This window comes from Colius striatus, chromosome 1, assembly GCF_028858725.1.
Source record: "Colius striatus isolate bColStr4 chromosome 1, bColStr4.1.hap1, whole genome shotgun sequence".
Lineage (NCBI taxonomy): Eukaryota > Metazoa > Chordata > Aves > Coliiformes > Coliidae > Colius > Colius striatus.
The window spans coordinates 204968175-205256194 of record NC_084759.1 but is presented as its reverse complement, the minus strand read 5'-3'; the positions used below and the strand labels follow the sequence as shown (position 1 = coordinate 205256194).

Here is a 288020-nt window from a genome sequence, read left to right as displayed (position 1 = left end):
TGATTGATTCCATGCCTTTGTTTCTCCACTCTTACTTTTGTCTGAATTAATTGTGTACCTCTTTGGGACTGGAGTTCTCTCTTGCTGTGAACCTATTCTGCCTGCATCAGTTCATAACTGGCTTGGATTGGTGAAAGAGCAAAGAAAGAGCAACCTGGCTCCCCACACCACAAGCCAATCTGTAACTTTTTGTGGGGCAGAACTCACATTCCACAGATGAGGTCTGGTCAAACAGATAGCTGCACATGCTTGAGGGCTGTCGTGGTGGCAAGAATGTCTACCCCAGTGAAATTGCTTCTATCTTGCATGCTCTGTCTCTGCACTACTTTACTCCCCCTAAAATCACATTAGCTTAGTAAAACATGATGGCTTTGATTAGTTCCTTGGGAAGTGAAGGTCCAAAAACATGTTTTAAAACATGATATGAACCTCAAATTGAAATCTTCCATCTTCAGAGCGCCTACCCAAACCATAAATGCCTCAGAAGTTCAACAGTTTCTTAGTTACGACCAGATTGACACATTGGTTGTGTATTTACACAGTACTTAAGGTTTAGTATGAGCAGGTCCTGGTCCCTGACTGTTGTCTGTCCTTCAGGTTTTCAGCTTGACTTCAAAATCAAACCCCACTGTTGGCAGTTAGAAATGGTGAGTGGAAACTCATGTGTTTGTGAGATCCATGAATGAAAGCTATGCTGAACATGCTGAGCTCATTTACTATTTCCTTATAGACCCCATCAGCTATAGCAAGGGTCAGACTCAAGGTGTCAGGGATGGGGATGTGACAACAAGAGGAGCATTGCCCTTAATAGCACCTTCAAAGAGTCCAGATTAGTGCTTTGAGTTATTGATGGAGGCCATAAACTCTTCAAAGCAGGCTCTGAGCTTGTATAGTGTTTTGCACAATGGTGTTGCTGTATCAAGAGGAATTACCAGTCTTGGCTGAATTATCTACAGCTGATGGGTGTAAGTAGAGGCTGGTGGTAAAAAATGGTGTCATGCCCCAGGCCCACACACCCAAGCTCATAATTTCTTGTATTCCTGTATTGTGCTGTCACTACAAACATTTTATAGCAGAGCTGATGATTGCAGTCATGTCAATCCAGCTCTGATGTGCCCTTAGCACTGAGTGGACTGTGGCAGCCATGAAGTTTTTACTGCCTAACACAAACTGCCAAGAGCTGAGGGGTGTGCATCACACCAGTCTCCCACAACTGCTCTGAGGCATGTTGGTGCCAACACCTAAGAGTGTAAAAAATAATTGCACTGGACAGTGCTCCTTTGATTCCCAACTGAAAATGCTGCCTTCACCCATCTTCTCTACTCGTAAACAGGATCCAATTCCTCTCTTGCATGGTGGCATCAGGGGTTTTTTACCACATCTGACATTAAGACCTGACAGTCTCCTGTTTCTTTTGCAGATGTTTTAATATATATTCCAGTTGCATTCAGACATTCTGAGCTGAGAGCACACATTCTGTCGTGCTGGGAAATAGCTGCAAGGACCCAAGTCTGACAACATCATTTGGGTTATGCCTGGTTCTGGCTCTCCTCCAAGTGCAGGCAGCTCATTACTAGAAAAGAACTTCTGTCCTGCAGGGTTTAGTGCCTTTCTGGCTCAGGTCTTTGTTGAAACTTCATCCCAGGTCTATCCCCAGTACTTAACTTCCTAACTGGGACCAATCCCCTCCATAGAGAGAACTGTTCCATTCTCTACTGAGATGGAGTCCACTGGACTACTTAAATGGCTCTACTTCAATGTCTTCTCTGGAACACCACAAGCAAAGTTCTCTGGAGTTCCAGGAAGAGAAAGTTGTGTTTGAAATAGTTGCCTGTGGTTCTAGGTGCAGAGCTTCCCACCGTTTTCTGCATCACAGAACTCATCTCTGCATTCACTTGTTAATCTCATTACTTTCGATTCAAATTTGGTGGGGAATTCTAAGACCTTCTCTTGACCCATTCTGGTATATGCTGGAAATTTATTCAGGTCAATTAGACATCTGCCAGTTTCATATTCAAAGGCCATGACATATGTTTGCTCAACAGGGTATGGCAACAAGGAGAAACTGAATTTGCATCCTGAGCAAGGTGGCACAACGGTGTATCAATATCGTTTTTTAATGAGGTTTGCTGGCTCTCACAGACTTGGAGAAGTGTAAATTTATGCTAAAATGTCAACAAATGCCAGTCAGAGAAAGTTCTGTATTATGCCTGAATGCAAAAGACACAGAGGGATACAGTGAGTGATTTTCACCAGCGTGTTAACTCCAGAAATTACATCGACTTGCATTAGGCTGCACTTGCCTAAGATAAAAGTCACTTTCTGCTACTCTGTTGATACTCTTTGCCTACTTCAGAATGAACTGTTTGAGCTTTAGGAGACTCATTTCATAGAAGCATGGAATCGTGGAATCACAGATTCACAGAATGGCAGGGTTGGAAGGGAGCTTTAGAGATCATCCAGTCCAATCCCCCTGCAGAAGCAGCTCCCATCTAGATCAGGTCACACAGGAACGTGTCCAGGTGGGGCTTGAAGCCCTCCAAGGAAGGAGCCTCCACACCCTCCCTGGGCAGCCTGGGCCAGGGCTCCCTCACTCAAACACTGAAATAATTTGTTCTTATGTCTCAATGGAACTTTTTGTGTTCTAGCTTCATCCCATCACCCCTTGTCGTGTTGTTAGATGCCACAGAAAAAAGTGCTGCCCCAATCTCCTGACACCCACCAGTGAGATATTTGTCACTATTCATGAGCTCCCCCCTCAGTCTCCTCTTCTCCAGACTAAACAGCCCCAGGTCCCACAGCCTTTCCTCAGCAGGAAGATGCTCCAGTCCCCTCAGCATCTTGGTGGCCCTGCACTGGCCTCTCTCCAGCAGTTCCCTGTCCCTCTGGAGCTGAGGAGCCCAGAACTGGCCACAGGACTCCAGATGAGGCCTCAGCAGGGCAGAGCAGAGGGGCAGCACAATCTCCCTTGACCTGCTGCCCACACTCTGCTTGCTGCCCCCAGGCTGCCATTGGCTTCTTGCCCACGAGGGCACGTTGCTGCTCATGGTCAGTTTATTATCCACCAGCACTCCCAGGTGTGTCTCTGCAGAGCTGCTCTCCAGCAGGTCAATCCCCAGCCTGTGCTGGTGCAGGGGGTTGTTCCTTCCCAGCTGCAGGACTCTGCCCTTGTCCTTGTTGAACCTCAGGAGGTTTCTCTGTGCCCAACTCTCAGCCTGTGCAGCTCTGGCTGAATGGCAGCACAGCCTCTGGGGAATCAGCCCCTGCTCCCAGCTTGGTGCCATCAGGGCACTTGCTGATTTCCTCCTACACATCATATTCACGTCACATTTTTCAAAGAGATGAGCTTCGAGTGAATCACTCCAAACCTGCAGAACATCAGTGAAAGATGTGGATGCCCTGAATATACTGTTGGCATAACAGCAGTGCATTTGGGTGAGGTATGGAAAGCCACACTGCTGGATAAGATACAGCTACCTAAATGCTAGGGAAGCATAACAGCTTTGAACAGCCTTTCTCTGCAGAGCTAATTAAGGGTTAGCAGTTGTCCCTGCTGAATCGATGCAGCTCTCCTTGCACAGCTTTTTAGTCTCACAAGGTCCCATTTCAGCACCTTTGGATCATTGTACCATGTTGTGCTGACAACCCCTAAACCCCTTGCATGTCCAGCCCTGAGCAGATGATAATCTAAATGGGAATATACACTTGGGGCAGCAGAAGCCCAAAACACCACAATGACTTTCCCAAATTCAGGCCATAAGGGAGGAGAGGCAGAGACAGGAGGAGCATCCAGAATTCCTGAGAGCCCCATGACACTGGAGTAACAGAGAGTCTCCAGTCTACTTACATGGATGAAGTAAGTACAAACATAGACACAATGTGTAGCTATGCATGTGAAAAATGACAAATATAAAGCATATTCATACAGCTCCATTGAAAACACATGAACTTTTCATTCATCAGCATATTGCACAGAGGCCACTGACCAATTGATTTGAAAGCTTCCAATATTTCTAATTCATTTGGTCTAAAAAGTTGTTCCTTTAGCAGTTGAGCTGAGTAGCCTTTCTTTGTCAGTTGTCCCAAATGGAGACTATTGTACACATTTTACATAATTAGCTATTTTTACCAGCTAATTTAACATTAATAGCAAACCTGAGTTGAACACCAGCAAATGAACTCATTGAAGAGAACAGAACTGGTGCTTTCTTCACTCTTTCTTATTTTCCTTTTATTTTGCACTCTAAGCAAAATGCTCTGGGGAAATCAGGATTTCAGGGAAATTCAGATGATCAAATAAATAGGGTTCTATTGATGAATTTAAAAGAATGCATCAGAATGACAAAAAGCTTTTACAGAAAGATACCATCCTCACCTGTCCAATTTAGGACGAATCCAAAGCGAGCGAGCCTCACAGAGGCTTTGATAAATCTCACTTGTGCTGTGAAGGTCTCACAGTCTCCTCAAGTGCTGCACAGACAGAATTACACAGAATCACAGAGTCATAGAATGGTTTCAGCTGGAAAACACCTTTAAGCTCATGGAGCTCAACCTTTGTCTGAGCCCTTTCACCCACCAGCCCATTGCCCTCAGTGCAACATCCACCTGGCTCTGAAACCCCTCCAGGGACGGTGACTCCAGCAGCTCCCTGGGCAGCCCCTTCCAATGCCTGACAGCCCTGGCACCAAAGAGATTCCTCCTCACACCCAGTCTGAACTGGAGGGAAAGAGCCTGGGGGTGTTGGTGCCAGGGGCTGAACAGGAGGCAGCAGCGTGCCCAGGGGGGCAAGAAGGCCAGTGGCAGCCTGGCTGGGCTCAGCAGTGGGGTGGCAGCAAGCCCAGGGCAGGGATTGTCTCCCTGTGCTGGGCCCTGGGGAGGCCGCAGCTCCAGGGCTGTGCTCAGTGCTGGGCCCCTCACTCACTGCCACAGGGACACTGAGGGGCTGCAGCGTGGCCAGAGCCGGGCACAGAGCTGGGGAAGGGGCTGGAGCACAAGTGCTGTGAGGAGCAGCTGAGGGAATGGGGGTGTTGAGGCTGGAGCAGAGGAGGCTGAGGGGAGCCAGGAGCACTCTCTGCCACTCCCTCACAGGAGGCTGCAGGGAGCTGATGGTCAGACTCTGCACCCCAGCCATGAGCAACAGGACAAGAAGTTGTTGCATTGAGGGTGTTGAGCCTTGAGAGAAGGAGGCTGAGGAGAGACCTTCTTGCTCTGGACACTCCCTGACAGGAGCTTGTGGCAAGAAGCGGCGGCCATCTCTGCTCAGAAATGACAAGCGACAGCCCAAGAGGAAAGGGGCTGGAGCTGCCCCAGGGGAGGTTTAGATTGGAGCTGAGATAGAACTGTTTCCCTCAGAGGGGTGTCAGCCCCTGTGCCAGGCTGCCCAGGGAGCTGGGGGAGTGCCCAGCCCTGGAGGGATCCCAAAGCCATGAGCTGAGGTGCTGAGGGCTGTGGGTCAGTGATGGGCTGGGCAGGGTGATGTGAGAGGTTGGACTTGGTGATCTTAAAAGTCTTTTCCAACCAAAACAATTCTGTGTTCTCTAATGGCTTCAATGTCCATTTTGTTCTCATTAAGAAACCATGTGTGATAAAACTTACATAATTATGTAGAGGCTTTCACATTAGTGTGACTAAGGATAGAGGGATGTAATCACCTACTCAAAGACTCCCAATAACACTACATTACTTCGGATATCGGGGTTGAGTCAGACAGCCTCCAGACATCCCTTCCAACCTCAACAATTCTGTGATTTCTTCTGCCTTGCTGGTGTCTGTTTGCAAAATGGAGGTAATAATACAAGGGATGAGTATGAATATGTGGGTTAGACACTGAGATACTCAAGCCAACCAGCCTTGGAGTGTAAAAACTCCCTGTTACCTCTAGATACGAGCTCGGCGCCTGAACTGTGTCTGGATGGCCATACTGCAACTGTGTTGGTGTGAAGAGCTGTTTCTTCTCAGGGACTGAGGCTCTCTTGAAGGCACTTTTGGTGAGAAAACACATGAAAGGTTTAGGGATCTCATCAGGAGACTTATGAATAGAGGGATGGGATGAGGGAGCAGATCTCCATCTCACTGCACAGTCAGCACTCTCACACCACCAGCTCTGCAGAAAGACAGTCATCCAGCACAAAGTGGCACCTGGTAGACATCATGCTCTGCTTCTCTCAAAAGCTGACCCCAATCACACCCTATTACTTCAGCTGATGATTCCTCTCTTGTTTAAAACAGTATTGGAATATCCTTGCACGACTAAATTAATCCTTGGTTCAGTGTGTGTGTGTGTGTGTGTGTGTGTGTGTGTGTATGAATAATAGATTCTCTGTGCTAAAACTATCAAAGGCTCTGGCAGGCAGCTGCTTGGCTCCCTTGGGCAAATATCCTAGAAAGGAGCTGCAGTACCAGACCAGATTTGCATGTTTGATACATTGCTGTGTCTCAATTTAAAGGAGGCAATCTGTCAGGTCTTAGCTCGTTGCATGCCTGTTGAAGCCCAGGCACTGGACCATAGCTCAGTAGCAAGGGTGGGGTTTTTTTGTGAGACATGGAGAATTTTTTCTCTCCCAGGAGTGCAATTTATAGCTTGATTAATCTAAAAGTTGGGGGGTTTTATGCTGAGGGGTGCAGGGGGATTTTGAAAGAAGAGTGAGTGAGGGGAAAGAGGAAAGCAAGGCATCTGCTGGAATCGCCTTCATCCCAGCATATCAGCTATGCTGTAGGCAGATGCTCTGCCTTGGTAAAGCACAGACTGTTTCAGGTAATTAATGCTCTTCCTTTACCAGCACTGGGAAAATCATGGACTTTAGCAGGAGATTTACACAACTTTATGCCAAAGCCTGAAGCAGCTGTGGAAAGGGGATGATTCATAAGGGAGAGTCCAGAATCAGCACACAGGAGCTAAGCCCCAAGTCAAGGATGCTGAGTTGCAGCTGATGAGGTTTAAGGCATTTTCTTCCACAGGTAGTGAGTTGTTCCAGCCATTCTTCTTATTTTGACTCAGACATCCATCTAACAACTCCATGTTTGGCAAATAGATGCAGTAAATCCCTCACATACCCAAATAATAAGGAAGCAAACCCTGCTTTTCAGCTCCCAAAAACACACGGCTCCCCTCGCTGACAGCAGTGGAAGCAATAGATTTGTTGTCATCTCTACAGACAGCTTGATCAGCCAAGAAAGTTTCATCACTGGGGTCAGAAAGTAAGATCTGCCAGAAGTCAAGCTGAGATAGAACCACTTATGGAAACAAACCCAAAGATTAAAAAGTTCCTATGAAGTGGATTTGCTGTGGCAAAAGGATGAGGATTTAAATTGAAGATCAACAAGATTTCCCCACATGAGCCAATCACATACACTAAGGAAATTAAGTAAGACAAGTGGTTGAAGAAAAATGGTTTTGATCACAAAATCCTCTGTCAGCCAGCCTGTCCCAGGGATGCAGTACTTGCTCCATCCCATTTGCCAACACAACTCGCTCCATGTGTTTTCATTTCAGAATGCCCTACCCAGCCCCTCTCCCAGGCACACAGCAGCCAATCCACTGTGATGATTTGGCTCTGTTCAAGTAGCAGATTGGTTTTTGCACCTTTACTTCTGTCCTTTGTGTTGTGTCTCCATGCAAAGGCTTTGGCCTTGCAAAGTCCCTCACAAAATCACAGAATCTTATGGGTTGGAAGGGAACTCAAGAGCTCATCCAGTGCAACCCTCCTGCCAGAGCAGGACCACCTAGAGTAGGTCACACAGGAACTCATCCAGCTGGGTTTGGGATGTCCCCAGAGAAGGAGATCCCACAGCCCATCTGAGCAGCCTGTCCATTGTACTACAAAAGGTGCTTCAGATGCATCCAACCAGCAGTGCAGAAAAAAGCAGTAAAAGTTAATGTTGTGCTTTCCACAGCTTTCCAGATTGCAAGATAAAGAATTTCATTCCCGTCTTCTACCTTCTAATGTGTTGTCCATCCTACATTTGACCACATGGAATTAGATTAAGAGCTTTTAGGCCCTTTGAAGATGAAAATGCATAGGTGTCTTAGGTACATTTATTAATATCTATATACACATTGTTCAGCTCTGTTGTTACCTGATGAAATAACTAAGGAGACTTCAGTGGCAGCATCCCATGAGACCATTACTATCCACTTGCCTACAGCAGATTCTGAGTACTCTTTCCAAACTCAGCAAACAAAGTGGTCACTGCCAGAAGGAGCCTTCAGTCTGGACAGATAAAAGGAGTGGGGAAGTGGCTGGTAGTAAAGCCCACTTACAGAATTCTTGGGGCTAAAATGTTTCCACGTTTGAGGAAAGATTCCCTCCCAGTTCTTTGTTAAATCAAACCCCACTCAATCCCATCTCCTCCAGTGACAGCTCTGTACAGTGGCATCTGGAAATGGTCTTGGAGTTCATGATTGCAGTTCCCTGTGCACTAAGCTCCGTACTGGAGAGGATTTCTTGGTGCTAAGTTCTCCCAGAAGCTCCTCCCACACAGGGCAATCTTTGTGGCATTGCCTCAAGACAGGACAGTCTACTTGCTAGAGGTATAAGATGGTAGAAGGATGAGATTGATATAAAATGGCTAGGATGAGATTTGGTTTTAGGATTCTTGGTTTTTGCCTTTCAGAACACCCTCAAAAGGTGCAGAAGGTAAAGGTGAGCCTACCTGAGCAGAAGTGGAAAACCGTTTTTATGTCTATTTATGTGAATCCATTGCTCTTGACAAGAACATTGAGTGTTAGATGAGTGCTTCTGGAGTTTGATCTGAAAGCAGAAACAATCCTTCTATGGACTTTCACACTGGGGCAAGAGAGACAGCTGAAAAATAGAGGTAAATGGACCTGTGTCTGTTCTAGGACTGACCTGACAATGCCATTGGTTATGATTGACATACCTTCTGTTTTTACAGAGGTAAAGTTTACAGCCAGCTTTTAAAGAATGTATCTGTGTTGATCCTCAACAAGAGGAGAAATGGAAAATATTCACTTTTGTAGCTCATACAATATCATTAGCTGGAAGACCTGTAACAATGCCTATTGATATTCATCAGTTACTTCCTCTACTACTAAAAGCATCGCTATTCTTTATGTGAGACACCTCTTCCTCTGGACTATAGCTCCACTTCCAACTTGTCTGACCTTTATGTCTGTGGCTTGATGAGTTAAATCAGTGTCACAGCCCATGGAGTTGCGAGGTTACTTTGGCAGAAGCACAGAGACACTGTCAGTTCTGGTTTTCATGCTTGAAGATTTCACTGCTCCTGCAAGATGCAATTTGCACTCCTGTTGTGGTTTAACCCCAGACAGCAACTAAACACTGCACAGCCCCTTGCTCACTGCTCCCCAGTGGGATGGGGGAGAGTATCAGAAGAGGAAAAGTGATAAAATTCCCAGGTTGAGATGAAAACAGTTTAATAAGTAAAGCAGAAGCTGTGCAGGGAGGCAAAGCAAACCAAGGAATTCCTTCCCTGCTTCCCCAGGGCAGGCAGAGGCTCAGCATCTCCAGGAAAGCAGAGCTCTGTCACATGTAACAGTGAATTGAGATGACAAACATCATCATCATGTCAGGTGGTATGGAATGTCCCTGTGGTCAATTGGGATTGGCTCTCCCAGCTGTAATCCTCACAACTCCTTGTCCACTCCCAGCCCACTTGCTGGTGGGGTGGTGTGATGAGCAGAAAAGGCTTTGACTCTGTGTGAGCAGCAGTAACAAAAACTTCCCTGTGTCATGCACACTCTTCCCAGCACAAGTCCAAAACACAACCCTGTAACAGCTACTAGGAAGAAAATTAACTCTATCCCAGCCAAAACCAGCACACTTGCAACACTTCAGAGCAGCAAAGAGAGCACACAGTGGGGATTTGGCTCTCCAATGAGCACAGGAGATGGTTTTGTGCAGGATGCAACTCTGTGTGTGGCAGGATGAACCAAAAGACCAGGCAGTTTCTTATTTCCCTCTGCCACCTGTGTTTTACAAAGCCTTTGCTGGGGGCAGCCATCAACCCCCAAACAAATCCCAAGTGTCTTCCAAACAAAAGGCTTAACTGAATTTGAAATTGATTGGCACTCTTGGTAGGAGCCACTTTTTGTAACGTTTTGGTGGTAGCATAAGAATAAAAAGAGCATCTAACACTGATTACCATCTGAGTCATGGATTGCTGGGGTATGTTAAGCCAGCTGAATTTAGCTCTTCAACTGGCATGGTAACTCCTCTATGATATTAAGCTTTCCTGGTGTAATTTACCACTCCTTCACTCCGTGTGCATATGCTCAGCACACAGTCCCAAAGCTTGCATGATGATTTTGCCATATATAAAAGGCACACTGACTTTTCATCAATAAGATGCACGTTGTTACTTGACAAGAACAATGTGCTCAAAGAACGGGCTCACAATAGCTTCTATCAATCAAGCACCCTGTGGAAAATCAAAGATGACAATGAAACCTACAGCATTAAATAACTCACGGTGCTGGAAATTAATCAGGAGTCTGGTGTGCTTGAAAAAAACCCAACCAAATGTGTTTTTAATAAATTGGGTTTAAGCATCACTTACAAGCTGTGGATTACCAGCTGAATGGAAACTGTTTTGATTTGCACTGACAAACTCTGGGAGAGCTCGCCCATGTAGATATTCAAGCCATTGATGTCATGGGTTTGGTGACATTTAAGCCATGTGGACACTATTTTTTGATACATACAGAATACACACCTACTAGAAAATCCACCCCAAAGTCTTATATCCAGTTACCCCCAAAACAATCTGATAGTTAACAATGACTACTGAGAAGGAAATACTTCCCAACACGTGACAGCTCACCCCTTGAGGAAAAGGTGAAAGAGAATGAAGAGTGTATGACATGAGTCAGTGGGGTCACTGTCTATCTGAGTAGAAGAAACTAGGGTCTGACATGAAAAGAGGGGATAAGACCTCTCCAGAAACAGCATCGATGGTAAACAACTCCAGTATGTTTAAGTGCTATTAACTCACTCCTCTGAGCAACTGGAGAAGAAGTAACCTCTGTTTTCATCACTTTTCCTTCTTGCTCCAAAGACCCAAATGAGAAAAAAACCCCTGTTCTTTCCACTATTCTTCCTCAAGTTTGCTATCTACCTGCAGCAGACCCTCTCACCCCTTGCCTCCATCCTTTCATTCCAATGAAAACAGATGATTTCAGGAAGTCTCTTGGTTATCAGACTAAGGATTGAATCTCCTCTTGCCATATTCTTGCTTAAACAAAACGTTCCCTGAGGTGAGGAAAACACTGAATAATGCTTCTGGGATTTGGCTTTTGAAACTTTCACCTGTGAGAAGAATTTCAGCTACTTGGAGCTAGTGTTTGAGCAGCACAAAATGTAGGAAGTTAGCCTGGTATTTGGGGAAGTCTTGAGCTTTTGACATCTCCTCTTCAGTGACTTGAAAATAATTGTTCCTCACAATTATAATCTATGTAATGACACAAATATGCACAAAACCCAAAAAGCCCATGGAGACTAGTGGGAGACTCCAAGTTGTTTCCCATCCCATCAGAGCAGAGGAACAAAACTGAGATGGCAACAAACTCAGATTTGAGGTTAAAAGGTATTTTGTCAAAGATTTCTTAGTTAATCTGCACAGCTCATTGACAGAAGAGGGTGCTGAGGCTTGGAGATTTGAAAGACTCAGACCAAAGTTGCTAGAGAGAGTTTAGAGCAGGGCCACAAAGATGATGGAGTGGAGCATCTCCTTTGTGATGAAAAGCTGAGGGAGTTGGGGCTCTGCAGCTTGGAGAAGAGGAGCCTGAGGGCTGAGCTCAGTCATGTTACAAACCCATCAAGGGTGGGAGTGAGGAGGTTGGAGCCAGGCTGTGCTCAGGGATAGGCAATGATAGGACAAGGGGCAATGGAGACAAGCTGCAACAGAAGAGGTTCCAAAGAAACACAAGGAAGAATTTGTTCCCTGTTGAGGTGAGGGAGCCCTGGCAGGGGCTGCCCCGATGGGCTGTGGAGTCTCCTTCTCTGGGGACATTCCCAACCCAGCTGGATGAGTTCCTGTGTGCCCTGCTCTAGGTGGTGCTGCTCTGGCAGGGGGGTTGCCCTGGATGATCTTCCAAGGTCCCTTCCAGCCCTTGAGATTCTGGGATTCTGTGTGATTCAAAGCTGTGGATACTACTTTGCCAAATTAAAACAGGCAGTTGCAATAAATCTATGTTACCAAAAGAGCTCTGAGACGATCCTTCAAGCCTTCAAAGTACAAACCACATCCTGACTCTCAGAGGCTGGGAACAAACTCCTCCCAGGAAATATAACAGGTCACAGCTGAGCCACCTGGGTGTCAAGTGGCACTGGCTGCCCTCAAAAACAGCACCAGGAATTACACAGCCCACTGGTCTGGTCATCTATGGACATCCCCATGAGCCTATCAAAGGCTTCTCTGATTTGAATGGGAAGGTCATTCTTTTTCAGTACCACTGCCTCCAGCATCATTAGATGCAAAAATGAGTACATGATCTGATTTGGTCTCATCTATAAGCAAACTCCCATTGACTTCAGTGGGAAATATCTCTCCAGCCCACACAGGATTAGCAGACTTCAAAAACCTCCCCCTAAAATAATGCACAAGCTTGAGGGTTTAAATCCCACTGATCTCAGTCAGAGCTGTGAGCGTATCAAAAGACAAAGAGCCAGACCTTGAGCTTCTGTGGTTTCTTGTCCAGCCCAGCCAATCTCCTGCATCCTGGGCTCTTCTCTTCTCTACAATTAGGCTGATAATTAAGAAATAACAGCATAACAGGAAGGGATAGTTGCTGGTTAGCACCGCTAACGTCAGGGATAAATTGAGCAGTAATCTGCAAAGGATGTTATTGCTATTATAAAAATAAAGATCTGTCTCCCCAGCCAATCAATTCAGCAGATATATACCAACAATCAAATTGTTAAAAATGACTTCTATAAATTACCCAGTCTTCCATCTAATGGAGCCAGAAACAGCTGTGAGACAATTTAGAGCTGATATAACCATACGTCGGGAGCGCTTTTTCATCCTGATGCCTTTCCATTCTCTTCAAAGCTGTTGTACTGTAGCAGGCATCTTTGTTTAATGCACCCATGTGAAAACAGGCTGTATTTCACACCATGGGTTAGCAAAGTAGTTTTGGCAGAAATGCTCAAGAATATATGCATGTAATATGGGTGGAATAATTCAATTTCCTCCCTATTATTTCAGCCATGCAGTTACAATCTTCTTAATTCTTCATTAAACCCTCTGGGCTTGGGGGGATGTTGCTGAGGTTTACGATGTGCCACACTTCTTCCAAACGAACGTGGAAAGACACACAGAGGAGCAGTTATGATCATGTATTTTTTAGTCAGATATACTTGTGATTTCAGCTAAATCAGAGCAATTTAGCACCTTGGTTTGGTCACGGCAGTGCTAGCTACAGGGCACGTTCGTGTTGCTGATTGCTGGTGTTTGGGCTCAATCACAGAGCCTATGATGGGGTTTTATGGTGGCATCCTCTTCCTTTTACACCTTCATCCTGGCTGTGCTTCAGCCCAGGCTGCTCCAGCTGGAAGCCACCAAGTAGTATTTTTCTGGCTGCAAGTTACTACCAGTGTGTTAGTTTTTGGAAGGGACAAGGTGAAATAAATATTGTCCATGCTGGCTGCTCTATTGAGTCCTTACTGAAACAAATCTTCAAGACCCACCTGGACACGTTCCTGTGTGACCTGATCTAGGTGGACCTGCTTCTGCAAGGGGGTTGGACTGTATGATCTACAGAGGTTCCTTCCAACCCCTACCATTCTATGATTCTATGAAATGAGGAGAATCCTGGCTGGGGATGGTAGGGCTGATATCCAGGGATCACATCCATGGGGAATGGTTGAAGGGTCAGGGCTTGCATCTCGGGCAATTTGTTCCTGTGAGTTGCAGAAGAAAAGAGCTGGTGGGCACTCAGTTGGGTTTTCCCAGTCCCTGGAAAACATCTTGACCATTGCTGTCCAAGAAGGCCTCATCCATCTCTGCTTTCCATCACACATTAAATCCATACCTCTCTTCTCAAGGCCCTGGTGACATTGCTTCTCCCTGCTGTTGAACCACTTTGTGCTTTATAATGCATGCAGAAGAGAGCTAATTTATCTGTCTGGGCACAATGTATGATAATCTAAGCTCTCTAAATGAAATTTGGGCTGCAGTTTAGGTATAGAGGGACTTGGGGAGATCCACAGCTGCCAGCGAGCAGGCATCACCGCAATCAGCTTCCCGCACAACAGCCATCGGATGGGAATCAAGCTGAAAACAGTTTGGTCTAAAATCTCAGCTGTGTGCAAATGTGGCTTTTCCTAATTTTTCAAATAGGATGCGTGCAAATGGGACCTGCTCGTTCTGAAGCTGTGCAACTCTCGTGTTGGCTCAAATTAACTTTGCACAAACCTCACTTTCAGATGTTAAAATTAGCTCCAGCTTCCCTGGTGCTCTCTGCCCTGTTCTACAAACATTTTCTTCTCCCTTGCCTACTTTAATTCCAGTTTCACAACACCCTTACCTCCAGGAAAACATTCACCTTGATTCATCTGCATTTCCAGCTCTTATCCCATCTCTCTTTGCTTCCTTTTAACTATGTGCCTCTCCTGCATTTATTTTCTCCCTCCCCATTTATCCACTTCCATCCAGTGTCCTCTGTCTCCATGGAAACCACTTTGGGACGGTGCCTACATGAACAAGTGGCCAAAACTTTGCTTTGTTGTCATCTCCCATCAGCTTTCCCTTTGAGTTCTTACTTTCTCTTGGTTTCTGCAACTTGGTGTCAGTGTCATCTCTCTGGGTGCTCTCTGAGTATTTCTCTCTCTGCACTTATCTCCTTCCTCCTCACACTTTCCCCCATATATTTGAATCCTTGCTTGACCTGCTTTAGCAGGGAGTTGGGCAGGATGATCTCTAGAGGTCCCTTCCAACCCCCACCAGTCTGTGATTCTGTGAGTCATCAGGTTTTTCTTACCTCTCAGCTAGTAGTTTCAGCCCCAGGTATGTTTGGGCCTGTCCTGGACATCACCAGCTTGCAGGGCTCTCCCTTCTGTTCTCCAGTGAAAATCCTCTGACTTGTGTTTTCCACCATTTTTATCTGAGGTCTCAATTTGTATATGATTTCACTTGGGGAGCACAAATTAGGTGATTAATTTATCTGCTTTAGCAGCCCTGATTTCATAGTCAGGGCCATGTTTACTCCATCTTTCACTTTCACCTTTGGCTCAACTGCAGTTGTTTACAACTTCATTTGAATTTCCACTGGGGCGCTTCAGAAATGGTAGAATTCAGCTTGAGCTTCCCTAAGGACTCACTTCCCTCTAAACACTTTCAGTTACCTCTATTAACTAATACACTTAACAACACCATTCTTTTTTCTTACATGCTGGCTGATTAAACTGAAGATCATGTCTGACTTCCCTTTTCTCCCCCATTCTACATAATGCTGTGAGAATCCACCCCTCTCTTATTTATCCTGACAGCGAAATTACCTTCCCACCTTTCCTAAATCAATATGCCACTGTCTATCTGTGCTTCATCAATCCCTAAAATTTTGCTGTACTAAAATGATGACAAGGCACATCGGTTCTGGGGCCAGTCTTGTTCAACATCTTCATCAATGACCTGGATAAAGAAACAGAGTGACCATTAGCAAGTGCCCTGATGGCACCAAGCTGGGAGCAGGGGCTGATTCCCCAGAGGCTGTGCTGCCATTCAGCGGGTTCTCAACCGGCTGGAGAGTTGGGCACAGAGGAACTTCATGAGGTTCAACAAGGAAAAGTGCAGAGTCCTGCAGCTGAGAAGGAACAACCCCCTGCACCAGCACAGGCTGGGGATTGACCTGCTGGAGAGCAGCTCTGCACAGACACACCTGGGAGTGCTGGTGGATAATAAACTGACCATGAGCCAGCAACGTGCCCTCGTGGGCAAGAAGCCAATGGCAGCCTGGGGGCAGCAAGCAGAGTGTGGGCAGCAGGTCAAGGGAGGTTGTGCTGCCCCTCTGCTCTGCCCTGCTGAGGCCTCATCTGGAGTCCTGTGTCCAGTTCTGGGCTCCTCAGCTCAAGAGGGACAGGGAACTGCTGGAGAGAGGCCAGTGCAGGACACCAAGATGCTCAGGGGACTGGAGCATCTTCCTGCTGAGGAAAGGCTGTGGGACCTGGGGCTGTTTAGTCTGGAGAAGAGGAGAGTGAGGGGGGATCCCATTAATAGTGACAAATATCTCACTGGTGGGTGTCAGGAGGTTGGGGCAGCACTGTTTTCTATGGTATCCAGCAACAGGACAAGGGATGATGGGATGAAGCTGGAACACAAACAGTTCCACTTAAACACAAGAACAAACTGTGTCAGTGTTGGAGTGAGGGAGCCCTGGCCCAGGCTGCCCAGGGAGGGTGTGGAGGCTCCTTCCTTGGAGGGCTTCAAGCCCCACCTGGACACGTTCCTGTGTGACCTGATCTGGGTGACCCTGCTTCTGCAGGGGGTTGGACTGGATGAGCTCTAAAGGTCCCTTCCAACCCCCACCATTATATGATTCTGTGATTCTATGGTTCTATGATTCTATGATTCTATTCCTGGGATGAAGTTTTTTGAGATATGCAACTGATCTGTTAAGCATGCTGACCTCTGCCCAGTATTGCTCAGACCCTCTGGAAATGCTCAGATGCTTCACTTGCTGCTTGTGGCTTCTGAGGAGGTCAAACCTGCTATAGAGCAGGTTGCAACGTGCTTAATTTTCTGATTCTGCTTGGTATCCTTAGCCAGGAAAAAGCAATCCTGTAATGGATTGCTGATTTCATTGTCAGTGTCCCAGGTGCATCTATTTGAGGGCAAAGTACATCTCTTTCCTTCAAGACACTCAGTAACTTGTTTTATGACTGGGAGAGTGACAAATAGTCATATCAATTTCAAGTGTCAACAGGCAGAAAGCAGCAGCTCCCACATGCACTCAGTCCAGATACAGTCAGTGAGCTCAGAGTGTAGGAGGTGTTTCACCCTTCATTTCACCTGGACCATGTTGTTCCCAGAACCGTATTTGTTGCTTCCACAAGTGGATAATTTACATAATGGCAATGGAACCAAGACAATCTGCATTGTGACAGTTTTAGTTTGTACTTGCCTTTTATTTTGTCCAACTTTTCAAACATGTCAACCCATCAAAGATGTCTTTCTCTGAGGCACGCCAAGAACAGCTGGAGTGGATCAGTGTCTGTGGGATCCTGTTCACATTAGGCCAGCACTGCAGGAGCACTCTGTGGGGACATGCCTGATGTATTCAGCTAAACAGCAGGTGCCCCAGACACAGCCACAGCTTTAACTTTCAGCAGCAACCAAGCAGTTCAGATACTCAGAAAAAGGGATGGTATAATAAATCAGATGAAATGAGGAAAGAGAGGAGGAAGATCAACAAGGTTCCAGATCACAGCATTGATACAGAACCAAGGTAATGTCATTTTAGATATGTCTGAGAATTTTATTCTGCACTGTAGATCTACACCAGTAAGAATTTGACTGGCTGAGAGTTGGGCACAGAGGGAGCTGCTGAGGTTCCCCCAGGGCAAGGGCAGAGTCCTGCAGCTGGGGAGGAACAAGCCCATGAGCAGCACAGGCTGGGGGGGAGCTGCTGGAGAGCAGCTCTGGCAGAGGGAGCTGGCAGTGCTGGGGGGCAGCAGCTCCCCATGAGCAGCAGCCTGGGCTGGGGGGCAAGAAGCCAATGGCATGCTGGGGGCATCCAGCAGAGTGTGGGCAGCAGGGGGAGGGAGGTTGTGCTGCCCCTGTGCTCTGCCCCATGTGCTGAGGCCTCATGTGCAGGGCTGTGGCCAGTGCTGGGCTGCCCAGCTGCAGAGAGCCAGGGAAGTGCTGCAGAGAGGCCAGTGCAGGGCTGCTGAGATGCTGAGGGGCTGCAAGATGTGTGTGAGGAGGAAAGGCTGCAGCCCTGGGGCTGTTCAGCCTGGGGAACAGAAGGCTGAGACAGGACCTTATACATGCTGATAAGTATCTAAAGGAGAGGTGTCAAGAGGATGGGCCAGTCTTTTTTTTGTGGTGGCCAGTGTTAGGACAAGGGGTAAGGAGCACAGGCTGGAACACAGAAAGCTCCATTGGAACAGGAGGAGCAAGTCCTTTGGTGCTGAGGTGAGGGAGCCCTGGCCCGGGCTGCCCAGGGAGGGTGTGGAGGCTCCTTCTCAGGAGGTTTCCAAGCCCAGCTGGACACGTTCCTGTGCCCCCTGAGCCAGGGGAACCTGCTGGAGCAGGGGGTTGGGCTGGAGCAGCTCTGGAGGCCCCTTCCAACCCCCACCATTGTGTGATTCTGTAGTTGTATGAAATCTTAAAAAGCCCACTGATGTATTTACATTGGCTGACTTGTCTCTACAGGCAGTGGAGAGAGACTGGCTTCTCCTAGGGCATTGCTGAGCAGAAGCTTAAGTTAGGTGAAACCAGAGAGCTTCTCCTTCACAGAACAGAGCAAAGGTGAGCTTCTAAGCTTGTGTGCAGATGCAGATACCTAACAAGGAATACTTGATAATATCCCAACCACTGTAAGCATGGTCTGGTCTAAATGGAAATGTGTCTATGTGCAAAGTTAAACACTCCTGTGTATAACAAAGTGCTCTGTGTCATAACAGGTTATGTTTGATACCATTATGACCTAGTCTGATATGATCCAACTGAACAGACTGTGTTACCCTAATGTGACATGCTGGGAACATGCAGCAGTATGTCAATGCAATTCATCAGGCAAGGTAGTACAATAAAATAAAATGAAACTCTTCTCTTAGCAGCTGTTTCTTCTTTCTATTTGCAGTTGCAGCTGGGGATTAACTAATTTAGTTGACATTAGTGGACATCCCCAGAAGAGATGCAGAACTGCTAAATTTCATGTCATTCTAGGACCATTTCCTTTCAAATCCCAAAATGAAACCACCAAGTAAAGTCACCTTTGGGAGGAGAAGGCAAATGGATCATTTGGAGCTGCTGGAGAAAGTTCAGCACAGGGCTACCAAGATGCTGAAGGGAGTGGAGCATCTCCCCTGTGATGAAAGGCTGAGGGAGCTGGGGCTCTGCAGCTTGGAGGAGACTGAGGGGTGACCTCATTCATGTTTACAAATCCATGAAGGGTGGGTGTGAGGAGGATGGAGCCAGGCTGTGCTCAGTGATGGCCAATGATAGGACATGAGACAACAGGTAGAAATTGGGACAGATGAGGTGCCAAAGAAATACAAGGAGGGTTCAGGTGAGGGAGCACTGGAAGGGGCTGCCCAGATGGGCTGTGGAGTCTCCTTCTCTGGATACATTCCAAACCCAGCTGGATGAGTTCCTGTGTGACCTACTCTAAGTGGTCCTTCTCTGGCAGGGGGGTTGCACTGGATGAGCTTTCTTTCTTTCTCATCTCCAATCTAAACCTCCCCTAGGGCAACTGGAGTCCATTTCCTCTTGCCTTGTCACTCCTTACTTGGTAGAAGAGATTGACTGCCAGCTCACTACAACCTCCTTTCAGGGAGTTGTAGAGAGTGATAGGGTGTCCTCTGAGCCTCCTTTTCTCCAGAGGTAGATTTTGCTGCATTCAACTGTTGTCACTAAAGATATAAAAAATGTCAAGGGAGAGGGAATTTATAGGTAAACTCACAAAGCTGGAAGAAACAGGCAAGGTCTGGGGGTCCCCAACTCTCCTGGACATCATGCAAAGTCATAAAGAAGCAGCCAGATGTCCAAAAGTTTGTCTCCTACTTATAAACCAGTTGTCCTGGTTACCACCTCAACTTTTTCACATAAGGACATTTGGTGTAAATTAGGACATCTTTGGTGATATTGGCAAAGGTATGAAAACTTTCAGCAGCTGAGCATCTGGCTCATTCATTTACAAAGTGCTCAGGGATGGCTAGAGGTTAAACATACTCTATAAATGTCAGATGTCGACAGCAGTACATTCAGCGATAATAAACTTTCAGCAGGAGAAAGTTCCTTTAAAATACCAACCTTTCACCCAGAAGTGCTCATTTAAGAGTTTTAGAGATGCTGCACATTACTGGCCCATAAATAATAGTAATGAAAAGGTCAAGCAACCTGTTAGGGAAAATCTCACTGTTTGGTGAATGAGATTGCTGAATCCCAGCCCATATGAAACCCCAGTGTTTGAGCTCTGCTTCATTTCTGCCCAGCCCACCCCAATATGCTGCTGTACTCTGTCTTTGTTGAAATCTGAAATGATCTTGAAACTACAGTGACTGAAAAACCTGTCAGAGTTGGGTTAGGCAAAACTTTAAAACTATGTTTTTCTCTTATGGGAAGTTTTTCAATGGCTTTGGAAACAAGTATTTTAATTGGGGGAACATAAAGAAAACCAGCCAAGGAAGGGGAAAAGCTACAGTAGAGATGAGAATACAGACCTGGCACCCAAAATAAAATGAAAACCTTTAGGAAAATGGTGGGCAACGGGTACAAGCTGCAATAGAAGAGGTTCCAAAGCAACACAAGGCCAAAGTTGTTCCCTGTTGAGGTGAGGGAGCCCTGGCAGGGGCTGCCCAGATGGGCTGTGGAGTCTCCTTCTCTGGAGCCATCCCAACCCCAGCTGGATGAGTTCCTGTGTGCCCTGCTCTAGGTGATGCTGCTCTGGCAGGGGGGTTGCACTGGATGAGCTTTCCAGGTCCCTTCCAACCCTTGAGCTTCTGTGATTCTGTAAAGTGAAAAGATTTGCCCATGTACTCAAACTGAGAAACTGTAGCACCTCAGTTTTATTGCACCAATAACATAGTTGATTTTAATTCTTTTAAAATCTATTTTTAGTTTATATTTTCCAAACAACAGAAACTGGAAAAATAACCAAGCTATATGAAACCTTTTCTAACAGAATCAATCTATTCTAAACATTTTTGAAGGCCCAATATTAAATTTATTTAGGCTATTCCATTGAATCACAGAATCACAGAATCACAGAATGGTGGGGGCTGAAAGGGACCTTTAGAGCTCATCCAGTCCAACCCCCTGCAGAAACAGGTCCCACCTAGATCAGGTCACACAGGAACGTGTCCAGGTGGGGCTTGAAGCCCTCCAAGGAAGGAGCCTCCACACCCTCCCTGGGCAGCCTGGGCCAGGGCTCCCTCACTCCAACACTGACACAGTTTGTTCTTGTGTTTAAATGGAGCTTTTTGTGTTCCAGCTTCATCCCATCACCCCTTGTCCTGTTGCTGGATAGCATAGAAAAAAGTGCTGCCCCAGCCTCCTGACACCCACCAGTGAGATATTTGTCACTATTCATGAGCTCCCCCCTCAGTCTCCTCTTCTCCAGACTAAACAGCCCCAGGTCCCACAGCCTTTCCTCAGCAGGAAGATGCTCCAGTTCCCTGATCATCTTGGTGGCCCTGCACTGGCCTCTCTCCAGCAGTTCCCTGTCCCTCTGGAGCTGAGGAGCCCAGACTGGACACAGGACTCCAGATGAGGCCTCAGCAGGGCAGAGCAGAGGGGCAGCACAACCTCCCTTGACCTGCTGCCCACACTCTGCTTGCTGCCCCCAGGCTGCCATTGGCTTCTTGCCCACGAGGGCACGTTGCTGGCTCATGGTCAGTTTATTATCAACCAGCTTTCTCAGGTCTCTCTCTGCAGAGCTGCTCTCCAGCAGGTCAAGGTTAGTTGTCCACAAACCCACAAAGACATTTGGTGTCAGTGCATTCACAAAGATTCAGGTACACAAAGATTTAGGTACAGAGCGTTTAGTTGTGAGCACACAAAGCTGAAATGCAGGAAGGGTGATTCAGCACATGCCCCACCTTTCTCTCCTCCCTCTAGATTCCATCTGTAAAACATCTGAATGCTAGAGCTGGGAAGGGAACACTGAACTTGCACCTCCTAATCCTCTTCTTGGGAGTTGGAATAGATGATCTCTAAAGGTCCCTTCCAACCCCTACCTTTCTATGATTCTATGATTCTAACCATCAAACCACTTTAGTAAAAATATATTAGTTCATAAAGATCATCCAATATATTTTTCCAATACTGCCAGAAAGCAGCATCTCTTGTTTCTTTTTCTTCTCCTTTTTTTTCCCCCCTGTTGTTTCCAAAAGCTGAATATCTATGGGAAATAAAGAGAATTTACAGCAGGGTTTTTATTTTCCCTGTTAGATTACAATGAAGATTAGGTAGGTCAGTGCTGTGCTGTTCAAAAGTTTATTTACTTCACACTGTGATTTCTCCTTGAAAGAGTCAGGGCAAAATAACCTTTGTATCTTCAAAAGCTCTGGCACTGCTGTGATTACTCCAAGAGAAATTTGTATATTGTTGGGTTGGCAGCAAGCTGTTCAATCCCACAAGAGATTCAACTAATAGCTCAGGTGAGTTGAGAAGAGCTACAGTTACTTGGATGTTTCTATACTGTATATCATTAATTAATCTACTACAGCTAGCTCTTTCTGAACTGTTGTATATTCCCTGCTTATATCATCCTATCGACCTGACCCTGGGGAAAATCAATTCTTGTAATCTATCTTATTACATTTAAATATATGTACAGAACCTGATCTCGTACAACAGCAGTGGGGCTTGAAAGAGGAGAGGAAAAAATGTCTGGGAAGGAGGAGAAAAAGGAGGAAAAGCAGATAACATGTTGATACATTGGGGTAAACCCTGCAGACCTACCCTCATAGAATCCCAGAACCTTAAGAGTTGGAAGTGACCTCAAAAGATCATCCAGTCCAACCCCCCTGCCAGAATTCACACAACTCTAAATTAAGGATGGGGTCTTAGGCAAAAGGGTCATTTGCATCTCTTGTACAATGTGGTGGACCCACAACCTGGGCATGTAGGTACTCAGAAATCTGTGACACACCCAACCCTCTCACAGCCTCATCTAAGGATCCTTAAGTCCTTGCACAAAAGTCCATGCAGTTCATGCTTTTAACTCTTGATGTCCCTGCTGTTTCAGCCAAAATACAATGTCTTGAAAAGCAAATCCATATTCCCTTATCAGTCCAATAAAACTGCTTTTGTTGTTATCAGGATCTGTTCTCATATTTAAATGGGACTTGATAGATAAGGTGACCTGAATTTCCACAAAGATTAGGCTGACAAAATACACAAAAGGACGAAAGGATGATCTGGGGATGTACAGGATGGCCAGACTCGCTTTGGTCCCTGGGAAAATCATGGTGTGATTCTTCTTGTAACATGTTTCTGGGGATAGAAAGGAGCATAAAATATTTAGGAAGTGTCAGCATGGACTTATCAATCATAAATCACACCTGACCAATTTAACCAGGCTCTTCATGGTGATGTACTGTTGGAGGACTGAGACAGTGGGCACTGAAGCAGGAAAGGTTTGGACTGGAAATAAGGAAAAACATTGGAAGAGGCTTTGCAGTGAGGCTGTGCAGTCTCCATCCTTGGAAGTTTTCAAAGTGTAGATGGATAAACCCCTGAGAAACCTGGTCTGATCTCAGAGGTGACCCTGCCTTGAGTAAAGACCTCCTGAGGTTCCCTCCAATCTGAATGGTTCTGAGAATCAGCAGCTCTACAAGACGGTAGGAGCCTAAGAGACAGTTGCTGCCATTAATAGGATGGCAAAAGCTCCATTTCTACTTGGTGGACACTCCAAATGTGTGCATCACTCTGCTCTAACTTGAGAAACAGAGATGAGGAGTCACATAGTGGCAACTGAAATTCACCTTTACGTAAGCAGCCACTGCATGGGATGATTAAACTGCAAAGAAAACTTCAGTCATTGCTGGTGAATTTGTCCCCTGTACAAAAGGATCATGTGTGGATGACTGAAAGTAAAAATTGCAGCCAAAAGGGGCACAACTGACTCTGTAGCCAGTATTTTTGCTTTCATTAAGTATGAGGAGTAATGAAAGACACCCTTCAGGAAAGTAGAAGTTGATGTGTAGGCAACCACAAAAAGTCTGCAAAGACAGAGAATGGATATGGAGAGGCTGATTTGTACAACAGATGGAGTTGTTGACAGAAGCTGATATTTTTTTTCTTAAAAGCAGTGAATTCCTTAAAAGTGGCCACTAAAAGCCCTGGAGACTGTTCATCTAAGTAAAGGCAGCGCAGAGTGCTCATGCCTGGTGTTGCCCTTTTTCAGCTGTACCTTCACTTGAGGTGGAAAACGGGTGAGCTGAACCCAGAAAAGACTTGCAGTGACACTGAGCCACCCTGGGATGGATGGAAGTGAGTGCAATTGCCTATGATTAGGCCACTGTACACTCAAATGGCGTGAAAACACAAGTTTATAATGGGAGTCTGCTCTGGCCACGACGATGTGTCAGATAGGCCCCTCTCGGCCTTCTCACAGCTTTGCCTCTCTTTTGTTTCCTCTTCATAAGGCAACTTCAGAGCCAAGCGACAGGAAGATCTAAAAGCCTTGCTTTGGCTTCCTTCCCTCTGACAACAGAGGCAATGACAAATCCGAGGTGCTGCCAGCCCTCCTTCAAGGGCTGGATTGATGTCCCTGCCTCGTGGTTAGACCCAGCTGGGAGAAGGGGAATTAGGCCTTGTCTTTCAATTACTGCTGTTTTTGCTCAGGGCCGCACATTGAAGCCTCCCAGTGGAGAAGTCCTTCTCACTGCTTATAATCTCTGGATTGTATTTGAAAATAAAGCTTTTAATTAAAACTGGCATTTCTCAGCTTCCCACTGGCAGCCGACATCTGCCTGCAAAGAAATATCTTTTGTGACACTTGCAGTACAGAAGCCCAGTGTTAAAGAGAGTAAACTAATCCCCCCGCTCTCCTGCCATCAGATGAGATGTGAAAGACAAGCTCCTCAACACTTAGGTCCATTAAAGATCCCACAGCATTTTGCAACAGCGAGGGGGTTAACCCCAGTGACCTGGCTGGATTCCAGCTCGAGTCATCTCCGTTTCACATCTCCCCCTCCTCACACTTCCTTACATGACATAATCTTTCCTTCCCATGCTCCACCGTTACCGGGAGCTGTTGATGCAGAGTGAAACAGCTGCTCAGTGGAAGGTGACGGTGTTTCATTGGTGGGTCCTTCCACATGTACCCAAAAAATAATGGTACAATGTCTTTTTTTGCTTTTGATCCAAAGACAAATCTTGCAGAAACAAACCCATGCCCAAAGCAATATTTCAGCAGAGTCTTTAGCAGCTGACAGGGACCGTTTCAAATGCTACAACCTATCTGTTTCCATAATGCTGTCTGTATTATCTCACTTAATTAACATTCAAGGATGTAGAGAGTCTTAGCACTATTGGCAAAGTTCTTTAAGGACTTCAATTGCACAATGATGCAATTGAATCCTCTTATGACATCTTTTAAATCTGATGTGAGTCTTTTTGTGTCTTAAGAGAGGATCTTGACGTGTAAATGAGTTTTTTTTTTAATGCCTGTTTCTCCAGGGGTGCTGAGGGCAGGGTTTTTGGCTCTGCTCACAGTCATGTGTGTGCTCTGATGTGGGCTAATCATCTCTTGTCCTTCTCCCCCCTCAGCAGCCTGGGATTTTACGTACCAAATGTGTCATGTGCAGCATAATGCTGGTGCAGGTGAGTGGGGAGGGGGCAGATTGAAATGACTTATTGATAGTACCTCTGATAGTCACTTTAGAGGTCTATGCTGTGAGTTTTACAACACGTTTCATTAATTCCATCAACCAAAAAATCCCCAACAGCCCCAAGGGGGGGAAATGACAGAGATTCAACACCACTGGTAATCAGTATCACTTATTCCCCAGCACTGGCAATCCCAAAATGTCATGAAAGTCAAGGGAAAACAGCAAGCAGAAAACAAATGTGGCCCCAGGAGTTTGGTCATAAACTGATATGGCAACAGCACTGCATCTTCTCAACAAGGAAACAGCCTCAAATCAGATATTAAAACTCAGAATCATCTCTTACATTTCTATCTGATGCAATTGAGATTACCCTGTAGATATTTTATGGTTTTCACAGCTTTTTTCCTCCCACCATTAAATATTTAATAGTTCTAATTTATCACTTTAATATTGAATTTTGATTTGGATGCTTGGGCCATGAACTGGATTGTGCAGATGAGAGGAAACTGTGCATGTTTATCAGAGTTAGTAAAGACACAGTGTGCTTACATCTCCAGTGCCTTGGGGAAAATTCATTCAGTACTTCTGTGAATTGGTGTCATTTGGCACCAACTCTGCCCATTACTGTTTATATTCCCCAAACATTTAAAACTGCTGTAAAAGATGAAGGCTTCAGCCTGCCAATTGCCCTACAGACACAAGGAGTGGATGGTGCACCTCGAAATAAGAATGGGAAAGTGGTGAAAGGAAGGAAAGTGCTTCAGCATCTCACTCTCTCTTCACTGCTCTGCATGTTGCTGTGTTTTGCTTTGGTGCTATCATACAATAAAAGGCAGCCAAGGCTAATGAGTGCCTTGTGGTGGGCTTTCTCTGCCTTGACTTTGACAATGTTAGATATCTACATCTAAGCTAGTTACCTCATGTTCCCCCTATAATCACTGGAAAGCAATGAGCCCATTCAGAGCATAGTGAACCACATCTTAAAAAGAGATGTCTACAATGGGTTGGACGAGCTTCTCTGTGCAGGCATGTGTTTCCTCAGTTGTCTTTGTGGAGATACCATGCTCAATCCATTTCTCCATGTCTTTTTCATTATCTGTGCAAATATAACCCATCTGCCTCCTGTGTCAGAATAGAGCCTGTGCCAATGGTCTTTGCTGCATGAGTCTACGAGCCAGACAAAATCATTAGGAGTCATTCCTGCCTTAGTTTTACTGGCTACATTTGTGTGGAAAGCCCAGTAATCTTGTTCATCCTTTTCCCTTCAAATATCTCCTAAGACACTTCAGTGAAGTTATGTCCTGCTGATAGTGACTGTTTGATTGTGACTGGTTTTTGGCATTTTTAAACCAGCCACCTTCACTGTCCTCAAGGAAAGATGCCAGAGTAGTAGATCCATTCTGGACCTCCCACCATACTGAGGAGAAACACAGAAGAGGTGGACTTATGTTCAGCAGAAGCTGGAGATGTTAATTCATAGCCATTAATCAGTATTAACAGTGCCAAGGAAGAAGTGAAACACTTTCATGGTCATCCCAGGAATATCTAAACCTCTGAAATTAGCTTAGTGATGTAAAGCATTGAAAGGAATAACTTCTTAGCAAGCTGCCTGAGACTAAAGACTGCTTTCACCTGCATCTTCTCATCATGAAAAGCTATGGGTTTCACGTGGCTGTGAGCACTGGTGCTAAATATTGTCTTAATTATAGTCTCTGTGGCTCTCATCAATTCAGCTGTGAATCACTAACTGTGAGGTGAACTTCTGAAGCAATCTATGGATCTGATGTGCCTGTCCAGTTCCCAAAGCAGCACTTCCAAGAAGCCCTTTATAGCCAACTGCACCAGATGGAGAGAAAGCATTTCTAGGGTGAAACAGTATCATACTTCTTGGTGTCCTTCTTGGGTCTCCACACATCAATCAATACAAACATGTACCGTTAATTGATCTGATCCAGGCAGGGGATCAACTAGAGAACGGAATTAGGAAATCTTGGAAAAGACTTGATCACCTCTCCTGGTGACACCTCCCACTGAGTGGACACATCTGCAAGAACAAAATGTTCCCTCCATATTCAGTGGCAGCGAAATGTGGCAAGTGGCCGATTCTGGGATAATCTTGGACCAAAACAAAAGTGTCTGGTTTGTGCACATCCCAAAACGAGTAGAGAGAGGGGAAGAAGAAATACATTCTCCAAAAGTTCTTTTGAAAAATATCTTACCCTTAAAGTGTTCTGAGGTCCCTGAACAGCAAATGTGATAAACGTGGACATTTCCCATGGGATCTGATGCTTCAGGCCTTAGCTGTCTTTCAGTGAGGGTCATTTAATTATTTCAGCCTCGTTCTGCTCTGTCAGGGTGTTCTGCATTCGGAGCAGGGCTCTGACACAGCTGCTCTATGCACATGCTAGACAACCATTAAATGATAAGATCTGTAATCCAAATTTGTATAAAGATATGAAAAGACAGGATCCAGGTTACATGAAAGAAATAAAAGTACAATCAGCACTTGCACTACCAACCACAAAGCAGCTGTGGGGTCTAAATCTTTCCACGAGCTTGATTGTCTGTGGATGTAGCACCATTCACTCCTGCAGTTTCCCTGTGATTGAATGGCACTGAAAATCAGAAAGGAGGGCTGTCCTCAAACTGCTTTGTGAGACTGAAAATGAATGTTTGAGTACAAGTTGTCAAATACCTTGGTTACAAGGGAGTATGAACGAATCAGTCCCATTTACACGTGGAAAATCACTGCAGAAAAGATGTCCTTACAAGACAAAATGAGACCTTGGACAGATCTTAGATCTTCCACAAAGTTTACATTTTGTATTTTAAAACTGAGTCTCCAGATTCAAACCTCCTTGTCTGGGCTGAAACTAACCTAGTGAATAGGATTTTGACCACTACAAGTAGAAGGCCATGGACTTGGTGTTCACTCAGAACCGCTCAGTTCACCCTGGGATCACTGTACCCTGAGATGGGTGTCTGTGTGATCACAAGTGTCCCGTGGCCAACAGCCTCATTCCTGACCTGCCCGAGCTCAGTGCATGGCCACTCTCCATGGCCAAGGGCTGCTGCCCCAGGCAAGCACTCCTTAGCAAACACCAGCCCTTTGTGTGCCGAGGCTGGGCACTGGGCAGCTCTGCCACTGGTGCTGGGGACCAGGGAGAAAGGGGCAGGTGATGAGGAGAGATGAAAATATCTCTGGTGAGGACCCAAGAGTGAGGAGGAAAAAAACCCACCATAGACATGGAAGACTTCAAGGGTGGTGGTGACTTTTAACCTTTTCCTTGACTGTGGCTGAATGACACTGATTTTGTCAACCTTGGGATGCAGAGAGACACTGGTAGAATGAGCATCCCACCAGAGACAGGGGCAGATCCTGGGAAGACTTTTTAGGTATTAAAAATCCAATTGCGTTACTGATGAGACTCTTAAAACATTAATTAGGGATTTTGGAGTATCAGGCTTTTAAAATATTAATTGGACAAACACATTCTTGGCTTTCAAAATATAAATAGGAATAACAAATCCTCATCTCCATTTATGTTGTATGGGTTGGGTTGGGATTGGTTTGGTTTGTTTTTCCTGCTTAGCAATAGTTTGGAAGGAGAACAAGGTATTCTGCATTTTCATTGTCTTAACAAAAGGGATCTCATGAAGCTACTTCCATTGTGGCTTGGAGCATAATTTGTCCAAGTATAGATCCAAGGTTATCTTAAAGTATCTATCATTGACTTGGCTTAATCAGTAGCATCAGGGCCTCACCTTGCTGAGCAAATCTTCTGCTACAGGCAACAATGTTATTAAGAAAATACTCACCCCCAGATTTTGCAAAAGGAATGAAACACCTCTCTCACCTCTCTCTTATCTCAGCAGCACCCCAGGCTGAACAGATGAAGTTTTACTGCCCTTGGGAACAGTATTTCCCTGAGAATAAAACCCAGCAAACTATAACTTGGCTGCCAATGTCATCTCCAGTGTAATCAAGTATTGACTTAATTAGAAATCCTTTTAAGTGATGCATAGGGAGAAAATCACATTTTTTATCAAAGCATTCCTCATTTGTAATTATTATTTCACTTGTGAATCTTCCACACTCCATTGAAAATGCCATATGGAAAACAAATTAGTTTGCTACAGTGACTAATGTTTACTGCCACTTCTGCTCTCAAGTTTTGGGCCAAGCTTTTTCAACCATCAGTCAAAACCACCAGTGAAATTGGTCTGTGTGATCAAAGTCTGGATAGAAGTAGAAGCACTGCTATAGGAAAAGGCAGTACGTCTCACCTGGTCACTAAGAGCAATCCCAGCATTTAATTGCAAGCAGTTGTTTATTGAAGCAGTTGCCTTAAAGTAAATGTTGCATATGCTAAATATGAGAGAGCTGAGACTCTGCTGCTTTCATTGATGTTTCCTGGCTGCCTCGTGTGCCTGATTGTGGGGAGCTCGATGATCTGTTACGAGCTTCACCGCCTTGCAAGTCATTTGCACCTTTCTATAGCTCAGTCTCTCCACTTGGAATATTACAATACTGAGTCCTGAAATATGATGTTCTTAATTATAGTCTCGTACTGCACCTGTCACTCCAGTCTCATCCACACCCCCCTTCGCTTGGCTGTTCCCTCATCCTCCAGGATAACACTGAATGCATATTTTGCTCGCTATATTCTTCCCCTTAATTTCACTGAGTGTAGGAGTTGCTTTCACAGAATAGTGACTTTCAGGGTTCTCCTCCTTCCATTTATGAAGATTGGCCTTGAGTTGGATTCTCTCCCACCTTCTGTTGGTTTCTCAGTGTACCATGTACTGTTTCCAAACAGTCAGTAGTGTAAGAAATTCACTCCTTGTGAGCCTTATACTGTGTACATTTGCTGAAGTAGAAGCCATGGGCTCACATTCCAGGCACATTGCAAAGGTTGTCACAATAACCATAGAAGAAGGAATTTCACTTTTCCTTTCAAAAGAAACACTTGTACTGCGTGGAATTGGAAGGGACTGTCTGGTTATGAGCATGTGAAGTCAGCGAGTTTTTTGGCTTCTCTGCTTTGGCAATCACAGAATCACAGACTCTTAAGGGCTGTGAGGGACCTGGAAAACTCATCCAGTGCAACCCCCCTGCCAGAGCAGCACCACCTAGAGCAGGGCACACAGGAACTCATCCAGCTGGGTTTGGGATGGCTCCAGAGAAGGAGACTCCACAGCCCATCTGGGCAGCCCCTGCCAGTGCTCCCTCACCTCAACAGGGAACAACTTTGGCCTTGTGTTGCTTTGGAACCTCTTCTGTTGCAGCTTGTCCCCGTTGCCCCTTGTCCTATCATTGGCCATCCCTGAGCAAAGCCTGGCTCCATCCTCACACCCACCCTTTACATATTTGTAAACATTAATGACTGTAATGGAAGCTTTGCTTAAAGTTTCTATGGCTGAATCATGCGTGAGCAAGTTCTGTTTCTAATGGCCATATGGAGTTCCCATTGGTGAGAGCTCAGCTGGAGGATGTCAATAGGATCTATATTAAAAAATACTGATTGGTAATGCAGATAGTGAAGAAGGACTTGGCTTGGTACAGTAAAAGGCTTAAGTCATCCAAAGATTCGAGCACAGTATTGAAGAGCGTGGGAGTTGCTTAGGACTAAGGGCTCCAGGGTTTGGACTGTTTGTATCATTATTAGGTATTATTTATTTATAATAACATATCTAATCACTACTTGGAGGACAGGACAGTTGGCAACAGTACATTTATTAGCCAAAATGATGAGTGTTTCAAAATACCATCTGTTGATGGTTACCTCTAAGTGATGAAAATAGAAACCACATTTACATACCAGTTGGCTGTGGAGCATCTCCAGGACTCTGACCTAGGGCACGCTGCAGGGCACAGACCATGTGAGTGAAAAGACAATTGCTTCTTACTTTTCCCATTCCTTTCTGTATGAGCCTCCTGGCTTCTTCTGCTGCAGTGCCAAACACACTCCAACACTCTTGTCAGCTACTGCATCTCTTCAGTATGTAATCCTGCATTTACTATCCCTAAATGGAAATATAGGACAAAAATGTTCCCAATTATCACAGGCAGCCAAATCATACAGAGTGAAAAGTACCCTGCTACTAGCATCTCAGCAATCTTTGATATCAAAGGAGGTATATAAATTAAAGCTTTCCAGCCAGGTCTAAAACCCTGCATTAAAAATACAGGACACAACACACATCTTTTTTAACAGAAAACACTGTTAATGTAGCAAAGTAAAGCACTTGAAAATTAGGGAATGCCAGATTGATTGTTGCCATGGAGAAGTCCTTGAGAGCATTAATCACTGCCTTGAGAGCTGGGTTTGAATAGTGTGTGCAGAAAATAGAGCATGGGGCTGCACGCAGAACCATGGTGTGGAAACAAAACATCACATAGCTGCTCACTGAACGAACATCATCATCCTGCCCACTGAAGGTAGGTGTCCTGCAGAAAGAAACAGTATGGGATCATGTAATTAACATTCTACCATCATGCATATGCAGAGCAAATGATCTGGGAGCTGGCCAACATGGCTGAACTTCTGAGCGCTCCACTATGTAAGGTCCCTCCTTTTATGTGATTGTGTTTGACAGCAAACATTCTTCTTTTGTTTTTCCCTAGAAAAGAAGTGAATTGACAGAAGATAGCTCAGAGTTTGTGCCACTTCATTTCAGCCCCAGGGTCCTCATTTAAAGTGGAAGGAGGGCAGTGTAGAACTACAGAACTCGGGCTTAAGAGCCAGGAGATTGAGAATCACAGAATCACAGAATGGTTTCAGCTGGAAGAGACCTTTAAGCGCATGGAGTGCAGCCTCTGTCCCAGCCCTACCAACCACCAGCCCATTGCCCTCAGTGCAACATCCACCCGGCTCTGAAACCCCTCCGTGGACAGTGACTCCAGCACCTCCCTGGGCAGCCCCTTCCAATGCCTGACAGCCCTGGCAGCAGAGAAATTCCTCCTCACATCCAGCCTCAGCCTCCCCTGCTGCAACTTGAGGCTGTTTCCTCTTGTTCTATTGCTGTCACTAGGGAGAACAGACCCACCCCCACCTGGCTGCAGCTGCCTTTCAGGTAGTTGTAGAGAGCCAGAAGGTCTCCCCTGAGCCTTCTTTTCTCCAGGCTCAACAGCCCCAGATCCCTCAGCCCTTCCTCATCTGAGACCTGCTCCAAATCCTTTCCTGGCTTGGCACCTCTGCATCCTCTCCAGCACCTCCATGTCCTTCTTGTAGAGAGGGGCCCAACACTGGACACAGCATTGCAGGTGCAGCCTCACCAAAGCCAAGTCCAGGGCAATGACCAGCTCCCTGCTCCCGCTGACAACACTGCTCCTGAGCCAGGCCAGGATGCCCTTGGCCTTCTTGTCCACCTGGGCATGCTGCTGGCTCATGTTCAACCAACAGTGCCAGGTCCCTCTGTGCCTGGCAGCTTTCCAGCCTCTCCTGCCCAAGCTGGGCCTTCACTGTAAGGCAGGTGAGCTCTGCTATGGGCCTCCAGCTGTGGTCCCTTTTAGGGCAGGAGACCTTGTGGAGCATACAATGGATCTGAAAGCAAAAGCATGGGACAGGATGAGGGTGTGCATCTGATGAGACACCCAGGATGCTCCACAGAATGCACATCCTGAGAGTGTAAACGCTGAGGAGCTCTCAGCTCTGCCACAAGTCTGTTGTGCCATCTTAGGAAGACACTCCTGCTCTGTGCCTCCTTTTTTCTACCTGTAAAACATGGATAACGGTGCTTCACTTTTCAAATGTCTTTGTGAGCAGCAGGGAAAGGGATATTTAAATTCAATATGTTACATGGATGTTTTTATCAAATGTTAATGAAAGCTTTTCCAAATACAATCTGCACTTTGGAAGGCCATCTTTGTTTCTCCCCTCTTTGTTTCCCAGTCCTCATTTCAGTTGATTAAAACAGATCTTCCTCTTTCACTGCCCTTTTATGTGAGCATTGGCTGCCCTTTACTCACCACTCAGGTTTAATATTCCCAAATTTTATTAACCAGTTATTTACAAACTGCCAAATCAAACAGATTAGCAAGCAAGCCTCAAAACAAGACAAAAGATCCTGTGTTAGTCTCTCACTGAGTAAATAATCTGCCTCAGTCATGTATAATTAATCAATCTGCTATTTCACACAGGACTCGACCATTCTCGTCCATCTTGGCAAATAACACAGCACTTGCTATTTTACTATGATTGTCTCTGTTGAACATGCAAGCAGTTGACTGAATGCTCTCTTCCAGAAAGAAAAAAGAGTAAATTTAATAGAGTGACTCTTTGATGAAGCTGGAGACCTCACTGCATGAACTGGAGACAACTGGGGTGTCTGAGTGTTACGTTAGAGATAAATACATTTCCCAAAGGGGATCAAAAAACCTGCAGAGACGTGACCAGGCATTCCCCAGTACAGGGACACAACAGTGACTGTGTAAAGAAATACTCATTTTAAGTTGGTTTCTTGTGTCCTAATAAGAACCCGATTAGGAAGACAATTTAGGCACATGCTTAGCTTTCAGCCTGTGGCTAGAGCTGTTGATTCAGGAGATGACATGAACAGCAAATACAAGTGGTCCTTTTCAAGTTTATGCCAAAGACAAAGATTATCAAAGTTCTTCTCCACTTTCATTCCCATCATCTTCCATGATGATCTCAAATAGGAAAGGAGCATAAAAACCCCCTATCATCATGGAAAGGCCAAAATGTGACTGCTATTCCCTCTCTGTTAGAAGCTCAGCAACAGCCCAGAGATGCTGTAGTGATACCCTCTCATGCTGAACGCTCCAGCCTCTGGTGGAAGGAATACTACTTGACAGAAATTGGTGTGACAGGTTGCTTTGAGGCACCTGAGGCTCAGTCAGCTTGCATTTCTGGAAACCACAGCTTTAGCATAGACTGGCTGAGGTGTTCAATGCAAGCAATAAGATAGTACAGTTCCCTTAGTTACACCCTGTTGTTTCCATAGGATGCTCTCAATCATATCCGAGATGATACCTAACTTTTTAAAGGAGTATGAGAGTCTGTTTCTTGTCTTGAACTTCCATGTGCCCATGATATGCAGATTAGTTGATGATTAGTCCTAGGCAGCTACAGGCATAGTTTTTTTTCACACCAGTAGAAGTCATTAGATAATTTACTTCGACCTCCTGCCATTCATTCATTTACCAGTAACTTCTGCCTGTGTGAAGGAGACCCTGCAGTAGGCACCCAGGCAGGCCACTGAGGATTTACCTATTTCTTTGGGTTAGTCCCAATGCCTTGCTGATGCTTCTAGTAGACAGAAAAGCTCCAATATTTTCTCTTTGTGAAGGTGCTTAAGCACTACAATCAATTAACCCATCAGTTGTCTTTTTGGCAAGACAGAAACACTGAACTCTCTGACTCACTGTCAAGCTTTATTTTAACCACTGAATCATTTCCTGGGCTCTTATCTCCACTGCAGCTACCTCTAGAACACTTTTACATTTTTGGGGGCAGAATGCCATTAGTGGTGTCACTCATGTTGTACTCAGAGGTGAATTCCCCTTGTTAAATTAGTCGCTGTTCTCCTCAATTGTTTAATCTCCTGCTTAATTATTATGGCACTTCAGCAACTTAGCTGACAGCCTCTTTGAAAATTTACTATTGGAAAAGCAAACAGTGCAAATGGAACACCCTGCATGGCAAATAGAAGACTCTTCCCCATCGAGTCTCACAGACTATGTCTTGTAATAAAGGTAAGACAGTGAGATAAAAGAAATAGAGGCACATTTCAATTAAAGAGCTATGACCTCCCTGGGGAAAGCTCTTCAAGAACATTGTGTAAAGAGCCAGTCTGACTGCTACAGCATTTTGGGTTTGGATACATGATATCGAGGTCTCTTGAAGGAAGAAAATGTTTCTTGCTATAAGCAGTTTGAAGCAAAGTGATGTTGATAGATGATCTCTAGAGGTCCCTTCCAACCCCTACCATTCTATGATTCTATGATCCTTTTTGCCTCCAATAAAGCTTAAGCCATTGGATTTCACCCAAGGTTTGCCTTTCTCCCACAGCTTAACCATAAGATTGAGGCTACTTTTCTTGGCATGAATTTCCCTGTGGAGATGACAGTTGGAAGGGTTGCAATGAAGTGAATATCCATGGTTGCTAAGGATTGCTTTTTCTTTTGAAGAGCAAGCTGCCAATAATGACCTTCCAACTCTGAAGAGTTCTGCCTGCATCCTGCACCATTTTTGAGTTTCCTTCTTAGTTTATGAGAGTGCTGCTTCCCACTCTGTTGAACAACACATGGAACATGCTGGACAGGCTGTACTTTGGTAAGAGCAAACAGCCCCTTTCAGTAACAGTGGACATGATGACTCCTCTCCTGTCTGCCAGAGGAACTGGGGATGAGATTCAGGACAACAGCAGCATGGAAATAGGAGGATCTCCCCATCTTGATATCTCCATTTTACTAGTACATAAAGAGATGTGGCACAGTGAGATTTTCATACAGAAGAGTGAAGACTGTTAGTGTTTGTACCAAAAGACCCTGAATTTTTTAAGACCTTCTTTGCCATCTTGCTGGGGGACAGTGAAACACTGTCCCATCCTGAGTTTTTCTGTGTGTTCTCCTCTAATCACAGCTCACATAGTAGAAAAGTAGCTTCTGTCCTAATCTTTCCTCTCTCTTTTTCCTCTCTTGTACTGTTTCATGCTGGACAGATGACCTCCAGGCTGAGGCTGAGCTCCTCAGCAATAAAGGCTTTACATAATCACTTGGAAAGTGGTCCAGAGAAGCTGCTTACAGGTCCCTATGGACAATCTATCCCTCCAAGTCTAGACTCTTGCATGTTTATATGAAGATTAGCATGACCATGCTCTTGTTTCCCGTTTTCCCACTCTGACCACCTTGCAGATTGTGGCTGGTGATCCTAGGTGCAGGAATAATAAACAGAACTATCAAGTAACAGTTTTCCAGAGGGGAATTGTACCTTTCAGCCCCCCAAAATTGAGGGAAGTGTCTAGAGATGTGGTGGAAGAAGTCAATATTAACTGAGATTACTTCAAATCTCTCTCTTCAGACGGAGCAGAAAGGATTGATAATGATCAAAACAACCTGCTTCTGAAAATGCAGCTCCCAGCCCTTGTGACTCAGGCACCAATGGAGTGAGGCCAGAGAGACTATCAATGCTAAGTCCCTGAGTCCTTGATGCTCTCTGCAGGAGGCACTTGAATGTGTCCAAGATGATGCTACAGCCCAGCCAAGTTTTCTGATGAATAACTCCATAGGGGGCAGAGGCCTGTGGAAGGTCACGCAACATTTCTGCTGACATTGATGTTAAATACTAAATCCTTTTGCTTTTGTACTGAAGCAGCTGGAGCCCAGCTATGTGCTGCAGTCCCTGCCACTCGTGTATTTATGAAGCCAACTGCAAGGAAGCCAGGCACAGAAGACCACCTCTGACAGGCAACCCCCTGTCTTCAGTAATCACCTGAATCCACGGATCTCTTTGTGGCATCCTCTACAATCCGTCTGATGCTCTGTTATAAACCTCTGCTGAGCAATTCCCTTCTGCAGTCCCTCAGACCTTGCTGTGTACTAGAGACAAGTTTTCAAAACAAAAAGCCCAGTACCCAAAGTGGAAACAAAAAGCTTCCTCGTTTGCTCTGTATGACCAGATAAAACTGAATTGTCATTCTTTGGTTTCCACAGGCTTCTAGAAATGGAAGTGAGGTGAGTTCCTGCTCTATGCTGTGCCAGATTTGAAGACCTCTCTGTATGTCCAAACATGTTTGTTTCTTCCAAGTAGTTTTGCTAGTCTAATTTTTCATGCTGTGACTTTGTCATATTTAGCCTAGTAAGCATGATCTTTGCCATCAGCAGCAGCAAGCCACAGGCACTGTACTGACCTGACACTGCAGAGCCTCAGAACATTTCTGGGCTCACTGTGCCCTGAACTGGGTGTTTCTGTAACCACAAGTATCCTGTGGCCAAGGGCTTCATGCCTGACCTGCCTGAGCTCAGCACTGGAGCAACTCTCCAAGGCCAAGGGTGACTGTTCCAGGCAAGCACTGCCCAGCAAACACCAGCCCTTTGTGTGTCCAGGCTGGGCACTGGGCAATTCTGATGCTGGGGGCCAGGGAGAAGGAAGCAGGTGATGAGGGGATAAATATACCCTGAAGTACTCCCCAAGAGTGAGGAGGAAGAAGCCCTACCAGAGACATCACACTCCTTCCAGGGAAGACCTCAGAGTGGTGATGACTTATAACCTTGTCCCTGACTGTGCTCAAAGCAGACTGATTCTGTCACCCCCTGGGATGCAGAGAGACACTGGTAAGGTGAGCATCTCACCAGAGATCAGGGGAGGACCTTAGGAAGACATTTTTGTATGAAAAAATACATGAAGTTACTGATGAGACTTTAGAAAACGTTAATCAGTTCTGACTTCCAGGTTGTTCTGACTCCTACTGTTGCCCACAACATGAATTTCTACCTAACATCATCCCGAGTCTGTCATTAGCACAGCCAGCTGATTGGGCTTTTCCTTATAGTTGTTTTCATAGAAAACATCGTGCCCACAGGCTTGCTCCAAGCAATGCTGCAGGTACCTGAGCTGTCAGGAGGGACTGAGCCTGGTTTCTTCAGCACAGACATTTACTTGACTAACTGCATTCACAGTGGAAGGCTGTCAGACCATGTAACTTCAGGCACACAACTGAGATGTCTTCTTTAGCAATGCAGTTGCTCTGGGTTGCCCCTCTAAGTGATAACGAGACATCTCTAAAGACAGCAGAGGTTTTTGGTATCTGAATGGAGCTTAATTTGAGTTTAGGACCAGCCTCTAGAGGGAGATACAGCTGTGCCCAGGACACAACACAACGTGCTTTGTTTGTAACAGAAACATCATTCAAAACACGGGGCCTCCAGCCAGCTATGTATGGTGTGACTTCTGTAATGCTCTCATACACTGATCTCCTGCCAAGTCTGAACATCAGCATTCTTTCGTCTTCTGTACCAGAGGCATCTCGTGCTTGGCTGGAAGAGTAATTCTGTCAGCTATGAGCAGCAGCAGGTTGTTGTCACAAAGGGGATGAAACACTTAGGAGAGAGACCACAGGCTCTGTGCTGTGTGCCTCTGCTGAAATAACTCGAAAAAGCCATTTGTACAAGGTATACTGTACATTTGAAATGGTCTCAGATGCTCTCCAATTGGAAAAGATATTTAGGGGATTATAAAACAAGATATAACCTTGGTATATAAACCCTTTCAAGTAACTCATCTGACCAGCTACAGTGGAAAGAATGAGCTCAGAGAGGAGCCTGAAAGCAATCCAAAGCCTAACATCTGTCAATGTGTGAGCTCATGTCCCTCTGCAAAGCACCCAGCTGTGTCCAGCATTGCCCCATGACCATTTGATAATAATCATCTCTACTAATGAGATTTTTTTTGGTTTATTTTTTCCCCAGAGTGCTGGGTTCTGTCAGTAGCACACCTGAGAGGGAGGAAAGGCAGGGAAACATTCTCAGTTTATAGAATCATAGAATGGTTTCAGCTGGAAGAGACCTTTAAGATCAAGTCCAGGCTTTGTCCCAGCCCTGCCACCCATCAGCCCATTGCCCTCAGTGCAACATCCACCTGGCTCTGAAACCCCTCCAGGGATGCTGACTCCAGCACCTCCCTGGGCAGCCCCTTCCAATGCCTGACAACCCTTTGGCTTTTGCTCTTGCTTTCAGGTAGACTTCTGCTCAGAACTCCTCAGCTGGCACAGGCCACAGGATGCATGTGGCCCACATATGGCACCTTTGAAAACCAGGCTTGAATTCTTGCCATTATTCAACAAAAGCCTTTATATGCAGAAATGTTTTGAAGGTACCTCTACTATGTTTACAAATATGTAAAGGGTGGGTGTGAGGAGGCTGGAGGCAGGCTGATCTCAGTGATGGCCAGTGATAGGACAAAGGGCAATGGGTATAAGCTGGAACACAAGAGGTTCCAAAGAAACACAAGGAAGAATTTCTTCCCTGTTGAAGTGAGGGAGCACTGGCAGGGGCTTCCCACATGGGCTGTGGAGTCTCCTCCTTTGGAGACATCCCAAACCCATCTGGACGAGTTCCTGTGTGCCCTGCTCTAGGTGGTGCTGCTCTAGCAGGGGGGTTGCACTGGATGAGCTTTCCAGGTCCTTTCCAGCCCTTGAGATTCTGTGGTTCTGTGATTCCTGACACAAATTCAAGATGAACCCTTTCCATGGTCTGCAGGATACTGTTTCCCCTCCTCAGTTTGGGACTTTACCTTCTTGTTTTGGTGTATCAGGTCTTAGCACCACAACACCTCTGGTTTTCAACTTCATACCTCAGTGTATACAGGATGCCAAGGAAATACTTTTTGCTGTGCCTTGGTGTTTGCAGAACTTTGTGCAGCGCTTGGGAATTCCAGAATCATTCACACAGTCCTTGCTTGGGATTGATCAAATCAGGTGCTCCCTTTTTTCCCTCATTCAATCAGCAAAGAGTTGATCAGCTGAACAGACAACCCAGATAAGATGGGTTTGGGAAAGAACTTTTATTGTTCTAAAGATTTAGTATTCAGCCATTATAGACTGGAGTAAATTCTAATTGTGTTTCTAACTCGACATTTAATAAATGGACCACAGAGAAAGTGGAGGGGGGGTGGAGGGAGGGAGGGAGGAAAGGGGATGTGAGCTGTGGGAGGAAAAACAGGAAATAAGGCCATGAATCAAATCTGGTCTTAGAGATGACAGTCAGGCTGGCTGCAAATTCTGCAGCTCACTTGCTACTGATGTGAACCACACCAGTCAGATAAAAGTCTATCAACATAAATAATCACATATTAATGTGATATAATGTTCATATATCATGTTTGAAGTCTGTAGGTAAATCAGAGGGTCCTGAACTGCACGAGACACATCAACTAAGTAAGTTTTGCAACAGCTTCCTGTACCTAGTGCTGCAAGGTGTGGGATCTGTGGACAGTGCAAGGATCTCTGGGGTGATACAGGTAGTCATAGTCCAGTATAAAGTAGCCAATAAAGAAATAAAGACTAATAAACATCCCAGAATGTATCCTAGAACTGATCTTAAGGAAGTACTGATGGTCTGCCAATAACACACATCACACAGAACCGTCTCAGACACCAACAGAATATGACTTGCACTTGCTTTTCCTTTTCTTTTTCCTCAGCAAAAGAATAATAACTCATCACTGTTCATTGATCAGGTTGTTAACAACTCAGGAAACCAAACCATGCAGGTATGACTCTACCTGTGGTATCAACCAGTAACTGTTGCCAATGGGGCACTGCAGAAAAAGTGGCAAAATACAGGCACACTCTTGTCCTGAGCTAAAGAGAGTAAAACACTGACTGTGGAAAGAGAAACAACGATTGAAGGATTGATTTTGAGATGAGCCATGAACCTTCAGCCTCTGCAGGACCTGAATTGGGATCAAAAGGGAAAGTATTCTGTTCTTTACATAACCAGGCCTTTGAATATGTTTGCAAAGCTCATTTAGATGAATTTGAGGGTTTAGCCCTGCAGTTATAACAGGTACTGAAACTTGTGCCAATAGCATCAATAAAAGCAGGGTTTGGCACACCACCAATGTGCTGAAGATCCATTATACTCGGCCCTGCTGAGGCCACACCTCGAATGCTGTGTTCAGTTTTGGGTTTCTCACTACAAGAAGGACCCCCTAGTGAGGGGCTGAAGCATGCCCAGAGATGGGCAACAGAGGTGGGAAAGGTCTGAAGAACAAGTCTTATGAGGAGCAGCTGAGGGAACTGGGGGTGTTTAGTCTCAAGAAAAGATGCCTGAGCAGAGAGGTGATCACTCTCTGCAACAACCTAACAGGAGGCTGTAGTGAGGTGGGGGTCAGTTTCTTCTCTCAACTAACGAGTGACAGGACAAGAGGAAACGGCCTCAGCTTGCATCAGGGCAGCTTTAGATTGGAGATTGGGGAGAAGTTTTTTCACTGACAAGAGTTGTTAGACACTGGCACAGGCTGCCCAGGGAAGTGGTGGAGTCCTCACCCCTGGTGACTATTTAAAGCCATGGAGCTGAGGTGGTGAAGGACATGGGTTGGAGATGGGCCTGGCAGTGTGAGGTGAGTGGTTGATGATCTTAAAGGTCTTTTGCAACCAAAATGACTCTATGATTCTATTTACTCATGGAGGAAATTTGCATCCAACAGGGGAGTAATTTCCCAATTTTAAGAACTGTCAGTCTTTGCTCTAACAGTCATTTCTGATAAGGAGGAATCTAGGTACTATCAAAGCCCTTCCATGCTGAACATTTCTGAAGACTAGACGACCCTCTAGGGATAACAGGGTAAAGTCATACGGTACAACAGGCTCACCGTGGCAGTGACTGAGCAAGATGATCCTCCACAGAATAAAACCACACAGCAGGTGTGCAATGAGCCTTTATATGTCACTTCCCCTATCAAGTGTTTTCATGGCATTTTTTAAGTCTTGAGACAAGTGTCTGGAATTTAACAGTGACTTGTTCTTGGGCTCATTAGGATTTATTTGTTTGTGAATGTCTGGCAGTGCCGCCCTTCACTCCTTCGGCTGTATCTTGCAGTGAAAAGTTTGATTATTAAGTGGTACAAGAAATATTTCTACCATGAAGGAGTATGTCCAGTCAAGGACAAACAATATTGGACAACAGCACTGCTTTTTAACAAAGGATTAGGAATTTATTATGTGGCCATAAAACCATTCAGGGTATGTAGAGAAGCACACCACACCAGAAGTGAATGTTTTTAACCTAATGAGATGCTGCTTGTTCTTCAGATACACAATGAAATAGCAGAAGTTTACCAGTCTGAGATGGATTTTCTGCTTACACAAGACAGAAATGAGTTTGGATCAAACAGGGATCAGAAGCAGTTAATAGGTTTGTATTGATTGCTACATTTTTATTTGTCATTCTGCTCTTGAGTTATCTTTTTTCTTGGTAGAAATGTACTCTCCAGTAACCAGTGAAGAGAACACAGACAGAAGACCAATGTCCTGCTGCTTTGGCATGGAATGACCTTGGGCACATCACTTCATCATACCTGTCTTTGAAGAGTTTTACTCTGACAGGGGTGGGACACAGGTATTTGAGGTAACACACATATCAAAAGCACCTGGTTGTACAGAACTCCTGTAGACTAATTAACAACATATTCTATGCTGAGCTTCATTTTGATGTTTTAATTACTGCTGCTGTCTGCACTAGTTAGTTTAAACTAGGTTGGGTTTTTCTTTGCTACATAGTAGTTAAATGCATACTCCAGTGATCAACGCTACTCTGACCACAGAATCACAGAACAGTGGAAGTTGCAAGGGACTTCCAGAGATCATCTAGTCCAACTCCCTGCTAAAGCAGGTTCCCCTGGCTCAGGAGGAACAGGAACGTGTCCAAGAGGGTTTGGAAACCTTCTGAAAAAGAAACTCCACACCCTCCCTGGGCAGCCTGGGCCAGGGCTCCCTCAGCCGCACAGCAATGAAGTTTTTCATCATGCTCAAGTGGAACTTCCCGTGTTTCAGCTTGTGCCTGCTACCCCTTATCCTGGCACTGGATAAGCCTCTCAGCACCTACCTTTTAGATATTTATCAGCATTGATGAGAATCCCCTCTCAGGCTTCTCTCCTCCAGGCTGAACAGCCCCAGGGCCCGCAGCCTTTCCTCCTCACACACATCTTGCAGCCCCTCAGCATCTCAGCAGCCCTGCACTGGCCTCTCTGCAGCCCTTCCCTGGCTCTCTGCAGCTGGGCAGCCCAGCACTGGCCACAGCCCTGCACATGAGGCCTCAGCTCATGGGGCAGAGCATTGGGGTAGGAGAACTTCCCTCCCCCTGGTGCCCACTCTCTTCTTGATGCCCCCAGAATGCCACTGGCCTTCTTGCCCACGAGGACACATTGCAGTGAATATTTATGTGAATATGTAAATTGCTTGAAGTTCTACACAGAACAGCTTATTTTTCCACTTGCAAATTGCATGTTGCCTGTGAGAGTTGTGAACTAGACACATTGTGAGAGCAGGGAACTAGACACAAAGTCTATTTGCCAGTCACTAATTTTTGGACTGTGAATTTGTTGTAGCCTCTTCTAACAATTTCTAATACTTTTTTCATCTAGCAATGTCCTTGAAAGAGCTCCCAAAGCAGTTTCACAGTCCTAACAGAAAAACTTCTGACATATAGATAGCTCTGGTCTGCAGCAAACAGTCTTTCATTTCCACCTATTATAGGGGAGCCATAAATTCTGGGGTACCTCAGTACTGCTCTTTCTACAGTGAGTGAACCTTACAGACATATGAAAATGACCCAAAGCAATTTTGAGATTTGATTCTGCCTGTTTGTTGTTTTTCTGCCCCCTGAAATCTTTGCATATCATGGATTTATAGAATGTTAAGGCTTGGAAGGGACCTTTAGAGATCGTCTGGTCCAACCCCCAATATGTTTACAGTGTTCTACAATTTCAAGTAATACAAAACAATCATAACCCCCCCAGGCACAAAATAGCTGCTGTTAAACATTAATTGCTAAATATAAATCTTTCTGTTCAGTAAGACAAGACCCCCAGGACAGGTTGGGGGTCGAGCTGCTGGAGAGCAGCTCTGCAGAGAGAGACCTGGGAGTGCTGATTGATAATAAACTAAACATGAGCCAGCAATGTGCCCTCATGGGCAAGAAGCCAATGGCACCCTGGGGGCATCAAGAAGAGTGTGGGCAGCAGGTCAAGGGAGGTTCTTCTCCCCCTCTACTCTGCCCTGGTGAGGCCTCATCTGGAGTCCTGTGTCCAGTTCTGGGCTCTCCTCTGAAGAAGAAGAGACTGAGGGGGGAGCTCACTAACAGTTACAAATATCTAAAGGGTGGGTGTCAGGAGGTTGGGACACCCCTTTTTTCTATGGTATCTAGAAACAGGACAAAGGGTGATGGGATGAAGCTGGAACACAAAAAGTTCCATTTAAACATAAGGGAAAACTGTTTCAGTGTTTGAGTGAGGGAGCCCTGGCCCAGGCTGCCCTGAGAGGGTGTGGAGGCTCCTTCCTTGGAGGGCTTCAAGACCCGCTTGGACACGTTCCTGTGTGACCTGCTCTAGATGAACCTGCTTCTGCAGGGGGATTGGACTGGATGATCTCTAAAGGTCCCTTCCAACCCCCACCATTCTGTGATTCCATGATTTTCTCAAGAACCCTCCCAACAGAAGACGACTATATTGGAAAAGCTGCTTCTGATTTGAGGATGGGCTTTTCCACAACAATTACATCACTAGCTGAATAAATACAATTTGATCTTCCAAAACATTCCTGGTGCAGGAGGAAAGAAAATTCAATACCCTCAGTTTATTGGTGCTCATACCATACTGAGATAGATAGATGCACAGTCCATTTATTGCCTTAAAAACATACAGTTACCAGGGTGTCGAATTCATAATGTGCCCCCTCATAGAAACTGTTTTAACATCTATAAAAACAGGCATAAACATCACGTCACATACCTCAAGAGAATGGCTCATATGTCCTTGATATATTTTCAAGCAATTTTTATTTGGTAGTAAAGTGGCTGTCAGCCAATGCTTCAGCAATATCTTAAGCCCCAAGGAAGACAGATACGGCTGAAATGTTGGCTGATAGACACTTTACTACCAAATAAAAATTGCTTGAAAATATATCAAGGACATGTGAGCAGTTCTGTTGATGCAACCAACATGATGTTTGCATCGATTCAGAGAAATGAAATGCGTCAGTTGACACAGGCTGCAATAATCTGTTGGGATCATTGTATAAACACTGCTGGACAAATTTCTTCCAAGGGAAGTGGAAGGCTTCGGTGCCACTGCGGCACAAATGGGCTGTAATTCCTTGAGCCAAGCAGGTGAAGGGTTTGGGAGAGGAGAAAAGAAAAGATAGGCCTTCCATAATATCATGGTTATTGTTATTTGTATGTTGCCATTGTCACAATGTGATGACGGGCAGGGGACTGGAGCATCTTTCTTAGGAGGAAAGGCTACAGGATCTGGGGCTGTTCAGCCTGGAGAAGACGAGACTGAGGGGAGGATCTCATTAATACACATATTTTAAAGGTGTTTGTCAAGAGGATGGAGTGGCATTTTTTTCTATTGTCTCAAGTGACAGGACAAGGGGTAATGGACACAAACTGGAACACAAAAAGTTCCACTTTTTTGCCATAAGGAAAAAATTGTTTACTGTAAGGGTGATGAGGGCCTGGCACAGGCTGCCCAAGGAGTTTATGAAAGCTTTCATAACGTGCCTGGATGTGTTTCTGTGTGATCTGATCTAGGTGGACCTGCTTGAGAGGTTGGACTAGATGATTGAAGTCACTTCCAACCCCTACCATTCTATGAGGCTATGGTTCTATGAAGTCCCAGTAGAAGAAAAGTGAAGAAGCCAGAAGGTTTAAGAAACAAAACAATGTACATTCATACAGCCCAACTACATAAAGATGCTTCTTGTCTCATACTTACATGACAGTAATTTGAAGATGTGTGTGAAACCAGTGGCATGCAGAATGCAGTACTTTTTATAACATCATACATTGAAGAATACTCTTTCTTTCCTTTCAGACATCTCCCCAGCATGCACTTTTACCATCAAGGCAGGCAATGGCATCTGCAGGGGGGATTTTACTTGCAGAACAGCCAGAATCAGATGTGGTTTATACTGTAAGCTGAAAAGAAAATGTATTATGTGTTATTAATGGTATTCATCTCTTGGAAAGAAAATTACATACCCACAGGGGCTACACTAATGGTAACTTTATGCTGTTATGATATGGAAAATGAGATGAAGCATCAGCTCAAGCCCAGAGCTGCAGCAGATCACAGAATCTTAAGGGTTGGAAGGGACATTGAAAGTCATCCAGTCCAACTGCACTACCAGAGCAGGACCACCTAGAGTAGGTCACACAGGAACTCTCACCTCGAATACTGTGTCCAGTGTTGGGCCCCTCTCTACAAGAAGCACATGGAGCTGCTGGAGAGGATCGAGAGGTGGGTACCAAGCCAGGAAAGGATTTGGAGCACATCCCAGATGAAGAAGGGCTGAGGGATCTGGGGCTGTTGAGCCTGGAGAAAAGAAGGCTCAGGGGAGACCTCCTCGAGGTGGGGGTGGGTCTGTTCTCCCCAGTAACAGCAATAGAACAAGAGGAAACGACCTCGAGTTGCAGCAGGGGAGGTTGAGGCTGGATGTGAGGAGGAATCTCTTTGGTGCCAGGGCTGTCAGGCATTGGAAGGGGCTGCCCAGGGAGGTGCTGGAGTCACCGTCCCTGGAGGGGTTTCAGAGCTGGGTGGGTGTTGCACTGAGGGCAATGGGCTGGTGGGTGATAGGGCTGGGACACAGGCTGGGCTCCATCAGCTTCAAGGTCTCCTCCAGCTGAAATGATTCTATGATTCTAACTCATCCAGCTGGGTTTGGGATGTCTCCAGAGAAGGAGACTCCACAGCCCATCTGGGCAGCCCCTTCCAGTGCTCCCTCACCTCAACAGGGAAGCAGTTTCTCCTTGTGTTTCTTTGGAACCTCTTCTGTTGATAAGATGCCCCAGATGCTTGGGGCTTTCATTCGCTGAGGGAGGGCTGGAGCACTCCTCCCTCTAAGCCCAGTGAGACAAGCAGTGGGAGGGGAGAGGATCGCGAGAGTCCTGTCAGGAACAGGCTGTGTTCCAGGAGAGCCCCAACGGGCCCGTGAGGGTCGTTCCTTTCCTCTGCTGAGTTCAACCCCGCGGGCTGGACGAGAACTATACTACCCAGCGGGCATTGCGCGGGGGCACAACCCCGCCCAGCTGCCTCCTGGCGCTAAGCATCCTGGGACTCGTGGTCCGCGCACCACTGAAGTTGGACGCTAAAAAGTTATCGCATCCTTTCCGGGTGCCTCGCCGCTCTTCAGCGGGGGTGCGCGGTTTCCATGGCTACGTACGCCGTAGCCAATAGGAAGCAGGGTTCTATGCGCGGGGGGCGGGCCGAGGGGAGCGGCGGACCAATGAAAGGTGGCGTTGTTGCGGGGCGTGCTGGCAGCGGGGACCGCGAGTCTCCTTGGGGCCGTCCCTGGCAGCGGCCTGGTGGTGCCGGGCGAAGATGGGCGGCGGGAGCAGTACCCGGCGTGTCACCTTCGAGGCGGATGAGAATGAGAACATCACGGTGGTGAAGGGCGTGCGGGTGAGAGCGCGACTCCCCCGGGGCTCCCCTAAGCCTGGGCTCCACACCAGGGCGCACGGGGACTGGGTCGCCCCGGGCTCAGCCTGTCCCGGTCTCTCTCGTTTCCTGCCTCAGCGATGTTGGGTTCTGTCTCTGCAGCTCCGTTCCCTCACACGCGGCCGTTGCGTTTCCATCCCCTCTCCCCGCAGTGACCTCCAAGGCCTTTCCCGCCCCGTGTCCGCTTTTTCATTTGGGTCTGGTAGGGATCCGCCAGAGCCGCGGGGTTCCGGGGCGCTCTGGAGGTGTCTGTGCTGACCAGAAGCACGCGGTGAATGGGAAGCTATCATCGAGGAGCCTTGCTCCAATCTCGGTTACCTAAGGCGGCTGGCAGAAGAGTTGTAGGGCACATGTGTAACTATCAGAGCTTGTCTTTCGCTGACCTCTACTTGTGAGAGCTCCTCCCTTTCCCATATTCCTCTTTCACGGGGTATATCCGACTTCCTCTAGAAGCGTTCCTGTACTTTCCCTATTTATGGCATGCTCTTGCCTATAATAAACCAGATGATACAGTGACCCAAGGCGCTGTGAGAATTTTTGCTACTTAGAAATCTTTCAGTGGAAGACTTTGTGTAGTGCCTATGAGAAATGATACGAAATTGGTTTGGGGTAGTTTTGTTACTGCTCATAGGGAGGAATGATGCTGAATGAACCATCCTGTTTCAGAATATTAGTATTTTTCAGTTCTGGTCATTTAAGGCAAATAGGTTACAGTGATGTAAGTGTTCACAATAATCTGCTCTGCCAAGGAATTTCTCTGAGGTGTCCTGGGTCTTGAAACACAGAGAATAAAAACTGAATATCATGGGTACTAGAAAAGTGTAATTTCATTAAGTAAATAATATTTTTCAATGGAGCATCCAAAAGTGGGATGCACACAGCAGTTTACTTGTATGAAACTGTGTGAAGTTAAATTGAGAATGTTGAGGATGGGGTGAGGAGATCTTACACTGAGGAAATCTTACACTCGCAGATGAGATGACATATTTTGGCAAAGTCCTTGCAACACAGGTTTCTGCTGGTGAGAGCTGTCCTGCTGTAGGTTTACTGAAGAATCTACTAGTTAAAACTAGATTTAATGAGTAGCCAAAGCAGAGCTTTGATAGAATTTATATTAAAGAAGCTAATAAAGCAGTTATAAGTTGGAAAACAAACTTCTTTACCTTCTGTTATTTTCTTCCATGGGCTACAATAGATCTGGAAATGAACATCACTCTGTTTGATTCAACAGAATTTGTGACAATATTTTTGTGTGCATGTGTCAGTGTTAGAATGAACTTAGTGGCTGACAACACTTGCTGTGACCTCTTGTGTTGCACAGGTATTTTAAGGGCTTCATCAGGATGAAATTCCTCATGGGTTAAGTGCTCTACACCTGCACAGTGACATATTTGGCTGTCATCCAAACAGCTGAGAGAGGCAAAAAGGCTATTTACAAGCAAAGTGTATCAAAGGATTTTGTTTCCTTTACCATTCCCCATGTCCTGTGTGTTGTCATGTCAGTTTCTTGTGTTCTCTGAGAGCCAGTTTGTTGGGATTGTTTGCACTCAGAGATATCTGTGGAGTGAATGCACAAGGGAAACAGAAAGTTTCATTTGCCTTGTGGGTAGAATTTTAGCAGCTGCCATATCCTATTTTGGGGCTATAGTCTGTTTTTAAGTTTTACTTCCTTTAGAAGTAACGAAAGAAAGGGCTAAGGGGGATAAAGGAGGAGATGCAGGCTGACTCTGGGTTGTGGGGTTGTATTTTTCAGCTGTCTGACAGTGTCATTGATCGTATGAAGGAACCTTCTTCACCCAGTGGAAGACCCCAGCACCGATCAGCATCTGGTGCAGGTATGCCCATGTTCTTCTGTATTATCAATGTGAGGAAGAAAGTCAAATGTGCCTTTCAGAGCATTGTAATGAATTCATTGCCATGTTGTACAGATGCTTTTCTGACATGAACTGTTTTTTTTACTCATCTCCTTTAAAGAAAGAGGTAGCTTGGAAGCTTTTACAGGAGCTAAGTTAGTCTGTTTTGACTCAGAAAGTGTAAACCATACTGTTTATTAGACTTGCTTTTCTGCACTATTGGTAAAGACTCTTTTCTTCTGGTTTTGTTTGTTTTCTTTTAAAAAAAATCCCAAATATCTGTTCCAAATATGTTATATATAATACACAAGAGTTCTGAAGTGACAAATCTTACATACTTCATCAACACTGAATTTCAATGTAGTAAGCCTCTGTTGAAATATACTTGAGCAAACATTCAAAGAATAATAATAATAATATAGTCACATGTAGTTTATACAGAAGGATGCCCCAAAATGATCACAGATTCACAGTGTGGTTGGGGTTGGAAGGGACCTTCAGAGATCATCCAGTCCAACCCCCCTGCAGAAGCAGGTCCCACCTAGATCAGGTCACACAAGAATGTGTCCAGGTGGGCTTGGAAGACCTTCCAAGAAGGAGCCTCCACACCCTCCCAGGGCAACCTGGGCCAGGACTCCCTCACCGAAACAGTGAAATAATTTTTCTTTATGTTTAAATGGAACTTTTTGTGTTCCAGCTTCATCCCATCACCCCTTGTCCTGTTTCTAGATACCATAGGAAAAAAGTTCTGCCCCAACCTCGTGACACCTACCATTGAGATATTTGTAACTGTTAATGAGATCCCCCTTCAGTCTCCTCCAGACTAAACAGCCCCAGGTCCCACAGCCTTTCCTCAGCAGGAAGATGCTCCAGTCCCCTGAGCATCTTGCTGGCTCTGCACTGGCCTCTCTCCAGCAGTTCCCTGTCCCTCTTGAGCTGGGGAGCCCAGAACTGGGTGATGACTTTCTTTACTTTTGATATCTCATTTTTTGAGACCTGTTGAAATGCATCAAACAATCTTCATTCCAGGCAGCCTGTACTTGATATAGCTACTGAAGGAGTGAAAATGTATGGCAGAGATTGGAGCGCAGCATTTGTTTGTTGACTATGTGAAACCCATAAGATTCAACTAAGGCTTTTTATCTGTACTCCTGAAATGTTAATGATATCAGAATTCCTGAAGGGCTTTTTGTCTGGATACTTCAATAATCCTACCAAAATTCTGATTAAAACTAAATCCTGTGGCAATGGGCCTTGCAACAAGACTTGAAAGAGCAGATGTAGCATCCTTCGTCTGAAGCCTGGAAAGTTAGTTTCATGTGAAAGCCATCTCATTAATGTTTCCAAACCCATCAAGGGTGGTGTGAGGAGGCTGGAGCCAGGCTGTGCTCAGGGATGGCCAATGATAGGACAAGGGGCAACGGGGACAAGCTGCAACAGAAGAGGTTCCAAAGAAACAGAAGGAAAAACTTGTTCCTTATTGAGGTGAGGGAGCACTGGAAGGGGCTGCCCAGATGGGCTTTGGAGTCTCTTTGGAGTCATTCAAACCCAACTGGAGGAGTTCCTGTGTGACCTGCTCTAGGTGGTGCTGCTCTGGCAGGGAGGTTGCACTGGATGAGCTTTTGAGGTCCCTTCTAAGCCTTAACATTCTGTGATTCTTCTAGTAGAAAGTAAGTAATTTTTGAAGAACAATTCTTCTGGCTTTGTACATTCTGCTTAAGAACGAGATAAATTGTTCTCTAGGAATACTGGGGTGAATAAGTCAGATGCAAGTACATAGCCATGTCAAAAGTTCTGGCTGCCAAATCCTTGGCAAGATCACAGAATAACAGAATGGTAGGAGTTGGAAGGGACCTTTAAAGATTATCTAGTGCAACCTTCCTGCTAAAGCAGGTCCACCTAGATCAGGTCACGCAGGGGCTTGTCTCTGGAGAATGGGGCTTGGAGCAATTGGCAGATGTCCCTGCCCATGGCAGGGGTTTTGGAGCTATGTGAGCTTTAAGATCCCCTCCAAGCCAAACCATTCTCTGATCAATGCCCCACAGAATGCTTTACTGGGGCTTCCAAGAGATGGTGTGTCAGAGGTTTCTTTTTCCCCTATAGCAAGAGGAAGACTGTGACAAGGTGAAGGCAAAGAAAATATCAGTGCTAAAACTGACTTAAACTATTACTTGGGTTGCAAAACATAGTTTGCCCAACAAAACTGCCTAGAATTTAAAGCTTAAATAATATTTGAATGGAGTAGGGCTGTAGCTTCCTTTTAAAAGTTTTTAAGCCTTCTAATTCTGTACATGCATTATACTGTCCTGAAGAAATTATTCTAGATAGGGGATTTCTATGAAATAACACTTGCACATCCTGCCTGCTTTCACAGTGGTGCTTGTTGCTTTTTCATCCTTAAATCCTGAGATACGGAAATAGTCTTGTGAATAAACAGCTGTGATTTATGGGATGTAGTGACTAGAGATGAGGGCTGTAATACCCCAGTAATTCTTTGCTGCTTCACAGTATGTACACATCTCAATCCTTTATTTTGTTTCTCTTTGTGTGTCAGAAATAATGCTTTTTTTTCCCCTCTTTTAATTTTTATTCATTGAAAGGCTTTAATGAATCTCTTGACCATTCTCAAGCTTAAACCTTCTGTGTAATTTTTTTCTCTAAGAACTAGTGATTTGGATGAAGTGCTTGTATTTTCCCTGGGAAAATATAATTGATGTTATACCTCAGTTGCTAAAATAATTTGTATTTCAGAGGATTAAATTATACTTAAGTACATGTTACCATACCATCCATTCCTCTTTCTTTGAATGTTTTTGACTAAGAATTGCAACCTTTCGAATTCCTTTGATGCTGTAAGAACAGTGAACCTCTTTGTTTGTTTTGTAGCTACATCTAACTTGTCAGAGTATGAGTTTGTCTGGTAAAGGTGTCATTACAGGAAGGGCGCTTGCTTCAAAGCTACTGCTCTGATCACTTAATATTGAACCACTCTGTTGTTGACTGAGGGGCCTAGATCCCAAATCTGATCATCTTCCTCCTGTGATACAGCAGGTGCTTGGTTTCTTGGTGAAGCTTCTTGCACCATTGATAAGAACACTCTTCCAGACACTTTTTTTTCCCTCCTTTTCATGAATCTAGTGATAGTGACTTCAGAATGTATCACACTTTTGAAGAGAGTTTTCCAAGGATGGTGGTGTTTGGAGGCTGGCTCTGGCTTTTGGATTACCAGTCTGGCAGCATTTCAACTTGATAGTTTGTTAGGCTTCATTTTTATCTTTATGATTTCCAGACAAATAACGCTTTTCTACAGAAGTAAAAAAGCTGTCTAGAGGGTGAAACATTAGAGCTATTAAAACCAATACTTTCCTTAAGTCAAGTCTGTGATAGCTTTTGGTGAAGGAATAATGGATTAGATTACATGAAAGGATGTGTATCTTTTGCTTGCCAATACATGATGAGTTTATTGACTTCAGTTTGGGGTTGGAAAATGAAATTACATACACTTACAATGAAATCTGACATCTAAATACTACATCTTAAAGCATCCTTGCTTGGTTGGATCACTTTTTGACTTCTGAGTAATATTAAATGCACTGAAATATTTAACAAGTGTAAAATCTTTATAGTATGTCTGTAATTCCTAAAGTAATATTGATGAAAAGTAATTTGGTCAGACAGCAAGTACTATTTTTTTTTCCCTGAGTGTGTGTTATACCTAAAGCTCATAACAGACAAAGGGAATGGTTTAATTCATTTTAGCTTAGTGGGTATCTGAAAAGCTAGAAGTCCATTGTGGGGAAAAAAAAAAAGAACAAATGCTTAAATTACCAAGAGTCTGTGTGTCTCAGCCATTTTTCTCTTTGCAGAAACAGATTTCAGAGACTATTTGTAATTTACACACACCCCTCCCTTAGTATTTGTTATTGTTACTATGCTGTTTACTTGAAGACAAAGTCAAGGACCCATGTCATACAGTACTATAGAATTATAGAATCATCACAGAATCAATTGGGTTGAAAAAAGACCTTTAGGCTCACCAAGTCCAACTGTTCCCCCAGCTGTTCCATGGCCACCACCAACCTATGTCCCCACAGCTACACAGCTTTGGAATCCCTCCAGGGATGGGGCCTCTACCACAGCGCTGGGTAGCCTGTTCTGGGGCTGGACAACCCTTGTGAGGAACACATTGTTCATTATCTCCAACATAAACCTCCCTTGACACTCACTGAAGGAGGTTGTGGCCAGGTGGGCCTTGTTTTCTGCTCCCAACCTACAAGTGACAGGACAAGAGGAAATGATCTGAAGTTATGCCAGGGGAGGTTTAGTTGTGCTGTGGTGGAGTCCCCATGCCTGGAGGGATTCCAAAGCTGTGTAACTGTAGGGCTGAGGGCCATGGGTTAGTGGTGGCTGTGACAGTGGTGCTGGGGGAATGGTTGGACTCTGGTCTGAAAGGTCTTTTCCAACCTAAATGATTCTGTGACCACTGGGACTGAATATACAGCCCAAGAGAATGTGGCTGAGAACTTGCACATCAGAAACATTGCCCTTCTTTGTCTGGCTTCTATAAAGATTTGGATTTTGTGTATTTGGAGAATTACAGCATGTACTGATGGCACTAGGAATTGTGTGTAGTCAGATGCTGCATGAAAAGAAGTAAAAATGGAATACCTCCTGCCAGATGCTGTGGGAGGCTCTACATTATTGCTAGTAACTTTGAATTGTTTTGTATTTTCACTTTTTAAGAGTATGTGGAAATTCAGAGTTTGACTAAATTTATGCTAGTTAAGCAAAAATCCTCTCTAAATCAGCTTTGTTCTTTCTGTGCCCTTTAATGTATTAATTGTTTTCATCTCTCTTTGTTGCAACAACAGTTTTTTCTCTGCATAAACTGAAAGATGATGTGAACTGACATTGCCATGATTTTATTTTGTAGAAGTCCTCTTACTTTTAGAAAACGAAGAAAACCAGAGTTTTAGCAGTGCCTGGGTTGATTTCCTGCTGTTTATTTTGCTGTGAGACACCTGTAAATCTCAGACAGTTTATTTCAGCCACTGAAGTGGATTTGCAACCTTTCTTCCTTCATAACCAAACAAGAGCTTGGTCTCTCCATTTGGTAGTGTTTATTTGTCCTCCTTTATATACAGCTGTGGGTACTCTTTTAAGGAGGAGACTTTAAACTTCCCTGGTACTGAAAAACTCTGAAAGAAATGAAGTAGAAATCCTCAGTCAACAAACTGAGCTGATCAGCGGACTACTGGTAGCCTGGAGCACCAGGATTTGCACTGGATAGATATTGGTTTGGCTTTAAATAGTGTACTTGAGGATTTAGTTTCTTTCTCCTCTGACCTCTGGGAGTAGGGAGAGGAAGTTTTTTCAAAGGTATGCAGAGATATTTGTGAGAAGTAGTGATGATTTGTGATAGGCTTGTGGTCTGAAAATCTTGGAAGCCTTTAACATAAGTAACTGTCATGGCAAGAATGCATCCCAAAGAATGTTTGGTGGCAGTTCTGTTGAGTAAAGTTCATCCTACTGCTCTTGATGAAGGATGTAGATACATGGTGTAATACACTGACTTGTAGAAGAAAGGCAGCTTCATCAGAAGTTTCTGAAATCCAGGCAATAGCCTGCTCAGGGTGTATATACATTTTGATACTTGATATAGGTTTGAACAAGCTGTCTTGGGCTTTCTTGCCTATATGATGCTGCAGTGCTCACTCCTGCTCTCATGTGGCTTTCTGTGTTGTCACTTAGTTGTCACTGAGTTTCTTGAAGCTAACTTGTGTATTGATATTCTTTGGGTTAAAAGTTCACTCTTGATGGAAGCCTTTTATTATCAAAAGGTGAAATGTCTTGTAAGTCACCAGACTGCTAAAGATGCCAAAGTTTTAATGCTGTCACTGTAACATCAACTCTTTAGTTGTACCTGACGTTCATGTCACTGGATTGCAGGAGTATAGGGAAGATAGAATGATACATGGGAAATGAAGCAAATACTGCATAAATTAAAGTCCTCGCTGTCTGTGTGACATGCAAGGTTTTCTCTAAGCCTTTTCAAGTGGCTGGATATGTCCCTATAAAAAGGTACTGAAATTAGAAGGAAAGACTATCACATAATGCAACTTACATATGGTGTTTGTTTTTCTTTAGCTCATAGTAATTGAGACTTCAATTGGAAGGGCTTAGTTCACTCTGTGTCCTTAAGAGTACAGCATTAACCCCATCAAAAACATGGTGTGTAATTGATGTAGGGTTGGATAGACATGGGGAGAGTATTAGAGTAGGCAAAAAAGCCTTAATTCAGTTTTCTAAAAAACTTGGACAGTTGGATATGGAAAGGGTGTAAGAAGCATCCAGAATATTAGAAATGCTTAGAATTTTTTTAAAGATGTGAATGAAAAAGCCTGGATATGCCTGGGGTACTTTCAGATTATTTTCCCAATATTCTTCCAGTTCAAAAGTAGTGTTTTGATTCTTGCTGAAGTACTGTCTTGATGTCATAGAGTCGTAGAATTGGTTGGAAAAGATCATCGAGTTCAATGACTTGCCTCACACTGCCAAGCCCATCACTAAACCATGTCCCTCAGTGCCTCTTTTAAATATCTTCAGGGCTGGGGACTCCCCCACCTCTCTGGGCAGCCTGGGACAGGGGCTGACAACCCTCTCAGGGAAAAAGCTCTGCCTCAGCTCCAATCTCAGTCTCCCCTGGTGTAATTGAGGCTGTTTCCTCTTGTCCTGTCATTCACTATTTTGAAGAAGAGACTAACTGCCTCCCCTTTGATACAACCTCCCTTCAGGGAGTTGCAGAGAGTGCTCCTGTCTCCTCTCAGCTTCCTCTTCTCCAGAGTGAACACACCTATTCCTTCAGCTGCTCCTCACAGCATTTGTGCTCCAGCCCCTTCCCCAGCTCTGGTGTCTGTCCCTGGCCACGCTGCAGCCCCTCAGTGTCCCTCTGGCAGTGAGTGAGGGGCCCAACAGTGAACACAGCACTGGACTGTGCCTTTGGGCTGTCTACTTGAATTATCTTTCAAGATTTGCAAGGGTTCTGCAAATAGAGGAATTGGGGGCTTTTGTGAGAACTTGTGGGACTGAGTTGTGCTCAGAATTATTCTCCATGAAGGTCAGGGAGAAAGCCAAGATATCCCATGCATACTGTTGAATACTAGGGATACATTTGATGGGATTCTTTAGGGTTCTTATTTACAATTGATAGAGAATTTTTGATATGCCATATAAAAGTTAAGGAAAGTTGAGTTGCATCCTACTCTTATGCATCAGTAACTAGGTCTCATACCAAGGTTGCTTCATTGTGATAACAGTCAGCTTCTTTCATAGTTTCTTTTCTTTTACAAATGATTTTCTGTGTATGTGGCTTTTTTCCAGATAGGCAGAATTTCTCTTTCAGTGGGCATTCATTTAGAAGTGTCATTTTTGTTTCTCTGTTCTTAGAAACAGGTAATTTTTATGTACCACACACTGTGCTTTTTGGTCTCTAGTGTCTCTGTTGAAATTAAATTTCATGCTCTTCTGCTTAAGGCTGCATGGGCTCTATTAGGGTTTACTTGCTGCAGATGTTTGCTCTTAAAAATCTTTCAGAGCAGTTGTGCAGTGCACATATAAAGCAATTTTGTTGTAGCAAGTATAACAAGCATATCCAAAGTATTTGCTCAGAAATGGCTTGTGAGTTAAAAGTTAGAACCACCTGCTTTCTGATGTGAAAGCACAAGTTTCGGGCATGCTCAAACATAATCTTCCAGTAGTTAGCAGAAAATCACATAGAAAAAAACACTGTTGGTGGCTGGTATGTGATTCTTATATTAATTTCTAGTGCTGCAGTAAGCTTAATTAAGCAAGCCAGGGAAACTGTCTCTAAAATCAGAGGGGGCAGGAAAAAAGGTAACCGGGGCTAAAGAGATTGTGTGCACAGTTCATGGAGCTGTTTGCAAAACAGCATGCAGTAATGAGTTTTAGGACTAAATGGCTATGCATTTATGCATGGAATGGGTGCCATTGCCTTTTACTATCTCAGACTACTGAATTCTTTGTAGTTAAATCCTGGCAAAGTTTTGGACATTTGAACATAAACAGTCTGAGCCTGGCCTTAGGCTGAACTTCTGGAAAATGCAGCCAGAGTTTATCAAGTGTTTATGAGGCAGCCTTGTGGAGAGATTAAAACACAACCACACAGTCCCCTATTTTTTTAAAAAACCCTTTTTTTGATGGGTTTTATGTTAGGATTAAATAAAATCTATTTGGCAACAAGAATTTTCTTTTTCTTCCTTTCAGTTTACATTATCCATTAGAAATGGGATCATGACCAGAGAAGATGACTCTTGGGGACTCATTTTTTTTTTAGTTTTTGTTAGAAAACTCATGTACAAGTTGTGGCAGAAATCAGAGTTCACACCTGCTCAAGTTCTTGGTTCACATTGTCAGTTCAATGTGCTCAAGATTGCCAGTAGTAGGCATTGAACTATATAATATTTCCTATGAAGTTTCAACCTTTGACTGTTCTAGTCCATGCTGTGTCTGGGCACCAGAACAAACCCCAGCTATTTCTCTTTTGTCCTTCAGAGACCTTCATGGGATTATAGGTCAAAAAGACCAGATAGCTGGCTAAGATAAAAGACTATATAATTTAAAGGATTGTTGGAATAGAAGTCATTTGGAGCAGTTTGAATGATTTTGCTATCTTAAAGGAGATCACAAATATCGATAACATCAATTAAAAAACCCCAAAGACTAAATTAGAACTGTTTGCTTTCACCACCTCTAGTCCTGATAGCACTGTGCAAAGAAATTGTCATTCTGCTATTGTGGCACCCTCTGGTTTTACAGTAAAACATAATTTGGATGACTATCTCTTCTGACTACATCTGTCAATAAAATAAAGTGAAGGACTGCTATATGGAAGAATGTATGACAGTATTCCTTAACCAAGCCTCCAACGAACCAGTAAGAAATGATTGTGCAGGACAAGGAGATCTCCAAGTTATAAAACAAGGTGGTTTGAAAAGTAAATGCTATTTTTGCTTTCCATCACAATTTATTTACCGGTTAGTGAATCTTCAGTGTAGTATTAAAGGATCCTTTCAACGTGGGATTTATCGCATTTCAGATGAAAAGAAAAGCTTTGTTTTATTCTCTCATCTACAAGCTGCAGCGAAGTGTTACTAAAACTCTTCATCGCTTGTCAGATCAGGCAGGTTAAGTATATTGTGTAGTGCTGCTTCTTGAAAGCTTTGTACTAGCTGTTTTTTAACAGGAGCTAAACACTTACAGACTTCTTTTCTTTTCCCTCAGGGGAACAGGATGAAATTTCAGCTACTGCTACAGATTTCTTCACTAGAACTGGTTTGCATGACTATTGCACTCCTTGCTTTTCAATTATCTCATGTTGAGATACATTACTAAAGTTTTGAGGAGCACCAGAGTAGAATTTTCAGTTTTCTGCCTGTTATCTGAAGCCTTAAAAAAATAGGGGAAGGACATTCTTTCTTCCCTCTGGATGCAAGGTCTGTTGTGTACTTGTGACAATGCTTCACAAAGCCAGTTTATCTGATTCTCATTTTTAGCTTCATTAACTGTGTTTGATTTCATCTGATGTTAATGATCTGAAAAATAAGCAACTAATCTAAGCTAGTCATGTAGGCTAGGAGTGAGATCATAGAATCATAGGATGGTAGGGGTTGAAAGGGACCTTCAGAGATCATCCAGTCCAACTCCCTGCAGAAACAATTTCACCTAGATCAGTCACACAGGAACGTGTCCAGGTGGGTTTGGAAACTTCCTGAGAAGGAGCCTCCACACCCTCCCTGGGCAGCCTGGGCCAGGGCTCTCTCACTGAAACACTCAAACAGTTTGTCCTTATGTTCAAATGGCACTTTTTGTATTCCAGCTTCATCCCATCACCCCTTGTCCTGTTGCTGGATACCATAGAAAAAAGTGCTGCCCCAACCTCCTGACACCCACCATTGAGATATTTGTAACTATTGATGAGCTCCCCCCTCAGTCTCCTCCAGACTAAACAGCCCCAGTCCCCAGTTCATCCCATCCTGCAAAAGACTTCTATTGCTCCATTGTATCTGGAGCTTTATATGGAAGGAGTTGAGATGGGTGGTTCATCCAAGATGCTTGACTACTTTTCTGTGCTTCTTTGGGTGAGATGGAGGCAGCTTATTGTAGGAGAAAGCTAACATCAGGGATGGAGTCCTAAGTGGCCTTTCTCAACGCAGGGAGATGGCACTGAGTATTAAGGCCAGTAGCATCCTGGCTTCTATCAGCACTGTTGTGGCAGCTGGCCCAGGGCAGTGCCTGTACACTGTGCTGGGCCTTGGAGAGACTGCAGCTCCAGGGCTGTGTTCAGTGCTGGGCCCCTCACTCACTGCCAGAGGGACACTGAGGGGCTGCAGCGTGGCCAGAGCCGGGCACAGAGCTGGGGAAGGGGCTGGAGCACAAGTGCTGTGAGGAGGGGCTGAGGGAACGGGGGTGTTGAGCCTGGAGCAGAGGAGGCTGAGAGGAGCCAGGAGCACTCTCTGACAGGAGGCTGCAGTGAGCTGAGGGTTGGGCTCTGCTCCCGAGTAATGAATGACTGGACAAGAGGAAAGGGGCTCAAGTTGCCCCAGGGGTGGTTGGGGTTGGAGCTGAGGCAGAACTTTTTCCCTGGGAGGTTTCTCAAGCCTTTACACAAGCTGCCCAGTGCTGTGGTGGAGTCCCCATCCCTGGAGGGTTCCAAAGCTGTTTAGATGTAGTGCCTGAGGATGTGGTTTAGTGGTGGGCTTGGCAGTGGACCTTAAAAATATTCTCCAGCTAAAACGATGTTATGATTATGAAATTTAAGGAGAAAAAGTATTATCATCAGAAAGTATTAGAAAGAATTAATGAAGGCAGTGATTAGAGGAAGCTGAATTGAACACTATCAGAAATCTAAGGAAACTCTTATTTTTGGAGAAGCAGCAGTGGGTACCACATCACTTTGACAGTGGAATTTGAACTGAGGGCCAGTCTCCTGTTTTTGTGACTGATGAAGAGATTGTTACACACACTGACTCCTTTTCTTTCATCTGCTGTTATTTGCAGGAAAGAGATGGGAATGTTTTAACAATGACTTTAACAATATGAAATAAATAAGTGTAAGCATTTTTACTGACATGACTTTTTCTCCTTGGGATTTTCTGATCTGACCTCTTGTCTGCCACAACAGCCTTTTATTATTGATGCCATTGATATTACATGAAATAAATGCTCTGTCACTTTTACTACAGCTTGACTTTCAGATTATTCTCTAAAATAGATGTGCTACTGTATGAGATGTAGGAACCTGGAATGTCATCCTCAGCAAAGCCCTTAGAAAGGGAATGCAGGAGAATCTTTAAGTCACGTGGACTCTCATATACAGGACCTTGTTACAAGTGCTGTTTAAATGCTTTTCCTTGTATCCTTCTCCAGCCAGCAGTGATGAGACTGAATGTGCTGTAGTTTGCATATGAACTGAATAAACAAATTCTGGAATTACTGTTTTCTCTGCACTGGTAGGAAACATCCATGTATCAGCCTGTTGTTATACCTTCAATGAATGAACGGGAGATTAGATTTCAGCGCACCACAACAGCTGTTAAAGATGTACTTATTTATCACTGCTGCCTTCTTTGTACTTAATTTTAGGTGCAGTGATTTGCTTTCAGGCTCTGCAGAGCTTCAGTGCTCCTGTCATTGATAAATAAAATTATGACTTGCTGTGGAGCTGGTCACACATTTGTGCTGAATGTTCAGCTTTTACTGGAAAACTTTTACTTGCTTTACAACATGGTGTTGTTAGACTGCTTTAAATCTACAGTGCTGAAGTTGGACATCTTGATTTATGTTTCCATGCAGCTCCAGCCACTGAGAAGTCTGGTTAATGGGATCAGGATGTGTATTGATGAGTGTTATCTTTGAATGAAACACTTTTTTCCCTTTTATTAACCTTTACCTGTAAAGACACATTTTCACTGTGTGTTTTCTTTTCACATTATCATTGCATTATGGTCTCATAAGTTGTTTTTTTCAGTCTTCCCTCTTTCCCAGAATAACTTTAACTTTCAAAGTTATTAACCATTTTAATCCAAACTAGTCAGAGGCAGATTTCTCAAGGGTAATAAATTTCTTTGTGTGTTGTCTGAAAATTTGCAAGTGAATTGTGACAGTGGTACTATTGTAGTGTTTCTTGGTATGGTTATTGGCCAGCATAATGTATCTTAGATTATCTTAGTACTGTTGAACTGATTTGCAAAGTGAAAATAACTACTGTTGTGTTCAGCAATGAATACTGTAACTTGGTTTGTGTGAACATCAAGGCATTTGTTGCGTCCCTAGAATTTGTCTCAGAAGGATGTGATCAGGATCAATGGTAGAAGTGTTTTGTAACTTCTGTATTCATCTTTCCAACTTCCTTCTTAATGGTTTTCTTCACCAGTTTCTTCCTTTCAAGAAGACTGGAAATGATTGACACTTGCTGTGTGTTACTGGTAAAAACAGAAGATGATTTGATCATAGAATCAGAGAATGGTAGGGGTTGAAAAAGACCTTTAGACATGTAGTCCACCCCCCCTACCAAAGCAGGTTCACCTAGATCAAGTCACACAGGCACATGTCCAGGTAGGTTTTGAAGACCTCCAAAGGAGACTCCACACAATCCCTGTTTGATGATAGAGTTGGGCTTAGAGAAACTATTGGTATGTGGAGACTTGTATCAAGAGATTCTGCAGCTGTACCTGGTCTACATGGAATAACTTACATTGGGAAGGCCCTTAATCTTGATTCCAATTGTAGAAAGGGAGAGGCAGGGGAATCTTTTAGAGTTACAAGACTGTGTAGAAGCCTAAACATCCATGAGCCTGGGGGATTTGGGAGAGCTTGGGTCAATATGATGGCAGGGGGAGATGTTTTGGGACAATGGATGTGAATAGGCCAGACTAGTTTTTTGGAGGCTGGGAGATGGGCAAATTATACCTGACTATAGGACAAGCAGGCAAAACCCTCCTATAGTTTATTGTGTCCCTTATCAGTCACTACAAACATGGTGATGGTCTGTCACTCTGGGCCAGCCATAGAATTTACCTTCTTTATTCAAATCACAGAATCTTAAGGGTTAGAAGGGACCTTGAAAGATCATTGGATGCAACCCCCCTGCCAGAGTAGGACCACCTAGAGTAGGTCACACAGGAACTCATCCAGCTGGGTTTGGAATGTCCCCAGAGGAGACTCCCCAACCCATCTGGGCAACCCCTTCCAGTGCTCCCTCACCATGATAACATGAGAGAAGGCAGGATTATTGTGGATATGAGGAAGGGAGCCTAAATCTACAAGAAGCCAGGTTATCATTCATTTAGCAACTCACAGGAAGGAAAAATACTATTGGTTTTTAGTTCCACATAGCAGAGAAAGAATTACTGTTGGCATTTGGAGCTGTGAGTATGCAACTCCCTTTGGAAATAGTGTAAGCAGTAGTGAAAGGGCTGAATGTGAGAAGGCTGGTGAAGCACCATTGTCATGAAGCTGTATCCTCCAGCAAATAACAGTCTGGTTTTGCTGTTGTTTATTTGCATTGCCCTCTTTCTCCTGATTGATTGTTCAGATTGGTTTGCTAGGAGAGGACAAGCTCTGTCACAGGCTATCATTTAAAGTTACTCATGTAAATGGAACACAGAATTTTAGTTTAGATGTGAAAAACTTGTGACTAGAAACTTAGATTTTGCAAATATTTACTTTTAATTAAGAAAAAAAAAGAGGGGGGGAGACAGTTGTTCCTTTTCAGTGTGTGCTATCAATTGCACTGTGTGTGTGGAATGCACAGTGTCAGACACTAACATTATTCCTCATCTCATTACCTATTCATATGCAAGCAAATTCATCCCTTTCAGTCAGTCATTAGAAGTCCCCTTACCTTCTTTGGGTAGCAAGGCCTGTTCCTTATGCTTTGAACCACATTTTATGTGAAAGCAGGCCCCCTTGTCCCACAAAGAGTTGGACATTTGACAAGCAAATTCGATGCCTAGAATCAGCTACTCTGAGCCTGTGTTCCCACCAAGCCTAAGGTATGTGAAAATATCCTCAACAGCAGGCTTTCTGGCTCACTGATGAGCAGTTTTGTGAATCTTCCTATTCCCATCCAAAGCAACTGCAATCCAGAGCTGTAGTTGGGCAAAATTGACTTTTCAGTGCCACTGATAGTGTGCAATCACAGCTGGAGAATCCTCGTTAAAGATGATGGTGGTAGATGAACTGAACATCAAAATTTGCTATTTATGCAGCCTTGAACAGTATGGAGAGCCCCATTTGGGAGTGCTGGCCTGTGCAATAGCAGTTAGTAATTCTTTGCAATTAGTGGTGGCTTCTAAATGTAAAACTCAAGAGGTGTTTTCATTTATAAACCCTTTTACCTAGCTATTATGTGTAGGAATACATGATTATTGCTCTGTCCTTTATAGTAGAAGATGTTCATTGAAATACATGTGTTGAAAGAATTTAGAAGTGATTTTGTCCAAGAAAATAAAAGGGATACCAGTAAATTTCCCAATGCTGTCAAGATAAAATAGCTTTGAAATCAACTTAACCATAAAGATCAGGAACTGGACAATTGAAATTGTCCTGAAGGGACACTGTATGCTTAATCCTGTTGAAAGCTGAATTAGAAAATCCTTTCCCATCATTGCTTACAATGATTGTATTTTTTATATGTTGAGTTATGGAATTCTGATACTTTTGTCTATTGTATTCAGCAAGAAAAGCCTTGTAGTGTGTATGTATGTATGTATCTATCTCTCTCTCTCTCTCTCTAGATATATATATATATATATATATATATATATATATATATATATATATCAGGAATTACTAGCACAGACAGCTGAAATAGCAAGTCTCTCAACTGTTGTATTCAATCAAGGGATATTTTGCCAGTTACAGTCTTGTAAAGTTATGTGATACTTCAGTTTCATTATCACTATTTAAAAAGGAACAGGAGAGCAAAATGACTTATGGCTAAATAGCTGCTAAAATAAGTCATGTATACACTTATATTATGGAGGCAGGTGAGAAGGAAGGATGGGTCAAGCATGTTCAATTGAAATGATTCACAAGCTTGTAAGGGTGTTGAGGATGCTTTAAAAAGTTACAGTAAAACTTCCTGTACTTGTGCAGCTGCCACAGCAGGAATTCCTAGAGAAAATAAATGTTAGCTATGTTTTTGTGTTAACTGACTGCTTGAACTCAATCCCCTTACTGGTGGTAAATGGCTTGTTTTATAACCTGTCAAATGTTTCAAGATACACTGACCATATTTCATGGTTTTTTCCCTTGTATTACTTCCCCGTGTCACTCACTAGTTGGATAAAACCAAAACATGTCTGTTTTTTGTGATGAATTTTAAGTTTCTGGAAGAATATTCTCGACTGGACGTGTTCCTGTGGGACCTGCTTCTGCAAGGGGGTTGGACTGGAGGATCTCTAAAGGTCCCTTCCAACCCCTACCATTCTATGATTCTGTGACTGATTTGTGAGGATTCACTCTACCACATGAAAATTCCGGTGGCTTTTTTTGAATAATCATGAAGTCTGGTGGAAGAATCACAAAACCAGATAATGTAATATTTTGTGGTGGGAACCTCTGTCCATTCAGCCCCAGTAATTGTTGTGTGTCCAGGATCTCTATCCCTGCCTGCATTCAGTCTGAGCTCAGCATGAACATGCTTGATGTGTTTTCTGGTCGATGTGAAAACTCAGCCTGAGTATTGCATAAGGATTTTGTAGTGGAAGAGTTGAATTGTTGAGCTATTGGTGATGGGAAGGGCTCTCTGTGCCGGTGCTTTGGTGCAAGGATGACCTGGTCTTGCACCTGAATTTTTTACATGTGTCCTTGCTTCTTTGCTCCTGCTACTTTATTCTTCTATGCCCCATTTCTCCTTTGTGTATTCATTAAAAAAAATCTAAGTTTGGCCTCAGGATTTTGTATGTTTTTCTTTTCTGCCTTTCTGTGGATTGTGTATGTCTGTTTTCACCAGGGACTGTGGTGCCTTTCAGTGAGGTCTCAACTGACTTGAGAGCTGGGCAGAGAGGAACCTCGTAAGGTTCAACAAAGACAAATGCAAAGGAACAACGCCATGCACAGGCTAGGGACTGACCTGCTGGAGAGAAGCTCTGCAGAGAGACCTGGCAGTGCTGGTGGATAATAAACTGAACATAAACCTGTGATGTGCCCTCGTGGGCAAGAAGCCAATGACATCCTGGGAGCATCAAGAAGAGTGTGGGCAGCAAGTCGAGAGAGGATCTACTCCCCTCTGCTCTGCCCTGCTGAGGCCTCATCTGGAGTCCTGTGGCCAGTTCTGGGCTCCTCAGCTCAAGAGGGACAGGGAACTGCTGGAGAGAGGCCAGTGCAGGGCCACCAAGATGCTCAGGGGACTGGAGCATCTTCCTGCTGAGGAAAGGCTGTGGGACCTGGGGCTGTTTAGTCTGGAGAAGAGGAGACTGAGGGGGGAGCTCATGAATAGTGACAAATATCTCACTGGTGGGTGTCAGGAGGTTGGGGCAGCACTTTGTTCTATAGTAGCTAGTAACAGGACAAGGGGTGATGGGATGAAGCTGGAACACAAAAAGTTTCACTTAAACATAAGAAAAAGCTATTTCACTGTTTCGGTGAGGGAGCCCTGGCCCAGGCTGCCCAGGGAGGGTGTGGAGGCTCCTTCCTTGGAGGGCTTCAAGACCCACCTGGACACATCCCTGTGTGACCTGATCTAGGTAGGAGCTGCTTCTGCAGGGGGGTTGGACTGGATTAGCTCTAAAGGTCCCTTCCAACCCCTACCCATCTGTGATTCTGTGATTTCTGTTTACTTGACTTTTCTATTAGCTTATTACAATGTATCCTTGGACATACTACAAAGTAATGACAATTCTCTGCTGTTCTCAATGAGGTGTGATCTCAGAAATGAGTTATTCTTATATGTAACTGTTAAGTGCAGACACATAGAACCCCATTCAAAGAACTACAGGAGAAACCTTGTAATCCTGCCCTCCCCTGTTTTTCCAGCCTCCCTTAAAGGTTGATTGTTGGAATTCATTGTTAAAGTTACAACAATAATTGGATATTGAAATGAGTGTGTTCCAAATATGAACTAAGTTTGCTTTGTTATTTCTAGATAATGTAGCATCATGTTTCTAATTTAAATTGGTATAAATTGATTGATATCCACCATTATTCAACATTACACTTTTTTGGCCTTGGAGGTTTTCTTTTTGTTGATACTGAATCCCCAGGTGAAAGAAGTGTTTATAATTCTGAGTTGAAATGGAAGAGTTGGCTTGTGTGTTGGTAGTTCAGTTTGTATGAGTCTGAAACTAGAATTTATTCTTAAGAATGCTTTTCTTTAAAAATAATGATTAAGTTTTCTTAAAACCCCCCTACAACTAGTTTCAGTGCTGACCATCCCCAGATCCTTGACTCATAATGAAGCAATTTGAGAACTGTGTAATAAAGTCAGTCATGAAAGCAACTGTTCTGGGACACAGAGATACTTGTTTCTGGTAACTCACTTGTACATGTGCCATTAAACTTCTCTAAGGGATTCCTTTGTTGTTGAATGAGACAAGGAGAGAAACAGATACTTTGGTCTTTAGAGTAAATAACTTTATTTTTGGAGTTGTAGGGCTGGTGGAATGAAGGGATGCTTCTTTATCTATCTATTTTTATTGAGCCTAAGGCTAAAGACTGGGTACAATGCTGTTTGAAAACCATGATTCTTTTTTCTAAGAAGTCACATGCAGGACATGCTGATGCACTAACAGTTACAACATGTCCTTGTTTCCTCTCATATGCTGCTACCAGCAAATTCAGGGTCTTTCAAAAATCATTGAAGAATCACAGAATCTCATGGGCAGGAAGGGACCTGGAAAGCTCAGCCAGTGCAACCCCCCTGCCAGAGCAGCACCACCTAGAGCAGGGCACACAGGAACTCATCCAGCTGGGTTTGAAATGTCTCCAGAGAAGGAGCCTCCACAGCCCATCTGGGCAGCCCCTGCCAGTGCTCCCTCACCTCAGCAGTGAGGAAATGTATTTAATGGTGTTGACTTCCCACCTAATTTAAGCACACTAAATACACTTGCTGTGGCTGTAGTTGACACTGATATAATACAGTTTGATTTCAGACCTAGATGTCTTACAGTTTTCTTTAGTCTGTGATGAATGGCTTTCTAAGAAACTTATGTTTTCAGGAGTCCAGGATAAGAGGTCAGTGTTGTCAGTGTTACTGATATCCAAAGCAAACTAAAGTATGTAATTTTAGCAGCAAACTTTACCCTCGTAAGAGTGACCTGATTGGCAGCTCTGAGCTGAAGCTTCCACATGTGCACAGACAGCATGCAGCATGGGTAGGCGGAGACGGATTGTCTCACATTGATTTAGCACTGCACTTTAACCTGGGCCTCAAGTAACCTTCTTCAAGGGTGAGGTGAATTTGGTTTCCATGGCTAGCTTCTTAGAGACAACTTTGAGAATGTCAGGAAGGGTAACAATGTTTCTTGTTTGATTGAATAAGGAATCAAATATATAGAAGTTGTGGAGTCTTCTTCTCTGGATGTCTTCAAACCCTTCCTAGACACATTCCTGTGTGACCTGATCTAGGTGGTCCTGTTTCTGCGGGGGGATTGGACTGGATGTTCTCTAAAAGTCCCTTCCAACTTCTACCATTCTATGATTTTATGATTCTGCTTGAGTGCTTGTCACTTATGGACATAGCTACCTTTTGTAATATAAGATTAATGGATTCGATATTTTGTCTTTTCTCTGCTGTTAAACTTCAATGACTACTGTTGATACTGAGATTTTTTATGTGATATATGGAACTTGGACATGGACCAACCTGGAGTGATTATTAAGTAGAAAGTATAAACTAAGAGTAGCTGCATATTACATATTTGTTGGTGGAAGATTCTTAGTTGTGGAAGGCCCATAATTGTTTAAACCCACAACTTGATGGTGTGAAGGTACCAGGTTGCTGACATGTGCTTTGAGTCACTATTTATGACTGTTAACGTGCAGTTAGGATTTTTCCTTGACATCTTCATTAACTTGCCCTGACAGCTACTGAGACAGATGATGGGTTTGAGAAAAGCCCTGAGGTATGTTGTCCCAAGCCAGCTGCTTAATGTTCATCCTTAATGTGCACAGGGACGTAAGAACTGCCCTGTTGGATCAGATTGATGATTTCAATGCCCTGATGATCTGTTGTCAATACCAGATGCTACAAAGGTGAATGCAAGAAATTCTCTAGTAATTGTTAAAGAATTTTTTTCCAGCAAAAAGGAAACCTTTGTGTTTCTGGCAAAGGTTGGTAAATGCCTCAAAGCTGTGTTCTCCAACTGCAATGTGTGTATTATGTAACTCATTAGTATTCTATAGTCTTTTTTTTTTTTTACCCTTGATTTTATTTGCTTTTTGCTTCAGCAAAATGAGTTTGACAATGTATTGTCCACCATGCATTTCAAACATTACAATCTAATACCAAACTAAAAATGTTACAGATGCTGCCCAGTCAGCTTCATTGTGAGCCTTTTTAACTAAGCATGGTGGGAGAACGAGTAGAAGCCCAGAGCTGCCAATTTTACATTACATCTACTTTGTCTTCTCTCTGTAGTGAGCCATTTCAGGCTTTACTTCCATTATTTCTGTGTGTTTTCCCAAAGGAAGGGAGTTGTGTGGTAGTGCCATGCATTCACCTGTTGCTTTCTAATAACTGATACTGTGTCCAGTTCTGGGCCCCTCTCTACAATAAGAACACTGAGGTACTGGAGAGGATGCAGAGGTGGGTACCAAGCCAGGAAAGGATTTGGAGCACATCTCAGATGAGGAATGGCTGAGGGATCTGGGGCTGTTGAGCCTGGAGAAAAGAAGGCACAGGGGAGACCGTTTGGCTCTCTACAACTACCTGCAAGGAAGATGCAGTGAGGTGGGGGGTGGGTCTGTTTTCCCAAGTAACAAGTAAGAAGAGGAAAGGGCCTCAAGTTGCAGCAGGGGAGGTTGAGGCTGGGTGTGAGGAGGAGTTTGTTTGCTGCCAGGGCTGTCAGGCATTGGAAGGGGCTGCCCAGGGAGGTGCTGGAGTCAGGGTCCCAGGAGGGGTTTCAGAGCCAGGTGGATGTTGCACTGAGGGAAATGGGCTGGTGGTTGATAGGGCTGGGACAAAGACTGGGCTCCATGAACTTAAAGGTCTCTTCCAGCTGAAGTCGTTCTATGAATTTTAGAATTTATTAATTTTCAACCAAATCTAAGGGAGGGAGCTGAAAGACTCAAATTCCTTGTATTTCTATAGGTTTTGGTTAATCAAGGACTGAACAGAAGAGACAATAAGACAAATGCCTTTAGGGGGAGAAGATCTTCAGCTGTCTGGACTGTTTGACAAAGGTTTACTAGTCTACACATACACTATGGCTGGCAGATGGCACATGTTCTGCAAAAGCAACTGCAGCTTGTGTTGTGTGTTGCCAGGCCAAGGTACGAATGATATGGGAGGGAGTGCTGAAGTTGGGAGGCTCAAGGAAGACTATGTGGGGGCAAGAGAGATGAGCTTGACTTAATGCAGGAGGGCAAAGAAACATGCAATGCAGATCTGTGGGAAAGCAGTGTATGTTAGTGCTTCTGATAAGAAAGAAACCCCCAGGACCTCATTGCAAAGATTGAATTTCTGCTGCTTCCCCTTTACCTTAATAGAAAGAAAATGTTAACATAAGCCATTGGACAAAATTTGGAGACCTCTTTGAATTGATTATTGTGTTAAGCCTGTAAAATCTGATGAAACTGAAGTAGATCTCAGCAAAACTTGTGTGGAAAGACTGATAAAACACTGAGGAAGTGTGGAGGGGCATCACTTTATCACTTTCATATTCTTAACATCTTATTCTGTAAATGTTCTACACTTACATTGGACCTTCTCTTCCCTTTCCTTCTTCCTTCTCACACCCAGCTAGCTGTTAAATTTTCTTTGTGTGCTACTTGAGACTTACTTGTGCTTAAGATTCATTGAAAAACCAAGCAGAATGTAAGATCAAATCCCATTATGCTTTCCTTTCCAGTGTGTGTGACTATTCATTTTTCAAACAGGAATTTGTATACCATTGTTCTGCTCAGCTTCCTTGGCCTTATTTTTCTCCCTTCTAAAGTTTTAGTCTTACAAAGTTTTGATTAAAATGGTTTTAGACTATTCATGTGCAGAGTTTGGAGTCTGTTAAGCTTTCCTATTACTAATACTTTCTGTCCTCTGTTTTGTCTTAGCCTGTTTCTAACCTATGACAGTAACTTACCACTCCTTTTATAACTTCCCTTTACCAAGAACCTCTGCTGAGTGCCAGTGTAGATGGTGAACTCAATCTCCTATGTAACTTCTTGTTTGTTGTCTTGTTGATGCATTCACATGCTAATTGAAGGTTTTACATTCTGGTTTTGTGTATTTTACACTTGTGTTAGTCCTCTGGATTGCATCCAAGCCACATACTTGATGGAAACAGCATGAGTTGTCCTTTCTTGTGACTTATTTGAAGACAGAAGTAGCCAGTGTACTCCCAAATGCAATGCAGAACTCCTTGGGTGAAGGAGTGGTGATCTGAACATCAAGAGGAAAGGCTGAGGAACCATGAATTGTTAGGCTTGGAAGTACCTTTCCAGCAAGGAAGTTATTGAGAAGACAGAACCAACCTCTTCACAGTGATGAAGAGCATTAAGATAAGAAACAAGAGGCATAAATTGAATCGAGTGATTATTTTGGTCTGTAGGAAGCAGCTTTTTCACCATCAGGTCAATCAGGTTTTGAAAGGTGTTGCCCAGAGGGACTGTGCTGTTTCCATCTGTGGAGGTGTTTCTTGTAAAGTCAAACTTTAGTTCTAAGGAAGATGGTCAAATGACCTGGAGAACATCTGAATGAATCTGTGCTGGCCTTTGGAATGTTTCTTTGTGAAGCACATCCTGTTCACTAGACTTTTCTTTATTTAATAGCAAAACTGAATGAGGAAGAAAAGTAGATCTGGTTTATTTTGCTTTTTATTTAACATTGTTAAATTAGTTCTGATTTAGCTAAATATCTTCCAAAAGATGTTTGATTGTATCAATCTTAAGTGTCCCTTTCTTAATAACTTAATGCAAGAGAAGTTACTTAAGGTACCTGATAATAAATGCTGTTTCCATTAATGATTTCTTTGAAAATGCAAGACTAATGGGCAGACTCCCTGCTCTGCAGGCTAAAGGCTATTTGATTATTTGGTCATATTTCACTCCTGATTCTCAGGCTAACCTTTGTGAGGCTGCAGGTGTCTGCTTTGCCTGATTTGTTCTTTGCAGCTTTGGGTTGTAATGTCAGTATCACACTGAATGCTTTTCCTGTGAAGAAACTGCTTTAGAGTGAGAGGAAAAAGGTACATATTTCCATCTCCTGACTAGCAAGGGCAGAGGAGTTGGAGAAAAATATGATAAGAGTAGCTGAGTTGCACATACCCTTGTGCCCCTACCTGTAGTAGACCTGGGAGGTATAATTGCTGAGTGCTTCTCAATCACTGTTGTCATCATGTGAAGCTCTTGGCTTTGCTCTGATACTGTTAGTGAGTGGCCTTTGAAGTTCCAAGATGAAGTGCAGTATTATATATCTGAAACCTCAGTAACTGTTGTTAAGTGTGTAAGCTCTTCAGTACCCTTGGCTCCAATGTCCTCATGAGTTGTCCCTTTAATTATTCAAAGTGTTTTGGACTCTGGGAAACATCAGGTGTGTGCTTTCTTAGCCATTGGATTTGAAAGCAGAAGTGGAGAATTGGTTGTAAGGATTAAGCAAATGGTTTTGCACATTCTTGGTTGTTTATTCATTTGGGTTTTTTTTAAACATCAATCAACTTAGTCATCACCTGGACTACAGAAATCAATATCCTGTCTATACCAGTGATTGCCAAACACATTTTCATAGCTTTTGTGGCCTTTGAAAGAGGTGACAGAATAAGCCTCTTCCAGGTTTGCAAAAGGGATGTTGGATGGATTGGAATCTCAGAGTGTCTTCCTTGTCTGGAAAAGGCTGAACAGAAGGAGAGTACACTTACCCTTCCATAATTGCCAGATTGCTCTGCATTCTTCTAAAATCAAACCCCTGTCCTGGCCAGAGGTACTTTCAACACCTTTTCACTCTACACATCTGTCTGAAGGCATGAAAGTGACTGGAATTATTTGGTAGAGAACTCAAGTGGAAGTCGCCTCTCATCTATTCCTTGGGCATGGTCCCAGGTTTTGGCCAATACATTCAATTCTTACATTTGGCTGTCTTGTCCTCTTTGATCTTAGGACTTTTTTTTTAAGTGTGAAAGAAGCTGAATTTACTTTCTTGTGTGTTTAAGGAACATAAACTGAATCAAATATGTATATTGGGCTATGCATGCAGTGAGTGAAAAGGGGTTGAAGTAGTAATCAGTGGCTAACTTATCTGTGCTCTTGAAAGTTAGAATCTGTGTATAAAGGGGAAGAAATATCATAACATTTGTACCATAATAGAAGACATAATTGGCCACATCTTTTAAACTTTTCCAAAAGAGTAGGTAGGTGAGTGAGAAGGTGAGGTTACTGCACACCAGAAACCATCAAAAGGGCAAAATGTCCTTGTCTGACAGTCACTGCTTGGTCTGCTAAGATGCAGGCAAGAGCTTTGTAGTTTTTATCTTATAGTGGTAGGCTATGTCTGTGGTGGTCACTCTTTCAAGCATTGTGCTACCTGCTGCTAGATTTGAGCATGGTAATGAGCCCATTGGCAATGCAGCTGGTGGTACTCCATTTCCATTATCATGAAAAGAATACTGCTTATCAGACACCCATCAACATCCACCCTTCACATGCTAAGAGGGCAGAGAAGAGTTATTTCTGGCTGTAGCACTATGGCTTTTTGAGCATAGTTGCCATTACTGACCATCTATCTAAATTGTCTCGTGATTGGAGCTGTGCATTAGCACATTCAGACTTGGGAAATGGTGGAGCTGCATTCATTGTTACACTCTTGTAGGAGCATGAGAAAGCACTGGGAGGCAAGTTGTAACCCTTGTAAATGTACTTGCCTGAAAATTTGTATGCTCTGGGATGGGCTTGCTATGAAGTTGACACTGATTTTGGTGTCTTGAAGAACTTAGATGTGAGGTGGTGGTAATGGCTGTGTAATTTTAACTGCTGTATACTTATCTCTGGATAATGCTTGCTTTAGCAGCCTCACACCCAACAGCTTCTAATGTACTGCACTAGCTAATGCCCAGCTGTCTATTTTTAATGCCCTATCATCTGAGCAGAGATTGCTGTCAGGGAGAGATGTTACTGCTTTTATCTAGAAATAGTTCCTTTTTTTCTGAACCTCTTTTTAATACATTAACTTTCCTTCTTTTCCAATATTTCTTCCTCTAGAACAAATCCCTCCTACTTGTAGAACTGCAATTTTTTTACTGAGACATCATAAAGTTCCCATTTGGGAGCCACTCATTTATATTTTACAGATCATTCAATAGAATTATTGCAGCTCCACTTTTACTCCCTATTAGTATTTGGCTGATCGATGGTAACCTAATTGATTGTTAAGGTCAAATGTCTTTATTGGTTTATGCCTGAATCTTTTCTCATTACAGTTGAAAAAGAAATGTTCTGTGGTCTGTTAGAGTTTTTGTACTCATTTTTGCACACCAGAACAATAAACTTCATGATGTAGGTGCTGGTGAGCAATCTGCTTAGGTGCACTGTTAAAAGGATATGAAATATTAAGGTGTCTGGATTGAGCAGAACTGAAGTTAGAAACAGCAGTTTGTGGGTGTTCAGATTATTCTGTGAACAAGGTAGCTGTGATGTGAAAGAAATTCTTTACTTTCATGTCAGCTTCATCATTTCTAAGTATACAAATGTAGAAATGTAACTGGTCTCATTTTGCCTTGTGCTTACTGAGGTGTAGGGGAAGATTAATGTGTGCTGCAGGACAGAAACAGGATCCTTATGATGGCTGATATTTTGTTCATTTTTTTCCCTTTGTAATGATACAGTTGACTGTGACTAGCTGCTCTTTGTTTGGAAATGTACAGGTGTGCTATAACAACTTGGTATCTTCTGGGATGGAGAGTAGCTTCAGAGGAGGAACAGGTAGAGACAGTGCCAATAAAAGGAGGTTCTGCTTTTTCATCCAGTGTTTCTGACAGTCATTTATTACAAGATTCCCATTTACCTCTGGGTTTTCATGTATGCTCACATATTTTTAGGCAGAAGTCTCACTCATATTCACAATTGTCACTCCACTTTTCCCCAATTCAATTCTGTTTCTGTCATCTAAGCATTTGCTGCATCTGACCGGATGGATATCGATTCATTCTGCTTTACTTGAGATGCTTATAACTGAATTAGTTGGCCAAGAGACCCATATAGTCAATGAAACTGCTTCAATCATTCATAAAATTCCCTGTTTTATAAGTCTGCTTTAGGGAGAAAAGAATTGCACACTGGACTTGATTAGTATAAAGGGAATAGGGGTTAGTGATGTTGGATAATACTTGCAGATGAAGCCAGCTGCTGGAGATGAGGTCACTGAGATAAATGGATATTTGTCACTGGCTTTTGTTTGTGTGTGTCTGTGTTTTTTAAAGTCTGATTACTGCCTCATATAAAGGAAGTATCTGATTCCATGAAGCAGGTACATCTGCTTAAATTATATTGTAGCTTCATGTTTAAATTGCTTTACTGGAACATATACCAGGTGAACTCAAACCTGTCCATCTTAACAAGGTCTAAATTCCCTTTCAGGGCAAATACTGTAACTATTAGCTTGTGATGAAAGGGGAGGCTGATGGCTTTTCTCCCTCTGCTGTAGTGTTGCACAACTTTTTGATCACTAGCAGTTGTTAGATGCTGTCTATGTGTGTCAATATTTAATACAAATGCAAACACTAAGAAGACTTCAGGTCTTCTATTACAGAATCACAGTATCTTAAGGGTTGGAAAGCTCATCCAGTGCAACCCCCATGCCAGAGCAGGACCACGCAGAGTAGGTCACACAGGAACTTGTCCAGCTGGGTTTGGGATGTCTCCTGAGAAGGAGACTCCACAGCCCATCTGGGCAGCCCCTGCCAGTGCTCCCTCACCTCAATAGGGAAGTTTTTCCTTGTATGTCTTTGGAACACCTTATGTTCTATTGCCTAAAAACATTGCTCTCTGTTTTTTAGTGATGTAAGGAAGTGGTTTTGTTACTCCTGCTGAGGGCAGATGAGGGGTTTGTATCACCTTCTTGAATGTAACATCAGTGTTCTGCTGGAGCGATAGGTGTTTCAGAGGGAGATTACATGTCTGTCTCTCAACTCTGTGGTTGTGTGGAGTGGAATTTGAGCTAGATGCCTCATATAGCGGAATTATCTATATCATAGAATGGTAGGGCTTGGAAGGGAGCCTTAGAGATCATCCAGTCCAACCCCTCTGTAGAAGCAGGTTCACCTAGATCAGGTCATACAGGAACATTCTCAGGAGGGTCTTGAAGCCCTCCAAGGAAGGAGCCTCTACACCCTCCCTGGGCAGCCTGGGCCAGGGCTCCCTCACTGAAACACTGACACAATTTTTTCTTATGTTTAAATGGAACTTTTTGTGTTCCAGCTTCATCCCATCACCCCTTGTCCTGTTATTAGTTAAATTGAAAAAGTGCTGTCCCATCCTCTTGACCCCCACCATTTAGATATTTGTAAGTGTTAATAAGATCTCCCCTGAGTCTCTTTCAGACAAAGAGCCCCAGGTCCCACAGCCTTTCCTCGCATGAAAGATGTTCCATACCCCTGATCATCTTGGTGGCCCTGCACTGGCCTCTCTCCAGCAGTTCCCTGTCCCTCTTGAGCTGAGGAGCCCAGAACTGGACACAGGACTCCAGATGAGGCCTCAGCAGGGCAGAGCAGAGGGGCAGCACAACCTCCCTTGACCTGCTGCCCACACTCTGCTTGCTGCCCCCAGGCTGCCATTGGCTTCTTGCCCACGAGGGCACGTTGCTGGCTCATGGTCAGTTTATTATCCACCAGCACTCCCAGGTGTGTCTGTGCAGAGCTGCTCTCCAGCAGGTCAATCTCCAGCCTGTGCTGGTGCAGGGGGTTGTTCCTTCCCAGCTGCAGGACTCTGCCCTTGTCCTTGGCTGCCATTGTCCTTCTTCTAACAATAAAAACTAGAAATGTGGATATCTAAGACATTGTAAATTCTCTGTTGAGTAGAGTATGCATCTGAAAATACCCAATTCATTATGGAGAAAAATGTTTCCCTTGGTTACATATGAATAAAAAGCAGCATTTTATGGCTTTACTATTTAGATCTTCGTCCTATCCACCCTAATTTTACTTCATAAAAGCATCTTAAGAAAAATGTATGTAATTTAATACCTCCTATATGATTTTTTTTTTGATTAATGAATTCTTCCCAAAGTTCAAGTTGTTGAATCAGAGTAGTTGTTTAAAGGCTCTCTAGTGTTGTATGCTAAAACTTGAAAGGTACTTAAACCACAAGAAAGCACTCCCACTGCTTTATAGAATGAAGGAAATAAATAAAATAGAGCACTGTATTATGCAGTTGTTTCTGTAATTAGGAATGTGATGTTCTCTTAACATTCTATTTGATTTTCTTTTAATTGTAGTTAATGATGAAGAACTAAAGAAAAGAATAGCTGAAGAACTGGCATTAGAACGAGCCAGGAGAGACTCTGAAGCTCAGAAAAGAAGGTTGGTTTGTTAATAATAATGTTTAGAAGAAACATGTACTTGTTGCTTTTATGACTATTATTTGTCTACTTACTATAAACAGTTGAATTTCATGCCTCAAGACAAAATAGTAGGTAAGACCTTCAGGCAATATAGCAAGTTTGGATATTAAATACATGTTAAAACAACAAATTAAGTGAACTTTCCTTGTAAGAGCTGATGTAAAATGTTGATCTAAATCCTTTTTGACCTCAGGAGCCTGACTCTTTTTTTGCAGTCTTTTAAGTTCAATCTTTGTTGATTTCTCTTGAGTCCAAATACTCCCTTTGCAGTGTAGAGACAGGAATAGCTTGAGAGCAATGCAGAGGTAGGTTACTTATATCCCCTCTATCTGATCAAAAGGTAAGTTTTAACAGCAGTAGAAATGGTAATTCTTGTTATTTCTGTGAATTCTGGATGTTTCTGTGAGCTACACTATGTTTTGTACTGCTTTAGTATTTAATACAGCATCATGCTTTGGAGATACAAGGTACTGTGTTAAAGCAGTTTACTATTAAAACCCTTTTGATATCCTTTGTGTGTATTGGGACATTACTTTCTTAGGCATGTTTTTCAGAGGTTGTAGTTAGGCTGTTGTAGTTAGTCTACAACTGTAGACTTTGGAGGCAGCATTTTAAAAACACACTCTACAGTGTTTAAGGTGCTACTTTGGGATAATTAGCAATTAAATCCTGTTTGAAATGGAAATAAAGTATAGTTGGCTTATTGGACTTATGTATTCATTTGTACTTTTCAGTGATCTTTCTAAATAGATAATATGACACACTGAAGAGAGATATTAACCTACACATTGTCCTCCATTCTGAGAATGGGAAGAAAGGCTCATTATGATGGATTTAAAGAATTAGAATGTAATTAGTACTACATAAACTGTCTGCATATATATCAGTTGTTTCCTACACATCATTATATTGTTATTTAATTGAGTTAGGTTGATGGAGTATATAATTAGAAAGGACTATATAAATGTCCCAGGGAAAAAAATATCAGGCCTTTTTTTTTCCTTTGAATCAGCAATAAAGGAAATCAATATGTTACAGTGACATCTCTCCTCTTTTGAACTGGGCTTTGGCATGAACACTTGCATTACATTTGAGCTGAATGTTGACTGCTCAAGAGTTCAGCTAAACATGATTATAGTATGGAAATGTTTCTAACTTCAGTGTTTTGTCGTTTGACACTTTCCAGAAACTTTCATTAAGTACTTCATAATTTAGTTTCCATGGATTATACATTGGTCTGTGAAAGGTGGGGAGCAGAGAGGCTTGTCATAATACCTGGTTTCACATTTGGTAGGGAATAGTGCTGTCAGTCTTCCTTTTATTTAACTCAAGATTAGTAGAGGTGATGTTACATATTAAAAAGATCCTGTAAAATCTTTTAGTTGTCTAAAATTAGGTTGAAGAATCTGTGCATTTGAAATGTAAACTAACAAAATAAAGAAGAAATAAAAAGAATAAAATGACAACTATCAGGTCTTGTCAGCAGTTTTAATCCTCTCCTAGCTTTGATTTTTATAGCAATAAGCAAGGACTTTGTATTATACTCTTTACACAATGTACACAGTTATAAAAATACATTTTAACCTGAGTGTAAAGACTTTCCATGTTGGATGGAACAACTTTAAAAGCTGCAAGTACTTACTTGGCTATTACTTCAAGTCTTTAGGGATTGAATTCTGGTTTATATTGATGTTGTTTTTTTAACACTTAGGAAGCACTCTAGCAAATGTGGGACAGTTCTCCTCTGGATCATGTTCTGAGAATGAAGTGAACACAGCCCTGTTACTGGCTTTAAACATATTTATGTTATTCAGGTTCAGCTTACCTACTCTTGTTGTATTCTAGTTGAAGAAGCAGCCTCTTCAAAATGCAAGGGCATGAGAAATATTTGTGCATTGTTCTTTTTCAAGTCAGGATCAATACTTTCAGGTGAGAAAAATGCAGTCTTCTGTAGAGCCTCCTGTGCCAGTCTTCTGGACACTCACCTACTCAGTTGGTATAATTTTTCATATCAAATTCCAAGCAAGTACATGTTGAACAGCTAGATGGACGTTATTCAAATAAAGTATTTTATGTCTTGCATGTCTGTTTGGGTGCGGAGTGTTCTACATAAACATGAAAAGGAAAAGATGACTCTCAGCTCTAGTTATTTGTAATAAACATAAAAAACCATAAATGCCATGTTGAACAGAACAAAACCTGAGTTCCCAGATACACTACACTTAGAACATGTAACAGAAACCATTGAGAACAGTTTATAGATTTCATATGCCAATAATTGCACAAGAAAAAACACAGGATAATGCAAGTTTGGTAACTTGGAGTTACACAAATGCACTGGTACTGTCCAAGGCCAGTTGGTCTAACATGTAATGATGTCTTGTCTCTGAACAGCAACATGCAGAGCTATAATCACTGTCTCTATCATGGTCGGTGTCAGGCTCTTCAACAGGGAAATGAGTATCATGAGATCCAAACTGAATGCAAGATTTGGAACTTCTATCTAGGGAAAAACAAGTCAAAGTGCTGGACTTGTACTTTATTTTGAAGAGATATAGTAGAGACATAAGCCCATCATCAGTGAATTTGACTGTTATCGAGTTGCTTGACCTTGCACTTCTGATCTATTAAAAATATAACTCAATAACCCACTGCTTTCCTTTGTTGCCAGTCTTTTAAGACACATGCTGATGGTATATGACATGAGACTTAAGTTCACAGAATCATAAGGGTTGGAAGGGACCTTGAAAGATCATCTAGTCCAACCTCCCTGCCAGAGTACAACCACCTAGAGTAGGTCACACAGGAACTCATCCAGGTGGGTCTTGAATGTCTCCAAGTTTTTCTATTTCTGCATTGTTTTGAGGTTTTTTTTTTAAACCATAGATAGTGTATTTTGCATGTGTACATTTATCTTCTCAAAACCATTGTTCTTTTCCAATCTTTAAGTGAAACAACATTTCAACATATAAATGGCTGAAACTTGCAGCTGTTAGTTGTCAGATTCCAACTGTCTTAATAGCTAATTTCAGTACTGTTTGCAGTATATGACCACGTTTGGATCTGATTGTGAGATGAATTTTACTCAGACTGTGAAGGAAATGTTAATTTTAATTTGCTCTACAATTTATTCACACATTTATACACAGTACAGATGGACTCTTTGTACTGTATGAAGTTAAGGTCTGTGCTTATTTCTGGGATTAAAAACTAAAGGTTCAGTCTTGAAATGTTAGTGCATGGACAGCATTAAAATACCAATATATGAATGACACAGCATTTGTTCAAAGGGACTTGGAATAGTCCATAGAATCGGAGAATGGTAGGGATTGGAAGGGATCTTTAGAGAACATCCAGTCCAACCCCCCTGCAGAAGCAGGTCCCACATAGATCAGGTCACACAGGAACGTGTCCAGGTGGTCTTGAAGCCCTCCAAGGAAGGAGCCTCCACACCCTCCCTGGGCAGCCTGGGCCAGGGCTCCCTCACTCAAACAGTCAAATAGTTTGTCCTTACGTTTAAATGGAACTGTTTGTGTTCCAGCTTCATCCCATCACCCCTTGTCCTGTTGCTGGATACCATAGAAAAAAAGTGCTGCCCCAACCTCCTGACACCCACCAGTCTGATATTTGTCACTATTCATGAGCTCCCCCCTCAGTCTCCTCTCCTCCAGACTAAACAGCCCCAGGTTTCACAGCCTTTCCTCGGCAGGAAGATGCTCCAGTCCCCTGAGCATCTTGCTGGCCCTGCACTGGCCTCTCTCCAGCAGTTCTCTGCCCCTCTTAAACTGGGGAGTGCAGAACTGGACACCTCATATCTTTACTTTGACCATCTTTCATAGACTTTTTGGGTGTAATTGTATTTTTTGTTTTGTATTGTTTTCATTACTCTGATATGTGTGACCTCTTCAGACCTACTGAAGAAGCAGACTGTTACTCACTGTGGAGTACACGTCAAAGCTGCTGTTCCACAACTCCAGAAGGAAAGACTAAAAAGTTTAGACAGTAGTGACAGGTAATGAATGATAATGCTTGAGGTAACTTCTTTTTTTTGTGAAGTACTCAACTTCTTTTTGCAGAATGTTAGTAGCAAGAGATGCAGACTTTGTGAAACTAGTTATTTGGCGTGACATGAAGTGATACAAAATATGACAATGAAACTTCTGAATCCTTCAGCTGTTTGGATTTCTTCCTGAGATACAATCCTACAAATGGGGATGTGTCTTACCACAGCTATTGGACTTACTTGTTTTAATAACTATGTTGATGAGTCTGATAGAGCTATTTTTATTGAAGCCATTGGAAGCATTCTTATGATAGCACAGAGGTGGCCCCTACCATACCAGATGGTGCTGTGGCTTGTGAACTTCAGCAATGAGAAGTTCCTTCATGTCAACAAGATACATCTGCTCCATTGAGTTCAGAGTAGACTGCACAACTCAGTGGACCAGTAGGTATGTTCTGGGACAATGTGACAGTAGTAAAGTAGCACTAGACATCACAAAATGCATGTTTAGAGTAAAGAGAAGTGGGATTATATTAAACAGATTTATTGCCAAGAACTAAAACTCATCAGTTGTAAGATTTTCCTGCTTGTAACTGCTCTGTCTCCATGTCTGATTTGCTCTAGTTTTTCCTCTTACTGCCAGAACATGGTGCTGGAACTATTGTACTGTCCCTGTTAATCTGGGTATCTGACTCTGAATGTGTAGTAACAATGTGAATTTTGCCTCTTTAGTTATTCTGGACAAGCTCAGGAAATATTTAGCACTTTTCCTAACTTCACAAGATGTCAGTAAGTAAAAAATGTTCATGTTATGACTCAGGAGAACAGGCATAGGGGGATTAGATGATGTTCCTTTTCCTCCCATCTTTAAACTTCCATTCAGTTTAGAAATCATCTACTACATACACCAACTTGTTTCTTGAATGTGAAACTACTCATTTATTAAGAGTCCACAATATTGTAGTGATGGTGCTCAAGAAATCTTTTTGTTTATAAAGAGTTTGCATTCTGAAAGGCATTCACAGAACAAAAGATTTTGAAACAGCGCTCTTATGAGCATAATGGTAAAATCTGAGATGCTGACAACCTCATCAGACTGTTGGATTCTTCCACTAAAATGCTTACAAAACAATACTTAGGAGGCAAATGAAGGATGCAATTTCCCGTAGAAATGGAACATTCATTAATGATTAATTAATCATTATTCCATGACCTCTTTTTCCCACCCCTTGAAAATCAGGGAGATTTCAGTCTTATTTATTTTCCTAATCATTTAGCTTAGGCTAATTATATTTGTGGGTTTTCAGTTTGTCTTATTTGGCATTTGTTTCTTAGCTCCAACTTTTTTTTCTTATTTGACACGTGGCAAGTATTAATTAAATGTAGAGTGAGGTGTTTTTGCAAGATGTTGTGCATGACAGTCCCTTTGGTATTGCAGAAAGTTTACTTTGTTCAAGTCTTCAATAGATACATGTAACTCTCACAGCATGCCAACTGTATCTCTGCAGTTGGCTGAGGTATAATTGTCCCAAGAGACCAAGATGATTGTTTTCCCTATGCCTAGTTGTACTCAGATTTTACCATATCATGTCCCCTGTGATTCCACCACTTGTTTCTTAGAGGAAAAGTATTGCTGCAAGTGAGAATTTTAAGGCAGGGAAATGCTTGAAAGGAGCTTTTTAGTGGTCCTTTGGTAGCTCTCTTCTTAGGTCTGCTCTGAAATTCTTTTAAAGCATGATAAAGATAGCAAATGATCCAGGAGTAGCACTGAGCATTGTGCAACCATTGCTCAAAATCTTATTAGAAAGAGATCTGATGGATGTAAGAATTGAGAGAGTTTCAAGCCTGCAAGATTAACTCTGTATTAAGATCGTGGCCGTGGGCTAGACTTGATTTCAGGAACATATTTGAAGTTCTGCAGGTGATTTCATCTGAAGCTGAATGGGACATGCTCCTGGGATTCCTTGTGTAGGGAATTGAATGGATGATGGCTGTCAGTGGATGGGAAATGGTGGGTATCTGGAGACTTAATGATTTTAACCAGCAGATCCATGAGAGAACTTGCTCCTTGGAGCCTCAGGAGCGTTTCAGTGTCTCCTGACTAACTCTTACTGCTTTACTGTGGGATCCCCATACTCCCTTCCTGTAGTGGCTTTGACTTATTTTCCAGCATGGTCACCAAAAAGCCAAATAGCAGAACAAGACAGACATGATCTGTTTGAGCAGATCTAGGGGAGTATTACAAAGATGATCAGAGGGCAGGAGCACCTCTCCTGTCAAGGCAGGCTGAGAGAGCTGGGGTTGTTCACCCTGGAGAAGAGAAGGCCTCAGGGGAGGCATTATTGTGTTTTTTCTATGTATAAAAGGGGCTTACAAGAAAGGTGAGAGAGAGACTTTTTCCCAGGGCCTGGAGGGACAGGGCAAGGGGCAACAGTTTTAAACAGAGGGAGGAAGTTTGTTGGAGATGAGGAAGAAATGTTTTAAGATGAGGACCGGGAGACAGTGGCACAAGTTGCCCAGAGAGGTTGTGGCTGCCCCATCCCTGGAAGTGGTCATGGTCAGGCTGGATAGGCCTCTAACCAACCTCATTTCATTGAAGATGTCCCTGCCCATGGCAGAGGGGTTAGACTAAGTGACCTCCCTTCCAACTCAAACCATTCTTCAGCTCTATGGTGGTTTTTGGTAACTCTTAGATTTTGTAATGTTTCAGATATCCAGTCATCTGTGAGGACTTTGGTAACTTTTGTCTTGAAAGACACATGAAAAAAAGATAGAAAAAAACAAGATAGATTTTCAAACACTCCTTGGCAATGAATTACTGGAATCTGTTCTACTTTACTAGCTGGACACCATATGGTGTGGCATTTTATCTGTCATTTGCTGGGTAACTTATTGCAACCTCTGCTATTCTAAGCATCCTCATCTGTATAAAGAAAATCTTTCTCAATCAGCTTTGAAAAGTCTGTACATGCTGATGCATGGAGCTGGCTCACAGTGGTGGGTTATTAGATTGCAGCCATTAGCTTCTTTATCTCTCTTTTGTTGTTGTTATACTTGGGGGAGGGTCCCTGTATAACTGCAATTCACTTTACGGTTTAATTGATATTCTGATGTGTCTTGAGTGCTCCCCCCTAACCTTGTTTTGTCATGTCTCAGCAGTACATTGCATATATGACAAGCTCTTAGTAAACTTCTTGGAATGGACAGCTTTTGCAGACAACAACAATGAATTCACTAGTGAAAATGTAAAGTGAAAGAAGAATGAAGAACAATATTAGAGAAGAACCCTTTGGGAAACTACACACCCAGAATGTTATATTAAAATCAATGCTGGAGCTTGACCTTTATGTGCTACTGTATATTTTAGAGCTTATTATTGATTTCTGTTTTAATAACATGCTTATTCTAGTTTACTGGCATAGAGAACACAAGGAAAAAATAAAATGACTGATTCATTGACAGTATTCCTTCTATATTTTACTGAGGTGAAATTTATGAAGAGCAGATTCCTGTAGTGCACTAAACGGGGAGAAAATGATTTTGAAGTTGATCTGTTTTCTTCCTCAATTACTGCATTTTCCCAGGTAATTAGCTATGTTGAACTGGGACACTGGCTTTTTCTTGCAGTATTCTTCTCACAGGGGACAAAAAGCTACTTTGTTTGAAAGTAGTTGTAATCTAGTCTTCTGCCACAGGGACCTCTTGATAGTGTTAAAACATTCAGGGAAAGTTACATATTCACTCCTGGAGAGTTGGATAGAAAGCTGCAAATACTTTGAAGCAGTAAAAGTGATTATAGTTATTTTGTTTTCTGGTAGGTCAATAAAAATGAAAACAGCTAAAGATGTTACCCAATTGGTAATCACATTTAGGAATGCAAGGATTGGTACAACAGTACATTACAATTGGTGATGGGATGAAGCTGGAACACAAACAGTTCCATTTAAACATAAGGAAAAACTCATTCAGTGCAGAGGTGAGGGAGCCCTGACCCAGGCTGCCCAGGGAGGGTGTGGAGGCTCCTGCCTTGGAGGGCTTTAAGACCTGCCTGTTCCTGTGTGACCTGATCTAGGTGGGACCTGCTTCTGCAGGGGTGTTGGACTAGATGATCTCTAGGGTCCCTTCCAATCCCTACCTTTCTATGATGCTATGAGCAGATTTGCAGCAAAGCTTCCCTCCTCTGGTTATCCTTTCTCTGACAAGGTTTCCATGAACGTAAGTATTGCAGAGAGAGATTCAAGGAATAGTCAAAAACACAGCTGAGAGCACCTGCTTTTAGAGGCAAGCTTCTCTGTTGCTGTTGTCAAACCTGGAGGGGCAGGGGGAAAGTTACACCATCTGGACAGAAAAGATCTGCTTTTGAAGTTATGCTCTGCCATTGCTGCCACACTTAATTAGAATTGTAGAATTATTTTGATTGGAAAAGACTAAAGTCCATCTCATCAAGTCCAACTACTAACCTCACACTGCCAAGCCCATCACTAACCAATGGCCCTCAGATACATGGCTTTGGAATATCTCCAGGAGTAAGGACTCCCCCACCTCCCTGGGCAGTCTGGGACAGTGTCTGACAGCCCTCTCAGGGAAAAAGTTCTTCCTTATCTTCAATCTAAACCTCCCCTGGTGCATTTTGAGGCTATTTCCTCTTATCACTTGCTACTTTGGGAGCAGAGGCTGATCCTACCCTGGTCCCTACCTCCTGTCAGGAAGTTGCCAAGATTTCTTGTGTCTCCCCTCAGCCTCCTCCAGGCTGAACACCACCAGGGCCTTCAGCTGCTCCCCATCAGACTTGTTCTTCAGACCCTTCTCCAGCTCCAGTGCCCAACTCTGGGTATGCTCCAGCTCCTCGATGCCCCTCTTGGAGTAAGTGACCCAAAACTTAACACAGTATTTGAGGTGCAGCATCACCAGTGCTGATTATACAGGGAGATAATTGCTTTCTTGTCTTCCACAAATGCTGGGAAGCTTAACCTTTGCCAGTATGACATTCTGTGTATCAACAAACCAGCTGCCTGTTGATTTGAGAGGGCAAAACTTGGATATTTTGTAGTGATAAACAGGGCTTCAGAAGATAAGTCAAAAGTTGCATATAAACTGGAAGGAAAGCCTAATGTGACATCTGACAAGGGCCTCCAGTCTCTGAATGTGACATGTATGTGTGCCTGACTCCTGCCATATCTGATGAATATCTTTTTCACTGTGGGGGTGAGGGAGCCCTGGCCCAGGCTGCCCAGAGGGCTTGTGGAGTTTCCTTCCTTGGAGGTCTTCAAGATCCACCTGGACACGTTCCTGTGTGACCTGATCTAGGTGGGAGCTGCTTTTGCAGGGGGGTTGGACTGGATGATCTCTAAAGGTCCCTTCCAACCCTGCCATTCTATGATTCTATGAATAGAGAGAGAATTGGGTAAGATTGTAGAGAAAGGGTTTCTGGTGTTTCAGATACTGCCAGGGCAGTGGTGAGGGGTATTCACTTACCAAAACAAAACTCTCAGGTTTGGTATGTAGAACTGATTTAAGAAAAAAGTAAAAGTTATTTCCTTGGGGTGTCCAAAAGGCCACTTCAGCCTCAGGGCTGGGGAGCACATGCAGAGACAGCAGCAAGTTTTGGCATCACTTCCATAGGTGAAGTTCCTCCTTTTCCCCTTTCCTAGTCATGCCATCTCAAACACTTTCTTTCCTCTCTCACAGCAAAAGTTTCTCCTCTCTGACCTCTCAGCAAAAGATTTAGCTGTTGAAGAATAAATTCACTTGTCTAGTGTTACTGAGGTCTGGAGGATGATAAGGTAATACTGCTCTGTCAGAGGAAAAAGAGTAAATGAAGAGACTCAAGACTATCCCTCTGCAGGCAAGGGAAGGCATTCTGGTTTTGAGCAGAGATTTACCTATAAAACAAGTGCTGTGCTCAGGTGAGCTGTTGAAAAGATGTGTAAGTTGCCTACGGAGCAGTGGCACAGGCTGCCCAGAGGGGTTGTGGAGTCTCCTTCCTTGGAGGTCTTAAAAACCAGCCTGGACATGTTCCTATGTGACCTGATCTAGGTGACCCTGCTTCTGCAGAGGGGTTGGACTAGATGATCTCTAAATGTCCCTTCCAACCCCCACCATTCTATGATTCTGAATGGGATTGTGTTGTACCCTTTTAAAACCCATACAATTTAGCATATAATCTTACCTGTAAAATGCCAAAGAAGCATAAAAGTGTTTGAAGTTGTGCTGTTTATGAGCTTGAGGGTTTGGAAATAGCAAACTTAGAAGCCTGTTTTACTTCCTATATTGTTTTCTAGGAGGGAAAAAAAGAGCATCTGCCAATGGTAGAGTGACTCTTCAAGATCTCTGTTACTGGTCTGACTCTCCATTGATGTCATTATGTCTATTTCTTGGTATAGACAGAGATTAATCTTGGAGACAGAAAGTGGAAATTGCAGAAAGCAATGCTATAATTCACTCCTACCTTTAGAAACCCCAGTTTTCAAGGGGTTATTTTTCACTTTGATTTTAAACCTTGCCATCTCGAGTGACAACTTGTATACCAAGCTTCATCTTGATAAGTTTATTTCTAGGAGAGATGAGGAAATTACTTGAAGGCAGCAAGTTTATTTGGAGAGGGCATCAACAGAAATAATACTACTTCATAGTTTTAGATTCAAGGAGGGAAACTTTTCCCCCTGGCAATTTTAAACAAACCTTTGCTTTCAAACTGCTGAGCTCTTTCATTTTGAAAAGTAGCAAATGAATAGACATGGCAGAGAAAGACTTCAAAAAAAAACCCCAACTTGTAATTGGCACTTCATTTTAACAGATAATTAATGTCATTGTAACTTCATGACTGCCTTTGCAGATCCCAAGAGGAGGAATATTAAGTTTAATAGTAATTTCAGATGGAGTGATGTGGATATAGGGAGAAGTCTTAGCTAAATACATATACAAATTATGTAAAACAGCTTTATGATTCTGTGACTTGGGTTCTCTGCATGCCTCTGGCATAAAGGTAGGGATTTGTTCATCTGTCTAATACTGATCTTTATGCACATATTTTAGAAACAGTGGCTTTATGAAACATAATTACAAAATCCCCTCAGCCTTTTCCTTTCTTCCCACTCTCCCTCTCTCTTCTCAACACCAAACCATTCCCCCCCACTCTAAAAAAACCCCCACAACCTGAGGCTCTTAAAGTCAACTCAAACATCTACAGAACATGAGGAGCCATCAGACTGATGAGTCAAGGGTGGACAGTGTCCGTATTGCCACATGTATTAACAGCCTGGCCCTGGAAGTGCTCTTGATAAATTGAACAATTGCATTTAATTACAAAGTTTGAAATAACTGATCTTTTGTTCAAGAACTGACATACAAAATGATGTGGCCATTAGCAAAGACTTTTCCCTTGACAGGATTATGCTGAGGCTGGAAGGCAGCTGGGAAAAGGAAAGGAATTGGATATGTTCAGTGTTATTCCCTTGGACTCATTGTAATGGGTGACTGGAGAAGTGTAGCATTTGAAGTAAGGAGTAATTGAAAGAATGTAAATAAAGAGCTAAATGATGCAAGGTGGAACATACAAAGTGCATAGGTTAAAAATAAGTTTGGTGCTTTGGGTTGGATAACAGACTTTTGCCTAAAGAAAAACAAAGCACGTGGTACCTCACCCTTGTTGTTTCTACTGGACATGTCTGAAACCAATGTATGCCTTGTGAGACAAGGGAGTTGGAAAGGCCTGTAACACCGTAGAATGGTGGGGGTTGGAAGGGCCCTCCAGAGCTCATCCAGCCCAAACCCTACTAAAGCAGATTCCCCTTGCTCAGGGGGCACAGGAACGTGTCCAGCTGGGCTTGGAAACCTCCTGAGAAGGAGCCTCCACACCCTCCCTGGGCAGCCTGTGCCAGGGCTCCCTCAGCTCAGCACCGAAGGACTTGCTCCTCCTGTTCTGGTGGAACTTTTTGTGTTCCAGCTTGTGCCTATTACTTTTAGGTCCTAGCCCTGACCCTATTCTTTCAGTACCTATACTGAGTAGGATGGGAATACTGAGAAGCTCATTGAGTCCAACAGCTAATCCAGCACTGCCATGACCACCACTAAACCCCATCCCTCAACCCCACAGCTACATGGGTTTAGAATCCTTTCATAGATAGGCACTGCCTGTGCCAGGGCTTAACAGCCCTTTCAGGGAAGAAATTGTTCCTCACCTCCTGTCTAACCCTCCCCTAACACAAGCTGGGGCTGTTTCTTCTTGGACTTTTGAGCAGAACAGGCCCTTGCACTGTGCCCTGGGGAAACGCCACTGATGACTGGTCACCAAGTGGATTTAACTCCATTCCCCACCACCCTCTGGGCTGAGCCATCCAACCAGGTTGTTTTACCCAATTAAGAGTACCTTTGTTCAAGCCATTGGCAGCCACTCTTTCCAGAAGAGTGCTGTGGGAGATAAGTCCTCATACCAGTTGCAATTCTCTTGCACTGACTTTGCATTTTCTTTGTTTCATATGCAGATAGATGTCTCAGAAACCACTTGAGTAGAACAGAAGTTCAGAGTGTTGTTCTACAGTCTGCAGGAGTGAGATATTTTCTTGCTAAGGTTTGCATAGTGTGAAACAGAGTGTTTAGAAATGACATTTTAGGACAGGTTTTTAAAGAGTGTAGTTGCTGTTACTGTTAGGAGTAGCCCCTTTCAGCTGTAGTGTGCAAAGTCAAATGTGAATAGTCTGATGTGTAAACAGTGTCCTGTTCTAGGCCTCTCAGTTTCAGGAGGACAGGGAGCTGCTGGAGAGAGTTCAGCACAGGGCCACCAAGATGATGGAGTGGAGCATCTGCCTTGTGCTGAAAGGCTGAGGGAGCTGGGGCTCTGCAGCTTGGAGAAGAGGAGCCTGAGGGGTGAGCTCAGTCATGTTACAAACCCATCAAGGATGGGAGTGAGGAGGCTGGAGCCAGGCTGTGCTCAGGGATGGCCAATGATAGGACAAGGGGCAATGGAGACAAGCTGCAACAGAAGAGGTTCCAAAGAAAGACAAGGAGAAACTTCTTCCCTGTTGAGGTGAGGGAGCACTGGCAGGGGCTGCCCAGATGGGCTGTCGAGTCTCCTTCTCTGGAGACATCCCAAACTCGGCTGGATGAGTTCCTGTGTGACCTACTCTACTGTGTGATTCTACTCTAGGTGCTGCTCTGGCAGGGGGTTTGGGCTGAATGGTCTTTTGAGGTTCCTTCCAACCCTTAAGATTCTGTGCTTCTGTAATAGTGCCAAGAAGTCACTTAAATTTAGAACTTTTTTGTGTTGTCATTCTGACACTTTAGTGAAGAAAACAACATTGCTTGTTAGAGAGTTCATTTCTGTATCACAGTCTTGCACTGTGTTTTGCAGAGGCAGATGCAATTTAGGTATTTATCTGACTTTACAGACAGGTGAATAATGAATTACTAGAAACTGGGTAGAAGAAATACCCATTTCACACTTCTCAGACCTCAGTTCAGGTTAAAGTTGTTCTGATGTCTTCTGCATCTTTCCAACTCCCTTGTCAGCTACAGTGATTTTCCAGCACAGCTTTTCTGTGGCACGTTCAGCATGCCCTCGTTAAATATTAAAACTCAGTACTCAGAAACATTATTCATTCATTAATATTGTATCATGGTCTAAACTGCATTGTTCAAAACCCTTTTGGATGTTATGCAAGTTTGTCAGAATGCATTAACAAACTTGGTCGTTTCAAACCAAACAAAAACCCTGATGAATGCTTTCCACTGTAAACACATTGTGCTCTTATTTTTAGTCACTTTAAGCTTTTGGGGTTGAGGGGGTTATCATATAGAAATTGAAGTGTTCAGAGGTGATCAAAGATGGAAGAAGCTGGGTACAATGAACATTAATAAACAAACCCCACCCTCATTGTAGGATATGTGACACTGGGATGTTTTAGTTTTAGGTAATTCACATTTAAAGGATTGTTTCCAATTTTGAAGAGTAATATCCATCCATTTCTACAGAGAAAAGGAGAGGATGATTTTCCTGATAGCAGACTTTGAAACAGGAAACATTTTGGTTGGCTGGAGGTAATGAAAAATGACACAGTTCATGCTTTGGACTTGAATGAGTTTATCTTGGATCAGCACAGATCCATCAGATTGTGCAGCTTGGAGGCTGCATGTGGCAAGCAATCATTTCCCTCAAAAGTAACGAAAAGAAAATGTTTAATCTTTGACAGTGTAATAAATTTTCAGTGTCTGGAAATGAAGGCTGAAAATGATCCATTGCTGTATTAGCTATTACTAGCCATTTTAGATATCCTATGGATTCCTGATTAATTCAGAATAAAGCCTGGAGTGGCTATCAAAGCACTAAACTGATTTTTGTAACGTTTCCCAGTGTGTTGCTGTTGTCTGTGAATTAAAAGGTGTTTCTTCCTTTTCATGATTAACATCTGCAGGTGTTTGTCAGGAATGACAGAAATGGGTAGCTTGATGTAAACAATAGAGTGGATTTTTCTGGATTGAGAATTAAATAATTCATCTTGTTAGTAGGGTTAACATGAGCCATGCTGTGCAGGATTACAGCACCGTGGCACAAGTTCACGTGGGGAAATTAGCAATTTCCTCCTCTTGAACCCAATTAAAAACAGACCTGAGAAGGGTGGGAAATGTTCTCAGAGTGCAGCAAAGGTTTATCCTGCCATTTTTTTTGGAATGAAGTGCAGAAAGCAAACCTATTGTCCCATCACAGGGACATTCTTGTTGGTTTCTTAAATTTCCTGTTCTGCTGCCCAGTATTTGGAAAGTGGGGCCAGCTCTGTGTTTTGGCTTGGTTTGGTTCGTTGGACACAGTGTGATAGTTATTGAGTTTAAGTCATTACCTGAGGAATTAGTTTTGTGATTACTTTGTCAGGTGTTATTTTTATGTCATTATATAATATCAATTTAATTTAAACAGAAATAATTAGTGAGATAGATATATATATAATATTAAATAATGAAAACCTAAAGAGCAACTTGCTGTGCAACTTTAAATACAGATGTATTCAATCTGTTTAATCGATCGGGATCTCGACCAGCTGCAGAGTTGGGCAGAGAGGAACTTGCTGAGGTTCAACAAGGACAAGGGCAGAGTCCTGCAGCTGGGAAGGAACAACCCCCTGCAGCAGCACAGGCTGGGGATTGACCTGCTGGAGAGCAGCTCTGCAGAGACACACCTGGGAGTGCTGGTGGATAATAAACTGACCATGAGCCAGCAACGTGCCCTCGTGAGCAAGAAGCCAATGGCAGCCTGGGGGCAGCAAGCAGAGTGTGGGCAGCAGGTCAAGGGAGGTTGTGCTGCCCCTCTGCTCTGCCCTGCTGAGGCCTCATCTGGAGTCCTGTGGCCAGTTCTGGGCTCCTCAGCTCCAGAGGGACAGGGAACTGCTGGAGAGAGGCCAGTGCAGGGCCACCAAGATGCTCAGGGGACTGGAGCATCTTCCTGCTGAGGAAAGGCTGTGGGACCTGGGGCTGTTTAGTCTGGAGAAGAGGAGACTGAGGGGGGAGCTCATGAATAGTGACAAATATCTCACTGGTGGGTGTCAGGAGGTTGGGGTGGCTTTTTTTTCTATAGTAGATAGGACAAGGGGTGATGGGATGAAGCTGGAACACAAACAGTTCCACTTAAACATAAGGAAAAACTGTGTCAGTGTTGGAGTGAGGGAGCCCTGGCCCAGGCTGCCCAGGGAGGGTGTGGAGGCTCCTTCCTTGGAGGGCTTCAAGACCCCCTGGACACGTTCCTGTGTGACCTGATCTAGGTGGGAGCTGCTTCTTCAGGGAGGTTGGACTGGATGAGCTCTAAAGGTCCCATTCAACCCCCACCATTCTATGGTTCTATTTATTCCTAAATATACATTAATTTAGGCCAATTTATTTGTCCTTTACTGTCAGCTGCAGTAAATGACCAAAATGAACTAAGCAGCTGAGACTATGATTTGGTTTTTTTGGAGTTGCTTGTCATGTCACCCATAATTGATGAGATTTGTGTGCTAGCTGGGTGCTCTCACCTATAGACTGTTTTTCAGTGACAGTGTATGGTACAGCATCACTGCCATGCTATTTCAGCTGTTCTTGGTTCAAGTCAAGGCTAAATGAGTAACCACTACCTTGGGGAAATGCCATAATTGAATTAATTTGGGCTTTTCCCCTGCTGCAGTGAAAGAGGATTTCCTCCCAGAGATGTGGGTAAGCATTTCTTAGATGATGCTGTGAAACCTTTGGTGCATTCCCATGCAGATTCTCTTCTACTTAATTTTACTTGTAGTGTGTTCATAGCTAGTTCAAAAGCTGGATAATAACAAGTGCCACCTGGAGTGAACAAGGGGAATGCAGAAGCAAAAACATTCTGAAGTTAGGTGTTTCCCCCATGGGCTTTGGTCTCAAGGTATCTCTTCAGGAGATGGTTGGGACAGATGTTCTGATTACACATTAACTTCCTTCAGTTTTTGTCTTTGGCCCTTGTGTCCACCTCTCAGAATGTCTAGATCTAAGAACAAATTGGTTTATATAGCTGAGAGCATCTTTCAGAATTCTTTTCATCTATGTGCTGGTGCCAGATTGCTCTTTAAGAATAACGTGGTAGGGTTGGTGTTCAGTTTCAACAGAATCTGATTTAGTGGAGCTTACTGCAAACGTTATTTGGATTAAAGTGGCTTCAGGAATAAAATGGTCCAAAATCTGTCTTGTGACAACCTAAGTATGATAATATGATAACAAAAACATCCACATTCTTATTGTGCCTGTGTTTGTTCTGAGATCCACGAATCAGTGGTGGTTAGTGTGTCATGATTTACCCAGGCTGTTTCCTCCAGGGTTGGAGGATATAAATCCCCTGAGTTTTTTGCTGTCCCCTCAGCAGTGTCCAATCATTCTTCTGGTGGAGTTTTTAAAGGAAAATCCAAACTTCATATGTTTGGGTCTTTCCTGTGTTTAGGAATTTTAATGCATGTGACAGCATTTGCTCTGAGTGACTTCCAGGGGCTGCTGTTTCCAGTCAGATGGCAATGACTTGAATCTAGGAATTTTCTGTAGAGGAGATCTGGATTCAAGTTTGTCATTGGACTAGATGATCTCTACAGATCCCTTCCAACCCCTGCTGCTCCCTGACTCAAATAGATAAGCATCTCAACTGTCACAGTATTCATTTACAGAGGTGATTTAACATTTGATTTAAAATTCTCTAGCCAAGTCCATGCCTGGAGCATCAGGCAGAGCATTTTCATTCTGAGTTAAGCAGCACAGGTGAGTGCTGGGAAGGTTATCAGTACAAAGACATGTCCAGTTTCAGCCAGTACAATTTCTTCTGACAAAAGCTTTCCCTTGCTTATGTTTTAATGCCCAAATATTGTTTATATTTAGAATATCTATATTCAGAGGTGACCCAGTTTTCTCCTTGGAAAGCATGCTTTCATTAAAATATGTATAACAAATGAGTCTTTGCATTTTAGCACAAAAAATTCCCAGGAAGTTTTCTAGGTCCTCACCAATATGTTTTTCACAAGCTTGGCTTGTACTGAAAACAGATTTCCAGAGCAAGGATGGAAGCTGACAAGAGATGTTGTTTTGAAGTATCATAATTAAAAGAAATGTGTCCAGTTGGTTATGTCAGTCATTGACTGCATGACTGTACTCTTGATTCCAAGATAAAGCTAGCTTGAGGTAAGTACACTTAACAAGCTAAAAAGGGAACTTTGTGTGCACTAGATTTTGCAAAGAGGGAAGATATGCACACATTTGCCTGTATTCAGTCTGTACCATAGGATCACAGAATTGTTAGATTGGAAAAGACCTTTAAGGTCATCAAGTCCAACCTCTCCCCTCACACTGCCAAGCCCACCACTAAACCCTGGCCCTCAGCACCTCAGCTCCACGGCTTTGGGACCCCTCCAGGGCTGGGCACTCCCCCAGCTCCCTGGGCAGCCTGGCACAGGGGCTGACACCCCTCTCAGGGAAACAGTTCTGCCTCAGCTCCAACCTCAACCTTCCCTGGGGCAACTTGAGGCTGTTTCCTCTTGACCTCCTCACTCATTACTGAAGAGAAGAGACCAACCCCCCCACTTCACTACAGCCTCATGTCAGGGAGTTGCTGAGAGCAGGAAGGTCTCCCTTCAGCCTCCTCTTCTTCAGGCTGAACACCCCCAGGGCCCTCAGGCACTCTTCATAAGAGTTGTGCTCCAGCCCCTTCCCCAGCTCTGATGTAAATACATCATTCCAAGCCATGGGCAGCCAGATTCTCCAGGAAGATGCTGTGGGAGATGGTGTGAAAGACTTTACTAAGTCCAGGGGACACATCCCCAGCCTTTCTCTCATCTACTAAGTGGGTAAACTCTGTATTCACATAAACAGCAAAATAAAAGGTATTGTTTGAGGGGTTTTTTTTGTTATTGCTTTAGAGAAGGTAGGTACTGAAATAACTAAAAGTAATTATCAGCTGGTAGATGGAAATGTCTATTTAGAGAAAGAAGACTGGGTTAAATGTGGATGCACTGCTAAACAGAGCAGAGCCCCTGCCTAAATAAATGGAGAAGGTGGAGATACTCTAAAGCCACCTTTGCCTTCTCCTCCTCTACCTTTACTGTTAAGGCCAGCTTTGAGGAATCCAAGGACCTTGTGAACAAGAGGGAAGATCTGGAGCACAGACAACTGGCCCATGGTAAAGGAGGAACAGTGAAACACATCGTAGAGTCGTTCCATAGGGACTGAGTTGCACCCAAGAGTTCTGAGGGAGCTGCCTGATGTGTTTGTGAGGCCACTCTCAATTATCTTTGAAAGGTGGGTGGTGATCAGAAGAGATTCCTGAAGACTGTCAGAAAGCAAATGGCACATTTTTCAAGAAGGGCAAGCAGACAGATCTGAGGGTTAGGACAAGAGACAATAGGCACAAACTGAAGCCCACCAAATTCCATCTAAACCCAAGAAAACACTGGATCAAGTTGCCCAAAGAGTTTGTGAAGTTTCTGTCTGTGGAGATAATCAAAACCCAACTGGACATGGTCCTGGACAACCTACTTGAGCAGAGACTTTGAACCAGATGATCACATGAGGTCCTTTCCAGCCTGAATGACTGTGTGATTGTCAGAGCTGTGGACTGCACTTTCCATTTAATAAAGAGACAATTATCAAGCATTTAAAGCCTGGATGAAAGAAGTTAGGATATAGAATTTGAGTGCCAGAAGCTTTAGGGGAAGTAAGTGACTTAATCATTGGCTGGCTGTTTACTAAAGTGCAGAAAATACAAGTAGGTCCATTTTCTTCATAGCATTAGCTCAGGAGTGTTGAAATCCTAAAAGAATTTGCTGTAGAAAGGCAGGAGTTGTTGCTTTTTGTGTGTGATTGTGTGCTATAAAACAGTTGAGTGCATGAAATACTGTGAAGTGTTAATCCAGACTCTTAGTACATAGAGGTTTTTGTTAATGCTTTATGTCTAGTTTCAAATATCACTATGGAAGAGTGATAGCACTGCAGACTGTATTTCATTAAATCAGCTCCTGCAACTAAATAGCTGTACACTCATTGAAACAGTATTTCATAATTATTTAGAAGTATTTTAGCCTAACTATCAACTGTGTAGAAAAATGGACAGCCAGCAGCCTTCTGTGCTGCTTCAGCACCTTCTTTAAAACACTTGCTTTCTCTAGAAATGATCAAGTGGAAAGCATAATGTCTCTTGTCTGTTAACTGGAGTTCTGTGCTTAAACATGAGAACTGTTGTATTGAGCCTTTATGTTTGTTGTAATTAAAGATGTCATTTTAAGTGGTCCATTGAAGTGGAATTCTCAGAGTAGAGAACTGTACTGACAAGTTGGGTTGTTTAACTCTGTAGGAATTGCAGAAGTGTATCTATTTTGGGTGGGTTTTTTTTTTACTTTTGGCTAGATAATAATATAATTCATTACTGTAGATTTAGCTGATGTTTGCCTTTATTCAGCAGCAGGCCATGATGAATGCCAGCAAAACGAATGTGGAATGTCAAGGAAGAAAAGTACTGTACCTTGGTGCAAGCAAATGTTTGAGATCAGCACGTATCTGCCTTGTGTTTGTTTCATTAAGCTCTTACAAGCCACCCAATTATGCAATTCAAATAAATGAAAATTACTTCAAAATCCTACTTATTTTGTTAAAACTCTAGTGAATTTCAATCAGTTGAGATGGGTATTTAGGACATTTTTTGTTAATAAATCTGCCCTGAATGAAGAAGTTCAGTGAGTGCTTTAGGAAGTGACTGGTTATGTGTTGTTCTGTAGGTATAATGAGATACAGAGGAGGAAACTGGACACAGGACCTCACCAGGGCAGAGTAGGGAGGGAGCAAAACCTCCCTTGACCTGCTGCCCACACTCTTATTGATGCATCACAGGATACTATTGGCTTCTTTTCCATGAGGGCACGTTGCTGGCTCATGTTCAGTTTATTATCCACCAGTACTCCCAGGTCTCTCTCTGCAGAGCTGCTCTCCCCCAGCCTGTGCTGCTACTGGGCTTGTTCCTCCCCAGCTGCAGGACTCTGCCCTTGCCCTGGGGGAACCTCAGCAGCTTCCTCTGTGCCCAACTCTCAGCCTGCCCAGCTCTGGCTGAATGGCAGCTCAGGCTCTGCTGAACCAGCCCCTGCTCCCAGCTTGGTGCCATCAGGGCACTTGCTCAGGGGACACTCCATCCCCTCACCCAACTGCCTGATGAAGATGTGGAATCAGCCTGGTCCCAGAACCCATCCCTGTGGAACCCCACGGCCCACAGGCCTCCATCTCATGCAGATGTTTCAAATCAGCAGAAACACAGTTGAGCCTAACCATGACAATGGCTACTGAAGCATTTGACATCTTTAGAAAAACACTGCTCAAACTTGAGAAGAGGGAGATTTGTCTTGAGTGACAAATGAAGATGATTTGGAGTGACAAATGGAGATGGTTTGTCTGGAAGGAGGTTAGCAACGGGATTTCTCAGAAAGCAGTCTTGGAACTAATGTTAATACTTTTATTTCTGAAAGATGCATGTGGTATAATAGTGATACTATTGGAAAAAGAAAGGTTAAGGGGTCAGAGGTGAAGAAATAAATCATAGATTCCCAGAATGGTGGGGGTTGGAAAGGACCTCTAGAGATCATCTAGTCCAATCCACTCTGCTAAAGCAGGTTCACCAAGTCCTTCTAGTTGATAAGTGAAATCAAAGTGTGAGGTACTTCTGGTAAGAAACTAACAAGTAATTTGGGGTATAAAAAACCCAGAGAATGTCAGTTAATCAGCAAAGGGAAATCCTCTGGTAAGGGAGGATGTGCTTCTGCAGTAGCTGCAGGGAGGAGCTGATAAGTTGACAGAAACATCATTTCTTACAGAAGGCTGAAAGCATGGATTTTGTTTGCACAAAAATGGAATATACAACAACAACAAAGCTGTTGTCTTAAAAAATGATCTTTGTCCCCAAAATGAATGTGTTTAAGTGGAGGAAGTGTAAACTGAATTTGGAGATTAGAGGAACTGTCCTAAATCTTCAGGAGGTGAAGTTCTGCTGCAGCCTTGCAGGTGGAATAAGAACACCAAAGAGGTTTGGGGCTTCTTTGTCCTGCTGTTGTTTTTTGCAAGGGGGTTGTGGTGGTTTTGGGGCTGGGTTTTTTTTGGTTGCTGTTTTAGATGAGGTTGATCAGTTTGTGGAAGGCATTATTGCTTATCTGCAAAGCTTTAAGTGCTTGATAACCCAGTAAATGCTCACAGTGTTGTGTCTGAATATTTATGCTGACTTTTCTACCACTAAAAGTACATTTTTGAAGACATCAAGAAATACCATTATAAGGAAGAAACTTGTTCTGTAATGAAGAAAACTGAATAATCTAGCATAACTGTCTGGCTAGATGAGGGGAGAGCAGCGGATGGCATCCACCCTGACTTCAGCAAGGTCTTTGACACTGTCTCCCACAACATCCTCATCAGAAAGCTCAGGCAGTGTGGGTTGGATGAGTGGACAGTGAGGTGGATGGAGAGCTGCTGAATGACAGAGCCCAGAGGGTGGGGATCAATGGCACAGAATGGAGTTGGAGGCCTGTGGCCAGTGGAGTTGCACAGGGATGGGTTCTGGGGCCAGTCCTGTTCAACATCTTCATCAACAACCTGGATGAGGGGACAGAGGGACCCTCAGCAAGTGCGCTGATGGCACCAAACTGGGAGCAGGGGCTGATTCCCCAGAGGCTGAGCTGCCATTCAGCCAGAGCTGCACAGGCTGAGAGTTGGACACAGAGGAACCTGCTGAGGTTCAACAAGGACAAGGGCAGAGTCCTGCAGCTGGGAAGGAACAACCCCCTGCAGCAGCACAGGCTGGGGATTGACCTGCTGGAGAGCAGCTCTGCACAGACACACCTGGGAGTGCTGGTGGATAATAAACTGACCATGAGCCAGCAACGTGCCCTCGTGGGCAAGAAGCCAATGGCAGCCTGGGGGCAGCAAGCAGAGTGTGGGCAGCAGGTCAAGGGAGGTTGTGCTGCCCCTCTGCTCTGCCCTGCTGAGGCCTCATCTGGAGTCCTGTGGCCAGTTCTGGGCTCCTCAGCTCAAGAGGGACAGAGAACTGCTGGAGAGAGGCCAGTGCAGGGCCACCAAGATGCTCAGGGGACTGGAGCATCTTCCTGCTGAGGAAAGGCTGTGGGACCTGGGGCTGTTTAGTCTGGAGAAGAGGAGACTGAGGGGAGATCTTATTAATGTTTATAAATATCTAAAGAGTAGGTGTCAGTTGGTTGGGACATCCTTTTTTTCTACAGTAGCCAGTAACAGGACAAGGGGTGATGGGATGAAGCTGGAACACAAACAGTTCCATTGAAACACAAGAACAAACTGTGTCAGTGTTGGAGTGAGGGAGCCCTGGCCCAGGCTGCCCAGGGAGGGTGTGGAGGCTCCTTCCTTGGAGGGCTTCAAGCCCCACCTGGACACGTTCCTGTGTGACCTGATCTAGGTGGGAGCTGCTTCTGCAGGAGGTTTGGACTGGATGATCTCTAAAGGTCCCTTCCAACCTTACCATTCTGTGATTCTATGAATTTAGATGAGCTGTTACAAACAACATAGATAAAGTCTTTCCATTTTTGAGGTAAATACTTCTCATCAGTTTTGGTATCAATGAGCAAGCCAGTGTTAAATGGTATTTTTCACCTAAGTGTTCAGTGATATCATTTAACAAGTGATGTGGGGAAAAAGTAGGTTTGTGGAGAGTAATTTGTTAAAAACATGTAATGCATTTTTATCAAAGGTGGGAGCTGGAAGTGAGGAACTTTCCCTTCTCTCCATCAATTGCAATAAAAGTTACTTGGGGGATACTTAACACAACTGTAAGATGTGATTACCAGCAAAGGGATGGCACAGAACCTTGTGTCTGGGATTGTTATCACACAGTATACTTCAAAACCCATAACTTAGAGGATCAGGTGTAGGGTTATACAACATCAGCAGGGATTTTATAGATGCCAGTTTTGGGTGTCTTTTCCCCATCCTTTCTTCTCTAGCTGATGGAGTTGTTCATGGCCAAGAAAATACTCAAAACTGAATTGCTACAAGCTAATATTGAAATACTAAATTGAAATGGGCTAGAAAAGGTTGAAGTAGCAAGTCTTACCCTGAGTTCTCTGCTTGTGGGAAACCAGCATTATATAGCTATCCCTTTTGTCACTGGTTTGGCCATACCCACTGCTGTGTTATTGTCTGCTAATTCTAGGGGATGTCAAAGGGCTTGCTGTAGGGTGAGGAGTCAGAGGACTTGTGAATGTAGATGAGGTTCTGGGTCGTTGTTGTGAAGCAAGTTTGCAGCAAGGGACCTGTGGAGTTTTGGCAAAAGCAGAAAAGAACATCTTGTCCCTCTGTAGCATACTTAGCAGGGAAGCTGAATGTAACAGAGTGGGGTTAAGCCATCAAAGGGTTCATCCTGACATTAGGGGCCCATTATTTCTAAGTGTCAGAACACTGACTTTCTTCTTTCTTGCAAGAAGGTTGAGGGGAGATCTCACAAACGTTCGAAATTCCAGGGGCAAGGAGGAGAAGACTGGAGGAGACTGTGCTGGTGTTAGAGGGGAATCATTTGCCCAGGATTACATGTAAACACCTCGGTGTTCTTTTGATTTTGTGGGTTCTTTTATATTTTTGGGGAGTTTGTTACATTGAATGCTCTGGCAGCCTTTTTGGATGCTGTCTGCTCTCATGTGCTTCAGCTACAGTAAGCATGAAGAAGGGAAAGCCACTTGTGTGAAGTTAAAATCCAGAAGAGGTGAGGAAGGAAGGTTCCTTCAGCTGAAATGCTGAATGCTTTTTCTGCTGTCTCTCACAAGAAAAAAAAGCTGCTGAGACTTCTATTTTGACACTTTCTTCCCCCTTTTTAGGCAAAACATGATTTCACCAATGGAAAAGACAACCATTGTGTTTTGACTGCACCATTGATTGTGTGAAGGATTTGTTATATCAATGCTGTTGGAATAATTTGAGGGACCTTGGGAAATCACTTAATGGAATTTGGTCCATGTCTGCATAACCTGACTTCTTTTTTTTTTTGCTAGAATAATTGAAGATGCTTCTTAATAAACTTATTTTTTTTCCTAAAGATTCCCATCTGGTTGCTGCATTTCAGAGGGTTGCATCTGAGCACAGAAGTAATACATCTTGTAATTGTCTTTTGTTCCTCCCCACCTCACTTAAATATTTTCCCTGGGGAAGAATCTAATGTACTGTAATGCTGGTACCTTTTACAAAGTGACCCTACTCATTATAATTTGTTCTCTGAAGCTCCCTTGACAATGAATAAATGCACTGAGAATACTTTAGCTTCCTCTCCATCACTCCTTCAAAAATCTATTTGAAAACCAGTGTTTGATACTTCCATTACCCTTCTGAGTTCCTTAATGCTGACTTTATGTTCAGTGTCACAACATACATGCAACAGACAAGTTTTATTAGCTAAAGAAATGATATCTGTGTGTTTTCATGGCAGTTAGGTACAGTGTGCTTATATCAAGTAGTACAGTGAAGGTTTCAAATCAGTTTATACTTTCTGCCATATCAATATTGAGAATTGTCTGAGGTTGGAATTGCCTTTATTAATTCTGTTGCAACAGGTTCAGTAGCTGGTTTCATCTCATCCTCTCAAATTGCTGGGAAATGTTTATTAGGGTTGTTCTGTCCTTTTGCAACTTGGTAAATGGTGTAATGTTTAGGTTTATGGTGTGAGCAGAGGTAGGAAAGTGTTTCCTATTGAAGAAAAAAGGGGAACTTTAAGCTGGAAACTGGGTGTCCACGTGCTGGTGAGGAAAAAGATTTTCCTTGAAGAAGAGTTCCTTAAAAACAGGAGAAAAGCAACCAGCAGAGCTCTGAGTATTCTTATTGCTTAAAAATACTTTTTTCATAAAGCTATTGGAATCAGTTGTGTTTGATATGTTTTCATGAATGGAATCATAGAATGGTGTGGGTTGGAATGGGTCTTTAGAGGTCATCTAGTCCAACCCACTGCCAAATCAGGTCCACCTAGATCAGATCACACAGGAATGTGTCCAGGTGGGTTTGAAAACCACCTGAGAAGGAGCCTCCACACCCTCCCTGGGCAGCCTGGGCCAGGGCTCCCTCACCGAAACACCAAAGGTGTTTTTCCTTGTGTTTCAGTGGAACTTTTTGTGTTCATTACCCCTTGTCTTGCACTGGAGACCACAGAAAAAAGTACTGCCCCATCCATTTTAGTCTGGAGAAGAGGAGACTGAGGGGGTATCTCATTAATGTTTACAAATATCTCACTGGTGGGTGTCAGGAGGTTGGGGCAGCACTTTTTTCTATGGTATCCAGCAACAGGACAAGGGGTGATGGGATGAAGCTGAAACACAAACAATTCCATTTAAACATAAGGAAAAACCTGTGTCAGTGTTTGAATGAGGGAGCCCTGGCCCAGGCTGCCCAGGGAGGGTGTGGAGGCTCCTTCCTTGGAGGGCTTCAAGCCCCACCTGGACACGTTCCTGTGTGACTTGATCTAGGTGGGAGCTGCTTCTGCAGAGGGGTTGGGCTGGATGATCTCTACAGGTCCCTTCCAACCCCTCCCATTCTGTGATTCTGTGATCCTCTTGACAAACACCTTTTAAATACTTGTAAATGTTAATGAGATCCTCCCTCAGCCTTCTTTTATTCAGGCTGAACAGCCCCAGTTCCCCCAGCCTTTGTTCCAGTCTCCTGTTTGTCTTGGTATCTCTCCACTTTACTCTCTCCACAAGTTCTTTGTCTCTCTTGAGCTGCTCAATAGTGATAGCCCAGCTCAAAGTAGTGATCCTAAGCCTTGTAGCTTTTGTGTATTCTGACTATGACACTTCAATCTGAAATAAAGTTCTTGAGTTTTCAGTGATTGTTTGTCTTCAGGTATCTTAAGAAGTTGATAATTGTTTTATTGTGACTGCTTTTAAAATGACTCTGCCTATGTCCATTTAAACTATGTTTAGAATGTATACCTTCAGTCTCCATTTTCCTCCACCTTCTGTAGATTAAAACAAGAGCAAGCATATGTCCGTGACGAGTTTGGCAAACTTCTGGAACGGGAGAGGATTTCATCCAACGAGCATTTGACTCGAGCCATTCTTCACGAGAGAGCGGCGACGGAGGAGGAGCGGCAGAAGGCACAGCGTTATGTAAGTTCAGAGCCTTGATAAAAGCCTCAATTATGTCCCCAAGCTTGTTTCAAACTATTGTTAGAAGAGGGAAGCAGTTTAGTCTATCATTTAGTCCACCCCCCTGCAGAAGCAGGTCTACCTAGATTAGGTCACACAGGAATGTGTCCAGTGCCTCTTCGTAAGAGCTTCAGCAATGAACCAAATTGCCTTGTTTCAAAATGTAAGGAGAAGACTGGAATTAATAGGTAAGCTGGAACAATGGAATGGGGATGAAAAGGAGCTCTATAGATCATCTAGTCCAAACCCCTGCTAAAACAGGTCCACCTAGATCAGGTCACACAGGAGAATGCCAAGGCAGGTTTGGAAACCTCCTGAGAAGGAGCCTCCACACCCTCCCTGGGCAGCCTGGGCCAGGGCTCCCTCACTCAAACACTGACACAGTTTGTTCTTGTGTTTCAATGGAACTGTTTGTGTTCCAGCTTCATCCCATCACCCCTTGTCCTGTTGGTAGATACCATAGAAAAAAGTGCTGCCCAACCTCCTGACACCCACCAGTGAGATATTTGTCACTATTCATGAGCTCCCCCCTCAGTCTCCTCTTCTCCAGACTAAACAGCCCCAGGTCCCACAGCCTTTCCTCAGCAGGAAGATGCTCCAGTCCCCTGAGCATCTTGGTGGCCCTGCACTGGCCTCTCTCCAGCAGTTCCCTGTTAACTGTTTTCTTGTGATTTGTTTTAAACTTATTAATAGTTAACAATATCCCTGGCATAAAATGACTGATCAGAAGGAGCTTAATCTTTCTGAAGGCTGCAGATACACTAAATGTCCTTTTGTGCAGGGGTAATGTTAAATGTCTTTTTTCAAAGGGTGGAACAGTAATGAGGTGCTTTAGGTCTACTTGGTAAATTTGGTTTTCACATGCTGAGAAATTACAGAATACAGACAGAACTTTTCTAGAAATGAATCACTTCACATTTAAAGGAAGCCCATAACATTTCTGGGCTAGAAATGTGGCTAACAGTAACAGTTAAAACCATATCGTTTTGAAAGTCTCTTGTGTGCCAGAAAACAGCCACTAAAATCTACCTCAAACCTTGGAATGAGCTCAGTGAAAAATTTGGTATCGAAGAATCATATTTCATTAGAGCTGATGTAGAAAAACTTTCTGACCAGGAAGGTGTAAAATATGGCTGGTTTCTTCCTCTGGAAACTGGCACTATGTATTTCAGTCCATTTCAAATGTCTGGCAGATTTATTTCTTCTATGCAGCAGTTACTTGCTATATAGAGTCTGTATTGACTCTTCTTTATAACAATAATCATTATTCTCTGAGGTATGAATATGCCTTTTTTCAATTACTTGAGTACAAGTAGTAAACAACTCAGTATTTTGAAGGAAAAAGAATATTAAATACTTATGTGAGCATTCCTATGAAAAGAAATGGGATTGCTTATGTCAACAGCTGCATAAATATTTGTTTGAGCCTCTGTATCTGAAATAAAATCAAAGCTTTCTAGGGTTTGTTGGTTGGTAACACAGTAAAGCAATCACTGCAGTATGCAATAGCTTTATCTGTTCTCGGTGAGTGAAAGCTATTGCTCGTGTTATTTTTCCTAATCACAATTTAAAACCAAACAAATTTCACTTAAGTACACCTGAGTTTTAGTGTCTTTTGCAAACATATCACAGAATCTTAAGGACTTGAAGGGACCTGGAAAGCTCATCCAGTGCAACCCCCCTGCCAGAGCAGCACCACCTAGAGCAGGGCACACAGGAACTCATCCAGCTGGGGTTGGGATGGCTCCAGAGAAGGAGACTCCACAGCCCATCTGGGCAGCCCCTGCCAGGGCTCCCTCACCTCAACAGGGAACAACTTTGGCCTTGTGTTGCTTTGGAACCTCTTGTGTTGCAGCTTGTCCCCGTTGCCCCTTGTCCTGTCATTGGCCATCCCTGAGCACAGCCTGGCTCCAGCCTCCTCACACCCACCCTTGATGGGTTTGGAACATGACTGAGCTCACCCCTCAGGCTCCTCTTCTCCAAGCTGCAGAGCCCCAGCTCCCTCAGCCTTTCAGCACAAGGCAGATGCTCCACTCCCTTCAGCATCTTGCTGGCCCTGTGCTCAACTCCCTCCAGCAGCTCCCTGTCCTTCTGCAACTGAGGGCCCAGAACTGGACACAATATCCCAGATGTGGTCTCACCAGGGCAGTGCAGAGGGGCAGCAGAACCTCTCTCCACCTCCTGCCCACAACCCTTCTTGTGCACCCCAAGATACCATTGGCCTTACTGGCCATGAGGGCACATTGCTGGCTCATGCTCATCCTGCTGCCCACCAGCACCCCCAGCTCCCTTTCCCCTACACTACTCTCTAACAGTTCATTCCCCAGCCTGTGCTGGTACCTGGGGTTGCTCTTTCCCAGATGCCAGACTCTCCCCTTGCCCTTGTTGAATCCCATTAGGTTTCTCTGTGCCCAACCCTCCAGCCTGCCCAGGGCTGGTTGAATGGCAGCACAGCCTCTGGGGTGTCAGCCACTGCCCCCAGTTTAGTATTTCCCAAAGCTTTTTCATCTCTATTGTAACATCATAGTTGAAGAGTGATAATGGGCTGGTAAACATATATTTAATATTAAAAATATGGGAACAAAGGAGAATGGAGAGGAATTATGACAAGGTACAGCCTTAGTCTTAAGCCTTAAACTGTTTGATTCTTAACATTGTGCAGGAGAGATAAGGGTTTTGTGGCTTCAACCTAATGAGGAGCTGAAGATTTATAATGGGGAATATGATTTGCATAATTACCAGGGGGTTTGCATCTTTCACTTACCACTGTAGTTAGCACTGTGCTTTTGAAGCACATGATGCCTTTCTCATCAGCCAAATGCTTGAGAGATTTCTTATTACTGATATCAAACTGGTTTATTTAGCCATTATGTCAATTTTATTGCTAATTTTTACTCACTGTTGGAAAGTTAAGTTAGCCCCTGACTATGTGAAGCAATGAGAGTTGCTGTTAACTCATTTTGAACCTTACCAGCCTGGAGAGTGGTGTTTGGAAGTGTGTGATGTTGCTGCATGTTGAGTTGGAAGGAGAACATACAAATGGTGCTAATGAAAAGGGAAACACCTTCAGATCCTGCCGAATGTCACGTGGAGGGCAGCATGACTTGGTGCCTTTCCATGGTCACAGCATGGATGAGCAGTTCAGAGCTGACTACCAAAAACATGCTTTTGTGGAATTGTAGGCATGTCAGCACGTAGGTTTTGCACATCAGAAGAGAGACCAAGGTATCTGAGGTCTGTTAGTGATTAGATATTCTGGTGTAGTCATCTTGGATTTGACTACACTGTTCCAATTTGGGAAATTTTAAAGCATCTTGGGGTTCTTTGGTGAAAAACACTGTGCACAGTTGCTTTTACTACTGCAAATGTCTTATTTTGACTCTAGTTTCTTTAATCTTTGAAGTGTGCTATAAAATAAAGTAGCATGTGTCTGTGTTTGTTTCCTTTATTTCTTCCCTCTAAATAGTTAAACATTGAGTAATTCTCACCTCTGTTTCCAGTCCTTCTGTAAGGTGCCTCCTTTATTTCCCTGTAGCTGTTCAGTTTTATTTCCTTGTCTTCATCACTTACACTACCTGTCCATTCCACGTATCCAAGTTGAATGTACAAAATCTGTCACACGATGGGATAAATCCACGTGTACCAGATATTAGGCAGAATGAGTCATTCCATGTTCTAGTAAACTGCTACAGTAAGTTTGTATTTTATGTAGCCTGGATTTGATCTGTCAGATTCTTTTTTGAGGAATAAAAAAAGAGTGTTTCTGAAATATCAGTATCATTATCTACAAAAATAACTCCTTTGCTGCTGCTAAATTGGTTAACTAGTGCACAGGAAGAGAAGCTGCAGTTGGGAAGGTTTTTATTCTTTCTTTAGAAGGTTTCTAATTCAGTTTTAATAAAGAGACATAAAATGGTTAGATTGAAGTAATATTTCCCATTCTTAAACAATTTTAACACCAGCTGCTGCTTATAGTTTCAGAAAGAAGCAATCTGTGAGTGTTAACACCCCTAAAGTCAGCTTTAAATCTTCATACAAGTGAAAAAAAACATGGATAAAATGAAGCTAATCCAAACAGCTAAATGCCTAAAAGCTTTGCAGTTGGTAGGAACTGCAGAAAGATTTGTTTCTTGAAGCAGAAAATATTCTTCTTAAAAGAAGAAACCTACAAGAAGGCAGCAGAGCTTGGAAGGTAAGGTAAAGGAGGGCATCCTCATAAACCATCTGCAGTGACTTTTAAATGAGCATGGCAGGAGGATCATGACACTGGTTAGGCTGAATGTTAAAAAACCAACCTCCTCCAAAAGCACAAAGTGTGACAAAAAGGATTTTAAAGAGCAATTAACAGTAAGTATACAATATGCCACATAAACACACGTGTGTGTGCCCTCTCCCACTGTGGAACAAAGATCCTACCAAAGACTGAAATGACCTTTCCACGTCCCTTCAGAGCAGAGGAACTTTTGGAAGTTCCCTTGCTAAAGCTTTTCTTTGCAGAGAATCTCCTCAAACAGGGTCTTGGATCTCAAGTTTCAGTAGGAAATGTTAAGGGAAATAGACAGTTTTAGCAATAACAGCTCCTCAAGCCTGGGTGGAATCCATAAAAGCTCTGAAAGAAGCTCGGGGATGATAGATGAGCTAATGATAGCTCAACTACCCCAGTGCTGTGTAAGCTATTAGAGGAAGCTCCCTGGATACAAGTGGACTGGAAAGTGGCTGATGGGATGTCAACTTCTTCAAAAACATTTTGGGGAGAGATCCAGAAGTTTGCAAACCAGTAATTGTGATGTTTGTACCAGCCAAAGCACAAATTAGAGTGGAATTTCTAGAGCCAGACCAAGGCCTTTGCAATCTCTTGTGGGGTCAGTGTGAGGATTTATGTGTTCCCAGTTCAGCAGACAAAATTCCAGCTGCTGTTGATTCCTTTAGCAATGCCTTCAGATGTCATTGACTTTGAAGAGTATTTCAGACATGACCTAACTTGCCTTATACTGTAAGTGTTTGTGTCCAGTCTTTAAAATGTGATGGCAGGGACACTCAGTGTGCTGAAGAGCTGGTGAAGTCTTGCATCTCCTCTGGCTTCTCCTTTAGCTCTGGCTGTGTGATCCTGCTGTCCCCATTGCAGTGGGGCTGATTTTTATGCTGGAAAGGGTTGACTTGGGAGAAGTTCATTCTGCTTTATTTTGCCTTCTTTTTCCCTGTCCTGTCTGGCCAATGCTGTGAGCTGAGCTCACTTTAAAGGGTCAGATGTACATCAGTGTTAGGGATGCTTTGCTGATGAAGAATCTCTTCTTTTTCTCTCCATTTTCATCTCTGCACTGCAGTTCACCTCCTTTTCTGGATTATCAGTGCAGATGTGGACTGAAGCAAAAGCATTACAAATCCATCCTTAGAGGCCTTTTCCACATGCAAACGTGCCCACAGTCTGCTTTATAGCCTGATGAAAAAAATAGCTGAATTGAGAGAATTAATTGTCTATGGAGTGCAAGTTGTTGGAGGGGAATGAAAACTTTTTGAACTGGCCTTGCCATGAAAGAAAGTGGTTTTGTACTTTTAGCTTAGAGTTTTGAGACATGGTATTTGTGAAGCATCTCTCACTGTGTGCTTGGATTTGTACTTGAGAACTGCCTGTAGCGCTGCAACTGATTAAAAAGATTTCTTCCACACTCTTAGCATGGATATGATCTTTTCCTGCCCACTCTTGAGGCAGGAATTAAGTCTAGCCATAAGGACTTTTGATATTGGTATAGTCCTCTTTAGCAAAGACTGATGTGATTGAAGGCCACGTGCTGACTACACCAAGAACACCTGTGTTGTTTCCCTCCCATAGGCAGCATATCCTCCTTTGCAGTATTTATTATTGGAGATCTCTGCTGCACATCTCACAATTGTGGATAGTTGAGTTGGTCATAGTCTTGTTGAGTGGCTTTAAATGTGGTAGTTCTGCCATAAATAGCTTATTGACGTTCCATCACTCGACTCATTATGTGAGTCAGGGTGAGACACAGGGAATATGGAGTAAAAAAATCAATAGTAACCCAAAAGTGCAGAAGACCTGTTGTATTTCCATCTCCTTATAATGACCTGGAGTTTACTGTTAACATATTTGCTCCACTGTCTGGACTGAAACGAGCTGTCATTAAGAGCCTGTATGTTAGAAAATGGTTTTATTGAGCTGCCAATGACATTAAACTCTCATTTCCTTTTGAAGAGGCACAGAGACATTGTTTTGTTCATTTGCTGCAACCATAACATTAAAATTTGATTATTGCTATCATTAAAAATCTGTATCCATGCTAATAGAATCAAATCTCTCTCCCCACGTGTTGCTGCAGACGTTCATCGAAGCACCTGGTAGAGAATGAAACCTCTTGGTGCTGAGGTGGCTTCTTTTTATTCTGCAAATTATTTTCTACACAAGGAAATCTTGATACATTCTGTGTAAATAAAATCAATTTGCCACAAGTATCCTTATGTTAAAAAGCACTTCTTTTGCACCTTCTGTGAATGTGCTGATGGGATTACTGGGAGGTTTTTTTCCTTGGCAAAATCTCATTTGAGACGTTTAATTCTTCTTTTTTTTTACTTTTCTGAGCCCTGGAATCAATAGACAAAATACATTCCTCCATATATTGGAGCTGAAGTGTGTTGAGTTATGTTAGGAGTGAATTTGACCTATTGTCATAATTGAATACATATTGTTAAAATGGAGTGTTTCACTCTTCTGTGTCTCAACTCTTTAGATGTTTTCCTCATCATCCTTGGGTGGCTGCTCCAAGTCATACCTTTGTGTGCCACACAATGACCTTTGCTTTAGTGTTGCATTTATTTTTCCTGTCCTTAATTCATTAGCTTTGTCAAGAGGAGGTCCCCTATTTTCCATAAGCAGATTATATCCTGACCCTTCCTGCTCTTTCTGAACAGTCCTGTGCTAACCATATTTTAAGGATGACTTCACTAGGAAATACCAGGGGGAGGAATTACTAAATGAGTTAAAGCATTAGTTCCCAAGAGAAAAGCAGTCTGTTTACAAACCTGCAGTATTTATTACATACCTCATTTAGCTCATTCATCATTTTAATAGAAAAATGAATCTTTTTAGATGATTCTGAAATAATTTGAGGTAAACTACATAGCCTGAAGCAAAACATGATTGCTTACTGTAGGGAGGGCCAGGCTGCTTCTGGAAAGTACAGTAGGACTGTAATTTACAACTTCTGATAAAAATGAGATTTAAGGTTTGGAAGCCACATGGTACAAAATTAAATCTAATGACAGTTGCTTTGTCTCTTGTTCTTGAGTTCTTCAGTTTAGAAAGTAGGAGTTTTTCTTGATATCTCTTTGAAAGTAGAGGCGTTTGGAGGTTTTACTCCTAACATGTTGTATAGGTTTGTGTACATGGGGGTTTTTGTTGCCATGAACTGCTGTTCTTATGGTGTAGAAACAGCAGTTTTCTTGCAGCAAGTAGTCCTAGAATCATAGAATGGTTTCAGCTGGAAGAGACCTTGAAGCTGATGGAGCCCAGCCTGTGTCCCAGCCCTATCACCCACCAGCCCATTGCCCTCAGTGCAACACCCACCCAGCTCTGAAACCCCTCCAGGGACAGTGACTCCAGCACCTCCCTGGGCAGCCCCTTCCAATGCCTGACAGCCCTGGCACCAAAGAGATTCCTCCTCACATCCAGCCTGAACCTCCCCTGGGGCAACTTGAGGCTGTTTCCTCTTGTTCTATTGCTTGTTACTGAGAGAACAGACCCAACCCGCCTCGCTGCAGCTTCCTTTCAGGTAGTTGTAGAGAGCCAGAAGGTCTACCCTGAGCCTTCTTTTCTCCAGGCTCAACAGCCCCAGATCCCTCAGCCCTTCCTCAGCTGAGACCTGCTCCAAATCCTTTCCCAGCTTGGTACCCACCTCTGCATCCTCTCGAGCACCTCCATGTCCTTCTTGTAGAGAGTGCATGAGTGATCTTGCAGCAGGGTCAAAAGTCACCTGGTTTTGGTCTCTACAAGTTACCCTGTAGAAGACAGGGCAAGAGACAGGAGTGGAGGAAGAAGTTACACTGAGGATTTGATCTCTCTATGTTTTTTGTTTACTTTTGGTTTGGAGGAGAAGGCTTTGGTCACTTTTTAGAGAGGAAAGCAGGATGAGATGTAGAAGTCATTTACCTTTGAAAATATGAAACCTTGTTGCACTGTGTTTATTTGATTAAGCATAATATCATGGATATGGCTCGTGGCTCTCCTGGCACACCTTTCCTCTTTACTTGACTTCTACTTTCCTCTCTTCCTGGCATTCCTACTGCAGAGGTAAGGGGTATGAGATAGGAATCTGGCTTTCTGTCTTTTCTGGGATGTTAAATAGATGTAGTGAAACTCTACTGTATGTAAAAGAAGCTGTTGCTGTGCAAACAGAGATGGATTTGGATTACATGGGGGTTTTTTTGTAGCAATGCAAGAAATGGCATTTGCCACCAGATGCTTGCAAATTGTGAATGGCTTTCTTATCTGGCCAAATATATATGCCTAGAAGAAATAGTAGAGACTCATTTGCATGTCTAAAATTACTTTATTAATAAGAGTGAACGATTTTCCCACCCTTGATAGAGCTAAATAGTAAAAAGTAATTGAAACTAGCCTGTGGGTGATTGTACTCTTCGTGTTGTAGGTTGTAATCCTGGTATGATCTGTCCTGTGAACTGTTAAGTTGATTTACTTAATCAGATTTACAGAAGCACAGAATTTTAAGGGTTGGAAGGGACCTGGAAAGCTCATCCAGTGCAACCCCCCTGCCAGAGCAGCACCACCTAGAGCAGGGCACACAGGAACTCATCCAGCTGGGGTTGGGATGGCTCCAGAGAAGGAGACTCCACAGCCCATCTGGGCAGCCCCTGCCACTGCTCCCTCACCTCAACAGGGAAGAAATTCTTCCTTATATTTCTTTGGAAGCTCTTCTGTTCCAGTTTATACCCATTGCCCCTTGTCCTGTCATTGGCCATCCCTGAGCACAGCCTGGCTTTTCTCAAATGTTTAATTTCATCTCTGACACTCCCATTAAGTGCCTGTGAAACAGAACAAGAAGTTACTCACCTGTATCTCTCCTGTTCCTTTACAGTGTCCTTTCTGACATGTAAAATACTTTTTGCAATGGAACAATACCAATTATTTTCGCCTGCCTTCAGTTTTTTACTTGGCAACATGTTATAGGCATATCTATGTATTTTATTCTTCTGTGTAATGGTTAATAATTTTCTCTGTCAAAGTTGGTGAAGTTAGTAAAAATGAAAAGTTTTGAAGGCAAGTAAGGTACGTACAGTGAGGATTTACTCTCTTCAAAATGTCTTTTTGAATGGTGAAAGTGTTTTGATAGTCAAGCAGCATTTAAAAGTGTGCTACTTTTTAATTCCTCTATAACAAAACCCCAAGATATTTGACAGAGGCAAAATTAATCACTGTGTTATCTTTGCATCCAGATGAAGATCTAGTGCTTTACGAAGCCTGCTGCTCCATCAATTTGTTCTTTTGGTTGAATTCAAATTGAGTACATTTTTATAGATTCACTGCATAATACTCTACTCTCTCCTCCCTCATTCATTAACCAATTTGTTCTTGCTACTCCCTTTTTATTGAATGGCTAACAAAATTGCCATCCTATCTTTTCCAATGAATATCATCATTCCTTGTCATGTCTGGGCAAAAAATAAGCATATTAATCCTTTTTACATGTACCTTCCCTTCTCCCAGACAGAAATCCCGTTTCTGCCCTCAAAATATCACAAAAACAGTGTTTTAAAAAATGTTTTCTTGAAGCTTTGAGTACAATGCTTGTATGTAATCAGAATGATTTGGGCTGGAGGAGACCTTGAAGCTCATCTCGTTCCAACTCTCCTGCCATGGGCAGAGACACCTTCCACCAGCTCAGGTTTCTCTAAGCCCTATCCAACCTGCCCTTGGGCACTGCCAGGGCTGGGGCAGCCACAGGCTCTCTGGGCAGCCTGTGCCAGGGCCTCAGCACCCTCACAGAGAACAACTTCTTCCTCACATCTCATTTAAATGTCTCAGTCTAAAGCCATCAGCCCTTGTCCTGTCCCTCCAGGCCCTTGCACAAAGTCCCTCTCCAGCTTTCTTGTCGGCCCCTTTAGGGCCTGGAGGATGCTCTAAGGTGTCCCCAGAGCCTTCTGTTCTCCACACTGAACCCCCTACAACTCTCTCAGCCTATCTCCATAGAAGAGAGGCTCCAGCCCTCTGATCATCTTTGTGGCCGTCCAACAGCTCCAGGTGCTTCTGATGTTGGTGCTGGAGGCAGCACTGCAGGGCGACCTTCCCAGAGCAGAGGGGGACAATCCCCTCCCTCAACCTGCTGCCCACGCTGCTGGGGATGCAGCCCAGGATGTGGTTGTCTTCTGGGCTTTTCCTCTCCAGATTCCTTTTGATTTCTTCTGGGCCTTTGAAGCATGTACAATTGTCAGACACAGGAAAAGGCAAATCAAAGACTTGTCCCTGTACATGACATGGTACAAATATATGGATTTAGAATGGATTAAAACAAGTTGGTTTTGACAGAAGCCTTGAAACCTGCTCCAGACAGTCTCTCCATTTGAAGAAAACAATTTGATGAGTCTTGAAACTCTCATTCTGTCATTCAAGACTTGCTTACTCTCAGGTTAGCTTAGTTTTGTGTAGGCAGATATTCCCTTGTCTCTCCTTTAGAGTACTCTAGTTGTATTCCTTCCTTTGGGTTGAATTAGAAGGCTTACGAGAAGAGAGGTTGTTTAGGGGCCAGAGGGGATGGAAATTAAGAGCAATTTGCTTTACTAATAACCATCTGAATAATTAATGAAAATCCTCATTTCATGATATCTGGAACTTATCTGAGGAGTTCTCACTATGTAACGTGGGGATTTTGTTCAGGAGCATGAGCTGGAAGAATGGGACCAAGCCATTGAAAGAGGATAGTTTGCAGAGGATGTGATCACCAATATATATCTATCTCTATCTCTATCTCTATCTCTATCTCTATCTCTATCTCTATCTCTATCTCTATCTCTATCTCTCTATAAAGAAGTCACTATTTATTAAAAAGTCACTATATTGATTTATTAATTATTGGGCTTGACGTTGCTGTTCTCTGATATTCCCTCTGTGTGCTGTTGCAGTATTTGCTGTCATCAGGACTCTGCCTATCCTGTTGTAAGCAAGCTCTGAGACAAGGGCCCTTCTGAAGTATCAAGCTGACAAAAAATACAAGGCTTTGTTGTGAGTAGCAGGAATCTGAGGGAGTGGTACAAGCAATATGCCTTAATATGGCTTAATTGGATACTTTTATTTTGTAGACATCCCTTTTATTTTTGTTCAACTCCTCCTAATTCTGTATTCTTCCCCTCTTAATCAACACTGATTGAGAAACTGGATACCCAGGTGAGTTCCTGTGTGACCTACTCTAGGTGGTCCTGCTCTGGCAGAGGGTTTGCACTGGATAATCTTTTGAGGTCCCTTCAAACCCTTAAGATTCTGTGGTTCTGTTGACCTGCTCAGAAGTGAGTGGGATGGTGCTTCCTTCATCTTGGAAGTCCTGGAGTAATGGAAGATTTCTTTCCTCTGGGAGTTATTTTGTGTTTCTTTTTCCCAGCCAGTTTTGTGGTAACTTTCTTGGACATGGAAGAGTGGATAAGGAAGAGGAGAGGAAGAAATCTTTAATTTCCTTGTAACTAGGGAGATGAACAGATGATGCCCCACCAACCTTTATATTCACAGCTATGCCCAATACCATATCTTAAACTTGAGGATGATTAAGGCTGAGACACTGATAGGTTAAATGTACCTTGGCTCATTTAGGAGGAGCTGACTCTCCTGGCCTTCTTGGGAAACTCAAAGTTTAGTGATGTATATCATTTTCATCTTTGATCTGCTGCTTGAAGCTCTTTTGTATTCACGAGTCCCATCACCACCCTGTTTGATATTTCTTTCCCATTACAAAATCATCATTTTGACTGAAAAGACAAAACCTTTTCCATTTTTTCATCAAGTGCTTGTTTTGTAGTACCTTTATTTAGGGAATAGACCCTGTACCAATTTCATTTCCCCGCAGTGCTCTAGGGCATGGAACCTCCCAGCCTTAGTGCCACCGAGGCAATGTTAAAACTACTTTTCCTTATCATAGAATCATAGAATGATAGAATGGTAGGGGTTGGAAGGGACTTTTAGAGATCATCCAGTGCAACTCCCTGCAGAAGCAGGTTCACCTAGATCAGGTCACATAGAAACATGTCCAGGCAGGTCTTGAAGCCCTCCAAGGAAGGAGCCTCCACACCCTCCCTGGGCAGCCTGGGCCAGGGCTCCCTCACTCCAACACTGACACAGTTTGTTCTTGTGTTTGAATGGAACTGTTTGTGTTCCAGCTTCATCCCATCACCCCTTGTCCTGTTACTTTCTACCACAGAAAAAAGGGATGCCCCAGCCTCCTGACACCCACCAGTGAGATATTTGTCACTATTCATGAGCTCCCCCCTCAGTCTCCTCTTCTCCAGACTAAACAGCCCTAGGTCCCACAGCCTTTCCTCAGCAGGAAGATGCTCCAGTCCCCTGAGCATCTTGGTGGCCCTGCACTGGCCTCTCTCCAGCAGTTCCCTGTCCCTCTGGAGCTGAGGAGCCCAGAACTGGCCACAGGACTCCAGATGAGGCCTCAGCAGGGCAGAGCACAGGGGCAGCACAACCTCCCTTGACCTGCTGCCCACACTCTCTTGCTGCCCCCAGGCTGCCATTGGCTTCTTGCCCACGAGGGCACGTTGCTGGCTCATGGTCAGTTTATTATCCACCAGCACTCCCAGGTGTGTCTGTGCAGAGCTGCTCTCCAGCAGGTCAATCCCCAGCCTGTGCTGCTGCAGGGGGTTGTTCCTTCCCAGCTGCAGGACTCTGCCCTTGTCCTTGTTGAACCTCAGCAGGTTCCTCTGTGCCCAACTCTCAGCCTGTCCAGCTCTGGCTGAATGGCAGCACAGCCTCTGGGGAATCAGCCACTGCTCCCAGCTTGGTACCATCAGGGCACTTGCTGAGGGTCCCTCTGTCCCCTCACCCAGGTGGTTGATGAAGATGTTGAACAAGACTGGCCACAGAACCCATCCCTGTGCAACTCCACTGGCCACAGGCCTCCAACTCCACTCTGTGCCATTGATCCCCACCCTTATGTATTTCTGAAAACTGAAGTCTGCTGCTGTTTTGTAGGAAGAAGAGAGAGTAATCATACTTTAGGAAAGCTTTGTTAAATATCTTCAACCAAACAAAGAAACTCTTAGACTTTAGATTTCATAAGGCCAAAGTGAGTGACAGAACCATCTATGTTATCCACATTTGCATCAGTGATGTCATGTTGTGCTGTAACCTCAACACCAACCTAAGTGATGCTCTGAGACATTTGTATTGGTTTTGTTTTTAATACTTTTCTCCTTTTTTGTGCACTTTGACATATTCTTTCTTTCTTAGTATAAAGTTAGCTGGCTTGTGTTCCTGCTACAAGTTACTGAAGCAGCAAAACTTCAGTGTGTGCATAGGACTAAATGGTGACTGAAATACTGTTGCATGCCTGGTTTTTGTTGTAATGTTTTCTCCAGTTCAAATGCAGTTTATAACGTTGAAAAGCTCTGTTGACTCTCCTTGTCTGTCAGTTCTTGGTCTTATTTACCACACTTGATTAACAAAGAGCCTGCAACAGGTCATGGTTAATGTAACATCTTCAGGAAGAAAGGATTTAACCTTCAGCAAAGACACTTTATTTTGTGATTTTGTGTATCCCAAGATACAACAAAACGTGATCAAAAAGTGTCATCTAATAAAATTACTATTAGTGTTCTGATAATCATGGCCATAGAATCATAGAATCACAGAACCATAGAATGGCAGGGGTTGGAAGAGACCTTTAGAGATCATCTTGTCCAACCCCAACTGCAAAGCAGGTGTATGGTACATTCTGTAGTAGATGTGCCAGTGTGTGTGTGAAGGAAAAAATAGTCTGGTCTTTTTTTAAAGGAGGGAAGAGTTTAAAGTGTAAGGATTAATACACTGTGAGTGCTAATGCACCATTTCATTTTGGTAATCAGAAATATTTTCTTGATAGCCTCTGAAGGCTGAGGGCTGTTTAATTTCACTGCACACTGTGTCACCTCTGTTCTGCTAAGTACTGTGGAGCTTGTAGCTGGAAGCTCAGTCTCCTTCCAAGAAATGTAGTGTAAGAATTACAGAATCAGAGAATCTTAAGGATTGGAAGGGAGCTGGAGAGCTCATCCAGTGCAACCCCCCTGCCAGAGCAGCAGCACCTAGAGCAGGGCACACAGGAACTCATCCAGCTGGGGTTGGGATGGCTCCAGAGAAGGAGCCTCCACAGCCCATCTGGGCAGCCCCTGCCAGGGCTCCCTCACCTCAACAGGGAACAACTTTGGCCTTGTGTTGCTTTGGAACCTCTTCTGTTGCAGCTTGTATCTGTTGCCTCATCATTGGTGATAGCCTTTGTATGTACAAGTGGGTGTATGTATTGTTCCCTGAAGTCGAGTGTTTGGGGAATCTGACAGATATGTTGCTCCCTATTAAAAACCCCTTTATTTTATACAAGTAATAGAATTGAAGCAAAACCATTTTGTTTTAGGAGGTACCTTCCATTTAAAAAATATGCTGATTTCATTGTGGAGCCTACAAAATGTTTTTAGAAACACAGAATCACAGCATGGTGGGGTTGGAAGGGACCTTTAAGGATCATCCAGTGCAACCCCCCTGCAGAAGCAGCTCCCACCTAGATCAGGTCACACAGGAACGTGTCCAGGTGGGGCTTGAAGCCCTCCAAGGAAGGAGCCTCCACACCCTCCCTGGGCAGCCTGGGCCAGGGCTCTGTCACATTTCTCTTCACAATGAATTTTGAAAGCACAAACAGGCTTCAACTGCGAAATGTACTGTTTAAATACTTTCAAAGGAAGGGTATGGGAGACGTTTGTCAACAGTCATTTTTGGGAAGCTGTGGCAAAAGCAGATGTTAGTGCTTACTTGGTGCATTATATATGGCTGATACTTCACAGTTTGGTTGTGAGCTTGGAAGATTCAGTTGATGTGGTAAGATCCAGTCTTGTCTTTTTCCCAGACAGTTGAATTCATGTCACGTTTGTAAGTAAATAACTAAAAATTCATTATTTTCCATTTTTCTAATTATCATGCAGCCAAACAGTGGGGATCATGACATTAGGATAAGTAAGTGGCTTATGGTTTTGCCTTGGAGAAAGAAACTCTTGCTGTTCCCCCTTTTACCCCCTTGGGCTATGCAGCAGTAATAAATGAGCAAGTCCAGAGTACTTTATGATAGGTAGTTAATGGTGCTGTGTCTGAGCCAACAGGCTTGTTTCTGCAGCAGCTGTCACACTTCATAGTCATTAGCATACCTTTAATGGTTGCATTTCAAAATCATTTCTACTGGAGCATTTAGCACACATAAAGGGGGAAAAAAAGCCATGACACTGAAAAAAGGCATTTCAGGTGTAAGGGAAAGTTTTCAGCCAAGTGGAATGATGGAGTGTGTAGCTGTGAAGGGTGGAAGGCTGAACTGAAAATCACTTCAGTAATTCTGGAGTTAAATACAGGTTGAGCTTGCAGGTACATTTGTGACCACATGTCTATCTTTAAACCAGGGAATAACCCAACAAGGAGCCTTCTGCACCATTTTGCTGGCTGGTTCTTACATTTAGAGACAGAAAGAGTGCTCTGAAATCTTCTCAGAGGGAAGAGAATTACTCTATGCAACAGTGAGTTCCTCTGGGACCTACTCTAGGTGGCCCTGCTCTGGCAGGGGGATTGCACTGGATGATCTTTCTAGGTCCCTTCCAACCCTTAAGATTCTGTGATTCTGTGAATCATTTGTGGCATGTAAAACAACTGAAGGGCTGCCAAATACTCAGGTCATGACAGACTCACAGCGATGGCCCAATCTACGTGTTATTTTGGTGTGAGAGAAGAAATACTTCTGTAGAATATCTACCAGGTTGTCTTTCAGTGCTTCTGAAGGCAGGCAAGAGGGATATTGGAAGGAAGGATAATGAGTGAGTGTTGTTTCTGCTTTCATAATGGGAGACCTAAGAAGCAGTCAGAGAAGTAGGTCAGTTGGATCTTTGGTTTACACTGTACTAACTCATGTAATGTTTTAATTTTCCTGCTCACTTTTATCTGCCTGTTTGAAGCAAGAGGAAAAAAACCCCAAACCCTGCAGTTATTTCTTTTGAAAGTAATGATGTTGGAACAAGATACTGAACTTGAGAAAATCATTCTTTGAACATGCTACCTGGGACTGAGCTATTGTGCAGCAGAAAAGTAGAGCCTATTGTTTTCTGTGGTGCCTTGCTGTGTCTTACAAATGCATTTAAAGTATTTACATGAAGGGATGTGACCTTAAGAAAGGGTGTTAAAGCAAGCCTTCATTTATTTTAACCAGATTTTCTTGCTAGCCTACATTGTTTCTGCCAGTTTTATTCCCATATCCCTGTTTGGTTTGGAGATTCATGGTAAAAATGAAGCTGTCCTTTCTAGAAGAGTGACTTTATCATCCTACAGTAGAAAACTGATGGTCAAGATCAAATATAAATGCACTGAAAATGGCTTGTAGCAAGAAAAGTGGTGACAAATGGTGAAAAATGGTTTGGGAACGAACAACCCCACATGGGAAGGACATATCCATGCACCAGGACAGGCTGGGATTGACCTGCTGAAGAGCAGCTCTGCAGAGACACACCTGGGAGTCCTGATTGATAATAAGCTAAATATGAGCCAGCAATGTGCCCTCGTGGCCAAGAAGCCAATGGCAGCCTGGGGGCATCAAGAAGAGTGTGGGCAGCAGGTTGAGGGAGGTTCTTCTCCCCCTCTGCTCTGCCCTGCTGAGGCCTCATCTGGAGTCCTGTGGCCAGTTCTGGGCTCCTCAGCTCAAGAGGGACAGGGAAGTGCTGGAGAGAGGCCAGTGCAGGGCCAGCAAGATGCTCAGGGGACTGGAGCATCTTCCTGCTGAGGAAAGGCTGTGGGACCTGGGGCTGTTTAGTCTGGAGAAGAGGAGACTGAGGGGGGAGCTCATGAATAGTGACAAATATCTCACTGGTGGGTGTCAGGAGGTTGGGACATCCTTTTTTCTATAGTATCTAGTAACAGGACAAGGGGTGATGGGATGAAGCTGGAACACAAAAAGTTCCATTTAAACATAAGAAAAAACTATTTCCCTGTTCAGGTGAGGGAGCCCTGGCCCAGGCTGCCCAGGGAGGGTGTGGAGGCTCCTTCCTTGGAGGGCTTCAAGCCCCACCTGGACACGTTCCTGTGTGACCTGATCTAGGTGGGAGCTGCTTCTGCAGGGAGTTGCACTGGATGATCTGTAAAGGTCCCTTCCAACTCCTACCATTCTGTGATTCTATGACCACATGATTGCTGTGAGCCAGTGTGGCAGGGGTATGTGTTTGCTTTAAAATGAGAGTGAGGTCACAACCCTTGTTTTGGATGATCTGTTCTGGTATACTACAGAAGCAGATCATTGCAGTCTTGAGGAACAGGAGATGTTCTGCTGAAAGATGAGCATGAAGTATCCTGATAGGACTAAAAACTGTGTGTATACAGACTGATAGTGTGCTAATGCTGATCAACATCTCCACTAATGTTTCATTGGACAGAGCAGATTCTGGAAGGAGCTTGAGTGTCTTATAAACAGTGGCTTAATAAGTTGTTAGAGTAGATACGAGCTTCTGCCTTGTCATTATTGCCCAGTTTGAAAGTGTTGCCCAGTTGCAGTGTGCTCAGCCACATGGTAACGTTTGCCCACTTAGTAGAACTAGTTTACAGTCTATTTTTGCATGTACAGCAGCTCTTCTGGCCACCTCAACAAATAAACCTGTCAGCCTGTTAGGAGAATGAAGACTGCAAAATGTCCTAGAGGTTGTTAGTGTTACTTTTGGAGTGAGTTAAAAACAATTACATAGATATGGTGAACAATTAAGCTCTAGTGATTTTTAGTTGTGTACTCTGATGAATTCATTTGATTGTGTTGCTCTTCATTTGTGTTCTCTAAACTTGATTTGTAGGGCTGTGATATGAAGCATTAACTTCGGTGATTTCAGCATTTCATTTGGGTTGGATTGTTTCATTTTAGAGACCTGTAAAGTCCATTGGATGTGGAATGTAATGGAAAAAGCTGTGTGTAATTATCTATTTAGAGAGTGCTGACAGCCTGGTGCCTGAGAAAGTGTAAAGGTGATAAATATGTTAGATGTAAAGATTGGGTAAACACGGAGTTTGAAGTTCCACTGATAAGAAATGTCAGATAAAATAACTTCCAAAATCATGCCTTTGCACTGTTACTGTTATTTTGATGTACCTGACTTGTCTGTTATTTTATCTTCTTTAAAAAACAAATCTTCCTCCTTCTCTTCACCTTTCCAAAGTCTTGTGAAGGGACAGATCATAGAATCACAGAATCACAGAATGGTAGGGGTTGGAAGGGACCTTTAGAGATCATCCAGTGCAACCCCCCTGCAGAAGCAGCTCTCACCTAGATCAGGTCACACAGGAACGTGTCCAGGTGGGTCTTGAGGACCTCCAAGGAAGGAACCTCCACACCCTCCCTGGGCAGCCTGGGCCAGGGCTCCCTCACTCTCATGGTGAAATAGTTTTTTCTTATGTTTAAGTGGAACTTTTTGTGTTCCAGCTTCATCCCATCACCCCTTGTCCTGTTACTATCTACTATAAAAAAGAGGGATGTCCCAACCTCCTGACACCCACCAGTGAGATATTTGTCACTATTCATGAGCTCCCCCCTCAGTCTCCTCTTCTCCAGACTAAACAGCCCCAGGTCCCACAGCCTTTCCTCAGAAGGAAGATGCTCCACTCCCCTGAGCATCTTGCTGGCCCTGCACTGGCCTCTCTCCAGCAGTTCCCTGTCCCTCTGGAGCTGAGGAGCCCAGAACTGGCCACAGGACTCCAGATGAGGCCTCAGCAGGGCAGAGCAGAGGGGCAGCACAACCTCCCTTGACCTGCTGCCCACACTCTGCTTGCTGCCCCCAGGCTGCCATTGGCTTCTTGCCCACGAGGGCACGTTGCTGCTCATGGTCAGTTTATTATCCACCAGCACTCCCAGGTGTGTCTGTGCAGAGCTGCTCTCCAGCAGGTCAATCCCCAGCCTGTGCTGGTGCAGGGGGTTGTTCCTTCCCAGCTGCAGGACTCTGCCCTTGTCCTTGTTGAACCTCAGCAGGTTCCTCTGTGCCCAACTCTCAAGCTGGTCAAGATCCCGCTGAATGGCAGCACAGCCTCTGGGGAATCAGCCCCTGCTCCCAGTTTGGTGCCATCAGGGCACTTGCTGAGGGTCCCTCTGTCCCCTCATCCAGGTGGTTGATGAAGATGTTGAACAAGACTGACCCCAGAACCCATCCCTGTGGAACTCCACTGGCCACAGGCCTCCAACTCCATTCTGTGCCATTGATCCCCACCCTCTGAGCTCTGTCACTCAGGCAGCTCTCCATCCACCTCACTGTCCACTCATCCCAGCCACACTGCCTGAGCTTTCTGATGAAGATGTTGTGGGAGACAGTGTCAAAGACCTTGCTGAAGTCAAGGTAGATGTTGAATGTCATGTAAGATTTTAGGTGAGGAGAGCAGAGAGTCTGTTACTGCATGAGGAGTACTGGAGAAACCCAGGACATTCATCCTGTCTTGCCTTCTGTAAGCTTTACACGTTGTCCTGAGAACAGCAAATAGTCTTGACAGCTGGGAATTCCATCTTTTGTATGGGATCATATTTGGGATTTAGTTATGACCTTTTTTTAAATGAGGGTGTTTCCCAGATTCTGGTCTTGTTTGACTTTTGTGTCTATCAGAGCTTTTCCCAAGACCTGAATTCCTTCTCAAATCTCTTGCTTCTTTCTCTCTCTGACAACTCCTGTGTATCTCTCCTGCCTTTACTCACCCCCTTCTTCATTTGTGCCTTCATTTTTGTTTTCTTCTACTATAAACTCCCTTTTTTTCCCCCTTCTCCCTCCAAAAGAACCACCAAGTGCTTCTGTTCATATCTTCAGGAGAAACTTCTACTTCTTTTCTGTAATGCTTGAAATCTAATTGTCCTCTTGGGTTCTTCTTAGTTCTATGCTATCTCGGAGCTGGTGGAAAGAATAATGACACAACAAATGTCCTATAATATCTATGATATTTAGGACCACCAAGTTGATGAAGGGAGTGGAACATCTCCCTTCTGATGAAAGGTTGAGGGAGCTGGGGCTCTGCAGCTTGGAGAAGAGGAGCCTGAGGGGTGAGCTCAGTCATCTTGCAAACCCATCAAGGGTGGGTGTGAGGAGGCTGGAGCCAGGCTGTGCTTAGTGATAGGACAAGGGCCAATAGGGACAAGCTGGAACAGAAGAGATACCAAAGAAATACAAGGAAGAATTTGTTCCCTCTTGAGGTGAGGGAGCACTGGAAGGGGCTGCCCAGATGGGCTGTGGAGTCTCCTCTGGAGCCATCCCAACCCCAGCTGGATGAGTTCCTGTGTGCCCTGCTCTAGGTGGTGCTGCTCTGGCAGGGGTTGCACTGAATGAGCTTTCCAGGTCCCTTCCAGCCCTTGAGAGTCTGTGATCTGCAGTCCTGGGAGGGTGTGTGTTCAGCAAAGCTGTGGAGGTTGTTGAGCTGGATGAATTGGCCTGTGGAAGCTCTCAGCAATGGAGCACCTATATGGCAGGTGAAATTAATGCACAACTCCATTGCCAGGCTCTGACAAAAACCTATCGAATCTGAGCTGTGTTTGTGGACATGACTAACTTTAATTGGATTTTAGGTTTTTTTGAAGTAGAAGGAGGAGATGCCCTGAAATTGATCTCCTGTCAGATAGCAGACTCTTGCTTGCAATCCATGTGAATGCTCAGACTTCTCAGCAGAACAAAAAGAATTTTGATTTATTGGTAGGGGAGGGCTTGTCTGTCTTTTATGTGGATGAAATGTATTTGGCTTGGGCTCCCAGAATAGCTGGAGATAAAGCAATGGAGCATCTTTTAACTCTTTTCTTTCTCTTCTGACATTCTGTAGCTTGAGGCTTGAGTGGAAAATGAATGGGCACTGATTTTGTTTTGTGGAGAGGATGACACTGGGCTTTTGTGCTAATGGTGGAAGAGTAGGGAGACAGCTACTTCTTTTCCAGATGGCTTTCATTGCAGCTCTGATCAGTGAATTGGAGGAAGAACACATTGGTTCATTCACAGTTATTTACAAAATGAATTTTACTCTCAGTTCAGGTTTACATTCAAGTGTGTGATGTTGAATTATGCAGAGGTTGAACCCATGAAGGGGTTTCTCCAGTCTGTGCTGCCTTAAAAGCTTAGAATTTAGCTTTTCTACTGTGGAGTGCTCTTGCTGTAAGCTTTTATCCTAAATGTAGCTGCGTGGTCATTTGCAAGCAGAGGGACACGTTCTCTGCCTCCATTTTCAGCTAGTTACCAGTTTAATCAGCTGTGCCAGAACTTTTCACCCTAAGATCTCTTTATAATTGAAAAGAAGTAGGTTTTTTTAGGATGTGATTCTGACCTGTTTCAGATGTCAACTTTATGATGAAGTAGATTATCTTGTAAAAGTATCTGTGTCTTTGTAGATGACCCTCTGGGACTGAGGGGCTGTAGCCAAAATGTGGTTGTCTTATGGTGTAGATATCTTAATTAAGGTGATTTGTACTGAAACCATATAATTAATGATACTCACATCCATGTCACACATGCTGCTGACCAATTAGAAAATCAGTCATAATGGAAACTATGCAAACATAAAGCTGGGGCTGTTCAGCCCACAGAGGAGGCTCTGGAGAGACCTTATTGTGGCCTTTCAATACTTAAAGGAGGCTTACAGGAAAATGGAGGAAGACTTTTCAGCAAGTAGTTACAGGGAGAGGAACAATGGCTTTAAACTGAAAGATTAGATAGTTGGATTGGACAGAAGGAAGATATTTTATGTGAGGGTAGTGAGACACTGGAACAAGTTGCCTAGAAGAGCTGGGGATACCCCAGTACTGGAAGTGTTGAGGTTAGATTAGAGATAGCTTTGAACAACCTGATCTAGCATGAGATGTCCCAGCCCATGGCAGGATGATTGGAACTAGATGCTCCTCAAAGGTCCTTTCCAATACAAACCATTCTATGATGCTGTATCAGAATGTGTTTATTCTGGGTAATAACTTGTGAAGAATTGGTGCTTTTATACTGATTCCTTTTTCCTTTGTGATATGTGGTATATTCTGTAGTTGTGGTTTCTAAAGGTGTTAACTACTTGCTGTTAAAATCCCTTTGGTTCTGTGGGTATTCACAAATTGCTACTCATTCATGCTTTACCTGAGATTGGAGCACGTTCCTCAGCATTATGGACTGAGGGATTGTTGCCACGGGGGAAAATGGAAGCTGATCTTTAATGCCTCTTCCCACAACAGTGATTGTGATGTTACAGTGTCAGGCTGTGTGCAGGTTTGATCAAAGGTCTTTCCTAAATTTCTGGAGGAACTGACAATAGTGCTGTGATTTACTTGAATTAGACAGAATCACAGAATCTCAAGGGCTGGAAGGGACCTGGAATGCCCATCCAGTGCCCATCCCCTGCTAGAGCAGCACCACCTAGAGCAGGGCACACAGGGACTCATCCAGCTGGGGTTGGGATGGCTCCAGAGAAGGAGACTCCACAGCCCATCTGGGCAGCCCCTGCCAGGGCTCCCTCACCTCAACAGGGAACAACTTTGCCCTTGTGTTGCTTTGGAACCTCTTCTGTTGCAGCTTGTCCCCGTTGCCCCTTGTCCTGTCATTGGCCATCCCTGAGCACAGCCTGGCTCCAGCCTCCTCACACCCACCCTTGATGGGTTTGGAACATGACTGAGCTCAGCCCTCAGGCTCCTCTTCTCCAAGCTGCAGAGCCCCAGCTCCCTCAGCCTTTCAGCACAAGGCAGATGCTCCACTCCCTTCAGCATCTTAGTGTCCCTGTGCTGAACTCTCCAGCAGCTCCCTGTCCTTCTGCAACTGAGGGCTCAGAACTGGACACAATATTCCAGGTGAGGTCTCATGAGGGCAGAGGAGAGGAGGGTTCAACAACAGAATACACATTGTTCTTGACAAAATTCTATGATAGCACTTTAAGAAAGTAATGAATAGGTGATGTAAAGTAATTTCTTTAAGTTATATATTTTTTTATAGAACAATTTGTAAAATTGTTGCCTCTGTCATAATTGTAAATAGGTGGAATCCATGGCTGAGTGTGGAGCTGACAAGGGAAAAAAACCCAGAACTTGTACTAATAGTGAGAAGGGAAAAAAAGCTATTTTATACTCCATTAAACTGTTACACATCATAAATAATTTATGCTTGGCTTGCTCTGTTCTGTAGCAAAGATGATAAACTAGTCATTTTAGGAGCATTTTAATGAATATAATAATTTTCCTGACTTTCTCTGTAACAGAAACCCCGTTCCTCCAATATTTCTTTGGTCATTATATGCATGTAAATAGGTTAAATTATAAGAACACCTTTAAAAGCCAGTCCATGAATTCCACAGGTATCTAGGAATGGCTTGAAAATGTATGTAGTGTTGTCCATTTTACTCACTGCAATGAGTTTATGTTGGTTATTTGTATCCTTACCAAGAGTGTGTAAGCATCTCACGTCATGTTATGCAAACATCTGTATTCTCAGCCTTGGATAGTCATACATTTTCCAGTTTATACTAAAACTTTTAGGTAATGCATACATTTTCTCAGTCAAATTTACAAAGAGGTGTTCACATTGGGTATTTGGTGGTTTTAAATACCTCCTTTGCTTTGTCACTTACTTTTTGGTTGACTTCCAAACTCCCAGTGAAATCAGCATTGTAAAAATTGAAACAGCCTGGAGACATAGCAAGAAAAACCTTTTGGACTACAGTGTTTTTAAAATATAGGATTTAAAAGATGAGTTTGATTGGGGTTTTCAGAATTACAGGTAACTAGCTCTATATTGAGACACTGATGTTTCTCTTGTGCTGCTTCTGAGCACGTTACGTGTGTTTTACTGAAACGTGCTGCTTGTCCTGAAAATCTAAATAGCTGAAATAGTACTTCACTTAGAGTTGCCTCATTTACTTTTGATAATGGAAGTATAAAATGTGTTATTCCTAACAGGTAACAGTCTATTCAGATGAGTGATTCAGTAGAAGAGTCTGAGACTCATGTTTCTCAGTAACACTGCTGGATTTAAGCAGAGAGTGCTGTTAGTAGAAATTACAGTTGAGGTTCAAGTTTTGATAGTGGGAGTTCATCCTTAAACTTATAATTGAAATACCTTAAACTTTATCTTTATTTTTCTGCAATGAAGTGAGATATTTTCAGAAAGAATCTTCTGACAATTGATGTTGTTTATTTCTACTCCTATGCAAAACACAATGCCCAGTACTTCACTGGTACTGCTGGTGCAACTGATATGTCTCTGAAATACCATTTCAAGTGTATTGGCTGTTGAACTTCAAATGATGGGACAGATCTGGGCTTTGTGTATGTATATTCTTCCAAATATTTTTAAATAGGATTAGTGGGCCTTAATAATATCAGGATGATCTTGTTTTGCAATAAAGGAGTAGTCATAGAGTCATAGAATGGCAGGGGTTGGAGGGGACCTTTAGAGATCATCCAGTCCAACCTCCCTGCCAAAGCACGTCCCACCTAGATCAGTTGACACAGGAACCTGTCCAGGAGGGTTTGGAAACCTCCAAGGAAGGAGCCTCCACACCCTCCCTGGGCAGCCTGGGCCAGGGCTCCCTCACTCCAACACTGACACAGTTTGTTCTTGTGTTTCAATGGAACTGTTTGTGTTCCAGCTTCATCCCATCACCCCTTGTCCAGTCACTGGATACAACAGAAAAAAGTGCTGCCCCAACCTCCTGACACCCACCAGTGAGATATTTGTCACTATTAATGAGCTCCCCCCTCAGTCTCCTCTTCTCCAGCCTAAACAGCCCCAGTTCCTGCAGCCTTTCACAGAATCACAGAATCTTAAGGGCTGGAAGGAACCTTAAAAGATCATCCAGATGCCAGAGCAGGACCATGTAGAGTAGGTCACACAGGAACTCATACAGGTGGGTTTTGTATATCCCCAGAGAATGAGACTCCACAACACATCTGGGCAAGCCTTTCCTCATAAGGAAGATGCTCCAGTCCCTTGAGCATCTTGTTGGCCCTGCACTGGCCTCTCTCCAGCAGTTGCCTGTCCCTCTTGAGCTGAGGAGCCCAGAACTGCACATGAGAGAGATGTATAATTATCTCCTAAATTCCTTTTTATTATTACTTGCTCCATTGGAACATTTAAAACTTTGCTGATGGGCTAAAATATTGCAGAAAATAGTTTATAGAGAATGAAATTCCTGGTACTCTGCCAGGAGATTACTCTGAGTAGGAACTGTCCTCTGACAAATTAGTGATCGTTCCCTTTCTGTAGTACATTGCAGAAACAGCAACCGCCATATTAAATCTTAATCAATAACAATGTTTCACTAATTACAGGAGCGAGTTTATATATTGGATAAATTGCTGTTTGTAAATGTTGTATTAAATTAACTAAAAGAGCTAATTACCAGCAGCAGAATAAACAGAAGGTTTGCTAAAAGCTTCCATCCGTAGCTTGGAGCAGTCGTTGCCGCCTGATATTTCAGTCATTGTGGAAAAGAAGGTAATGACATTATGAATACATTTATAATGCAGGACAGCTTCTTCTAAAATGCATGTAAGTATTATTGCTTTACTATGAAATATGATTTATTTAATGCATTTCAGCCCCCATAATATTAAGATATAATTGAGATGGGGCGGGGGGGGAAATTGCCTTCAGTCAGAGTGTGCATGAAAGTGAAGCGTGGTCTAAATTGCTTGTAATTTTAAAGGCACTTAGGGGAATCATGAAATTTATAGAAGGCAGTCTTTGGTTTAAAGAAATGTGAACAAAACAATTGTCCAGTCCTTCAAGTTTTATTGGACTTCACCTATTTTTTCCTGTGTGCTGGTGAAAGTCTTGCTCAGGATGAAGAGAAAGGCTGAAGTTTCACACCCATACCACGAGTAAGAAATGGATCCGAATCTCTTGAGATAAGGACATTTAGAGGGAATAGTCAGTAAAACAGCAGACAGTAGTGTGGAGTTTGAATAAATTTATGAGGATATATAAATATATGAGGAGAAGAAATGATAACACAAATGATGCCCATGATCCTAGATGGGAATCATTTAAATGGTGCTGGGAATTCTGATGATTATTGCTTTCGAAAGGCAGAATCACAGGGCTCAGCTTGATGGTTTAATTACCTGCTAAACAATTGTTAGTGATGTCACTAAATCACAAAGCTGCAAAACGAGTACCAGGAGTAACTGCAGCTCTGGCTGAGCAATTCTCATTTTCCTGAGAGTGGCCACCAAACTGTGTTTAGCCTAACATAAACTATCAGTTTGGAAGAAGCTGGTAGTGTACATTGTCTTCAAGCATATGCTTTGGTCCAAAGAGGTAACACAGAATTCTTAGTAACCCATATTTCTGTATCCCAGATGGTAAAGTTAGTGCCTGCAAAATAAAGCTCTTTCTATTATTTTGTGTAATGATCTGAAATAATTAAACATCTTCTCATGCTTTTAAGGCATTTGTAATCTATTTTGGTCTCAAATATGTTAATAGTCCCACACAATATAAATTATATACCACTGCAAATAATCTCAATTGGCAGCCACAACATCACAGGGCTGAAGCAGAGATGGAAAGTCGATAGATGCCTCATCCCTGTCGTTTACTGCCTGTACAGACTCTGGTCTCTTTGGTGAGCGTCTTCCAGATCCAGTAATGTTAGTGGAGAAAGGGAAAGGCTTCAGCAGCCCCTCATCATTTCCCCTTGCTAGAGGTGAGTGTCCCTCACCACCTGGCCTGGTAGCAATTCATGCATGTGCTTCCTTAATTTGCTTTGGGCAAAATCTATCTGCTGGAATAGTTTTAAATGAATGGTGTGAGCTAAAGCGATTCCCTCGCTGCTGGATTCACATGAACAACTCCGCAGGCACGTCGGTGGGATCAGTAACCTTTCAGGGGGAGCAGCTGCACCTGGAAGATGATGTTGAGTCTCATTTGACCCAAATTAATTTAAATCTCTTTGAATGATTAGTTACTTTGTGAGTAGCGTGAGCTGGAAAATTCTATGAGCCTTTTCTCATATGAACTCCAGATTACTGGATGTAATCACTTTTTTAATAAAGGAGAACTTGGAGTCTGGGAAACCACATTGGTTTTGTTTTGTTTGAGTAATTAAAAAGCTTGGTGAGGATGAATAATAAACATAAAGATTGGTAGCTTGGCTGAAACACCACGACTCCCTTGCCTCTGTCTACTTCCCGTTCGCCGTTGCCAAGAGATTTCGTGAGGATTGATTAAAATAGTTTGAAATGAGGCACTGTCTATAGGAGTTCAAAGTAATGGGTGTAAGTACTTTTATTAATAAAGAGAGCTTCCATAGAATGAATTCTATCTTGGGGATTCTCAAAGGATTTTTACAAGTTAAATATATAATTCAGTATATCATCCTGCACTATTCACAGGAATATTTTTCTCTCTGGTAGGACACAGTAGCAATTTGTGGTGTGAAGATCTACTGTGTGAAATTTTTGCTGTTGAATGAGACAAAATACAGTACTAGTATTGTTGAAAGTCAATGTACTGAGATGACTTAGTGCTAGATGGGAAGACCAGTAGAAGCTCAGCCTAAAATGAATCAGCAGCAGGAGTTTAGACAGACGAGGCAAGTATTGCTTTCAGAATGGAGGGCATTAAATTAACATCCATTATGGTCTGCAATTTTGTGTGGAGATTTAATGACTCCTAGTCAGGGACTTAACTATATCTAGAAGTAGTAATTGGAAGCCTATTGCTTTAACATAATGCTGCTCTGGGCAGCTGTATTTTTGTGTTATGTCAGATCTGGTTTTGCAGTCGATATTTATTTGGGACCAGTTTTGAGTAGATGCACTTTACTGAGCAGACTCGTTGTGTGGCTACACAATTACACAGAATCACAGAGTCTTAAGGGTTGGAAGGGACCTGGAAAGCTCATCCAGTGCAACCACCCTGCCAGAGCAGGACCACCTAGAGCAGGGCACACAGGAACTCATCCAGCTGGGGTTGGGATGTCTCCGGAGAAGGAGACTCCACAGCCCATCTGGGCAGCCCCTTCCAGTGCACCCTCACCCTCACAGTGAAGAAATTCTTCCATGTATTTCTTTGGAACCTCTGATAGTCCAGCTTGAGTAAGTGGAAAGAGCTGGATGCTGGGATTAGTTCTGGCAGTGAGCTGAGGTTGCATCAGAGTAACTGAAAAGTGAAGTCCCTTCAAAAACACTGTAGTCTGGCTTGAGATGTTCAAAAAACAGGTAGGGTCGATATTTAAAAGGTAATGTGGTGCAGAAGTCCACAAAAATGTGCGAGGGTTTTAGTCCATGGAATAAATAATAATAGTTGTCCTTTTAGTAGCCTTAGATAAAGACATTTTTTGGTTGAAAGTAACAATAAAAGGGTTTTTATAGATGGATTTCATTCCTTTTCTGTAATCTTTATTCTACTATATCAGTGACTTCTCCCTCTTTTGTCCATCCTGGATATACTAGATTCGTTGGTAAAGACCAGCAGTGATGTAGCCTCTGCCCATCTCCCAGCCTTATTAGGACCCGTCAGTCTTGCCTTACGAAGTCTTGAACTTTGTGATAGACTTGATGTCTGCCTTCCTGCTGGCCAGTCAGGCTGCTGGGATAGAAATGATCTCACACCTGATATCATAGAATGGTAAGGATTGGAAGGGACCTTTAGAGATCATCTAGTCCAACCCCCCTGTAGAAGCAGGTCCTTCATCTCTTTCCTCTCCCTCCTCCCCGCCACATGCTGCTGCAGTACTTGAAGGGGACAGTTCAGGTATGGTAGCAGGAGGTTTCCTTCTCTTTCATGCTGAGCAACAAATGCTGCAGGGTGCAGCTGGTTGGTGCCAAGGCTATTTTTCTTGGAAACCTCTACCTAACGAGCAAAGATCTCTTTAAAAGCAGATGGAAAACATTTTGTATTTCTCCACCAAAACAATCATCTGGGAAATGATTTCTAATTTTAAAGCTTCTTTGTTCCTGTAGCTCAAAGATTTTTGTGTTCTTCAAACCTTTAGCTGATGGTTGTCATGATTCCACACTTATCTGGAAGTGGGCTTCTTTTCTCACAACACCTCCTCACTCAGTAGGAGCCTTGTTTTGCGACGTATGAATGTGTTTTCACGTGGTGTGTATGAGTGTCTATACTTGAGCTTCTCACTTTGTCATCATTGATGCAGTACCTAAGTAGACTGACTGAGGGGAAAACACAGATTTCTCTCTTCTGGGTGAATTACATTGTGCTGGATGAAATCAGTTCCTAAGAGCAGGAGGTAGTTCTTATGCTGCATACCCAAGTGTGAGGTTGTTACTACAGATTAGTTGTTGCTAGAGAGAAGCCTGAGAGCAGCACACCAAAGTCTGAGGGACCACGGGCTAGAGAGGTCAGACATCTCAGTGGAGGTAGGGGATGGAGATCTATGCAACAGCAAAGATATAGGGGTTATTGATGTGTTGGAAACCATCTGAGAATGACCATGTAGGAATTGGGACCTCTCACCAGAAGCACCTCTTAACCAATGCCTGTAGCATGGGCAACAAACAGGACGAGCTGGAAGCTGTTGTGCAGCAGGAAAGCTGTGACATAGCTGCCATCACAGAAATAGTGTGGGATGATTTGCATAACTAGAGTACTGTCATGCACAGCTGTAAACTCTTCAGAAGGGATAGGAAAGGAAGGAGAGGCAGTGTGGTGACTCTGTATGTTAAGGAGTGTTTTCATTGTCTAGAGCACAGCCATGAAGATGATAGGCTTGAGTGTTTATGTTAAGAACAAGGGGGAAGGCCAACACAGCAGATATTGTGGAACTCTGTGATAGACCACCTGAGCAAGATGAAATGTTCTATAAGCAGCTGCATGAAGCCTTGCAGTTGTAAGTCCTTGTTCTTTTGGGGGACCTCAATTTACCAGATGTCTGCTGGAAATACAACACAGCAGAAGAAGCAATCTTTGAGGTTTTAACTTCCTGACACAGCTTGTGAGTGGTGGCCAAAGCTGAGCTAGGACCTCATCTGGCTACTGCTATAAAAGAGAACAGAAAATGTTTCAACATATTAGCAACAGTAGGACAAAGGAGAATCTCCATTCTTTACTGGATATGGGGTGAAACATAGTGACAAAGGATGGGGAAAAAGGAAAAATCTGAGGTGCTTAATGCCTTTTTTTGCCTCAGTCTTTAATGGTAAGAGTTTTTCTCAAGATATCTAGCCCCTTGAGCTGGAAGACAGGAATGGGTAGCAGAATGAAGTCCTCATAATCCCAGGGCAAATGGTTAGTGACCTTACACCACTTAGACACACACCAGGTTATGGAGAAGAATGGGATCCTCCCAAGGGCACTGAGGGAGCTGGTGGAAGTGCTTGGTGGACAAGGGAAAGGCTATGAATGTTGTCTGTGTAGAGTTTAGTAAAGCTATTGACACTGTTTCCCACAGCATCATCATGGAAAAACTGGCTGCCTTTGGCTTGAGGGCAGGAAGGGGCTGCAGAGGGCCCTGGACAAGCTGGAGCCATGGGCCCAGGGCAGTGGACTGAGGTTGCCCAAGGGTAAGGGCCAAATCCTGCCCTTGGGCCACCCCAAGGCCAGGCAGCTCCAGGCTGGGGCAGAGGGGCTGGAAACTGCTGCAGGGAAAGGGCCTGGGGGGGTTGGTGCCAGGGGCTGAACAGGAGGCAGCAGCGTGCCCAGGGGGGCAAGAAGGCCAGTGGCAGCCTGGCTGGGCTCAGCAGTGGGGTGGCAGCAGGCCCAGGGCAGTGCCCGGCCCCTGTGCTGGGCCCTGGGGAGGCCGCAGCTCCAGGGCTGTGTCAGTGCTGGGCCCCTCACTCACTGCCACAGGGACACTGAGGGGCTGCAGCGTGGCCAGAGCCGGGCACAGAGCTGGGGAAGGGGCTGGAGCACAAGTGCTGTGAGGAGGGGCTGAGGGAATGGGGGTGTTGAGGCTGGAGCAGAGGAGGCTGAGGGAAGACAGGAGCACTCTCCGACACTCCCTCACAGGAGGCTGCAGGGAGCTGTGGGCTGATCTCTCCTCCCCAGTAATGAATGAGGGACAAGAGAAAATGTTCTCAAGTTGCCCCAGGGGAGGTTTAGATTGGAGATGAGGAATAATTTCTTTCCTGAAAGGAAAGTTCAGCCCTGGTACAGGCTGCCCAGGGCTGTGTTGGAGTTCCCATCCCTACAGGGATTCCAAAGCCTTGTAGCTGTGGGGTTGAGGGACATGGTTTAGTGGTGGCTGTGGCAATGCTGGGTTAACAGCTGAACTCAGGGAGCTTAAAGATCTTTTCCAGCCTAAACAATAATTTATTGTAATATGCTGAGATTTGTATCTAAAATCCTATTTAACATACAAGTACTCTTTTTCTTTTTAAATCAAATAATGGCTTTCAGAAGGATCTACTTCCAAATTGGTAATATAGTAAAATAAATGGCCAGCGATTTATAACAATGAAAAAGTGATGGTTTTATTAATGCCTTCTGTCGCTTACTTTGTAGAATAAATGTTTTTGATCATTCCCTTTTCATTTACTAGGTGGTCCTTTTTCTTTCCTTTCTAAGAAGCTGACACCTGCATGCTGAGAACTGCTGAAGTTATAGTGGCAGTTAAAGGAACTGGGAGTGCAAAGTATAGAGACTGGTACCCAAATTCTTGATGCTAATGGGAATTATAGCAAAATAAGTTTCTCCTTCCTGCCCCCACAGTCCTCATAGTGCAGTGAAACTAAATTTCCTTTGCTTAAAGAATGAGATTTCTCAAAGGTAGTTTGGTTTAGACCTCAGACTTATTACTGGATGTGAATGCATGTGTGTCCTAACAACTGGGGCTGTTTAGTCTGGAGAAGAGGAAACTGAGGGGGGATCTCATGAATAGTGACAAATATCTCACTGGTGGGTGTCAGGAGGTTGGGGCAGCACTTTTTTCTATGGTATCTAGCAACAGGACAAGGGGTGATGGGATGAAGCTGGAACACAAAAAATTCCACTTAAACATAAGAAAAAACTGTTTCACTGTGAGAGGGTGTGGAGGCTCCTTCCTTGGAGGTCTCCAAGACCCTCCTGGACACGTTCCTGTGTGCCCTGATCTAGGTGGGAGCTGCTTCTGCAGTGGGGTTGGACTGGATGGTCTCTAAAGGTCCCTTCCAACCCCTGCCATTCTATGAATCTTGGAATAATGTCGAAATATCAAGTATGAGATAGAGTTGAAATCTCTGCTAACATGCCTGCATGCATTTGGGGAGGGAGAGGATTTATTTACATGTGTATAATTTTTTACCACTTGCCATGTCTACAAAACAGGAGAGATTCAAGCACTGAAGACAGATAAAATTACTGGCTATTTTTTATACTGCTAGAAGCAACATACAGAGACAGGTCTAACTTCAGAGATGTGGAAAAAACACCCATAAACCTGTATGGTTTTCTAGAGCAGAAGCTTAGTGAGAAATACATAGGAGGTGTGTATAAATGCTTATAGTTGGACCTGTCATTTTCAAAAGACTTGTGTTTTCTCCCTTTTCCATGTTGCCCTGTTGTTTCCCCCCCTCCTCTGCCCTGCCCTCTGTAATTCCCGTCCGTTTGGAATCCCCCATGTGGCAATTCCTTGCAGTGCAGCAACCTCACGCTTTCTTTTTCAGCATTCCCCATTAATATATTGTGAAAAATGGCAAGGAGAAGTGATGGAGGGGATATAAACTAACAGGCTTTGCTGTGATAGAAAACTATTTCAGGAAGGAAACAGAGAATGTTTTGTCTTTTCCCTCTTAGTAGTTGTTTTGTATTTCTTCCACTTAGTTATTTTAAAGCTGAAGGGTGTGATAATATGCAAAATATAAACACTCCACATTTAACTGTAATAAATATTTACAAACAGATGTTTTAGCATGTTTTTTTTGGTGTTTAAAATGCCTTTTATTCTTTGGAAATTCAACTTGTTTGTGTTAAAACCAGACTGAAATTTACTTGAACCCAGTCCAACTTATTATTAAAGAAGAAAAAGTCATTTTATCTTAGCACTATGGGTAACTAAGTCACACAGAATCATGGAATACATGACATTCAGTTCAGGAATTTCAGTCTGTGCTGATAATTCTGTAGAATCACTTGTTTCCCCACCATGTGAATTCTACTTTTGTTTTCATAGAATCACAGAATGATGGGGTTGGAAGGGACCTTTAGAGATCATCCAGCCCAACCCCCTGCAGAAGCACGTCCCACCTAGATCAGGTCACACAGGAACGTGTCCAGGTGGGGCTTGAAGCCCTCCAAGGAAGGAGCCTCCACACCCTCCCTGGGCAGCCTGGGCCAGGGCTCCCTCACTCAAACACTGACACAGTTTTTCCTTGTGTTTAAATGGAACTGTTTGTGTTCCAGCTTCATCCCGTCACCCCTTGTCCTGTTGCCAGATACCATCAAAAAAAGTGCTGTCACAACCTCCTGACACCCACCAGTGAGATATTTGTCACTATTCATGAGCTCCCCCCTCAGTCTCCTCTTCTCCAGACTAAACAGCCCCAGGTCCCACAGCCTTTCCTCAGCAGGAAGATGCTCCAGTCCCCTGAGCATCTTGGTGGCCCTACACTGGCCTCTCTCCAGCAGTTCTCTGTCCCTCTTGATCTGAGGAGCCCAGAACTGGACACAGGACTCCAGATGAGGCCTCAGCAGATGTGGCAGGGTAGAGGGGGAGCAGAACCTCCCTTGACCTGCTGCCCACACTCTTCTTGATGCATCCCAGCATCTTTTTTAATGTACCCTTTATTTGTACCAAGATAATATTTTGTGTGTCTGGAGGTTTTCTTCATCCTGAGGCTTCTTGTAGAGTACTCAGAAAAGGGCAGAATTACCTGGAGCTGACTTTTTTCAGGCTCGTTGCCTCAGTGCCTGGGGACAATGTTTTGTAAAGACTTCTTCTACCATTTTATGTTTCAGCATGACACATAACAGCCATTTAATTTTAAAAGATAGTTTTGTTTCAAACAGCTGTTTTCACATCTTCTCTATTAGTTCGGCAGAATTAATATGAAGGGCTAAAGTTATTAATAACAATGTCTTTGAGGGAACTAGACTGTAACCTTAAACTGCTAAGTGCAGATGATAGCTCAGATAGCGAGTAATTTCAGAGAATAAGCTTCAGCAAACTCATCCTTCCTTCCACAGTCACGTCTCCTGTATTTAATTTCCGTTTACATGACCTTCCATTACCATTTGGGTATAATCCATGTAACAGTTGTCCGTGTGGTAGATGCTAATTTAACACCATCTTCTGTGGTTTGGAAGAAGAGATAAATTACCATGTTCTGGATGTGTTGGGCTTGTCATAGCCTGTTTTCTACCAGGTTTGCAGTGTTTTCATGGAAATGGCAGATAGAATTGAGAGCTAGGATTGTAACACAGACCAAACAGCCCCAGGTCCCACAGCCTTTCCTCAGAAGGAAGATGCTCCAGTGCCCTGATCATCTTGGTGGCCCTGCACTGGCCTCTCTCCAGCAGTTCCCTGTCCCTCTTGAGCTGGGGAGCCCAGAACTCTTGTTTTCATTTGAATCAATGATGTTCACAGGGCTTTTTAAGCAAGTGGCAAACTTCTGCTGTCAGGAAAGCTGGGCTTACCTTCCCAAATGTAGACATCATTGGCATAGTCAGTAAAAGCTCTTCACTAAATTGCATTGGAAAAGCTTCTTGTTAGTTCCCTCATGCAGATGGTGCCCTGAACTTCTCCCAGTACCTCCAGCCATTAGTACCTTAACATAAGGTTGAGCAGATGACAGAGATGCTTCTCTGGTTTAGAAACAATGTATTGTTCAATAGATGACAGAATTACGCCCAGGAAATGAAATTAATACCCTATACAATGCATAACCCTTGTGAAATGTCATTTTGCCTGGAAACCACCAAATTACTAACTCTTGCCTGCAATATAAACACAAGAATTAAATGCTACAAGTGAAGAAAAGGTGGTTATGGTATCAGCAAACTTTATGCCACAGTTAGGCTTCAAATGATGTGTATTTTGTTTTCCCTTTGATTGTTTTAGACTCATAGTGTAAAAAGGTGATTTTTTTGATAGTGAAGCTAAAAGAAGAACATTTATTAGGAAGTGACCACGCTGATAATTTTGGACTAAATTCTGGTGCCCTGTGGTCAGATAGAGTTTATTGACTCAGTTTCTTTTGGTTGAATTGATTTATTAACTTGAGCTTGCACATATAAGCTCATTTGAGGTGATTTCTGCTACAGAATAAAGGTGTTCCAGAATTAGGCAATAATGATGAGTTCCAGACAAAGAATCATAGAATGGTTTCAGCTGGAAGAGACCTTTAAGATCAAGTCCAGCCTTTGTCCCAGACCTATCAACCATGAGCCCATTTCCCTCAGTGCAACATCCACCTGGCTCTGAAACCCCTCCAGGGGCGGTGACTCCAGCACCTCCCTGGACAACCCCTTCAGCAAAGAGATTCCTCCTCACATCCAGCCTCAACCTCCCCTGGGGCAACTTGAGGCTGTTTCCTCTTGTTCTGTTGCTGTTACTGGGGAGAACAGACCCACCCCCACCTCACTGCAGCTTCCTCTCAGGTAGTTGTAGAGAGCCAGAAGGTCTCCCTTGAGCCTTCTTTTCTCCAAGCTTCCACAAATATTTGAAACCCAACTTGGAAGACTTGTAAAAATCTTGAGCTCCTTTTGAAGAGAAGTAGTTTTTACCAGCCCTGAGTACAAGTTGTTTCTCACACTGCTTGGGTTGCACTGGTCATTCGGGGTTTCCATTTCACTTGTCGGACTGAACCCAGATGCTACATTGCATTTTGGTGTGGGTGAAGAAACAGCTGGTGATTTAAGTGCCTCAGCTTCTTGACTGCTCAGAGTGAATAATTTTTTACAGAGGGATACTTTTCCAGGGATGACTACTGAAGCAGATAACCCCAAATTGCCAATTATTTTGTTTCCCATATAAATGAGCCATGAACTTCAGGTTCAGGGTGTTTAGCACAGCTTGATGCATGCAGCCTGTTCCTAAATGTTACTGGAGCAAATTCAAGACTTGAGAATTGTGCAAAAACTTTGCAACATCATTAAAACAGGTGGGTGTTTTTTTATGCGTGCAAATACTAAGAATGAAATGCAGTTTGCCTGTAGGACATGTGAGTTTGAAAACTCTCTTCTGTTAGAGAAGCAGCTGATAAATTGCTCTTCTGCTGAAACTGGTAGTTTGGCAGCTAACAGTCACTGTACCCAAAGCTGTGTTGGTATTTCCAATGGGTAAATAGTTAAGAAAACAGTATATACAGTATAGTCCTGCCAACTTCAGATCTGCCAGAAATGAATAAAATGTGAGTGGTAGGATTGCCAACTGGAAGTAGTTAATAGTTATTCAGGAAAAGCTCTTCCCTGTGAGGCTGGTGAGGCCCTGGCACTGGTTGCCCAGAGGGGTTGTGGCTGCCCCATCCCTGGAAGTGTTCACTAACAAGTTGCATGGGGCTTGGAGCAGCCTTGTCTGGTGGAAGGGTGTTGAAACGAGATAAGCTTTAAGGTCCTTTCCAACCTAAACCATATTTTTATGGAATTAAATAGTAGCTGAGGTTGGGTGTCACCTCTGGAGGTGATCTAGGCCAAGCCTCAGCTAGAGCAGGTTGCTTTCTGTTCTCAGAAGTAATCTTCTAAGAAGATTAAAACAACCAAAAAGCTCACTTCTGAAAAAACACAACCCAAAACACCCAACCCAAACTCCTATATTTTGAATGATGATGTTGTCTTTAGGTTATGATGTAATTGTCCCACTGTGCTGGGCCCTGGGGAGGCCGCAGCTCCAGGGCTGTGCTCAGTGCTGGGCCCCTCACTCACTGCCACAGGGACACTGAGGGGCTGCAGCGTGGCCAGAGCCGGGCACAGAGCTGGGGAAGGGGCTGGAGCACAAGTGCTGTGAGGAGGGGCTGAGAGAATGGGGGTGTTGAGGCTGGAGCAGAGGAGGCTGAGGGGAGCCAGGAGCACTCTCTGACACTCCCTCACAGGAGGCTGCAGGGAGCTGGGGGTCAGGCTCTGCTCTCCAGTAATGAATGACTGGACAAGAGAAAGGATCTCAAGTTGCCCCAGGGGAGGTTGAGGTTGGAGCTGAGGCAGAACTGTTTCCCTCAGAGGGGTGTCAGCCCCTGTGCCAGGCTGCCCAGGGAGCTGGGGCAGTGCCCAGCCCTGGAGGGATCCCAAGGCCATGGAGCTGAGGTGCTGAGGGCCAGGGGTTAGTGATAGACTTGGCTGTGTGAGGTTAGTGGTTGGACTTGAAGATATTTTCCAACTGCAATGATTCTATGACTATGACAGTTATCACTAAGATACTATTTGGAGCACACACAACTGAGTACAAATGTGTTCTGAAACTACAAACCCTGTAAGGTATCCCAAGGGCAACTTATCTACCTATTTGAATTCCAATGTATATCACATGGCCTTGGTTGTAGTTAAATATGAACGTTGCTTTACATTCATAGCACCCTGTCCTAGGAGCCTGTCAAATACTCCATTAAAACAGTCAGGTGTGATTTTGTCTCTCTAGAAACAGAGATATGGAGGGATGAGTTTCAGTTCACCCTCTGGTAGTAGTTGGTGGAAAAAAGCAACTCTTGCCCTTCCAGTTTTTAATTTTGAAAGATAAGGAGTCCATGCTTCTGTTTCTAGTTTGATTTGCTTGTTTAATCACAGTTGCATTTGAGGCAGCTACAGAATAGCATATTAGAGACAACGGATATTTAATGTGCATTCTCCTTTTCACTGTGATTTTCATATAAATAGTGATTAAAAGTAATTCTGGGAAGCAAGAGCTTGCATTTGAGAAAAGGATCTGAGATGGGGGAAGAAGGCTGTAGAAAATGGTAATTTTTATTTGTTTTTCACCCTGTGAATCTCCTAAACACACTTAATCCATGGAGTGCTCTGCCCTGCTTTCATCTATTATAACTGATTTTCGTTTGAGCACGTCATTTTGCTTTTTCTGTTACAATGAGGATGAAAGTGACACAGGTTCACCACAAGTGTTCAGCAGCTCTTTTCAGTCCTGGATCTTAAAGAAATAACATGAAGTTAATTTGTTCCTGTCTTAGATCTCTCTCTCAAGGCACGTGCTGCTTGGATGGTTGGTTATTACTGCATGCTGAGGGCTTTGCTTTTTTTTCCTTCTCTTAATTCATAAATCATAAATAAAAATATACTCCATAGTTCAAAAAAAACCCACTGTAATTTGTTTAAAGTATCACAAAGCTCTAACATGAATCTCCCCAAACTATTTCAATAAGGAATGCTTGTAACTCAGTTGTTGCCATAATATTCTTGCTTTGTGAAGCATTTTAAAGGAGCTTTAAGTCCACTACCAGTGATTCCAGGGAGCAGAAAACTTGCACAACTTTGTCTCTGAAGCCATAGCCTGAAGCAGTGTTTGGAGTTTCCTTTTTCCAAATGTAGGCAATGGTGGTGGGCAGATTATTTGTCCTGTGGGTTTATAAATAGTTTAGTGTTTGGGGGAGAAAGTAGCAGGGCAGAGTGGAGTCAGGGTGTTTTTATGATAATGAGTTTTATTGATTCCCTGCTGTAATGTGTTATTGCAAAGGGTGCTTGCATTAAGCTGTGAGTACTAGTAGTGGGAAGAGTTTAGAAAGAAATGGAACTGTGTTTCTGATATGATACTGTTAATAAGCAGACCATCAATTCTTTAAAACCTTTAACATTTAGAACAATGAATAAGGCTGGAGATATAATTTCTCTTTTAAATCAAAGTTTTCTTGCCATTATGGTTTAATGGCTGTATAAACCTTAGTGATAAGTACAAATTATTAACCTATTCCATTTATCTTGGTCTCCTAGATGTGTTTGTTCTTTTTTACTCAGAGGTTTTTTAATACCAAGGCAATCTTTGAGTTGCTTACAAGAGTAATTATACGTTTCAGAACACTTCATATCTCTTTTTTTTTCCCCTAGCTCTGAAAGTATTAGAAACAATTTAGCTTCAGATATCATAAGGCAAATAGCAGCATGATTGTATCTTTCATTCTTGGTGCTGTGGGTGCATCTTAAATTAAGAAAATCCATCAATATCTGAGAAAAGCAAAACAAAAATCCACTAGAAAACAAGAAAAGTCACAGAGCAACCCCCCCTCTGCCTCCCATTGCAATTCAGAGGTATGCTTTCTCAAACCATGGTTGGATATTTTCTTACCAATACTTTGAAAGTGACCTAATACTGACAGCCACCTCCAGATCTCCAGCTGAAACTTTCCCACTGACACTGTCATCATCTCTGCTTGATTTGTTCCTTTTTTTGGTAGTTTTCCTTGATGTTGTATCGTAAATCTGATTTTTAGAGCTTGTGTAGACTGAAAAAGTTTTCCTCATCTCATGGCATCCTCCAGGAAGTCAGTTGCTGGTGAAAAAGTGGAAGAAATCTTCTTGCCCACCTTCTTACCTTGTCCAGTTTTCAAGCTGTGTTACTGGTCACAAATTGTTTCATTTTGTAGACAGTATCTTGCTTCTTTCCATGTGCCGTGCCTCTGTTTGAAGATGAGTGTTTAGCCAAGCTAAGTCAGATAAAGGGAAGCCTCTTGCATCAGTGTCCCAGATCCCACCATGCTTCAGAGCTGCACAACTTGGACACCTTTCTGGCATGTCTGTTGGTAAGGGAGAGTTTGGTTATTGTCCATATGGAAATGGAGAGAAAATAATCTTCCTCATCTGTAGCATGAGGTTCAGTTCCCTGTCTTCTGCCTCCTCACCTCCCTTCCATAGCGTGAACCTTTCAGATCTTCTGTTGCCTTCAGGGGGAGGATTATATCACCTTTCCACATTTTGTGTCAGGATCTTTCTGTTTTTTCCCTTTTTGCTCTTCATAATTACCTCCACATTCCTTGCTTTTGTGTGACTTCAGAATTTATCACAGTCTTGATCAGAGAAGAACATCTGAGGAGGTTCAGGTAGCCCGGAGCAGGAGATTAGCTGTGACTGCAGTTTTACCCAAGCAATCTCTGGTACTCAGCCTTGGATCAATGGCTTTTTGCTCATGAACTTGTCTGTGAACAGAGGAATAAAATATTTGTCAGAATCATTCCTCCCATTAATATTGAACAGAAAAGCTAAGTTATAATCAGGGAATATGATGATAAAAGCTATTGCTGTTGTGTAGCTCAGAAGACCCTGAGTATACCTGTGCTTACACTCCCTGTTGGTTTGTGCTACCTCTATATGTATCATCCTTTTCAACCTGTAACTACTAGGGTTGGTATTTCTCTGTCTATCTTCTGATTTTATGTTGTTGTGCAAAAAAAAAAAAAGCATTTAACATAAATACTGCTGCTACTTTTGAGCAGTTTGGAAATGCTTGTGTCAATGCTTTGAAATTGGTTTTGGGAGCTGAACAAAGAGAACATTAGTCAAACATGCAATGTCTTTTGATACTCCCTGTTATATTAAAAACAAACCAAAAAGAGCAGAAGCATCTAGGTCTGGTCTTGGTCTCACTGAATTAGCTGGTAGTTTTGTAGTTGAGTGTTTTCACAAAAATGCTGAGTCTTTTGCAAATATTGTCCTCTGTTATTTACATACATCATTTTCTCTCCTTACCAGTGCTCTTTCTGTATTTTGTTTCTCATCTCCTGCTTTCATACAATCCTGATTTCATTTGGAAGCCTTAGAGAGCAGAGAATCATAGAATGGAAGTGGTTGGAAGGGACCTTTAGAGATCATCCAGTCCAACACGCCTGCAGAAGCAGGTTCACCTAGATCAGGACACACAGGAACGTGTCCAGGTGGGTCTTGAAGGAGCCTCCACACCCTCCCTGGGCAGCCTGGGCCAGGGCTCCCTCACTCAAACACTGACACAGTTTGTCCTTATGTTTAAATGGAACTTTTGTGTTCCAGCTTCATCCCTTGTCCTGCTGCTACATAAAATAGAAAACAGGGCTGCCCCAACCTCCTGACACCCACTATTGAGATATTTGTCACTATTAATAGAGTTCCCCCCTCAGTCTCCTCGTCTCCAGACTAAACAGCCCCAGGTCCCACAGCCTTTCCTCAGCAGGAAGATGCTCCAGTCCCCTGAGCATCTTGGTGGCCCTGCACTGGCCTCTCTCCAGCACTTCCCTGTCCCTCTGGAGCTGAGGAGCCCAGAACTGGCCACAGGACTCCAGATGAGGCCTCAGCAGGGCAGAGCAGAGGGGCAGCACAACCTCCCTTGACCTGCTGCCCACACTCTGCTTGCTGCCCCCAGGCTGCCATTGGCTTCTTGCCCACGAGGGCACGTTGCTGGCTCATGGTCAGTTTATTATCCACCAGCACTCCCAGGTGTGTCTGTGCAGAGCTGCTCTCCAGCAGGTCAATCCCCAGCCTGTGCTGGTGCAGGGGGTTGTTCCTTCCCAGCTGCAGGACTCTGCACTTGTCCTTGCTGAACCTCATGATATTTCTCTCTGCCCAACTCTCAAGCTGGGTAACTGTCAAGATGGGTAAGAATGGAAGAAGTTTTAAGCTTCAGAAAGAAACTGCTTTCAAAAGGAATTTCACATGGTATTTTGTAGAAACCTTTTACTTTTCTCCTAGTCTTTTTAAAGAATGAACAGGTGAGATCTTCATTGAGGTGGTAATTGTGAAGATTAAGGTATGAAGAAGGAGTTTGTATATATACATATATAAATGGATAAATACATGGATACACACACACACAAATACATGTGTGAAGTAACAGCATGTGGGAGGTGTCTGTGGAATAAAAAAGCCTGAAACAGGTGTATTTGCTTTCTAGCTGTAGCTTTTGATGGAATAAGAAAGTCCAAATCTCTCCTGCATTTCTGATGCCACTTAGCCTTAACCACATTGTACTCATTAATTTGGGCATTCTGAACATGAAATACTTCCAGCCTGCCCTGAAAATGCACTTGTTTGCTACTACACTATTTAAGGTGGAGTAAAAATATGTTGTCTAGAATATTTCGTTAGTTCTTAGAGTAAGATAGCCTTTGGTAGCAGTAAAACTCCTACAGACTGAGACCTGTTTGCATAAGAAACTCCAGAACTTGGAGTGAGCAGCCCCTTTTGAGGCCTCCCACTCCCCTGACTCCTGTCTTCAGCACTAAAACCATGGTTTAGGAGGAAACACTTTGTTTTTTTATGGGGGCATTGGAAAGACATCGCCCAGCCTGTTCTTCCTCTGAGGTGATGGCCAGGAGTGTGGATGGTTACTGCTCTGGTGCTGTGATTTCATGGGAGGCCAGGCTGAAGGAGACCACCACACCAGCTGCTGGTCCCAGTCCCATTCCCATTCCCATCCTGGTGCCCACAGTGTGCTGAGCTGTTCAGGAGTGAGTGCAGGAGAGAAGGAGTGACCACAAGTGCAGAAGACAAGACTAGCAGCAGAATTATCCAAAGCTAGGACAGACTTGTGGCTTGAGTGAAAAGCAGTTATTAAACAGTGAATCTAGAGGTGATCTGTCTGGTTTTAATGGGCAGATTCCAGTCTGATAATTGCTCTATTTTGTCTCAATTCTTACAGGTGTTTGTTTTATTGTTTGGGGTTTGTCTTAAGCTGCTGTGGTAGGTTTTTTTCTACCACAGTAAACCCTTTACAGCTTAAATATCAGGGAAAACTGTTTTGGCCTTTTTTATTGACTCCAGTTAAGTGAGAGGAGAGATGAGGCTATTTTCCCATCATTAAAAATGATACTGCTCACTACATGTTACAGCCCAAGCTTTCATAAAAGCAAACATTGCTCTCTTCAGTTTTCTCTTCTAGGAGCTGAATTGATGCATCTGTGGTGATATCCTGCATCATGTAGATTCATGCCTCCTCCTCTCCTTTGGACTGTGCCTGAGCTGGGCTCTGACTGTATGTCACTGGCAGTAATAACACTTGTGCTTCCTCCACAGTTACCTCGTCAGTATTTCAGTGCCCAAATACCTTTTAGCTTCTGCATGTGAATATATTGCTTCCTCCACCCATAAATTGAAGCCATGAAAGCAGAATGTGGCAGATGTCTAATAGTGCTCAATAGCCTAAAGAAAGAAGTGAAAAATAGTCATTGCCTGAGACTGCCTATTGAATTTGGAAAGGTAGATTATAGTTAAGACAGCTGACATTGTGTGCAGGGAACGAGGGAACCCGATTTTTACAGGAGGGCTTTAGATATTTGACTGCCAGGTGGTTAGGAGACGGGTATTCCATCCCATTTGAAAACAGTGTTGACTTTCCTTAGCACCTTGTTGAAGTTCTGATTCATTACATGGACTTTTCTGTGTTGTTTCACTTGAAACCTAACAGAACCTTGACACCTTGAGTGGTTGAAATTTAGCAGGATCAAACCACAATGTGATAAATATAACAGAAGGTGTCTGTATTTTCTCACGTGTGAGTTATTTTTGAGTGATCAGAGGTTGCTACACTCTGAGGTTTGTTATAAGGAAATTGGGATTTCTGTTGGAAATTCAGTTCTTTAAACTCTCCAGCCCTGGATGTGTCTGTCAGTGTTAAATAAAGGTAGAATCATAGAATGGTTTCAGCTGGAAGAGACCTTGAAGCTCATGGAGCGCAGCCTCTGTCCCAGCCCTATCAACCACCAGCCCATTGCCCTCAGTGCAACACCCACCCAGCTCTGAAACCCCTCCAGGGACGGTGACTCCAGCCCCTCCCTGGGCAGCCCCTTCCAATGCCTGACAGCCCTGGCAGCAAAGAGATTCCTCCTCACATCCAGCCTCAACCTCCCCTGCTGCAACTTGAGGCTGTTTCTTCTTGTTCTATGGCTGTTACTGGGGAGAACAGACCCACCCCCACCTGGCTGCAGCTTCCCTTCGGGTAGTTGTAGAGAGCCAGAAGGTCTCCCCTGAGCCTTCTTTTCTCCAGGCTCAACAGCCCCAGATCCCTCAGCCCTTCCTCATCTGAGACCTTCTCCAAATCCTTTCCTGGCTTGGCACCTCTGGATCCTCTCCAGCACCTCAGTGCCTTTCTTGTAGAGAGAGGCCCAACACTGGACACAGTATTGGAGGTGCAGCCTCACCAAAGCTGAGTCCAGGGCAATGACCAGCTCCCTGCTCCTGCTGCCAACACTGCTCCTGAGCCAGGCCAGGATGCCCTTGGCCTTCTTGCCCAGCTGGGCACGCTGCTGGCTCGTGTTCAACCAACAGTGCCAGGTCCCTCTGTGCCTGGCAGCTTTCCAGCCTCTCCTGCCCAAGCCTGTGGCACTGCTGGGGGTTGTTGTGGCCCAAGGGCAGGACCCAGTACTTGGCCTTATGGAAACCCATGGCATTGGCCTTGGCCCAGCCATGCAGCCTGTCTGGATCTCTCTGTAAAGCTTCCCTACCCTCAAGCAGATCCACACTTCCACCCAGCTTGGTGTCATCTGCAAACTGACTGATGGTGCACTCTATGCTGCTTGATAAAGATGTTAAACTGGAGTAACTCCAGCACTGAGCCCTGGGGCCACCACTTGTGACATCAACTGTATTTAACTCCATTGACCACGACTCTTTGGACCCAACCATCTCACCAGTTTTTCACCCAGGAAAGTGCCCATCCAAGCCAAGAACAGCCCATTTCCCTTAAAGAACACTGTGGGAAACAGTGTGAAATGCCTTACAAAAGTCAAGGTAGACAACATCCACAGCATTTCCTTCATCCAACAAGCAGGTCACCCTGTTACAGGAGATGAGGTTTGTTAAGACCTGCCCTTCATAAACCCCTGCTGACTGGTGCTGATCACTTGGTTGTCCTGAATGTGCTGCAAGAGCATCAGGTGAGCTTGAATATCTGTGTTAGCTTGCAGATAGCTGTGATATCTTGGAGGTAGTAGCAAGGCAATTAAATGTAATTATATCATTTGTTAGGGAATCTTGTTTTCTGCAGTGTTGTATTTTTCTTCTTTGTATATGCTACTCCTCCAGACCCAATATTAGAAAGAAAGGGGAATCTTCAGAGTGGCTTCAGGTGCTTTCACCTGTGAGGATGAAAGACAAAAGTATTTCAAGAAGAGCAAATAGAAAGTCACTTGTGTATTTCTGTGCTGCTGTTTGTGTCTGAAATCTGGCTTGCCTTACAGTTCACAAGACAGTGTGAGGACAGAGAAAAGTGGATAGAACAAGAGTTGCACCTTTTCCTGACACTTTAAGTCAATCTGCCTTGATTTTATCATTCTGTGTTTATGCAACGCCAGACCAAGGCACTTGGAAGACAAGGACAAGTCCTTAAATCCCTAATCCAGGTTTTCTTCTTGTTTCATTGCAGAGCCATATCTTGTTTAATAACCTGAAATCTCAGCAGGGTGTCATGTACTCAGTGTTATGAGGGATGAATAAACATTTTATTAGACCTTTCTTTTCCCTCTTTATGATCGATCATGTTTTGTTCTGCACAAATCTGCTTTCCTCCCCCCCTTCCTCTTTAAGGACAGAGAAAAGTTGTTACTCTTGTACCATTTCCAAATTAATCCAGTTTTAACAATTCTTTGCTAGCCTCAATTTCATGCAAATACCAGTGACATTACTTCTGCAGGTAGTTGGTATGTCTCTCCACGTTTAGAAAATTAAGCACTAATTCTCACTGTGGGCTAGGACAATCTGTATTGCATGACAAATAAGGTTTAAGCATGCAGTAAGGAGAAAAAAACCCCTACACTTCACAAATTCAGTGCTTTCTAGCGCTCAAAATCTTGGGCACTACACAAAAGATTGTGTAAAATTGATGTGTTTTAGCAACTCCCTAAATTTAAGAGGGTTGTGGGGTTTTTTTGCCATTATTATAGAAGTACTTGGCAGCTTATATTTTCCTGAAGCATTCTATTGACTGTGATGAAGCCACTTTTCTATAAAGCACTTTTAAGTGCTCGCTCTCCCTTGCAGACTTTCTCACCCACAACATGAAATGATCATGTTAAAATAATAGTATTACTTTATAAAATGTGTAGGTTGGACATTCTTCAAGCGCTGTACAGAGAGCCCTCAGACTCCTTGCAAACATCCCCAATGCCCTGAAAGAGGAAGAGAAAAAAGAGAGAAGACTTTCTCCCAGGTAGCACAAGCAGGTTCAACTCATCCTGCACCCCAGGACCATGCTTACTTCATTTTAGGGTCATGTTGGCTGAGATGCCATGAAGATGCAACACTGGGCTTCATTGATAGGGAATGTCCTTGAGCCAGAAACTGTTTGCATTGTAGCCCCTAATTCCTTTCTGCTTAAAACTATAAACAAACAAAAAGTGGTGATTATCAGGACAGTCCTGATGACTGATAACATTTATGTCCCTGGAAGTTATAATGAGAGGTAGCACAAGTTTAGTTTATCTGTTATTAGGCCTTCTACCACCCACCCTTTTAAGGATGGAAGAATTACCCCAGTATGGCTTATTACAGAATCCCAGAATGGTGGGGGTGGGAAGGGCCCTGCAAAGCTCATCCAGCCCAGTCCCCTGCTAAAGCAGGTTCCCCTCAATCAGGAGGCACAGGAACATGTCCAGATGGGTTTGGAACCCTCCCAAGAAGGAGCCTCCACACCCTCCCTGGGCAGCCTCTGCCAGCTGGATGATGATGTGAATTGTCTGTGGTCTTTCTTACCACCTTAGCTCTTCAATATATAAAACACTAAATCTTGCAGGTCTTCTTCCTTCCATTAATTGTCTGTATTGTACTTGAGCAGCACTGAACACAGCTGAATCCTAATCGATGTCTAAGGTTGAGTTGCTCTACTTGTGATACAGCAATAAACAATAAGTAAAACCAACACGGTAATTAATAGTTTCTCTAGTGGTGGATTGTAATGGGACATTCTCATCTATTTCTATTTCAGTGGCAATATTTGATTTTCAAGTGATTGACTTCTTCCTGGTTAGACTAAAATTGCAATCTTATTTATCCTCACCCCTGATTTAAGCAGCTGAAGTGTCAAAGCAGAGTGGAAGTTAGAGCTGTGATGATGTTACCATGTTTGCGTGTGTTTGGGAAAGTGAAGAGAAGAAGGGAGACAGAGAAATGAGGAGAAGCTACAAGAGCCATCAGTATTGCTTTTCTTTGGTAAACTCAGAGCATGGATTCACTGTCCTCTTCAATGTGCTTCTCAGCACTTTTTTGTCTTCAGGCTGGCAAATTGTGCTTTTTGCTGTGTGGATTTCGCTGCCTTAAGAACAATGAAGCTAATGGTAGAAAATTCGCTGTGCAGAGAAACTCTGCAGCCTTTCTTCCTGCATCAGTCATTGGAACCAGTTTGGCATTCTGGTTTCTGTCTCAGCAGTATTTAAATTTACTTGTTAGCTATTTTTCTCCTACTGATTAGATTTTGTTTCAGTTTCTACCTGAAGTTTCCTTTAACAGCAGTTCCTTAAACCATTTAGCTGTTACCAACACACAAGAAAGAGGCAGTTCTGCAAGAGGAGTTCTTGCAGCTTTCTGTATCGATCTGTATCATCCCTATATAAATTGTCATGATTGTGAAGGGAAGAAGTTGACAAGGCTTTTATTTCATTCTTTCCTGGTTACGTAGATACAGCATCACAGCAGCTGACTGCAAGTGGCTGAAGGTTTTGACTCAAACGACCTTTTTTGTCATGTGCAACGAGGGGGGTCACTTTTTTCTATGGTATCTAACAACAGGATAAGGGGTGATGGGATGAAGCTGGAACACAAACAGTTAAATCATAGAAAATCACAGAATGATAAGGGTTGAAAGGGACCTTTAGAGCTCATCCAGTCCAACCCCCCTGCAGAAGCAGCTCCCACCTAGATCAGGTCACACAGGAACGTGTCCAGGTGGGGCTTGAAGCCCTCCAAGGAAGGAGCCTCCACACCCTCCCTGGGCAGCCTGAGCCAGGGCTCCCCCACCTCACACTGAAAGAGTTTTCCCTTATGTTTAAATGGAACTTCAGTTCTGGGCTCCTCAGCTCCAGAGGGACAGGGAACTGCTGGAGAGAGGCCAGTGCAGGGCCAGCAAGATGATCAGGGGACTGGAGCATCTTCCTGCTGAGGAAAGGCTGTGGGACCTGGGGCTGTTTAGTCTGGAGAAGAGGAGACTGAGGGGGGATCTCATTAACATTTATAAATATCTCACTGGTGGGTGTCAGGATGTTGGGACATCCCTTTTTTCTATAGTAGATAGCAATAGGACAAGGGGTGATGGGATGAAGCTGGAACACAAACAGTTCCATTGAAACATAAAGACAAACTGTGTCAGTGTTGGAGTGAGGGAGCCCTGGCCCAGGCTGCCCAGGGAGGGTGTGGAGGCTCCTTCCTTGGAGGGCTTCAAGCCCCACCTGGACACGTTCCTGTGTGACCTGATCTAGGTGGGAGCTGCTTCTGCATGGGGGTTGCACTGGATGATCTCTAAAGGTCCCTTCCAACCCTACCATTCTGTGATTCTATGATTCTCTGGAGACACCTTGGAAAATACAAGTGGGATGAAAAAGATGGAATCTCCTCCTAATCTCTTATAATTCATGTGTGAATATATTTATTGTTGTCAGAATGATGAGGTTTAGAGTCGTCAAAGGAATCCAGCCTCTCAGCTACTTTAGAGGTGCAACTGCAGATGTTTTTCCACAGTTAATACAAACATCTAAACTTTTGGATTCTGCTAAGAGATTGGCTTCACTGATAACTTGTGGCAATGAGTTCTGCAGGTTAATTATGCATTTAATTGGTTTCAAATTTGTTGCTTTTCAATTTCACTGTTCACTGAATATCTCCTCGGTCTTGTATTATAAGGGAGTAAATAAGAGAGCCTGACTCACCTTCTCTGAACATTTAATTATATTGTGTACCTCTGTCAGGTAGCCTATAAGGTACACAAAGCACTTGTGATGGTTTTGGTCTCTGTGTCTCTCCAGCTTCTTTCTTCTCTGAAGCCTTTGGCCACAGTAACCAAAGCTCTGGGAAGATCTGGGAGTTACTTAATCTATGTCAAATAATGCAACCTCAGTATGCTGGTGTTTTCCCTTTTCTTCATAAATCATTTTTATTTGGCTACTGTTACACCAGATAAGTGTTTCTTGGCTTGCTTACAGGAGTATAGAGTCTTTCTTTGGGGTTTTACAATCAGAATAAAAATGTTTCACATGTTTGATGCAGGCTTTTGCTTCCAATATGTCTCATTGCATCTGGAATACTGCATCCAGTTCTGGGCCCTCAGTTGCAGAAGGACAGGGAGCTGTTGAAGAGAGTTGAGCACAGGGCCAGCAAGATGCTGAAGGGAGTGGAGCATCTGCCTTGTGCTGAAAGGCTGAGGGAGCTGGGGCTCTGCAGCTTGGAGAAGAGGAGCCTGAGGGGTGAGCTCAGTCATGTTCCAAACCCATCAAGGGTGGGTGTGAGGAGGCTGGAGCCAGGCTGTGCTCAGGGATGGACAGTGATAGAATGAGGGACAATGGGTACAAGCTGCAACAGAAGAGATTCCAAAGAAACACAAGGAAGAATTTGTTCCCTGTTGAGGTGAGGGAGCCCTGGCAGGGGCTGCCCAGATGGGCTGTGGAGTCTCCTTCTCTGGAGCCATCCCAACCCCAGCTGGATGAGTCCCTGTGTGCCCTGCTCTAGGTGGTGCTGCTCTGGCAGGGGGGTTGCACTGGGTGAGCTTTCCAGGTCCCTTCCAATCCTTAAGATTCTGTGAATATCTTAAATATATTTCCTGCCTCCAGTCAGTAATTTACATTTCTAAGTTTAGGGTTTCTTTAGTTGCTCATTCCCAAATTACTAGCACACTCAGACATGTGCCATCTGAACTGGACAGGGTTTTAAAAAGTCCTTTCAATTCTTTTCATTTGTTTTTCCAGCATGATTTATACAAGAAAAACCAAATGTTTGTCTCCATGCTCTTGTGCTGTCTGCTTTTTCAATCAATTTTATGTGTTTTAACGTGTTTTCTGTGCTTAGAATATTATTTATTTCTGTTAGAATAATGCAAACACCAGCAGAGCTTGAAGTATAATTATGTTAAACATTGCACAGATGTGTAGTGAGTTCCAGCCTCTGCCCTAGAGACTGCAATCAAATGAGAGGAGAAATAAAAGTGCAGCGAATGGAAGTTGGAGACAGAAATTCAATGACACGTGTTATAGAATTGTACAAAAGGAAGATGCTCACCAATAATCAATACAGAAATCAATCCCTGCTCCTTTCAGAGGCACTCTACTCAAGGCAGTAATTCTCCTGTGGCTTGATTTCAGAATCAGTTGCTAAAACTTTAAAGAGAATTCTGAAAGACCAGCATTGTAATTTGTTAATTAAAACACAAAGAACATTAAATCTTGCTGTATCCCCACACACCCCTCCTGCCATTTCCCCCCTCCCTGTTTTCCCAAGGCTTTGCTGGCTCTTAGTTTGCATTTAATAATTTAAACAGGTATGAGAAGTTTTCTTATCACATGGAATTTTCACACTTGGTTAAACACTTTAGAGATATGATGGAAAGAGCTATGTAACTGTTCTTATTATTTGCTTGAATTGAGTTTTCAAAGTGCTTTGAAGAATGAAACAGAAGAGCTAAAATGCAATGACTTATGCATTAGGATAGATTTTGTATAGCCTTGAGAGATATATGTGTGGGTATATATATATATATATTTATGTATCTCCATATATATGGCATACCAATTAGATATAGTTATTTCCTTTACCATGTGAACTTTTTGTGTGCCTTGATGACAGAAGGTCTTTTCTGACAGCTGTAACATTCCACAAACTGACCAAAATGATACTCCCTTGGCTATCATAGAATCATAGAATGGTGGGGGTTGGAAGGGACCTTTAGAGCTCATCCAGTCCAACCCCCCTGCAGAAGCAGATTCACCTAGATCAGGTCACACAGGAGCATGTCCAGGCAATGCTGAAGTTCAATACCTGAATATTTCCCTGTTAAGTCATATGCCCCATTAAAAAGATCAGCTTGTTTCTGAGTTCCAGCTTCTGTCTTAAATGATCTGCTACATGCAGTTCTTTTATTATTGTGCTGATTAGGAAAATCTCTCTGTTCTGGAGTGATGGTAAGCAGGATGGCTGCATTATTTGAGGCAGAATCAGTGAGTTTTGATGGTTTGTTTCTTGCTAAACAGTTCAATTTAACAAGATTTAGTTTAAAAAGCACACCCCAAAACAAGAGATAATCTGTTTTCTTCAAGCTCTTTTTAAGTAGTGCCTTCTAGAACACCTGAAAATGAAGGTACTGCTTATATTATATCTTTCAAATTGAGAAACACCTGATGGAGTTACAATGGATTCAATTTTGTATCTTAAACAGAAATCAATAACTGGAATAGCTGTGAAGAAATACATCTACTCTTGCTTTGTATTCAAAAGTGAATCTACCTACTTAAGCATCATCATTTTTTGACTTTAGTGGAAATTGGTTACCAGGATAACAGATTGAGCAGCCAGTTCCAAGGATGCAGCTTCTGTTGGGAAGAAATTATATCAATTCCTAGTAGTTTTGGTTATTTAATACAAGAAGTAAGATATTTGCAGATGGAAAATAACACTGCAGTAGATGCAGTCCCAAATGCTGCTAGATCTCTAATAAACAGAGCATGCAGGAACTTTTCTGGGGGACTGCAGATGAGATTGACTTTGAAGTGGTCTTCAATGACATATTTTTTGTTGCTTATATTAGTGCAGCACCTGTAAGAGTTATTTAACTCATTATAAACTGAATCTTCAGTTTACAAGGCAAAAGAAAGAATTTGTGGCATTTAAGAACATAATAAAATAATAGCAAAGTGTTTATAAGTGATACTGGATTCCTGAAGCAAGGGTAACAATCCTAGGTGGAAGGCTTAAAGGATTTCAGAATGTTCTTTAGTCTGAATGTTTGGGTAACTGAGCTGCAAGTTTCTTCTCACTGACCAGTGGTGAACTGGAGAAACACCTAGAAGGTGGCAGTTCCCAGTATTTTCCTATGTTTTACATGATGCTCTAAAGTACATCAAATATTATCTCACATTGCTTACAAGGAAGAGTTTCTTCCCTGTTGAGGTGAGGGAGCACTGGCAGGGGCTGCCCAGATGGGCTGTGGAGGCTCCTTCTCTGGAGACATCCCAAACCCAGCTGGATGAGTTCCTGTGTGCCCTGCTCTAGGTGGTGCTGCTCTGGCAGGGGAGTTGCACTGGATGATCCTTTGAGCTCCCTTCCAATCCTTAGGATTCTGTGATTGCTGAACACTTTCCTTTAACTTTCTTTTGTTCATTTCATTGAGGAATTTCCAAGTACTTCTGTAAAATTATCATTAGATCAATTCTGAACACACTAAAAAAGGACACAAGTATTTCTAGTTTAATACCATAACAATATAGCAACAAAAGGAGAAGAAAAAAATAGCCCTAAATATATTTACTGACAGTTGTTTTTCTTGAATTTTGCAAGATAATAGTTCTCTGCTGCATTTTTATGTAGAGAAATCCCCTTTGGCTCGTACCAAGCAGTCTTTGCCTCTTTAAGATTAGTGGAAAACTCCACATATTTGACATACAACTGAAACATCAGAAGCTGTCAGAAATGGTTATAGACATTATTTGAGTTGTTACAAATACCTGGCAGCAGTACAGATAGTCTTTAAAATGTTTGATCTTTTTGGACTGTGCTAGTTAAATGAAAAGCATGTGTACAGTCACAGAAGTAAGTCATGCCTTCATTTTATTCCCATTGACATGCATATATGTAATACAGATTTGTTTAGCATCTCTTTTTTTTTTCTTTGAGCTGTGATTGGATGGAAACATGAAGCTTTTCTGCATCTTGCTAATGAATGGAATAGCCATGAATATGTTTTCATTTTTATTTTCAAGAAAATCTTCAGTATCTGTTGATTTCAAACTGAACAAACCAGATGGTTCACCCATTGAGGAGCAGGGCTTGGTGAGAAGTGCAGCTTTTCTTTAGTACTTAAATTGCTCATTTCATAGTAACTTGGTACAATTATGTAATCTTTCTGCCACTTGTTTTGGGGATAGGACTCTAAAATAAGTTGGTCTGGAAGGAACCTGGAGTCATAGAATCACAGAATGGTGGGGTTGGAAGGGACCTTTAGAGATCATCCAGTCCAACCCTCCTGCAGAAGCAGCTCCCACCTAGATCAGGTCATATAGGAACACACCCAGGTGGGGCTTGAAGCCCTCCAAGGAAGGAGCCTCCACACCCTCCCTGGGCAGCCTGGGCCAGGGCTCCCTCACTCCAACACTGACACAGTTTGTTCTTGTGTTTCAATGGAACTGTTTGTGTTCCAGCTTCATCCCATCACCCCTTGTGCTGTTGCTGGATACCATAGAAAAAAGTGCTGCCCCAACCTCCTGACACCCACCAGTGAGATATTTGTCACTATTCATGAGCTCCCCCCTCAGTCTCCTCTTCTCCAGACTAAACAGCCCCAGGTCCCACAGCCTTTCCTCAGCAGGAAGATGCTCCAGTCCCCTGAGCATCTTGGTGGCCCTGCATTCCTCTTCAGTGATTAATTGGTCAATCTCCATGCTTGGAGGTTGCAAAACACAACTAGATACGGCCTTGAGGTACCAGGTCTGACTGTTTGGAGCACAAGCTGTGTAACCTGGTGAGATTCCTTTGAGAACCTCATCTACATGTGTCTACTCTCCCTAAGTCATTCACCATCTTCAGAAGGTGGCCCACGTACATGGTAACAGAAGCTCTTCTTGTAGGGACAAGAAGATCAACAAACATCTGTCTTGATGGAGAACAATTTTCCTCAGGAATTCCATTTCATATTCTTGTGGCTCACACTGGAAAATGGAATCTGTAACTCTTTTATTTGACACGGCGTGTGTTTGGGTTTCCTTCCTTTGGTCTATAACTAGATTTAGTAAATGAAGCTTAATGTCACATGTTCTGTATAGATTAGAGCCTAACTGGTTCTTAAATTCCATTGTTGAATTTTCTCCATTAGCCTCCTCTCAATGTGATCTTTTTTGTCTGCACTGCTCATTCTTTTAGGACTTCATTATTTTTAGAAAATGTACTGTAGCACATTGAGTGGTAATTACAAAAGCTTGTTTTAATTACAGTTGTCAAAGAATATATTTTATGATGCATTATTGTCACTGCTGTTCCTAATTCATAACTATTTTCTACCTTTACAAGTGGAAATTAAGAGGCTTTTTATTTTTTTCAAGTTGTTTTTTGTGGTTAGGAATGATTCTGTGCATAGTGATAGCTTCAAAAAGAAATTACTTGGGGGCAAAAGGAGAAGCATCTGTTCCTAAGAATATCCATGCTACTCCTGTTGCCCTTTCAGAATGATGGGTGTATTTGTATGTTGAAATAGAAGGTTAACATTTAAAACTGTTGCAATCCAACATATCTGAAATGTGGAAACAGAATAGTTTTTATTGGGACACTCCCTGCAGTGAATGAAGATGGTGGCTTTGCTGGCCATAATTACATATACAGGTAATGCACCTTTTTCATCTGATTTTATTAACATGCAGATGCAATTGCATGGAGCTATACATTGTGGGTGAATGTAGTCCACTGCAGAAGGGTTTCTGGGCAGAACAATTCAGTGGACATCAAATGCTGAACAACTGTTTTACAATGTGACAGTCACAGTCTGTACCAGAGTGACATTTATTGTCAATGAGCTCGTGAATTCACATCCAGCTTTCACCCAAAGATCTGCTCCTCCAGCAAACCTGGAGTTGCAAAATCCTCACCAATGTAAAGATGGAAGATCATTTTTTGACATGTGCTCTCCTGTAGTACTGGTGCATCACATTGATCCTGACCTGCCAGCGGTTCTCCTGGGAGAGGGTCATGCTTCTGGAGCTGCTGAAGGCCAAACCTCTGCTGCTGCTTTCTTTTGCATGTTATTCCATTAACCTTTCCTTTAAACTGCATGGGCCTGCCTGAAGGCCTGTAGATATTCCATGTGACCTTTCCCATGAAAAAAGCCCTCATTGCTGTAGTTAGCATTTCATTTGGCAAATCCCCTTAGTCTTGTAAACCCATTGTGACAGGGTGCTCTTTCAGCCCCCAGACCTGATCCCTCATCTCACTGGCAGCCTTGAATAGGGCTTGGGAAGCCCACTGCATTGGTTGTTGAGTCCCTGGGTGCTCTGACAAGCAGTCTAGCTTCATCAGCAGTGGGGTGGCAGCAGGCCCAGGGCAGTGCCCGGCCCCTGTGCTGGGCCCTGGGGAGGCTGCAGCTCCAGGGCTGTGTTCAGTGCTGGGCCCCTCACTCACTGCCACAGGGACACTGAGGGGCTGCAGCGTGGCCAGAGCCGGGCACAGAGCTGGGGAAGGGGCTGGAGCACAAGTGCTGTGAGGAGGGGCTGGGGGAATGGGGGTGTTGAGGCTGGAGCAGAGGAGGCTGAGGGGAGCCAGCAGCACTCTCTGACGCTCCCTGACAGGAGGTTGTGGCTGGAGGATGATTGAGCTCTGCTCCCAAGTCACAGGTGACAGGACACAAGGAAACGGCCTCAAGTTGTGCCAGGGGAGTCGGAGATTGGAGATTCATAGAATGGTGGGGTTGGAAGAGACCTTTAGAGATCATCTAGTCCAGGACTGGGAACAGTTTCTTCCCTGAAAGGGTTATCCAACCCTATCCCAGGCTACCCAGCGCCATGGTGAAATGTCCATCCCTGGAAGGACTCCAAAGCCATATAGCTGAGGGAGTGAGGGATGTGGTTTAGTGGTGGCCATGGCAGTGCTGGTGGAACGGTTACACTTGATGAGCTTAAAGCTCTTTTTCTGGAGTGATGAGGAAGTGGCCATGAGTAGCTTGGCAAGACCTGGGTACAGCACTTTCATCTAGATGACTGGTGATGGTTTAGAAATTTAGTGTAAAACTGGACTCTTGTTTTGAAGCAGATTATTCTGCTCTGCCAGAAAAATGCAAACTGAAGCCATCTCAGCAGCGTTCTGCTGTAAACTCCGTGGATGTTAATGAATTTGGAACTCAGAGTCTACACCAAGTGGCTTTAAACCTGGGGCTGCTGAGTGTTTCCAAGAGTTGATTTTGAAATCTGCCTACAAACTTGTTCTAAACTGCCTGATAATGGTTTATCCCTGCAATTCCTTAAAGAATATCAATTACAGACTGCATGGAACTCAAACCTTGTTGTAACCAGAGGTCTCTTCCAGCTGAAATGATTCTGTGATTCTGTTTGTTTCTTTAAAGATAATTATTAAACATACATTTTCAGTAGGCTGCTTATTTATTCTGTTCTACCTTACAAAGGACAAAATTAATGTGTGTCTGTTGTATACAGCTTAAAAAGGGTTTGGCTTCATCACAGGACTGTGCTGCCAGTGTCCCTGCTGCCACAGACGAGGCATTGCACGGGATTTCTTGCAGACATCCCTTTCTCTGGTGATGGAAACTCATACCAGTGCTGTGCTAAATCCAGGCACTACTTCTGAAAATGAAAGCCTGGTGTCCTTTAAATCTTGGTTCAACTTCCTGGCAATTCTGAACAACATGTATTTAATATTTAGTGGGCTATTTTGGGTAGTCCTGGGAAGATGGGCTGCCTCTAGAAGATGACCTTCTGAAGCTGTTTTCTGAATAACACCTGAACAAATGCTTTGTTTCTTGGGGTTACTTTGTGAATCATAGAATGGTAGGGGTTGGAAGGGACCTTTAGAGATCATCTAACCAACACCCCTGCAGAAGCAGGGTCACCTAGATCAGGTTGCATAGGAATATGTCCAGGTGGCTCTTGAAGCCCTCCAAGGAAGGAGCCTCCACACCCAGCCTGGGCCAGAGCTCCCTCACCTCACACTGGAAGAGTTTTTTCTTATATTTAAGTGGAACTTCTTGTGTTCCAGCTTCATCCCATCACCCCTTGAAGAAGCTGTGAACCTCTTGTGGTATTTCATGTGCAGCTGAAGTGCAGCACTCAGCTAATTCAATACATGGCTACTGTTAATTATTTCGTTAAGGCTAATTGATATGCACTGGGATCATGTTGCTGGGGCCCCATAAATATAACATTACCTTACAGGTTTTTATTTCTGCAGTGGATTTTCTTCTGTTGGCATATTTATATTGTCTCTTGTATAAATAAATAGTTGTAATGGTTTCTCCTTTAACTGTGGTGTGTCAGCATTACTGCACAAAGGCCAGGATGGAAGAAACTTGTATTTTCCCAAGTTTCTTACTGGCCTACTAAATCTTCCAGTTACTTTCACAATATAGGGAACCAACCATTTGGGTAAATGTATTCTTTAGTATTCTCATAATCTAATATTTCTATTGTATCAGTGATATAGAGGCTTTGATAGGATCAGAGCATGAAGCAGAGTCACTTCTCGGTCCTTATATCTTTAGTGCAGTAAAGTCAGGCTGAATTGATCACTAATCATTTTTGGGAGCAGGGAACTAAACCCCAAAATCAACCTAAAAATATTAAAAGAAACTGACAAACTCCCCAAGGCAAAAACCTTACATTCAGATGGATGTTGCATTCTGTTGCTCATGTTATCTTTCATCTATATAAATTCACTGATCAGATACTGTTAAACAAATCAATTCCTCTTTGTTGAGTGGTATTTGATCAGCAAGCAAGACACAGATGAAGAGAATTTAAACTCACCTGGACCCAGAGGAGAAGATGGGTCTCATCTCCTTCATCATTAGTGTGCCCTTGACCTGGTGTTTTTACACCTTGAAACTTTCTACCCTTGTGAATCCCCAGTAATGGGACAACTGAATAAGGTCATGATGCTTTTGCTTGAGTTTTATTATACCTTATTGACTTTCCAAAGTCAGGTTTGCTGCTTGGTTTCAGGTCATGGATAGAATCATTTCAACTTTGTTGAATTGTAGGAGCTAAAGCTCCACTGAGTTCTCATGAGCATTATGGAACATTAACTTTACATTTTCTTTGTCATTGGCCTGTTTAACTTTGCTTGCACAAAAAAATGTTCTTGAGTTTACAAATATTTCCAGGATCATGGGGTGATTAGACATCAAATATTCATGTATGGATGACTACAGTAATGTATTGAAGTATTGTATTAGGTATTTGGGAGAGGATGGTTTGGGAGAGCACAACCTGCAATGAATTTTCATCTATTTCTGTAACCATCAGGTTTAGGAGATCACACAGGGGTTATGTAGAAAAAGCAAAACCATGGTCAATACAAAGCATGGTACTTAAGTTGCAGAATATTTTGTGTGATCAGCTTTGGAAAAAGTTGCAATTAGTGAGTAGAGGCTGATTTAAATGGTGGTGAATAGGGCTGACCACGTGCTCCATGGCATTGTACAGAAGATGAGGTGGTTGGCAGAGACAAGGTTTAGTTGGTACAAGTAGACTTAAAGTTTGGCCATGTGCTTTTTGGATGAGATGAGGTATTTTTTATGAAGTTGCATGAAAAAACAACAGCTTCCAAGTAGTTTTTGGGCATTGTTCTAGGTTAATGCCTGCCATACATGCATTTTTCTCTGTTCAACAATATAATGAATTTAATTTGACTTATTGGGCTTTTTTTTACATGCTTCAGGATATAGAAAAACAGGTAAGTAGTTAAGTAAGCAAACCCCCCAAATCTAAAGGGTTTATGTTGTTCTTTGGCTGGTTGCCCAAAAAGGAGCTAATCTTGACAAAGAGAATTAACTCCTGTATCACTACAGGCAGAGCACAATATGTGGTGTAAGTTTTCTGATGTGCTCCTATGAGTGTGTCCTGGAGACAGGATTTTTTAGTAAGATTACAACAGTTTACCATTCTACATGATGCTGTGAAAAAGCAAACCTCTTCCAGTTGGCTTTGGAGTATCAGAACCTGGATAAAAATAATATATTAGAGGTAAATGACTAATGTTGACTTGGCAATCGTAGTGGTGACCACTGATAGTTCCTTATTAGCCACTAAAGATATTTGATTGTTAAAGCATTATGAACCTGGGAGGAATTTGCAGAGACTTTATGAGTTAAATCCTCCATAGCTTCTTAAAAATCACTTTGTCTAGTATTACCTCTGGAGGACCTAGAGCTTTGTGTGTATTCTGTGTACCTGTGTGCTCTTTTAATGTATTTTGTAATTCTTAATGAGATCCCTTAATATTAGAAATTGGTACATATCAGAGATGAAAGGCCAAAGAAATGACAACTTGCTGAGCAGTGCTGGAAGCAGTGTCTCTTAAGTCACTGAAGTCATGTTAGCATTTGAAAGATAAATATTCAAAATTATTTGGAGAGCAGCTCTGCAGAGACACACCTGGGAGTGCTGGTGGATAATAAACTGACCATGAGCCAGCAACGTGCCCTCGTGGGCAAGAAGCCAATGGCAGCCTGGGGGCAGCAAGAAGAATGTGGTCGAGGGAGAGTCTGGTCCTCCTCTACTCTGCCCTGGTGAGGCCTCATGTGGAGTCCTGTGGCCAGTTCTGGGCTCCTCAGCTCCAGAGGGACAGAGAACTGCTGGAGAGAGGCCAGCACAGGGCCACCAAGATGCTCAGGGGACTGGAGCATCTTCCTGCTGAGGAAAGGCTGTGGGACCTGGGGCTGTTTAGTCTGGAGAAGAGGAGACTGAGGGGGGAGCTCATGAATAGTGACAAATATCTCACTGGTGGGTGTCAGGAGGTTGGGGCAGCACTTTTTTCTATGGTATCCAGCAACAGGACAAGGGGTGATGGGATGAAGCTGGAACACAAAAAGTTCCATTTAAACATAAGGAAAATCTCTTTCAGTGTTGGAGTGAGGGAGCCCTGGCCCAGGCTGCCCAGGGAGGGTGTGGAGGCTCCTTCCTTGGAGGGCTTCAAGCCCCACCTGGACACGTTCCTGATCTAGGTGGGACCCACATCTGCAGGGGCTTGGACAAGTTGATCTCTAAAGGTCCCTTTCAACTCCTACCTATGATTTTATTTGATATTATTTTAAGCTACAAGACATGGAGATTATTCTGCAGTAAAGGGTTTCACAGAATCTGAAGGACTGGAAGGGACCTCAAAACATCATCCAGTGCAACCCCCCTGCCAGAGCAAGACCACCTAGAGTGGAACTCATCCAGCTGGGTTTGGAATGTCTCCAGAGGAGACTCCACAGCCCATCTGGGCAGCCCCTGCCAGGGCTTCCTCACCTCAACAAGGAAGAAATTCTTCCTTGTATTTCTTTGGAACTTCTTATTTCCCAGCTTGTACCCCTTGCCCCTACTAATTAAAGAGGACAGCGGGGTTTTAGATGTACTTTTTAGATCTCCTTTTGCAAATACATAAGCATTTGGTTATTTTCAAACATCCATGTGTTTAGAATTAAGTACATGCAAATTCCATTCCTGAATGGGAGCATTAGAGAAAAAAACCCATCTACTTCAAAAAAGTTCTTTTTACCACTGCCTACAAATATGTGGATGGAAGTTCAACTTTTCTCATGTCAAAATGTCCACTTAGTTAACAAATAAAGTCAGGCTGTATGTATATTTTTTTCTGGTAGCTTGAGCAAGTTTCCCCTAAGTTCAGAAGGGATCTGCAAAGTTAATTTAATGTGGTTTTTTTTTAACATGGTGTGCTTGGTTCCATCTTCATGATGTTTCCAAATGCATTTGGGTAAACTATGGGACAGCTGTTGAGGAGGGAAGGAAAAATCCCAGTACAATAGACAATCTCTTTACTCTTACAATACAGCAATCATCTTCTTATTAATGTACTGTCTGGCAAAAACTAATAGACTGCAATTCTCAATCGCTCTTATATTCCTTACTGGTACAATTTATAGGAGACGTTTTGCTTTGCAACTGAGGCTCTTTCTTGATCTGGTTTTATCTTTCTATTTCTTTTTTTAGGCCAAGCAGCTGGAAGAGAAAGACAGAGAACTGAAGAAGCATGATGCCTACTACAAAGAGCAGCTGGCTCGACTGGAAGAAAGGGTAAGCCTTCTTTCCCTTTTAATACAGAATTTGCTGCTCATTTCTGCTACTGACTTTCTGGTTATGTTTTACTGTTAAACAAGATGACTTTTCTGAGGAGATAAAAACTGTGGCCAGAGGGGGTATTTTGGTGATAACTGCTACTATTTCTGTCTTAATATTGACAAGGTGAAGGATTTAACATTGAGAATATTGTGTTCTTTAGTAAGTTCTCACATTTGCAATGAGATTTCATCTTTCTCAGTAACTACACAGAGAGATAATCTGAACGAGGTTACTGTCGTACCAGCACTGATCAAGAGCCAGTGTAAGAGAATATGTACAGCCAAGAAGTCTTAAAATTGCATGTGAAATGTGCAGACAGGTCCTGAATTTCTCCTTTTCTTGTGATCCACAGTTGCTTTCATTAGGTTGGTGATTTAAGGGAAGGGGATAAAGCCAGGCCTACTGGAGTTGACCTTAATGGTGGCAACCACTGTCAGAGGTACATCCTAGGTGATTGACTTCCATCTTGAGATGCTTTAACACCTATGTGTGCAGCATGGGAAATAAACAGGAGGAGCTGGAAGTCTGTGTGCAGGCAAGGGGCTATGATCTGGTAGCAATTGCAGAGATGTGGTGGGATAGCTCACGTGACTGGAATGTGGTCATGGATGGCTATGTCCTTTTTAGAAAAGACAGATCAACAAAGTGAGGTGATGGAGTTGCTCTTTATATGAGAGAGCAACTGGAATGTGCTGAATTCTGTCCAGGATGAGGGATGTCCAGTTCTGGGCCCCTCAGTTCAAGAAAGACAGGGAGCTGCTGGAGAGAGTTCAGCACAGGGCCACCAAGATGCTGAAGGGACTGGAGCATCTGCCTTGTGCTGAAAGGCTGAGGGAGCTGGGGCTCTGCAGCTTGGAGAAGAGGAGCCTGAGGGCTGAGCTCAGTCATGTTCCAAACCCATCAAGGGTGGGTGTGAGGAGGCTGGAGCCAGGCTGTGCTCAGGGATGGCCAATGATAGGACAAGGGGCAACGGGGACAAGCTGCAACACAAGAGGTTCCAAAGGAACACAAGGAAGAATTTGTTCCCTGTTGAGGTGAGGGAGCCCTGGCAGGGGCTGCCCAGATGGGCTGTGGAGTCTCCTTCTCTGGAGCCATCCCAACCCCAGCTGGATGAGTTCCTGTGTGACCTTCTCTGGGTGGTCCTGCTCTGTCAGGGGGGTTGCAATGGGTGAACTTCCAAGGTCCCTTCCAACCCTTAAGGTTCTGTGATGATTCCTCCAAAAGCCTCCAGTGTGTGGAGAGTTTAATATTAACAGCACGGTTTCTGTGTCGTGTTCAAAAAGCACTTCTGTGTCTTGTAACTAAACTTGAAATTAAACTGTACAGAACAGTTTGGTAAGCTGTGTGACATCCAATGTTGTAACATATTGCTGTTAACATTCTTATTCTTTACAGAGTATTATTTTATAGGATGTTAATTTCAAATAATGACTGCTGTTATCGTTTTCTAGATCCCAGGTTGGTTGTAACCTTTGAATACATTTGCCTGCTTCCCCCCTCTGCTGCCTTCTTGAGCCTATCTGTTGTTGATTAATGTGGATTTTTTTTTAGTTAGTTTTGCAAATGGTATTAACAAGATACTTATTCATTTATGCAGCTTAGCAGAATAGAAGAAAACCCCTTATTTTTATGGATTAGTAAGAGGAGCATGTTGCATGAATTATCAGTGTGTATAATTGGTCTTAATGAATATTTTAAATAGAGGGCATATCAGATGCTGTCTCAGTGTTTTGTCCTGCCTTTTTGAAGATGACATTAATGAAGTCATGTTCTTGGCAATGAAAAGTAGTGTGAAAGGATGAGGGTAAATTACTTTAATGAGTCTGAAATGGTGCATTATTTAAATGGTTAAAAATTAAAATCCTTCTCCAAAAAAAAAAAGCAAACATGGAATAACTTCTTTACTCTCAAATAACTGATTGGTGTTAGAAGGAAAAACATCTGCAGTGGCTCCTCCAAACTGGCTTCTTATGGAGTGGTTGTACCTCTGTTCTTAGATATCAGCCTTCCGTTTTATCCATATGGTGCAAGTAGTATGGTGTAATTCCCAGAACCACAGAATCTCAAGGGCTGGAAGGGACTTTGAAAGATGATCTAGTCCAACCCCTCTGCCAGAGCAGCACCACCTAGAGTAGGTGACACAGGAACTCATCCAGCTGGGTTTGGAATGTCTCCAGAGAAGGAGACTCCACAGCCCATCTGGGCAGCCCCTGCCAGTGCTCCCTCACCTCAAAACGGAACAAATTGTGTGGTAAACCATGAATCTGTGTTTGAAAGCTTCTTTTCCTTTCTTAAGGTGCTGTGCAGTAAATAAGATTTTCTTTTTTCTTGTTTTTAAACATCAAGTAGGTCATGAACACAGTGAAGAACAACAATGTGGAATCAGGTTTTAACATGCGTGTGAACATTTTACCGTTGTGTGAGAAATAATGAACTCTAAATAGCTGTATTTGAAGTGTTGCCCCCCAAGAGATGTGAAATAGATGAACTCTGCCATCTCTTGCTTTCTCTTCTTGGACCTGGAAGTCTCCAGGAGTACAGCAGACAGTTCTGATTTAAATGTCTTATGCCATGGATGATGCCTCTGTCTTCAGGGTGGACTCTCATGATACTAAGTCTTGTCTTTTCATTCAGACTTTCTATTTGTAAGAAACCTGTGCTTTACCAAGTTGTCATCTGGTTTGTTTTCAGAGTGCATGTGCATATCTCTTCTGCACAAAAACAGAGTTGTTTGAGCTCTGAAAAGAGGTGACCTCTGTGCTCCAAGTCTGACTTTGAACTTCTTCAGAGATGTGGAGATTACAGAATGAAAAGCTGAAGGAGTAGAGAGGTCATGTCTCTTCACTGGGGCTGGTGCCTGCAGCTCTTATTAAGGTCATTTGTGAGATTCTGTATTGGTGGATTTCTTTTTGAGGATTGGATTGGAAATAGAGGTTTAAGAAAAAAAGGATTGTGTGGCAAAGCCTAGCCTTCTGGAAATTACAGAGCACAGTAATAGGCTCCTTATTTGTTCCTAAACTTATCCTGACTTCAGTGAAAGGTACACAAAGTCAGAGTATGGGCTGGTGATCAGAACGGGAGGCAGGCTGGGAGCAGAGCAAGTGGAACTCAGAGAAGTAATGTCAGTCCAGAGAAACGTGCCATATGAGTCCATCACCTGTGACAAAGAATGCTAATTGCATTCTCAGATCATTCTTCTATCAAATAAGCACACTTTAAAAATGCTTCAGTTCTGCATGTGTGGTATTTCTGTCTGTTGCATCATTGAGTGTCAGAGCTCATCTGTCTGATTAATTGGCTTTTTGATTGCTTAGCCTTTTCAATTAGGAGCTTCATATTTGTGTTCTTCAGTCCTGCTGAAAAAACAACACAGACATTGATAATAAAGGGAGATGACAACACAACAGATTAGTGTCAGCACAATGTGCTCCTTATGGAGAAAATTATTATACATACTCAGTGCCAGATGAAGTTTGTCAATTATAAAATATTTCAGTGACTGAGTGAAGATTCTCAACCTTTTCAGGGGATTAATACAGGACAGAATAACTGTGCTCCAGTGACAGCTGTGATACTAAAACATAAACAATTCTATTCTCCAGGGCAATATCTGTTCATAAATTTGGTTTATGTGCTAAATACCTTTTGATACTTTCAAAAAACACTGGCAGCTGTTAGGGGAATCGCTGGGTTTCTAGGTCAAAGATAGAACATAAGCGATGAGTTATTACATGTTCCACAGCAGCAATGCAAAATGATGGTAGTTCAACGAAGGAGGTAAAGAATAACCATCTCATAATGTATATCTGACCAGGATGTAAAGCTGTTATTTAAGAGCCTGCACATTAAGCTTTCAGGAAAAACTTGTCAGTGGTTTTCATTATTTGCTTACAGGCTGATGGTGCTTCCTGACTGCAGGAAAATCCCCCAGGGATAAGAGTATTGAAATCATTGACATGTGTACCCTACATTGTTTTAATTATTGACTATACTAAGGTGATGTTAGTGGTACTTCAAGCCATTTGTTGTCTCTTTTAAAATAGCAGAGCAAGGAAAAGGAAACCTAACGTCTCGGGCACATTGAGCAGCTTAGTACCTGAAAGAAAACTCCTATGGCCTCTTTCTCTTAATGTTGTCTCATGTATCCACACACACAATGATTCTGCCCTGATGTATGCATCATTATTCTGTTCAGCTCCTCCATTGTGCCCCTGGTTTCAGTGTCAATTCCATTCCAAGACTTGATGACTGTAGGATTCATAACCATCTTCACGTCTCTAATGTCCCTGTGATGTGTAAGTCCCAATCAACAGCAACAGTTGTGTTCATTTTGGCTCCAGAGCAGCTGACGCTTTCCTTCACAGCATTGTTTTTGCTTTAGAATGTTCTTGGTATGAAAGAAATGTGACTAAATCACAGAATCCCTGAATGATGGGAATTGGAAGGGTCCTGCAGAGATGCTCCAGCCCAGTTCTCTGTATTGCCCCTCCTGCTGCCTGGGGTCAGAGTTTTAGAGCCAGTGGTCTTTCATGTCATAGAATCATAGAGTGGTGGGGATTGGAAGGGGCATTCAGAGCTCATCCAGCCCAAGCCCCTGCTAAAGCAGGTTCCCCTCACTCAGGGGGCACAGGAACGTGTCCAGCTGGGGTTGGAAACCTCCCGAGAAGGAGCCTCCACACCCTCCCTGGGCAGCCTGGGCCAGGGCTCCCTCCCCTCAGCACCAAAGGACTTGCTGCTCCTGGGCCAATGGAACATCCTGTCTGTCAGCTTTTGTCTGTTACCCCTTGTCCAGTCACTGGCCACCATAGAAAAAAGACTGGCCCCATCCTCTCAATACCCACTGTTTAAGTGTTGATCAACATTGATAAGGGCTCCTCTCAGTCTTCTCCATGTTGAACAGCCCCAGGGCCCGCAGCCTTTCCTCCTCACACACATGTTCCATCCCCTCAGCATCTTGGTAGCCCTGCACTGGCCTCTCTCCAACACTTCCCTGTCTCTCTTGAACTAAAGAGCCCAAAACTACTCTACTCTAGGTAGCCCAGCTCTGACAGGGGCGTTAGACTAGATGATCTTTCAAGTTCCCTTCCAACCTTTAAGACTCTGATTCTGTGACTCCAGATGAGGCCTCACCAGGGCAGAAGAGAGGGGGAGGAGAACCTCCCTCAATCTGCTGTCCACACTCTTTTTAGTGTACCCCAGGATGCCATTGGCCTCTTGTGCTTCTGTTTATTTTTGACATCACACAGACTCTCACAATGATACATGTCTCTGAATACTTCTGTCACTTAGAGAATGATGCAGCTCTCCCTAGTTCATATTTCCTTCATGAAATCCAACTATTTTCATGTTACATTGCTTCACAGTACTGTGATGCATCAGTGTCAGAATGATGGCCTTAGTCATAGGAGCAGAAGGACATTAATTTTAATACAATACTATATGACACAACTACTTAGCTTATCAATGTGAATGAACAAGATAGGGTTCCCCACATTAATCAGCATGCTTCTCACTTGAGCTAAGTTCCTATGCTTGTGAGTTTCCTAGAAATACTTACAGGATGTGCATGTGAATCTGCACACAGTGCAAGGTAAGAAAATCATTCTGTTAGCATTTGCAGCTGTCGGTATTGTTAAATAACACTACAAATTCAGCAGTCAGGTTCCTGCCCTGTGCATATCTTGATGTATCTCTTGGGATGAAGAGTGTGGGCAACAGGTTGAGTAAGGGAGGTTCTAATACCCCTCTACTCTGCCCTGGTGAGGCCTCATCTGGAGTCCTGTGTCCAGTTCTGGGCTCCTCAGCTCAAGAGGAACAGAGAACTGCTGGAGAGAGACCAGCACAGGGCCACCAAGATGATCAGGGGACTGGAGCATCTTCCTTCTGAGGAAAGGCTGTGGGACCTGGGGCTTTTTAGTCTGGAGAAGAGGAGACTGAGGGGGGATCTCATTAATAGTGACAAATATCTCACTGGTGGGTGTCAGGGGTTGGGGCAGCACTTTTTTCTATGGTATCCAGCAACAGGACAAGGGGTGATGGGATGAAGCTGGAACACAAAAAGTTCCATTTAAACATAAGAAAACTGTTTCAGTGAGGGAGCTCTGGCCCAGGCTGCCCAGGGAGGGTGTGGAGGCTCCTTCCTTGGAGGGCTTCAGGACCCACCTGGACGTGTTCCTGTGTGACCTGATCTAGGTGACCCTGCTTCTGCAGGGGGGATTTTGGACTGGATGATCTCTCAAGGTCCCTTCCAACCCCTACCATCCTATGATTGTAGTTGATTCTTCCATGGTTCATTGCATGTCCTTTCTGACTTTAGTGGCCTTTGTGCAGGGAGACTCCACCATTCAGGGCTTATTGCTGGATCATAGCCTGAGAATATAGACATAAATTCTGGAAACTGATCCTCCTGTCTGCATCCATTTTTTTCCCAAGGCTTACATTCCTTGTGGAAGGATTTGCAAATCGTAGGCTCAGCACTTAATTCGGGGATTCTACTTACCATGTAGGCTGTCAAGCAGCATTAACCTTAAGGTAAGATGAGCACACAGAGCACAAAGCTGTAAGCTGGTGGCACATCCTCTACCAGGTGTTAAATAGTATTAGCCATCCTGCTTGCTACACTAAATAGGATTTTGCTATTATGATGTGTCAGGATTTTGAGGGAAAAATCAAATTTACTCGACACTAAAGTGCCATCCTCAGTGCTGAGCAGCTTTATTCTGGGATCTTGCATTCCTACTAATCCTGTTGGTAGGAAATGCTTTATACCAATTGTGTGGGGAAATTATCATTTAATGTTTTCTTCTTTTTTTTCTCTTTTCAATTCAAAGCCTAGAATGGACCAACATGCTTTGCAGTGATAGCCCCAGTGCTCAGAAAAGAAGCTGACACACAGTTCAGCTTCAGAGCCAAGGGTTGGCTTTTTGTAGCTGTTTATAATGAACATAAGTGCTAAGATGCAAACAATGCAAGTTCCACATTTGTTCAGATGCTTCAGAGTCTTGTTTACCTTTTCAAATCTCAACAGCTAAATAAATCAGGATCTGTTTGCTGTGTTTTTTGTAAACTGTGGTTTGTAAGATGTAGATAACAGAGGGGGGCTATTATAAGGCAGTGTCACACTACAAACATTTGTATTCCTCGGAACATGTCTTAGCAAAGATTTGGGATTCTGTTTATCAGTCTGTTTACTTTCTTCGATCTTACATGACTGTATCAGCAAGAATTTCATAACCAAAGGATGATTCTGCTCTCACCTCTTGTGTTTAGGAGTTTGTATTCACTAGAGCAAACAACATTTACTCTCCACACCTTTGTACTGCATTCCTTCATGTCTTTCTGAATCAAATAGCAGTGATGTAGGTACAGTTTTACAAGACTTCAGGCTGGATCCAACAAAGTAGGAAATGGTTTTGGCTGATGTTGCTATGTTCTGAGCACTTTGGGGAGAATCAAGGGAAGTTCAGCAAATCTTTTATCCTTGTTCCCATGAAGAAATGGAAGAAGCTCTAGCACAGAGTTGGCAGACTCACTAGGTCTTGCTTGTTGATAAAGCACCACTTGTGCCTTCTTTGTTGGACACAATACTGCTGGTGGCCTTTTTCCAAACTGTCCATTGCAATACAAAATAGCTTTCTGTTCTTAGCATATAGCAACAGGAATAATCACTGTGATCGACATTTGCTTTCGATTTTGCAACCTTCTTGCTATGGATGAGTAAAGCAACCTTGCAGTAGGAGCTTTAGTGTACACTGCCAACATCTTTTTTGCCACTATGGTTTGTAGAGGAATCTCTTAAAGCTTCCTCAACTTTCAGAGTTTCTCCATTTCATAGTCCTCTGTCTAACAAGGTGATTTTAGCAAATGTAGTGCAGCTTAAAATGCTTGGTCCTTTTCTTCCTTCCACTGTTTAAACTAATGCTTCCAGTAATGTCTGTGTGTGCCTTTGGCCCAACCAAACTCCTAGACTTCAGAAAAACTTGCTGAGTGGCAGTTTGTAGATGATCTTTGAATTCTAAGCAAGTATCACAGACTCAGAGAATCTCAAGGGTTGGGAGGGACCTGGAAAGCTCATCCAGTGCAACCCCCCTGCCAGAGCAGCACCACCTAGAGCAGGGCACACAGGAACTCATCCAGCTGGGGTTGGGATGGCTCCAGAGAAGGAGACTCCACAGCCCATCTGGGCAGCCCCTGCCAGGGCTCCCTCACCTCAACAGGGAACAACTTTGGCCTTGTGTTGCTTTGGAACCTCTTCTGTTGCAGCTTGTCCCCATTGCCCCTTGTCCTCTGTTATACCAATTAACAGTAATTCTGCATTTTAACCACTCATTCTAGCAGCAGTCTCTAAATACCCACAATCTGAAAGAAAACATTTCCATCATTCCTACTCCCCCCTTTCTATTTTTGAGATGTTCTCAGTGGCTTTTTTTTCCTTGTTTCTATCTCTCAGACCATTTCTCTCCTTCCCCATCCTCATAATCACATACATATACACACACACGTACACCCTGTCTATTGATACATTCACTCTATTTCCAAACACTTCTCAGATAGAAGCAATAAAATATATGATGGTTTCCATTGGAGGAATTCTGCTGCCCATGATATCATTGTTAATGAATTGTATTATTTCTCTCAGGTTATTGGTGTCTTGCCTTTTTTAAATGGATATTAAGCTGCGACAGTGGTTTCTTGCAGTTTTCCCCAAATTGATGCAGCAGGAGACCCGAGTATAAAATCAAGATATATTAATTTCTCATTTTGTACTTGGCCAGGAGACTTTTTGATGTCTGAGTTCATATGCTGCACCAATGAGATAAAAGCAGCAGTTCATCAGAGTTTCCCAGCGCTTTGTATTTCCATACTGCTCCTGAAAACCACCCTTTTTAGTACTGACCAGAACGTAATGTTTTTGTCAGTTTAGCATAATAAAGCTGTCAACCCAACCTGTGATCTCGCTTCGTGTTGCCAGTATTAGAGAATTTCTCTCTTCAAATGTCATTATATTTTAGGGACAGAGCTTTTGTTGAATGCTTCTTGCCTGGCAGGTTGAGATTAGGAAACTTGCTACCAGTTAGAATATCTGAAACCTCAACCTGATTGACAGACTGAGCTGTAGCCTTCTGACTGGAGTGCTGCATTAATGCACCTCCTCCCTATCTTACCCAGCCACAATCATTATTCTGAACAATTGTCTTTAACCTTGAGTTTACTTTGTTGCCTGCCCATTATCTTTTATTTACCATTTAAGAATAAGCAGCTAAGATGTTTGTTACTGAATGCACCCCTCACCAATATATCTTTTACCTCTGTGCCCACCAAATGTGCACAGTGTTTGCTTCTGAGACGTTTTCCCATTTAAAACACCTGTGTCAGTCTCATCTTTCACTATCACATATCCAATCAATAGCAATGCTGAAAAGCTGCTTAATAACAAAATAAGTTGTTCCACACTGAATAGGAGCCATTGATATCTCTCTAAATGTTTGTTTATAGATTAGTTTTCCATTCTGTGTGTGTGTCTCTATAAATGGAGACCAAGAAAAAAGGGTCATAACTAATATTCCAGCGTGATTTCCCTTACACAGGGAGGCACTTGATAACTTTTAAATCCTTTTTTTATTTATCCAATATGTGCAAAATCATGGCTTGGGATTTTTTTTTATTTCATTTTTAGTAGTTTCAGTTTGGGGCAAAAGATTAATAATTCCATCTTTTTGTAACAAATGGCTGGAGACCTAAAGGTATACTGGATGCAAACTAATAACTGAGAGTCCTTCAACGGGGATGTGTGTGTGGAACATCTCCCTTGTGATGAAAGGCTGAGGGAGCTGGGGCTCTTGAGCTTGAGGAAGAGGAGACTGAGGGGTGACCTCATTCATGTTACAAACCCATCAAGGGTGGGTGTGAGGAGGCTGGAGCCAGGCTGTGCTCAGTGATGGTCAATGATAGGACAAGGGATAATGGGTACAAGCTGAAACAGAAGAGATTTCAATGAAACATAAGGAAGAATTTGTTCCCTGTTGAGGTGAGGGAGCACTGGCAGGGGCTGCCCAGATGGGCTGTGGAGTCTCCTTCTCTGGAGACATTCCAAACCCAGCTGGATGAGTCCCTGTGTGCCCTACTCTAGGTGGTGCTGCTGTGGCAGGGGGGTTGCACTGGATGAGCTTTCGAGGTCCTTCCCAGCCCTTAAGATTCTGTGATTCTGTGATCTGTCAGGACTTTTCAAATATGCTGTGTGTTTTATAATGCAATTACATTTTGAGGGTTTTTATCCTTTATTTTTTCTCCATTAGTGTCTCTTGTCTTACCCCATTATCAGTCTTAAAACTCTTTTCCTGAGTAACTTCTTGTTTACTACATTTTTATCTTGCAACACTGACTGTAACTGACTCTGATATTTTCCTTCTGCTCTTTCTGCTGTATTTCATTGTGGTTTTTTGGCCTAAAATGTTGGTTTAAACTCATGCTTAAGTCTCTTTGCCTATAGGATGCCCCAGTGTTGTTTGCTACAGACTTTTGGCACTGAGTTTTCCGCAGGTGTAGGGGAAGGTCGGTTTTTTTCAGTTGTATCTGCACATCTACATTTGCAGATCTATAGTCAGAGATGAGGGATAGACATTGGAAATGATGATGGTCAGATGGTCTGAAATTCAAACTCTTAGAGATGTTGGTAGTTAACAGGGGATCTACTGACCCAGGAAATGGAAATAATGTTTTTCAGGAGATGGCTATATTTCTATAGTGCTTTGGTTCACTCAGCTATCGTGTAACTCAGTAAAGATTATTTCTATCAAAAATCCATTTCTGTTCCTGCAGCTTTTAAGTTCTCACTGCTTGAATTGTGTGGCTTGTTTCTTAACTTCCTCATTCATAGAATTATCACTGCTCTGCATCTCAGCATTTCCTGACCTCCTACTGTACTCTTAAGAAGAGGAATTTCTTTACGATCCTATGATAACTGGTCATCGCTAATCACCATTTTTCTCTGAGAGTGTTTCTTTCAGTTTGTGTTGAAGTCACTTGTATCTTGGTGCTTGTGAAGTCTGAACACATAGCTGTGTTCTTGCTATGAATAAAAAATGCACACAAAGATAGACTGGGAGAGGAGTGGGAACACACGCGGCAATACTGAAAAACAAAGCAGTCAAAAAGCAGCTGTATGTCTCTTCTCTCCCCTTCTGCTTTATTCCCATGCCCAAAATTGTCTTATCAGGAGAGTTGGAAAAACCTTTCCTCTACCATTACTTGTTTTATGTGATGGAAGGCCTGGAAATCACAGCGAGCAGGACCTGCCTGCGTGTGTGGTGGGGGAGCAAGCGTGTCTCTCCCATGGGATGCCCGTCCCGCCAAAGCACACGCTGGATCCTAATTAGGCAAAGCAGGTTGTTCATCCAGCATCACTCACTTTTATGAATACAAATTAGTGGATGCATACAGTTAAACATAAACATGCCAGCATTGCCCAAGTCACCCTCACTGATTGTGTCTGCATCTGTTTTCGTTTATACTTCAGCTGCGCTTTTCCCCTTCTTCTTCTTGAGGTACAAAGCAGAGTATCATGAGAGAGAAATGTTTTTAATAGGCACAATGGAACAAACCAAGGGAATCTGTCATTTGAATGTTAAAAGCCACTTCTCATCACATTTTATAGGATATGGCAAAATGTTTTAACATATGGGTAGTTAATAAGCAGCTTTCATTTTACTCAGGTCTGTTCTTTCCTCCCACCCTGTTTCATTTACAGAAATTGAAGTATGGGAAGAAATACAGTACCAAGTTAACATAATATTAAAACAACACTCAGTGAGTTTGCTTGGATTTCCTTGTTGGGGTAGCATGTTTGGAAAATAGTGCAAAACTAGACTGAACCATGTGAGAAGTAAAATACTGAATTTTTAGGCTGCCTATGAAAGAATTTACTGGTTATAAGATATTTGGAATCATTCCACATGAATAATCCTTCAGTTTCTTTCAGTTTCCTGGAAATCTGATAGAAAGATTTTTCCCTTATTTATATTTTTCATATATTATATTATATGATTATTATATATTCATGTATTTAATATATTTCATATAATAAGCTTTTTCTAACTGCCCAGTAATTTCACTTTTAGTCAAGCTGAGCATTAGATGTAAAAAAGTGGAATACAGATCAATCCCTGTTTTCACTTGCTTTTTGTTCTCTATTTTGCAATTGCTAACTTCAGTATACTTTCTAGTTAAACAAATATTAATTATGTTATATGCATTAAAACGTCCTCTGAGTGCCATTTCTCTTTAAAATGACTACATGAAGTTGGGTGGAGTGTTGATGTGTAGGAAGGGGCTGCAGAGGGCCCTGGCCAGGCTGGAGCCATGGGCCCAGGGCAATGGGCGGAGGTTGCCCAAGGGCAAGGGCCAAATCCTGCCCTTGGGCCACCCCAAGCCCAGGCAGCTCCAGGCTGGGGCAGAGGGGCTGGAAACTGCTGCAGGGAAAGGGCCTGGGGGGGTTGGTGCCAGGGGCTGAACAGCAGCCAGCAGCGTGCCCAGGGGGGCAAGAAGGCCAGTGGCAGCCTGGCTGGGCTCAGCAGTGGGGTGGCAGCAGGCCCAGGGCAGTGCCCGGCCCCTGTGCTGGGCCCTGGGGAGGCCGCAGCTCCAGGGCTGTGCTCAGTGCTGGGCCCCTCACTCACTGCCACAGGGACACTGAGGGGCTGCAGCGTGGCCAGAGCCGGGCACAGAGCTGGGGAAGGGGCTGGAGCACAAGTGCTGTGAGGAGCAGCTGAGGGAATGGGGGTGTTGAGGCTGGAGCAGAGGAGGCTGAGGGGAGCCAGGAGCACTCTCTGACACTCCCTGGCAGGAGGCTGCAGTCAGGTGGGGGTTCAGTCTTTTCTCCCAAGTAACAAGTGGCAGGACAAGAGGAAAGAGCTTCAAGTTGCCCCAGAGAGGTTTAGATTGGAGATGAGGAACAATTTCTTCACTAAGAGGGTTGTCCAGCCCTTTGCCAGGCTGCCCAGGGCTGTAGTGGAGTTCCCATTCCTGGAGGGATTCCAAAGCCGTGGAGCTGTGAAGCTGAGAGACGTGTGGTAGATTTTGCAGTGCTAGGTTAGCGGTCAGACTCAACAATCTTAATGTTCTTTTCCAGCCTAAATGATTGTATGAAAACTGTCCATTTTGTGCCTATAGCAGTATTTAGTGATTTTTTTTTCAATATAAAGCAATAATGTTTATGTGAAATGCCTTTTTTTGGTAAATAGTCTTGTAAATGTAAAGGCTGAAATAGCCTTCCCAAGCACATACCAGCTTCATTTGCACTGCTGTCAGGCTGAGTGATATTTTCATTTTTCCTGCCCCTAAAAATACTTGAATCCCACAACCGACAGATAAATGAGAGAATCCCCAGGAAATGCTGCAGAATGTTTCTATTTGCCAGCAGAATAAATGCAGAAGCTAATAAATGTCCTCTCACATCAGGAGGAGGCGTATAATGAGTAAATGATGGGAAAAGGAATTTGGGAAATAAATGATCAATCCGATCTAACTCGACAAACAATTTCTTAATAACTTGGCCTTTGGTGAGAGAGGGGGCTGTGTTCAGCCCAGAAACACAGTGTAAGAGATGGGCCCATTTACAGCTGCCAGCTGATGGATTTTGTGAGGCTGGTTTAGGATCGCTGAACAATAAGCTGCAATTCAGACACAACCTCTTTCATGTGAGGTTTTGAGCGTTCAGCATTTGGGTATGTGTGCATACAGGGAAAAGAGACCAGCAGATCTCCTCTCACTTCTATATCTCTATGGTAAGCACAGGGAATGCTGGTTTTCTAGGGAAAGGCTTTATGTAAAGTACACTGCTCCACACCATGCTTGAGGAAATCAGTGCTCTGCATTGTGTGCTGATTCAGGTATGTCGTGTTTCTCAACTCGTTGTATCGTGCTCTTTATGTGCAAGTCCTGCCCAAGAGCAATTGTGTCTAATGACAATATTCTTAACATCATGGAGAGCTGAACCATAATCTTGGGATGTGGCTACATTTTAAGACAGCTGCAGAGAGGGGAAGACAGATGTACCGAGTTGTTGATAACATTAATTGTGGCACAGATCTCAGCTTTGGCCTGGCTTCAGTGCCAGAGAAGTGAAAGGTTAAGTAAAGGCTTGGGATGTTTTTCTGTATTGCGAATTCAATACAGAAATGCAACACTCTTTGTTTTTTCTGTGAAACTCCCCAGAAATGAAAATACTAAGTTTAAAGGAAGGAGAAAGAACTCAAGTTTAGGATGACTAGGAGGGCTTATGGAAAGAAAACTGGGGAAAATAGGAGAGGAGAAAGAAAATCAGAGTAATGGACTTGGTGACAAGCCTAGTGACAACTTTGTTTCAAGTTTTGCTTTAAAGTGAGCAAAACCAATTTGTCTTGGGCATTACCCAGATTTCTTCAAAATCCCTGACTTTCCACTGACTTGAAAAGAGATGAAATAGATGGCATTGAGTTTCTGCATTTGAGAGATCCTTCTTGGAAAAAGAACGTGTCATTTTTATGCTGCTGCTTCCAAGGTGAAGGTTTCTTCTGTCTTGTATTCTTTTTTAATTGGTTTTCTGTTTGTTTCTGGGTTCTGTGTCTGATAACCTGCTCGCTCTGAAGCAGGTCCAGCTAAGCTGCAGAGGAGCTTGTTGTTGCTCTTGTAGTTTTTAATTGGGATATCAACACAGCTTAGTAAAAATGGCAGTAAAGCATTAGTAGCTGGGAGAGGGGACAGAAATGATAATGCCAGGCTGGTGGCACGTTCAGCTCTCTTTAAGCATGTCATACAGAATTGAAAGTTCCCCCATCTTATGCCTTTTCTATCTAAAAAGCATTATACCTGAAAGCTGAGACTTTTCAATATGTTTCTATTCACATGCATATTTCTATGCCTCAAAAGGCCTTTCCTTTTGAAATATGGAAAGATAATCATGTGTTTGAAATGAGAAGATACCCTCCTGCCACTTTTGAAATCTTTATATTCCCCCCCCTCCACGTCAGAGAGTTTAACCCTTTGTGTTCCTGTGGGCCATAATCAGGTAGGAATATGTATTTATGCACGCTAAACCACAATAACATAGCTGCAGTAATTAGGAAGCAGATTCAAATGAACCATAGCAGAGGAGTTCAAACATATGTCTAATTATCAGAAAAAGAATTACAGCTTTCTACAATGTCTTACCTTAATAACATTTCAGTGTTTTCCAGATCTCCTACCACCCTCATCCAGTTAAACATTTCTTTCTCCCTGCACTAAAATTTACTGCTTGGTTTGTCTATACATTTATCAAACATAAAGCCCAAGGAAGATAGATATTCCTCATTCCCCAGAGATGTGACAACAATACACAGTGTTGTTCTGATGTTTGATACCCTGTGTGTTTTTAAAGCATTGCAGATAATTGTTGCTGCGTGCCAGCTCGAATGTCTGTTCATGCCAACCTTGCTGCTGATTTCTGTAGTTAGTCCTTGCTGGCCTACAGGTTTTAAAAGTAGAAATGAAGCAGTGGTTAACATGAATAAAGTATCATTATGGCTTTGTATAGGTATAAATAAAGGAGTTCTTCCCCTGGACTCCACTTTGGTGAGGCTGCACCTCAAATACTGTGTCCAGTTCCGGGCCCATATCTAGAAGAAGGACATGGAGGTGCTGGAGAGGATCCAGAGGTGGGTACCAAGCCACGAAAGGATTTGGAGCAGGTCTCGGATGAGGAAGGGCTGAGGGATCTGGGGCTGTTGAGCCTGGAGAAAGGAAGGCTGAGAGGAGACCTTCTGGCTCTCTACAACTGCCTGAGAGGAAGCTGCAGCCAGGTGGGGGTGGGTCTGTTCTCCCCAGTAACAAACAATAGAACAAGAAGAAACGGCCTCAAGTTGCACCAGGGGAGGTTGAGGCTGGATGTGAGGAGGAATCTCTTTGCTGCCAGGGCTGTCAGGCATTGGAAGGGGCTGCCCAGGGAGGTGCTGGAGTCACCGTCCCTGGAGGGGTTTCAGAGCAGGGTGGGTGTTGCACTGAGGGCAATGGGCTGGTGGTTGGTAGGGCTGGAACAAAGGCTGGCCTCCATCAGCTTCAAGGTCTCTTCCAGCTGAAACCATTCTATTATTCTAAATACTTGCATTTTGACCCATGTTATAGAAAGAGCCCCCTATTGTTTTAATAAATGGCAATTGTGCCTTTGAGTAACAAGTAAATGTTTGAACTGAAAATCCATTTGATAGTTCAGTTTCTGTTTTGTACCGTGAAAACCTCACTATATTTGCATTGCTTCAGTTTCTTCAAGCAAAGGAAGAACAATGTAAAATTGTTAAGATATCATAGAATCACAAAATCACAGATGGTGGGAGTTGGAGGGGACCTTTAGAGCTCCTCCAGCCCAATTCCCTGCTAAACAGGTTCCCCTTCATCAGGGGGGATGGGAACGTGTCCAGGTAGGTTTGGAAACAGCTGAGAAGGAGCCTCCACACCCTCCCCAGGCAGCCTGGGTCAGGGCTCCCTCACCTCAACAATGGAACAGTTTTTCCTTATGTTTAAATGAAACTTTTTGTGTTCCAGCTTTTGTCCATTACCACTTGTCCTGTCACTGGATACAACAGAAAAAAATGATGCCCCAACCTCCTGACACCCACCATTTAGATATTTGTCAATATTATTGTAAATATCATAGTGAGAATTATTTCTCTGACAAATTCTGTAGGAGATACCACATAATTTATTGTCTGTTGAAGTAGGTGAGTTAAAATATGCAATCCTTTATATTAACCACCTTATTCAGCAAAATGCCTACAAATATAAAGGCATGTTTTTGTTTCTTCCTTTCCTTGCTTAATCTGTCTAACAGGCTTTTGAAGTGTGCATCACAGTTGCATTTTGGAACAGATTTCCTTTTTTGAGATAGCAAATTGTTAATCTTTCATACCCTTGTTAGGTTTCACATTTAGTGGTGCACACGTATTGCTGCTCAGCACATTGAGACAGCATAATGCAGGTTGCAAAAATGTGTATCAAAGGCTGTTCTAGATTGTAGTGAAGGAAAGGTCATGCATTATTTTTCAGCAAACTCGACTTAGTGGGATTTACAGTAGGGTGAGGTGCTGGATGTATGCATAGCTTTTGTGATTACAATAGTAATACAGAGATTTTCACTTTTTCTTATCCCCACCTCCCACTGGGTTTCGGTTGTACAAGCTTTACATACAGCAGGTAACGTTGGAAGTGAACACAACATGCCAAAATGATCTTTTTTAGAAGCTTTGTATTGTTTAATAAAGCATAAGGAGAAAAGAAAAGATGTTTTGGAATAAGAGGAGAGTTGCAGCCTTACAACAGAACTCGAGGAGCTCCTTCTTCAGGGGGTACCATCCCTACCCTGTGTGTCAGCTGCTCTAAAGCTGCCTATCCTTACCCAAGGCAACCTTTATATAGTATCCCATAGTTGAAGCTCTTCAATTTGCTGTGTTTATTAGGGAAAGCTTTGCTGTCTTGTCCCTTTTAATACCAGTGAATAGATACACTTTTTACTTAATGCCATCAAATATTGCATTGCCAGTGTAACACAGCCCTTGAAATGAATATAGCCCTTGAAATGTATTCATTGCACATAGCAAACAGCTCTCATGATCTTCCTTCCTTCCTTGAGAATTTACTGCTGCTGCTGTCAATTAATTTCTCGAGACTTCCTTTATTTACATGTTTAAAATAACGTGCAGAATGCTGCAGGCTTGAGAATCTCTTGCATCTGAGCAGGCAGTAGTATTTCAGTAGGCTTTCAACTGAGAAAAACAAGATCTTGCTGTGTGTAGGTAAGGTGGGTTATAGGGTAACAGTGGAGGCTGGACTTCCTTTTGTTAGGAAATATGAAGAAGCTGAGTTTTTCTTTTTTTTAAATGCTATTTCAAAAGCAGAAAATGACCCTTTTAAATTCAGACAAACTTCAATGAATTTTTTTCTTTGCCTCGTTGCTGTGAACTGACAGGAGATGGTTTTAGGTACTTAGAAAATTGAAAGAACTTCATAAGAAAAAAAAAAGAAAGGAAAAGTCCTTGCAAGACCTGTGCTGTTATATTGGAAAATCAGGTGTAAAACCTTGTTGTGTGTTTGTACCATATAATGGTGGTTTAGCCCTGACTGGGTGCCAGATGCCCACCAAGTCATTCCATCACTCCCCCTCCTAAATTGGACAGGGCAGAGAGAAATATAATGAGAGGTTTGTGAGTCAGGATAAGGATAGGGAGATTGCTCAGCAATTAGTGTCATGGGCAACACAGACACAGCTTGGAGATAAATGCTTTGATTTATTAATGAACAATCAGAACAAGGAGATGTGAAATAAAATCAAGTCTTAAAAGACCTCTCCCAGGACTCTCCTTCCTTCCCCCCAGTGACACAGGGTATGGGGGTTGTGGTTGGTTCATCACAGATGGACTTTGCAGCTGCTTCTTCTCAGGGAGAGGCCTCATCCTTCCCACTTCTACACTGTGGGGTCCGCCACACGGGACACAGTCCTCCAGGGACTTCTCCAGCGTGGGTCCTTCCCATGGGCTGCAGCTCCTCACAAACTGCATGGGGCCTGCCATGGGGGCAACTCCTCACACCCTGCCCCAACGTGGGTCATCCATGGGGAAAATAGTCCTTCAGGGACTCACAGGGCCACAAGTCCTGACATCAAATCTGCTCTGGAATGGGCTCCTCTCTCCCCACGGGCTTCCAGGCCCTGCCAGGAGCTTGCTCCAGCGTGGGCTTCCCACAGGGCCACAGCCTCCCTCGGGCACCCACCCGCTGCGCCGTGGGCTCCTCCCCGGGCTGTGAGTGGGTCTGTGCTGCCCCGGGGCCTCCATGGCTGCAGGGACACAGCTGCCTCCCCATGGGCTGCACCACAGGGCACAGGGGAATCTCTGCTCCAGTGCCCTGGCACCTCCTCCCCTCCTGCACTGACCTGGGTGACTGCAGAGATGTTTTCACAGTCTCACTCCCTGTTACTGCTGCCATTTAGCAACTGCCCAGCAACTCCTTCCCCTTCTGCAATACATTACTCACAGAGGTGTTACCTCAGTCACTAACTGGCCAGGGCTTGGTCAGCTGTGGGTCCATCTTAGAACTGACTGGCATCAGCCCTGTCAGCTGCAGGGGAAACTTCTGGCAGGTCTTTGTTTAAAGAAGCCACTCCTGTAGTCTGCTACCAAAACCTGGCCCAGGCAAAAGCACTGCAGTGTGGAATATTTTTGAAGTGAGAGTTTTACCAGTGGTTAACAGAACAAGGATTTATTGACAATATCTGGGGGGACGTATGATGGCTTTTGATTTGACTAGTTGATGTAATTAAGACAAGTTTTCAGACACACAAGCCTATTTTCACATGGCTCTGAGTTTGTTGACAATATTTTACTTCTCTTGTCTAGACTTTAAGAAATAGCATGAAAGTGGAGACAAGAGTGAATAAAAAGCTTCAGTGTGCAGGTATCATAAATACAGTTCCTGGTGGCCTGATCCATAGGACACTGATGTAATACAAATGAGGAATCATCCTTGGAGGTGTTCAAGACTTAACTGGACAAGACCCTGAGCAACTTGGTCTAGTTGGACCTGTTTTGTGCCAGTGGTTGGAACAAGTGAACACTGAAGGTGCCTCCAAAATTATTTGGTACTATAAAATGAAGCTTGTTGATTTGTAAGCTTACATGATGTAGATCCCATAAGGCATTTCCAAATCTTAGAGTAGCAAAATGGAGGTTTTTTCCCCTAGCTGACTGAAACAAAGATATAGGAGATGTTTTTTGAGCAGCTTTGGTACTATGGAGGGAAAAAGAGGAGACAAAGTATTGACTATATCAAGTGTATTCTGAATAATCCTGTACATTATATAGCTATAACATGGTATGTAGTATAGAATGCAGGAATCAAAACTTGCAAGTACTTCCATATATTTATCAGGCAACTGTTTTAATCAATACATAGGTATAATTTATCTAGCTAGACCTGTCACTGTAAGGAATGAAGGAGAATGAGAAATGATTGAGTTTCTGCTGTTTTGAATAGGACTGCTGTGTGTAACTCTTGCCTCAGTTATGTTTTATTGTGCTGTTCTATTGGTACAAGTGTAACAGAGTATTTGCTGCAGAGAAATTGGAGAGAAATTGGTCTGAATTACGATGTCTTGGAGTATTTTCCTTGGTGAGATGCTGTGGCACTGATACATTTTCTCTAACTTAGCTCAAAGTGGAAACATCTAGTCTGCATTTAAGTATCTGGTTTCATTCAGTAGTTGCTGGTGAGAAACAGATGCCACTGAGGGCTGCTAAAAACATCTGCTCAGTTTGGTGAGTGAAGATTTTGCTGTTTATTGTTGAGGAAGCGTAGTTTAATCATCTGGCTGTAGATTAGCTGAGATTTAGTGTTGTGAAACCCATCCTAAGAGACAAATGAGGGATTAACCTACCTGCTTTGTAGTAACAAGAGACCTATGGAGCAAATTTTGAGTTCCAACATTTGCCAAAAGAAATGGACATGGTGTAGTGGGACTGTGTATGTAACAGAGCCCATTCTCAAGGAACAACTGAAAGTCTGTTCAGACCGATGAGGAAGAGGTGTCTGTGAAAGGCTGTGAATGCCTGGAGAAACACAGGTGTATAGCAGAAGTGATCACTTAAAGTGGAAAGGGAAAATAAAGACGACAGTGGGAGAATATACATATGCAGGACAGAACATACAGTAAATTCCTGCAGGATGGTTGAAAGGGAGAATAACAGCTCTGGCTTGAAAGATGCACCGAGCACTGCAGGAGGGAGAATTGAAATGGATAGTAGGAACAAACAGAATCTGCAAAGAATGCAGGAAAAAGAAACCCAGTAAATAGTGGGAATCATCTCTGGAGGTCACAAAACATAGTTATAAATTATGGATCGTTTTAGAGGTCTGCATCTGATGGATTTGTCCTGACGTCTCATCCAGCTGTAGGAATTCAGTGCCCTGTTGCCTTGTTACTTGAGAACCACAGAGCCACATTTTTAACTTCCAGAGCAATGTATTTGGTGTTAATGATGACACTGTGGCACGCTGAGATACTTAATTGCTTTCTTTTCCGTAGGCCCTGGATTTGTTATTTACCATGGTTTTGAGTGAGAAGGCCACCTGCCTTCGTTTTGGCTGCGTTGCTTTCAGAGGGCAGTTTCCACACAAAACGAGTCTGCTGGGATACACTGTTGTAAGAGCATTGAAAAATCCTCACATTACTTTGATTTAAACATGCTCAGAGCTCGTTTCGTTTCTTGCTTCACTAAATATGAACATAGCTCTCAATTTAGGCTGGGTGTAAAACGTACTTTTCTTGAATTCAGGTACCAGTTGGATTCAGGTACTTATCAGTCATCCAAACAAATACAGATAATGGTTTTCGCTAGGCAATTTATATGTCAGTCTTGATATTTCCTCACTGCTCACACATGGTGTTCAAAGCAGCTGCAAAAGACCATCCTTGAAGTACATTAGTTGCTTTGTAATCACCCAAACCTGCTGTTGGGATGTAGGTTTTTCTGCAGTTTTGCTCATTGTTTGCTGTACAGCATCAACTTCCAATCAGATGGTGTTTTGCAACTGGAAGAGTTTCTGCCTCAATATCTTGTAGGCTGTTTGACGTGGATCATGAACTTTGCACCTCTCCTTTACTGCACTGTTGATCCTGACATCATCCAGGTCTTTTCACTTGATAGTGATGTAAACAGCCAGATACTGACTTTTAGAATATTTGTGCTAGCAATGTGGGGAAAAAAAGTCTTTTAATCTGATCAAATATAAATATTATTATAGAATCATAGAATGGTTTCAGCTTGAAGAGACCTTTAAGCCCATGGAGCCCAGCCTCTGTCCCAGCCCTTTCACCCACCAGCCCATTGCCCTCAGTGCAACATCCACCCGGCTCTGAAACCCCTCCAGGGACGGTGACTCCAGCACCTCCCTGGGCAGCCCCTTCCAATGCCTGACAGCCCTGGCACCAAAGAGATTCCTCCTCACATCCAGCCTCAACCTCCCCTGGGGCAACCTGAGGCTATTTCCTCTTGTTCTATTGCTTGTTACTGGGGAGAACAGACCCACCCCCACCTGGCTGCAGCTGCCTTTCAGGTAGTTGTAGAGAGCCAGAAGGTCTCCCCTGAGCCTTCTTTTCTCCAGGCTCAACAGCCCCAGATCCCTCAGCCCTTCCTCACCTGAGACCTGCTCCAAATCCTTTCCCAGCTTGGCAGCCCAACTCTGCATCCTCTCCAGCAGCTCCATGTCCTTCTTGTAGAGATGAGCCCAAACCTGGACACAATATTCGAGGTGCAGCCTCACCAAAGCCGAGTCCAGGGCAATGATCACCTCCCTGCTCATGCTGGCAATACTATTAAAGTGCTCCTGAATAATAAGTTCATTCTACTTGGTTACTGTGGCTTGTATGAGAGAGTTGGTCATATTGGTCAAACTTGTTCTTAACTCTCTGTGTAGTATCAACGTTCACTGTGCTGAGACAGTTACCTGAGGGAAAGTTACCACAACCTGATATCAATTCAGAACAATAAAGACAAAACTTTCTGAAGCTGTGATCCAGGGACAGGAACAAGCCTGCTGGATGACACTGTTGCCAGGACTGTTGGATATGAGACATGGAACATTTCAGAATTTCTTTCAGAAACTTTATTCTTGATCTCTGGAGAGTTGATGCACAAGTGTTATTTGTGGCAGCAGTTTGCTCTTTAAAAAATGGTAATCTTGCACTCATTATGCCCTTAGGCAACCAATCTAACTGAGCAGTGATGGTAGCAGATCTAATAAACAACGCTGAACCCAGCTACTTTCCATTTATTTGAAAGAAGATATAGCTAATCTGTGATTCTTTATGTTGGGCTCCTGCCACAAGATGAATTTCACATACAGCTGCAGAGCAGATTGCACATCTACAAGCCAAAGTACATTTTCATTCTGATATCAGATACATCACTGACTGTAAGTATACATATTCATAGAATATGAATGAGAGACCTTATCACTCTCTACAATTACCTGAAAGGAGATTGTAGTGAGGTTGATGTTGGTCTCTTCTCCTAATCTATAAGTGGCAGGACAAGAGGAGACAGTCTCAAGTCGCACCGGAGCATTCAGATTGGAAATGAGGAATCATTTATTACCCAAAAGCATCGTCAAGCCCTGTCCCAGGCTTCCCAGGGGTGTGGTGGCATCCTCATCCCTGGAGGGATCCCAAAGCTGTGTAGCTGTGGGGCTGAGGGCAGTGCTGGAGGAATGCTTGGACTTGATGATCTTAAAGGTCTTTTCCAACCTAAATGTTTTCTTTGTATCTATTTGGAATCTCTGTTGTTTTGATTTATAGTTGTCGCATGTTCTCCCATTGCACATCAGTAAAGAGCCTGTTGCCATGTTGTCGGTAGACAAGGGCTTATAAAGTTGCTGTTAGGTTCCCTCAGAAACTCATATTCCCCTGGCTTCCCTTTGTAGATGATGTGCCCCCAGTTTGGTGACACCTGCAAGCTTGGGAAGCATGCACTTCATCTCTATGCCATTGATAAAGATATTAAACTGTGGTATAGACCCCTGAGGAACTCTGCATATACCTGATCTCCAAGTAGAGCCTGATGATCCATCCAAATTTCCACCCATGGTTCAACAGAAGCATTTTTCTCTTATTCTTTTGACCGCTTTAAGGAGATATCTGTCTCCCTCTGAAAACTATCCAAAATGAGTTTGAAACAGGTGATGTTTAAAGTGGTTTTCCCAGATCATTCCTCTGAATGCAGAGGATGAGCAATGAGATCTTAAAATTATGGCTCCTGCAGTCTGTAGAAGAGTCGCCTTGAGCTCAGCACTGTCTCAGTTACAAGTTTGCAACAACAGCTTTGTGGGTAACCTCAAGTTGTCTTTCCTTGAGTCTCTAACACCACTGGACTTAAGGAAGTTATTCATGCAGCAGATGAGCTGCAACTGTGCCTGAATGTAATAGGAGACTTAAACTAAGTTGACTTCATGCTGCTGTAGAAAATATATGTACATGTTCATGTACAGCTGTGCACATGAAAAGCAAATATTGGGGCATCTATGTAACTCATGGACAGCCATTGAAGACTCATGCTGATCTGAGTTTTCTTGGGGGCTGGTGTGGTTCCCTGTGGTATGGCTTTAGCTGTGCATAAATGACCTGTTGGACTGGTATTTAAAAGTCAGTTCCATAAAGGCAACCAGTGACATGCAAATAGAGGCAACTGGGAATCCCCCAGTTCAAGAGGGACAGGGAACTGCTGGACAGAGCCTGGAGGAAGGGTACCAAGATGCTGAGGGGACTGGAACATCTCTGTGAGGAGGAAAGGCTGTGGAACATGGGGCTGTTTACCTGCAGAAAAGAAGACTGAGGGGGAAACCCATCAATGCTGATCAGTACCTAAAGGGTGGGTGTTGAGAGGATGGGGCCAGTCTGTTTTCTGTGGTAGCCAGTGACAGGACAAGGAGAAACAGGCATTAACTGGAACACAAAAGTTCCACTGGCACAGGAGGAGGAAGTCCTTTGGTGCTGAGGTGAGGGAACCTCACCCAGGCTGCCCAGGGAGGGTGTGGAGGCTCCTTCTCAGGAGGTTCCCAAACCCACCTGAACACATTCCTGTGTCCCCTGAGCGAGGAGAACCTGCTTTAGGAAGGGGTTGGGCTGGATGATCCTTCCAACCCCACCATTCTGTGATTCTATGCATTTAAAACCCTTTATGAATGTGCTGTTCCTAGTGCGACAGTCTGTACCCAAAGCCACCAAGAGAAGAGATTTCTCATAGCAATACTCATTCCTATGTGCCTCCAAGACAGCATTTGGTAACTTGCCATGTTCACATGCCTTTGGGGAGGGGAAGACTTCTTTAGAACATGAAGAAAAAATACCCCTCAATACTTTAGGGAGAATGTAATTTATAATGTGTAACTGTGAAAGGGATGAGACTGGGAAGGAAAGTTGTAAATAGGAATCATTTAGATGAGGCATCTTGTCATCAGTGGGAGACATAAATACAGTTGTGCATTTACACGTGCATCTCTAAGATTGAGAACATTTGTATTAAAGACTGTACTACAATTACATGCAGATTAGATGCTTGGCTGAATAGCTGTGAGAACTTTGAATAGATTTGTCCTTTTCACAAAGGTTTTCATTTTCTTTGGCAGCTCTGAGTGTTAACAAATTAGAGATCAATGTTCTACTAGGGCAGAAAAGTGAAGTGAAGCATATCTTGGGAGAAACTTCAGAGACATTAATAGTTGCAGTTAAAGGTATTAGTTAGTGGTGCCTGAAAAACAGAATTGGAAATTCAAAAGAAAAGGTCAAAGAATATGCTATTTTCCCCATTTTCTGCTGATAACTGAGTTAAGTACTTTGCCCCACTCACTGAACACTGAATGTCTACTCTTTGACAAACACAAATGTCAAAGAATCAAACAAATGATGTTGGGAAGTGAATTGTCTTCTGGCAGAACATTTGCCAAGATGCAGCATGTGTTGTTCCTTTGTTTCCTTTGTTTGAGTGGGTTGTAGGATTCCTCTTTCTCTGGTCTGTGTATGTGTTTGCCTTTTCATCCACACCAACTGGTATGTTGTGGCATGGATGTCCCAAAAAACTCCCATCAGTCACTAACAGTTCTGACATTTATTGACATTTATTCTGTTAGAGGGGCACTCAGGTCCAAAGCTTATGTTTTCCAGAATATAAGAGGAAGGTGGCCACAGAGATTTTAAAAAGACTCGGGACTAAAGGACAGAGGAGAGGGAATTTCATTTGGATTTGAGACAGCACAGGAAATATGTAGCTCTAGGCAGAGTCCACTAAAGTCCTGAAAACTGTCCTTAGCCTTAAATTCATCATCATCCAGATGTCCTTTGTTGGCATACTCCTGGATCCCAGACCTTAGCTTTTGTTTTAATCACAGGGCTTCTCTTTCAGTTTGTCTTCTCCCTCCCTCTGCCTTGCAGCTACTTTTCCCTATTCATCCACATCAAATGTTCTCCTCTACTGTGAAAGCACATCCACTGATCTGTCCATGCATCTTTTGTCTCTGACTATTTCTGAGTTGTCCTGAACATCCTCGTTATGTGGAATCTATTGGGTGCTTCTCTGAGGGTTACTTTTATGCTGCAGTTCAGGACTGAAAGCTGGTTTGCTTTGGGCAGCACCCGTTCTTTAATGGAAAGATACCTGATTTCAATATATTTTCGTTAAAGCTGAATACTTTATTTTCATCTCTATGATAGGTGCAGAGAACTTTCCATCTAGTGGATTCTGATAAAGGCAAAACAATACCAAATCAGTCAGTCCATTCAAAAAGGAACTCAAATTAGCATGTAAAAACTCCAGCAAGAGCAGAAGTTGTAAGCATAGTGTAGGTTCCCTGCAGAGAAATCTACCTGGACTTTGACACAGTTTCCTGCAGCTCCTCCTGAAGAAACTGACTGCACATGGGTGTACTCTGTGTTGCCTTGGAAAATTGTCTGGATGGCCCCAGGCCCAGAGAGTGGTGGGCAATGGAGTTAAATCCAGTTGAGGGCTGATCACCAGTGCTGTTCCCCAGGAGCCTGTTTTGTGTAACTGAATCATAGAATGATAGGGATGAGTGAGGGGTTTGAACACACAGTCAGTCAGTTTGCAGGTGACTGATTCTGTGACACCAAGTAGGGCAGGAGTAGGACTTGGGGGCAAGGAGAGTCTGCAGAGGGACCTGGCCAGGCTGGAGCCATGGGCACAGGGCAATGGGCTGAGGTTGCCCAAGGGCAAGTGCCGCGTTCTACCCTTGGGCCACCCCAAGCCCAGGCAGCTCCAGGCTGGGGCAGAGGGGCTGGAAACTGCTGCAGGGAAAGGGCCTGGGGGGGTTGGTGCCAGGGGCTGAACAGGAGGCAGCAGCATGCCCAGGGGGGCAAGAAGGCCAGTGGCAGCCTGGCTGGGCTCAGCAGTGGGGTGGCAGCAGGCCCAGGGCTGAGGGCAGCCAGGAGCACTCTCTGACATTCCCTGGCAGGAGGCTGCAGGGAGCTGGGGTTTGGTCTCTGCTCCCAAGTCACAAGCAACAGGAGAAGAGGAAATGAGCTCAAGATGCTCCAGGGGAGGTTGAGACTGGAGCTGAGGCAGAACTGTTTCCCTGAGAGGGTTGTCAGCCCCTATACCAGGCTGCCCAGGGAGTTGAGGGAGTCCCCATCCCTGAACATACTTATAAGAAGTTGCAGCAGAAGGACATGGGTTAGTGGTGGACTTCACAGTGTGAGGTGAGTGGTTGGACTTTATAATCTTAAAAGTCTTTTCCAACCAACATGATTCTGTGATTCTATGACTTCTTTAATTTCATCTCTAGAGTTGAAAAATGCAGCAAGCATCTGAATAGCCCAGCTGGACCAAATGAGCAAAGTCATAACTTGTATAAAAAGCAACTTATCTGAAAATTCAAGCAAATGCCTGATCTGATGACACTTCAGAAGAAATTACTTCAGTCATATATCATTTTAATAGCTTTTGAGGTAGAATAAAGATGCAATGTTACTTGGGGATCTGTATGACGTTATGAGCTTGGTTTTCCATAGCTAATTAAAATAAATTCAGAGACAAATGGAGGTTTTAAATTCAAATAAAGATGCCATAAGAAGGGACATATAGTTAGAAAGATGTAATTTAATATCATTTAGAAGTGGGATGTACCCCTCCTACAGTAGGTAGTCTTACTATCTTTTCACTATTTCCTCTTCTCCAATTCCTTCTGTTCTTTCTTTCTTGTTACTTTTAGTGGCAGTCTCACGGATCAGACATGTCTGGATGTTTTAAGGTTGTTGTTTCTAACAGTTCTTGTCTTTGTTTTCTGTGTTTGCATAACAGTGAGGCATGATCTATTGGTCAGACACCTTTTATGATGTCCTCCTGGTACCCAAAACACACTCCTGCAAGGGTTTGCTTTACACAACTGCTGTAACAGGTCTCTTTGGACAGCAGGGGTTGTGCCAGACTTCTTGTCCCTACTTTGCAGCACCAGGAGAGAAAGAGGACCGTGGCAGTCTTGAGGCTGGATTCAAATCTGTGAAGCAGCTCTTAAGGCTTAAGAGCTATTCCTACCTTCTGGCTTTGGAAATCTTTTAAGGCCATATAGAGCTCAGATTGCATGTCAACAGAATGAATAAAACAAAATGCCACAAGTAGCTTTGTAAAAGACACCGAGATGAAATGGCCAGAGGTTCAATTAAGGGATAAAGAAACCTCAACTTCAGCAAAAAATGGATTAAAAAGAGGCAAAGAAAACTTTCCAATTTGCCATTCAGGGAACAGGATCATCTTTGCCTGCCGATGCTTTGAGTCCTTCCGTGGGGGAGGATGACAAGGAAAAAGAAGTCTTTAAATTAAAAATTCTCCCCTGATTCTCAAAGGTGCCAAACAGCCCAAGCTCTTCGTTCCTTTGGTGGGTGGAGCAGGTGCTGAGCTGCTCTGAAGTCAAGCTGTGCTCATTTTTGTCTTTCCCAGCACTGACTTGAAGCGGAAGGCCAGATTTTTCCCTTTTGTGTGGAAGTCACACGTCTTTTTCTTTGTCAAATAAACTGTTAACTACAGAACTATTAAATTAAATGGGAAAAAAAGAGAAAAATAACCCCAAAACTTAAATAGGTTGCATGAATGTTAGTCTCACATTGAATCTGTTCTGGGCTTTAAGGGGCTTAAAAGAAAAATTTCAATGCCAAAGAGAAGTCGTGGTATGTCTCCAGTAAAAACAGCACATTTGTCATAAAATAGTGCATATAGCTGATGTATCTTTAGTGAAATTAAATGAGGGCTCTCGAGTTCTCCTGGTTCTTTTGATAACCTTTTATCAGCTTGGATGGCACAAGATCTTTCAGAACTTTAGCTGGCTGCAAATCTGAAGGTTTTTGAGCGGGGAGTAAAACATGCACTTCTGCTTTGAGGTGCCACATGCAGACAAAACAGCTGACCTTCTGAGGGGCTGGAGGAATTTCTTTTCCTCCACAGACCTTTGAAATCAGAGCTGTCTAGGAAAGTCATTCTTCTCCTATCCCTCCACAAGATGTTCTTAAAGCAGCTTCTGCTGTTAACTTTTGTTCAGGGAAGATTATTTCATGGGCAAACACGATGAAAATGCTTTTGCCTGTGGTCAGGTCTCATTTGTCTCTACCTGAATTATGGTGTTATTTGTACTTGCTGTGGCTCTGTTTATTTATCAAGGGAAATTGGATAGATTTAAAATGCAAGTCCTCTTTTCTCTAGCTTTTATTCCACCACACAAACCTACACTTCACTCTTTTCCTTTCTTTGAAAGTAGCTCTTAAAAAGGCTCTTCATCCTCAAGAACAACTAATCCTAATCTTTTCAAAGAAGGGCACTAAATGAAAAGCATAAAAAATGCTACTTTTCATTGGATTTATTTGCAACCTATGTCTTATCTTTGGGCCATCAACACTGAAGTCACTAACTTCACGTGTGGTGGCCATAGTCAGGTCAATTTGATTTAAATCACATGTTAAATTAGTTGCTTGACTAAACACTGTGGGATTTTACAGGCTTTTTAATACAATTACTACCTGAGTGGTAACTAACACAATGTTATAGTGTTTTATTAGAATGTTGAATGGGTAATTTTGGAACTGCATTTGAAGAATTTCCTTTAAGGAAGCTCAGCTTAGGCTTTCTAGGTTCTGGGTTTTGGCATTCCTGGGAAGAAAGTGCCTAAGCTTATCTTACTCTAGTTCAGACAATTGCTATTCCTATAAAAAATCAGTTCACACATATATGAAGACAATGGTTTCCCTCCTTTGACTAAGATTTTGCTCATCATATCAAAACCTTCTACTGTACAGATCCAAGTGGGTAAGTAGAGAAAAATATATTTCCTATAGTGTGTTTATCTGCTGCTGCTGCCCAAGTGCTAGCAAAGGCTGAGGATTATTTGCTCCTTGAGGACTGTCTCTCTTTGACATGTCTTGGCCAGTCCGAGGTGCAGATGGCCAGAGCAGCCCAAGCACAACATACTGTGCCAATGCTGCGAGACTGAGAGGGACAGGAGATTTAAGCTGAGGACATCAGAGGGACAGCCTGAAAGAGAGAGACAAGGTACTGCAAGTTGAAGAGGCTGTGAGAAGGCAGGAGCTGATTAACAGGAGAGTCTCTGTTGGAGATACAGTGTAGGAAATACAGTTAATAATAGAATGATGGAAGAGTAATCTGTCTGGCATGAGGGAACAGAGCAGAGAGGTGAGTAGCTGTTGGGAATAACAGAATCTGTAAGAGAGCTTGACCAGCAGAATTCAATCTACTTTCTGCTTTATTAGTTCAGGTAGAACAAGAGTATATTGAAGATCTTAAGTATCATAATTTTCTAAGTGATGCAAGCTCACTGTCATGATTTTACCTCATGGCATTTAGTGGATTCCTTTTTCCTTCTCCTCCAGCTTATTCTTCACCTGTTTGGGGTTTTTTATTCTTTCTGTGCTGAAAGAATAACCAAATGCTGAACTCAAATACTTGCAAGCTGGTAAATGGCAGCATAGAAGGCAGTGGGTCTGCTGTTCTGGAGGTCATCAAAACCTGCCTGAACACACTCCTGTGTGACCTGTTCTAGGTGAACCTGCTTTAGCAGGAGGGTTGGACTGGATGATCTCTAAGAGTCCCTTCCAACACCCACCATTCTATGATTGTATGAATTCCTGTGGAAGGCAATTATGGCTAAAATTGTTTATTCATGGAAAAAGCATGGTGAGTAATGATCACAAATACCTCTCGTGCTCAGCAAGAGGCAGGTAAAGCATCATGTCTTGGAATCCTCAGGTCTTTCTGGCTTTTGATTACAGCTGTTTTTGGCATGGTTGGGTTTGTCCCCACTGGCAGTTGTGGTGTCTTTTGGGGCCAAACCCCAGCACTAGATTTTAATTGTTGTATGTGCTGGAGGAAGACCTAAGGATGGAACATCAGCATCTGCTTGTTGTGCTCTTTACCCTACACATGTGCTGCTAATGCTTGCCAGAGTCCTGAGCTGGATGAGTATTTGTCCTAGTCCAGTACATCAATTTTTATTGTAAAGGTGAGCAGTGTTTCTCCAGTCAAACATCCAGCAACTGAGGAGCACACACACAAGTGGGTTCATTTCCCCTAACTGCAGCAGCTTCAAAGTTAATCACCTAGTTTAAGTTAATTATTCAGGCCTCAATGAAGTTGATAGCAATTCATTCTGAATACTCATTGAAGTGGGTGGGATGTGCTAGCCAGCAACATCTGTGATTCTGGAGCACACCTCAGTGATCAGTTTAGATATTTGACTTTGAAGAAGGAAAAGTTTAGTCATCAAGAAACAAATTTGCTGCTTTATTATGAAGTCAAGCAACATGCCCACATCACACAAAAGCTTCACAACAGATACAGAGATAGCATCTTCTACATAATCTGAGGTGATGATGAATTGCCATAACCATGACATTTCTGTTCCCTCTTCAAAGTTCCTAATGTCTCTTGTAACACATTTCTTGCACTTTCATGCTTCTTATAACAAAAGAGATTGTAAAAGTGTACAGAAAACCATCTTTTTGTTGTATAAGGAAGCCTTTGAAGAGGGGAAGATGCAGAGTAACTCTAACTGAAGACCATTTTATAATGTCTGTGCCTAAGAGACTTCAGTCAAAGAGACAAGGACGGTTGGTGGTAGTACTTGCTGCTGTTTTAGTGGCTTATTTAGTTAAAAGAATCCTAGGAATAGATAGTGAGTATATCTATCTGGAATGTAATAAACATAGCTGAGACATTTATGTTTGTTGCAGAGTGGTAGATAGTATTGCATTCCTGTTCCTTTCCCTCTGTCCTCCCCACCCCTGCACACTTTGGGGAGAAAACAGCTGCATTTGGAGTATCTACTGGAACTAGTGAAGATGCACAGGCCTGATCCAGAGCTGCTCTCTGACAGTTTACCACTGCTGCTTTCATGAGAATTGGACCATAGCTTTTTTCCTCCACTTCTGAGTTAAACAGTACATGAATATGCAGAACATACGTAGAATCATAGAATGGTAGGGTTGGAAGAGAACTCTTGAGATCATCTGGTCCAACCCCTCTGCAGAAGCAGGTTCACCTACATACAGTGTAAATACATCTGTTTATCTGGAGCTTAAGGAAATGATTTGTATTAACAGTGCTATTTATAGCATCATTTCTTTTTTCTGTACTTGGAGAAATGAATACTCTCATCCTGAGGATTGGTGAGGAGAAACTTGATTTCACACACACAGAATCACACAGAGTCTTAAGGGTTGGAAGGGACCTGGAAAGCTCATCCAGTGCAACCCCCCTGCCAGAGCAGCACCACCTAGAGCAGGGCACACAGGAACTCATCCAGCTGGGGTTGGGATGGCTCCAAAGGAGACTCCACAGCCCATCTGGGCAGCCCCTGCCAGTGCTCCTTCACCTCAACAGGGAAGAAATTCTTCCTTGTGTTTCTTTGGAATCTCTTTTCTTCTAGTTTATACCCATTGTCCCTTGTCCTATCATTGGCCATCGTTGAGAAGAGCCTGGTTCCATCCTCCTGAAACCCACCCTTTACATACTTGTAACATGACTGAGCTCACCCCTCAGGCTCCTCTTCTCCAAGCTGCAGAGCCCCAGCTCCCTCAGCCTTTCATCACAAGGCAGGTGCTCCACTCCTTTCATCATCTTGGTGGCCCTGCACTGAACTCTTTCCAGCAGCTCCCTGTCCTTCTGGAACTGAGGGGCCAAGAACTGAACACAAAATTCCAGATTCCAATCTGTGGATTGTAGACCATATCTCTGAAAGAAAACCCAAGCTGATTTTAAAGGCAGATCCACTCCAAGAGGACACTTGATGTAAGCTAACAAATTATTTCTTGATAGCTTGAGTCTGCTGTAGGATTGAAACTCCTTGGCATATACAGCAGCTCAGTTGATTACTTGGACTGCAATTAAAAAGTAGAACAGTTACACTCAGAGTATTGTTTTTGTGTCAGAAATGCTCCTTCATGCTTGAAAATGATAAAAAATTGCAATCGATCCTTACAACTGTTGTGTTCATCTTTATTGATCAGGCAAAAGAAAGATAAATCACAGCCCAAATAAGATTATAGTAAATGTTAGCATGGTAGGGGACTGCAGGATGATGGAGAGCTATTCATCATCTCAAATGGTGGCCTGTCCTCACTCGCACCCGAGTCACTCTGCTGTCTAATCGTGTACCTATTGATTTCATCTCCGGCCAGGGAACCTGGATGTGACTGTCATTGGGCAGCTGAGATTGCTAACTGCAAGGGGGTCACTGGTGTGAGGAGGATTTCATTTTCATTTTCATATTGGCCAAGGATGATTTATGAAAAACTAAATGACCCCGAGGCACATGCGTGGAAACTCTGATTCCAGTACAAATGAGTTATTAGGTCTAAATCTCAGAAGCAAGAGTGCAGCAGAACACCGTGCTCTTTGTGATCTGTGCATGACCTTTGACCACACTGCATGTTATACAATTTGTTATCATTTGTAGTCAAATATTAGGCTTGCAATACAATTTTAGCCATGTCCAGGCTTGGGATTCTTTTCAGTCATTTCTCTATGTGTCAGGATTAGAATTCACAAGGAGGAAGATCACAAGGTGAGATCCTCAAATGGAAAGGAAAGATGCTTGCTTTTATTTTTTAGATAGTGCTGCCTCTTCTGGAGTTTCCATGAAGTATTTTTGCTGTACTGGGCTATCTAACCTGCATTCCTCATAACATCCTTTGGCACAGATAAATGTTGCTCAGCACATGTTTACTAACCCAGTGGTCACACAGACTATGTCATCTTTGACTGTTACAAAAGAATTATCTCTCCAGTCATAGAGTTGGGCACAGAGGAAGCTGCTGAGGGTCCCCCAGGGCAAGGGCAGAGTCCTGCAGCTGGGGAGGAACAAGCCCATGAGCAGCACAGGCTGGGGGGGAGCTGCTGGAGAGCAGCTCTGGCAGAGGGAGCTGGCAGTGCTGGGGGGCAGCAGCTCCCCATGAGCAGCAGCCTGGGCTGGGGGGCAAGAAGCCAATGGCATGCTGGGGGCATCCAGCAGAGTGTGGGCAGCAGGGGGAGGGAGGTTGTGCTGCCCCTGTGCTCTGCCCCATGTGCTGAGGCCTCATGTGCAGGGCTGTGGCCAGTGCTGGGCTGCCCAGCTGCAGAGAGCCAGGGAAGTGCTGCAGAGAGGCCAGTGCAGGGCTGCTGAGATGCTGAGGGGCTGCAAGATGTGTGTGAGGAGGAAAGGCTGCAGCCCTGGGGCTGCTGAGCCTGGGGAACAGAAGCCTGAGCTCAGGGGGATCTCAGTAACACTTCCAAGTTTTATAAAGTGTCAAGAGGATAGGGCAGCACTTATTTCTGTTGTCTCCAATGACAGGACAATAGGTAGTAACAGAAACTGGAACACAAAAAGTTCCACTTAACACAAGGAGAAAGTACTTTGATGCTGAAGGCAGGGAGCCCTGGCCCAGGCTGCCCAGGGAGGGTATAGAGGCTCATATTCCTTTCCAAACCCACCTGGACACATTCCTGTGTGACTTTATCAAAGCGAGTCTCCTTTAGCAGGGGGTTGGACTGGAGCAGCTCTAGAGGTACCTTCCCACCCCCACCACTCTGTGAAACTGTGATACAAGGGTTTCAAATGTTTGTTTTCCATAGCAATGTTTTAGACATATTGCTTTCTCATAAACCTATGTCTTAAATAAGTAAAACTGCTTCCTCTGCCCAAAATAAAACTGGAGTGACACTTGCTATGGACTCAGTTGTGCCGTTTATGTGTGTTAAATATTTTCAAGGTGCAAAATCACGTTGTGGCACGAGTAACCTTAAACCATGGTATCAGTAGGTGGATTGTTAAAATCAGCATTCAAAATGGTTTTAGGTAATCATGCATTATAAGAGTTTTGTTCCTCTGCTAGCATGACTCCCTGAGTATACCAGATGACTTGAGAGCTGCACAGCTACAGAAGAGTTGTTGCAATTGCCAACAAAACCTCTATAACATCTTCATGACCTGTTTGCCCCACCACTCAGAGAAAAATGGTTTTGGAGAACTTCTAAACCACTTTGACTGCTCTTTATTCTTCCAACTGTGAAGCCAGGTGCCTTAGTTATTACAGCTTGGGTCCAACTGTGCCAAGGCTATAAAAACCTTTTGAAAAATACCAAGCATGTATTATCTAGACATGAAGCATCACAACATTATAGTGATTTGTATTTGAATAGTCTACATCCCACTGAGAAACTTTGCCATTTTTAAGTATAGAAAAGTTTTATTGCTTGATGATTCAATCTTGTCTGGCCTCCATGTTGGAAATTAATAACTGAAAGGTATTTCCTGGATTTTTTGGCAGTGAAAACGTCATAGAATCATAGAATGGTTTCAACTGGAAGAGACCTTTAAGCTCATGGAGCCCAGCCTTTGTCTCAGCCCTACCAACCACCAGCCCATTGCCCTCAGTGCAACATCCACCTGGCTCTGAAACCCTTCAGCTTAGGAGCCCAGAACTGGACACAGGACTCCAGATGAGGCCTCAGCAGGGCAGAGCAGAGGGGCAGCACAACCTCCCTTGACCTGCTGCCCACACTCTGCTTGCTGCCCCCAGGCTGCCATTGGCTTCTTGCCCACGAGGGCCACGTTGCTGGCTCATGGTCAGTTTATTATCCACCAGCACTCCCAGGTGTGTCTGTGCAGAGCTGCTCTCCAGCAGGTCAATCCCCAGCCTGTGCTGGTGCAGGGGGTTGTTCCTTCCCAGCTGCAGGACTCTGCCCTTGTCCTTGTTGAACCTCAGCAGGTTCCTCTGTGCCCAACTCTCAGGCTGTGCAGCTCTGGCTGAATGGCAGCACAGCCTCGGGGGAATCAGCCCCTGCTCCCAGTTTGGTGCCATCAGGGCACTTGCTGAGGGTCCCTCTGTCCCCTCATCCAGGTGATTGATGAAGATGTTGAACAAGACTGGCCCCAGAACCCATCCCTGTGCAACTCCACTGCCCACAGGCCTCCAACTCCATTCTGTGCCATTGATCCCCACCCTCTGGGCTCTGTCATTCAGCAGCTCTTGATCCACCTCACTGTCCACTCATCCAAGCCACACTGCCTGAGCTTTCTGATGAGGATGTTGTGGGAGACAGTGTCAAAAGCCTTGCTGGATTCAAGGTAGACGACATCCACTGCTCTCCCCTCATCTAGTCTTTTATTCTCACGGAGAAGCTTCAAAGGCTTCAACAGCAACTCGTGTTAAATATGTGATTCTTAGTCCATGTCACAGAATCTTGGAATCTTAAGGGTTTTAGGGACCTGGAGAGCTCATCCAGTGCAACCCCCCTGCCAGAGCAGCACCACCTAGAGCAGGGCACACAGGAACTCATCCAGCTGGGGTTGGGATGGCTCCAGAGAAGGAGACTCCACAGCCCATCTGGGCAGCCCCTGCCAGGGCTCCCTCACCTCAACAGGGAACAACTTTGGCCTTGTGTTGCTTTGGAACCTCTTCTATTCCAGCTTGTCCCCGTTGCCCCTTGTCCTATCATTGGCCATCCCTGAGCACAGCCTGGCTCCAGCCTCCTCACACCCACCCTTGATGGGTTTGGAACATGACTGAGCTCACCCCTCAGGCTCCTCTTCTCCAAGCTGCAGAGCCCCAGCTCCCTCAGCCTTTCAGCACAAGGCAGATGCTCCACTCGCTTCAGCATCTTGGTGTCCCTGTGCTGAACTCTCTCCAGCAGCTCCCTGTCCATCTTGACACAATATTCCAGCTACAGTTTCCTGTATCTGTTGCAGAACCAGGACTATACATTAATTTAAAGAAATCTAATTAAAAAAAGAAGTGATCTCTGAAAGTGTGTGGAATACCTGATTTGAGGGGTAGGTTTGGTTAGGTTTGGTTTAGGGCATATTTCTGAGCAAGTAAATGGATAGAATATCCAAATTAACATGATTTACTAGATATTAGCATGCATGGAATTGATCTCCTATTAAATCTGTATTTTTCTTTCTCTTTCCAGAGTGCCCAGTTCTACAAAGTGACCACAGAGCAATACCAAAAAGCTGCTGATGAAGTGTCATCTCGGTTCAAGTAAGTGTTTTCCCCTGTTATTTCTGATCCTGGTAGCTAGATATGGTCTTACCCACATTAAAATGCACAAGAATTCCCCTTCCCCCTATTATATCAGTCTGTGCTGGTTAGTGAAATGAGAGAGCTGCAAAGTATTTGGAAGCCAATGCAGAGTAACTGTAAGCTGCATAGAAAGTGGCTGTGCAGTTTGTCTTTTACTAATTAATTGATATTCTACAAATATATTCCTTAGCATTTTTTTTCTCTAAATGCAGCACTACAAATGTGGCTCCAGCTTTGCATTACAATAGTTTTCATCCAGTGCTTGAGTGATATGAGAGGATTTAAATTAGCAACTTCACTTTGCCCTTAACAGTGAAGGTCAAATTAAATAATTTTTATGAGTCCTGAGGATGGTTTAAATGAAGATGCAGTAATTGATGGATCAAAGTGACTCTGACCCTTAGCCTCGGACTCGTCCCTTTCTGCTGCTTCATCCATTAGGCAGAAGGTTCCATTTATCATGTTAGTAAGGATGCAGAGAGAACTTTTTGCAAAGTTTGAGTCTCAGCAGTCACCAAGACATTCTGTACAGAATTATTCTGTGGCAATTTTTAGGTTTGTGAGGGGATTTTCTTTCCTTTTGGGATTTTGTTGTTGTGGTTCTTGATGAGCAAGTACAGAAAAAACCTTTGTGAGCTGCTGATAATGCTGTAAAGAGTGTGAGCAGCAGGTCAAGGTGGGTTCTTCTCCCTCACTGCTCTGCCCTTCTGAGGCCTATCTGGAGTCCTGTGGCCAGTTCTGGGCTCCTCAGCTCCAGAGGGACAGGGAACTGCTGGAGAGAGGCCAGTGCAGGGCCAGCAAGATGCTCAGGGGACTGGAGCATCTTCCTGCTGAGGAAAGGCTGTGGGACCTGGGGCTGTTTAGTCTGGAGGAGACTGAGGGGGGAGCTCATGAATAGTGACAAATATCTCACTGGTGGGTGTCAGGGAGTTGGTGTGGAGGCTCCTTCCTTGGAGGGCTTCAAGACCCACCTGGGTGTGTTCCTGTGTGACCTGATCTAGGTGGGACCTGTGTCAGCAGGGAGGTTGGGCTGGATGATCTCTCAAGGTCCTTTTCAACCCCCACCATTGTATGATTCCATAAAATAAAGTTCTTAACTGTAAGATAAAACTCATTTTATGTCTTCCTATCACAAATTGTTAAATATGCTGTAGTACATGTGTGTAAAGTCTCTTAATTCATTAAAGGTGCAGAGTATATTGTGGACTGAATTCATCTGTCCCACATACAGGAGGAACTAAGTGGCAATTGACTCAAGGTCTGATGTAATTTGGAGGCTTTCCCATTACGTATGGGCAGCCTGGCACGTTGTTATTCATCATCATTTCTTTCTTCTGTGTTAAGATTCCCATCAAGGGGTTCTCTCTCCTTGCTCTGTTATAGTTGGAGTATTTTCAGGTTTTAAAAACTTAATTGCTGCCTAATCTCACTTTCACTATTGCAGAACAAGCTGTTGTTGTGATTTGAAGTACTAGTTGATAGCTCTGTTTGGTTATTGCAGCCAGAGGTGGGAAATGGCTTTGGAATCTTTTTTTCCCTTCCTCTAATACAGAAATGATCAAACCAAATGTAAATCAAATGCTTTTGGGTTCCTTTTTTGCTCATATTAAGCTGGTAGATAAAACAGGGGCAAATCCTCAGCAGCAGGCAATATCTAAGAATCATTTTGAAGGATATTTTGGTTTATCTGGATAAACCAAGGAGTATTTACTGAAGAGGGATTTGGAGAGGGAATCAGAAGTTCCTAACTCTTGAGGAGACTGGCCTTTTCCTAATTTCCTAGAGACTAGAGGTTGAAATAGAAATCACCTATTTGACTAGTCTTCACAGTAAGACTGAAATTGCTTCTTTTGCACTTCAAGCCAAATTTCCTGGGACCTTTCTGATCAGTGGATGCAATTTTGGTCCATTTTCCTTAAAAGAAAACCAAAAAAACCCCCAGTATGAAAAAGAAAAGGTACCTGAAGGATGCACATAAATTGCAGTAGGCTTGATAAAGTGCATGAAATATGAATATTGCTTTTAAATGCCATGCCTTTTATTGAAGGTTTCAATTCAGCAGATGTTGTTTTATCGCTGCCTTTTGTATGCAACTTGATGGATAAATTACAAATGATTTAGTGGAGCCTAAAGATGATGCTCTCTCGGTGTCACCAGGCACTTCTCATGTGAAGTTTAATTGCATGTGAGGATAGAGGACAGAGTTTCAAGCAGTGGTGGTTAAAGAGCTTGTTTAATTGGCTGTAAAAGAAGAATTAAAGAAGATTGAACTGCTAAATTTTGTTAATGCACAAACCAATGTGCTGTATGTCAGTGATTTCAGGTTCTGAGTGCAAGATTAATAGATCTAATTGTGATATGATTATGAAGTAGCCTCACTTTTAAACACGTCTAGAATTAGTTCCTACTTTTTGTTCAGATAACTTTCATTTCTGTGACTTCTCAGAGTACATCTCTTTCAAGAGCAAAGAGAGGTGGATAATTACTTAAATATTTCCTGGATATTCCTTTTCCTTCCTCCATTTACTCCCTGCAAGTGCATCAGCTGTGGCTTCATCAGTCTTTAGGGATAATTCACCTCATTAAAAGGGAAAACCCAACTATCCCAGAACAACTGGCAGGTCTTCTGTGCTTTGTCTGCAGCCCTTATTGATGCCTGCTTACAACCTTCTCCAGCACTGCCTGGGTTAGGCTGATATTCCAAATGTTCATGATAAATGTTTTATCTCTCTGAGGCCCTGATTCGCATTGATCAAATTCTGAATTATCAAATGGTTCATCTCTTTAAGACACTAATTCCCATTGATCAAATCCTAAATGACCAGGTCCAGTCAGTTCCTGCAGTACACAAATTACATTAAAACAACATTACTAGAGCATGCTGCCTTTCCTAATGCAGGAGTTATGTTACCCACAGTTACATTATAACCAGAATGATTATATTACAAAGATGTCTCTGTTATAATGAGAAGTTTACACAAGAAGAAAAGAATGTGATATTACAGGAAGAGCTGAGCTTTGGGCAAAGGTTTGAACTTTAACTAATCAAATTGTACATTTGTATTGTGGAGGGGGTTTTTTGTCCTTAATTTGAAGGGCTGGTAGTGGGAAAATTGGCAGCTGTGGTGGTGACATTTTGTTCCCTCGTGGTGTCTCGAGCCAAGTATCATCTTGATTATTCATTTAGGAGTAGAGGAAGCTGATAGGGCAAATTCTGCCTAAAATAAATGTTATTACTGTATCTTCTGTGGATTTTGTATCCTTATGCTGGATAACAGACTTCATAGTTGTGCACTCGTGCTTTTTCCACCATATTTTGCTATTAAACTCCATGGGCAACATGGAGTTGCTTCTTGCTGCTGATTTCTCACCAATAACTTAGTCCCCAGCTGGCCAAACTGTTAGAAAATCCAGGTCCTCCTTGAGGATCAGGTGCTCATTTTGGTGGAGTTTGAGTGAAGCAAAGGGTGGGATTATTCCCAGTATCTCAAACAGTGTCACTTCTAAACTGCTGTGTCTACAACAAAGCCAAATTCGGAATCATGTGCACCGTGGGGCAAGGTTTATATGTGTTTGTATGGACAAGGGGAAACAGCCTCAAGTTGTACCAGGAGAGGTTTAGATTGGCTATTAGGAAGTTCTTCACTGAGAGGACTGTTGGACATTGTCCCAGGCTGTCCAGGGAGCTGGGGGAGTCTCCATCCCTGGAGGGGTCCCAAAGCCGTGGAGCTGAGGTGCTGAGGGATGTGGGTTAGTGGTGGGCCTCCCAGTGTGAGGTGAGTGATTGGAGTCAATCTTAAAGGTCTTTCCCAACCAAAGCAGTAACATGATTCTGTGTTGATAGACCCCTGGGTGAAATTAACAGTTTTAATCACAGAGGATTCTTTGCATCTTCTGGAAGCTTGAGTGTTTATTCTGAATTAGAGATGTTGATGGCTTTATTCCCTTACTATGACACCTTTGAACCTTGCCATCAAGAGGAATGCCTCTCAGGAGCTGGAGGTGCTCCTTTGATTCGACACAGAAAGGTTTGGGATTTGCTCAGGCTGTTTCACACAGTATATAGTCTTCACACATTTGAGACGTTTTTAAAGACAGTTTCACAAACCAAATCAATACGTTTCATATGATCCTTGATCATTTCCATTGCTCTGGCTGCTGATGGGAGTGAGGGCTCAGTGATAGCCAGGCAACAGGCTATTACAACCTTGAAAATGTATTCAGCAGGAGGTTTGATTCAGGATAGGGAATAAATGACAAAACATCAATATTATGTGTTCCTTTAATTGGTGACTTCTGTATCACGAAACCTGGTTCATTAATGTTTACTGAAAATAAGATTTAAAGCACAGTTGTGTGTGCTCCTCTGTAAATACAGAGAAACATTGGGAGTATTTCCTGTAAGTTGTGTTTTAGCTGCTGTTCTTTTGAACTGGGAGGTGAAGCTGAGGAAGTTTGTAATGAAGCCACGTTAAATGAATAACAGCAACACTTCCATCTTCAAATATAATTGAGTCACAAAGCAATGGTGCCGTTTTTCTGGACACTGAGGGAAAAAGAAAAGGCAATATAGAGAGAAAATAAGCTTTTTAATGACAATGTTGGATTGACACCAAGGAAGTTTGGATTTATTTCACCATTCTCATTACCCTTCTGATCTTAGGCACACGTGGTGACTCTTCTGCCCTATCTGTACATTGGGAATATTGATAGTTCTTTAATACAAATATCTTCAGTAACTATCAAGTTGTACTCACATACTGCCATGACACAGAAATCCAGGTGGTATAATAGCCAAAGAGCTTCTGCTTCTGCAGATGCACTGGTGAGAAACTTTCCATTTTCTATCAGTTCCTTTTCCTACCTTCATTAGCATTAGTTGCTTTTAAAACCTGGAGTTAAAAGTGCAGATGATAAATTATTTGTGAAACACTGCATAGTACTTTTCCAGTAACAGCAAATGGAAAGCTATTTAGAAATTCATGGACAGAGCTTGCAGACTTGGCCTTCTTCAAGTTGAGCTCCCTTTGCTCAGCCAAAGACAACGGGCTCCATGCAAACACCATGCAGAGGGGAGCATAGCAGGGAGAGCTGCTTACCTTCGTTTAAGCAGTCTGATATCTGATCTAATGGCATTACACTTAACAAGCAAAGGGTAAATGGTGTTTTGCCCAGGGGATGTCATATTGTCGCCTCTCATGTTTAAACCAGTCTGGTTTTGGAATGCATAGAGCTGCTTCAGGTAGGAAGAGAACTTGATAAAGACACGACAAATCTTTTCAGTCTCTGTTATTTATCTTGTACATCCAAAATGCTGTTCTTTTTGAATGCAAGATGAATGAGACAGAATCTGTTTCCTCTCCTCGCTCCTTTCAGCCAGTACTTGGTCCTGATAGACTTACTTGAGGGCTTCTGTGGCAAAGCTCATTCAAGCAGTGTGTTTGACTTTCTACTACTGCTTTGTAGACGTGATTTTACCTTGACACAGCATTCCCTCAGCTGATGAAAGCCTTTGTGCCATGCATGCCTCGTGCAGTCCTTTGAATCAGAGCGAGGAGGCAAGAATTATGTGTTTCTGCCTTTGGACAGAGTTTTGCCCATTCTTTCAGCAGCTTGGTTTGATGAAGGGACTTTGGTGATCAGTAGTTACCCCTGTCTCAGCTGCTCTGCAACCCATTGGCATCTATAAGGGAAGATTCTTTGAACAGCCTTTGAATATCAAACTTCTATAAACCCTTTATTCGATAGATTTACCTATGAAATGACTATCACTTCATAAATGACAACTGCAGTTTTCCCTACAGCAACACAGATATTTAACTGTCTTCCTTTGATCAATACAGTCCATTAGGAACGAGAGCACTCAACAGAGCTGGATGAAATATTAATTCTGCACTTTTTAGCTGGATGCAGATTCATTCTGAACGAAGTGGGAGCAGGGGATTCTGGCATCATGTTTGTGTGTTTTTCTGTGAAGCCAAAAATTGGGAGCCTGTTTGCATGAGGATGTGTGTTTCCACATTGGGAGCCTGTTTGCATGAGGATGTGTGTTTCCACATTGGGAGCCTGTTTGCATGAGGATGTGTGTTTCCACATTGGGAGCCTGTTTGCATGAGGATGTGTGTTTCCACATTGGGAGCCTGTTTGCATGGGGATATGTGTTTCCACAGAAATATTTGAGCTGTAATGTGAACTTTAACTGTGCTTTTTTGGCCAGGAGGTAGGTTTGAAGCACTGAATGTGGATTTTTACACAGAGTTATATTAACTTCTATTCATATTCAAACTTGTATTCACTTTTTATTCTTTAATTATCTAGTATTCAAAAATTTAGCACATTAATTAAGAGGGCCAAGCCAATTCTTTCCATGTTTGCCATAATCCTATTTTCCCCCTTTTGTTTCCTTTCTAAAAATCGTGGGTACATTCATTAAAGCTCCCCTCAGGCTATCACTAGTTTTTCACACAGTCTGGAATGGAGAAAGCAATCTTAAAATCCATTTTAGTACAGCACAAAGTCATGACCAGGAGTTTTTTATTTGATATTAATTAATACTTAGATAAGAAAAGCATCTTCTGCAAGGTAGGCTAGATATAGTAGGTTAGTTACTGTAGGGTGTTGTAGTAGGTGAACCATGTGAGCAAACATACCTCTTTATCTGAACATCCCTTTCCCTCTTCAGGTGAGTCTGGTTGGTGTGTTCAAAGGGGGAAGCCTGTGCTCATGTTTCAGCACACCATAGGTTTTCTGTATTTGCTTAGAGAGAAGTGTGAAGTAATTTTATGGACTTCCCTGGGAAAGCAAGTGAGTGAAATTCTTCCTTCATGCATCAGTGGCCAGCAGTTAAATTGGCGTGTCCCCTGGTTTTGTGTGCTGGTAATCAACCAAGTCCCCTGCAAATTGATGGATGCACTCATTAAGGACTGTTCTTGCTGCTGGCTGCAGTTTCCTGAGCCACTCAGGCCCGCCAAGGACTGACTCTTGACGGCATCATTGGCGTGTAATGCGCTGCAGTGGTACATCTGGCTCCATGCTTCCTTTTAAGGACTAAAGCCTCTTGTTTTAATACATTAAGCATCCTTTGCTGGGATTTTCTATAAACATGAGTAAATGATTTCCCAATTACAGTATTAAACCAAGGCAGGTTAAAGCCCTCAGTCTCTTGTTTTTATCGTTAATTTGTTCTGTATTTTTGTAATCTTTTGTTGCTGTGATTTACAAATACCTTTTCTAAGGATGTTTTTGATGAGTCCAAGCCATCTGTAGGATCAAAGCCCACAAATCTCACAGCCCCCACTTCAGAGCACCCAGCAGCAAACCTCCCTTTCTGGAAGGCAGCACGTTATTTTAGAGTTGATGGTATGATTTTTTTTAAGCAGCATACACCTGTTTCTGGTTACAGGGTGAAGAATGAATGGCCAATTACCTCTACATGTGTAGAACATGACATTTCATATTGCAGGAACTTGTGCTGTGTGTTCAGTTAAGGCCCCCAACTATGTAACCGTCCGTTCTGAAATCCTGGGGTGGAAAGACAGCAATCAGTCACTAACACTTGTGTGTGTGCAAGCTGCAGGAAGGGAGGTCAGTGCCACCGACCTTTGTTTTCCCATCAGAGCTCTTGAACAAGATGAAGTGATCAAAGCAGGATGCCAGTACATCAGCACAATCTCATTACTTTGGAAGCTGTGTGCACAGATGCTGCTGTTGCCGCATCAGGCATCACTGATTTACATTCATAACACCTCCATTACAGCTCATTTGCTATTGCTGGTAATTAACGAGGTTTTTTTTGCCTCCCTTACAGTAGTGTTGGGCTAAATCAGGGAAAAAAGTAGACCTCAGTCATTCTGCTTTGACTCCAACTAAGTGAAATCACAGTCGTAAAGCCAAACGAGGCATTAGACATATGGGGAAATAACATCAGATCATGAGCTTTGGTGCATAGTAGTGTCATACTCAGAAAATAAGGTTTGTAAGTATAGTGTTAAGATGTCTTATAAAGTAATGAAGCTGTCTTGTTGCCTCCTAGTTCACGTGAGGGCCTCCTAGTTCAAAGGTAAAAGTTCTTTTTTTAGTGCTAGTAGAAAAAGTTAATGCCAGACCTGAAAACTGTGGCATCTGGCAGGTGTATTGCACCTCCCTTACTCTGTAGCTGAAATGTAAAACACTATAGAAAGGCTAAACTGTGGAAAACATATTTACTTCTTGAACTATGGGAACTAGGTAAGATGTTAGGCATAGTGAGGGGAACAGCTATGCTCTAACAGCTCCTTCACTTGACAGAGCTGCACTTCTAATTACAGCTTTTCTCCCAATATCGTTTTTTATCTTCCAGTTTGCTTAGGAGAGGACAGATTGAGCTGTCTCAATGAGATTTAGTAGAATCACAGAATGATAGGGCTGGAAGGGACCTTTAGAGATCATCCAGTTCAAACCCCCCTGCAGAAGCAGCTCCCACCTAGATCAGGTCACACAGGAACGTGTCCAGGTGGGGCCTGAAGCCCTCCAAGGAAGGAGCCTCCACACCCTCCCTGGGCAGCCTGGGCCAGGGCTCCCTCACTCCAACACTGACACAGTTTTTTCCTTATGTTTAAATAGCACTGTTTGTGTTCCAGCTTCATCCCATCACCCCTTGTCCTGTTGCTGAATACCATAGAAAAAAGTGCTGCCCCAACCTCCTGACACCCACCAGTGAGATATTTGTCACTATTCATGAGCTCCCCCCTCAGTCTCCTCTTCTCCAGACTAAACAGCTCCAGGTCCCACAGCCTTTCCTCAGCAGGAAGATGCTCCAGTCCCCTGAGCATCTTGGTGGCCCTGCACTGGCCTCTCTCCAGCAGTTCTCTGTCCCTCTGGAGCTGGGGAGCCCAGAACTGGACACAGGACTCCAGATGAGGCCTCAGCAGCTCTGGCAGAGCAGAGGGGCAGCACAAGCTCCCTTGACCTGCTGCCCACACTCTGCTTGCTGCCCCCGGGCTGCCATTGGCTTCTTGCCCATGAGGGCACATTTGGACTTTGGTTAGCAGACAAGGTTTCAGCACAAAGTGCCCATTTGACCTTGAGTATTCCACAAACATTTCTGTATCTTCCAACACTCACCCAGCAACCTGTTGCTGATTCATTTGCATTTTGAGAATGGGAATTCTCATTCTCAAAACATCCAGAGAATAGAAATGCTGTTCTGATAAAGGAGGAAGTTCATTTGTTTGCTGACATTTACAATCTAAATGGTGGATGTCAGGAGGTTGGGACACCTCTTTATTCTGTTGTATCCAATGACAGGACAAGGGGTGATGGGATGAAGATAGAACACACAAAGTTCCATTTAGACATAAGGAAAGACTATTTCAGTGCTGAGTTGAGGGAGCCCTGGCCCAGGCTGCCCAGGGAGGGTGTGGAGGCTCCTTTTCTGGAGGTCTTCAAACCCACCTGGACACATTCCCGTGTGACCAGATCTAGGTGAACCTGCTTCTGCAGGGAGTTGGACTGGATGATCTCTGGAGGTCCCTTCCAACTCCCACCATTCTATGATTCTATGAGTCTATGATTCTATGATTCTGTGCTGCTGGCAGGCTGAAATAAACACATAAAATTGTGCAAAGTTGCACTGGATTAACTCTTAAACTTTTTGTTCGAAAGAGCAAAATGGTGCACATGTGTGCCTCATGGATGTTGGATCCTTTTTCAGTCTGCCTAGGATTTATGCTTTTTTACATATTAAAATGCCTAACAAATTGCCTTCCCAATGTCAATTTATCTTTAGTTAGTCCATTTATGTAATAGAGGTAGTGAAAGGACATATGTAGATTTGATGTAGGTGCATACAGTTATCTCTTAAGGCTCAGGGACCTGACTGAGGTCAGTGGGGCAATATGTGCTGAATTAAGTGGTTAATAGCTGCCATTTTTTACACAAACTTTAAAGGCCATTCCTCCTAAAACAGTGCATCTTTTTCCACTGACCTGATTGGTTTGGTTCTCATTTACAGGTAAGAGGTTGTAACAGTCCTCGAACTTGTATTTTCCATCTTAACTAGCAACGATATTTTAACTGTCAAGCAGTGATATTTGAACTTTCTTTGTTGATCCAGCATAAGTTTGTTTTTTAAAAAATGTAATTTGAATTCTTAAGCAGTTTCATTCTCTCAAAGCTGACCAGGGCACCAGACTGTACATTTTCATCTTGCTTTGAACAGGGGAGTGACATGAATCCTGCTCTCATGAGCATTGCTGCTTCTTTCTACCCCCAAACTTACATGATTTATCAATTATTCTCCTTTGATCAGAGAAAATTGGGCATTTTGATAGGTGAATTTTAGACAGTAATTGCCTTTTGTGAATATGCTGATTTTGAAATTATTTCCCAGAAGATACAAATCTTGAGAAAAAAAGATCTCTTTTTAGCTTGAAATTTCCAGCCAGCTTTTCCACTGAACATTTCTAAACACAACTGTAGAAGTCAATTAATTGGTCAGGAGGTAGCTCTGAAGGTACTCATGGACCAGCTGATGGGACTGTACACACGCTTTGCACAGAGTATCACACCTGCCTTGATACAGAGACCGAAGCTCTGATTCACAGACTGCAGAAGCCTGATTGTAACAGGGCTGTACATCTAATGGGTCTTAGGAAAGGAGCCTGTTGCTTTGAGACATGTTACTGTGCCATGTTTGCCATGGAATTAAGCCTTAACCATGTTATTTGGAAGTACTCAGCTCCCACAGGTCTTATACCCCTAGCAGAAAGTTCAAGTTTTATTCATTTGCCTTGAAATACTGTGCTGTTATTAACTGATGGGCCAAGGACAATGGGCTGAGGTTGCCCAAGGGCAAGTGCTGGGTTCTGCCCTTGGGCCACCTCAAGGCCAGGCAGCTCCAGGCTGGGGCAGAGGGGCTGGAAACTGCTGCAGGGAAAGGGCCTGGAGGGGTTGGTGCCAGGGGCTGAACAGGAGGCACCAGCGTGCCCAGGGGGGCAAGAAGGGCAGTGGCAGCCTGGCTGGGCTCAGCAGTGGGGTGGCAGCAGGCCCAGGGCAGTGCCCGGCCCCTGTGCTGGGCCCTGGGGAGGCCGCAGCTCCAGGGCTGTGTCAGTGCTGGGCCCCTCACTCACTGCCACAGGGACACTGAGGGGCTGCAGCGTGGCCAGAGCCGGGCACAGAGCTGGGGAAGGGGCTGGAGCACAAGTGCTGTGAGGAGGGGCTGAGGGAATGGGGGTGTTGAGCCTGGAGCAGAGGAGGCTGAGGGCAGCCAGGAGCACTCTCTGACACTCCCTCACAGGAGGCTGCAGTGAGCTGGAGATTGGTCTCTATTTCCCATTAATGAATGACAGGACAAGAGGAAAGGATTTCAAGTTGCCCCAGAGGAGGTTGAGGTTGGAGCTGAGGCAGAACTGTTTCCCTGAGAGGGGTGTCAGCCCCTGTGCCAGGCTGCCCAGGGAGGTGGAGGAGTGCCCATCCCTGGAGTTACATATAAGAAGTGCAGCTGAGGGACACGGGTTACTGATGGGCTCAGCAGTGTGAGGTGAGTGCTTGGACTCAATGATCTTAACGATCTTTTCCATCTGTAATGGTCCTATGAGTCTATTCTCTAATTCCAAGGCATATCCTTTACAGGAGGCTTTTTCTGATGTTCTGCTTGTGTTTACTTTACATTTTTCTCTGTTATTCTCAGTACTCCCCAATGCAAAATGATGTATTCTTTTCTGAATGTTCTTTTTGATGTTTTCCTGTGACTATCACTGCACTTTTAAAGCAGGAATCCTGAAGTCTATAGGAGAAAAAAAGCATATTGGTCATGAAATATCCTAAACATTGTTTTAAAGGGTTTTACAGTATCTGATAAATGCATTTTCAGATTTTCTTTAACATGAGCTTCATTCTTAAGCAAATCAAAACTCTTTTCCTGCTGTTCTTGGAGAGGAGATTTCCTAAACACTTTTCACTTGCTTTGGCATTTGGCAGGTATAGGTGGGACCTAATATTTGTGTTCCGTGCTGCACACTTAGAAACATGAAAAGCACACCACTTTCTAACCTGAGAAGAACATAGATGACCCAAAGCTGTTCACAGAATCACAGAATGGTAGGGTTGGAAGGGACCTTTAGAGATCATCCAGTGCAACCCCCTGCAGAAGCAGGTTCACCTAGATCAGGTCACACAGGAACGTGTCCAGGCAGGTCTTGAAGCCCTCCAAGGAAGGAGCCTCCACACCCTCCCTGGGCAGCCTGGGCCAGGGCTCCCTCACTCAAACACTGACACAGTTTGTTCTTGTGTTTAAGTGGAACTGTTTGTGTTCCAGCTTCATCCCATCAACCCTTGTCCTGTTACTAGCTACTATAGAAAAAAGTGCTGCCCGACCTCCTGACACCCACCAGTGAGATATTTGTCACTATTCATGAGCTCCCCCCTCCGTCTCCTCTTCTCCAGACTAAACAGCCCCAGGTCCCACAGCCTTTCCCCATCAGGAAGATGCTCCAGTCCCCTGAGCATCTTGGTGGCCCTGCACTGTCCTCTCTCCAGCAGTTCCCTGTCCCTCTTGAGCTGAGGAGCCCAGAAGTGGACACAGGACTCCAGATGAGGCCTCAGCAGGGCAGAGCAGAGGGGCAGCACAACCTCCCTTGACCTGCTGCCCACACTCTGCTTGCTGCCCCCAGGCTGCCATTGGCTTCTTGCCCACGAGGGCACGTTGCTGGCTCATGGTCAGTTTATTATCCACCAGCACTCCCAGGTGTGTCTGTGCAGAGCTGCTCTCCAGCAGGTCAATCCCCAGCCTGTGCTGCTGCAGGGGGTTGTTCCTTCCCAGCTGCAGGACTCTGCCCTTGTCCTTGTTGAACCTCAGCAGGTTCCTCTGTGCCCAACTCTCAGCCTGTCCAGCTCTGGCTGACTGGCAGCACAGCCTCTGGGGAATCAGCCCCTGCTCCCAGTTTGGTGCCATCAGGGCATTTGCTGAGGGTCACTCTCCCCTCATCCAGGTGGTTGATGAAGATGTTGAACCAGACTGGCCCCAGAACCCATCCCCATTACTGTTAATGGAGCAGTGAAGTGTTGTTGGGCCGTGTCATTTCAAGTAACATGTTGCTCTCTAGAGTGTCCATAACTGAAATTGGAAAACTTATCAATGTTTTAAGAAAATAATCATCATAAAGATACATTCTCAATGTGCTCTGCTTCTCCATTTATCTGCCTGCAATATAAAACCAAAGCATAGTCCTTAAATGTTATAAGTGGACATTTAAACCCGGGCAAAGGAAATGAGTGAAGCAGATCAAACTGATATGTGTATCTTTAAGACCACTCGAGTACCATATGTGTGGCTATAAACTTTATAGAGATGGACTGCTCTGTCATGTGTTTAAGACAGATAATATTCCATAGCAAATACTGCACTGTACCTTATGCATTACTGGAAACAAAAGATGATCAGGATCGAAAGGTTTTGCCAGATGGGCTTTATAGATCCATATTTAATAGACTACCTCTCTGTCTACACTGCTCCACTGTAAGGGAAAGCTTGCTTTTGCATGGGATGATGCAATGCAGTCCTTTTTCTTTCATGGTGTGTATTCTTTTCCCTTGGCCTTGACTAGACAGAGTACTTTGGCCAAAAAATTGTTACAGCCCTTTCCAGAAAAAGGTGCAGTCAACACAGTCAATGTAGGTGTTAAAAACAAGTTCTTGATAGATAAATTCAGGGTCAAATGGATCCAGTTCATCAGCAATTCTCTACTAAATCTTTTGGCTTCTTTAGGTAGAGAAATTGCAGATATCACAAAATCACTGATTCTTCTAGACAGTCTACAAAAGAGACTTTGGTAGCTTTTGAAGAGAATTGGTTAGGGGTAAAGCTATTCTGTGCAATGTCTCTATCCCAATTTCCCTTTTAAATTTGGAGATTGGTTACTCCTATCTGGGTACACAGCATGAAGCTGCACGAGACAGGAGATGTCTTCGAGTTCCTCAGTACCTGGTAAACCTTGTGTTTAGGCAGATGGCAGTTGTTGCTGCACTCTTGGCTCCTTGCAGGACACGTGTTAAGGTCAACTCCAACTCTTGTTCTGCAAAAGCATTGTAAAGTGGTTTTGGAGAATATGAAATTCATACAGATCAGGCATTCTGCCTTGTCCTCAGCAGGGTTGGACTGGATGATCTCTAAAGGTCCCTTCCAACCCCTACCATTCTATGATTCCATGATTCTATGCTTGTACTACTGAAGTGTATTAATTCTGCCATATTTTGAGTTCAGTGCTTGAATATGAAAATCCTTAGTCACACAGATCCCTGCTAAAACCACCTACCAGAGAAATAACGATGATTTGCAGTGCTAACTGTGTTTTCTTGAGCATGATACACATTTTCCTGGGGCTCTCTCTATTGTGTATGAAAATTCCTGTTGTACAATACACATTTCTGAAGCTAGACCCACTGTAAGGTGGAATCATTTTAGTACATCTTGAAAGAAAGAAGAAAAGCAGTTATTTCTTTAAAACTTTTCTTGCCACTTAGCACAGGTCCCAGTTTTAAGCCATTTAGGAGATCCATTAAGCCCCTGGGTTGCTCCTATGCATGCATTAGTAACAGACTTGGTGTAATAGGGAACAGACTTGCTGTATCATGGACACATTTATGAAGATTGATAACAGCCAGGGTTCAGTGTTAACTTTTATTGTCAAACAGGCTGCAGGAGAAACTGCCTAGTATTGCTTTTGCTTTGATTTATGAAAAGGTTGCTGCATGAAAAAGGCATCACATAAAATAGCTCTGCTGGCAGTAGCATTATAAAACAGGGCCACAAGTAAACGAAACAATAACTAACTGCAATTATGTTCATTATTGTCTCTCTGGGCTCTCTGTACCTTTCAGTAGGGTGTTTGCACTCACTGCCACGTTAGCTTTAAAGTGGACTCATCTTTCTCACAAAGTAGGATGAGTGTGATAAAATCCTGCCCCTTTGTGTGGGCAGCATCCCCAAAGGAGACCATTTTGTTTGTGCCATGAAATGAAAGAGGTCATTTCAGTTTTACCTACTTCCAGGAGTGATATTAGGAGGAGGAAAGGCCTTCAGACAAAATTGCAGCTTCTGTTACCATTTCCATCAGTGAGGCATTTTGCTGTAAGTTATGACTGTTCTCCTGTAAAGGTTATTTCAGGCTGTGTTATATTTAGCCCCCTTAAAAACAAAAACAGAAGTGCCAGCACGATGGCAAAGGCCACCAGTTTTCATCTGTAGATGGCAAGAAGAATTACTTTCTATTAGCCTAGTACCATCCTGTGTAACAAGATGTGCCACAGCAGGAGCAAGTTGAATTCTTCAGTTAGCAGCAATTAGCAGTAGAACGGTAGCGAGAACCAGTTGAAATCAAGGAGCGTGACCTAACTGGGAAGAAATATAGTTGATAAGCTAAACTTTGTCAAACTTGAGAGACTTAAAAGCATTCCACTACCATGCTACCTGAAGTGCTTGGCAAAAAAAAAACCAGCAACTTGACAATGGTGTGTGGTATAAGGTTATAAACCACAAGGCATTGAATGACTCTCTTGGATCAGACTGAACATCCATTAAATAACCTAGTGTCTAATTAATGCTGCCAACACACAGCAAGTGTGATAACATTCATCCTGAATGTTATCACTGAACATATGAAGGAGAAGATGGTTATCAGAGGGAGTCAACAAGGGGAAATCCTGTTTGACCAACCTGATGCCTCCTATGAATGCATAACCAGCTGGGGAGATGAGGGGAGAGCAGTGGATGGCATCTACCTTGACTTCAGCAAGGCTTTTGACACTGTCTCCCACAACATCCTCATCAGAAAGCTCAGGCAGTGTGGCTTGGATGAGTGGACAGTGAGGTGGATGGAGAAGGGGCTGAATGACAGAGCCCAGAGGGTGCAGATCAATGGCACAGAGTCGAGTTGGAGGCCTGTGGGCAGTGGGGTTCCACAGGGATGGGTTCTGGGGCCAGTCTTGTTCAACATCATCATCAAACACCTGGATGAGGGGACAGAGGGACCCTCAGCAAGTGCCCTGATGGCACCAAACTGGGAGCAGGGGCTGATTCCCCAGAGGCTGTGCTGCCATTCAGCCAGAGCTGGACAGGCTGAGAGTTGGGCACAGAGGAACCTGCTGAGGTTCAACAAGGACAAGGGCAGAGTCCTGCAGCTGGGAAGGAACAAGCCCCTGCAGCAGCACAGGCTGGGGATTGACCTGCTGGAGAGCAGCTCTGCACAGACACACCTGGGAGTGCTGGTGGATAATAAACTGACCATGAGCCAGCAACGTGCCCTCGTGGGCAAGAAGCCAATGGCAGCCTGGGGGCAGCAAGCAGAGTGTGGGCAGCAGGTCAAGGGAGGTTGTGCTGCCCCTCTGCTCTGCCCTGCTGAGGCCTCATCTGGAGTCCTGTGGCCAGTTCTGGGCTCCTCAGCTCCAGAGGGACAGGGAACTGCTGGAGAGAGGCCAGTGCAGGGCCACCAAGATGCTGAGGGGACTGGAGCATCTTCCTGCTGAGGAAAGGCTGTGGGACCTGGGGCTGTTTAGTCTGGAGAAGAGGAGACTGAGGGGGGAGCTCATGAATAGTGACAAATATCTCACTGGTGGGTGTCAGGAGGTTGGGATATCCCTCTTTTTTATAGTAGATAGTAACAGGAGAAGGGGTGATGGGATGAAGCTGGAACACAAACAGTTCCACTTAAACATAAGAAAAAACTATTTCCCTGTGAGAGTGAGGGAGCCCTGGCCCAGGCTGCCCAGGGAGGGTGTGGAGGCTCCTTCCTTGGAGGTCTTCAAGACCCGCCTGGACACGTTCCTGTGTGACCTGATCTAGGTGGGAGCTACTTCTGCAGAGGGGTGGGACTGGATGAGCTCTAAAGGTCCCTTCCAACCCCTACCATTCTATCATTCTACCATTCTATAATTCTATGAGAGACTTTTGTAAGGTCTTTGTGAGTTGACAGTGATGTTTCCCAGCAGTACCTTTTACCTTCTGGTGTTAAACTGCTTTCCAGGAACCACCTTGGAATCCTAGAAGGGAAGGGACCTTTAGAGATCATCTGGTCCAACCCCCTGCTAAAGTAGGTCCAGCTAGGTCAGGTCACACAGGAACGTGTCCAGGTGGGTTTTGAAGACCATATCATGTAACAGTCTCAGGGAAGCATCCACCAGAAGTGAAAAACAATGGAAATACAATGAAAATACTGAAAACCACGAATGCTGTGCTTTGCAACTCCTCTCTCTATGTTCAGTTCATGATTTGTTCACAGGGATAGGTGCACTTTCCCTATTAGGATGCAAAAAAGGGATGCTGAGGACATTGTGTTTTAATATTTCCATAGCACACTGTACAAGCACTTTAAAACTAAGATAGATTATAGCAAGGTCCACTACCCACTTATTATCAGCATGTTGTCAGGGTGATTATTACTCTTTGGTCACATTATTGTTGTTGTAGCCCAGCTGATTATGTTTTATGGAAAGGGTGGCTCGCCACAGCCCAGGGCAAGACCTGGGGAAGTGCATGTAGCCTTTGTAGCTTATCAGAATGAATCTAAGCCTTTTTTTTGTGTGTGTGTGTGTTAAATAACTTCATGCCCAAATGAAAAATTGGCATTTATTCCACTGTCTCTTAAGACTGCAACCTTCAGTTCCCTCAAGTAATCATCACCCACAGGAGCAGTGATGCTTGAAGTGTTTAACTGTTGATTGCTTTTTCCATACTCCTGCTCATAATGTCTCTTATTTTTGTGGTCAGTAACAGGCTTTTGGGCCTCTTATGGCTGAAGAAGACAGGTAAACATATATTTCTCCAGAGAGTGAGTGTATTGCTCCAGTCAGTAGTGTCTTGTGGTGCTTCACTTTGAGCACAGTAGTTGACCTTTGCTATAGGTAAGAAATGTGTCTCCTTATTAGAACACGTTATATAGCACCTATACAAAGGGAGAGGTGTTTTCCTTTAGTGTAACAGTGTAAGGTGCTGTAAAGATTTTATTACCAAGGTTTGGAGATGGTCGTGTTACTCATGCATTTACAAAGCCTGAAGTGAGTTGTATAGCTCTTGGGGAAATAAGTGGCAGTAATAATTCTACACCATGGGATGCTGTCGTGTGTTTGGTTTATGCTGCTGATTTGGACTTCTGATCTTTGTTTTAGGTCAGTCTGTATTCTTTATGTGTGTATATGTGTGCTGTACACACACAGTGATGTCACCTTACTGTGGAAAATTCAACATAGAGTCAGGAATAAAATTAAAATGGAGAAAATATCCATTGAGATGGATAAAATGATATAATTTTTGCCACTTTCATATAAAAGCAGGTTTCAAACTTGCAAAATCAAGTTTTCCTTTAAAAATCAGTGAGATTATGTTGTATTTTACATAGTATATAATACTAGTTAATATACCCAAATAGTTGTGGAACAGCAGTGGTTGCAAACCACTGGCATCAGCCACTTCCATAAGAAATGTCAGCCAAAGCATCAATTAAAGTTCCCAAGTGCTAGATCTACCTTATTGTGAGCTCTAGCTAGATCTGAAGCGAGTTGATTCCCTTGCTGCTTGGTGCAGCCTCAGCCTCCATAGTGCCAAAAAGTTCCCCCAAAATCCTAAGAGTTAAGAAATGGCAGCAGAAATGGTGTTTGTTGTGGTGACCTGTGACTTGTCTGCTGATGAGCAGCTGAGCGAATGGAACCTTGCCAGTGTTTGTTACATTATTTTTGGGGTGGAGTATTGAGACAGAGCTCAAGTGATGACAGATGCAAACTCTAAATGTCATTTGTGATCTGAATTTACACAATGAAGGTTGAAGTGCAAGTGTGGGTACGCTGTGTGCATAAAGGTGGAGGGATTTGCTTAATGCAGGCTGAGCAGATTTGATTCTTGGGGTGGGATCAGTTTGGGGTTTGTTCTGATGAGTAGTTGGACAGACCTGTGCATATCCCAGGTTGTTGTTGTTTGTCTCAGCTTAGGAACTGATTTTGATCAGTGCAAGACTAATAAGTCCTTTATATATCTGTGTATCTTACAGGTGCATTACATGGATGCAATAGATTCCACCTAGATGGAATTGTTCTTTCCAATTACCCCTGACTGAAGGTTGTAGTCACTACACTAATTTTCTACACTGTAAAGGCATGCATGCTCCTCTTAGAACTCTAAAATCTGGGTCATTATCATCCATGTGATTGTTTGTTTTAGTATTCTAGTATTCAACACAAACTGTTCCTTAAGCTAAAAAAACAACAAGTGTGCATCCTAAATTTGGGTAATTCCAACATGTGGTTCCCTTTGCAGCTGCAAAGACCAGCTGTGTGTAAGGGAATTTTTTTAAATGAACAGTGGTTTGGGGTAATAAAATTCAATTAATGTAAGCTTTAAATACAAATATTCAATCTGGTTTTGTCTGGGGGGAGTCTTGTGTTCGTTTGATCCTCGTCAAGCTGTTTGGAGTCACAACAGGTTAGAGCAGAGGTCTCCTTGGCTCCTTGGGCAGTGGCTGGGAGTGGGTCTTTAAGGAACCCTATAAAAATAGGGAGAAGTATGCAGTGATACCATTTTACCTTCAAACACGTAGTAGAGTGGGGCTTTACTCAGCCAAACATTGTATTTTTGCTTACTTCATGATTATATTTTGAACCTAGATATGCTTATGGTGACCCCAATATCCTCTAGCAGTGAGTACCAGCTTTTCTTTGTGCGTTGTTTGGAAAAGGCTTGAGTTATTTTTTGATGTAAATCCACCACTGAAAAACCTCACTGTCTGCCTCTCTTCCATATGCCACTGATGATTTCACAGACCCATCTCATATTCACTTGCAATTGTCTTTCTCTAGGCTGAAAGCATCTAGTCCTAATGTAATGTCTTAAGAGTCTGAAGACTTACCTTGGCAACTGGTTTGTCAGTCCAATTAGGATTCACAACCTTTTTCTGGTCCTTACCTTGACATCTTCATGGTGTAAGTCCCAGCCCAGGAAGGGCTTTAAGAATGTGCATAACTTTACACATGCAAATGTAGAATTACTCACTTCTTGAAGTTCTGCTTGTATTTATATGCTTTGCCAGATTTGAGATCGTAAATTCTCTCTGTTAATCTTAGAGTTCTTTCCTCCCTCTATGCAATAAATAACTTGTTGCAATACAAGGATTGGTTTCAACTTTGCTTGTGCTAAAAGCTGAACTGATACCCTACCAACATACCAGGTGGGATAAATTCACTAGGTAAAAGAGAGGCATCTATGAAGGTCAGTAATATGATGTGCCAGTCCTCATTGTTAAACTAGCTCTTTGTCAACACATTGAACTTGACTTAGAACACTGCAGACATAATTAACTGTCTGTCTCCAAGCAGTGTGTGTATGTGAATATGCTGGAATGTGTCTTTTCCTCCTCACCTCAGTCCCTACATTTCAAAGGTCAGAATGTTTGAAATAGAGTTTTATTTGCCTTTAAGGTGGATGGGTGAGATGAGACACATGAGAGGACGACAAAACCTTTGCCTGTGTTTTTTGTCAGTGCTGGGGTTTGAGGCAAAGGCTCTAAAAATAACAAGGGCAGTATTAACACTGGAGTTGGTCACTGGTAGCACAAAAGATATGGGTATCAGCAGGCAATGTGCATTGTATTCTGACTTCTGCATAAATCATTGGGTGTTGCTGAAGACATTTAGCACTCTCAGTTGTAGAGCAGAAACGACTGTGGCTGTCTTCCAGCATTTCATCATAGATTCGTTAGGCAAATTCTTTCTTTTACACCTTTTGGAAAAGTCACACTATGTAGTCAAGTGTAAATAAAAGCAAGAATCAACTCTACAGTACTTGATCTTTTGCTGGCATCACTTCCCACACAGTAATTTTGAGGGCTCTGTGTGGGCACAGTTTGCTTATGGACTGCTTCATAGCATCAGTTGTAGATATTCAAGAATCAGATCTGTGATATTACTTCCAAATGATTTTCAGAAGAGCATAACCATTTGGTTTGTGCTTTACTGGTTTCATAATGCACTTTCCAGTCATCACCTACTTAATGTGTGAAGACAATTTAAAAAAAACCTAATAATATAAAGAGTAAATTAAGTTAAAAACTAAAAATAATGGTGCAGCAGTAAGGACCTTCATTGCCATATGCCCTTTGGTCTTTTTTCCCCTGTTATCTGTTTTGCAGCTATTTTCTGTACTATAAACAAGTCGTGCCAATTTGCTCAGCAGAGATGCTGTTGGAAGTGGCACTTTCTGGATGGAGGAAGCTTTAAAAAATACCCCCTTCACCATCACCTTTTTGGATCACAAGGGAAAATACTCCTGTCTGGCTGCTGTTTCCTACTTGTGGCTTACACTTCATCTTTGAGCTCACCTTCTCTCTTAGGTTTTCCCAGCTAGGCTTATGTTTTGCTCTTCCTGACTCTGTGAAAAATATCTCCAATGTGGCCTTTCTTGTCCATCTGCTCAGTTAGATCCATAACAGCTCAGGCTACCAGTTACTGCAACTTTTTATTGTTAGTATTATTATTTCTGCTTGCCCCTGTGGCCATGAGACCTGAGTCCTTGCCCCAGTGATGTCTGTGGAAAGCAGTGGTGCGGATAATTTTCTGCCCTGGGTTGATATCGTCTCCTTTCATCCTGCCACTGGCTTCTCCTTCAATGTTATCCCATGCAAGTCACCCAGCTTTGCTTTTGAAGCCCATTTCTGCTTCCCTGCTGTTTCCAATTCCTTATTTGCTGTCTCACTGAACCACTTGTAACACCACCTTCCATCCCTCACTCTCCCACTTTTCAAACAAGCCCCAAGTTTTGCTGTTTCTAAGAAGGGATTTCTGCAGGTCACAGACATAAATTGATGAACTTCCCACCAATCCCTACCAAAAATCCTCTCAGTTGCTTGTGAGGCACTTGAAAACAATCAGTCTGTCGCTATACTTAGCAGACTGCTTATAGTGAGGGTACAGATTGCCTCAGTTTCTTCTAGTTTCACCATCAATTTGTTGTTTCTTATCTTCATGTGCATTATAAAGCACGTTGTGAAAAGAAGCATCCTTCTGTTCTTTTCTTTGCATGCTACCTAGTGCAGCTGGGGTCTGGTCACAGCGTGCCTTCTCTCTTACATCAGCAGAAGTAAATAAACCAGGTCAGGAGATTGTCTCCAGCAGCCTCCTGTGCTGGTGCAGTGAGTCTAATTGGTAGCATGTTCATTTACAAGGTTTTGTTTTGGAGCTGAGACTTCCCTGGACAACACCAAGCATGGCTTGAGGAACAGCACATGATGGGGACCATCCCCAGTTTGCAGGTTGGATGTGGATGTGCTGAGCTGCTTCTCTGGAGAGGAAGGCAAGATTTCAGATGTGAGAGATACAGGTTGTGCTGCATCGTGCTGCTCAGCCTTGGACCCAGAGGATCCTCTCCAGTCTGTTTTATTTAAGTAGCACAGAGGTAGCCTTAGATGCCAAGGGTTACACAAATAAAAACAGATGCTTTTGATAGTTGTCAACATTTTCATGAGGAATAAAATCAAGCCCTGAATACTTCTGGCTATCTAATGGCACAGTTTTTTTGTATTGCATGCTGGGGCTTTGTTGCTATTGTTTCCCCCCCCCCCTTATATTTTATGACAATTGCCTGAAGCCCTGATCTGGTGGGATATGCCAGATACCTGCACAGCTGGAAACTCATCAGCGATTCAGATTCTTTCAGTCAGAATGTCAGTCTTATCACAAAACTTGTAAAGCTTACTGTGGTGATTTCAGATTTCCTCTTTAGTAGACATTTTGTTTGAATGCCATGAAGGGGCTCCTTCCCCGGCACCCTCAGGACTACAATAAGCTATGCTCTTTGAGGGAGGCTAGATGAGTACAGAGTTACCTTCATTAAATTTTCTCTCCACGCTTTAGCATAGAATATTTCCCTTTAAAACCCTCTCTCATTTTCTTTTGTGTCTTCATCCTATTACCTTTATGAGACTGTGATGCTTCGGCTTGATGGAAAAGGTGGATGCGTGGCTCCCTCGGTGGTTTCTTCCAGCAAGTAGAAATATTCTGTTGAAGGTGTTGAGGTGCTTGAGGAGCAGCTGGGAAAGCAAAAGCAGAGCGAGTAATTGTAAACTTAATAAAAACCAGCTCAGATCAGGCTGCTGTTCATATTGACTTTGGTGAAGAAAGGCATTTTAGATTTCATGTCTGTTGATTCTGTAAAGCAGTTATTGAGTTGCACTGGATGGAGATGGAGATGTGGCAGGGTTCTTGCTGCTGTCTTCTGTGGAGGGGTTTTTTTTTTCCCTTCAGTTTAGGTGTGAAGTTCCAAAGTGATTAAAAATGTAAAATGAAATCATGGGATGCTTTTCCTTGCCACGTGTCCCAAAATACAGAGAGGGGACCTCCCGCTCAGAGCAGAGTCACCTCTGGGACCAGACCAGGTGTTGAAAACCTCTGTGTTTTCACTACAGAGTCCACGTAATTACTGGGTTTGCAGTGAAACCTTTACCTTTACTTAGAAGCTTTTTCTTCAATCAGATCCCCACAGACCATTAAATGCTTCTGTAAAACGAGCCTGATTTATAGGAACTTTAGAGCAGTTCTCTGTTAGGGAGATATTTCATCTCCCTTTCGAGGAGTTTCCTCGCCGTTGGCTGTTTCTGACCATCCGTCATCCGTCACCAAACAGAAATCAATCGCAGGCCCTTTGCTGGGGGTAACCATAATGCACGAGGCAACCTTCTTTCCCTGAACGGGAGATCCTGCAGCACGTGGTTTATGGCCATCTCATGTTAGCCAGTAATCTCATTTAGCCTTTTCCCAAAAGTGCAAATAGTGCATTAGGGCAGCACAACAAGCACAGCGGATCGATGCGGAGACGGTGCTCTGCTTCAACAGATTAATCCGAGAAAATGGACTTGGCTGACTTGAGGGAAGTGGCCCTGTTTGCATTGAACCTCATCAGGTCTGCAGTGCCTGGAAGGACACAGAATCATAGAATGGTGGGGGTTGGAAGGAACCTCTAGAGCTCATCCAGTCCAACCCCCTGCTAAAGCGGGTTCCCCTTGACTAGGTCACACAGGAATGTGTCCAGGCAGGTTTTGGAAACCTCCTGAGAAGGAGATTCCACAACCTCCCTGGGCAGCTTGTTCTGGTGCTCCATCACCCTCCAGTTCTTCAAATCACCAGTGAGAATTCATAGCATGGAAGAAAGTAACTGTGGGGCAGGAGACAGTGAGTCTTACAGGGCTCTGATATAGTTGGCAACGTAAAGAATCATAGAATCACAGAATGGTAGGGTTGGAAGGGATCTCTAGAGCTCATCCAGTCCAACCCCCCTGCAGAAGCAGGTTCACCTAGATCAGGTCACACAGGAACGTGTCCAGGTGGGGCTTGAAGCCCTCCAAGGAAGGAGCCTCCACACCCTCCCTGGGCAGCCTGGGCCAGGGCTCCCTCACTCCAACACTGACACAGTTTGTTCTTATGTTTCAATGGAACTTTTTGTGTTCCAGCTTTTGCCCATCACCCCTTGTCCTGTTGCTAGATACCATGGAAAAAAAGAGCTGCCCCAACCTCCTGACACCCACCAGTGAGATATTTGTCACTATTCATGAGCTCCCCCCTCAGTCTCCTCTTCTCCAGACTAAACAGCCCCAGGTCCCACAGCCTTTCCTCATATGAAAGATGTTCCAGTCCCCTGATAAGGTTTTGCAGACCTCCATTGAAGCATTCAAATAAAGGGTAATACATGGACTTTGACCAGTCACTAATGACATGGCTTGGGGGATAAAAGCAATTAGAAAACCTCCTTAATGTGAGTTAGAGTCCTATAGTTGAAATGGCTTTAAATACATTTACAGAATGTGTGTGGCAAGTGTACAGCAGCCCATTTCCTTCACTCTTCACCTTTATATAAGAAGTCACATCACAATCTCCTGTGAATAAAGGCACAGCTAGGTTTGCCATGCATATTTTTTGTTGACTCACTGTCTATTGTATTGGTTTATCAATCCACGCCAGGGTTTCAGGCATTTAAAGTGACCTCTGGTTTGATTGGACCTTAATAGTCCCCTCTCCTAAGTTTTACATCTACAAAGAGTGTACATGGTGCTTCCTCATGTGCTCCATCCCCATATAGACCTTGCCATAATCAGCTGGTGTGCAGCAGTTCATGGTCATACATTTTGATGCCTAACATGCTTTTGAAGTGTTTACTGCTGTCAGCAGAGAGGGGATTAAGGGAAAATCCTCATCCCTGAGAGTCTACAGAAGTTTGAACTTCCAGATCATCAAGTGTGTGAGCACCTGGGGCTGCATTTAAATTCTGGCATTTCACACATGTGAAAAGAGGAAGAGGGATGTTTTGTATAGGTACATACCATAAAATCAAGGTGACTTAACATCCCTTTGTGGTTTTTTGGCATCAACAGAAGTGATTGCCAAGAAATCCATTCCCCTAAGGAACAACATTGTGCTTCACCTTTCACTGCCTTCCTATTGCAAAATAGACATCTGCCTTGGCCAATCAGCAAAATAAGTGTCCATCTGAGGACACTGTGGCTGGTGAGCCTCAGGTCTGTTACAGCCTTGTTGAACTAAAAACAGTGTGGTCTGGAATGGATCTTAGAGCAGCCACCACCATCAGGCTTTCCTGCTAGAGTAATTGGAAAGATGTGCACAGCTGGCAGAGGTCAAGCAAATGGTTGTTTTCAAGCCCTGTGAGCTGCTTTCTAAATAGAAATGGGTACCTTAAAATATATTTAGCAAGTAAATACCCAGTTAGCTTAAAATGTCAATGGACATTTTGTCTCTGAAGCACTTTGACGACCACCTTACTATTGAAATAGGGAGGTGTTGTATCCCCAGTTTAACTCTGCAGCACTATCATCATGGATATCATTTTATAAACTAATGCAACCAGATTTTTGTCCAAAAGAGATGGGATTTTAGAGGATAGGCTAAAGAAGCTTCCTCTCCTTTGGCTTCTGTTGAAGTGTGTTGCATCAGCCAAAAAGATGGCAAGAGCAATGAATCCGTACAGTAAAGAAAATGGGCAGCTCCTAAATAACATGCACATCTGGCATCAGGATTAGAATTGAGGTGATGGGGAGGAAGCTGCTCCAAAAATAGAGGCTATCATCAGATCAGCAAAAGTAGGTTGTGTAATTTGCTGATGGTAACAGGGTTTTCATGTTCTCGAGGTCAGCCCGATGGGTGATTTCACTCTTACGCAGGAGCAACATTTAATAAGTAGCAAGATTATATGGTCGTAGAGCCGTGCAGTGATGAAGCTTTCCTGAGCTTCTCTGACTGTTTCTAATGTAGGTGAGATCAGGTGTGCTTTGTCACTGCTGGCATCTTCAGGTAAAGATGTGTGCTCATATGAAGTTGGGTGTTAATTTTCCCTGCCAGCTGGAACGTGCTGAAGTCAAACTGCTGCAGCTCATGTTGACCCACTTAATAACCCAACTAGCTCTAGAAACAGACTTTCCTTAGAGCTTTAAAGTGTTTTCCTTCACTTCTATGATTTAGTTTAGTTCTTAAAAAAAAAAAAAGACTTAGAAAATGAGTTGCATCTTTCCTTAAACCTTTCTGAGAAGGAAACCAAAGGAGCTCTGTTCTCTTTCCCCAGGCGATACGAGTCCCATCCGATCTGTGCTGAGCTCCAGGATAAAATCCTCCAGTGTTATCAGCAACACCCTCAGGAGACCCTCAGCTGCTCTGCCCTGGCTAGCCAGTACCTGCATTGTGTCAATCAGGCCAAACAGGTAAGTGAGAAATACTGCAACTGAAAAGCAGGGATGGAATGAAGGAGAGAAGACAACTATTGGATTATCCAATTATCCCTCCTTATATGCTCAAGCAGTGCAGTTCCCAGTGTGTGTGTTCTCACAAGCTCAGCAGAGTCCACTTTCAATTTATTTGAATGCTAAGGTTTCCAGCTCTTCTCTTGGGAATCTATTGTTTAGTGTAGTAGCTATCACTGTTGGCAAATGTTTCCTGGTATCCACTGCTTTAGCTGTAAAACAAGAGGATTAAACTACCTGGTACTATTTGTCATAAATATAACAAATGAATAGATGTCTCAAACTGGATTGTTCACCAGCTGGAAGTCTTGATTTCTTTTGTTATATGCTCTGGGATTCTGATGCTGCCCTTTACCTGCTCTTGCCCTCTTATTTGGTTGTCTAGGCTGTGGGTTGTTACCATAGATTAAAATCTTTATCCTTTGTTTGTGCAGTATAAGGGAAAATGATAATTGACAATGAGCTGGTGGGCAAGAAGGCCAATGGCATGCTGGGGACATCAAGAAGAGGGGGCAGCAGGGGGAGGGAGGTTGTGCTGCCCCTGTGCTCTGCCCCATGTGCTGAGGTCTCGTGCAGGGCTGTGGCCAGTGCTGGGCTGCCCAGCTGCAGAGAGCCAGGGAAGTGCTGCAGAGAGGCCAGTGCAGGGCTGCTGAGATGCTGAGGGGCTGCAAGATGTGTGTGAGGAGGAAAGGCTGCAGCCCTGGGGCTGTTCAGCCTGGGGAACAGAAGGCTGAGCTCAGGGGGATCTCATTAATTCTTCAAAGTATTTGAAAGGTGGATGTCTATAGTGTCCAGTCATAGGACAAGGGGTAATGGACAAAAGCTGGAACACAAAAAGTTCAACTTAAGAAAAAACTTCTTCAGTGTAAAGGTGAGGGAGCCCTGGCCCAGGCTGCCCAGGGAAGATGTGGAGGCTCCTTCTCGGGAGGTTTCCAAACCCACCTGGGCACATTCCTGTGTGACTTCATCTAAGTGAACCTGCTTTAGCAGGGGGGTTGGACTGGATGAGCTCTAGTCTTAGAAGTCCCTTCCAACCCCTAATATTCTGTGAAATGACAGTAATATGAGGCAGCAACGTGCCCTCGTTGGCAAGAAGCCAATGGCAGCCTGGGGGCAGCAAGCAGAGTGTGGGCAGCAGGTCAAGGGAGGTTGTGCTGCCCCTCTGCTCTGCCCTGCTGAGGCCTCATCTGGAGTCCTGTGTCCAGTTCTGGGCTCCTCAGCTCCAGAGGGACAGGGAAGTGCTGGAGAGAGGCCAGTGCAGGGCCACCAAGATGCTCAGGAGACTGGAACATCTTTCATATCAGGAAAGGCTGTGGGACCTGGGGCTGTTTAGTCTGGAGAAGAGGAGACTGAGGGGGGAGCTCATGAATAGTGACAAATATCTCACTGGTGGGTGTCAGGAGGTTGGGACATCCCTCTTTTCTATAGTAGCTACCAACAGAACAAGAGGTGATGGGATGAAGCTGGAACACAAACAGTTCCACTTAAATGGAAGAGAAATCTATTTCACTATGAAGGTCAGGGAGCCCAGGCTGCCCAGGGAGGGTGTGGAGGCTCCTTCCTTGGAGGGCTTCAAGCCCCACCTGGACACGTTCCTGTGTGACCTGATCTAGGTGGGAGCTGCTTCTGCAGGGGGGTTGGTCTGGATGATCTCTGAAGGTCCCTTCCAACCCCTACCATTCTATGATTCTATGATGACTATGTACATCTTTTGGTTAAAAGAAGAGAGAATTTTCTAAATATTAGTCTTTTTCACCAGCTTGTCTCTTTCAAATGCCGAGATGCACATGTTGACCTCGACTGTGTTATTAGCCAGTTGGAAATGTACTTATAGGCCATATATGTAGTGTATGTAAAAAGTGCTTAAATAAGCCTACTGGTCTTTGTTTCTCTTAAAATAAGTGAGTTAGTCTTTATTTCTGTCAAAGTCCATGAGTTAGAATTTGAGCATATGCAAACACGAGCTCTAACATGTTAGCAGAGCTCTGGCAAGCACATCTAGTATGTGATAATGGTAATCTTTTCCACTTGAGTTCATTCTGCCTGTACAGAAAAGCAGTGAGACCTTGTTTGTAGTCATTCTGAGCAACCTTCTTGCTGTTCCACTGGTCCAGTCTTGCTCTGGTGTTACTGAAGACCTTCCTGGAGTTAATGCTGCTTAAGTCTAGTGCCATGTCAGACATGGTAGGAGAATGGTTGTGTGGCAGTGCTGAAGCTGTTCCTTTACAACTGAAGCTGCTTCATGCACTTGTGCAATTCTGTGATTGATAGTTCTGTGCTCAGACATTGTGCTCCTTTTTGCACAAGCACCCCAGCTGTGTTGGCAGTGCTTGAAGACAAATTCAGCTGTAAGCCACAATGTGGTTGCTCTCTGAAGACTGCAAGACGAGGACAATTTGTCTGTCTGCCTGGGCAGCTCTACAATCACTTTATGATAATTAAACATTGTTATCATCAGTGAAAACTTTGAGGAGGATCCATATGATGAAAAAGCCAGTGAGATACCTGTCAAAATCCCCTCCTTTGATACATCCTTTGTTGGTATGCCCTCCTGCCCACTTGTTAATGCACCAAGCTGCTGAGCTCTCTCATTTCCTTCAAACTCTCCATCCCATCAAATCTCCCTGCTCATGAAAATTTGTCCTGATATCCTGGCCTGAGGCTTTCCTCCATGAAGTTACTGACACTTTATTAGTTTTGGGAAGATGACTGAGCCATGCTCACAAAGCATGAGAAGTACAACCAGCTTTGTCCAGGTGCCTTCACTGGGCTCAGGAGCTTCAGTGGCACCAGACAGAAGCTTTTGCTCATCCTCTTCTTCCCCATTACCTTATGAACTGCATTTTAAGCTGAATTGCAGGGTTTTTTTCCATTTATTCCTACTATGACAAACAGTAATTGATGTCTGTGTTTATTTTTCCTAAGTTTCCCTTTAGTGTGGTTTTTGTCTTCCAAAATCCAGCTCTGAAGTTACTTATTAGGTTGTTGTGGAGTGGACCAAGTTTTCACCATGGCTGGCATCATCTGGAACACTTAATTTTCTGTATTTAGAAATGTTTATTGGGTTTTTTACAGTAATTAAATAAAATTACACATTTAAGCCATCACTGAAGCTTGTGAATGATGGGTGACGATGATGAGGGTGAGTTAATTCACGTTCAGAAGGTGCAGGAAAGGGAAATGACATAAATATGAGCAGTAGGTTTTTGAACCCTTTTAAACACCTTTTTCTGTTGCTGAAGATCTTCAGCCAAGCCTGTCAAGTAGTTAAAAGTCTTTCCTAAATGTTTCTTACTCTCTTTCCCACGTGCTTCAAGATGAGATTTCAGAGAGGTGTCTCTTTTATAACAGAGACACAGAAGCCTTTTATGGCTGAAATATTTGCAAGCAGGAGCCATTGGTTTTTTGTAATGTAGCTCTGTAGCTACATTACAGAGCTCATCTGTAGCTCATCCTCCACGTGCTGCAGCTGTAACTGTAATTATTTCTACTCTCTGATTGCCCACAAGTCCACACAGTTACTTTGAGATAATTGCTAAACGCTGTTAGAAAATGCTTCAGAATTACCTAGGACGTGTGCTTGGTTGGAAGAGAGAGGAGAGAGGGAGGGGGATTAAATATCAGATTCAGAATTGAGGAAAGCTAACTGATACTGGCTACAAGAAACAAAGGGGAAGATTTGCTAGAGGGAATAGACCAAGATATTGAAAAGCAAGTAAGTTAACTAATCCGATTTCCTGGCCTCGAGTCCGGGCACTTGTGCTCGGGCTGAGCACACTCTGTGCTTTTCATAAATTGAATTTATTGACTCCTCTTTCTTTCCTATCTTGCTTATAATTATCTCTCCCTCTCTTCTGTATGCTCCTTATTTCTCATCCTGTCTGTAATCTCATGTCTCTATCTGTCCTTTTCTCGCCTTGTTAGAAGAGCCCCCAGAGCTGTTAATTCAGGGGACTTTGACACGTTGTTGTATCTTCACTTTAAATCTTTTCCCAAAGTCATGAGAAGCCAGTGAGATAAATTAAAGTCTTATTATTAATGTTTGCTTTTTATTATGATAATCACAGAGAGAAATGCCCTTGCTTAATGGAGCCATTAAGGAGAAGATAGTAGGATTGTCTGTGACATGTATTTGTGCTCCCACTGCTGAAATAACTCCAGCCAGACCAGTCACTGCTTTAATACAGACCATCCAGTGGCATGTTAATCACTTGCAACAGGCTGCTGTCCACTGATGTGGACAAGGTGGCTGTCAAAATACCCTTTTTTAACTTTGTTTTTGCTTTTTCCCCCCTGGGCTACAGGGGGCTAAGTCATATATGAGGACCCAACCAGTCTATAGCTTAATGAAGACTGTGGGATAGTTTCCCATTAAGACCATTGAATTGCAGAGGGATGCAAGTCTCTGCAGGCAGGTGAGATTTGAAAGTACTTCAAGGAGTTGTGCCAACAGCTGCTGATGTCTGACAGCCTGGCTACCAAATGTTCTCCTTCAGCCTCTTTAGGATTGTTGTAACCGTTACTTTAATTTGTAGGCTAGAGAGGTCCTTAATCGTGCATCCTACTCACACTAAACCCATTTATTTTAGCCTCATCCTCCAGTATTTTTACTAGATGCCATCTTCATATTTAATGGAAAAATGTGTAAAGTTAGTGTAGCTGGAAACACTGAACTGCAATGCAATAAAAAACCAAGAATGGTCTTTTATGGCCACTATTTAACACCACCTTGACTGAAGGGAGTTTGTTATGGAAGAATCAGAGCAGGTTCCTTTCACACCTACCTTGGTGTAAGGAAAAAAAACCAAACCCACAAGAAAATGAAGGTAAATACATGAAGTGAAGTCCCAAAGCAAGCTCTGGGACACTCCCAATTGCCTGGAGATGAAATTTATTGGGCAGAAATATGTGTGTGGTGAACAAATCCCTGCGATTTCTTTCCTTAGGACACTAAACAAAAGAGAAGTAACAGTGTTTTTCTCAGAGCTTTTGGGAATTTCCTGCATTAACTTAAGCACTGTTACATTATGTAAAGTTTAACTATTCAGCCCAGCCATGGCTTGGAGCAAGTTTCTGTAACAGCCCTGCCAAGAGAGTCTTGCAGGTAAAGCAGCCTTCATCAGTTTTACAGAAGCCTCCATGGGGTTGCTGTTAAACTGAGACTGGAGGTTTTGTTAACTAATAAAAGTTTCCCTTATTTCAGTTTGCAGTAACACCCAGGGAGCATCAAACAGGCTCCTTTCATTTTGGCAAAGTGTACTTCAGTGCCATGGGTTCTGGAGAAGGTTTCACAGAATCTGAAGGGCTGGAAGGGACCTGGAAAGCTCATCCAGTGCAACCCCCCTGCCAGAGCAGCACCACCTAGAGCAGGGCACACAGGAACTCATCCAGCTGGGGTTGGGATGGCTCCAGAGAAGGAGACTCCACAGCCCATCTGGGCAGCCCCTGCCAGGGCTCCCTCACCTCAGCAGGGAACAACTTTGGCCTTGTGTTGCTTTGGAACCTCTTCTGTTGCAGCTTGTCCCTGTTGCCCCTTGTCCTGTCATTGGCCACCCCTGAGCACAGCCTGGCTCCAGCCTCCTCACACCCACCCTTGATGGGTTTGGAACATGACTGAGCTCACCCCTCAGGCTCCTCTTCTCCAAGCTGCAGAGCCCCAGCTTCCTCAGCCTTTCAGCACAAGGCAGATGCTCCACTCCCTTCAGCATCTTGCTGGCCCTGTGCTGAGCTCTCTCCAGCAGCTCCCTGTCCTTCTGCAACTGAGGGCCCAGAACTGGACACAATATCCCAGATTTGGTCTCATGAGGGCAGAGGAGAGGGGGAGCAGAACCCCTCTCCACCTACTGCCCACAGCCCTTCTAATCCACCCCAGGCTGCCATTGGCCTTCTTGGCCATGAGGGCACATTGCTGGCTCATGCTCATCCTGCTGCCCACCAGCACCCCCAGCTCCCTTTCCCCTACACTACTCTCCAGCAGTTCATTCTCCAAGCTGTGCTGGCACTTGGGGTGATTCTTTCCCAGATGCCAGACTCTCCACTTGCCTTTGTTTCACAGAGACATTTTCCATCTTTTCACAGGGCCACTGTCCTGCTCTCTGGTACACCTCTTAATCCTTCCAGAAACACTGCTGGATCTATTTGAATAGTTTGAGCCTTACTGTGACTCAGACAAGACACTCAGACTCACAACACAGCGTGCTCTGTCTGGCCAGATAGCGCTGCTCAAAGACTTCCTTCAGCTGTTTGTAGGTCTCCTGTAAGATTTCAAGCTTTACATTTGACATAAGCCCCCAAAATTATCCAGTCCCTTCCAGTTAAGGAGACCTTAGACTAAAGGAGACTAATAATTGCTGTCTTCCCCATTTTATGGACTTTGAAGGCATGAAGGTCTTGATCAAGGTAGATGGCCTTAAGCATGTTCCTGGTAGAGCCCTATTTGCTGTCCTTTCAAATGTGTGTTCTCATGGTAGAGGCCAGGACCTCTCTGCAGAGTCAGGACCTTGATGGCAGAGCTTTGTGGTGTGGCAGGAGGAATAACTCCTGGACTACTTGACAGAGGTATACTTTTAGCTCTTGGTGGCCTGCCTGTGCACAGGAGGTGCTTAATGAAGTGCAATATCAGTGCAACACGTTCAGACTATTGAGGTTTTGCTTATGAGTCAGAACACAGGAAGGAGGTAGATAGGGGAGAAACTTCGTGTTGTATGGCTTCAGGATCTATTTCCTTGAGGATGTAATTGCTGGGAACGGGATTTGTCTTATTATAAGGTCAGAAGTTGTCATTTCCTTGATAGCCATAGCACTTGAGCCATGACAGCATTAGGATGGATGAGAAGGAAGCATGGCTGCAACTCTTCAGGCCTCCAAATGTCTGGCTTGTGGAGCTCTCAGCATCATCCTGTTGTGATGTGTGTGCTGACAGTGCTGCTGCTGCTTCTGTTCTTTTATTTAAGAAATTGCATATCCTGGGAAGGAAATGTAGCCAAAATTTGGGGAGTCTCTGGAATAACTTTGAGTGACTGAAATATGTGTTTCTCTCTCTCTCTTTCCCTCCCCTCTGACCATTTTCTTTGCAGAGCATGCTTGGGAGAGGAGGATAAAGGCACTGTCCAAATCAAGCACAAGACCATCAACTCTAATTTCAGCAGAAGAGCATTTTTTTTTCCCCCCAAAAATGATATGACAGCCCATTTACAGGGCAGACCAATAAAGAGAAGAACTGGAAGAGCCATTTCAAGAGCAGCAGCCATCACAGTTCAATCAACGTGACCATTTGAAAAGCCAAGACCTGTATCTTATTACATCAGAAATCACACACCCCAAGACACTGTTCGGCCGTAGTAAAATCCACTTACTGGTGATTGAAGGAAGGAAAAGAAAAGAACCTTTCACTGACCTTAGAAAGGAGAAATATCCTTCAAATGCTGCTGTTTCATCATAGAATCTCCTCAAAGCCTTCCCTCTGTCAAAGGCACAGGTATGTAACCCTTGCTGTGCCGGGCTGCGGTGGCACCCCGAGCGACTCGGCTGCTGCTCCTCACCCTGCAGCCTGTGTTTGTTGCTCCTACTCAAGTTTTCCTTACAGTGTATGGTGATGTCAGTTGTGCTTTAACTTACCTCACAAATGTAACTTAATGAAGGCTCTCTGCAGGCCCTTCTGCTGGAAGGGTGTTAATGATCCAACCCTTCAGATGTAACACGGCCTTTACTTGTGTGAAATGGTTCGGTTGTGCTCCTGACTCCTTTCAAGTGCTGACTGAATATGCCTCACTCTGTACCAACAATAAATGTCTTTTATGCACAAGATGGATGTTTTCAGCCTGTCTCTCTTTCCACCTCTCAGAGGCGGGGTGCTGTTGCCTCTGCTGTGTCAATCATGGCTTTCCAGCAGATGTTGTTGCTGAAGCTTTAGACTTCCCTGCAGAAGCAGCCTTGCTTTGAGGAGCGGTGCTCACGTCGAGCTGTTTTCCGTCAGAGGAGCCCACGTGACACGCTGTGCTGTGATTCATGCACCACCAGTTTCCTTTCTTGGAAAGCACTTGTGAATGAAAGGGCACACACAGCACCCAAAACTGCAAAGCATCTTTATACAAGTACCCACTTCCCTTTCATTGTTTTGGTTCAGATAACGACTGCTGCATTCATCCTACCAAGCAATCTCAGACAAGGCTTGTTTTTTAACACAATACTAATAGCAACAGTGCCAAATGAGCAACATGTCTGAAGCCCTCTGCTATTTCTTTACCTGTTCTTGGGTTTTTTCCTCTAATTGGCTCCGTTTGAACCACGTCCTTCTGTACAACTGCGAGTGCACCTGTGGATCTCATTTGTATTCCAAATCCTGCCAACGACTCTCCTCTCCTAATTATCAGCATGCTTTGTGAGTACTGTTTAATTAAAGATTTAGGGTTTGGCTTTTCTTTTAATGCTCCAAAAAGAAGCTGGGCTCTTTTTTTTTCACACATGAAGCAACTGTAATATCAGTAGGAGAGGAAGATCCCAGGGTTCAGCGTCAGGTGCCAGGTAAACCGCTGGAGGGAAATAATAGGGACAGAAGCGACGTGTTTACACGGTGACTTGCTGTAGTGTTTACAGATCAGCTAACTCACAAATTCTCCTTTCTAATGTTCTCTTTTGTAACAAAGAGCCAAGAAGTTGGCAGATCCATCCTTGCCAGACTTTGAATTGGCAGCAAAACGCAGCATAGAGGAAAAGCAGACGTTTTTGAGGCCAGATGATTCTGTAAAATCGGGAGAAGAGCTGTGCCGGGAAGGAAGGTCTCTGGTACTGCCAAATGTTTATTGGTTTCCCATCCTGGCAGCCTTGAGCAATAGGAGTCACTCTTGCTTGCTTTGTTCCAACTCTGTTTCGGGCTTCATTTGAGATGTTGTGTTCTTAAAAACATCTGTATCGTCAGCAGAGGCACCTGTGGCACGTTTCACATGACCTCAGGGGGGTGCAAACGAGGTGGAGACTTCAAACCCGTCCACATTGTGGGCAACTTTTGCCTTGAGAGCAGCAGTTCTGAATGGTACTGCAGTGAGCTTCAGTTTGTCACCTCTTTTGCTTCTGCCACTTCACCTTCTGTACCTGCATCCTTGTTCTTTCAGCAATCTCCCTTCTCCCCACTTCTATGAATGTCAAGCAGGACACTGTTCTTTTGAAAACTGAATTGAGAGGTGATGTTGGGCATCATCAGTAACCTGGATGAGGGGACAGAGGGACCCTCAGCAAGTGCCCTGATGGCACCAAACTGGAAGCACTGACTGATTCACCAGAGGCTGTGCTGCCATTGAGTGAGATGTAGGCAGGCTGAGAGTTGGGCACAGAGGAACCTCCTGAGGTTCAACAAGGACAAGTGCAGAAGGAACAACCCCCTGCAGCAGCACAGGCTGGGGATTGACCTGCTGGAGAGCAGCTCTGCACAGACACACCTGGGAGTGCTGGTGGATAATAAACTGACCATGAGCCAGCAACATGCCCTCGTGGGCAAGAAGCCAATGGCAGCCTGGGGGCAGCAAGCAGAGTGTGGGCAGCAGGTCAAGGGAGGTTGTGCTGCCCTTCTGCTCTGCCCTGCTGAGGCCTCATCTGGAGTCCTGTGTCCAGTTCTGGGCTCCTCAGCTCCAGAGGGACAGGGAACTGCTGGAGAGAGGCCAGTGCAGGGCCACCAAGATGCTCAGGGGACTGGAGCATCTTCCTGCTGAGGAAAGGCTGTGGGACCTGGGGCTGTTTAGTCTGGAGAAGAGGAGACTGAGGGGGGAGCTCATGAATAGTGACAAATATCTCACTGGTGGGTGTCAGGAGGTTGGGGCAGCACTTTTTTTCTGTTGTATCCAGTGAGAGGACAAAGGGTGATGGGATGAAGCTGGAACACAAACAGTTCCATTTCAACACAAGAACAAACTGTGTCAGTGTTTGAGTGAGGGAGCCCTGGCCGAGGCTGCCCAGGGAGGGTGTGGAGGCTCCTTCCTTGGAGATTTCCAAACCCACCTGGACATGTTCCTGTGTGACCTGATTGAGGGGAACCTGCTTTAGCTGAGGTGTTGGTCTGGATGATCTCTGAGGGTCCCTTCCAACCCTACCATTCTGTGATTCTATGATTCCTTCTCAAGGCAGCAGTAGATCTGCCTAAAATAAAAACATTTGCCATCTTTTGGCATCCTAGGATTAATGATATTAAACAGTAGTAATTAAAGAATGCAAAGTCCATAAATCTAAAGAAGAACAAGGGAGTGTTTGTTGCTGTTGTTTATGATGCTGGTAGAAGAAGGATTACACATTCTTCATCTGCTCTGTTCTAGACCATATTCTTCCAGGCAAAACTTACCATTTCAAGACTGAAGGTCATTGATGTTTAACATTTATCCCTCTTTTGGAATGGAAAACCCATGGGGTGGTCTCCTTCCTTCTCAGGAATAACCACATCTCTCTAAGATTGCTCACTGCCAACCTGAGAATTTGAACCTCAGCTTAATGGATGCTGATGTCAGAAGGGATGGTAGGGGTGGTATTCTCTAGGGATGACAGATGAAGGCACAACACACACTGCCCCTGGTAGAGAGTAATTTGCTGGTCACTCACAAGCTTTGATCAGCTGTAACCAAAGGGCAGCTTTACCTGGGGTTTAACTGGAAGAGCAGTATTGTAACAGCTAAATCAAAGCTTTGCATTGTTCTTTGCTCTGTGTCTGTGGAACAAATCACAAGCCTTTCAGTGGTGTCAAAATAATCACTACCATCCTACTCTCATATCATTTAGCAGTGTTAAACCCTTTCAAAGACCAGGCTTCCTTCCCTCAGGAGTTATGTGTGTGTCTGAGATCACTCAGCCTCACAGAGCTGGGCTGGGTTTTGTCACCTGTTGGGATATCCCTGCATTACAGTTTTAAGCAGATATTTGGAATTAGCTTTAATATGATAAGTTGGGATACATTTTACAGTTCATCTGGTCCCTGCTTTGTTGTCTTTTGGATCCTGGGCCCCTCTTGAGTCTGAAGAGGGGAATGAAGTTTCAGGCAGGCTCCATCTAATGGAGTTATGTGTCATCCCTCAAGCTGAAGAAGAGATAGAAGGGGGAGCCTTTCCCTCTTCTATCCTGTTTGGTTTCCTTTCCAAAATGACAGGCATTCTAAACAATATTCACTGCAAACTACTGCAAGGTGTTCCCCTCAGCTACAAGTGCTGATGGGGTTTGGGGAAGGTGAAGTGATTGTTTCTTGTGTCTTCTTTGTATGCATCTTCTTTGAGCACCTGGAGATCCTCAACCAAAACCATCACAGCAGGTACCGCTGGGAACTTGCTTCCCAAAGAGCAGGGACAGAGGAAGCAAAGGGATGCCAAGTCCTTTCCCCAGTGTGCCAAACCTCATCTGCAGGACTCAGAAATCCTCAGGTTGGTAGCCAGCTGATGGCACATTGCAGCTCACCTGCCCCTGGAAAATCCTATTTCATCAAGAGGTGAGTGTTGCCACTTAAAGTCACAAAAGGATTTAGATTTAGGTGTCTGCTCACTTGCTGGCAAATAGCTGCAGAGTGTTTCAGAAGTTGTCTGAAGACATGAGACAGGAAAAGATGGAAGAAGAGAGCAAGAGAGAGCACGTGCAAGAATCACACAGTGGTGGTGGTTGGAAGGGCCCTGCAGAGCCGCTGCAGCCCCAGCCCCTGCTCCAGCAGCTTCCCCTGGCTCAGGGGGCACAGGAGTGTGTTCAGGTGGGTTTGGAAACCTCCCAAGAAGGCAGCCCAGCACCGGCCACAGCCCTGCACATGAGGCCTCAGCACACGGGGCAGAGCACAGGGGCAGCACAACCTCCCTCCCCCTGCTGCCCACACTCTGCTGGATGCCCCCAGCATGCCATTGGCTTCTTGCCCCCCAGCCCAGGCTGCTGCTCATGGGGAGCTGCTGCCCCCCAGCACTGCCAGCTCCCTCTGCCAGAGCTGCTCTCCAGCAGCTCCCCCCCAGCCTGTGCTGCTCATGGGCTTGTTCCTCCCCAGCTGCAGGACTCTGCCCTTGCCCTGGGGGAGCCTCAGCAGCTCCCTCTGTGCCCAGCTCTCAGCCTGCCCAGCTCTGACTGAATGGCAGCTCAGGCTCTGCTGAACCAGCCCCTGCTCCCAGCTTGGTGCCATCAGGGCACTTGCTCAGGGGACACTCCATCCCCTCACCCAGCTGCCTGATGAAGATGTAGAATCAGCCTGGCCCCAGAACTCATCCCTGTGGAACCCCACTGCCCACAGGCCTCCAGCTCCCTCCTGTGCCATTGATCCCCCCTCTGGGCTCTGTCATTCAGCCCCTTCTCCATCCACTCAACAGCCACTCACCCAACCCACACTGCCTCAGCTTATGGGAGATGCTTTTGGGCTTCCATCCTTACAACTCTGAGAGTCCTTTCTGTGTTCAGACTAACATCTCTTCACACAAAATCCTCTGCAGGTCATGGTCAACAGTACTGAAACCTTTTGTGTTCATACTTTTAAGAACAAATGATTCTTCCTAAAAGAGCTGGGGGCTGTTTGCAGACCCAAGCACCCACTGTCATGTTGAAGTTCAAGAGAGGTGTGTGACTACCAGATCCTGGCTCTTGAGAGCCCAAGGCAAGAGTCAAGTAGAGATCTGGGAAGTGGAAAGTGAGTAAGATTGTGGGGGGGAGGTAAGTTGACAGTGATGTTCAGGCTGGGTTTTGTTGGGTGAACACACTGCTGTGTTCAGCTCTGTGTTGGAGAGGAAGGCCTGTCATTTCATGTCACCTTCCTCATTGCTCTCAGCTGCTGCTCTCATGGGAGGGAGCAATATCAACCCAGGCCTGGAAGCAAGTGCATCTTTAGTTGGGCTATCAGTGGGGTGATGATCCCACAGGATGTTCCCACCAGAGAAACCTATGTGCAACAAAGGTCCTGTGCCCTTCCACACTCTGCCTGGCAGCAAAACACTCACTGCCATGCAAACTTGGGTTCAGCAGCCAAGGAACCAGCTCAGCATCTACCCCTGCCTGAGGTGTCAGGTTGGGTCAACACGATGGTGTCAAGAGGACCTGGCTCTTCAGGTTGTTGCAAGAAGAGCCAGGTGGGTTCCCAGAGAGTATGAGGCACTGAGCCAGGGCTCCTCTGCAAGAATGTCAGCTCCACCTGAACAAAGACACTCGGTAATTAGAGAGGTAATTAGTTTAGTAATTACTAAGGTAATTAGTTTGATCCTCTCTCAAGCTAGTAACTGCTGGGAAGAGAACCCTCAGCCATTGTGCTGGAGGGAACACCTTGAATTGCAGTGCTGCAGCAATCCTCCACCAAGTTAACCCTTCTCCCTCCTACATGGGAAGCAGTTTCTGACTTTGCCAAGAATGGAGTGGCTTGGTGGAAAGAAATAACCCCAAAAGCTCTGCTTGTCAGAGCTCTTGTACCTAAAACTTTGGGACCACCTTCCAGTGACATCCAGAAGTGCTTGTGCCATAGTCAGGGGAGAACCTGAGGCAGCAGGTAGCCTGTTTTGAAGTGTCCCCATGGCCTTGCTGCTCTTGAGAGGTTAGATCCTGCACATCTGTCCACCCATGAGCTACCTGACTGGTCTAACATTGGTGTTTCTACCAGCTTGGGGTTGAAGTTGGCAACCAGAGGTGAGTGGTTTTTCTGTTCAGCTGTCATGGGAATCCACTGCTTATTTTCTGACCATCCTACATGGGAAAGTGTCCCAGAGCATCCATCCCTGTTATCCCAAAGTGAGGGCTGACTGCACAGATCAAAGTGCCAGTGCTGCTCTGGGAGCTGCCATTGGAGCTGCAAGAAGCAGGTCAAATCCCCAGCTACCAGCCAAGCAGGTTCTTCTTCATCTGTTGGAGTAGTGAGGCTGGAAGGGACTTTGTCAATATTGGAATCCACTGTTCCAGAAAGCCTGGTATCAAGAAATTATCCCGTTCTTTCAACCAAGTCATTCCCTTGCAGAGTTGCTCAGAGATTCATTGGGTTGTGGTATAGGGGTTTAGTTCTGTAAAGGTGAAGTGCAGCCAGGACAAGGAGATGAGATACTGAAGACCTGTTAATGGGCATGAAGGATTTTTGATGAACTGCCCTTGAGAGTTTACTGCACCTCTCTTGTTTCTTATGTCAGTGAGGAGGGGTTTTCCCCCTCTCAGTTTTAATATGATTAACACTTGGGCTGGTTTGAAAAGGTCAAAGTCAGCTTGAATGTCTTCTAATCTGACTCTCCTTAAAAAGCAAGCACACAAGAAATCTATATTCCACCACAGGTGCCTTGAAAGAGCAGAGACTGATGTTTTATATGAGGTATGTGCAGAGGTGGGTGAGGTCTGATTGCCAGAGAGTGCTTCTGGCTAGGGAAAGGTCTCATTCCACTCCTGGTATCAGGTAGACAAATGAGAGTCTCTGCTTCTGCCTGAGAAAACAGCTCTGCAGAGAAAAGTCTGTGAGCAGGATCCAGATACAATTCAAGGAGCCCAGAAAGGAACTGATCACCTAGGCACTTTAGGTTTTACACCTTTGAAGATGATTCTGTTGCTGTTATTATGACTTAATGTGAAGTGCTGGAGAGCTGCTGAGGGTGGGACAAAGGAGCTGAGGCTGGAGCAGAGAGATGGCAACACACTGTAGGCAAAATCCTTCTTTATTTGGCACAGAATAGGAAGGCAATCTTCCTCTCAAGGGCTGGAAGGGACCTCAAAGGTCATCCAGTGCAACCCCCCTGCTAGAGCAGGGCCACCTAGAGTAGATCACACAGGAACTCATCCAGCTGGGTTTGGAATCTCCCAGCTCCTGCTCTTTGGTCCCAGTTTGCTGTCAGAGGAGCAGTGCCACAGAACACATGTGCCTGTGGTGTTTGTTCTTGCAGGTTTAGGGGGGAAAGTTGCAGGAGACAAGGGGGGAGAGGCAGGGTGTTGGCAGCAAGACAGTGTTAAACAGCCTCTGCTCCAACAAGAGGTGGTTGTGAATCCACTTGAGACTCTCCAGACTGGGTCATGTGTGGCTGCTGGAATCGTCTGAGGAAGCAGAACACGTTCTGGGCTCTGCCTCTCGACCCTGTGTGGCAAAATGCTTCACTCAGGGCACTGTGTGTCTGCCTTGGATGGGGAGTACACCCATTAGGGAGCCTGTGCAGCAGCATCCTTCTGAATCACTGTTGAGTCTCACCTTGTTCTTCGAGGCTGGGTTGTGGTGAGGTGGGTTTTTTTCCTTCTTTAAATGGAAGCTTTTTAACCTGACGTCGTGGCACTTTGGGGGATTGAGAATGAAGCTGATTGCTGCTGCTGCAGCTTGGTCTGCTGTTACCAAGAAACCAAATAGCATAATAAACCCCTGTGTCTCAAAGCTTGGTGACTCAGGGTTCCCTGGAGAGGTTGATGCTTTTTCACTGTATTGCACCTCCTGCTGCCTGGGGTCTTTCATGTCATAGAATCATAGAGTGGTGGGGGTTGGAAGGGGCATCCAGAGCTCATCCAGCCCAACCCCCTGCTAAAGCAGGTTCCCCTCGCTCAGGGGGCACAGGAACGTGTCCAGGTGGGTTTGGAAACCTCCCAAGAAGGAGCCTCCACACCCTCCCTGGGCAGCCTGGGCCAGGGCTCTCTCCCCTCAGCACCAAAGGACTTGCTCCTCCTGTGCCAGTGGAACATGCTGTGTTCCAGTTTATGCCCATTACCCCTTGTCTGGTCACTGGCCACCACAGAAAAAGATCTCTCCCCATCCTCCTGGCATCCACCTTTTAGGGACTTATCCTTTTGTAAATGTTGGAGTCCACTATTCCAGGAAACCTCCTATCAAGAAATGATCACATTCTTTAAACCAAGTCATCTTCTCCTTGCAAAGCTGTTCAGAGACTCATTGGACTGTGGTATAGGGGTTTAGTTCTGCAAAGGTTTCAGTGAGTCAAGTGTAGCCAGGGCAAGGAGTTGAGGTATGGAAGACTTGTTAATGGACATGAATAATTTTAGATGTCCTTTCCCTTATGCCATCCAGCTATGTCTGAGGTTTCTGCACAAGCTGGGTGTCAAGGCAAGGAATTCAGGAGATGGTCTCACTCATCTTACTTCCCCACAAGACCATAAGTTGAAACAATCACCTGAACCTTTTTTGGTCCATGCAAGGGATGCCAAGAGCTCAATGAGGGTCACTGAGGCATCAGAGTGTGTGGAGTCTCTGTTTTGAGTATCACTGGGTGTATCATTCAGCCTTTTCATGCCCCTGTGAGCTGAGGTGCTGAGGGCCATGGGTTAGTGATGGGCTTGGCAGTGTGAGTGGTTGGATTTGATGATCTTAAAGATCTTTTTCAACCAAAATGATTCTGGGATTCTATTTCCTCAGCCTGGTGGAAATAACTACATTTTGCTGAAAGATGCTCTGTAGGTGTTGGAAGAGACAACACGAGGGCATGTAATTTGTGATCTACCCACCAAGAAGAGGCTCTGTGTGTCTTACTCTTGAGTTTTGCTTTGAACAGGCTGAACTAAGGGATTGTGTGTGACCTGTCCTGGGAGGCACAAGGTGTGTGGTGTCTGTCTCCTCCCTAGAGCACCCATGGTTTGATGGGAGACAAGTTAAGCAGCTCAGCAGCTCTGTCCCAGAGCTCAGCAGGTGTGAAACAACCACTTTCCCCAGCTGCAGTTAACAAGGTCAAAATATCTGTTGCTATTGCTGTCCCTGATGCCCTGTGAGATCATGGGCTGTTTTGTTTCCTTGGACCTCAGCTTGTAATGATGCAATGCACCTACCCAAGACTGAAAAGTGCTGAGGGCAGGCATGGACATCCACAAAGAAAGACCCAAGTGTTGCCTGTGGGAAGCTCATATCCATCAAGCAGAGCCAACCTTTTATTAAATGTGTTTAATATGATTGGCTTGCGGGGGATGTGCCTGTCTTGGGGTGTGTTTTACGTGGAGGTTGATGTATAAAGTGTCAGGCTTTGACATCCAGCAAGTTAGAAACAAGCAGCAGAAATGCCAAACAGATCTTTTGCTCCTGGAAGGATCTTCAGCTCCTCCATGCTCTTCTGTGTTTCACCCCTTGTCTCTCTGCCTTTGGTTCTTAAGTGATCATTTCCTCCAGACAGAAGTTACTCACCACTTGATTTATGGGATTACAGAGACATTCATTTTGCTGAGGTCCATCTCAGCTGTCTCTGGGGAGGCTCATTCACCCCCTCACTGCAGGAGAGGAGGGGGAAGGGGAGGGCTCTGGATCCTAAGGCAGGCTGTAAGTGGGCTCCTTCCTTTTTAAATCTGGTTTCTGCTCAGAGGTTAATCATTTCAGCTCTGATCTTCCTTAAAAGGGGTGATTAATCCTCTGCACATGGACAAAAATACACCAACATGGCACCAGGCATTTCTTCCCCCAGTAATGAGGGCTATTCATAACTCAGCATCCTTTCAAGGCTCCAGTTACTGCTCAGAAGACAGCAGTGTTCATAAAAAAACCAATTCAAAGCTGTTTTGTTCCCCAGTTTCTGGTGGGGAGGGGAGGGAATGGGGAAAAAAAAGTCTTCAGAGAAAAGTAATTGTTGGCTTAAAACTTCAGCCTGCATTCAGCAGCAATCCATCACCTCCACGTGTGTCTTGAAGCTCAGGTTACTCAATATTCAGCCTGGGAATACTCAATAAGAAAGAATGGACCATGGGCAGCTTGTGAGATATTGCCAGAGTAATTCTCTCTAACCTGCTTTCATTTCACACCCTTCTCTTTGCTGAGGGACTCGGTGGAGGGAAAAGGAGCAACGTCAACACTCGGGTTTGTCTTCTTCTCCTGGGAAAAGCTGAAGGAATGTGGTGATGTGGGACCTGCAGCTGGACTCCCTGATGCCCTCCCTGGGGTGCTAAATTGTGCCCTCTCCTTGCAGTGTGTTTGGGATTCTGCAACAAGGACCAAAATGATTTGATGTAACTGCAGGAAGTGCCAGAGGAGCAGGTTTGGAGGGGAAAGAGTTCTTCAGCCCCAGCCTTCTGGGAAAACACCATTTTCGTGCTCTGCTTTTGGGGCTGCTGCTACAGGACAACTCTGACACACTTGGGGATGGAGGCTCATTAGCCAAGTACATAATTGCAAGCTCTGCTGGTCTCAGTTGCCTTGTCCAAAGGTTCTCCAAGCCCTGTGTCCTGGTTTCTGCCATTCACCAAGGCATCTGCAAAAGCTGGGCTGGCTGCTGCACAGAACGGTGTCTGCGTGGGAAGAGGGATGTGGAGAGGAGGTCAAGTCCTAGAGTTGTGTCCCTAAACCTCACTGTAAACTGGGATGGTTTCTCACCCTGCAACTCACCATGCTATTGATAATAAACTACCCATGAGCAGTGGTGTGGGCTCGTGGGCAAGAAGCCAATGACATCAAGAAGAGTGTGGGCAGCAGGTCAAGGGAGGTTCTACTCCCTCTCTGCTCTGCCCTGCTGAGGCCTCATCTGGAGTCCTGTGGCCAGTTCTGGGCTCCTCAGCTCCAGAGGGACAGGGAACTGCTGGAGAGAGGCCAGTGCAGGGCCACCAAGATGCTCAGGGGACTGGAGCATCTTCCTGCTGAGGAAAGGCTGTGGGACCTGGGGCTGTTTAGTCTGGAGAGGAGGAGACTGAGGGGGGAGCTCATGAATAGTGACAAATATCTCACTGGTGGGTGTCAGGAGGTTGGGGCAGCACTTTTTTTCTGTTGTATCCAGTGAGAGGACAAGGGGTGATGGGATGAAGCTGGAACACAAACAGTTCCACTTAAACACAAGAACAAACTGTGTCAGTGTTGGAGTGAGGGAGCCCTGGCCCAGGCTGCCCAGGGAGGGTGTGGAGGCTCCTTCCTTGGAGGGCTTCAAGCCCCACCTGGACACGTTCCTGTGTGACCTGATCTAGGTGGGACCTGCTTCTGCAGTGGGGTTGGACTGGATGATCTCTAAAGGTCCTTTCCAACCCTACCATTCTGTGATTCTGGGCTATTGCTACATGGAGGAATGAGTGTGCATGTCCAGGTTCTGCAGCACCATGAAGGTAGGAGCTGGCAGTGGTGCAGACAGTCCCTGTGCCTCTCCCTTCACTGAAGGGAAGGGGAAGTACCTCTACCCACAAAACCTTTCCCATATTTTTTCTCTGGTGGTCAGACTGCAGGAGACCTACAATCCTTTTGGTCTCATCCCTAATCCAGGTTAGAGACTCATCTTGGCAGTGTTGAGGAGTGTCTAAGAATTCCCCATCTACAAACTCCCAAGAGTGTTTGTCTCTTTCTTTCTCTTGTTGATGAAAGAGGATGTTTTATCCTGAGGGTGCTTCAGCCCATCTACCAGATTTATATGAACTGCTTCCAAAGGTGCTTCCCTTCCCATTGATCTTGGAGGGAGCCCAGGCAATCTTCTGGCACGCAGGGAGCTGAGGTTAAGTGAATCCCACCCAATGGCTAAAGCTATTTTAGCAGAAGCAGTGACACAGCCTTAGGAGGGCCAACATGGACCTCAGAAAGCTTCAAAGTCGTTTGTCCTGTGATAGACCATTCTCTGTCTCAGAAGGTGGTTTTATAACATATATATATATAGATATGTTTTAAAACCATTCCTGATCAACCTCATTTATCTTGCCTGTTATCAAAATGCAGATCATTTTCCATCCTGGAGCTCAGCCTGTAAAGCCCACAGGTACCACTGTCATCCCCTTCTACCAAGAGCACAGATCCTGACACAGACAAGCCCAGATCCTTCAGAAATACTTTGGGTACCTCTGTGCCACTGAACTCAATAGGTGTTTGATGCCTCATTACCTTTGTGGATGGGCACCAGACCAGTTTCCTGACTCAATTAATGAGCATCTTGCTTCTTGTGCTTCCACAGCAGCAGCACCAGAAGCAAGAGGACAAGCAAGGCATCCCAATGCATAGCCCTCTAGCATGATGTTCATCCTCCTGGTGCTGAAATGAAACCAAAGCTCTTTATTGTTCTGACATAAAGGATGCATTTGGTAACAGCTCTGCATCTCGTGTGTTAGGCAGTGGGGCTGCTCTTTGCCCTTGGGCATTTGCTGTAACAGAGCAGAGGTGGGTGGTGGAGGAGAAGAGATTTGGCAAAGGGCAAAGACCTTGCAGATAGTGCTGGAAAACTTCACTGGGCTTTGGTGCACCATTGGAAGAATAAACATCCTGCAGTCCCTGTACCAAGTCAGGGGTTACCCCCATGGCCAGTGCTGTGGGCATCTCAGTCCAGGGGCAGTTGCAGTCTGGATGTGACATCTAGCCAATCCTGTACTGTGTTTAGACCTGTTTCAAATGTCACTTTTGTTGGTGGTTGTCTTCAGTGGCTGTTGAGGAACCAAAAAGCCTATCAGACCCACTCTGGGTCATGCCATACACAGGGACCATGGTCCCCAGCCTAGGTGGTCCTAGGTGGGAGGAGTTGTATTGGATCATCCCTTCCAACCCTTAAGAGTCTGTGATTTTGTGATCAGAGAGGTTTCCATCCCAAATCCTGAGCACACTCACCCCTGTTCAATAGACCAAGTCTATAGTTTCAGATGACCATCAGCATCCTCAGCAAGTGCAGATGGAAGCATGACTGACAGCAGCTTTGCCCCCATGTCCAGGAAACCTCCAGTTCAAAGAGAAAGAAGCCAGCTGAAAGTAAAATGCTAAAAAAAGCAACACAGAAGATGCCCTTAATATAAATCTACGTCATGAAGACCATTCCAGGCTACAGAGATGTGCCTTTGCTTGGCACTGACCAGCTCCATGTTCATTTGCTGCAGTTATCTGAGTGGATGTGCAATGCCAAGCCTTTCATTTCTTGATGTTCATTTTTAAAAGCTGTTATTGATCCATTTGGTTTGAAAGCTTGCTGCAGCTTGAGGAAGCAGCACATGGTATAAACAAGTGGAGTTTAAACCCATTTTTCCTAGCTATGGGGTGTGGGTAGCAAATCTCGTGCCTTTTTGGGTCTGAAGCTTTGTGTTGGGGTTGGCTGGTTTGTTCCTGGATTTAGAATCACAGAATCATAGAATGGCAGGGGTTGGAAAGGGACTTTAGAGATCATCCAGCCCAAACCCCTTCAGAAGCAGGTCCCACCTAGATCAGGTCACACAGGAACGTGTCCAGGTGGGGCTTGAAGCCCTCCAAGGAAGGAGCCTCCACACCCTCCCTGGGCAGCCTGGGCCAGGGCTCCCTCACTCCAACACTGACACAGTTTGTCCTTGTGTTTAAATGGAACTGTTTGTGTTCCAGCTTCATCCCATCACCCCTTGTCCTCTCACTGGATACAACAGAAAAAAAGTGCTGCCCCAACCTCCTGACACCCACCAGTGAGATATTTGTCACTATTCATGAGCTCCCCCCTCAGTCTCCTCTTCTCCAGACTAAACAGCCCCAGGTCCCACAGCCTTTCCTCAGCAGGAAGATGCTCCAGTCCCCTGAGCATCTTGGTGGCCCTGCACTGGCCTCTCTCCAGCAGTTCCCTGTCCCTCTGGAGCTGAGGAGCCCAGAACTGGCCACAGGACTCCAGATGAGGCCTCAGCAGGGCAGAGCAGAGGGGCAGCACAACCTCCCTTGATCTGCTGCCTACACAGGAGTATGCACACTCCTTCAAAGTGTGTGTTTGGTGGGATGGAGGGGGGGCCTGGAGAAAGAAGCCATGTTAACTCAAATGCTCCCAGCTACAGGTGATAAGAGGGAGTGATACAGCAGTAAAATAGTTATCCTGATGTTTTCTGTTCCTGGATTTGTCTCTGTGTCTCCACCATCTCTCATTAAGAAAAAAGAGGCAGGAGAAAGTGACAACTTGCTGGGGACTTGTGTTTTACAGTGTAAGCCTTAGAATGATAGAATCATTTCAGTTGGAAAAGAGCTTTAAGATCATCAAGTCCAACCTCTCCCCTCACCATGCCCAGCCCAGCACTAACCCATGGCCCTCAACACCTCAGCTCCACAGCTTTGCAGTATCTCCAGGGCTGGGGATGCCACCACCTCCCTTGTATTGCCACCTCCCTTGTATTGCCAAGAAGATCCTGGAGGGGACTGGTGAGGACTGTAACCAGCTCTCTAACTGGCTGTTCTGTTGGGTGAACAGACTCTCTGTAGCTCCTAAGGTGAAGGTGCCCAGTTGAGGGAGCTTTCCAGTCTCTGCTGTTTGCAGCACTGCCTTTGAGCCAGGCTTTGCTCAAATAAAATCCCATCTCCCCACCTCCTGCAACAGGGAAACTGCAACAATCTTCATGTTCAGTGTCACAAGGGAAAGAAAAGGGAGGTAAAGCCGTGCAAACCAAAGAGTTGTATTGCCACAAGAGCTGGCCTGGGGCTCCTCACTAACAGGAGGTGTGAGGTCCTGATCCCTGCTGTGGCAGTTGGAGCTGTTGCCACTTCTGTGAGCATCCCAGGGACCCAACCCACAGCTTCCCCATGAGAACCACCCTTGATGCAGCACTGCTGGGACAGGCACAGCCCAGCAGAGACACCTGGGCCAGGCAGCTCATCCCTTTGGTTCCTAATGCAGAAATGAGAAGCTTGACTCATAAGCAGATAATTCTACAAATGATGGATTGAGATGCAAATGAAAGCATCTTGTTGCTCTGCTTCACTCCTTCACTCTCATGGTAGATGCTGGCAGTGATGGGACCCATCACTCTGTTGCTTGGGAGCTGGATGGGCCATATGTGGGTTCACATCCAGCCATCCTGTCCCAGAGGAGGCTGATAGTTCCTCTTCTCCTTGGCTGAGCAGATATTGGCCTCCCAGACTGCTGCATCCCCAGCCAGATAATTGATCAATAAGCAGTGGCAGTGGCCTGTACATGTACAGCAGTGGCCTGTACATGTGAGTTATGGGGTGGATCAGAGCACAGAGTGATTGAACAAGTTGTGGCCCAGGGCACTGTAAGGGTTTGTGTCTGGTAGGATCTTGTAGAATGAGAATAAAATCTGACATAACATCCTGAATGATCATCTGATAGAGAACAGGATTCTTGGCTGGCTGCAGTCTGTTATGCAGTGATGGTTACTATTGGCCATAATTAGCTCCCTCGTTGGCAGGCTCAGAGAAGAGGCTGAGCATTGCATTTGCTTTGGATGCTCGAGTCCTCTAAGCAACACCATCAACACCTGCAAGCTAGGATATTTCCAGTGCAGGCAGAGAATTACCTGTTGGTGGCTCCTTAATTCAAAACCAGGATGAAGCAAAGCAACAACCAAAGTTTTTGCTCAGCTCTTTGTAAGGGAAAGGAAGGAACGAAGCAGATTTCTTCCACCCCCACAAATTGTTTATTGGATTAGATTGATGCTTCTGGGAACAACCTGTTTGCATAGGAGCTAAACTCTAGCCTTGCTAAACATCTTCATTAATTAACTCCATCTGGCTCTCCTGCTTTTAGATAGAAAGGATCTATTGCTTTGATCATTTGCTGTTTATGTATTCCTTGCAGTTTGGTAAAACACGGCAGCAAGCACACAATAAATACCCTGAACAACACAACAAACAGAAAAACCTGAAGAATGTTGAAAAAAGGCTGCCAAAACACCTACAAAATCATAGAATCAGAGAATCACAGAATGGTAGGGGTTGGAAGGGACCTTTAGAGCTCATCCAGTCCAACCCCCCTGCAGAAGCAGCTCCCATCTAGATCAGGTCACACAGGAACGTGTCCAGGGGGGGCTTGAAGCCCTCCAAGGAAGGAGCCTCCACACCCTCCCTGGGCAGCCTGGGCCAGGGCTCCCTCACTCCAACACTGACACAGTTTGTTCTTGTGTTGAAATGGAACTGTTTGTGTTCCAGCTTCATCCCATCACCCCTTGTCCTGTTGCTAGATGCCATAGAAAACAGTGCTGCCCCAACCTCCTGACACCCACCAGTGAGATATTTGTCACTATTCATGAGCTCCCCCCTCAGTCTCCTCTTCTCCAGACTAAACAGCCCCAGGTCCCACAGCCTTTCCTCAGCAGGAAGATGCTCCAGTCCCCTGAGCATCTTGGTGGCCCTGCACTGGCCTCTCTCCAGCACTTCCCTGTCCCTCTGGAGCTGAGGAGCCCAGAACTGGCCACAGGACTCCAGATGAGGCCTCAGCAGGGCAGAGCAGAGGGGCAGCACAACCTCCCTTGACCTGCTGCCCACACTCTGCTTGCTGCCCCCAGGCTGCCATTGGCTTCTTGCCCACGAGGGCACGTTGCTGGCTCATGGTCAGTTTATTATCCACCAGCACTCCCAGGTGTGTCTGTGCAGAGCTGCTCTCCAGCAGGTCAATCCCCAGCCTGTGCTGCTGCAGGGGGTTGCTCCTTCCCAGCTGCAGGACTCTGCACTGGTTGAACCTCATGAGGTTCCTGATGTGAATCCTGATCAAGTGGGAGCTCAGTTTCCTTGAAGGGCTGCTGGGTATCGATCTAAAACCACCTGCATGGCTTTAAAGTGGGGTTTACCACCTCCAAATATTTCCTCAGAAGGGCACTGTGATGGGCAGATGCATGAGGACAGCTGGTACAGACAATGCTGAGCAGGAGATTTTGTCTGGATATTTCAACTGTACTGCTCCCTTTGCCTTCACCCCTCATCTGGCTGAGCAGCAGGTCTCCTGGTTGCTTGTCTCCAAGAGCAGGTATCCCATGATGGGTAACTCCAGACTAAATCACCAAAGGGAGTCTTCTTATGACTTTTTGCATCTTTGGCTGACATCTTTCCACCTCCTGTCTCTCAGGGTGCCCTTGCAAGCTCTTCAGAGGCTGCTCAACCTTTCTGCTGAGTGCCAGGGCTGGTGCAGGGGTCAGCTTGCAATGCCCCATGGCTGAGGTGTGCAGAGCCTGCTCCTGTCCTGTTTGCAGAGCTCTGAGGGCCATGGCCACCCCTTGTCTGCTGCTTCTGCGCCATGTCCTCCCCAGAGGCTGGTCCTCTCCTGGGGCTTCCCCATCACATGAGCATCCCTGGGCAGCTGGGATGCTGGGGAAGGAGTTTCCATGGTGACAGGCAGAACACTGAACATCTTTTCCCCAGTCTGGCCAGCTTGGATGGCAGGAGGAGACAGGAGAGCCAGGATTTTACCCCCAGCCTCTCCACACACATGCCCCAGACATCACATGTGCCCCATCCAGCCCACTGTGCATGCTGCCAGACAGCTGTCCTCCCCAGAGATGTCCCATGTCACCCTGCCTCCTCAGAAAACACTACACCAGAATCCCCTACGTGCCTCTTTGCTGCTTTGCTTTCCAAGTGTCAGTTTGCCCCACTCTCATGCTTGCCTATGGACCCACATTCTCCTCCACCTCACAGCCATGGGCAGCATGCACATGGAGCCTTTTGCTTTCTCTTTGTTCCTCCTCTCCCCTCTCTCCTCATGCCATTGTGTGTGTGTCCTGCAGGCACAAACAGCTCACAAGGATGCAACAAGGTGTTGGGGACAGGTACAAGGGGGTGTGTTGTATCACCCAGTCCCTTTGGTGACAGCATCTTTGTTGACATGGAGGATGGTGGCCAAGCACAGACATGGGATCACCCTCAGCTCTACCCATTGTGCTTTCCCCTTTCTCCAGCCCCTGTGTGTCCACATCCCGTTGTTCAATGCCCTCTGCTACTCCAGCCCATGAAGGGACCTCCTCTTTCTTCCCAACACTGCAAAGAGCCTGTAAGTGGTAAGTGAAAACACATCAGGCTCTGAAGTTTGCTGTGCAAGGGGACAGGTGAAGGGGACTTGTTATAGCTCTTCCAAACCTGTCCTGAGGGTGAGCAGAGCTTTGCCCTCAGCCAGGGGCTGTGCAGCCACCAGCTGATGTCTGGTCTCGAGGGGCTGTGCTCATCTCACCTGGTAGAGCTCATGGTGCACAGCTTGGCTGTCTTCTCTCCACACCAGTGTGCACCTTTTAGCCCTCTCTACCCCCTTCTCTGTTTGTTATAAATGCAGTTGGATGGCTTCCAGCCTTGGTGTGAGGTGAACTCTACAATGAGGTGGCATTCTCAAAGGAGAGGTTGCAGAAGAGCCTGGGACTCTTTGGCTGTGTCATTGTCACACATAACAGGGGACAGATGTCATTCACCAGCCCTGAGACACAGGTTGTGTTCCCATGTTTAAACCTTCTTGTTCTCCAAAACAAAGTGACCAAACCCAGTCTATGTTCTGGGAAGGGTCTTTTGGCCTATGCAGACCTCCAAGGTGCAGCCAGTGTCTGAGAGGGCTGCTCATTGTGGTCTGACTGTGACAGATAACCTGCCAGCAGCTTAAAAGTATGTGTAATTGTGTGCTGGAGTTTGATCCCGTGCCCTGACCTTGTCTAGTTTGCTGTAATAGATGTAGCTCTGTATGTCTGCTCCTGTCAGGGCAGCGGTGGGGAGCGTTGGTGAATGACAATAGGGTTTGGATTGGCCTAAGGACACATCTGTTCACAGGCACTGGGCTCTCCCCAGTGCTGAATCCTCGTGTGTGCTCTCATTAAAAAGGCAAATGTTTATTCTAGTCACTTCCAAGGTATTCTGGAGGGGTGAAAAGGATTGGAAAGTTAAAGATAGAAAGAAAAAGGTGCTATTGGAGTCTCCTATAATGAAGGTGTGGGGCAAGGGAAATGTGGGGTTATGGTGATCAGGAGATGAGGACTCTGATTGTGAGGTGGGGTGGGCAGCATGGGGTGCTCAGGGAGAGTTTTGAGGTAGCAAAGCCTGGTAGCTGGTGTGCACTGGTCTCCAACTCCTTATTGGCTCTGTGTTGGTGGAAAGGAAACAGCAGCAGATGAGCCTGGGCATGGGGAGGAGAGATGCTGCTTTGGGTGCATGTTTGTGTGAGAATGACAGGCAATCAAAGCACCATTTCACATCTTTCCATGCTTCCTACACTTTCAGACAGCCTGGTAAAATAACAACTCAGTTGTTTCTTTGCATCCAGAGCTGTTGAGCTTGTAATGCTTGGGGTATGGCTGCATTCTCTGCAGAGGGAGAAGAACTGTCAGTCCAGGCTGGACACAGAGGCCTCTTGGTCTGGGAGGCTGGGGAGGGAGAGGCTTGAGAAGCCACTGCAGAAAAGGCTCTGGATATTTTAGATTAGACCCTGTGTGAGGCTTCCAGAAGAGATGCCACATCCTTTCCTACCTTGGGGCAGGTCGAATTCTACCTCAACCTTTCCTGACAGATGTTTGGCCACTGCACAGACTCTGTTTTTTCCCACTAAATGGGAATTGTTCATGATCTTTGAAGCATCTCTGGTCACACCTTTGTGATTAGCACCACGTGGACTGGCACAAAACACACTCCCTTTGTCCAAGGACAGTCCTACCAGTGTCCTTGAGGAGCTCATCTTCCCAGCCTTCTGTTTTCACAGCAGCATTAGTTAAAAAGTCCTGCACTAAACCTCCCCCAGGTCTTGTCCTGAGTCAGGCATAAAGGGGAATTGCTTGCATTGGTCTCAGCACAGATGGATGGGCTCCCATCAGGACATGGGTCTCTGTGGTCTTGGAGAGGTCCAGAAGAGGAGCTGCAGCAGATGGAGACTCTGTTTCTGTCCTTGACCCTTATTTAAAGAAAAAGGTATGATTTATCCTTTCTATTTGCAGTGAAATGAAAAGAATGCAGCTGCTCCATGGTCATGAACAGATATCATCAGGAAGAGACTTGATCCCAACACAGTTCCCCTCCTCCTCTCCCCCATGTCCTGCACCCCTGTAGCCTCTGTTACCAACCTGCACCATGGAGGTGAGAATTCTCCCCTTCCTCACAGATTGGCAAGGGGTTAACTAATTAACATTTGCACAGAGCTTTGAGTTTGCAACCTCTTGTAGAAGCATTAAGTATGAATCAATGGGTCTCAGAGCACTCTGGCTGGATAGACAGGTGAGTGAGAGGTGGCCCATCCTCCTATTTCTATTTACAGATGCTCTCCCTGACACCTGCCATCCTCCTAAAAGGAAAGACTAAGACTTGTCTTTGATGCCATTTGATTGCTCCTCACTCAGGATCTCACAGTTGCTTGGAGCTGAAGGTGAATCAATGATGGGTTCCCCACCCAACAGCAGAGGAGAAGGAAGGGGAGGGCTTGAAATAACCCAGTCCTGGCTCCAACACCTGTCCACTGCAAACAGAATGATGCCTTCAAATTACTCTGCTGTGATCAAGGTGCAGATGGTGGCAGCAGGGAGCCAGTGCTCCCTGTGATGTGTCTCCTGGTCCTTTCAGGGAACACAGGAGTGCACATGGGGCCAGCTTCAGGTTTTTGCCTTCTTCCTGCTCCAACACCTCTGTGCATCATGAGCTTGGGGAATGACCTGAAAGTGCTGCAGGATTAGAAATGAGTCTGTAGTTTTGAGTCTGAGTTCAAGTCTGGCCTGTTCCCTGTCCCCTTGTGTGACCCCAGTGAGATCATCTCCCTCAGGGATGCTCAGGTGTCAGTTTCTTACTGATTCCAGTGGATCTCTGCATCTTGTTTCTAGCCAGGATCCAGAGCTGAAGGCTGGTCCAGTCACCCTTTATCTCCAGCATCACCCACATCCAGATGTGTACTTTTGCCTTATTATGGGCACAGACAGGTTGAAACCACAATGAAGAGTGAGCAGTTTAAAGGCACCCACTGGGGTCTGCAGGCAGCCTGAAACAAGTGCTCCTGGAGAGGCCAAATGCCTTCTGCAAGGGGGCACTAGAGGACTCCCACATCAGTGCACAGGGAGATGTTTTGCAGGGTTAGGTACCTCCTCCATAACCCTGGTTTTTATATGTATTCCTCCTTTTATATATATTCCATTCTTTGAAATGCTTAGAGCTGTCTGATGGCCATGGTCCTAAGGAGTTTAATAAACTGGTGCAGCAGTTGTTTCTTAGGTTGGACTATTTGCAGTAAGAAGAGAATGGCTAAGCCTGGACAAACTATCAGGCTGTAAACTGTTTCTGACAGCAAAGCTGGGATAAAGCCTCCTCGCTCTGTACTGAAGAAGTGCCCAGTGTCAGGTAGAAGGGAGCAACCAGCCTCTGTCAAATCCAGCTGATGCTTCATTTGTATGCTCACCCCCCCCCCCCCCACCCCTAAATGATGCTAATCACTGGACAGAATGACTTGAGGAAGGATCAATGTTAAAAAGAGCTTAATAAACCCATGACTATCACTTTAATAGTCACACAGCACTTCAGTGCAGCCCACCTGCTTAATAAAGTGTTGACACAGAGATATGGACAGAAGGTCCCCAAGAGTCTCTTTCTTACTCCATCAAGGCTCAGAAGAAGTGATGATATCTATGATTGCCTGTGGGCAGGCTCATTGCTCGCCCTCCATCCCCATCTGTAAGGGAATTCTTGGAGGCTGGGGGATGTTTGAATGGTTGTGGCCCCAGAAATGCCCCATTCTTGCCAGAACTGGATCCCAGGGAACATGCTGGGACAGGACCCCAGGGAGCAGCTGTGGGCAGAGCTTGTGTCAGACATGCTTTGGTGTAAACTTCTGCTGTTTTGTCTTTTCTGCTCCATTGTTCCATTCCTTTCTATCAAATGCTCAGCTGTTTGCTTCAGTACTCTGACCCCAACATAGTCTTCCTCCTCAAGGCACAGTTGTAGAGTGGTACTTATCTCCTCAGGATCTCTTCCTTATGTTTAAGTAGAACTTTTTGTGTTATAGCTTCTGTTATTAACCCTTGTCCTGTCACTGGAGATGATAGGAAGAAGACTGGCCCCATCCTCTTGACAAACACCTTTTAAATGAGTGTGTCAATGAGATCCCCCTGAGCTCAGGCTTCTGTTCCCCAGGCTCAACAGCCCCAGGGCTGCAGCCTTTCCTCCTCACACACATCTTGCAGCCCCTCAGCATCTCAGCAGCCCTGCACTGGCCTCTCTGCAGCACTTCCCTGGCTCTCTGCAGCTGGGCAGCCCAGCACTGGCCACAGCCCTGCAGATGTGGCTTTAACAAGGCAGAGTAAAAGAGGGAGAAGAAACACCTTTGACCTGCTGCCCAGACTCTGCTGGATGCCCCCAGCATGCCATTGACCTCTTGCCCCCCAGCCCAGGCTGCTGCTCATGGGCAGTTGCTGCCCTCCAGCACTGCCAGCTCCCTCTGCCAGAGCTGCTCTCCAGCAGCTCCCCCCCAGCCTGTGCTGCTCATGGGCTTGTTCCTCCCCAGCTGCAGGACTCTGCCCTTGCCCTGGGGGAACCTCAGCAGCTTCCCCTGTGTCCAACTCTCAGCTGGTTGAGATCTCACTGAAAGTGGGGTTAAATGCTTTCTTTTAAAGTGCATTTGGAGAATTTGTGCATCCCAGTGATGATACTGAAGGTGGCTGGGAAGTATTTGCCTCTGAGGGAAGGGAGAAGGACCTCGTGTTCTGTTACAAGTCCATCCCAGTGTGTATGAATCCAGCTGCTGCCATGGATAAAAAGCACTGCCATGGGTAAAAAGCACTGCCAGCATTTGGGATCAAATGGACGTGTGTCTGAGTGTGATAGATGTGTTATTCTCCCTTTCTTTCTGGAGTTCAAACACTTTGCATTGATTTGTGTCTGTGTGTGTGTATGGTATGAGTGGCTCAGGCTGAAGGCAGCTCTGTCTGTCATCCATCAAAACCTCTGAGTGCTTTGTCTTCGTTTCAGCTTGGGCTGCTCCTCTGTGGGCTGTGGCCAGGCTGCTGCCAGACAGTGGTGGGTCTAAATCTGCTGCTGGGAACTCACAGGGACAAACCCATGGCATGAAAGCAAACCCTCTGCTTACTGTGCTGGCTGCTGGGCACAGCTCATCATCTGGGGTCCTCCATATCCCCTGTGGAGGGTGGTGGGTGAGCTCCCTTGGGTGTGTGGTTGGTGCAATGCATCTGGGTTCAGATGAGCCCTTTGCATCTGAATCACAGAGTGGTTTATCTCTTCCCTCTGAAGTTCTGAAGGGACTGGGACATCTGTTTTTTTATGAGGAAAGGCTGTGAGCCCTGGGGCTGTTCAGCCTGGAGAAGAGAAGGCTGAGGGGGGACCTCATCAACACTTGTAAGTTCCTAAATGTCAAAAGGATGGGGTGACAGGTCCAGTGCCAGGATAAGGGGTGATGGGCAAATAAACACAAAAAGTTCCACTTAAACACAAAGAAAAGCTCCTTTGGTGCTGAGGTGAGAGAGCCCTGGCCCAGGCTGCCCAGGGAGGGTGTGGATGCTCCTTCTTGAGAGGGTTCCAAACCCACCTGGACACGTTCCTGTGCCCCCTGAGTGAGGGGAACCTGCTTTAGCAGGGGATTGGGCTGGAGCAGCTCTGCAGCTCCCTTTCAACCCCCACCATCTGTGATTGTCTATGTTGCTGCAGCTTGTGACCTGTGTTAGTCCCCCTCTCCATTAAACATGGAACAAAAGCTGGGTGATCACTGGTGTTTGAGCTAAAGGTACCTCTAATAACATCCTGGAAGTATCAGTGACTGGGGTGGGAACTTGTTTGGGCCAACAAGTCCATCTTCAGCTTCCTTGCTGATACTTGGTCTTTGGTGAACACAGCAGTTTCCTTCCTTGAGACTCAGTTTGGTTTTTTCTCTCTTCACAAAGCATCTGGACAGGTAGAACCTGGAGTTCTTGGTGCTCATTAGATACTGGGGGTTTTTTTCTACCCCAGCAGCTTCTCTGGCATCATGAGGTGCCACAACTTTCTGCGTTAGGTGAGTATTTCAATCTAACAAACTACCTTGTTGCTCCTGAAACTGAAGATGTTTTCAGTTCTCCCTCTGGCAGAAGGTGCATGGTGCCCATCACACATCCCACCTCCTCTGCAGACCTCTTCCTCAGCTTAGAAGATCCATACCCAGCACTGGCCATGTGTGAGCCACGGGCACTTCTGCATCCATTGCACATAAAACTGGCTTCAGATTTCTTGACAGCTCCCTGCAGGTGCTGCACCAGTAATATCAGAAGGAATATCACAGCACAAGGTCCCCTTTGCTGGTGGAGAAGGAGGAGGAGACTAGATGCAGCCACATCAGAGTGTGTGTGTGTGTGTGTGTGTGTGTGTGTGTGTGTGTTTATGTGCCTGGACATCTCTCCACCACACAGCACCAGTCCTCATCAAACACAGAAAGTGCTATTCAAATACCATCCCTGCTCTGTGTACAAAAGCCTGCAGATGCCTTGCTGGTGCTACTCACTCTGGATCCAGCTGAGAGTGGGTTGTACAGAGGCACCAGTTGCTCTCAGTGTTGATGGCCATGGCAGAAGAGCCAGGAGCCCAGTTACACAGGGAAGCTGGTTCTCCTTCCCCCACAGAGATGCATCGAGGCTCTCTGGGATCTGTGCTGCTGTAGCAGTGTTGCTCTGGAGACAGAAAACACTTGCTGGAAAAACCCTGTAAGATGAAAAGGATCTCCAGTGAGAAATATGTCCAAAATCCTCTGTTTGGAGCCACTAAGACACACCTTCCTCACTCAGGCTATTCTGTCTCTTCATTGGTCATAAGCCAGTCCAGGTCTTGGCCTTGAAAGCACCAAGAGATGGTGTGGCTTTATGTACCATCACCACCAGTTTCCAGGGAAACAAATGATGTAGGGCACTGGGGTGATGGAAGGCCTTCTCAGACTGCAGCTGGCAACATCTTGAGCTGCTTTGGTTTATGCTCTGGTAATGCCTGGAAGGTGTCTACAGGATGGGTGATGTGACCTGGAGGGACACATGTCCACCCTGGCAAAGCCAGAACCAGCCTGAGCTGAGCAAAAGGTCAGATTTGTGAGGCTCTCAGGGCTGAGTTACTGGAGGGACAATCAATCCTCCCATGATAATGATAGTTTTGAGCTGTCTTTTTTCCCTCTGACCACCTAGGGAGCTTCATTATGAGTATTGATTAAGCTTTATTCATTAAGTAGCAGTGGTGGGAAAAGAAGAAGTGGAAAGAAGGGGGGGGAGTGGGGAAAGAACCAGAAGTGGAAAGAAGTAGGGGAAAAGCCCCTTTCTGCAAGAATCTTTTGGGCAAAACACCTTGTGGGCTGCCCTGGTGTTGGTGGGCTCTGAGCCACAAGCTTTGGGGTGAGCCTGGTGATGGTGGGAGGCGAAGGGTCCTGTCTCAGCTGTATTGAATGTTGCCTCTCTTCAGGGTGTGGTTCTTGTTTGCTTTGCCTGACATTTTATTGTTTGTTAGGGGTGGTTATTTTTGGTTGTGTAGGGTTTTTTATCTTTTAGGGTGAAATGCTTTGATGGCTCAGGGGTTTTCCAGATTAAAATCTTCCTTTTTTCTTCTTTTTTTTTTCTAATTTCAAGGGATGTGTTTGAAGCTTTAGAGGGATTGGGAGTTGCATAACAGCATTGGATTTTGCTTTTACAGCGAGGGGCTAAGCTCTTTAAAGCCTTCCTCTTCTTAAAAGACACATCCTCAAGCATCCTTGCCTGCTCTCTCATGCTGCCAATCCCCAGGGGAACACTGGCTTTTTAGACCCCAGAGCATGATGCAGCAGACAGCATTGGTTACCTCGACCCAGGGGCTCACCTGCTGGCAGACAACCCCCTTGCCTCACCCCATGGATTAGGAACCTGAGCTTGCACAGTCCCCCATTCACCCATCAGCCCCTGTGTAGCTTAGCAACAGGCAAATCCTTGCTTGCCAGCATTTGCTCTCCATAGAGGAGACAAGGATGGCTCAGCATCCCACTGACTCCAGGGAAGCACAAGCCAGTGTGTGGCTGCTGCTCTGCCCTGCCTGGGGATGCCACCCTGGAAATTTAGGGTGTTTCTGGCTGGATTGCAGCCAGAAGAGCAAATTCCATCCTCTCCATCCCAAGTGATAGAATTCTGGGGACAAAACCCAAGCCAGCCGATGGCCACAGGCAAGCGTGCAGGTGGATGTTCATCATAGAACCCCAGAATAGTCGGGGTTGGAAGGGATTTTTAGAGATCATCTAGTCCAACTCCCTGCTAAAACAGACCCACTTAGATCAGATCACACAGGAATGTGTCCAGGTGGGTTTGGAAACCTCCCAAGGAGGAGCCTCCACACCCTCCCTGGGCAGCCTGGGCCAGGGCTCCCTCCCCTCAGCACTGAAACAGTTTTTCCTTCTGGTTAAATGGAACTTTCTGTGTTCCATCTTCCTGCACTACATGCAGGGAAATCCCAGCTCCAGCTTCCTGGGATACCAGGGAAGGTTTTTATAGCACAAACAAAAAGAAGAAAGGAAAAAAAAAATCCCAGAACCCTGAAGGGAAACACGATCTGACCTATTTTTATCTCATGAACCAACTACAGATGAATACTTGTTTCCCCAGAGAAAAGCAAATTCTCCAGGCCAAATGTGACATGTCACGTGAGGAAGGATGTGGTTTTCCACCCTGAAGTGTAAAACTTACATATCCCTCTCTGTCTGTGTGCTGCTGACTTGGGGGCTGCAAAGATGTAAAGATATTTAGCTTTGAAATTCAGACCCAGGGCCAAACTGAGCAGACACAGACTGGCTTTAAATTGTCCTGCAGTGCCTAATGTGATGAATATCTGGGTGGGCAAGCTCAGTGAGTGGTGCCTGTGTGTGGCATTGGGCAGGGAGCTAATGGCCACAAAGGAATATGAAGTGAGTTTGGATACTTTCATAATGTAACACAGTGATGGCACAGGATAAGAAAGTAGAAAGCCACTGTTGAAAGCATGTAGTTCATCTGGAGTAACATCAGGGTAATCAATGCTCATGCCTCAGGGCCTTATCTAATCACAGGGGCAAGGAGGAAATTGTCCTTTCAGGCCATGCGTTGCAGCCCTGGTTGGATTTTTCTTCTTAGCCTTTTGGAGCATCACCAGCCCCAGCCTTACCATAGAATTGTAGGGGTTGGAAGGGACCTTTAGAGATCATCCAATTCAAATCCCCTACAGAAGCAGGTTCCCCTGGCTCAGGGGGCACAGGAACGTGTCCAGATGGGGTTGGAAACATCTTGAGAAGGAGCCTCCACACCCTCCCTGGGCAGCCTGGGCCAGGGCTCCCTCACCTCAGCACTGAAATAGTTTTTCCTTATGTTGAAATGGAACTTTTTGTGTTCCAGCTTCTTTCCATTACCCTTTGTCTTGTCAATAGATTGTTTTGGTTGGAAAAGAGCTTGAAGATCCAGTCCAACCCCTCATCTCACACTGCCCAGCCCATCACTAACCCCTGGCCCTCAGCTCCTCACCTCCGTGATTTTGGGATCCCTCCAGGGCTGGGCACTCCTCCAGCTCCCTGGGCAGCCTGGCACAGGGGCTGACAACCCTCTGAGGGAAACAGTTCTGCCTCAGCTCCAAACTCAACCTCCCCTGGGGCAACTTGAGCCCATTCCTCTTGTCCCGTCACTTGTCTTTAGGGAGCAGAGATGGCCGCTGCTTCTTGCCACAGGCTCCTGTCAGGGAGTTGCCCAGAGCAAGAAGGTCTCTCCTCAGCCTCCTTCTCTCAAGGCTCAACACCCTCAACATAAACAACCTCTTGTCCTGTCATTCATGACTGGGGAGCAGACACTGACTCCCAGCCACAGTATCTGCCAGGGAGTGTCAGAGAGTGCTCCTGGCTCCCCTCAGCCTCCTCTGCTCCAGGCTCAACACCCCCATTCCCTCAGCTGCTCCTCACAGCACTTGTGCTCCAGCCCCTTCCCCAGCTCTGTGCCCGGCTCTGGCCACGCTGCAGCCCCTCAGTGTCCCTGTGGCAGTGAGTGAGGGGCCCAGCACTGAACACAGCCCTGGAGCTGCGGCCTCCCCAGGGCCCAGCACAGGGGCCGGGCACTGCCCTGGGCCTGCTGCCACCCCACTGCTGAGCCCAGCCAGGCTGCCACTGGCCTTCTTGCCAACCTGGGAGAGTGCTGCATATGGAGAGGTTGATGCTTAGGTCTCTGACTTGCTGTGATGTTGATGCATGTCCATTGAGCCCTTGTTATGGACCTGATTGTGTTCATCCTCATCAGTTTGTTCAGGATCCTGACAGGCAGCTGCAGGATCAGAACAGTTCTCTTATTCTGAGAGGAAACTCCTCTCACCAGGTGGAAGGAAATCCCATTAAGATAAGCCTTGAACTTGCAATTGTCCATCCTCACATTGGCCAACATTCCTCCTCCAGGCCCTGAGGACAATTCAAGCGATGGCAGCTGTCTCTGTTCCCCCACGTGGGCTATGTGCTGCTTGGTTGTGTGAGTGACAACCACTGATGTGCTATTTCCCATCCTTACATCAATACACTGCATTATTAATTGCAATCACAGTGCATGATGGTGGCCACCATCATCTTTCATGGCTCTGCCTTTGCTTGGATCAGGCTTTTGGCTTTGTGGGCACCTGACAGGCTAAAAAATTTTGCCTGAGTTTCCTTGGAAAAGCAGAGGCCAGGGTTTGTTTCCACGTTGGTACTTCTCATTTGTTTGTTTGGGGTGGATTTAGAGGTGCATGGGAGAGGAGGAGATATTTATTATTTGCCTTGGTACCCAAGTTTTTTGAAGATATCAAAGCAAAATGATACAAAAGAGTAGTAGGAAGGGCAAAGTTGAAGAGTGGGTGCAGAGAGGAGGGGAGGAAGGTCTGGTTTTCTTTAATGTCTTTCATCTGGATGTCTCAAGGGTTCTTTGGTCAATCAGAAGTTACCCTGTGTGGCTTGAATGTGCATCTTCCTTTAAAAACCAAATCCCCTGGTCATGTTGTTTTGGGAGGGTTTTCTGGCACAGCAGACTTCTCTTGCAACCCCCAGCACTCCAGTCATCTGTCCACTTTAATGTGCCTCTCCCCACTGTTTGATGGATGCCATGAAACCCAACCTACTGCAGACCTCTGGGGTTGTGCATTGATACCGGAGCAGGAGCTTGGAATTAAAAGAGTGTGGCCAAAACATCTGTAGCAACACAGCTCTGCAGAGGCTGCTTTTGTAACCATCACTTGGGATGAGGGAACCACAGCTTCAATTTCACGTCATTTTTTCAGGGTGGTTGGTGCACATTAGTGTTGCTCTTTCTGTTTTCCCATAGGACACAGGCAAAGGTAGAAGGATATTTCTTTAATCACTTTATTCCACTGTGGGTGAGGTGTTTGCTGACAATTCTTTACTCCATTTGTGCCTCATTTCATTCAGATTAACTCTTTGGTGGGTCAGTAGGAGATCACACAGCAAAGCAAGTGATCTGGAGTGGGAGAGATCCTGAGTGTGAGCATTTCCTGGCTAAACTCTGGAGCCAGGAGATGAAGGCATTGAATACTCATTTATTAACAGCACTTCCTAATGTGTGTTGCAGTTTGGCAGATTTAAACACTAGGATTTGTAATCACTGGATATATAAAACCTATATTTCATAGATTAGTCACATAGTTCATCTTTCTTCTTTGCAGTTTTTTTTCTCCAGGTACCACTTTGTTTTTCCAAGCCTGAGATTCCCATGGATGGGGTAGAAAGTAGAAATTTAAGCTGGTAAAGCAAACAAGCCAAGATGAGACAGCCTGGGTGGTTAGTAGGGATTAGATCTTCTGGGAATCACCTGTAACCTGCACCTAAAAATGAGTCTGGGTGAAAAAACGTTACAATTTGGAAGTCTAACCTTGAGTAGTTCAATTGACAACTAAAGTTGCTCAAGGAAGATACCTGGTGTTCTTTGTCCACTACTATTTTCATTTCATTAATTAATTTAGAAAGCTAAATATCATTATCTTGGGGCATGTAGCAAATATTTCTTAGGCCCAAACTAAAGCCTTTAATTACCCTTTCCTTTCCTTTCCTTTCCTTTCCTTTCCTTTCCTTTCCTTCCCTTCCCTTCCCTTCCCTTCCCTTCCCTTCCCTTCCCTTTTCCCTTTTCCCTTTTCCCTTTTCCCTTTTCCCTTTTCCCTTTTCCCTTTTCCCTTTTCCCTTTTCCCTTCCCTTTCCTTTTCCCTTTTCCCTTTTCCCTTTTCCCTTTTCCCTTTTCCCTTTTCCCTTCCCTTCCCTTCCCTTCCCTTCCCTTCCCTTCCCTTCCCTTCCCTTCCCTTTTCCCTTTTCCCTTCCCTTTCCTTTTCCCTTTTCCCTTCCCTTTCCTTTTCCCTTTTCCCTTCCCTTCCCTTCCCTTCCCTTTTCCCTTCCCTTCCCTTTTCCCTTCCCTTCCCTTTTCCCTTCCCTTCCCTTCCCTTCCCTTCCCTTCCCTTCCCTTCCCTTCCCTTCCCTTCCCTTCCCTTCCCTTCCCTTCCCTTCCCTTCCCTTCCCTTCCCTTTTCCCTTCCCTTCCCTTTTCCTTTTCCCTTCCTTTTCTTTTCCTCTTCCTTTTCTTTTCCTTTCCCCTTTCCTTTCCTTTCCTTTCCTTTCCTTTCCTTTCCTTTCCTTTCCTTTCCTTTCCTTTCCTTTCCTTTCCTTTCCTTTCCTTTCCTTTCCTTTCCTTTCCTTTCCTTTCCTTTCCCTTCCCTTCCCTTATTATAAATGTAATACCAGACTGTGACCACAATCAAAATGAAAGGCAGAGTGCAAGATGGCACTGGAAATAACGAATTGCTCTCCATCTAAAGTATTTAGCAGCACTGGATAATTGGCTGTTCTTGAGTCAATAAAGCTTTGGATGCAGAATGGAAGAGCTATGAAAGCTCTTGCTGAAAGTTTCATCAAAACCTTCCTGTGAAAACTGTTTGTTTTGAAATATTGGCATTTTGCAATGAATAACAATGTCACTGCAAAGGTCCTGTTGGAATATTTGCAAGGAAGTCCCCCAGGCCTGTGTATTAATCCAGGTAGCATGCTCGTTTTTGTCAGGTTTATTCTTCCCTAGAGGCTGAGCCAAAGAGCTTCCAATTTACCCAGGTCATTAGTGATTTATATGATAATTGGATCTAAGTTGATTTTAACTATTTGCTTTAAATCTCTGGGGATTTGTATTCTGAGACATTTTAATGCCATTGGAAATTTCACTGATGAAGCAAAGCTGAGTATATGTACTTAATTAGTCCTGAAACCAATTAGTCCTTTGCCAGTCAAATTAATCTTCTATCTGGACCTTTAAATGAGTTCTAATAATTTGGATATTGACCTTTGTGGTCTTGAGAGTGGAGTCAGACCGTTGTCTGCATCCAGCCCTGGGGAGAGGACATCCAGCCAGGCTGGGAGCATGATTAGCTTTGTCCTCCCACTCAATGGTCTGAAATACAGCTGTGGGTGGTCATCTCAATGGAAAGAGAGATCAGGAGCTGATGATGAAGCAACTGGCAAGCTCTGGTCTCTTGAAGGCAGGAAGACAATAACCACAGTAAACTGCAGCATGAGGTCTTCTTGCCCTAATAGCAATGCCCAGAGAGTTCTGTAGATCTAGGACAAGATCCAGAGGGTGCCTGTGGTTGTCTGACTGAAGCCTGGATGTAGGAAATGTGGCATTCAGCTAATACATTTTTGCAATCTTCTACACTAGGATTTGGGTGAAGATTCTCTCTCAACTCCTGAAGGACCTTCTGGGATGGTGCCCTCATGGCCAAGAAGGCCAATGGCATCCTGGGGTGTATTGGAAAGTTCTCCTTGTTCCAGGAGACAATGGTATTGGAAGCATTGACTGTAATGGTAAAGCAGCACCTTGACTTTCTGTAAGTGAGAGCTCCTGCAGACACTGGGACAAGGTGTCTCTGGTACATCCAGGATCTGTAGAGGGCAGGGGCTGGAGAGGATATGGGTATCTCTTTAGATATGAACTTAATTTGCTTCTTAAACCTCAGATGAACTTAATTTGCCCAATGAACTCAATTTGCTTCTTAAACCTCAGATGAGAGAAGAGGAAAGATCATGGGGAAAGGAGACCAGTTGAAGGTGGGCAGGAGATGGGCAAGCATGCTGGCAGGGTTGAGGTGTGCAGGAGAAACAGATGGAGGGACATCACTAAGACCAATGATGTCCCCAGAGATGAGGAGAAAGGTGCAAATGTGGGGTCTGGATTGAACCTGAGAGGAGGAGAAGGAGGTGACTGTGCTGTGGAGAGCTGTGATGTGATGATGAAGAAGATATGCCAGTAAAACTGCACTGTTCCTCTATCTCCTCCCAGTCCTTCTCACAGACATGTCTCCTGATTATCTTGGTAGCCCTGTGCTGGCCTTTCTCCAGCAGTTCCCTGTCTCTCTTCAGCTGGTGAGCCCTTTCAGCAAATATCCACCACAGCAGAGCATGACCCTGTGCAACCTGGGAATAGACAGAGTAAGTAGTTGTGCTGGGGGCTGGGGGGAATTCTATGATGGAGCCAAAAGTAGATTCCTGCTCCACTCAGTTCCTGGTCATGTGCCACCTCCCCTCTCCTATTCTCCCTCTCTTTGAGCAGCAGGACAAAGAGCCAGACACATCAACCCACTGAGATCAGGAGCTGAGTCAAAGGTTGGTTCTTGGGCAAAAAGATGATTCTATTTCCAAGGGACTAAGCTGAGCTGCCACTGAGCATAGACGTTGGTTTTGCCATACAGATGGCATCTGGGATGAGAAATAATGGCAGAGCCACGATCAGCTGCTTTGGGGAAGAGGAACAGGGAGATGGGAGAGTGCAAGGATGAGCAGGTGGAGGCTGGGTGACTTACAGCTCTCTGCAGCCATGCTCACCAAGAGAAGGGATGGATGCCTCAAGTCTCCCTTCTCACCCTAACTCTTGATGCAACTCTGCACCACCTGATCAATGTGGGCATCCTACTGGCCAGGCACCTCCACCACCTCACCTTTCATTCCTGTACATCTCTGCACCACAATTCCCATTGTTTTCAGGAGGTGTTGGAGGGCTTTGCCATGTTGGGGATCTTATCAATGCTGATCAAAACCTAAAGGACACGTGTTGAGAGAATGAGTCCAGTGTTTGCTGTGTGGTGGCCAGTGCCAGGACAAGGGGTAATGGGCACAGGCTGGCACACAGGCAGTGCCCCTGGCCCAGGAGGAGCAAGTCCTTTGGTGCTGAGGTGAGGGAGCCCTGGCCCAGGCTGCCCAGGGAGGGTGTGGAGGCTCCTTGTCAGGAGGTTTCCAACCCCAGCTGGACACGTTCCTGTGCCCCTGAGCAAGGGGAACCTGCTTTAGTTGGGGCTTGGGCTGGATGAGCTCTGGAGGCCCCTTCCCACCCCCACCATTCTGTGTGATCCTGTATGTTGCAGCTTCATGTGGTGCAGCCCTGTGATGATGTTGTCTTTGCTGGTTCAGCACTACCATCTGCCCTCACACTACCTTGGTAACTGCACTCTTGGTCTTTGAGGACATGTGCAAGATTGTTCTTCTGACTAGAGAAAGTTCTTCTGCCCTCACACTACCTTGGTAACTGCACTCTTGGTCTTTGAGGACATGTGCAAGATTGTTCTTCTGACTAGAGAAAGTTTTAGAGGGTCCCCTGCAGTTGATATAGTCATGTTTGGAAGATGAAGGAGACATCAGCCCAGTGTAGATCCTCTAAAGGGAAAGGTAGGGAGGGCAGAGGTGGGAATGGAGCAGAGCCAGCTCCTTTGGCTTAGAGGTTTAACTCAGGCTCTCTCTCTGTAGCATCTCTTTCCTGGTGATGCATTGCTTCCTGGCCTTCACACTGTATTTTCAACATCTTGGCTGCTAGCTCTGTAAATGGCTTTTTAGGGGTTCCTGAAGGCCAGATTTACAGGCCTGTGCCCAGGGACTGTCCCTCTGCATCATTTGCAGCCCCAAATCACTCCCTTAGACTTCAGCAGTTGTTGCCTGCGTGGGCTTAGCTGACTTTTAACTGCTGAAGTGCCTTAAAACACACATGCATTAATGAATGACCCTTCTTATTCCTCCCCTGACAACTCTCCCCACCCTTCAGGTCAGGAGAACAGGGACTCTGCCTTCCTTCCATTCCTTCAGCCTCATCTGCTTCCCTGCCCTAATCCCAAGTCCTTCTTAATGGGTCATTGTCTCCTTCTGTGTGGGACTCTCAAACTCTGTGTTAGAGGACAGAATTTGGCAGGTACTGTCTGGCCAGGAGATTCTGTAACTGAATGGTAACACCTTCCCCTTTAGGACAAGCCTTTTGCAGGGCTGGAACCACCCTCAGGATGTCCAGAGCTGCGGTGATGGAGAAGTGTGGACCAGTTGGGCAAGCTCAGGTTGAATTCCCTCCCGAGTCTGGATGTATCATCTGCTCCTGCAGGCTGATTGCCATTAGAAACTCTCTTCTAGGATGTCTGAGAGCTGTTGTTTTTTATACATAGGAAACTATAAGATGAAATCTATAGCTGCACTGAAGTGAAGGATAATTCACAAGGGCTTGCCTGGTGGAGCCGGGAGCTAATGCTGTTAAAATGTGACTCTTCCTGCAAAAAGCAACCCTTTAATGACTCTCTCAAATGCAGCTTACACAACAACCACACCACTTAGATCCTCTCCAAAGATCTGGGCTCTGCTAAATGGATTAACTGCTTAGTGAACTCTCCCAATGTGGTGGCCAAGCTCCGACCTTATAATGGACCAATTAAAAGGTCATCGTTACTTATGGTTGCAGCTTCCTTAGGTGAGAGCTTCCATCTGGCACTGCAGGCCACTGCAGGCAAATATTGACACTTTCATGTGTTAATAATAGAGCAATAAATTAATCTTTTGGATTCCTCTCTTTACTTTCTGGGAGGCACCAAAGAGTTAAGATGAGAGACGCTTGCAAAGCTGGGAAGCACAGGCAGCAATAAAGCCTCGTCGTCAGGGCTTTGTCACAAACAAGACTCTTTCCATGGGGAGAGATGCTCCATTACCTACTCTGGCACTGAGTAGGATCTGGCTGGATTCACACCAGGCCACTCATGCACCCATCAAGCTGATGTCACCCTTTGATTTACCAGCCAGAAGAGACATTTTGTGTGATCCCTGAGCAGCAGGGAGCAAACGAGCCACCCTCACTCCTCATTATTACACCCTGCCCCTGACTCATTGGGAAGGATCCTGAGTCTTTGCATGTGTGATGTCCCTCAACCAACGGTGACATCTTGATAACTACTGGCAGGAGAGGTCAAGGCACTCTGCTGTGTTATAGCTCTTTGTACTAAACCACCCAGCTATCTGATTTCAGGGACGCCTGTTTTCCTCCAGGCTGAAATCCTGATGAGGATGAGGGATGAAACCTTTCCCATCTTTGGAGGACTCTCCTGTCCTCTTTTTCCTTTGGCAGGCAACGGAGAAGGGTAATTCCTTAGCAGAGCCATTGCAATCCTTCTGCTGTCACCTGCCTGTCTGGTCCCTAACCTTGAATGATGCACCCTGGCATCCCAAGGGGCCTCCTCTGATTGATTGATCCCTATCTAAGTTGGTGGATGAGGGAGGATATTTACTAGGCAGCAGAGAGCCCTTCAGAAAGATGTTTTATTAGGGCTGCTCACAAAACAGGAAATGCAATAAAGCACCAAGAGACAAATGAAGAGAGGTAAATATACCATCCTGCCTAACAGCTATAATATACCGGCCTGCACACTCACATAGGTCACTCTTTGGCCATCACCTGATGAAAGGAATAGCTTCTGTTTTCCAGCTGATGTATTGACCCAATAAAAGGTATTATTACATTGCCTATCACTGCTGACTACAGGAGAGCATTTTGAAGAGAGTGATGGCTCCCTTTGGAGAGCCACAGAGCAGGAATGAGTGTGTATGGACGTGAGCACGTCAGCCTGAGAGAGATTCCTTCGTCTGAAGGGAGCAGGGCTGTCCAAAGGCATTTGGACTGGGTTGCTTTTACTCCAATGTAATAGGACCAGCTGCTCTTTTCTGAGGTGGATTTTAGAGAAAGAGGAATGAAGCTTTTTGCCTTTTTTAATTAAGATGCAGTCCGTGAACAGGAGAGCAAGTTTACACCCCAAGGATGGATGTTCACCGCTTGTGTTTGTTTCAGTGAGGCAGCCCTGCTCATCACCAGTGATAAAACCATCACTGCTGGTTTTACCAGCAAATTTACTCCTGCAGGTGATGTGGGGTGAGACACTGGGTCCCTCCATGGCTGTAGGGGCACAGCTGCCTCACCATGGGCTGCACCACAGGGCACAGGGGAATCTCTGCTCCAGTGCCCTGGCACCTCCTCCCCTCCTTCTGCACTGACTTTGGCATCTGTGAAGATGTTCTCACAGTCTCACTCCCTGTTGCTGCTGCTGTTTACCAACTGCCCAGCAACTCCTTCCCCTTCTGCAATGTTACTCACAGAGGTGTTACCTCAGTCACTAACTGGCCAGGCCTTGGTCAGCTGTGAGTCCATCTTAGAACTGACTGGCATCAGCCCTGTCAGCTACAGGGGAAGCTTCTGGCAGCTCTTTGTTTAAAGAAGCCACTCCTGTAGCCCCCCAACTACCAAAACCTGGTCCAGGCAAAACCACTACACCTACATAGTATTCTCTTCTTCCATGGCAATGAGGGAGCAGGGGATTTAAGAGCTTTTGAGATTGCTCCTGGGTGTTGCTCTTTGTGTGATCCAGTGGCTCTGTATGTGAAATGCATGAGCAGCCCAGACCCCCACACACCTACTCTCCTTGCTCTCAGATGCTCTGAGCACAAGGCTACAGCCAAGTCTCAATGTCCCTGTCTTCCCTTTCCCCCTGGTCCCATAACTCTCAGTATAGCAGCCTGGTGCTATTTATGGGCTGAAAAGTCATTTCACCTCTTAGAGAACATATAAAGTGGTGGTTAAGACCTTTTTCTCAAGTGATGGAGGAGATGACAATCTCGTGGGTGAGATGAATCACCCACATTGTCCCATCTTCAAGGCACAGGGCTCTGGGGCCCAGGGCAGTGGGTGCTTTCCCACATTGCTCCCACGTCCCTCTGTGGTTTCTGCATTGCTGGTCAATAGGGTCACCTCTGCACCATCAGCAGAGGTACTCAAGTGTGCTGAATGGCTCACACAGCCTCACTCCTGGAGTTCATTACCTGGAATGATGCATAACGAGGTCCTGGCTGATACAGGAGCTCAGACACAGCTTGCTCCTGACAGCATAATCCTTCCCAGCTCCTCTCCTGCCACAGGGCCTGTACCACAGGCTTCAAGGCATGACCCAAGGGGATTAGCTGGACGTGGCTTTGTTCCCTGGCTGGAGGTGTGTGGATTACACAGAGGGGCACGTGGCAGATTAGCCTCCATTGATTATCTCATTCACAAAAATGTTCCCTTTGAAGCTTCAAATAGTGCTTCTGAGCTTTGTGATGCAAGGAAGAGTCAGAGGGAGACACAGAGGGATGCTAAGCAATTCAATTCAGAGCTTTTTGTGGCCAAATGCACTGGAAATGCTACGGTAATTATAAAGCTTGCTGCACATTTCCAGCTCTTTGTGCCTGCAAGGCTTACACACCCCTCACCCTCCCCTTTTTATGATGTTTTATTTTCCATAAGAGTCTCTATTACATATATATTTCACATACATGCAGGCACATGCACATTGGAAGGAGCTAATAGCAGTTTTAAATTCCAAATGGATTTTCCCTTCACGTAAATCATGGAGTAGATTTGCTGTAACAGCCTGAAACAACCTCCCCCTCCCTACCCTGTCAGGGAGAAGTGGGCCAGGGTGTGTGGCTCACACTGATCAGTCAGGACTCTCCCTTCAACCACCATGCCCCAAAAACATTTGCAGCAGAGGTCAGAGCTCATTCAGGAGCAGCCCCAGGTAATCCCAGTTGAGATGCTGGCCATAACCTAGAGCTAAAATAAAGAGGAGCTGGCAGGGAGAGAGCTTTATTGGAAGAGTTTCTGCTCTTTGAGTTCTGAATGAAGGATTCTGGTGGGTTTTAGTTACTTCTAGTAAGTCTTTGTGTTGCTGGAGAAAAACAAGTGCCAAGTGTTACAAATGCAGCGTTTGTGCTTGGGACCTGATGCCCTTCCAACACACATGATAACACTGAGTTTTCCTTCTCCCCTTATCTTTCACTCTCATCCATTCTCACCTCTTACTCCCTCTCTGTCCTTCCCTTTTCCAGGGAAAAGGCAGAGCAGCACCTACTCACTCAGTGCTGGTCCAGGACACAGTGCTACCAGGGCTGGAGCACCAGACAAGCCAGGGAAGAGCCATCCCCTGCCAACCTCATGCCAAAGTCCTGCAGTGACACCATTCTCTCATTTTTCACATCTCCAGCCTGCAGGAGCCAAGCTCTGCTCTGCTGGTCTCCATCCAGGCTTCTCTCCATCTGGGAGTCCTCCAGCATTTCCCTCTTAGGATGTGGCTCACAAGGAACTGTCAGAAACCTTTTGGGTTTTGCTGCACTGGGACTCTGCTGTTCCCCTCCACACATTCAATATGGAAGGATGGGCAGTAGCTGGAACATCAGGATATTCTTCATGCTCCTGTCTGACTGCTTTTGGGTTACATATCTTAAGAACATGGTCACAAGATGGGTGCTGGTGTATCTAAGGTAATATTCTGGGGTCCTCAGAGGCACAGGTTCATGTATGCTTGCCAGAGGGGTTGAGGACTGCTGAGCAGTGCTTGTGTCATGGTTTTGACACTGTGGACCACCAGAAGGGAATGTCCTTTCACCAGTAACTGGTGATTTTCCCCATGAACAAAAAGATCTGAGGTCTACTTCTATGCCCACAGACTCATGACTGTCAGGGCTACCAAGATGATGAGGGGATTGGAGCATCTTTCTTACTAGGAACAACCTGGGACTGTTCAGCCTGGAGAAGAGAAGGCTGAGGGGGAACCTCATCAAAACTTACAAAGGGTAGATGTTAGGAAGATGAAACAATGCTTTTCTTCTGTTGCTCCAGTGACAGGACAAGGGATGAGGGGCAGAGGCTGGCACACAGGCAGTGCCCCTGGCCCAGGAGGAGCAAGTCCTTTGGTGCTGAGGGGAGGGAGCCCTGGCCCAGGCTGCCCAGGGAGGGTGTGGAGGCTCCTTCTCAGGAGGTTTCCAACCCCAGCTGGACACGTTGCTGTGCCCCTGAGCCAGGGGAACCTGCTTTAGCAGGGGCTTGGGCTGGAGCAGCTCTGCAAGGCCCTTCCAGCCCCCACCATTCTCAGATTCTAGGATTCTATTCATGAGGGCAAGTGGTCAGAGTGGCTGGAGGACAAGAGGAAAACTGCTGTCATGTCACTGCAAGCCAGCAGTTTGCAGATGTTGGGGAAGTGTGTGCAGAGAGCACCAAAAGGAGCCTTACACTCTGCTCAGCTCATCCTCTGCCACCTCTCCTCCCTGCAAAATCCTTCCTCACCTGAATTTCCCTACAGGCAGAGAGGGTAAAGAGCTGGGAGATGGTAAAACTATGACAGCAGTCTGAAATGAATTCAGTAGTTTAAGGGGTACAGCTGAGAAGCTACAAGGACATCTCAGAAATTGCTGCCAGCACCTCCATGGTTGTGCAGAAAGAGCGAGATATTCACAGAATCACAGAATGGTAGGGGCTGGAAGGGCCCTGCAGAGCTGCTCCAGCCCAACCTCCTGCTGAAGCAGGTTCCTCTTGATCGGGAGGCACAGGAACATGTCCAGGTGGGGTTGGAAACCTCCTGAGAAGGAGCCTCCACACCCTCCCTGGGAAGCCTGGGCCAGGGCTCCCTCACCCTTACAGTAAAGTAGTTTTTTCCTTAGGTTGAAATGCAACTTATTGTGTTCCAGCTTCTTTCCATTACCCCATATTGATCACCTCTGGGCTGGCATCAAGAGTGTCTGCAAGAAAGGTACTGACTTGGGAGGATGCACTTATGTGGAAATAAGTCACAGGACACTTATGTTGGGAGGAAGGGTTTGTCAAGTACTCCAGCAAAGAGAAGGGAGGATATTGAGTATCAGGAACTCAGAGTTACCTCTATCCACCTCTGGCTCATGTAGCCAGAAGTGAGAGCTGTGGTCTTGTGTAGATATTGTCCTGCTAAATAGAATCATGGAAGTGTTTTTGTTGGAAAAGACCTTTAAGGTCATCAAGTCCAACCACTCCCCTCACACTGCCAAGCCCATGGCCCCCAGCACCTCAGCCCCATGGCTTTGGGATCCCTCCAGGGCTGGGCACTCCCCCAGCTCCCTGGGCAGCCTGGCACAGGGGCTCACACCCCTCTGAGGGAAACAGTTCTGTCTCAGCTCCAGCCTCAACCTCCCCTGGTTCAACTTGAGCCTATTTAGACTGTTTGGCTGGGAGAAACAGAAGGGACTTAGGAAACTTTAGGTCACCTTTTGGTTTAGCCCCAGTTTTCTTATGTCACTTTAAGGGATGTAGAGACAGGGGCTAGGCTTAATGTGGAAAACTCTTAGATACTGGCTACCTGGAGTGGAAGTTGGTAGAAACCAAAATCAAAGGCACTACTGAGCTGTGGATTTCTGGAGCACTTTCATGTAGAAATGGGGTGAGCCTGCCACTAATTTCAGCTTGTCTTTCCAGCACTGAGTTTACTGGAAGGCACCTGCTATATCTTCTGGTGTGGTGTATAATGAGCAGCGCTGGCTACAGATGAAAGAGGCTGTGTGGTAGGGCTTGGTGCCATGGGAACTCCCCAGGTTGTGCTGCCTGAGCCATGCAATGATGACTGTGTTAGCAACTCTCTCTTCTCCAACCACACTGAGGCAACACACCATCACAGAGCTGCTGGAGCAGCATCTTCCTGACAGTGAAAGATCCCAACAGCACCTGGTTATTGAAGATCCCACACTACTTTCAAAAGTCCCTTTAAACTTTAATCTTGGCTCTTTCCCAGGGTTTTTTTGGTTTTTTTTCTTAGAGGGACCCTCCTTCCTCTCCAATCTCCTCACTTGGATCTGGCATTTGCTCTTAGACTTCTGCCACGTTGCACCTCCAAGGGATCCATTTCAACAACAACACACTAGTGCCTTAAAGTACCCTCAGGTGCTTTAAAAACCAGCCCTAAGTGTTTGACTTACCTTAAAGCATCCCATGCATGCCCTCAACAGGTTAGAGATTCTTGTCTCTGCTTTCTAGTTCCCTAACAATTCAAATTGTCCTGTACTTTTTGCTCATAATGCCCAACATGATTAAAAAGTCATATTTCTTTCTTCTTTGGAGTGGCTTGATGATTTATAGACAATGAGATTGTATCAGTAGAGCAGCACATTAAGACAACGCTTGTTAATTATCTTCTGGTTAATATGATAATTTAGCAAAAAAAACCCCTCACACAACACCTATTAAGAGCTTCTCATTAGGTGAAATGCTTCTCATTTTTAACACACCAAGTGTCCAAGTTAATGAGGTTCACCTTCGATTTGTAGCTCGCTCAGAGATTAAAAGCTCCCTCCGTTTGTAGCTCCTCACGTCGCTCCATTTTTGTAACAGCTGACACAAACCAAGCTTGAATACCTGGCTGCTGCTCTATCTCTTCAAAGATGAGATGACAAAAACCCATCTCACTTCATGAAAGCTTTTCCAGCCCTACTCTCCTCTCCTGCTGTTTCTGGTTTTGTGGAGCTGGCACTGCTGGGGTGGAAGTGAGACAGAACCAGAAGTGAACCAGATGCCCACGGTGTTAGGGACAGTTTGAGGACTACTCTACCAAGCTCTGTGTCACTGAGACCAACCTCTGATCTCACTGCCATCAGTGCAAACCTGACTAAGTCCACTGAAACTGAGAAAAACCCCAGACTTTGGCTACATGGATTGGAATTCCTTCCTTTCATCCTCCATTTGAGGGAAAACTGGTTTGGAGGGTAAATCTGGTATATGCCACACTTTGGGGTAGTTTAACCTTAAGGATTGTGGTGGGGAGGGGATTCTTCAGAAGCAGGGGTCTTGCATTCTGCAAAAAGTCTCTTTGTTCCTATGCCACCTGATCTAGGTGAACCTGCTTCTGCAGGGGGGTTAGACTGGATGATCTCTAAAGGTCCCTTCCAACCCCTACCATTCTGTGATTCTATGAGTTGCCTCCTGTGAGTGTCATACTTGCAGATCTCAAGCCCTGCACAGAATAATAGAATCTTAAGGATTGGAAAGGACCTCAAAAGATCATCCAGTCCAACTCCTCTGCCAGAGCAGGACCTATTCAACACACCTTCATCCTTTTCTCCCTTTTCTTCTCTGGAAAACACCCTGTAGCTCTGCTGGTGCTTTATCTCCTGCAGGACCATACAGTTTTCATGGAGAGTCTGACCTTCACAGGTGGAGCAGGAGGCAGCTCCTACTCCTCAGGAATTATTTTACAACTCAGAGGTACATCTTATCCTCTTTGTCCAGTTGGACAATCCCCAGTACATACTCTTAAATTCCACCTCTATTTCTTCCTTTCTCATTTTGGAGCAGATAGCAAATCCCATCTGCACTAAAAGCAAGTACCATGCCTCGCTTGCATGTGAACAAGCATTAGAAAAGTTTAGGGAAGACACTTGTGACCAGACTCTTCTTCCCCAAATTAAGATTTCCCATTGCTTTGGGTTTTTTTCCCCTCACCATTCCTTCCAAATTGTGCCACCCACAATGAACATTCAGACTGGCTTTGTATAAAGCAAGCAATGCAAAGAAATTCCTTCATCTTCCCTCTTTACTCCCTTCCTTTTCATCCTTCAGCTATTCATCCCTTGCCTCTACCAGGACATATCAGCCAGTTTAATTTCATAGTGGCCCAGTGGATTAAAGATGGTATCAAGCCTGTGAAATGACTGTGATAATCAGATTGCACGGGTCCACGTTTATCTCACTTGCCAAGTAGCAGCTTAGATAAGCTCTGCTCTGAAGACAGGGGCTCTTTTTGTTTGTGGTTGTGTTGTTTGGGGTGGAGTGGGGTTTTTTTTTCCCCTATCACTCTTGTAAACTCATCCTGAAACCCGAGATGCAAGTTGGGTCCTCTCTGTCTTATAACACGTCACTAGTAATAAAGGCTGAGCAGCCCAAATGAAGAACTTTTTGACAGCTCTGTAAAATATACTGTCTTCAGATTATGCCTTTGGGGACTTGTCTCCCACCTCGCTGCTGTCAAGAGGCTGGTGAACATGTAGCTGCCTGGAAATGAGTCAACAGTTTGAGTGAGCAACTGGAAGGAGTAAGACACCAGGGTATGTTGTGTTTCATTAAACCAGAAGGAAAAGAAAGAACTTCCTTTTGTCACTGCAGTGAACAAATCTGCCTCTGAATGCAGACAGCAGCTGCAGCAAGGAGCGAGAGGGCACTTTACACGTTGCCCTTTTTTCAGGACAGACCACTTTAAACACTTCAGTCACGCTGCTTTAATCATCTTCTGCAAAGCCCGAGTAATCACAGTCCTCTCATGCAACCCTTGTGAGCAGAGCCCCTCCAGGCTGCACGGGCATGTAAATAAATGATTACATACAAAATTCTACATGAAAAGGACATTAAAGGCTACAAAGACGAGCTCTCAAAAGTTAGGAAAGGGCAGGATGTTGGTCGCCGGTGCCCACGTGGGGACAGGCATTAGGATAAAGGCTCTAATTGCACAGAGGTAGGGGACAGGAGGCTATCATCTAAGCTGCCTCTCATGAGATGCTCCCATGGCCTGGCAGATCACCTTTCTCATACATCTGTCTGGTTACACGCTCTCTCCTCGTTTCTTTGGCATTACATTATGTCGGACATACTAATGAATGCAATTAAATGCTTGTGTTTTAGACAGGGCCTGTGAAGCTCTTTGGAGAGAGGAGGAAATGTGATGTGTAGTTATCCCACCTGCAAAGTAAAGCAGGTTTGGTAACAGTTGATAAAACTATGTTGTTTTTTAAATGGGGCAATGGATGGAGATATGCAGGGCTTACAGATGAGATGAGGACAAGGCAATTTACTGCTCTGTTGCAATAGGGTGTACTTACAGTCAGGAACCTCCTGAGAAGAGGCAGCAGAGCCCCTGGAGATGAGTTTCTGCCCATGGCTGGCAAGTCTTTCCATGCGAAAACCTGGGTTACTTCTCTGCTAAAGCCATGGTTCAAGGAAGTGACTTTGAGCACCATCATCTAAGCTCAAATCTAGATCTAACTTTAGAGTTGAGTTTGCTCTGAGTGGGGAGCTGGACTAGAGAATCATAGAACCATAGAATGGTAGGGTTGGAAGGGACCTTTACAGATCATCTAGTCCAACCCCCTGCAGAAGCAGCTCCCACCTAGATCAGGGCACACAGCAACGTGTCCAGTCAGGTCTTGAAGACCTCCAAGGAAGGAGACTCCACATCCTCACTGGGTAAATTGTTCCAGGGCTCCCTCACCTCACAGTAAATAGTTTTTCCTTATGTTTGAATGGAACTGTTTGTGCTCCAGCTTCATCCCATCATCCCTTGTCCTGTTGCTAGCTACTATAGAAAAAAGTGCTGCCCCAACCTCCTGACACCCACCATTTTATATACTTGTAACCATTAACGAGACCTCCAGAGGTCTCTTCCAGCTCAAGTTACTCTGAGGTTCTGTACCATTTCCTATTGACTGTGATACATTTTCACCTAAAACTTTAGGGTTTACCCAATCTCTGGTTTCTTTGGCTTATTGAAGGAAGCAAAACCCTTATAAACACCTCATTTCCTTAAATGAGTTCAGTCTCTGCTGCTGCAGAGATGTGAAGGTTGGGATTTGCAGCCAAGGTCCACTGCACAGCAGTGGCACCAGGTGGAAGCGATGCAGTGGGTGAGACACTGAAGGGGAGAAAAACTGATGCTGAGATTTAGGCAGCAAAATGTAGAGATGGTTTGAAACTCTGTCCCAAAATGTTTGAAGCATTGGAACAAGCTGCCTAGGGAGGGTGTGGAGGTTCCTTCCTTGCAGGTCTTCAAGACCTACCTCGACACATTCCTGTGTGTCCTGATCTAAGTGGGAGCTGCTTCTGCAGAGGGATTAGACTGGATGATCTCTAAAGGTCCCTCCCAACCCCGACCATTCTGTGATTCTATGATTGAGCAGGAAGGCTGATGATGATCAGGGCAGTGATTTAAGTGTCATATAGCTAAATTTGTTCAGCCATTTGAAGGTGGGAAAACCTAGAAGGTCAAAAGTGTGTGTGATTGTCTCATTAATCTGCTTCTTCCATTGTAAATATTTCATTTCTTTATCTTTTTCTAAAACCAGGAACAGTTTCAGGAGAGCTTGGTTCTGCTTGATTCAGAGCAGGGACTAAAGCTTGGCCAAAGCTCATTCCAGGAATACAATCTAACAATGATCACTCCTTTTTGCCCTCTCATCCATTACAGAAGATCTCATGTTCATTAAAATAGTTTTAAAGATCCATTCATTTCTCCTCCTGCAAAAGAGAACTTGTGTTGTGTGGACAGCCCTGCTTCAGCCCTGCCTCTGCCACAGAAGTCCTTTCATCATGCACACACAGAAAGTAATTTAGACTAAAACCTTTGTTGACCATTCATTTAAACCTTTTACTTTGTAAAAAAGAAAATGATGAATAGTTAAAATTGCAATTAAAATGGACAGCACCTTGGAGATCTAACAAAGAAAGCTCTAGAAAAGGCTAACCTCTTGGGATAAACAGGTCCCAGCAAGCTCAAATCAAACAGCCCTAATGGATGTGTGTTTTTTACCTCTGTGTCTCAGCTCCTACCATTTACTGTGAGGCTCATACTACAGCTTCATCTCAGGAGAGTGTTTTGGAAGTAAATTCATTCACAATAGTGAAACTTCTGGCGTGGGGGATCAGCAAAGCATTTGAAATTTATAGTAGTGCCTTTGAGCAAGGCTCGTGCACTGTGCAGAAAAACAAGGGATGGGGTTACTCACTGAACAACAGGGAAGAACCTGGTGCAGACTCCATAAGCACTTTGTGTCCTGTGAGCCACGTTCTGGAGACAAAACTCATGCAACTATGGAATTATATAATGAGTATATATGAAAGAGGTTGAATTAAAGAATGCACACTGGCAATTTTGGCGTTCCCTAGCTTTGATTCTAAAACTCCAAGGTTCTCTTGTCTCAGGGTGATAAATAACTTCCTCTCTTTTTCTTTTCTCCTTTTGTTTTTTAAGGAAAAAGGCTCCATTTCCATGAATTCTTCCTTCTTGCCTGCTCTGCTGGTTTCATCTCAGATTCATCCTGCAGAGCTCCTTTGCTTGTGCTAACCCTGATGGAATGGCAGTGTGGTGAGAAGCGTGCAAGGAGTAAAAGTCTGCATCCAGAGAACCAGGTTGTGTCTGCTCTGCCAAACATGGGCCAGGGCTTGGGCTGGCTGCACCAACATGGGATCATCCAAGCTGTGAGTGTGACTCTTGGTGAGGTTTTGGGCCAAGCCCACTTACAGTCCCAAGAAGATGCCTTGTCACTGTTTGGCTTGCAGCAAATGTTTGTCTCATTACTCCAGATACTCTCAACCTGCATCCATCAAGGTCTTTGTCATCTCCTTCCTTTCTTGTTCTTTTTCTGTTGCTGTTCTTGTTGGTGAAAGGATTGGAAGGAACATCCCATGAGGAGCAACTAAGGACTTGGAGTTTGTCTCATTTGGAGGAAAGGAAGCTGAGGGGTGACCTCGTGGCTCTCTGCAGCTTCCTGAGGAGGGGAAGTGGAAAGTGCTGAGCTCTGCTCCCTGGGATCCAGTGATAGGATGTGTGGGAATGGATCAAAGCTGTGCCAGGGAAGGTTCAGACTCGATGTTGGGAAGCATTTATTTACTGAGAGGGTAGTTAAACACTGTAGAAGGTTTCCTAGGGGGTAGTTGATTCCCCAGGCTTGGCAATGTTTAAGAGACATTTAGATAATGCCCTTGTGTTTTAAGTTTTGGTCAGCCAAAAACTGGTGGTCAAACAGTTGAACAAGATGGTCATTGTAGGACCTTTCCAACTGAAATAGTCTCTTCTCTTCTCTTCTCTTCTCTTCTCTTCTCTTCTCTTCTCTTCTCTTCTCTTCTCTTCTCTTCTCCTTTTCTTTAGTCTTTGTTTGGGAAGACAAAAGGGGCCCTAATGAGTTTATGGAGAAAATTTTCCTTGCTCCAAGTTCTTGCCCTAAATAAGAAGAGACTGTTGCAAGGTGGGGAAGCAAATCTTCATGTGTCTGTGCTCTATCCATCTGCTTTCCTGGATGGATGAGGAGAAGGAACATGGTCAAACAAATAGCTCAGGGGGTTTAGTCACCATGTACTAACAAATCTTTCTTGAGTAATTGGCAAGCTGATGCTTTTGTAGCTTTTTAATTTAGCAAATACACCACCCCTACCCAGGGAGAGTGAAAAGTCATTCCCCACAAGTCAGAAAGACTCTGACTGCCTTTACAGTGTCATTGGAACATTCCTGTTCAGGAACAGGCAGCACTGCTTCCCCTAAAAAGCTGGAAGAATGTTTTTGTAATGGCTTATTCGATGCATTTTGACTTGGAACGAGTTGCCCTCATTTCTTGCTGAAACCCAAGTTTCCTCCCCTCCTCCCTGTTTCCACCTCCTCTGGCAAATAAATAACACAAATAACTAACTACCCAGCCTGCAGCAGACACCCAGCTTGGGAAGCATCAGCTGGACCAATTAAACTTTGGCAAAGTCATAAAGATCAGAAAATGGGGTGTGAGCAGCCCAAGTTGCCTGACAGCTTTAAGTAGCAGCTGAGAATGATGCCTGGCATCAGGAGAAAGCCAAGCACAAATGAGTCTCCTTCTAACTACCTTCACAGTCGTTAGCTGAGCCGGCTGTTGCCCTCACCTGCTTCTCCTGATGACCTCCCAGGGAGACCTGACCCTGAGACATCAGGTGACATCACCATACAATGATGGTGCATGCTGATTTCCTTGGTAAAGTCCAGATCTTACTCCTTTGTGCTAGTAATTCAGCATCATTTAAAATGCACTTAGCTCAGAGGCTGCTCTTACCCCCATAAGTCACTTCATTTTTAGCCACCTTTAAGTTTCACATTCTACCTGTGCTTATTCACCTGCTCTATCTACAAAATGGTTGTGTCCTTCCAAGTCTTAATCACTGCCCTTATTTCATCATCTCCAGCAAACTCAATGCTCTCCCATGCCTGAGTCATTGAATAAAAAGCCCAACAAAACCATTACAGGGTTCTGGCCCAAATGAAGTTCCCTGTGAGGTTTTCTTTTCCAACTCAGGAGAATGTGTATGACTCCAAGCCAATTTTCTGCAACACCAGGCACAATTAATTAATTAATTAAACAAAGTAATATCTGCTGAGTTTCTGACTGTGTAGATAGACAATGCTGAACAAAAGCCTCTTCCCTTGCTGGCCAGAGAAAGGATCTTCATCACAAGATGCTACAGGCATGGAGGGTTATTTCAACTGAGAGCTTTTGTCTGGTAATGGCATATTTAGCCACAACTCTTCATGGTGTTGGGCTGGTATTAGGTGTTATGGTTTCTGTTTATAGGTCCAAAAGGAGATGAGAGGTATTGTTTTAAGCCAGACTGAGTGATGGTCTGTATGCCAAAGAGAGGCACTGCTGATCCCACTGCATTTGATGAAATATTCAGGCCTTTGCTTTCTATTGACCCAACCTTGCCATGGTTTGAGCTAAATGTCTGACACACTGGTGTTGTCTTGTCATGTACCTGCAAGGTGTCTGCGTTGCAGGTCAGTAACCAGGAAAGTGGTGGCACATACTCTGGGTGGAAAGAACTATTCTCTGCAATGACCTTTAAATAAGAGTCATTTTGTCTTGTGCAGCTGCCTCCAAAGGACTGCAGTGCCAGTATTGGCAACCTGTATGGCTTTGGCAAACCTGGGTGAGTTCAGGAAGAGCAGCAAGAGGGTCATGGAGCAGATGTGCAGTTTCACTAGGCAATGATAGGTAGGAGCACATCCTAAGAGACTAAAGATCTCTGAAGTGTGTGAGAAACAGAAAGGGAGGGAAAACTGGGTTGTGCAGTAAAGAGACTGTGACTAGGAGAGGACAATTCTTCGGGCTAAGTACTGGAGAAGCCAGTTGCTGATGCTCAGGGTGCAGGACAGTGTCTAGAAGGAATAGACAGGCACTCCAGTACTTGGAGTGTTTCACTAACAGGACAATCCCACTGCTCTGTACAGACTTTGTCTCTGGCTGGACACCACAGTGCCACTCTCAGCCTTGAAACTAATTTCCAATATGATTTGGGAAAGTCAGCTCACCTCCCTGTGTCTCTTGTTCCCTTTACATATTGTCTTGACTACTTGAATTTTAAGGTCTACAGAGCAGAGATGATCTGCTTAATCGTGTTGTGTCTAGCATAAGAAGGGCTTGATTTTTAAGCACTGCTGAAATAAAACTTGTATTTTTAGAGATGCTTTGTGAGCCAGACCTGCCACAGGGAGACAGCCTGCCTGAGAGGAGTGTTGATTTTATGAATACAATATAAAGTTTGCCCTTGGGATCCTTCTGTCTGTGGTTGCTAATGATCAGTGATTTTTTCCTGTTCATCTGCTATGGAAAGCAACAGGGAAAAGCAGTGAACAGCCCAGCTGCATTATGAATGAGATGGACATGCAGCTGGGATTAAGATGGGTTGCCCTGTGTCACTGAGATGTCACCCTCTCTGCACACCCACCCCGGGAAGTCAGATTGGTCACAGCTCCCGTGGCAGCCGTCCCTTCTCACTAATTGGCTCTGTGGATGTTGTAGCTGTTTGCTGGCTGGAATACTGAATGTGCAGACCCTGGGTCCCCCTCTGATGACAGAGTCTCTGGGAGGGGTGGTGAAGCAGGGCTGAAAGAAAGGCTGCCCGTCATCAGAAGGAGCAAAGGCAGCCTCCAGGCTTGGTTTGACTGCAGGGAAAGGCATGTTTGCAGGGGTTTGAAGCTTCATTATTGATCAGCACCTAAAAGGATGTAAGAAACAAAGGCTTCCTCCTCTTTAAAGTTCACTTGCAGAAAGTGGTATCACTTGTTCCTTGGGAGTTTGCTTCCCAGGGAAAGGTTGATGTGCTGCATGTTCCCACTTTGCACAGGCCACACGAGGCTAGGAACAACACTTTGTAGTGTGGCAGAGAAAGCACTTGAAAAGGAGAAAGATTCCTCCCTTCAGACCTTTTCTCCACCTGAATTGAGTGAGAGGGAGGGCCAGGGCTGGTCTGAGAGTGGGAGATGATTTCTGTCTAATCAACTCCACTGAACATCTGCCACAGAAACTGTCCATGGTGGTGAAATCTTCCTTCACAGACACTCCCTATGGGTAAGGTAACCTGCCTTTAGCTGCTTTGATAATAAATTATCATTCCTTCATCAGGTTGCTATCAAATTCTGCCTTTGATGTAGAAGTAAGGTTGCAAATGCAAATACTACAGCAGAGAGAGGACACCTGGATTTTCTCTCTGTAGTCATGTGGGTTAGTGGAAGCCAAGCTCACTCTCCTTCCAACAGGAGACAGTGCTCAGAGGGCTCCAAATCGTGAGTGTTGTTGTTCAAAGGTCAAGTAAGGGTAAAGGTTAGAGCTGGGTGGAAGGTAACAACACTGTTGAGATGTCATGCACTAAGCTCAAGGGACAGGGAAAGAGTAGAAGTTGGCATGAGGCATCATGTCAGGGAAAGGGTCTGGGAGAGCAGCAGGCACAGCTGAATTCCTGGTCTGGGACAGAGGCTGTGGAGATGAAAGAAGAGAGAGATTAGACACAGGCAACTTCTAGAGAGAGGCCAGTGGAGGATTACAAAGATGCTGAAGGGAATGGAACATCTGTGTGAGGAGGAAAGGCTGCAGGACCTGGGGCTGTTCAGCCTGGGGAAGAGAAGCCTGAGAGGGGAACTCATTAATGAAAGTACTTGCAGGGTGGATGTCAGGAGGATGAGGCAGCATCTTTTTTATGTTTTCTCCAGAGACAGGAGAAGGAGTAAAGGCACAGGCAGTGCCCCTGGCCCAGGAGGAGAAAGGCCTTTGGTGCTGAGGTGAGGGAGCCCTGGCCCAGGCTGCCCAGGGAGGATGTGGAGGCTCCTTCTCAGGAGGTTTCCAACCCCACTTGGACACGTTCCTGTGTCCCCTGAGCCAGGGGAAGCTGCTGGAGCAGGGGCTGGGGCTGCAGCAGCTCTGCAGGGCCCTTCCAGCCCCTACCATTCTATTATTCTATGAGACAAATAAGGTTGGATCAGTAAGCAAGGATTATGGACTGGCATGGGTTCAGAGGATTCCAAGTCCAGGGCAGGGCGTCAAAGCTGTCCCTTGCAACACAAAGTTGTTTTTTATGAGGACCTGCTAGGTGCCTGGCTGCTGAATATGAATCTGACAGGGTCTGGTTTGGATTTAGCAGGCAAGAAGTGTCTGTCTGTCTGTCTGTAAAAGCATTTGTCTTCATATTACACTTTCTCAGTACATTATTTAAGCACCAACCAACTAACCAGTGTGGTACAAGACAGATCCTGCCATAGAAAGCTTTCCCCACAGTTGTGCCTCTGCCATGCACTGTAGCCTCTCACAGCTTGGCAGAGATGAAATACCCAACCTTTGCAGTCCAGAAGCTCTGCAGTTTGAGCTATGGGAAGGCCTGTTTGCTGGTTGCCTTGTGGGCTGTGATAAAGTTGTGTCATTACACAGTTTGGATTCCATCTCCTCTTGGGGTCTGAGTGTGTACTTTTCAGAGGTGGTTTGTTACAGTGCTGTAGTCACTTCATTTTTAGAAGTTGTTGATAATGTTTCATAATTCACTGTGCCTCTGCTGAACACCTCTCTAGGAATTCTATGTGGTTTAAGAGAAGATTTTTCTCCATAACAACCCCTTGTC

The 288020-nt window shown here is 44.4% G+C and overlaps 1 protein-coding gene across 1 annotated transcript; it reads left to right on the top strand.

Moving 5' to 3' along the window:
- The first annotated feature begins 47494 nt into the window (after positions 1-47494).
- Positions 47495-236619, top strand: CHCHD3 (coiled-coil-helix-coiled-coil-helix domain containing 3). Its single transcript, XM_061989580.1, has 8 exons — positions 47495-47629; positions 49419-49500; positions 77177-77261; positions 103762-103906; positions 164809-164892; positions 201948-202018; positions 228639-228774; positions 235890-236619. The coding sequence occupies exons 1-8, from the start codon at positions 47549-47551 to the stop codon at positions 235911-235913; spliced, it is 708 nt and encodes a 235-aa protein (XP_061845564.1). The 5' UTR covers positions 47495-47548; the 3' UTR covers positions 235914-236619.
- Positions 236620-288020: the final 51401 nt, after the last annotated feature.

What these genes read in the sequence shown, in the direction of transcription:
- CHCHD3 (XM_061989580.1), top strand. Translation starts at nt 47,549, where the DNA reads ATGGGCGGCGGGAGCAGTACCCGGCGTGTCACCTTCGAGGCGGATGAG. An exon ending in CCGATCAGCATCTGGTGCAG is followed by an intron (nt 49,501 to 77,176) that starts GTATGCCCATGT and finishes TTTTAATTGTAG; the next exon opens with TTAATGATGAAGAACTAAAG. An exon ending in TCTGAAGCTCAGAAAAGAAG is followed by an intron (nt 77,262 to 103,761) that starts GTTGGTTTGTTA and finishes CACCTTCTGTAG; the next exon opens with ATTAAAACAAGAGCAAGCAT.